This window comes from Poecile atricapillus, chromosome 11 (assembly GCF_030490865.1).
Source record: "Poecile atricapillus isolate bPoeAtr1 chromosome 11, bPoeAtr1.hap1, whole genome shotgun sequence".
Lineage (NCBI taxonomy): Eukaryota > Metazoa > Chordata > Aves > Passeriformes > Paridae > Poecile > Poecile atricapillus.
In genome coordinates, this window is record NC_081259.1 from 15,404,446 (window position 1) to 15,692,803 (window position 288,358).

At 39.6% G+C, this 288,358-nt stretch overlaps 5 protein-coding genes across 16 annotated transcripts; 2 read left to right on the forward strand and 3 right to left on the reverse strand.

The window, feature by feature from the left end:
* The first annotated feature begins 7,392 nt into the window (after nt 1-7,392).
* On the forward strand, nt 7,393-41,004 carry KLF13 (KLF transcription factor 13). 2 transcript variants are annotated; one of them, XM_058846875.1, is made up of 3 exons: nt 7,393-8,387; nt 35,449-35,678; nt 39,327-41,004. In XM_058846875.1, the coding sequence occupies exons 1-3, from the start codon at nt 7,847-7,849 to the stop codon at nt 39,363-39,365; spliced, it is 810 nt and encodes a 269-aa protein (XP_058702858.1). In that variant the 5' UTR covers nt 7,393-7,846; the 3' UTR covers nt 39,366-41,004. The 2 variants fall into 2 exon arrangements, with proteins under 2 accessions (XP_058702858.1, XP_058702857.1); XM_058846874.1 differs by having other exon boundaries at nt 35,449-41,004.
* A 6,786-nt stretch (nt 41,005-47,790) lies between these two features.
* OTUD7A (OTU deubiquitinase 7A) lies at nt 47,791-155,451 on the reverse strand. Of its 4 annotated transcripts, none has more exons than XM_058846837.1 (17): nt 155,386-155,451; nt 119,710-119,785; nt 115,522-115,639; nt 114,842-114,947; nt 100,109-100,241; nt 93,500-93,656; nt 92,243-92,397; nt 81,857-82,039; nt 79,797-80,015; nt 74,617-74,718; nt 73,077-73,204; nt 72,274-72,386; nt 66,818-66,945; nt 65,124-65,273; nt 60,844-60,958; nt 60,528-60,612; nt 47,791-58,723 (listed from the first exon to the last, which is right to left on the reverse strand). In XM_058846837.1, exons 7-17 carry the CDS (start codon nt 92,325-92,327, stop codon nt 57,290-57,292), a joined length of 2,742 nt encoding a protein of 913 aa, XP_058702820.1. In that variant the 5' UTR covers nt 92,328-92,397; nt 93,500-93,656; nt 100,109-100,241; nt 114,842-114,947; nt 115,522-115,639; nt 119,710-119,785; nt 155,386-155,451; the 3' UTR covers nt 47,791-57,289. The 4 variants fall into 4 exon arrangements, with proteins under 4 accessions (XP_058702820.1, XP_058702822.1, XP_058702819.1 ...); XM_058846839.1 differs by lacking the exon at nt 155,386-155,451 and adding an exon at nt 155,170-155,358 and having other exon boundaries at nt 47,791-58,720; XM_058846836.1 differs by lacking the exon at nt 155,386-155,451 and adding an exon at nt 155,170-155,358.
* A 31,842-nt stretch (nt 155,452-187,293) lies between these two features.
* GCNT3 (glucosaminyl (N-acetyl) transferase 3, mucin type) lies at nt 187,294-189,283 on the forward strand. Its single transcript, XM_058846873.1, has one exon. The coding sequence runs from the start codon at nt 187,441-187,443 to the stop codon at nt 188,716-188,718; it is 1,278 nt and encodes a 425-aa protein (XP_058702856.1). The 5' UTR covers nt 187,294-187,440; the 3' UTR covers nt 188,719-189,283.
* Nucleotides 189,284-194,942: 5,659 nt separating this feature from the next.
* On the reverse strand, nt 194,943-199,362 carry GTF2A2 (general transcription factor IIA subunit 2). The gene is made up of 5 exons (XM_058847184.1): nt 199,321-199,362; nt 198,888-199,023; nt 198,296-198,400; nt 196,889-197,015; nt 194,943-195,253 (listed from the first exon to the last, which is right to left on the reverse strand). Exons 2-5 carry the CDS (start codon nt 198,957-198,959, stop codon nt 195,228-195,230), a joined length of 330 nt encoding a protein of 109 aa, XP_058703167.1. The 5' UTR covers nt 198,960-199,023; nt 199,321-199,362; the 3' UTR covers nt 194,943-195,227.
* A 2,744-nt stretch (nt 199,363-202,106) lies between these two features.
* Nucleotides 202,107-217,467, reverse strand: BNIP2 (BCL2 interacting protein 2). 8 transcript variants are annotated; one of them, XM_058846783.1, is made up of 13 exons: nt 217,222-217,420; nt 215,727-215,796; nt 214,120-214,257; nt 213,561-213,691; nt 212,807-212,874; nt 211,895-212,068; nt 209,885-210,061; nt 209,134-209,236; nt 208,886-209,017; nt 208,178-208,264; nt 207,950-208,048; nt 206,528-206,563; nt 202,107-204,602 (listed from the first exon to the last, which is right to left on the reverse strand). In XM_058846783.1, exons 4-13 carry the CDS (start codon nt 213,608-213,610, stop codon nt 204,554-204,556), a joined length of 975 nt encoding a protein of 324 aa, XP_058702766.1. In that variant the 5' UTR covers nt 213,611-213,691; nt 214,120-214,257; nt 215,727-215,796; nt 217,222-217,420; the 3' UTR covers nt 202,107-204,553. The 8 variants fall into 8 exon arrangements, with proteins under 8 accessions (XP_058702766.1, XP_058702767.1, XP_058702765.1 ...); XM_058846784.1 differs by having other exon boundaries at nt 217,330-217,390; XM_058846782.1 differs by lacking the exon at nt 215,727-215,796 and having other exon boundaries at nt 217,330-217,467.
* Between the last annotated feature and the right edge of the window lie 70,891 nt (nt 217,468-288,358).

Sequence of the window (288,358 nt, forward strand, 5' to 3'; positions counted from 1 at the left end):
ATGTTTTGCCATGGAAAGCAGCCATTTTCTTACTCACGGAGGTTCCACTGGGATACATAGCTTACCCAGAAATACACAGTATTTCACCACCTCATGATGCTGTCTGAAAGAATTTCTTTTGTTCTTTGCAGTGTCTCAGCTGAGAGGCAGAAGAAAAATTGACAGAACTCCATATTCCAAATTCAGTTTACAGTCTCACACAAACATACCAACTGCCCAATTCCAAGCACTGTCCATCAATTGTACCTAAACATCGCATCTTTTCATAATGATTCTGCAAATATAAAATGCTGATTTTTTGAACATTGATTACTCCAGTAGGCTTAACATATTACTCATCTGACATTATATCTACTTCAGAAAGCATATATCCAGCATTTTTTGCAATATTTGGCAGTGCTGTTTTCACCTGTGAGTCACTGCTGACTTGCAAGCATGAACATGAATGAATGTTATGCAGCTTTTACTGAATAAGCTACTGGATCAATTCACTCATCTGAGTACTTCCTGATGACGTGTTGGTATTTTCTGTGCTTTTGAATGAAAAGAAGCTTAGCAAAAGTGACAACATGCAATATTCACACATTACAAAAATCACAGAGAAGTCAAGAAACAGAAATAATAAATGTGTAAATCATAAAAGGCCAAAACCAACACTGAAATGAGTTAAACTGAGCTCAAAGTAATGATTCTGTGGATCAAATACAGTGGAAGTGATTATGTTCAATACATGGCTTCTAACTTCATCACTTTCTGCTTCATAGCTGGCAAAACCTGACAGAAATCTGGTTATAGAGTAAAAATAGTGGAAGTAATTATTTTATGTTTTACCTTCCCACGTTTGCTGTACCTTAACTTGAACATTCTCATTTTCTTTCGTAAGCTTTATTCAACTTGACGTTGCATTCAAAAGAAGTTATTTTCTTTTTCTGACCATATTCCTCACAAATACATAGCAGGCACAGAACTTCATGTCATCCTTCCAAGTTCTTCAATTTTCTTATGGCAGGAAATTTGCAATTCCCAATATTCTTAAGTTTTTACATCAACAGTTAGAAGGCCCTTTACTGATGCACCTGCTGACTTACGATTGGATATCTCAGAACCACTGGTCATCAAACACAACTCCTTCACTTAGAAGTTTGTTCAGAGTGTGTTACAGACCACTGACCTACAGCTTGGCTCTCAATGAATTGCTCTTCTGTAATGTAGGATGAACAGCAACCTTATAGAAATTAGAAGATAGAAAGGTAAAAGGAAGATAAAAAAGGAAATTAACAGCAAAAAATCCTGAACTTGTGGGTCACCACTTCAGAGGTCTGACCACAGCAGAAAAGCAGGTCTCTATCTGGAAATGAACCAAGACACTCCTGTGCCCCAGCTGCAGAGGTCAGGCACACCATGCAACAGACCTGCTTGGTGTATTCAGTGATGCTGATCACTGTGAAGCTTTTGACAATGACCAGCTCATCATTATTGCAAGAAACAGACTAGCACCTTGAAGTCCTCTTCTCCTGCTTTGTGGCTGAAAGAAACTAGAGAAATAGTCTTTTACAGCCTCATACATGATCACAGCTGTCTCAGAGGTTGTCTGCAAGAAAGAATGCCATGAGGATAGCAACTGCAGGTGTCTCCTGCGATCTGCTGAGATCAATGCAATGTCTGACAGCTGAAGCAGAAACTGAATTTCAGCTAACAAAATTTCGGTTTGCTGTTCACAAAGGAGCGCTTGACTTCTGCCTCTCGGCTTTCCAGTATGGATGGGGTAGTACCCAGAAGCCACAGAACCTTATAAGGATGTAAGGCACCCCACAGACCCCAGTCAGTATTGCCACTTAGAAATTCACAAGCATTATTTCCACACACAGTGGCTTTCATGATTCTGTGGATGGTGTCATTGTGTCCTCCAAGAAATCCATTAAAATTGATTCAGTTTGCATACACTATCATTGCTGCTCACTTCTAAGATCTAAACTATCATTTCATGCTTTGTGACAGAAGAGGACTAAGCACTGAACAACAAATGTGCTTCCTTTTGTTTCTCAGCTCTCCACATTTTCCACGAAGATACAACATTACCTAGTAAATACCAATTCACTCAGACCAGTGGGAGGGAGCCCTGGTGGAACTCTCCACTTCCCTACCCCTTACACTGCCATACTGGTCATTTCAGTCTCCTACTGCAGAAATGACCAGCTGAAAAAAAAAATAAACCTTTCAATCACTGCTCAATGCAAGAATGTGTTTACATTTATATTAAACTCCCTTCCACAGCACACACAATAGCACAAACTGATGTAGTACACACCAGAGAATGCAATCTCTTTTGTGTCCCATCTTCTGAAAGTATCAAAATGCTTCTTAAATGTGAGATTTTTCTTTCAGAGCTTATTCTCCTAATTATACTTTTATCACTGCCATGCCAATACACTCTTCCATTTTGTGTGCAATCATCAGTTACAACAGCACAATGGCATTTTGGATTCTTGTCACAGCCAGTCCAGGGAGCTCAGTGACAGAAGCTCTGCCACTAGAGCTTACAGTGCTTTCTCAGCCCTCCAAAGCTTCTTGCTGTGTTTCTGAAATGTCAAAGTTGCTGACTGCTGACTCACAGGTAAAAATGGTTTCCTGACTTTTTTAACATTCAAGCCTTACCTCCACCTTTTGTAAAAGTACTGCCACATGTAAGCCATTTGAGCATTTTTATTTTTTTACCAATTCTTTAACAATTGGAGACTTATTAGTGATGTTGCTAAGAATTAACACAATTTCTTGATGTAACACAGTGATTTGTCCAAATTAAAATTAACTAAAGGTATTCTGAAGATGAACATCTGATACTCACTCTTTTATTAGGACACCAGGACACCTGGTAAAAACAACACTGTGCAAACATTCAGGGGAGAGAGTGGCAGGAACCTGTTCATTGCCTCCCTCTCTTCCTGTCTTCTGCACTTTTACATTATTATTAACCTGATACCAACACAAGAGACAGTGTTAGGCAAGCTTATCTTTGAGAGAGCTACAGGCCATAGGTTTTATAATTCTGTCCCCTTTTATTCCCTTTTCTTTCCAGAGCCCCTCCCCACCTCAAACCATGAAATCACTAAGAAGGAACCACAGGAAAGCAGCAGTACAGACTGATAGGTTCTGTCAAAGTATAGGACTGTGGCTGTACTGCAACAACGCAGGCAGAGACATCCGTGTTTCCTTTTTTCCTTGTTTCTTCTGTTTTATTGGAAAATGAACTATTTACATAGTCCAAATGAAATTAAACTACATCTTTTCATCTTACAGATGCTTCGGAGGAACTACAACAGGGAGAGAGGCTATGCAGCCTTTTCCTTCTCCTGTTCTCATGAAGAGCTTCCTAACATGATATAAAATAACATTACTTCCCTGAAGTACACAGAACTCCTGTGGCTTACACTTTTTGTATCTCACTCACTGGATATAAAGCAGAAGTGTATGAAAAGAGAAAAACTTACTAAGCAAACTCATGCAGGAAAAGTGCTGATGAAGTATCTGCTACTATAAAACTTCATGTTTAGATCTTATCATGTTCTTCAGAATAGCAAACTAATTTCTATCAGATAAAATTCTTCATATCTCCCACTCATAAAATTCTTCCTTCAGATTGCCTAATTTTGCACATTGCAGTCTTCCACTATTATTTGGTTTACAGCAAACTTTTAATTGGAATAACAGTTTTTACACCAGTTATAAAAAATGTTCCTAGAACACAATTATTTATTTTTTTTGGCCATGCCATCAGTCTGGCATGGCCTTCCTTTGTAGAAGGACTTTGTTCTGTTCTGTTTAAAGTTCCTGTTAACAGAGTCCATAAAACTATTTTCATTTCACAAAGCAGTTTAGCGTTTCTTATTCCTATAAATTAAAACAATGAGCTATTTTGGGAAGCGTAAAACAGGGTGGATTCCATGTAAAATTATTCTGCTGTTATGCACTCACAGCTAAACAAAACTTTAAATGATGTAATATGAAAACAATAAATATTAAAAAGTCTGCCAAAAAAATAGGCTGTATTTCTTCAGTGGATAGAAAAATAGTGTCATAACAGAGGGAAAAAATCTCACCTCAGTCTGAGGGACAAAGGCCTGCAAGTAAGAACACATCAACGACATAATAAAAAAAAATAAGTAAGGAGGTAGGATCTATTCTTATTACTTTGTTTTTGTAATCTCAGTTTCAAAACACACCTCCTTTGGTGAGAATGAGTCAGGCATAAGATGTTCAACAGAGGTGAATTGGAGATTTACTGTGTGATTACAGAAATTCACTTTTCCAGTTAATCAGAAAAAAATAACATGCAATAATTAACAATTAACTAATAGGTAAATACATATCATTATAAGAAAAAGTTGATAAATGGGCACAGTATTTTGTCTAGTGATTTTCCATAAATGGTTTTTGTTCTAGGAATCTAATCTAACGACCAAATTCCTTGCAAAGCAGACCGACCCCCTACCCCTGGCTGCTTGCAGGGAGGTTATTTACTACTGTTAGTTCACACAGCTGCATTTGAGATTTGCAATCCTGCACTGAAGCCAAAGCTGGTCCCACTGGGCAGCTGGAATTATGTCCACATGACAAATACACTTACCTCACACCCTGCTCTTGAACATGTAGCGACAGTGACTTTCATACTGTGTGCAAGACATGACAGTTGTTACTTTAGTGAGCTATTAGAAAGCCAGAAGTGCGTTTCTGTTCATAGTTATGATTTAAAAGAGAGTAATACATGAACCCTAACTGGACTCCATAAACATCTGCCAAATATCATTAACTTTTCTTTCACTTATAAAAGCCTTTCTATTATAAGTAACCCTCACAACATTGCTCTTTCCCAAAGGAAGAAGGAAGCTCACAGGATTCATCCAACCAAAGAAGGAGCAAGTTCTCACCCAAGCAAACCTCCTCCCCTAAGCGCCCCCCGCCCTGAACCCCACTGTGCCACATTCCCAGCCCGCTACTAACACAAGCTCTCAGTGCAAAACAGGAGAACGACGGGAGAGGCCACAGACCCCTGGGAGCTTGGTTACGGTAACTGGTTTTTCATGAAAGGCACTCCTACACGACAGCAGCTGCTATCAGGACAAGGCTTTAAACCAACAAATCATTTGAAAAAGAAAGACCGCCCCTCTCCCGGCCATCAGCTGTACCAGCCATTACCCGCTCACAGCCGCCTCTGCCATCGGGCCCGGTCACGCACACGACGCTGCGCCGCTCTCCGCCAGCCAGAGATCCCAGGATCGTGGTAAGCCGTGTCCTGGCCACTCCCGCCATGAACACAAAACATCAGCTACAGCATATTGTCACCCACAGAACTCCCGGCCACACGGACACCACGGCGAGCATCGGCCACGCCGCCACCTGCCTGAGGGACGCCTCGCATGGCATGTAAGGGCCTTCCCCATTGGCCGGCCCTCCCCGAGGGGGCCGGGATAGCCAATCACAGTTCTCGTCTCTCCCGAGGGGCTCTCCCCTCACGCCGGGCAGGCGGTGCTCCTGCTGTGCGCGGGAATTGCGGAGATCTGCCGAGCTCTCCCTGTCGGCTCTGCCAACGTCTCTGCCCCGGGCTGGGACTGGCCTCACCGGCCCCTCTGACTCCGGGGAAGCCACTGCTACACAGCGGGTGAGAGTACGGCCAGAACAGAGCGTGACGGCGTGCCAGGGCGTCGAGGAAAGGCGGTAGGAGATGGGCCCAGCAGCGCTGAGGAGGTTGTGTGGGCTGAGGGCACAGAGAATACCAGGGAGCCTCTGGAACCCCCCTCAGTGCTGAGGCAAAGCCTGCTGGTGGTTGGCAAGCAGGATAGTCCAGTCTCCCTTTTACTGTACATTTTCTGATAATTGTCTTTGATCCCGGGATTAGGACTAAGAACTTTTGCCCAAGTGTTGCCCTTTCCTCATTTTCCTGAAAACGGCCCCAGTTTCTTCTCAAGCTGAAAGAGCTGCAGGGTTTCTTCCCTGAATCTACTATTAAAGAACCACCAGGTAAGTCTACTTAAGGAATTCTTCCCTGTCGAGAAGGAGACTGAGCTTGAGCACAACTAATATTTCTTACAAAGGTATTTTTTACAGAATTCCTTTTTCATCTAATGGGTAAGTCCCAATCTCAATTTTTTTTCTTGAAAATGTGTTAACATTCCGTGTAGATCTGCTCAGCAGAACAAATGGTATCGTACAGTATGTATGCATCAAAATGTTCTGTCTCAATTCAGCATTAAACCACATTCTCCTGCACTGGTAGTGCCTTATTTCTCTCTTTGCTACAGAGACAGCACCACAAGCTACTCTGTTCTGAGCAGATATGGGGGCACTGTGGCAGGTACAGTTTTCCCCATGAGCCTAGCCCTGAGGGGCAGTGCTGCATGTGAACATAAATTCCATGTTTTCACAAAGCACAGCGGTAGCATAAGCAGACTTTACTCCTGAGTTTGGTATTTTCGCATCTACAAAACCAACTTTTTGCTCAACTTAACACCAAAACTATTTTGGTTTTGGAACAGATGTTCACTTCCTCTCAGGCCCCCTCAAACTCCACAAAACTTTTTCTCCAGAAAGAAGGGCTTCCAAAGCAACCTTCCTCTTATCACCTCTGTCTCAGACAAAATAATTGTCTTTTCTAAAGACATGAATTTCATAGGAATTAGTCTGGAGAAAGATGTTCCAGAACAAGGTCATAGGTATCACAAGTGCTTTCCGATCTCCATTCAGATGCATTTCTTTACTTGCACTCGGTGAGTTACACATGCAACTGTCTCGTTGATTCAGGCATTAATCTCTATAAAACTGGCCGAGCTGTATTTTACGAGGAGAGAATAATAATGAAACTCAAGTAATTTGCATTTGTACTTTTAAATAATTCAGAGGCTGCGGAGTGCTAGAGTTTTGACAGGAAGGCGATTTTAAGTGTGTTCCCTGGCAGTTAGTGAAACCTGTCACAACCCATTAAAATCCACACCCGAGCTCCATCTGTGTAGCTGCGGACCAGACCGGGCAGCCTCGCTCCTTCCTGTCACTTGTATCAGTTCCAACTTCACAACGTTTTAATCTTGTAAAGTTCAGCGCCTGTTAAATTGTCCCTTGCGGTGGTCTAACACGGATGCTATCGAATCGCTCACGTCCGTCAGAGGGTGCAGGGCAGGGAGCGAAAAGCCCGGGAGCTCCCCGGCCGCGCCCGGGGCCGGCGGAGGGGTCCGCGCGCGCCGCCCTGCGCGCTGCGGCCGCGGCGGGGGCGGAGGGTGCGGGCCGCGCGCGCCGCCAGCCAATGGCGCGCCTCCTCCCGTCGGCGGGCGCTGCCCCCCGCGCGCACCGCCCACCTGCCGGCGCGGGCTGCGGCCCCGCGTGACGTCACGGCCAGATGTTTCCCCAGGCCACGCCCCGCGGGCTCCGGGCGGCTCCGGGCAGCGATAACGGGGAGCGCCGGGTCCGCTGTCACAGCGCGATGGGAGGGCTGCGAGACCGCATCGCCAGCTCATTGCCTTCTTGAGAAAACGGCATTAATCCATACTGCGAGCAACAAGCTGCCAGTGCCAGGATCTATCTGCTGTTCTTTTTCTCTTCCACTGGACCGCCAACGCTTTTTCGATTTAGTGACAAGCTGGGTGTGATCGTCACGAACAAAGTGTGGGTTTGATGGCTGCTAAATCAGCCTTTACTCCTACAAACCGATCCTAAGAAATAAGGGAGGGAAAAGTCTGCTTGTGTAATCTTTTTAGAAAGGGAAAGAGCGCTGTTGTGTTGGGTCTGTTTTTCCTTTTTTTTTTTTTTCTTTTTTTTTTTTGTCTTCGTCTGTTTGGATTTCTTTTTAAACTTATGAAAAATGGCAACAGCAGCATACGTGGATCATTTTGCAGCAGAGTGCCTTGTTTCTATGTCAAGTCGTGCTGTTATCCATAGTCCCAAAGGGGATCCTGATCCCCAACCTGATGCAGCAATACTTCCTTCATCCAATGGAGAAGATAGACGGGAAGTCAGAGAAACCGGGAAAGACAATGGATCATCATTACTTGTGGTAGCTAGCATTTTAGCAGATCTGAACCAGCACGTCCCAAACTCACCTGCTCTAAGGACGGAAAAAACAGAGACACTTGATTTAACAGAACAAATACACATTTCTATTGCTTCTAAGGAGTTTGGGGAAGAAAGTCTGTCTTCAGCTGGTAAGCGTGGAGGAGAAAGAGCAGCCACACCTACTAGCCTGGCTGCAGTAACTGAGCCAAGCCCCAGACAAAAGAACAAACGCATAAGAAGCTGGACTGACCCTGGATCACCCCAGAAAAAGCACAAATGCCACTATGTGGGGTGTGAAAAAGTTTATGGCAAATCTTCCCATCTTAAAGCTCATCTAAGGACCCATACAGGTTAGTTACAATCCAGCCAGAGATTTATTTGTTACAGCTTGGTAATTAAAATGAAAAACAAAACCAAACAAACTTTTATTTGGCCACTGTTATGGTTTCACCTCTCGGAACTCAAGATCGGGAAAACCAAACAACAAAAAAACCCTCTGGGAGTAAACCCTTTCTGGGCATAGATTCAAAGCTAATGTTGCCCTTTTTTATTAATGTCACAGGGAACGGCATGCGGGTCATCTGTGCGGATTGTACCAAGCTGTAATTTTTAGCTGCTGGCCTTCTTGTTCTGTGTGTCTTCTGCTTCCCTTTCCAGTACTTCTTACCTCCCTGTTTTTCCTACTCTGTGCTCCAGTCCCTCTCTTTATACCAGCTTATCACTTCCCATGAAAGTATCAATATTCTTGATATTTTAAAATTAAATGGTTCTAGAGGCACCTACATGGCTGTGTATCTGTTTCTTTCTTTAGCAGACACTTTGTGAAAGCTAGAGTAAGCAGAAGGTAGACGAGAGGCTGAACACAAGTCACAAGGAGACACCATTAGTGAGGAGAGAGGGGGATATGGGCAGTGTCTAAAACGCTTTTGGCAGCTGAGTAAAACTGAATTCAAAAGAAAAAAATCTTTGAATGCAACCAGTATCTTGTACTCATGAGTGTTCAGTGCTTATTTCTTGGTGAAGGCTGAGCGCTTTTTTGTTGCTAATGTAATTTATGAGACACACCCACAGAAAAAGTGGAAGTCTTCAAGCGTTGAGAAAGTTGTACTGAAAGTATTAGGAGGGCCATCTTGAAATAGGCCCCATGACTTGCCACACCTCACGCCTCTGCCTGGTGCTGGGAAACAGAATGGCTTCCAGACAGACAGGGGACACCAAGAATTGAGGAGATCAGTCTCTGCTGAAGGCACCGATCATAGCACATGTGTTGAGGCACCACACCGACTAGAGCAGACTTGTGCAAGATGTTCCACTGAATAATTTCAGATGGCAAATTAGTTTACTAAGATGTATGGTCAGTTCCCTTAAAAAGAGCAGTAAGAAAGAGATCCTCAGAACTAAACATGACGTAACTCCTGAGCAGTTTTAGCTCTGAGGTGTCAGCCTCACCCGTGCTGGCCCTGCTTTCATTGTGCCTTCAGCTTTTCCTGTTGCCTTCTTGAGATAAAGTAAGAGCCACTCTAATTTGACGGTATGCTTTGCTCTCTGTGGGAGAGAAGAAAGCCCCATCAAATCTGAGCATATGGATGGACAATTCCCTGTGGCACACAGCCAAAGGAACAGCGTGTTCCTGGCACCCCAGGCAGCCTGTCCTGCTTTGCACTGTGTAACTGCTTTTTGCCGCCTTGGGAGTTATACAGAAAAGGTGTTTCCACTTGGCTTGCAGGGAATTGTCTCCATTAATTTTCAGTTCTTTTGCATTCCTGCTGCTGGCATTTGCCATTGTCCTGAAAGCGAAAGATAAATTTAGCAACGTTTCTGGGTTTCCAAACCAACCAAAGACCAAGAAGGGGAACTCCAGCCCCTGATAAAGAGAGGAGGGCTTGGCATGCCGTCCCTGCGGGGAGAGGAGGGAGGGCAGGGCCGGCGGGGAGTGTCGCTCCAGGCTGCCGGCGGAGTGGAGTCATTCGGGGACGCTGGCTTGGCTCCAGGTTCTCTTTTTTTCTCTCTTTTCCCTTTTTTTTTTTCTTAACTCTTCATTTCCTGTATTTTTTCCAGGACTGTAGGGCTCAATTGGCTACTGCTGTAGCTAATGGCAGTAAGAGAGCACGTGTGTCTGAGAGCTGAAGGAAAAGCAGGGAAGGGACTGTTTTTGCCCAGGGAGTGGCAGGATCCTCGGGGACTACAGTTTCTTTGTTTTCTTTCGTCTCCAGTGTCTGTGTGGGAAGCTTTAAGCAAAGCTGCCAAGTTTCCCTCCTCACTGGCAACAGGTCTGTCTCTGTTTGGATTGAGTTTTAAACAGGCTTAAATGCCTCTTACTCTCCTTGCAGAATGTTTCCTAAGGTGTTTAATTTTTTTCCTATCTTTAAAAAAATTGTGACAGCCTTGAAAAAAGTTTGTAAAACAATAAGAGTTAAACTAATAGAAAAAGTGATCACTTCCAGGACTGGTAAATGTTTGTTCTTACACAACCCGTAATGGTGTTTTACGGCTTTAGAACAAGGGCTTTGGGTCTCCTGCTTTCTAGTCCTCCTGAACTAGTTAAGTAACACATTAATCTGCCCAGCTGTCACATAAATAGGGTGATGGCTATCCACATCACAGAGCAGTGGTGAAAGTACCCCAGGTACACATGGAAGCTGCTTTAAACAGCTATCCAAATAAGGCCCAAACCTGTTTGCTAAGAACAGTCAAAACCTCTGCAATGGAGCAGAACTTCTTCCATGTGCTGTATGACTAGATGAGCTTTTATTTAGGGGTGACCTGAAGGCTGAGAAGAGCACTGCAGGCTAGAAGATAACTGATGATCATGCAAGAGATACTTGAAAAAGAACGGTTTATGGTCTGCTTTAGAAACTTGCTTGTCCTTGTCTGCTACTGCGCTGAGAAAGTAAAGGCTTTGCTCTGCATGGTTCGAGGAAGGATAGACCAGATCCTTGAGCTTATGTCAAAGAGATACAGAGCCTTCCAAGTACTATAGCACCAAATCCAGCCCGCATTGATAGGGACTGAGAGCTGGTACTATTTTCTAGCTGTTTGGAAAACAGCTATGTGAAATCCTTCTTATAGCCAGATATCAGAGCTTAAATACATAAAGTAAAAACCATAGTGCAGATGATGCTAATTCTCCTACTTAATGCAGAAGAATCAAGATGGAAATGCCAAGAGCATCTGCTTTTTGTCCTTTACTCAGTGTACAGTGTTTTTTAGTACTCCTATTTGGACAATATGTGCTGGAGCAATCCACAGTTTCTTGTGTGCTTATTCGGTACACTACTTGTTAAGCTGTCTCAGCCTCATGAATACTTCACCTTTATTACACTGAAAACCCTTGAACCAGGCAAAAAAACTTTTCACCAAAATCTACGCTTTTCTCTACACCAACTTGCAAAGTTCCCATCCCCCTACGTTTCTTTTCATGTTTATGTTTTCCACTCTAGTCTCTCACTGAATGTCCTGGAGTTCAACATGATCATCAGCCACAAAGCCCTTGAAGTTTTAATATTTACCAGAAGGTTATATTTAGTGTCAGTGGGTAGTTATCAAGTCCAAATACTTTTCCACTAAGCCTCCCATGGATCTTGAAAGCTCTGTTGTGGTCCACAGAGGCAGCAAACCCCTGTTTGTCCTAAGCTATACTGACACCACTGACACAAAGAGGTTTCACTGATACACAGATTTAAAAATCCTCTCCACTGAGAAAATTTCTAAACACAAAGGACTTGCAAAAGAATCAAATAAATAATTTGCATGACAGAGTCCCCCTTTGTCTAAACAGGTTTTCAGCACAAAGGTGAAATTTTCTGGAGTCACTGGAAACTAACAGTTAGTCCCTTGATGCACCAGTGGTAAAAGGGAGACTGTACAGCGCCTAATAGCAATCACCAGGCTGCAATCTTAGAGAGCCTTGTCCTGGACCACTGTGTTCTGAGAGGCTGTAGAGAGTCCCAGCTTATTGCATTATATTACATATTTATACACAGAGAAAAATTGATGGGATCTTGGGCAGGACTCAAAAGAATCCTATGTATTGCAGCTCCCCACCACATCATTGTGACAGTCTCAAGCTTTTAGCCATCTCCATTAGCACACCATCACCATCATTAATGCAGAGAAAGCACAAAATAAACCTTCATTTAACTCCATTGAACTGTCCTTCTAAACTTACTAGTTCTAAGCACTAAGCAGCACATTATAACACAGAAACAGCTTTTCAGTCAGTCATCAGAATTAAATGAATCTGCACAAATTAGCAGAAGCTAAGGAGAAGTGGGCACCAGTCTCAGCCCAGAGTCTTAGTCTTGCAGCAAAACCAACTTGGGGGCCATGTGGCTTAACAGCAGCTCCTCCTCACTGTTGCTAAACCAGCTCTATGTGGCTGTCGAAGCACAGAAAGAAGAAAAGGCCTTATACTATCCTCACACACATGTCAGGTTAGGGCTCATCCAAGAGAAAGTGGTGAAGACCTTTGTCGATCTCTAGCTGACAGAATGAGCTTGGGCAGCTATGTGTTTTGCCTGCTTAACCTTGCAGTTGTGGTAGATACATTATTTGGCATCTGTTGTTCTTTTTAGTCTGACCTTTATCCATTAGCTGGATTGAAATAGGTAGAAAAGACCAACTCATTTCCATTTCTTTACATTAAATCTCTATAATCACATATTTGAGACACTACATTTCATACACTAATGAGCCTGTATGAAAAAAGTTCTTTTTTAGTTTATGTACCCATTTTTACCCATCAATTGTTATATCTTGTTTCCCTAGACAAAATTTCTCTGTTGACTTTGTAACTAGTATATGTGAAGATGGAGAATTTAATAATGTAACTGATATTTGAGAATAAAGCAATCAGACCTCACTGTGATGAGTATGACAAGAGCATAACAGTTAGGTTGGATAAACAAGAGTAGTATATGTTCTGTGTTCAGGCTGGTAAAGAGGCCTTTATATAAAGTATAAATAATCCATTTTAAATAGGGGTTTGGATTTCCCTTTCAGTTCTAGTAAGTCTAATTTGCTCACACTATGTTAATTCAAAACAAAACAGAAGTAGAGCACAGCTTCCCTTAAAGTTCTGAATCAAGATGCTATCCATGTGTCTAGAAACCAATTTAATCAATGTAAGAAACAAGTTTTTCTATCATATAAATAAACTTTATCTTCCATTTTAGCACCTGGCAATTACCAGAAACGTAGCTAGTTAAGTAAAACCGCATGGACTAGATCTGGCTGGGTTTCTTTTAGCTTGTTTCTAGGCACACAGTGACTCTTGAAGGTGTATGTGTGTAGCAGGTGGGCAGTATTGGTGAAGATTTGCAGGAAAAGATTCCAAGAGAAGAAACCAAATCTAAGGCCTTCTGTGCTACTCAAGAGCAGTGCAAAGCAGGACTGCAGACAGCCCTTGTGTAAAGCAGGATGAATTGACTGGTGCTGGTGCTTCAATCCATCCGTCCTCCTGAGCTTCCAGTTTGGCTGCTCTGCATACCAGGACTTACAGGGAGCTGCAGTACCTCTGAGCAGGATGCCAGAGGAAATTTAAAAGGCCTTTCCACAATACAGATTTCCCAAAGGCGAAAGGACAGACTAAATGAATTTGTCCCTCTGCATGTTGGGCCTCCTGGGTTTGATTTCTTGTGTTAAACTCACAGGCTATGCTTCCTTCAGTCTCATTAACATACACCCAGATTATCCAAAAGCTGCAAGGTGCCTCTAGGCTCTTGTGTCCAGTAAGTGCCTTCCACCTCCTTACTTTGCTGAGTGCATTAAAGCCTTTTCTCTAAGGTTTTATTTCTGAGATGAGCCCAAATGGTGGCTTCTGGACAGATTCAGATAGCAGCCTCACAAAAGAAGTTGTCCTTCTGGCCTAAGGCATAAGCTTTCTCAGTGTTAAGAACTTCAGCAGCCTGCTACTTTTTTTCTGAAAACTAATAATCTGAACTCTTTTAATAAGCCTATATTTTTAAAGACAATACAGATTTTCAAAGCATGGTTTGTGTTTCCTCTGAAACAGCTCTGCAACTCCTTTCTTACTTCCTCTAAGAAAATTTCAACACATAAACAAAAGTCAGAAAACAGAGAAAAGCTTCCCTCAAAGCCCTGAGAGAGCCCTCACCCTACAATGCAATTCTCAAGACTATATTTCTTATTGAAAAGTATTGATTTTTAGCCTGGATCAAACAATATGTGTTCATTGAAGATAATAAAAAATATATATGCTCTAAGTTTCTTAATGTTTAAGTCTTTCAAATAAACACAGGGCATAAACTTCTTAAGAAGTAAGCAAATTTTAAAACATGTTTCAAAAGGCGCTGAAGTCAGGAAGAAAAGTAGAACTACTCCTACTCACTCCTTTTACATGACTGCTTCAAGACTGAACAATAAGATTCAGTTAATTCAGTGCAAAAGAGTTAGGGCTAAATTAGTTGGATGGAGAATCCAGCTGGATGACATCTGTATTTACCACACACTTGATTAATATTAGATGTTAGGGGGAACTACCTCTCCTGATGCTTATACAGGTTTCTCTGTGAAGGACTTCCCTTTATTTCCTTTCCCCCTCTCTTTCTCCCCAGTCTTTGTGGAGATATTAATCACGCATAAGACACAGAAATGAAGTTTCTGGTAACAACAGAATTTAGGCATTTTAGCTAAAAAACATTTAAAGTAAAACTATACTTATCGTTGTTACAACTATGTGTCTAATGAAAAATCAGAAACATCACAGACTTCTCTTTTCACAAGCCATTTTTCTTTTAGCATGGAAGTGGGACTTAGGTCCAGTGTAATGAAACCTGTTACTATTGGAAGCAGTGAAGATGGATGACCCTCCAGTTGTTTTCCTCATCCTAGACACTGGTAGTAGCACTTTCCTTCTCAGTGACAAGACCTAGGTCTTACAAACAGTTGAGAGTAAACCAGCAAGCAAGGTTTTTAATGAATGGACAGTTGCAATTGATTGCTGTGCTTGTATTAGAAATTAATCACAGCCCTATGGACAAACAAAAGTGTTCAGAATGATCTGCAGAAGACTTTTCTGCAGTAGCCTTTCTCTGCAAGACACTGGAAAGTGTATGTGACAGAAGTTTTGCATAAACAAACCTTTTGCTAAACTGGAATTCCTTTTGAAACAAACTCACAATTGGATTCCATCTGAAAAGAAGGCACCTTTAACCATTTAAAACACAACTGTTCCATTGTGTTATTGTCTGGCTGAACATGGTTATGGCACGTCCAAGAGCAGAAACCTGGAACTTGTTTATATTGGACATGTGGTTTCTAGTTCTGTTTTTTAAGTTAAGCACGTTCCAACTTCCCCCCACCCCCTTCCAATCTTGGATCAGCTGTCTGGAAGTCAGTGCTGACAGAGCCAAAAAAATACTCTGCTGTTCAAATGCAGGACAACTTTTGAAGGGTCCTTTCTGTAGAATTTCTATAGGTATACTTTTTTCCCTTTGTTACCCACTTGGCTTTTATGAGGTAGATTTGCATGGGCAGTGAGATCATTATCTTGCTGTGTTCGGTTTAACAATAGCTAGACAATGTGGGTTATTTAAGTGCAGGCACTGAAGTCAGACACACATATCCTGTATTTTTCAGGTCTTGCAGATTCAGCAGATCTTACAGGGCCTCCACTTAATATAAACGAAAAATTTTTAAAAGTTCAGAGTGCCACCGTTGTGGTTACTTCTAGAAAAACGACCTCAGAAGCTTTTTTGCAGCCTTAACATAAAAAGCATTTACTAACCAGGAACTTGGCGCAAGTCAAATGGTATTAAAGTAAGCATATCCTGAAATGACCTCTAGTGCAAGGAAAAGATTTGCTGTAATCACTTACAGTCCTTTTGCAGGGCTTTCAGGAAATACAGGCAAAATACTGGGGACTGGGTATTTGCTGATGTTGCAGATCAATGGATCAATAAGCTATCTTAGATTTATTGCACATTACATTTCTACCAGACCACTCTCTATTATTTTGTTATAAGAGTTTTTGGAATAGAGGAACTTAAAAAAAATCATATGAAAGAGCAGTGTTGCTGCTGCATGTTTCACATCTTTCCATCTGCCTCGCTAGAATAAACCTTGACAATAAATACCCAAGCAGAATGGGCATGCTGGTTATGTCCTTACTGCCTGCAACAGTAGCTTTTAAAGCTGGTAAAGGAGAGCAGCAGAAATGCTAACTCTGCCAGAATAAGATCAGGTGAGGTACAGCAGCCAGAAGGGATGTATTGAGCTTTTTAAAGTAAACAGCTGTCAGTATTTCCACTGGAGGAATTTATAATGGAGCCAGCTGAGAAGGATTAGTACATTTTCAGATGTTTCCTGCAAATTTTTTTGTGAAATGATGAGCTGTTTTTTAATAGATCAGGGAAATATTTATTTTGCTGCTTCGATGTAAATAAATGAAATTACATTGGTACAAATTTATATACTAGACTGGGACCTTAGAGACAATTTTAAATTCTTGCAAACCTCACAGTTAAATATTGTGCTTTCCTATGTTCTTAATCTAGTAATTTAGGCCTTATTCTGCCATAACAATTAGAACAGAGATGCTGCTAAAACCTCACAGAACCATGGACTAATTTTTGTTATTTATATGTAGGGGCTTACTGAATTTTAATTTACAATCTCTTTTAAATGCCAGCAGAAGGACTGCAGATGAGCATTAATACACGAGGGCTGTGGCAGTTTTTGATTGTTCTGGTGATTGATATAATTTTCCAAGTCCTATGTGAATTGTATGCAGCCGTCCTATGCACGTGAAACTCTTCATAGAGCACTGAAAGCACCTTAAAAATAATTGGAAACTTCCATTTGCTGAATATATGTCTATACAAACAGTGCCAATAGAATGTTTAGCCTTACTGTGTAATAAATCCAGAATGTATTTGTAAATATGTCTTCTAAATAATCATAACATGGCCAAAACAAAACTGAATTTCTTAGATACCTCAAAGGATTACTTTCAGAGAAGATTCTCATTGATACATTTTTCCCCTCTGTGCGAAGATATACCATATTTACACCTTCTATTTCCCCCAGCTTTCATCATTGAAAACTGCTGAATTCTTCTCACTAGCATTTAAGAATTTCTCGGACTGGCAACATTTGGAACCAAATTCTAGCTTAAATAGAAATGTATGAACAAATATATAAGCAACCAGAAAAGCAAATGCTTTGGAATTTATAGGTGCCCTTACATAGTGTTACTAGCATAAACAGACCTATAAGAAATATATCAAAAAGCTCTTTTTGTTTTTTTGTTGTTTTTTTTTTACAAATGACAGAGAAGATGTAGACAAAGTAATTGTAATTACTGATTATTAATTTTAGTAGATGCTAGGTGTGAATTTAATAAAATCAGTCGTACTTCAAATTGTGTAATATGAGGTAAGAATAGCTAATCACTTATCCTTTGTCTTCAAAATACCAGCTCTCAGTGTCCCTAATAAGGAAACACACAGCGTTTTTTAAGCAGACTCTTGTGTTTCATTTGGAAAGAAACCTCTTCCTAACCCACCACCCACAAATATAATATGCATATATATAGCATTGCATTGATAATACACATAAAAGTGGGTTTGCACAGTAAAATATAACTTTTAGTGAACCCTAACTCTGATTCTTCTGCTCCTCCATGTGCTGCTGAGGCTTTGAAAGGGCAATAGGGCCATTGCAACTTGAGAATAACTCAGCATTGCTCAAATAGTGGAACCTGGAGAGAGAATTCTCCCTCTGTCCAAAACCCCCAGCATTTACGTGCACTGCAGAATCCCTTAGTTTGTTGCTAAGGTAGGTTTTCAAATTATTGCCAGATTTGTGGGGGGTCTGAATCAGTAACTTTAACAGGAGAATAGCTGAAAGTTGTGGGAACACAATGTTAGTCATCATTCATTCTGGTACTCCACAGCTTTCTTAACTTGTCATCTGCAAACAAGTTGAGATATCACACTAGATCGAGGTAATTACCATGCTGAAAGATTTACACCAATTTCCCACGTTTTCCTTCAGCTTGACTAAGTTTTGTTGGGTTGGTATCTCCCTTCAGTCTGCAGGATAATATCATTAAGGGCACCACCTCACTGACCAAATCAAATGTGATTTAAGCCAGCACCTGTTGGAGCTTGGAGTGCTAATTTAGCAGTCTAACTTCTGAGGAGCCATTTTGATTAGTAAATGTCATTGGTAGCTTTCAGAGGATGAAGTGGTCAGGCAGATTACAATGTTATCTTTGCTGTGCTCACTGATGTAAGCAAATATTGTACAACAACTGGCACAAATGTTTCACCATGAACCTTGTCCCAGACTTCTATAACTGGGACATGTGCAGATGAAATGTGTTTAGGAACATGATTGTCAGATACCTTGTACTAAAGTGATAATTGACAAAGCTCTAACTATATACTGCAGAGACAAAACTGTAATGAGAAACAGCTTTTAAACACTGCTTGTCAAGTACAGATGTTCAGCTCCTGTATCTTTTAAGAAACATTTCAGTCAGTCCCCAAAGGAGTGTTCTTTTTAAAAAAAAAGAAAACAACAACAACAAAAAGAACAGAACATTTTGTGATTCTGCTTCGTACCCTACTGCAGTATTTGGAATTGGCTGCTGTTTCCAGTAAGCAGTGTGGACTAAGCAAATACAGCTTTCCTCTCCAAGCATAAACTCTCACCCAGCTCATACCAAAAGGGCCTACATGGTGAAGGGCTACACAGTTTAGAGACTTTTTGCTAACACTGCTTACTGGTGAAAAGTCATGTAGAACTCAGCTGTTTTCTCTGTATTTCTGATTGTGATTTTTCTGAGCAGTATGGCCTCTGGAGAAAACAGTATCACTGACCTTACTGAAACAAATTAATCTCTTTTAAATGGATGCCTTTTGCTTGATACTTCCTTTTGTCTTCCATATAATTTCAAATGGTTAATAGGCTGCTGTTAATCCCTTGAGGTTTTAGGACTCTGTAACATGAAAAAATCCTAGTTTTCCCCTTTTACTATGCTTGATAGATTCATAAGTATTTGAGTACTTCCCTCCTCTCAGTCTAACACCAAACCTCTCAGTGTAAAAAAAGAATCCTGACTGCTGTTCTTACAGATTGTTTACAGGAACATAATTTAATTTCTATAGTTATTTCATGCAATAGACTACTGTACTTGACTGTACAAATCACTAGATTAATTTTTGTCTTTAAGGCAAAAATTACTAAAATTTGTTTTTTGCCATCAAGAATGTAATAAGTTACAAAAACATTCTGAGAGAATGTTATCTGGCTGGTGTTTTGCTTTTGTAATGAATTCTTGAAAAAGCTGTACTTTCTGAGGTTATGTTATCAGTTTGTGCTCCTAAAGTTAGCATTTGCAGGTGAATTACAGACTAATAAATTTGGAAAAACATTCTGTACCTCTGCTGAACTTCTGTGCAAATGTTTGCTTAAAGCTTCTTTCCAAGAGCCAACTCTGGTCATTTGTGTAGAGTATCCTTGGAAAAATTATACATATAAACTGTCAATTGGATGTGACCACTGTTTGCAAGAGATTCAAACTCATTTGGTATAAGCCACATCTTTCTGGTGTTGGCATGCAAATTGCTTTTTTAGATGTTTAGATGAATTTCTTACAGAAAGACAAGGAGCTGATGTGGTTGGTGTCCTTGATAGTTTTTCTTCTTTGAATGCTGTGGAGGAACTGAGTTCTAGTCTTGTTTGCAAAGAAATCCAAATTATCACATAACTGTTTTCTCAATCAAATAGTTCTAAAGAGGCTGTACCATTCTCATTTGTGCAATATAAGGTCTGTGGTATTCCCTTTATGAAGAAGTGACTGTGCTGGCACATTTTGCATTTGAGTACATTTGTTGTGGTTTCACAGACAAACACAGTAAGAACAACAGCAACTTTCACTGCACAGCTGTTTCTCACTTGGAAATCAGATCACCTTTGGATTTTTTAATATCTAGGGTTTTTTTTAAATATAAAAACAGCCCTGAGTTCCTAGGTCAGTCTTGTGCTTGACTCTTCTGATTATAAAACACAGTTCAATGAGCATGCAGACAGCACGGTGTACACAACTTTACAGTGTTGAGGTATTTCTGTTCTGAAAAGAATGCTAAACATATACCTGGTTTTGTGCAGCGTCATGAGGAATTATTTTTTCTAAGACTTAAGTGTTTCTCTTATTTGTCCATTATTCACAAATTCTAAAATTGAGCTGTAAAAAGTAATTTTAAAAAGGAAGTAGAAACAAGTTCCAACCAATTGGCTGAAAATCAAGTTCAGATTCACAAAGTACTTTGTGGATCACGTCTTTTGGGAAGAATAATAAGCTTGGCAATGTCAAGCTGCAACAGCAATAATTGGATCATCTCAATCCCTCAAAGCTAAGTCAGGATACAACACCCCAACTCATGAAGCTGCAATTCCTGTTTTCTTTGGGTTTATTCACAGTCTGTCTGTTGTATCAGAACCTCCCTATTATTCAAGTTTATGAACCTTGCAGTTCTGCATACTGCAATTCCTGAATCTCAGCCCAAGACCCATGGTTGCCAGAGCTGTGCTCAGGAGCTAGGAATATGGACAGGAAATCAGGTTCAAATAATTTTGTGGTTCTCAGATTAAGGACTGAATTGAGCAAGAGTCCTAATGGAAGTAAGAACAGCAGGGAACTTCTGTGATCTTTTTCAAAGTAAAAATTATATCCTGTGCATCAGGTTTTGGAGTTAGCCTGCAGACTTATGTGACATTGATATATTTTAGAATTTCTTAGTAATGGTGCAATTCCTATTATATTTCATAGAACTTCCCTATCCCAGCAATCTTCTGAAAAAATTTGGCCACAATAATTTCCTGTATTTTTGAGTACTTCACTAGCCCCTGTGCATCAGGCATGTTAAGTGTGGTCAGCTAATTTCCTGCAAACACAGGGAACAGGTGCTCCACCTCAAAAGTCCAGAAAGGCCAGTGGGTTTCCTCTCCTCACCCAGAAGAGCAGGTCTGAGAATAGACCTGCACACTTAATCAAACAAGTGTAGAAGAGAAGCAATAAATTTGCTGAAGGCACTAGGAATTTATGTTTTGGGGAGTAATTGGGATCTTTCTACTACAACTTGTCTATATTTACAGCTATTGAATTTTTACATGACATGTATGGACCCATAGAATTAAGAATCTCTTCTAAAGAATCATTATTCTCTCATAAGGTGAAACGGTTTGCATGTCAATAATGTTTTTAAATACTTACAGAGAAAAGGGTGACTGCTGGGCAGCCCTTCTGACATGATTCATAGGTATAAACCATATTCTGCAGTGAGATGTAACTGAGTTTAACAGAGTTTTAAAACTTTACAGAGTGCTCTGTAAAGGCAGGCAATAAAGACATGGGTGCAGCAGGCAAGGGAAGACAGAGCTGCTAAAGGGGCCATGATATATATACGTATATTTTAGTAAATTTTAAAATAGTATAGATGTTTCTTTCAGTACTACTTTGAGATAGAAAAGTAGTGAAAGTAGTATTTGCTCATGAAAGAGGGAATCCAGTTGATTTCTCTCTGTGAATCCATGGTAAGACAGTTTTTTGAGAACACCTCTCTATTTTTGAGTTATGTATGTAATATATCTCAAGATGCCCTTGACAAAGCTGTCTTTGAAACATGTCTTTGAAATACGTAAGATCTCAGCTTTTCAGTTATGTTTCACATCCAGAGTCACGCTCAGATAATTGGCTTGTGACTCGGATCCTCCACAATCCAGCAAATGCTCCATTCATTCAATTCCAGCACTGGCCATGGCCTCTCTCCTACATCGTGACCCCACACGTCAGGCACAGCTGGTGGGGCCGACTCCCTCAGACCCTGCAGCAGCTGTCCTCAAAACCAACATCAAACAGGGGTCACAGCAGCTGAGCTACACTTAGGCTGTGTCACACCCTGGCTGTTTAGGAGAGAAGTGTTGAAAACCTTCTTTTCTGATTCAATATTAGAATGAGGCCTGGATGGCTATATGCTTAAAACATTCGTAGTTTAAAGTATTAACACATAGAAAAGACTGAAAAAATCTGAAACTGGAAAGGAGCAGGTAACTGGTGCTCTTTTTTTCCTTTTCATATAGCTGTGGTTGAAGGAGGCTACAAGGAAATACAAAATAAACAGGGAAGGTATTGACAAAATAGGACATATAAATGAGACAAGAGTTGAATGTTGAATCGCAAACCAACTTTTCTAAAAAATTGACCTGTTTTAAAAGTGAGCAGTTTAGAACATTACAACTGTTACAATAGAATCTAATTCCTCTACTGTATACGAAAAACCTGAAGCCTGGTTTAAACAGGGAGGATGTTTTAACAATCTGGGCAGAAGGTTTTGGTGTGTATGCAATAGTTTTATGCATATCTTGAATGGTAGCTGCTTTGTGTCAAGCAACAGATTTAGTGTTTGATTATCAGCCCATAAAACTACTTTCCAGAGCTGCCTGTTCCCTGAAGCTGGATGCTCTATATGGCCATTGGCAGATGCTGCTCATAAACTACTTCAACACCACCTTGCTCTCTGGCAAACAATCCACCCAGAATTAGAATAAAATAACAGGAAATCCCACTCCCTCTCTCTTCCGTACAGTTGCAATAAAATCTCAGTTTCAGATTTTTCACTTAGCTTTACAGCTTTAGCTGTGCTTATAAATGCTGAAGGCCCATGTTTCAGGCACACTGTGTTACTGTGATGTTGATTCAAAAGTTCACAAGGAGACATTTCACAATTACAGCCAAAGACAACTTCACTAACTTCTGTTTGCTTGGCTTCTAGCAAAATGAAATCTCATCCTGTCCCCAAATCCTGGGAGCTGCTGTGCATATGAAATGTCATAACTTACCCGCAAGGTCTGTTCATGCCAAAGTATGTGCACTTCAGTTGGAGGCAAATGACATTCAGCGTCTTCCAGAACTCAGATAAATAAAGTGCAGGTCTCAGATTAGAAGAATAATCCTCTAGTCTGTTATTTTGCATAGCAGGACAACCTTTCATTAATTTGATAAGCTTTGCTTTTACAAGCATTATCCTGTTTTTAGTAGAATAGAATAATAAAAAAATCATTGGTATGTCAACAGAGAAGAAAATGATTCATGAGGTCATATGATTCCTTCTTTGCAGCTATTCATGCAACTGCTGGGCAGAGCTCATGGAGCCAGAGTTTCCCAATTTCAGCATGAATTCACCCACGGTTCACACCAGATTAATATAATTGGTCATTACCTATTTAATTGCTTTCCCACTTAAAACATTTCCATTGTCTAACCAGAGATCATGAACATTACAGGGCAAATTTTTTTGAAAGCCACCACGACTAAAAATTTGTGAGGGAGACTTTCATTGAAAGCAGTCTAAGCCACTGCAGAGGTTTTTCCTCAGGTCATTGTACAGACAGGGATGGTTTATGAAGTTTCAGTTTGATTTCAAGCCTTCTTGCAATATGAGCATCTTCATATTCAAATTTTTATCCATGGAGATATGTTTGCAAAAGAATCTTGTGAAAGAAGTTATGACATTAAGAAGTCACTGTGTGCCATTTTTGGTTCCTGCCATTTGACTTATGAGTACCTATTGGTTCATTCTGCTACATATATAATTCCTCTCTGCAATGACCACACCACTGAGAAGAATGACTTGAGAGCCTGTGAGCTCTGTTGGCACACATAATCCTCGGTTTCACAGAGAGAAATTCTCAGGTTGGAAGGAGAGGCGCTAAGTGTCCTATAGTGAGAATGTCCTATTTCTGTCCACTGTAAAGAATGGGCTGAAGAAGGATGGGATGCCAAGGAGTGTCATACTCTAGAGCTCCCATGCAGCTGCTAACAGTCAGGTATCTGACCTGGAGCTGTTCTGGGTTTGCAGAGCGGGCTGGGTAACAGACTGAGCCATTCTGAAGTAGCACAGGAGGGATCCAGGGAGCCTGTAATGGAAACCTTTTGCTTCTGTACCTTAACTGCACCTTCTCCGTAGATACATTTGGATCTGTTGTTTCGCTATCAGAAGGACATTTTTCCCTCCTGGAGGAGAAAGAATCAAGTCTGGGGAGTTTGTTTTCTTGGCTTCAGTTGCTGTCTGGATAACACTGTCATTAATCACCTTGTTTGCTCTAAAAGAGGGTGAGTGGTGCAGCTGAAATCAGCTTGTAGCAGACAACGAATCAGCATTGCTAGCGTGCTGCAACAGGAGTAACACGAGACCTCAGGTGACTGAACAAGGCCTCAGTCCAGCATATGTATTCATCCAGGGCCACATTATTCCTTTCAACTTTTAACTGGACTCATTCAATAAAAACAGTGCTTATTATTATGTGGATTTAGAGGGCCCTCCTCCAGTCCCTTGTCACTTTAAAAGGTTTGAATTGGCTCATCAACAAGACAGAAAAAGAACAAAATCCCACATACCTTCATCAATGTTAGTCTGTTTTAAGAGGCCAGACTTTTCTGACCTATGCTGAAGCCACAATCTTTGTATGAAAGGAATGAAGAAAGTCCCTTAAACAACAAATTTTTGGCTCAAGGCAGGAATTCTAGGCTGAAATTCCTTTGCTGGGGTGATGCAATAGGTCAGATTTGCTGATTAGCACATCGATTTTTTTTGTTTTCAACCCCAGTATTCTTTTCAAGTATATTTATTTAAAAGTGTAATTGACCAATGGAAAAGGAAAAAAAAATCACTGCCATTTAGTTTTATCATTCAGTAATACCTAGATGTGTTCAGAGGCTCTTTTACAGTGGCTTTTTATTTTCTAATCACAATAGATGTTTAAATAATCACCCTTCTTTGTTACATTCATAGAGCTGAGTAGAAAAAAAATCAGAGAAATACAGTAATTAAATGGCTACTATACTAAACTTCAGAGTTCCCTTCTTTGCTGAGTGTCATACTTCAGTGTGGTTTGCAAATGACACATAGCTAAGATACATCTTCCTCTCCCCAGAATTCATCACTTCATCATTTCAGCATAACACAATTTAATTATCTGGCATTTAAGTGCAAAGTCAAAGGGTCAACTATTGATCTCCATTCTTTGGAACAAGCCACAGGAGAGAGAAAATCAAGTGGAAGTTGCTGCTCTTTTGAATTAGTGGATTGAAGCTGTTTTACTGAGCACTGGTCTAGGATTTAATGCTTCAGAGATAAGGAGATCCAGTAAGTGGACAGAAATTATATGCATCAATTGCCACTACTTCACTTTGATAAAAGGCCAAACATTTAGTTTGCATTATTTTAGAACATAAATTCTCTGTCACTAAAGCTGTTGCCTTTCATTTTTTAAGTTAGGCTTGTCATTGTTATTCAGTGTAAGAACTTCATTTACCCATATATTCCAGCAAGAAGGTTAAAAAATGCTGCTTTTATAATTGGATGTGGCCAAAGTCCATGTAAGCAAAGGCATTGCACTTAATGGAAGCACAATCAATAGGAGTTATTCCTGAGGGGCAGACAGGGTCCATTCCAGTCTGCACTCACCTAGATAGGGAAATTGTCCCTGCTAGCTGGGTATGTTTCCAGCCTCCTGCATATCCTAATGGCTCAGATGTCTCCCTTTTCTTAGATGAGAGGTCTCCATTTTAGTCATGTGTCAAAACTTTTGAGAAAGAGAGTGAAATAGTGAACTTCAGGCTTCAGAATTAAAACAATGCACAAAGAGCATTAGGTAACAATGATAAATCCATATAGGACTATAAGGAGATAAATGCCTTGTTTTTGAAATTGTATGCATTGTAAACCCCATCTCATACAATTCTGTAAATTACTATTTTTCTGGATGGTGGATTCCTACCTTTGTAGGAGATGGCTAAAGTTTTGATTGATCACAGCTTTACAGTCTAACAGGTATTTCTCTACTGGTAGTTCATTTAAAGTGTCCACACTATTAGTATAGTCACATAGCAAAACTACAGCAAATATGACAGAAAAGGGTCAAGAGAATTACTATTTATGTAGATTTTGACAAGGCCTCCTGGAAGATACAGCAGTAATGCAGTTGCTGCCACAAAGGTTTTTTCTAGCCATGAAAAGAAAACTGCCTGCCCTGAGATGTGGGGAACATCCTTCATACTCATTATACTTCTTTAAGAAAAAGACACATGAGCATTTCCTCCTTACCTAACACGTCTAACCTAGAGTATCAATGAGCAAGTCTACATCCGAGAGGAACTGCTTTTACTACAACTTGTATATGATCAACCCTAAGTCCCACAAAAACACCTTGCTAAGGATTTAGAGCTGTTTTGCTAAATTTCAGTATTCTAGATACCAACAAGAAGATTGATTCTTTCCTTCTTTGTTGTGGCTCCTAGCAGGTTTCTGATGGGAAGCTGGGGAGGGGAGCAAAACCAAACCCTCATCACCTTTTACTAAGTGATCTCCCATCATTTTGCTAGTAATTGCAGATGATTTGTGACCCTTGCTTAAAAGAGCGATGAGGATTCCCTGAGCCATAGGAGTGTTTAAGACATTACATGTCTCTGTTCCCTCACCCCCGCCTTTCTCAGCCTTCACTTTCAGAGTTGCCTTTCTGCTGGCTTTTCTATTCCACTGGATTCTTCTGATGCATCAAATCATGTCACCAGATGCACACGTTCATACCTAAGTGATGAGTGGATGGCCAGGTTAATTAATTATTCAGAAAGTTATGGAGGTGCTGTTGATTTAATGCATTACTTAGCTAATTCAGCTTCTTCGCTGAACTAGCTTTATATACTCCAGTTACTTCTACAAAAATGATTTCAAAGATTTGTGTCCATATATCTAGGCCCCATAATAAAAGGAAGGAATCTTGAATTCTAAACTCACCTTAGTGATTTTGTCTCTCTGGTTGTGTTACAAAAGCAAAACTCTTTCACATATTTAACTTACCCACCTCCTCCACCCCACCCATCCCAGCTGTGTTTTGATGTAGTCTGTATAATTGACTTCAGAGCTTCACTAAGCCCTGGCCTAGTGCAGCTGATTTTTTGTAGTTTCAAAAGAGAAAGGAACACACAAGACAGGGAGGGGTTGTGTAAGGAAGAGATAAAGCATGAGCTCTTCTGAAACCAGGAAGTGGCAAACTGCAAAGGAGAAAGCCAAAGATTGGCTTTGACAAGCATTATGTATCAAGTACAAGGGTGCAGTAAAACAAGTAGCATCTCAGTGCTCAAGTCTACAGATGTGAATTCAAACTGGAAATCTTGAAGGGATTTTAATGGCTTTTTTATGATCTTCAGTTGATGGGAAAGAATTTAATTTCTCAATTGCCCAGCAGGATTATCTGTGCTTTAGAGTACTGTCTAGCAGAAAGGAACAACAGTGTGAACATAGCTAGAGAGAAGAAAACCAAACAAAATTCACTGTGTGTCTATGGAATTATACTGTATCAGTGCAAATAAGATTATAAAAATACATGTTTGTAAGATATGCTTGGTCTTTCTAGCATGGGAAAGTCTTTCTAGTCTTTGGGTTGGTTGTTTCTTTGCCGTGGCAGTGTGTGGCACGTTAGTGCATCTTTGTGCTCTTTGAAGGGAGAGCTCAAAATAGACTCAGTGTTTTGAAGGCTGCATCACTTTACCACCAGTTTGCAAAATGACTCCAGAGAACAAAAGTACAAGGAAGTGAAAGCAGCTCAGCAGAACACTGGAAAATATTTCTTGTACTTAATGTGATGTATGGAATCATCCAAGACTTTTTGGGTCATACTGTAATGCCACAGGGCATATTCTAGGTCACATTTTCAGCATAGATCTAAAATGTGTTCCAAGATTTCTCTGTGAAGTGGAAGATAGACTTTCATGGTCCTTACCCTTGGCTGTCTTTGGAATTCCCTTGTGCTTATAAACACAGGGAGTTTAGTGGAAGTTGAAAGCACAAATGAAATTGTTCCCTTCGAAGATCAGATCTCCTGTTAGTCACTTAATAAAAATGTCAAGCATTTAATCACCATGGATAGAAAGCTGCCAAGAAATGTTAATGAAGAATATATTAAAAAAATTGTATTTCTTTACTAGCAAAAACTACAGGAACTACATTTTTTGGTGAACAGTTTTTCACTGACCACTAGTTAGCAAATTGTTTAGATTGACTTTTTTTTATTTCAGAAAAATTGTGTGTCAGTGAGTTTCATTAATTCATTTCAGATTAACATCATTATTGTCTTGAAAACTGTCCCCAAAGCTAAAGGAATTTAAATAATGTTACAAAATCCATACCAAAAGAAGTAAACCATTTTGATCAACTAAAAATAAAATTACTATGGGTGGTTTTTTTTGCAAAATTCTTCTGCAATTCAATGGGTTTTTTAAATTTTTCAGCTGAGCAGGAAAAAAGTTATCCACATAGTTTTAGCCTTTATTTCCCTTTTCCATTCAAAACATTAGCAAAGGATATAGCAATATTGCTTTTTATTAGCTTTCTGGCCATTTCATTTTAAAGCAAATTTGCTGTAAAATTCATTTTCTACATCCTGAAACATAATTTCTAGCTACTTGCTGATTGTTTGAGTGAAATGGTCTGGAACTAGGTTGCAGCTGAGAGTGGAACACAGAGCTTAATTTACTGTACATACAGTGATGTGCAGCAGAGATGAAGCAAGAACTGGAGTCAATCAGGAGTTAAAATGGCAGGCAGAAAATTTCTTGGTAAAGCTAGCAGGTTCAAATTTCAGATTCTTAATTCACTGTGCAAAAATGCAGGATAAAAAACATGGATATTTTAAAAATGCTAAGCTATAGATCCTTGGAGCAGTTCAGCTTGAGCACCCCTGTTTGAAAAGAGATTCAGTAAAGCTACGGAATGCATGTTTTAGACAATAGAAAGATTATGTGATGGAGGATCCTGGGGAATAAAAAAGATGGAATAGGCTTGAATGATTCTGCTTTGACAAAAGAGAAGCAAATGTGGCTGATAAAAATACAGTTAAGTAGCTAAAATTAATATAAAGGGTGTTTTTAAGACATTATTGAACAAGTTTGAAATAAAAGCCAAGAATATAAACGATAGAATGCAATCTCCTTTTAAAAAAATGGTTTCCATTTTGGTGAAAGTGAGTGTTAATTTTTTTAAGAGGACCAGATATCTGCATGGAGCATACCAAATGAGCTATTTCGGTTCTCAGACAGACATGTCTGTGGTTAAGGGTAAGGTAGGAATTTTTCTCTACTTATATTTCCCTGGCATTATGGCTGTTATCATTATAGCATCTGACTGTGTGAGCTCGTCATTTGCTATTTGAGTTGTTCTAGTTACTGTGGTTGTAACAGATAAATCACAGGGTGTAATCTGTGCTCCCAGATGCCGTAATACAAACACTTCCACAGCAAACAGTAACACACTTTGACTTCAAATACAAACTTGCCACTTGGAAATTCCCCTTTCAAGAAACATTCATACATGTCTAAATAACTCAATGAAAATGTTAAGGTACAGAAAATAACCAAGGATTTCAATCATGGATGTTATGATAGCTGTTGCACTCCTGCTCAGTAGTAGTTTCCTATGCACACAGAAAACATAAGATCCAGTAATTTATAAATGCAGTGACTGGATTTGTTAAGGTCAAAATAAAGACGTGCACACTTCAAAGTGAATGAACTTCGTAGATGTCTGGGTTTGTGCCTGCTGGAATTCTGAGAACTCCAGTTCCTAAAAAACAGTCACATGATAGATAATGGAATTAGCAGGACTTTGTGTGCTTCTGTCTGCAGCTCCTAATGCAACCTAGCTGCTGTTGCTGTGTGTCCTAGGGGCATGGGGACTGTTATGTGCCAGTGTCCAGTAACATGGGAACTCTAACCAGAGTCCTTCTTGGATCTGGACATTCATATCACACTTCCACACTGGGTTTCTGGCGTTTAGTGACAGTCTAATTCAGCCTATGACTTTTCAGTGAGAACATTACTAAAACACCCTCATTTCCCTGGAACTAGTGAAGCTTAATATTGCTGAATTTGCTACTTGTGTTAGATGTGTGTGAAGGTGGCCGAGATGCTCCAAAGCTGTTGGACAGACACAAAAGCAGATGCAAAAAACCCAATTGCATTTGGCTTATTTGGTTATGAAATATCACTGCCAAAATCATTAATATAAAACTAAGTGCTTTCATTTTATAGGAATTTGAAATTGTGAGGTTTAGGAAATTTTAGATCCCTTTTTAAGTACTTGATAAAGAAACCACTATTTGCCTAACATCAAAGCCATATTCTCTCTTCCACTGAGATTATAGATTTGTTATTTGACCATGCAAAAGGGCTTTTTTTTATAAATGAGAGAATATCAGAAATTAAAATAAGCCATAAATACATATCAGTACTATTGAAGGATGACCTTTCCTCGTAACAGCCCAGTCTCAAGGAACATAGTCTGCTTGGCTGAATGTTTTTCCCAGGATAGCATTTCCTCTCCTGGAGGAAGGCCTCTTCAGTCACATCTCTATTTAACTGTCTGCCCCTCATCCTCCCCACCCAGCCTGCTGATCTATGTTTCCAAATATACTCTTAATTATGTATATGAAAATGTAGAAATATAAGAATAGCACACAGTGGCATGTTCAGGCTTCTAGTCTGTTTTTATAACAACATTCAACCCTGTTCTGGGAAGCAGCAGAACAGATTAAAGATCACAGAAAATTGTTTCTGGTTTACTGTTTCTGGTTTTGCAGACACTTGTGGAATTCCCAGGATACAGATTTCTGTGTTACTGCATGGGCTTGACATGTGCTTGAAGATGCTAACATAATGTGCAGAGCTATTACATGAGTTAAATTGAAAAAAAGTAGGCCCTGGTATGTGGTTTATCTTGATAATACTCTAATCTGTAGGGCAGTGGATATGACACTTCAAATTCTTCACATACAATTGCTTAAGCTTTGCATTTTAAGTTGGAAAATGGTTAATTGTCTCAAACTGGGCATTTCAGTCATTAGTAGGTTATTTTTAAAGTATGGTTATGTCTATAGAGTACTTGCTATTCTTTTTAATTCATATTCAGATGCTGGCAGATGAATTGGTGAAGCAGGAAGCAGATTACTCCAGGGTCTGTACAGGAGGCTCAGTATATAGGAAAAGAGTCCTTAAAATTATATGTACACTAAAAGGATTGTACAAATCAAGCTCAGTAGACATCAGATCTGGTGCCACCATCTCTGTAGTTTTGGTTTCCCATAACCACATACAGTTGCCTCACTATATAATGATTGAAAAATACAGAATAATACAAAGGACCTTTATGCAATATCATAAGAACAGACTGGCTCTAGTTGCTTCTGAATCCTTTCCAGCAAGAGAGGATAGAGGTGCATTTTTTTAATCCTGTTTCTATAGCCCAGGCAACTCTGGGTTTCCTTTGGCACGCTGCTCTGCTAGACAATATGAGCAGCAAGACCTGTGCCCCTGAAAGGAATTCAGAACTCAGTGCACCTGCAGAGCTCACGTACTTCCACTTGGTGAGCACTGCAAGTTTCTTAATGAGGCTTTACACTACCTGCTTTTCTGTTTGGACTGGATGGAGTCCAGGATAAAACCAGAAATGTTCTTGGTTGTGTAATTTTCAGTTGAGATCAGCTGAATCTAATTCTCAGATGTGATGTTTTTCCATCAGTTTGTGTAACTTAAACACACGTTAGATGTCACTTGCCCTGGCAAAGGAGCTAGAAAGCTTGCCATTTAGTAGGATTTGGAACATGGATATCCAAACCTATTTAAAATTGTGAGAAAATAATTAACAGTATTCCTTATGTTTTAAAGGCATCTCTTGCCTGTCTCTCCAAAGATAAAGAAGACAGGGTTGCATTTTGATTAATTTGTTTTCAAGCATCTTGATCTTCTGGAAACTTAGGACTCTTGGAGACCTGTTAATAAGGCTCATAATGCACGACGATACTGCTGCTGCCAAGGCACAGCATTACAATTCCCAGTATACATATTCACATGCTTGATGTGTTTCCTGCCACATCTAATATACTTTAAAACCCTTCTACAATTATCTGTAAGATCAAATTCTTCACTCTGTGTATAAAAGTAAAATTCTGACTTCAACATTGCCTGAAATGGAGCTGAAAGAATCCTTATTGTCACGTTACAGCCATTTTAATGGTGAAAGCTCTCTGTAGAGTACAACATGTCCAGGGGTTACTGCTTATGCAGGAACATTGTACTGTGGCTGCATGTTCCCTAATGAGATTAGGCAATCAATTCATATAATCTCTCATTCTGTTGATTGCTTTACTGCTGGTAAAAGAACATTTATATAACTTACCTGCACAGAAAACCACATCCCTTCTGTTTGAGAGATGAGAATGATGACAGACTGTGAATTTCCATGTGTGGTTTTGGAGCAGCAGCTGGGTCTTGCCTTAATTAATACCCTCCAGCGACTTTGTTCCAGACTGTGTACTAATTTTTTATGAACAATAATGACTCTTATATCTTCACACAAGGCATCCAGCATTTCCTCACAATACAGTTTTTCTTTGAAGAGGAATTGCTAAACCTCAACAAAGCTGGGAAGTACTCTAGAGAACTGTTGCCACTACTAGAGTGATACCAGCTGTCAGTGGAAAATCACTTGGCCAAGAATCTTAAAGACAAGTACCAAGAAGATATAAAATCAAGACTAGAGAGGACTGAAGGGGAAAATAGTCCCTAGGAAGGAGAAGGACAGGGATGGTAGAAATATAGTGGACCACATTTTTTTGGCTCAGCACCCAAATCCTCACCATTATCAACATCAAATCAGACAAATCAGATGAGTGGGAAACTGAATGTTCTCATCCAGACCTGCTGTGCAGACATGCAGTGAGGAGAAGGGGAGATAAGTTACACAATACCTTCATCACCTGCTGGTGCTGGATAACACTGAGCTTACACAATCCTGCCTCAGAACCATCTCTCTCTTCAGGAACTAGAGTGTTGTGTGTACTGCTGGCTCCCAAATGCTAGAATCATGGACAGGAGCAGCTGGTGCCATTAAACTGATCGGAACAGAAGGTACCATTTTGCTTGTGCTTCATGGTGGTGTCAACAGCAGATGCAAAACATTGCTAGAAAACTTTTGCTTTCCTTGTCTGAAAGCACTCATTTCATGGGACAGTTCTTCAAGTGGAGAATGTTTACTGATACCATTTGTAATGAAAATAAGCAGAGATGTGAACTCAGGCAATAGAAACCTCCAAAGGCCATTGTGTTATCAAAAACTGACGCCATAGCTCAGGGATGAGGAATTCTGATTCTGCAGGCCAGATCTACCCCTCAGACCATGCCTCTCTGCCCTTCTTCCCAAGGGTTCTAAAGTCCTCTTAGATGTGTATCTGTAGTATGACCAAAACATAGAGACAAGACCAGTGAATGTGGTCAGACAACAGGGCTGTCACACCACAGGCATGTCCCTGACATGCAGCAACATATCTAAGAATATGTTCTGAATATATGACTGGATATGACAAACAGCCAAAATACATTTGTTCCCCATTTCTAGCAGCAGATGGAGAGCTCAGTCCCTGACAGTTTGCAGGCAGGACAAGGCGAAGGAGGACATTGGATGGATTTGCATGGGTTATTTTAAGCAACAAGACTATATCCTTTAAATCCAGTCGGTTGTGGTTTTATTCTTTTTTCATTCATTTGTGGAACCCTGAGTTTTTTAGGCTTTACATCTGGGGAAGCCACAGTTCTGTTCATCTTCGCTGCCTTATGCGAGGTGGTCACGGTTCTCCATAAGACACGACCTTTGTGTACTGCACAGATGCAACCATTGCATTATGCTTTGTGCTTTTAGGTGTCAAGAAATTCACCAAATGTGCTTAAGAACAATTGGTTTTAAGGAGCCTTGGTCTTTCTCCTATATAATCAAGGAAACATCAGGGACGGTTGCTTTCTCCAGATTCTTGAACAAAATCTTATTTTAAAAAGGCTTGCTTGTCTGTTCCTTGAGACACTGAGATTTGGCTGAAGTATCTTGGAGGCCTCATGAACAGAAAAGGAACCTATAAAACTATTTTTCTGAGCAGGAGCATCCTAAGCAGATTCTGGAGATAAATGTTATTGTCAAATCTGTGAATTTAAAGCAGATTATTGGCTACTTAGATTGAAGATTTTCTGGGATCAATTTTAATCTCAGACAGTTTTAATTAAGGTGTATCAAATTTCTCCAGGAGGCTAATTTCTTTCTTTCTTTCCTATTTAGTGTATTGTGAAGACAACTTTTATTTCTCATTTTGGCCCAGAATTTATATAGCTGTCTGGGCCTCTTGAACAGGCTATTCAGAATTAGAAACATTAGGATTAGTGCAAGTAGGAAGTTATTAAAATTACAACTACAAAAAATGCTAAGTCTGTGTATTTATGTAGTCACAAAAGAGTAAGATGTTCTCAATTAATAACAATTAAAGATTGTGTGACGTTCAGACTCAGTGACAGTAAGAATCCAACCAGTAAGCAGAAGTAGTAGACAGCAAATTTCATGTTTTCATTTTTATGAAATTGGGAAACTAAGGATGGAAGCAGATAATATGAGGTGCCCAAGCTATGCAGCACATCGGTGATGAAGCTGGGAAGAGATTCCAGATACCCATCTACCCAACAACAACGCTGCTTCTGTGTGCAGCCTGTGCAGAGCTTCCTAGGCCACACATCTACCACAGTGCACAGCTCAAAAACAGCACCAGGCATCTGTGCCATGTCTGAGGTCTGTTCAGAACTGCACCAGCTCACCAGATCGCTCTTTCTGTCAGCTCACTGGCCATTGCTTCAGGCTTAATTGCCACAGCTTGTGGGGTTTATGTTAACTATTCAAAAAAAGGCTGGTACCTTCAAGGTGACACCTGTCTCCCTGCCTCACTTCTGAGCGAGACCCAAGTCAGTGAGCAAGGGGAACTTTAGTGCTTTGTAGCAAATGGAGAAAAAACAGGCATGGCTTGGAGAATACAAGGTGAGAGCCTCACATCCAGTGCATCAAAATTGCCATTTTGCATTTTTACCATGATTTTTTAAATAGTTGAAGAAGAAGACCTCCTTGTAACTTCTGAACTTCAGCACTCAGACACACAGGGACAGCTTAGAGGAATAAGTGAATATACGACAGAGCTCATTACAGATATTTATTAAGTCATAAAGTTCAACAGACCACAAGAGATATGAGACACCTGTTAAAGGATCAGGAGTCCAGCATCCCTGAAGACACAAATATCAAATAAGGTATATTACTAGTCTGACTAACAGCATTTTTTAATTACTTAGATTAATTAATGGGTTGGAATACCACAGCAGCCTCCTCTGGCAGAGGGTAACACCCCCATCCACTTAGTGCCAAGTGGCATCCACCCTGCTTCCAACCTTTTTATTCTATATTCTGCATACAGAAAAATGCAAAACACTGCTCTCCCTTCTAACCGTGCCATGTTTGCTCCCCGCAGGTGAGCGGCCTTTCGAATGCAACTGGCAGGGCTGTAACAAGAAGTTTGCTCGCTCGGACGAGCTGGCCCGGCACTACCGCACTCACACCGGGGAGAAGAAGTTCAGCTGCCCGCTGTGTGACAAACGCTTCATGCGCAGCGACCACCTGACCAAACACGCCCGGCGCCACGCCAACTTCCACCCCAGCATGCTCAAGAGGAGGAGCGGCAGCGGCTCCAGGACAGGCTCGGTCAGTGACTACAGCCGCTCGGACGCCTCCAGCCCTACCATCAGCCCCGCCAGCTCCCCATAGACTACCTGCACTGGATGTCAGCACTTTGCCTCTAATGCCTAACGTGGAGTTTTGTTTGTGTTGCACACATTTAAAAAACTCTGTTGCTTCCCCTCCTTCAGTTCCCACCCTCTCTTTTTTAAAAATCAGTAAATAGCTGCCTCCCACTGCAATTTTTAGTCATATTTTCTTTACCCAACCACACAAGTGGCTATTCTAACCTCATGGACGGACAAACTTACATGTTACACTTAGTGACTCCTGCTGTCTCAATATTTCATATATTTTGCAACCATTTATGGATCCTCTTCATTATTCTTTATAAGAAAATGAAAAAAAATCTAAAAAAAAAAAAAGGGAAAAAAAATCCGCTTAATTCACCTCAGGTGTCAAAGTAGTTTGTAAAACCGGATTGCACAATATAAGCATACATACACTTAAAAAACAACTGTGTTGGATTTGTGTCCCCCTTCTCCTTTCTCAGGGATGGATATTTATGTTACACAATAATTACAATGAAGACACACCCTAACCACGGCCTTACTCTGTAAATATAATTGCACTCAGAAGCTTTTTGTTAGATTCTTTCACACACTGGGGAAAAAATAAAAAACAAGCAAACAATACAGAAACCAACCCAATACTGGAATGTAGTACCGGACTCTTCTGTTGTTCATTTTCCTGATCATATGCCTGTGTTGGGGAGTGTCCAAACAGGAGTCTTGTCTTTCTTCGAGCTCCCCTCTGCTTATGGTAGCAAGCTGTCTTCTCACTTCTTGCTGAAGATGCTCCAAAACCAACTTCCAATTGCAAAAATCTCTGGGAGGTTGATAAACTTGTTTTTTGGTTTGCTTCATGCTAGATAAAATTCTGAGAAAAATTTTTCAACAGGATGCCTTAAATGAGTAACCTAAATCACAAAGAAACAAATTTACACTGGGTAACATTTTATGGCAAGGTGGCCTGGAATCTTGGAGGCATTCTCTTGTCACTCTCTCCAAGTTGTTAAGCTGTCTGCACTGCCTGTTCAGTATGGGACCAATAGAATATGCAAATTGAACCGCACTGACTTGAACAATTTCCTTTATTTCTTCTTCCTTTGTTGTTTTTTTGTTTGTTTGTTTGTTTGGTTTAGTTTTTTGTTGGTTTTTTGTTTTGTTTGTTTTTTTAATGAACTATGGAAATAGCATTACTGAACCAATGCCCACCAAAACTGTTATTAAGGTACTTAGCTACTGTACAGCTTTATCTTAGAAAGAAAAAATTGGCAAAGACATAGTTTCTGTTTTCCATTGCATCAAAATTGTGGTTGTTGATAAAAAGAAGTGAAAATCATAACGTATCTTCTGACTGGAATAATAAAATATGCATTTTTAAGTTTAAAATAAAATTACATTTTAGCTCAGCACTACTTCAAGTTTCTCAAAAGTACACATACCAGCATAAAGCAAGGTGCTCTTATTTCTGAATAACTGCTTAATAAGAAAGGGAATATTGGCTAGTTTTCAATAACTTTCAAATATTTAACACTAGATAGAGCACAAGGAGGTAGATTTTTATATTTTATCTGGTAGAAAATATAGGAAAAGACCAGAAACATAGTGATGTACTGAAAACCTCACTGGCAGCAAATACACTTTTCTTGGTTTGTCTGGCTCTGATGGTGCATATTATCAATTCAGGTCCTTTTGATTCTGGAATTTTGGGATGTTTTCTGTTTTTACTGTAGAGTATAAATGCAGTTAAGTGTAGCATGGTGAAAAGAAACTCTCTACACCAAACCTGTAATTTGATATTAAGTGAATGCCTCCAGATTCCCAATGAACCTGTATCTTACTTGCTGCTTTGCAGTGATCCAGTTTTGCAAGGTTTTATTGTACTGTATGTTAACTGTGAGAAGCTAATATAGATTTACAAATAGTTTCATAGGTACTTCCATAATATACATTATTCCTAATACTACATGTTCTATTAGTTGTATAGATAAATACTCTATTTATCTTTACAACCATAAGTCTAAACAAGTGCAGATGTTTAAGTATTTTTTCATGTTCATTTGCTTCAGTTTTCACCTCTGTTAATTCCCCCTTTGAATTGGAAGTTGTGAGAGGTATAATTCTACTGTTTCATTCCACAGAAAATGAAAGGACATAGTAAGGATTTTTTGCAAGATGACAAATAGAGTTAATGTGATGAGTTGCCCAACTTCTGGAGTTAGGGGAAAACCAGATCTGTTGGCCTCAACACATTTCCCCTTTTCTTATTTTTTTTTAATCTCATATACTGAGATGCACAATTTTAACAACTTGATAGAATTCAGGTAACAGGAATTCACATTCCAATCATTTCTGTGTCTCCTCGAAGTGCTCTTGTGCTGTAGTTAGTAGAGAGGCATTTCAGATATCTAGCTCAAGGAATTCTACATGTCCTCTGTGTCTTGTGCACATACTTCTAAACAAGTCAAATACATTTCTCATTATCATTATAGCTTAAGAGAGGTATATGGAGGGGGAACAACCAAAATCAAAAGGAGCACTCAGTATTGTCAAACTTTATAGGCTTCATGTTCCAAATTAATTTTGTTATAAAATCACCTTTTCCAACAAGAATATTATTTAATATTCTGGCAAGGAGGAACCACTCCTGTTCATTTATTTAGGACTTATGAATCAGTTTATGCATTACAAACAAGTTGTTTTACTAGCCTGGAGAAGGAGTATTTGCACCAGGTTTTATTAGTACTGAGATTATAGGATATAAAGGTTATGGGACAACCTATTCTGAGGGACACAGAACTATGTAATCTTTAACTCAAACAGTTAACTAACATTTTACTCATATTCTTCATAGATATTGCTAATAATTCTTCAAGTTTAAGCAGGAAAAAATAAATTGGTTCAGAGTCAAATTTCCAGTTCAGTCAGTTTGTTTAATGAGAACACCATGGGACTGTTTATAGCCAACATAACAACACTTTCAGGAAATACTCTGAAATTGGTCATTAAAACTTTTTTGTTTTTACATCTTAGCTGTAAATACCTCAGTATGTATCAGGCTGACAGTCAAGTTACTGTGTTTTAAAATTCCAGATAGTATCAAATATCACCATTAGAAGTTTAATACATTATAATTTTAAGATAAAATGATAAATTCCAAACCACTGGTATTTTCCAAAATGGAATGTGAACAAAAACTTCTCTTAATATTTTCATATTAAAAAAGAGCGTTTGGGGTTTTCTAGCATCTGCTAGAAATATCTGATGATCAGCAAGGTCATTAGACTCCATTCTCATGATGGTTCCTCCTGAGTTTTGCAGATATGAGAAGTCACAAGAGCTCAAATTATTTTTTGAAATCTGTGTGCTTATCCAAACTAACCTCAGATTTTTACCCTTCTGTTGTTTCACTCAGCAGTATAATCTAAAATGGTCTCCTGGCACAGCAACAAACATGTCACACTCAGGAAATGCTGCTCTGGCAAGGTGCAGGTTTTTCCATCTGGAGGAGTGTGCATCTCCTGCCTCCTCCTTTCCCTGTGCAATCTGTTGAGGTGTTCTCACAAAATACAACATTGCCATGATTATTTTTTTTTTTTTTCCATTTCAGACAATAGCAACAGCTTTATTATTATTAAGAAAGCCCTGAAAGTTTGTTTTTCTGCAGCCGTGATTCTAACTTCTCTAATTGTTGAGCCGAGCCACCTTGCTATAGGAAATAGGTGCAAGTGGAAATCATCACTTCTCTACCAGGTAAAACTAAAGATTCTCTTAGAAACTCATTCACCCCTTCCATTAACCTCTTCCTGTGCCAAGGCCTAAATGGCAACATGAATTCAGTTTTCATCCTGCTTGTTAGAAAGCAGTCCTGGTAAATTCCTGGCAGCTAGATTTTGTGAGAGTTTTTGGTATCTGCAAATTAATTGTTCCTTGCATTTATAATACATGCCTAGTATCTGTTTACATAACTGCAAAGTTATTTATGACAAGTCATCAAAAGCCTCTGTTTGATGGTAATGCCTAATTCCTGTCTGTATCCCACCCTCTTAACTGTGTTAACCCTTACAAAAAGTTGTAGCTATGAGAGCCTGTGTTCACCTTTACACCTCATTATCCTCCACCCAGATGTTCAGCACTCTCCTTGTCTCACGCAGCCAGGCAGTAAAGGCTGTGTGAGGAGCATACCTGTTTCACAACTGCTCATCTCCAGTGCTTCGTGGTGACTTACAGAATTTGTACTTGGTCAAGTGCGGTGTTGTTTTTGCCTTTTCATTGCTGTTAGATTTACTAATTTCATCAGGTCATGCCTACAAACTAACTTTCAGGTGCTCTTTTACTCCATCACACCATGTGTTCGTGCACTGGGTGCTAACATCTAGTCTATGTCAGTGAATGGTATGATGAACATCTGTATTTGTAACTCTCGGGGATAAGAGCTATAGCCTTAGGCAGAAGAAAATATCCAAATTATACTTGTCTATCCCATAAGCCAGAATATAGAATGCAAAAGCCCATCCACTGGTATAGGTTTTTATAAATATATATATTTATATATATGGATTTATATAAACATATGCACATATATAAATATAAATAGATATATGTGTATATTGTATAGTGTATGTGTGTATACATAAATACACAGCGGTGTGTCTATACTACACACTGACTAATGAAGGGATGTCTACAGAGCAAAAATAGGTATCCATTTCATTATATAAGTGATGGGCCTGAACCAAATTCTTAGATCCAAATGCCATTGCATTTGGGATTTTTAACCTGTTGGAGATTTGTTGTTGAGTTTCATCTCTGGTTACAGGTGCATTTATTTGTGTATTGTACATTTGGGGGACATATGTGTGTGTGCACTTGTGCTTTTCCAGCAGCACATGCCTGAGTAAGGGACAGGGGACGCGTGTGCCAGGGAGTGTGCACGTGTTCACAGCTAAACTTCCAGCTGCAGTGAGCTGTAAAGCTGCCAGTGTCATCCTCACTTGTACAGGTTATCAGCAGCACATGAAAGCTTCCGTGGCTCACTTTTCAACTCTTTAAATCACTACATTGAAGTATTACAGTTGTACAGTTATATGTTCATCTATTCTTGCTCTGCTGTAACTTTTTATGTATTTTGTATTGCATAGATTATATATTGTGATAATGTCCTATGCAACTATAAAAGGAAAAAAATGAAAAAAGGAAGAAAATTAAACTGTAAAATATTGTCTTAACTTGTATGCATGGTTAGTGAGGTTTACATTTTCCAAAATAAAACTTATAACTATGAAATACTGGCTTTCTCTTAATTTCCTTCTCTATTTGTCACCTGAAAAACATCAACTGTAAATATTTCTGCTGTTCATTTGAGACTTGATATCTCATTTAGTGTCTTTATTTAAATTTCACCCAGTGGTATTGTTTAAAATCAGATTCCTTTTAATGTTTGAGAGAAAGTTTTTGTGGTTTGTTTTCTATTCTGTGCTTTAACTGGTATTTTGTACTTGCATGGTGAAATTCCTTTCTCAAAGATGTCATTTATTGCATTTTTTTTACAAGATGGTTATGGGATTAATATGTGTGCCCTAAAGTTCAGAGAGTCAACCACGCTTTACCCTTTTTTTCAAAGCTCAGTTCTTTGCAAATGTCTGATATCATCTCTGCAAGTGGCAATACCATGTCAAAACAGTAGCAATGTAATCTCACCGTATCCTGAAATGTTCTTTCCTAATTTTAAAGATGAGAAAATTGAAACATAAATTTGAGCCACTTTCTAAAAACATAAGGCATTGGCAGACGTGAAGGAATGAATGTGAAGTTTCTTGGGAATACAGGTTACACAACACTTCTAGGCACTGTTTGTTACAACAGGCCCTAAGCAGTAACATTCCCAAAGTCTTCCTACCATGAAAGATTCACCTCATGTTTGGTAACAGAAGTCAGAGATTGTTTCCTAGGCTTGCTAGAAGGGTGAAAAGGGAAATAATTTCCCACAAAGGACTATGCCTTTCCAGCTGAAGGCTGGAGTTGCTGCCTTGATACTGGAATATATCCATGTAATGTGCCTCCCCACCCAGGCACCCACACTCTGAAATGTGTATGTTAACTCATTCTGTCCTCCTCTCCTCTCCAGTTCCTAAATGCAAGGAGGGTGCATCTCTCCTGCCTCTTTTTTCTGTCTTGCAAGGGTTTCTGTCTTGTGACAGTCTCTGTGCCTGTGACTCAGCATTTGCCATGAAATGTTCATAGACTTGGCAGTAGTCCAGCATTTCAGAATTGAAGCAAGAATAATGCTAGAATTAGGGTGGGATTTCTTATTTTTTTATTTCCATTTACCTGTGTATAATTTCTGGCTTCAAAGGAATTCACCTTGTTTCATTGTGCTGGCTTTTCAAGGTACCACACTCATGGTGTGCTTCGCTAGTGGACTGCAAGAGATTAAAGTGACATCAATATAAATACACAGTCAATAGAAAGAGGTACGTGAGAGAATATGAAGACTGAAATAAAAATGAGGTGAGGACAATGAGACAAGTGTTTGTAGCAGCTGACTAGAAAGGCTTGTACAGCACTGGAATACACATGGGGCTTCCTACAGAATTTCAGAGCAAGCAAGCAAGGCAGCACCTCTGGAGATGAGCAGAAACTGCAGCACGTTTTCCAGGAGCAGCAGAGAGGAGAGCTAAGTCAAGCAATAGTTGAAGCAGACAAGTAAGTGTGTTTAGCCAGCTACTCTGCATTGCTGGCACAGCTAAGAGAGTAAAGAGAAAGGGAGGAATTATCTGAATAGATTTCTCAGTGCATGCAGCAGAAAAAGGATGGAGTCTGGATGCCCAGATACATGAGCAGCAAAGCGGGGGAAGAGAAGAATGACTGAACAGAAGCGTGACTTTGGGGCAGATTTGTGCTTTGAGCAATTCAGAGAACAAGATTATGTTAAACAAGTTGTCAAAAAAAAACAAGAGAAGAAGAGAGACACAAGCAAACCTGAGGGGTGTTATAAGCAAGAGCAGGCCCCAAAAATCTGCTAACAAAACCAAACCACTGAGCTTAGTAATAATAGCTCTACCTCACCAAGAGAAAACAGCTTGAGTGTAATTGCTACCTCATCATAATTGTAAATAAAGGATCAACCTGTCCCACCTGGTTGGCACTGGCAGCAATTAGATTTAATCTTTGGCTCCCACTGGCTGAAACAAATATTCAATCAAAAAGGAGGGGTTGGCACCAGGGGCTGGACTAAGGGAGGCTCCAGGATGCTGTTGCTGCCAGGTTTCTGCTGAGCTGATGTTTCTTCTCTGCATCACTGGGTGATCGTGCCTGGCTGAGCACAGCACAGCAGGTCTGGGCCTGCAGCCCTAGGACCTACAGGGAATAGTCCAAAGGGTCCCAAAGGTGCACAGAGCCCAGGCTGGCTTGTTCAGGGCTAGCCAGAGTGTTCTCCCCAAGGCCACATACCAGGGACATCTCCCAGAGGGAAGGTGTGGGATTGCCAGGCTGGTGGCTATGAGGACACCACTGAGAAAAAAGGCCCAGCTGAAGGACATGAGAGATGGTGCTGGTCAGAGGCTTTCATGTGGCAGCAGGGAAAGAGAGATGAGATGAGCCAATGTGAGGAACAGAGGAGAGGTGCAATAAATGAGGAGGGTAAGTTAAAGAAGGGGAAGTACAGGAAAATAGGGATGAAGTAAAGGGTAGGGAAGTTTGATGTAATTTTCTAGAGATTAAAGGAAAAGCCTAAGGTGCAAAATCTTAAGAGGGTCCTAAAGAAAGAAGTGAGGTGGCTCATGTGGTAGCAATTCCAGCAGACAGAAGGTGAGGCATTGTCAGTGTGTGATAAACAGAGCTGTGTGTCTTTAAGAAACTCATGTTTGTGTTTTCCCATGCTCTCCTATTGTGGAATTAACTTTCTGAGTCACTTCTCTGATCCTGGAGACAAACTGAACAGACACAAAACATAACAGAACACAATGGCAACGGGAAGAGAGAAATTCCTCCCTCCCCCTGCCACCACACACACATTTTATGTCAGTGATCTCAATGCATTCGAAGCCTCAGAGTGAAAGGGAAGAAAGGTGGAGACTGTTTTTTGGTACACACTCTTTGAATCAAGTTCACCTTCTCCACCACCACTTCAAAACATGAAAGCCACACTTCCCCAGTTTGTTACTTTTAAATGTTATCCAGCCTCTTTGGGCAAAAGTCTTAGCTTCCAGATTTTCCACAGACAGTGAACTGCAACAGGAATTTGCTGGCTTTTTTTAAACTTCAAAGCCTTGCACTTCAAAGACCCTGCATTTTTAATTTTTTTTCTCAAGCTTCATGCCCCACCCTTTGCAAAAAACTATGTCAGTTTGGGACTCTCGAAAAGGCACACTTGGAAGCTCACACGCGTCTGAGAATCACCATCACATCTACCATCTGCCCAGAGGGGGGAATGAGATGGGCACACCCACAAGCGGCTGGCCCCAAACCCAGCCTGTATCAAGACTTCCTACACCAGAACACAGCATCACCACTCCTCAGAGCCGAGCTTGAGAACCAGCTCAAACCCTTTGAAATTATCCATGAAGTTGCAAGGCCTTGCAGGCTCTGTTTAACTTCCAAGTGTTTTTGTTGACTTTGGAAGTCGTAAAACAAATCCCAAGATTTCCCTCTCTGGGCTTGCTGTACAAACTGCGTTTACAGCCTGCTGAGAGGAACAGGATGACTTGACAGGAAGAAGAAAGTTTTGCTCAGGAATGCCGTCCCTCCTCTGCTGCCAGCTGGCAGGGCCAGCCAAGAGAGACACCCGAGAGCTTGGCACATCCCTCAGGAGCAGTGACCCACATGCACCCTCCTCCCTGCACGACAGGAGCTGCTCTCAGGGGCAGAGGCTTCGAAGGCAGCCACACTCCGCGGCTTTTGCAGCCTCCCCAGAGGACTGGGTAGGGGATGGTTTCCCCTCAAGCTGCCCTCGCAGGCAGCTGCACTCAGAAACTGCGTGAGCAAGCAAGAGGCAAGCCTGGAAACAGGAACCTGCTGCAGGGTGGGTCTGCACAAACAGGACTGGGTGAATAAATCAGGGCTGGCACTTGGCTTCCCTGCAAGAAACCTTTCATTGAGGCTCCACTGGATATTTTTGGACCCCACCTGTCTATTTTTAGGAGGGATAATTAATGCTGAAGGAAATAAGGAAAAAAGTTTTAAGTTCAGGAATGGAAAATTTGTTATTCTCCACAAAATCACTATGATTAAGGAGATCTAAAAGGAAGGACTGTATTTCAGGAGTAAAAATATGCTACAAGTCACTGTAAAAATTGCATGTTATGTGTTGTTTGCTAAGAGAGGGGAAGCTTTTCAAGGAGACAGCACTTTACCACTTAACTGCTATTAAATAGGAGTAAAGGCACAGCTGAATGGCCAGCATTAAATCGCAGCTGTGCTGTGGCTGCGTTTTTGGCTAGGTCTGTGCTGTGCTTTGGCTCCCTCTTCTCTGGGTGTTGTGATCTGACTTTGGGAGGGCCACTGAGACCTGAGAACATGCCCAGGCCTGTGCATGAAGTTACACAGTGAAAGAAAAATTGCAGCCAAGCTATGCAGCACCCTCATCAGGTCCTTCAAATAATCTGCCTGAAGTACTGGGTGATTGTAAGGCTAGAAAGTGGCTTTATGAACTGAGATAGGAGATCCTTGGGGAAAAAACCCTATTGGTTACAGGAGCTGAAATATGATGGACAATGTGGGCAATGCTTTCAAAATTCAGAATTGTCACTGATGTCAGTGGTTTTTATGTTCATATCCCTCAGCCAGCATAGGCTCCTACCAAGTGTTCATGTTACCATAGAAGAAAAAAACTTTCCTGGACCATCTTCTGTTTGTGTGCTCACATCCCACTGCACTCCAAACAGCAGCTGCTTCAGAACAGGGCCTCCCTGCTTGTCTGCTCAGCCTCTTCTGCACAGCACCTTGCAACCAGCGCACACAGGGATGGCATCCTTGCCCTCCTCCAAGGGAAAAATCTATCTCTCTACTACCCAATTGCAATCTATATGCACTGTTACATACATTAATCTCCTCAGTCTGAGCTGAGTTCAGCTTGTAAATTCCTGACAGGACAGGGAACATTTGTGTGAGATGCCTGACACATGTCAAGGGGCAGCAGTCAGGACCTAAAGCTGTACCTTCCTTTGAGGAGCCTCTAAAAAGATTTGCTTTGGGGAGTATCAGGCAAAAATTATCTTTTTAACTTAGAACTGCCATTTCCTGTAAGCATGACTGTTATCGAGGACGGGCTGTTGCTAGGAAAAATCCCTGGGAATTATTCTGTACTATTCCTAATCATACCTTTCCTGCCTGATAAACACTTGCCCTCATGTCTCCAGTTACACAAAACCTCTGCAAACATGCTAGATAAGGATCTGTTTATTTTTGAGCTCAGGGAGGTAAATGTCATCTCCCATGAATAGATAGAATAACTGAAAGAATGAGGACATACTACAGAGTATCTTTTCTAATGAACAATATTTCTAATTTTAAAAAGGTTTGCACATGTGACAGGGTAACGAGCATTTCAGCTACTTGGTGCTACCACATCTTAATAAGAGGCACTATACAGAAAATGTGATGCTGCTGCATTTATATTTTGTATTTGCTTTCAATTATTTTTGATAATAAAATATGACAGCAGTATTGTCTACTAACCTTAGAAGCCCAGGTTTGTGAGATGTTTATGCTATAGTTAATGAGCTCCTGGCTTTTCTGATAATTCCCTCAAAAAGCAAGAGTCGCTGTGTGAAGAACAGGAGCCAAAGGCAAGGCAGACTGGCTGCAGTACAGGTTCTACAGGTACAGGTTCTATGAAGATACACAGCCTGTCATGACTGTGCAGATCTAAGACAGAGGCACTTCAAACACCTCACAGGCCATCAGAGAGCAGCAGACCGAATTGCCACGTAGGAAATGAGCTCTTGGTGACAATGACCGAACAGCAGCCACTGCCATCCCCATCTGTGGGTACCACGCAGGGACACTGACAGAGCTGACATGAACGTGTCATGGCTGTTTCTCTCCATAGCTACATTCTGCTCCACAGAAAAGACCTGGATGCTCTACCACCCTTCTTCAGTGAACACAGTGAGTTAACATTTCCCTGTGCAGAAAGACAGTGTTTTGCAAGCATTAAATGGGGCACAGCAGAGGGAGGGCAGGAATCCTTTAGGAATTTCTCAGGTAACTGCCTTGGCCTTTGCTTCATCAAACAAATTTCTCTTATGCTGCAAATAGCTAAACATTTGGGCAAATGCTATGGTTACAGGAATAGTAATAATTTACTTTTAAATTTTTTTGTGTGTTAGGTTCACAGCATTTTGTGAGTTTTGATTAGCTGTTTAGCAGTCCTGTAACTCATTATTACCAGGTGCCAGTGTAGCCCTCTAAGTCCTCCTTGAAGAGGCATTCATCATCACTCCTAGGAGGCACAGGGCTGGCATGTCAGCCACAGCTTCTACTTCCACTTCAGGGTCCTTTTGCTGCTTTAAGTTCTTCACTACAGCTACTCTTGGCCTTTTTCTTTTTCCTTCAGTTATTGCCCTCAAGGGGCAGCCTCTGCAATGTCCTCTCCATTTCCAATGTCCCTGACCTGGGTAACTGTGACATAGATGCTTTTCAGTGGTGCAATTCCATTGTCACCATTTCTGATGTACGCTGAAATTAGGTAAAATCAGCCCCTACAACAGGCAAGAGAAATGAAATCTTTCCCACAGGACGTGTACTTGCTCTCAATCTGAGGTTTATAGCAATGTTAGGCTGCTTGAACTACTTTGTTCCTTCTGAGGCAACAGTATTAACAGCTTGATTTCAGCAAGGTATCCAAGCTGGGTGGAGTTCTGGGGAAGAGACTCAATTTATTATTTAAATGCACTTCCTGGCAGCGGCACACAAGGTTGTGCTGAGCCAACTGCCCCCCCAGGTTTGCAGCAGCCCCTTTTCCCTATCCCTGCTTCTCCCCTGGGCTTTGGGGTCTGTCCAACAGCACCCAGAAAGCACAAACAAGAATTCAAGCAAACAGGTACTTTAGAAATAAGTTAATTTTATTGAATAGGCATTGTAGCTTCTCTCAGGTTCAAATAATGGAGAAGCCAATTCACACAGATTACAGAGCTATCAGTTACTTTGAGTAATCTTTCATAAAAGAAAGAAATTAAATACAATTCTGCTATAAAAAGTGCGACAGTTATAACTGGAAGTTTTTCAAAACAAAAGCAAGTTTTACTACCTATTGCAAAAATTGGTTTAGTGCTTTAATACTTTACAAAGTAACAATCCAACTGCTAAAAACAGCTCTTACACATCATCTTTGTCAAAGTATGGATCAGATTAAAAATGACATTTAATTTGAATGAAAACTGCATGTAGAAAAGGTTCTCAAGAACTCACATTTTTCACAACAAGAAATATTCCTTATTCTTTAACATTATTTAATGCTCCTGTTTCTTTTGAACAGTGGATTTAAACAATATGGCAGTCAGCTTAAAAATTATCAACTGTTTTCTTTTGCAGACAAAGGTGACTGCAACCAATTGTGTTCTGAAATTATAAACAGAAGGGGAAATGGGAAAAGATAAATTCATTCCTTTTTGCATGAAAATGATCAAACAAGAAACCTGAAAAGTAATTTTAGCTTTAAATATATCTCTGTAGTTTCCATTACATAGTTTATTGAAAACCTAAATCAATATATGCTAAAAGAGTATAAACTTATAGAAGGCAACAAGAAACTCAGACTCTGAAAAATGAGAAGAGTGGTAAGACTACGAAGAAGTTGAATTCTCAGCCAACCAAAATCAATGAGACTTACTTGATTCCTTATTAACATTTTCTTAAGCTCCAGCGAGAGCCAACTACTACTTCAAGTACAGATACATTTATTGTACATTTCTATGGGTTAAAAATGCTGAGTTTGCTGGGTTGTTAGATAGAGTCACATTACCAGTCCTGACATTTTAAACTTTATATAATTAGCTTTGGTTATAATTAACAGAGACTCACAGTTAATTAGTAAATAGACTTCTCTAAGCCAAGGGTGTGACATCTGTTACTTTAGTTCTTGCTGGGGAGACAAGCCACTCTATATGCAACCTGAACTGACAAAACCAAATTTTCTTTATTGGAAAATCTAGTGCAGGCTTTAAGGACAAAGAGCTTTAGAATTTGTCTAAGAAAGTAGAAGATAAAAAACCAATGTTAGCAATAGGAAAAAAGATGTACAAACAATTGGGGGAGGACATATTATACAATAGCAACAGTAGAGTTATGATGAATTAACTACACACACCTTTTGTATCTATTGTATCTAATTCTTCAGACTGTCCTTCAAGCTTTGCCCATGTCTGAGAGGCATTGGGTTTTAACAACACGAAGTTACCAAATGGCAGAAGTAAATGTAAACAGCAGTGCTACTTTCAATGGCTCATTCAACTTTTTCCATAAAAAAATGTTAGTCACAAGAATCAATGCGGGAGAACAAGGCCTCCCAAGGAGAACAAAGTCTTTCAGCCCCACAAGAGACAACGTCAAGGCATTATGAAAAGTTCAAAACAATATTTTATGTCTTAAAATTGAATGCAAAGTAAAACTCGAGATGGATTCCAAAAACAAAACAAGAGCTCTATGGAGATTTTAAAAACTGTGTCCTAGCTGATTCATGCTAAGCCTGGCACATTGCAAACACAGGAGTTAGAGACTAAGAGCAGTGGGCCTGGAAAAGACACAGAAGTAATTGCTCCTCCCCAGGGCAGAGCACAAACCTAATCTCAATCATTGGGATGGAGTTTTGTACAAAGCTGGCCTAGAACACCATGGCTGGGAACTTGCAGCTGTTCGGGTCCATGTGGCTAATTTCATCCATTGTGTAGTCTAGGCCTAAATCCTGTTTGTTCTCCTCAGCTATGGAGAGTGGGCAGAGTTGGGCACCAGGTGCATGCAAAGCTCTCCGACGGCTCTGAGGGAAAAGCATTTCTGTACCGTACACACACTGTGCATTATACAAAGACTGTATTTACAGTACTCAGAATCTTGAGCAAATAAACAATAAAACCATTAATTTTGTTAGTATTAAAAGTTTGCAAAGTTGAGAGACAACAGCACTTCCATCACGCCCACATGGCTGTGTTTCAATTCATACCTGACTGCAAAGCCCATTTGAAGGAGATGTGGGGCATTCTCTGAGCCTGTCTGCTGCTGCATCTCCTGCATATTTTAACCAAAAAGCATGGGGAAGAGGCTTTTTGTTACTCAGACCTGGAAGTAAATGGCAGCAAGGCAGTGTTCCACTTCATCTTTACTACAAAGATACTGTTCAGAATGAACTGCATCTGTGTTAAAGGCAAGAACGATCAAGACTTGCTGTTTTGGCTATGGCAGCTATGGCTCTCAGGCTCCTGATATACTGTCAGGCTTCATCAGGCAAAGGTTCTGTCCCAAGGGATTCTAATTTTACTCTGTGGCAAAGCAATTACATGGAATTTACCTAGAAAGGTGGCTTTTACCTCTCAGCAGGGGAAGTGCAATTCCAGTGTAACTCTTTGCATGTTTATATAGATTCCATATGTGAAAGAAGGAAGAATTGGATCATTAACTTACAAGTTTAGTCTGTAAACTTCCCCCTCCTTTTTCTAAAGATGATGTTTGAAAGGGGCAAAATGGAATAAATGAAATACACAATGTACATGGGAGTTAGGCACTGTTTAGTTCCAACATTGGATCATATTTTTGCAATCTCAGATGGCTCTGACACTAGAATTTGCTTTAAAAAGGGAAGAGAATTTCATTTTATTCCTCTTCCCCAACAGCAAACCTCTGCAACAAAGTAAGAGGCTCCATTCAACACAGAGATGAATGGCAAAAACATTTCTCTGTTTTCCTAGAATACAGGAAGATCTACAAAACATACAGTCTTGACAGGAAATTGGTTTTGATACATCTTAACTATTTCCCCCCTTTTTAGTATTTTGGTGCCCTGGTTACTTCACTAGCTATGATAATTTCTCTGGTTTTACTCCATCTCCTCTTTTGACTAAGGTTTCCTGATACAGTAGCGCTCATCAACAAATCACAACTTTTTAAAGGAAATTTTCTGTTAAGATTACAGGGTATTCAGATGAGTATGTCCAGAGACATACAGACTACAGCAGGCTTGAGTGTTTTACAGTCATGGTTAAATGAGGAAGTAGGACAGAGGCTGCATCCAGTTAAGTGACTCTCAGTCCCCAGAGAGTCATAATTTTAAGGCTGTTTGGAACACGGTGGCTTTTACCCACATGGCCTGTTCCACAGTGCAAATGTGCATCAGCCATTTCAATTCTCTTGGTACAGTACAGGCATTCAGGTAATGGGAGATAAACCATCGGAAAACAACAATCAGAACAGGATATTCATTTCAGAGAAATAACCCAACCAGACAAATAACAGGATCACAACACCCAAGGAAAAAATAAGGTCTTATCTCCCCACCCCAACAGTGGAATACAAGAGCCCCATTAAGAGTGCAACAGTTAAACAATTATATGGTGTTACAAGGCAAGTCTCTCAATATTCAAACAATCACTTTATGAATAAGCCAAATTATTTGCTCACACATGGAAGATCACAAAAGATAAAATGTAAATTCCATTGACTGAAAAGAAGTGCAGAGTGTTTATAAGGAAAAGATCTGAATATGTGTTGGAGTAACACTCAATTGATTTTCTGAAACCAAGAGGGAATTTTTCTTCCCACACAAAGTGATGCTCAGTACACCCTAAAACCAGTCTATTGATCAGGAGACACCCAGGTGCACGATCATCAAGCATCCAGATTTGATAATTTTGGTTGCAGTAAATACCTTATTAGTAATTCTTAAACAAACAAATCCCAACAAACTAAACCACAAAAGGTAGGGAATTTTAAAAACTACACAGACTTCTAATTTAACATATGCATTGGTTTGTGATGTTGGGTTTTTTGCACAGTTCATCAGTAATTGATATGTACAGTACAAAGAACTATGAAGAAATAAAATCTGAACACTTCAATCTGCAAGAAGCTAATGAATATTTGATACATATTAAGAGGATGTATCTGCCAATTAGGGATGAAGTTTCTATGATCTAGAGCGACTGTTTCCTCCAGATGCTAAATGATTGCATGGATTATTCAGTCTATATTTTCATTCTGAAGGAATAATAAGTAGCTGATTATTTTTTTTAAAAAAAAAGCAGATTAATCCTACTCCAATGGATTCAGGGTGTATTATGAAAGTCCCAAGTCAATCAATATCTGTGCAGAAATGTTTCATTTGGTAAGGAAAGTTTCCAGATGCATGTTTATTCAGAAGCTGCTTATAAAAGTGGCCATTGATAAGGACTGGAAGAGAAGAACTAAATAGAGAGGAACAGTGTTGTACCAAAATATATAAAGAAAAATTTAAAGCTTCTCAATTAAAAAAAATTTGTATATTCAACTCACATTAGATACAGATGTGCACAACAGACAGAGCAGTTAGAAACAAGTACATTTACAAAGCTTTCTTTTCATGGTTAATTTCTACCAGCATTTCTGAAAGTAACCTACTAAAATGATGACCCTGTTTATAATAAAGGCGCAAAATATTGCTCTGTAGCGTATTTTGAAAATAATATAAAAATAATTTCTATATTACAATTTAAACTTGGCTTGTAAAATTCCAACATAATACAGCCTTAAGTCTACAAATAGAACATACTTACAAACACCTTTGTGTTGTCTTCCTCTCATTTTTAACAATATAATATTTTAGTCATATACACTGGAAATCTATGTGCAAATTAAAATAGATATTAGTGTCTGTTATTGAAATAATTTCATTTCTATGCTATAGTTTGGTGATCCTCTGTATAAGCTGCCATTCCCTAAAACAAATACTCTTCAAATACACTGACAGAGACTTAAAATACACTAAGCTGAAAAGCCATCTACAATCAGCATCAGTTATTTTGCTTCTCTGGACTTATGTTTATCTGAGATCATTGTGGTTTCTATGAACATATGGGTTCTCACCTGTGCAAAACACTCACAGTGTTACTAAGACCTTACTCCCTTACTAGCTTGTACTTTACTTTCCTGCTCAGTTTGCAATGTTTTACATGTCAATGGAGCACCTGATTTAAGACCCCCCCACTACTGATGGGATTCTGTCCACACACTGCAAAAGACAGCAAATGAAGCCCAAAGAGGCCCAAGGCTTCTCTTTACTCCTCAGGCAGAATTCTCATCCATTGTCTCCTTGGAAGAATAAGTAGGCAGCCTGTGGGGAACAGGCACTGCCAAAGGCTCAGGCCTTGATCAAAAGCACTTGTTCTTTAACATTTGCTGAAAGTTTCTGAAGGTAGGCGGTCTCCTGGCTGTCAGGGAGACCATTCACATGGGTGAAGGTGAGCACCAGTGGAGCTGTTTCAGAACTGGGGAGGTGGAGGGCAGTATTTTGTCAGCTCTGTGCTGCTGTGCATGATTTGATATCTACACGTTCATCACCCGAGCAGATGCCCTGCACGTGCAGCCGCGTGGACACAGGTCCTGTGCGTCCTCAGCGCACTCTGGGCCACGCTCCACTGCTCACACCTCAGCTCTCAGCTCCACAAACACCACTGAACGCTCCACTTGGCCTGCTTACACTTCTTAGGACACAGGCAACACAAAACTTTTCAAGTACAGCATCTTTCTTTTACTGATGCTCCTCATGTTGCCTTTGATTTAGGAAGAAGCAACTAATTGCTAAAGAAAGCTGGGACAATACTGCCATTGCACTTATAGAACAAAAGGTTCAGCAATTGGTTTAAAATCCAAAATCTTTAGTTACTTTTGATAATCTACAAAACCTTCTTCTGAATGAGCTTCTTGTTAGCTATATGCTACAACTGATACCCACCTCTGAAAATATATTTGTAAACTCTAACAATTAGTGGTTTATTAACTCTGTATAAATCATTTAAAATGAAACTTTAATATAAAGCATGACTGAAACCCATTATGTATCACAGGTATCCTCTGTTACAAACTGACCTTTGCAGCAGAGTTTAGAACAAGGTAAAAAAAAAAATTGCATAATAGGTTTAAGCCTTTTTTAAATTAGAAAAATTGCACATTCACACTTTAAAAGAATTGCAGCTTCCGCCAACCTAAATATCTCCTGGTGATTTTGGATCCATTCTGGGAAGGTGTAGCCTACCCAGAATTTACTCTGTACTTCTGAAATCTGGACTACAGTGACAGATGTTGAATCACTATCAACAGGAGAGGGGGAAAAAAGCACACACAAATGCAAAAACGTGTGTGCGCATTGCAGCCACTCGGGCTAACAGAAGCAAGGAGTGGGATCCCTCCAAAGCAAAGCTGATTTCTCCACATCTGGGACTGTGTGGGAACACTACAGCTCTGGAGGTGTAGAGAGAACACATTAGGCACAGAGCTGGCTGGCCTGCAAACACCAATTCCAAGTGTCAGGAAAAATAACCCAAAGGAGCACTCAGAGGTTAACACACAGTACAACAGAAAAATAAATATGAAGGTAATTACCTCCAGCTAAGGAATGGCACAATGTCTTCCAGTACTGGTGAATGCAACCCACAAGCAGTTGGGAATTCTCTCTAAAAAAATAGGTAGAAAGTTTTCTTCTATAGCTACAGTCTTATTTTAATGGAACACTTCAGGAGGGGACACACTTTCTGCATGTTTGGTCTGATTAATGACAGCAATGGCACAGCTGCCACAAATAGCCCAGAAATAGAAAGAATGTTTGAAGAGAATTCTAAATGAAAACAGTAATTAGACAATTATTCAAAGATATGCCAACAAAAAGATTCTAAGGAAATAGGCACAACTAAAAAGGGTTCTGTCAGTATTTCATACAACAGGTATTTTAAAGTGAGGAATCCTGTATAGGTAAATATTTATGGCAATATCTGAGTGTCCCGAGGATGATAATGAACACTCAGGTTTGGGATCCTATACAGACAAGGCAAATTAATTTTTCAAAATAATCTAATGCACAAGTACAATGTACTCAATAATTCAGAACAGAGTAATTTACCTAAATGCTGACCAACTGTAAACCTCTTTCTTTTATGAGAAGATCTTAAAACATACTATGGAAACAAATCCTATGAAAATGGGAAACAGCAAAATCTCACAGTAATTACTTATTTTTACATATGTACTGCTTTCTTCCTCATTTGGAAAGGATGTAACTCACTTAAATGCAAGGGCTTGTGTGGTTTGATGCTAATGCAATATTTCTTAAGCACAACTTTACACAGAAATGATTCTTAGAGAATCACACACTACTGCTACTCTAATGCCCTAAGAATTCTTAAATATTTCAGTTTTTTCTTGAAGTTTTATCCTGCCAGTTTTCTCAGTCTCAGCAGCAAATACAATCAAGTATAATATTTCATTTCTTTTAACATGGTCTGGCTCACTTTAGCACTATTTGCAATCCCAGTTTTCTTTGACAATTAGAACTTAAATGTAATAATCACAACAGCAAAGCCAAACAGGACACTGCTTACCAGTGTATGCAACAGGAAACACGGGATTTGGAAGGTGCTTACCTTAAGGACAGAAGTCACACCGAGCTCTAACAAATACCAACATTTCCCTTCCATGAAGGAATGCAAGTTCAGTAAGGTTCAGTGTATGCTCAGTATACAGCAAGGAATACGAAGTACAGGTCTGGATTCATGGAACAGCTAACATGGCAAAGACCCTAACTTTATAAATGACCAAGGGACTTATTTTGAAACCTCTCATTTAGCAGAAAATCTAAAAATATGGAAAATTTTAAGTATGTGCTCAGTTCTACCAATTCTGGAAAAAACTCACGTGCTTTTTCCGAAAGCCAGGACATGGCAGCGGAAGTTTGTGCATCTTGTTTCACAGGGGACTTTAGGCTTGGTTTCAGGGTCAGTCAGGATTAACTGTATGCAACGGTGCCGCCCATGTCAAGAATTAAAATTGGGCTGCAGCAGGAAAATAATCAGAAACCAAGACTCTTTGGCAAAGAATCTTTCCTGTGTGGGCCAGAAAAATGTTATTCCCTAATGAGGAAGGCAGAACTCCCGGTCTGCACCTTGAGGTGGCAGTCAGCAGCCCTGAAGGTAGCACTTCACCTGTTATGCAAAATTAGCTCTTAAAATGAGCCTCTGTTTTCAAGGGTAACAACACCAAAGAGCTCCTGTTACTGCACTCTGGCAGCTGATGGTGGCAGGGTGCAAACCCCCTGCTGTATCCCAGAAAACCTCCTCGTGTCATCCATCTACTTCAGCAGTATCTGCGGTGTCTGCTTTGCAGAAATGCTTCTGTGAGCAAAGTTTTATTTTCAAAAGTATTGCAAACACTTACGTAAATATTTGGATCTCAGACTTGTGCAAATCTGTGCTAGGAGCTGCCATTCCTGCTGGAGGCATTTTCCAGCCATCTGGGAGCCTCCTGGGGAGGAGATGACTCACTCTAGGAGAAGACTTGAAATGAGGTGGAGCCAACAGTCTTCAAGAAAGGCTCAAGTAGTTACATTTGCAATAATTATCACTCAATAATGTTCAGAAGGAATAAGTAAATAATGATTAGTTTTTTGCACTAGCTAAAGGAATAAATTGATGGATTACATTGGCTTTGGCAAGCAGTTTGAGTCTAAAATGATCCTACATTTCCTAGCTGGTCATCAAATTTTCCATATCTAATAATTTTTTTAAATCTTTATTTTATTGTAATATTTCTCTGCATTTTAACATCAACAAAAATTCTTCTGAAATTCAGGTGTGCAAAACTATACTGTGGGGGGGCTTGGGGACATGGAGTCATATTGAATTTTCTTATAAAACCTGTTTAAAAACTCAGTGCAAATAAAAGTGGCTCAAACCTACTTTTTTTTTTTAAATGAAAATTTAGAAATAATTGGTAAGAACTTAAAATTAGGATGAGCTACAGCCCTCATGAATTCAGACCTTTCACTCCCATTTTTCCAGAATCATTCAATTCCAGACTGAAATATACAAATGTTAGTAGCAATGCAATATGCTGCCATGTTAAAAATATGCAGTATGCAAAAATCACTACCCTCCTGAAAAAAAAGACTATGAAAAATTTAGGTTTTACTGAGGAAAAAATATTCTCAATAATAGCTATATCATTTCAAATGTCTGCAAGGCAGATACTACCCTACTACAACACCACATCTTCACTAGTATGACTTTCACCTAGCATTCTACTACCTGAGTGATGTCAGTGTAAATTCAGGCACCATTAGTAAATTTTTGACCAAACATATACACAGCACTGACAAAGGAGTAAACAACCCTTCAGCTTACCAGTATATGTAAAAAAGACACTGACAAAAATGGAAAATAATATATTTTTTTATGATAACTTATTCCTATTATTTCCTCAATGCCCTGGAAAAGCGAAGAGCTAGACACTATTTACTCATCAATCCTTTATTCTTTTTTTAAGGATTCATTTTACTGCAATCCAACACTGTTTACTTTGTAAGTAAGAAAATGGTAAAACTAAGTAGTCATGGAAGAATCCTCAATGCCTGTGTCCCTTGCTGTCCCTCTCCCTGCGCTTTAACTCCTCTTTGTAGCAGTAGGAACAGTAATTTTCAGTCTCAGGACGACCATAAAAGGAACAGTTCTCCTTCTTACAGCGGTTCTGCTGGATGGAATATATTGGGCAAACTGTGCTTCTGCCTTGGTTTTTGTCATTGTTCAGCCAGGTCTGAGGAGCATCCTCATCAGCGTACTCTAAGCAGTCTCTGATGTCCCCGGTGTTGAAGCCGTTCGTGTAGGTCTGGGACTTGTGTTCGGCCGGCCTGGCGTAGCTCAGCGACTCCACCGTGTTCACCGTGCGCATCCCGGGCAGGCGCGCGGGGCTGTAGCTCTGCGAGGACAGGGATCTGTTCTGCTGGGGGTAGGTGGCACAGGTTTTCAGGGTGCCAACCACTGGCTTGTAGGTATCGTCCTGGAAGCTCGATGGCTTGGAGTTGACGTCATGCAAATGGATGACACTTTGCCTTTGAACGGGGGGAGTATGGCTATAGTGGGCAGACACAGGGATGGGGCCGCTTCTCTTGGCACCGTTGCTGGGTGAAGAAAAGGAGCCGGGAGTGGGACTAGTGCGGTCTTTAAATTTTAAAACCAGTTGAGTTGTATGGCTTTGAGGCAAGACGGGTGATGCCCTATCCTGAGGAGATGGTTCTAATTTTTCTTTTGAAAATGCTTCTGGCTCCAGTTTCCTACCAGAGGAGCCATTCAGCGCAGCCTTTTTCTCAGCTTCCTTCCTTTTCTGCTCCTGTTCTGCATTGAAGCGCTCCTGGGCACTGGTCAGGTAATAGCCGATCATCTCCTCGTGGAACTGATGCCTGTGACTGGTCAAGAGAAGGCCAGCAAAAATAAACTTTCGTTCACCCTGCATGGCAGCTCTCAAAATATTTAGGCTGAGTTTCACGTCTGTGCTGTATTTCCATGGGTCAGCCTGCTTGTCAGAGAAAGGTTTAGTGTTCACCTTTTCAGTGGGGGAGCTGCTGGCTCTGTCAGTCGGAGATGGAGTGGTCTTTTCAGAGGGAGATGTGCTTGCAGACTGTCCAGATTCCTCTTTGCTCCCTTTGCGAGACTTGGACTTCTTCTCTTTGACCTTCTCTACTGTGTCACCGTTTTTCCCATTCCCTGAATTGGCTCTGCTCATCTTCCCGTGCACCAGACCTCCAAGACCACCCATGTTCTTTTTCAGTTTAATTCCCAGGGTTTTACTGAGGCTTCCTATTTTATTGGCAACTGAATCCGTCCTGGTTTTGTCTTTATCTTTCCTTTGTTTGTCCTTTTCTTTTTCTTTACCGTTTTTGCCGTTATTGCCATTGGAATTACTACAGATGGAATCTCGGTCTGAGTCCATTGAGTCAGCCAGAGACTGCACGTCTTCTCCAGCGGAAGCTGTAGGGGATTCTGGTTGAGCCAAAGGGGCCTGCTATGGAAAAGGAATTATAATTAGATACAGCCAAATCCGTTTTATACAGGAACTGATGCAAAAATACCCACCCCAAATTCAGTGTGGATTTTGACACTGATTTTAAATACACTTTTTAATTTATGCACTGACATTTTTGACTGATTTCATCACTAAATAAAGCTTCTCTGGCTTTTTCTGGCTGTGCTTACTACGTATTTTGCTTGTTCCTACAGTAGCTTCTGGCTCATTTCAGGCACATTTGTAGAATAGAGGTCATCACTCAGAGGCTCTGGGGAAGTCGGTGCCTGAGTCATGGGGGAAGCGAGTCCCCTCCTGCCCCAGTGAGCCAGGACAGGGTGCAGGCTCTCCCTCAGCCTGTGGGAAAGGAGCTGGGGAGGATGCAATGGAAGGGGAATGAGCTGCTGCTGAAAGCTCTGAGAGGGATACAGCACACAAACCTGTGTGCAGCAGCAGCATTTCAAAATTGATTATATTCAAAACCCAGCTTTATTTAAATTGACCTTTTTATTTATTTAGGTCTCTGGTGAATGAAAATCAAACGTACCATGCACCAGAGCTAAACATCTCATCTGAAATATCAGACATTAAATTCAAGCAAGTAGGCTGAGGAATTCAATGATGTGTATTCATGTTTATTGGAAAGGCAATGCAGACAAAACTGGTCACAAGTCTGAGGTCCACTTTATATTTTAGGTAACATGATAAAACACATTCCTTGAAAATACAGTAACGTGGATCCTAGGGTACTTTAAAACGGGACTCTGTTCATGTACTCCTGCAGAACAGCCTTGCTTTCAGGCACCTTGAAGCTAAAATCTGCAAGAGAGAAATCTGAAACGCTCAACTGACTGCAAGGACATGGGGAGGGGTAAGCTCTGCACATTTATATACCTCTGATATAGAAATACTGTCTCTGTCCTCGGGTACTTCCATGTCCTCTCTCCCAGGAGGCGCTGAGCACCCCAACACCCAGCTGGGAGCAGAGGTGCTATTCCCACTGAGCAGAGGGGAAAGTGCCACAGTGACCTGACCATGCTCATGCAGCAAATGTGAGCAAGGAGAGGTAGCCCATGTTCCACAAGGGCTCACCACTTACAATTGCAGGATCATTTTGATTCTCCTTTTTCTGATGTGGTAGCTACTGCTGTAGAAACTGTAGGAAAACGGAGTTTTCCCCTCTTGCAGATTGTTAAAATACCTTCTCCTTTTGTGCTCTGTTTCTCTGTTCAAACCCCATCTGTGTAGGCTGTCTAAAATCACCTCCATCCTCTCCTAGCAACCTTTTGCCTCCGGCCCAACCCCTCCACATCTATTCAATGCAATTTGCAGAGAAATTTGTAGCTGACTCAGTGCCAGCTGGACATGGTTCTAAAACAGCTCTCTGGAAGAGGCAGACTCCAGTTTGGTGCCAGTCTGTGGCCTTTCATCAGCCACTCTAAACTGGGAGCTGTCCACAGGTGCCAATGCACCCTCAGAAAGAAACTGGTGACCTAACAGTGGCATCAGGAGAGCAAGACAAAGTTCTGAGAAAATAATGATGAGAAAAGGTTTCTTTAAATTACACAAACAGATGAATTATATAAGAGAAAAATTAATAGGCTAGAAGGCATGTTTCAGCAAAAAATATACAAGCAACAGTGTTATTAAAACAAATAATCAGAAGAAACTGTAAGCCTGATTGGCACCAGTGAACCATGAGTGACTGTCCCTGATGCCAGGACACCAAGGTGTTTGCAGGCAGCTTATTCTACTGTTCCTTGTATCTCCCACGCTGTGGGACCAAGGGGGAAGTTTACCTTACCCGTGTCTCAGATGGGATGCGGATCCAGGTTACATTCATGTAGCTGTGCAGAAGATTAAGCTTTGCCTCAAGAGACAGAATCAAACTAAAGATAAAAAAAAAGGGAAACAATCAGTGAAAAAGCCTGAAAGAAAGCAATAGTTCATAACAGGGAGAGATGTAACAGCAGCCTGATTGTGATTGTCAGCTAAAGACCCCCCCATGTCTTCTGCCATGTAAGCAGAGCTCATGAACTAAGTCCTTGCTGTTAACAGTTCTCCCAGCTACAGCTCAAGACATTTTACTGCTTAACACCAAAGTTACAGAAAGGTCTTACTTGGCCAGTCTGGTGTTATCATTGTCATCTTTTCCCCACTCCCAGTCTTTCCCAGGATCGACCGCAAAGTGCAAAGGCAGTAACTTGTGTTCAGAGTCAGTCAGTGGGATCACCGCTGAAGCAGAGAAGAAACAAGGATTGGGGTGGGGGGAACAAAAATGACAAAAAGAAGAAAAGACTCAGCTGTGAAAAGCAGAACCCCTGCTTCAAGAAGGGCAGAATTTATGCTGCAGAATATGCCTCATCCAGAGCAGTAGCAATGATTTATACTGGGCTCCATTTGTCTGTTTTCATGTTTGTGCAATGAAAGAGAAGAGGGAGAGGTTAACACACTGATTGCTCCTGGAGTGAACGACAGTCACCTGTGGAGGAGGGGAGACCTCTGGAGAGAACCACACGGCCTGTGCTGCACTGTACAATCAACATTTCCTGGAGACAAAGCCATTAGAAGAGCAGAAAGCAATAAAATGCTGCAATATTCCTGCCTATCTCTCAGAATCGGAGATTCACATGTTTGTAAATTATTTTGTCTTTCTAGTTTAGTACCTTTATACTGTCAAAGAAATAAAAATATATTGATATCAGCACTAAGAAACCAAGCAAACGGCAGTTACAATGATTTGGATTCAAACTGAATTAACATAATTGCAGAGCAGAGATCAACATATATATGGGCTAAGAGGTCAGTTTGAGGCCTCTGAGTGAGTGCAGTGCAAAGGCCATTATTGTTCTTACAACTCAGCACTGCTGCCCAGCCGTTTTGCTCTTCTGCTCTTTCCCCTCTTTGCTCAGGCTCTGCCCTAATGACTCTGCCTCTTAATGACTGCTTTATACTCATCATGCAGGGACCACAGTCAGATATCACTGAGAGTCTATCATTCATCACCAGCAAGAGACTAAGAAATGAAGCGATGCCAGTTTTAATTAAAGCCGCTGATTTGCTTCCATTTGATTAGGAAAGCAAGTAAAAGCTGTTGAGGGCCTGGGTAGGATCCTCAGCATGGTGCAGGTCACTGCTGCTCCTCTGAAAGCCGATCAAGGCGTTTACCTTTCTGCACTAGAACCCTTCAGGACTTGCCGTGGGTATTCATTCCAGACAATCCAAGAGCAAAGAAACCTAGAGAAGCCATCCAAACACCGCAGCGCTCATTTATTGAAACCTGACCGCACTAGGGGTTCCATGCTGTTTGTAACCCTTTCTGCGGTCCAGCAGACACTCGCTGTCAGAGCGGAGGTGCAGCGCTTCGCTCCCACACTGTTCCCTGCCTCCGGCAGCCGCTCCCGGGGCCGCGCACGGAGCCGCTCCCGGGGCCGCGCACGGAGCCGCTCCCGGGGCCGCGCACGGGGCCGCGCACGGAGCCGCTCCCGGCGCTGCCCAGAAAGGCCCAAAGCGGCCCAAAGCCCGCGGGGGCCGCCCCCTGCCGGCCGCGCCGGGCAGCGCCGCGCTCCGCCCCGCAAACGGACACAACACTGCCCGGCACGGCTGGAGCTCCCCGGGGAAACTCCGGCCGCAAGGGCAGGGAGCTCACAACTGCAGATCAGAATACACTGCAAAGCAGCGTCCTGAGGCACTGGAACATCACAAATGTACAGCAGGTGCGACAGACCAATACACTTCTAACACTCCCCGGTGTAATATGAAGCCTTACCCTAATGCATTCAATGACATTATTGCAACAGAGGCTGGAACACCTGAGGAAACAACTGAATGTGTATCACAAGGAAAACGCATATTCTGCCAATTAACTGAGTTACCTGGACTGACATCTGACCTGGCAGTGCAACACCTCAACCATGTAGAAGAAGAAGAAAACTTAGGAAAGAGTAATGCTGTAAGTTTACAACACAGCAGTTCCCTTCTGGTAGCACCTGGTTTTACAGGTACAGCCAGGTAAAGAACTGTGAATGTAATCCTAGGACAGGTGTTGATGGAAAGCTTGGAGCAAAGAACCGCCAGAGAGTTGAGGCAGTCTCTTTTTGGGATAGAAACTTCAAAAAGTAAATGTAACTTTCTTCTATATGGGCAGCTTGAAACTAGCTGGTTTCCACATAGTTAAAGAAATACTTTTTTATAAACAAATTTTAAAAGAATTCTTTTTAAAGCTTGCTATTTCTACGGATACTGAAAATACCTATTAAAAATGCTTAGCAGTACTCCATTTTATTAAAATACAAAGTTAAGTACAAAACAAAGCTTAGAGCTGATTGTCTATAGCATGCCACTGTTGTCTTAACTCCTGTACACATTCTGAGTGTCAGAAATGTGTTCAATGAGTTGAGTGCTGACTGGATCCCCATTCTAAGATATAGTCCAGACTGATGTGAAGCATTGCTGTTTTCATGGAATACAAGTCTGCTGAAGTAAGGGACTTTGAAAATTCTGTCTTCAGTGCAAAAGATTGCCTCTCTCAGGGAACTTTATTTGATAGCTGGGACTTAATCTAAGATTTACACAAGTTCCTGACAGAAAAGTATTTTTACATCACAACTGCAAGCAGGGTCCATCCCATTAATTTCTAAAGCAAACCCCACAGACTGCAGCACCTCCCTGACACCCAGCAGGGTCTGCAGCTTTGGTTGGTGTCGGTCTCACTTGGCTGTGGCTCTCTAGGTGGAACTGCACTACTCCAAGCAGTCTACCAGCCCTAATTCCAGCAGATGGGGTAAGTGACAAGCAACAGCTGCTGCTTGGTCCATGGCAGTTTGAGACACACAGTGAGGACTCTGTTGCCATTCCCTAGCTGGATGTGCTGCCTTCTGTGCTGTGAAGGAAGTCACAGAACTTCCCAGCTCTCATCCTCACGCCGTAAGTCCCACTATTCATCTAAAAAGATCAACACTTGAACTCTTTCTGAACATGCCACTACAATAAAATAGTGACACAGAGACCGACATGGTGCTGTTCAAGAGCACTGCCACACCTCTCACAGCGGTGCTCAGACTGAGCACGGCAGTGTGGAAAACACCAATGCCAAGGAAGCAATCTCAGGGACAGTTGAGACCTAGTGACTGTTTTCCATAAATAAAGACAGAAAACATCTGTATCAGTAGACACTGCATTAATATAAAAGTATTTACCCATTTTTAATCAGACACTGGACTTCAAAACAAGAGGGCCCCTGGCACCCATCAGAATGCCAGGGGCTTTGTGCTGTGTGTAAAAAGTGTCAAAATGTGTTTTAAATCCTCTCCAGACAAGGGGATATTAGCAGGTTTTCTCTTTATATCTATTTATAGTAGTGTTTCAAATGATCTGATACAAGACTCTGTGCCAAAGCAGAACCTGAGGCATTCACATCAGTGTTTATTTGACCACAGATATTTCTCAAATACAGACATACTGTCTCCTCCACTAGAGAGCTCAGCAGCTGCTTAAACACGTGTGTATGTCCCTGCAATAGCTCACCTTCAGATGCTGCTTCTGACACTTAAGTTAGAGCATCAATACTACAAGTTATGAATGGCCTGGCTCTCCAGGATGCTGCTTCTAACAAAGTGCTGCTCTAAGCTGCATTCTGATAGCCCAAAATCTGCCCATGTGCTGAGGCCCCTGTGCCATTGCTGCTGACACTGTGGCTCTCCCTTGCCATGTGCCAAAGCTGCTCTGCTGACAAGATGCAAATCCCAGGCACTGCTGTGGTTGCTGCTGGACTGCTGCAGTCTCCAACAGCAACCAGCTTGGCAGCTACAGCATTCCCTTCATCCCAGAATAAATGCCAAATGCTCTCTGCTGCTCTACACAACTGAAGCCTGTGAATTCAAGGCCCTGAAGTAAGAGAGGTACAATCAGGTCACACAAAACAAACACCACTTTGATTCACCGACCCTTGTAATTAACCTGGATGAACTTACACATGAAAGTCAGTATTCAATGTTTCTTATGCTGTGCTGGATATGTGGTAGGGGTTTCTCTCCAGCACCTTTCCTGTGGGAATACAAGGTGTAGGAAGATCCTACAGAAAGGCAGTTGCTAACCTCGAGAAGGATATTTAACATTATTATAACATTATTGCTCTTTTAAGACCTAGGGTACTGAAGGCAGATAGATGTGCCTGAAATAAATGAAGTTCCTGTCACTCTGCTGATATTATTCCAGTTGTCAGAAAGGAAGAAATGGACTGTGCCATTGTCTTGTGATTAGACCACTCAGATTCCTGAACATGCAGCAATAAAATTTACTCAGTATTGTTTCCTTTCTGATAGATAAATACACCTACAGGTAAAATACTTTGTACACTGTATTCAATATATATGCCAGTGTTGCTGTGTTTAAAGCATACCTTGTTCTCTCTGTTGGTCTTTTTGTTCCATGGAGACAAGAGCAGAGAAATGGGCCTGATCATAGGCCAGCACAAGAGGTGAGCAATGGCATCTGTTTGGCAGAACTTCAAGTGGCAAATAAATTCCTCCAAACGGTATTGGTGCAAATGCTGGAGAGAAAAGGGAGATTTTTGCAATTATATGAAAGAACAGACAAGAGTTGTATAAACAATTGTGCTGCAGTGTCTTCAGAGCTCCAGGACAGCAGCTTAAAGTGGGGTTATCAATGCAGGAAAGAGTCTCAACAACAAGTAAAATTTCATTATAAAAATATCAGGAAATGTATGAAGAACCATGAGGAAAACCTGCTCTTACATAATTTTCCTTGCTCTAATTGTTTCTTAGTAAAGATATTATAGTCTTATAACAAAATCCTGATGACTCTCATGCATGTAAGCAGAGTTGTACCTTCCTGTAATTCTTCTAGGCAGAATTATTTTCTAACAATCACCAGTAAATACACTGTCAGGTCTTTTGGTAACATGCTCTGCTTGTGCCTTCCATTAACAGATTTCTATAAGAAACATTACAAACATGTTTGTAGTCTACCCATTTCATCACACACATTGTATATATCTGAATGCATATACATATGTATGTATGATAAAGTTAAGGAAAGACTCCAAAAAATCCTACAACTAGAATTTGAATGGGATGCTCCACCTCGAGGGGCAAAAATTTCTTTTGGAAGATTCTACACTTGTTTATATACATAATTTTGGGAAACAGCAAGTTTGTGCAGGAAAATTCTATCAATGTTTTTGCTTCCAACCAATTATTTTTCCTTTTGCTATAAAAACATGAGACTTTATTGCTGAAATATTTGCAAGATCAGTTCCCCTCATGAACCCCTCATTCTGGCTGTGACCAATGACTGCACTGTCTTTCAGGTATGTTTTTCAGTAACCTACAGAATAATGTACAACCATTACCTGTAGTTCATCATCTGCAATGGAAACTGAAATTATGCCGTATTTTCCTGGGGAAGTAAATTTCTGTAAACTCCATCAACACCTGCTTAACATCCTCCTTTAATCAGACAAACATCCCCCTTTAATTAATACCCTATCATGAATTAGAATTCTGTTTGTTCATGGTAGGAAGTGAGAAGAATTTAATGCTCTGAGTTCTGCTCAGAGTGTCCAGCTAGCTCCACATACAGATCTAACATTTGTGTGCTCATATGTGCAAACTGAGTAAAACTGTGGAAACTTTTGAGTGAGAAGCTGCAAAGGAGTCATTAAAAACAAAAATCCAAGATACACACATTTAAAATTCAATTTTTCAAAGTCAGATTAGATTGGTTTCTTCAGAGTTTTAAGGGGCACCTAAATAACATGGCAAAATTAGAGCTTTATTCATTTAGACCAGTCAGAAATGTATTCTGTAATTTGGTGGCTATCAGTGGAATCATTAATAGCGAATATCTAGGATAAAGAGGTTTTCAGCAAGGCTTATATAATTATCTTGTACTTTTTTAGCTAATAGAAATGGACTGAGCATCGTTCTGTGATTTCCTTTTTTTTTTTTCTTTCAGGAAAAGGCAGCAGTTCTGCCATAAACACTGATACGTTACAGCTGGGTCTTTTGCTGGTGTCAGTTTCCAGCTGATTCAATTTAGAGAGGTGCAAGGATCTCTAATAAAAGCTCTTACCTTCTCCCCCTGAGTCTCGTAACATCGTGTCTGCTACTACAACAATTGGTCTTCTCAAGATATGGGCTAAGACAAAAACATGGAATTCTTCCAAGCTCTCATACACTGGATCTTCTGCATTGTCCACTCTAGAAGGCACAGGATGAAGACTTTATGAACCAGCTTGAACCAACCATGAATGAAACTTTGGTGGATCAACACACCCCAGCAGCTGTTTCTTCTTCACTGTCCCTTATATCCCCACTCTTCTAAACTCATATTTCAATCATGGAAGACAGTAAAAAGAAATGGAAAGGGAAATAGCAGCATTAAAAAAAACCAAACTTGTCCAACCAGTATCACTATGCTTTAGATCAGCCCATCAATCTTCCAGGAGATGGAAATGCCCAATACCTTTAGAAGCCAACCTAGAAAGCAAATTTTCTACCAAACAGGTCATTCTTTTATCTGGACTGCAAGAATAAACCTGTTAAAGTCCCCACCTCTCTAGCTGACCACTTCCAAGCCCTTCTATGACTGCATAAACTATTTAATGAATTTTTGCTTTCAGCTATCCCCTTTCTGTTTTCCCAGTTTAATGTAATTGATGTCAGCACCACATTTCAAAGCTTTGCCCCTGCCTGGAAAACAAAAACCAACTGGATGGAGGAAGACTGAAAAACAGTAGGGCTGTGGGAAGCAGACAAAAGTAAAGATGATAATTCACTGCTGAATGCCACTTTAGAATATAATACACCCAAATAAAGGTGGGCAAGGTGACACAGACACACTTTTAAATGGAGACAAGCACCTGTCCTCTTCCTGCCAGCTGTGCAGGGAACCTCCAGAACTGACTGTGGTTAATTTTCTGTGTATGTGAAGAACAGTAACAGAGCAAAAGTGTCTGGACAGTGCTCCAGAGTGTGTGGAACAAACACAACAACCTCTCAGAGGTCTGACAGCATCCAGCCTATCCCTGGAACTTCACTTTAAAATCTTTCATCCCAGCCAAGCAGCACAGGAGGGTGGAAAGGATCACCAGCAGGTTGGTACGGGACATTCACTGGTCAAGCAGTGGAATACCTCTCCTTCCTTGGACCCTTCCTCCTGCTACCCAGGAAATTTAATCAGGAATTTTTTATTGATGTTCATATTTCCTATTTTTCACTTTCTTCCCCTATTCCCTACTGAATTCTTCTCCACAGCTGGCTGTGACAGTTTTTCAGCATTTGCAATCCTTTCTGTCACCTCGGAGTAATCTCTCAGCCAAAAGCAACTCAGGGGAATCATCTTATTGGCAAGACAATACACCAGAAAGATTTCCAGCTATTTTCTCACATTAGTATTTCCAGCCTATCAGTCCTAATTTTTTCCTTCAAATCCTCTAATTATTCCTCATCTCCTAGTTAATGAGGTTTCTAGAAGTGAAAAGCATATTCTAGATACAGCTGTATCAGAGGGACCTCTATCCCTTTGATCAGCTGTTGCCATGCCTGACTGCACAAAGTCCAAAATTCCACTGAGCTTTTCTCCTCTTCAGTACCACATCCCCACATTGCTTGATTCACTATCTGATCATATTCACACATTTCAAACCCTTCTCTGCTATTACACATTCCACTGTTCACTGCCACAGGATCAGTGGCTCAGGTCATAGTGGAGCTCTAGTGAACCCCTTATTCAACCCCTGCTCCATCAGGGCCATCCAAAGCCCTGGACTGTGTCCAGCCAGCCTTTGGGTACCTCCAAGGAGAAAGAGTTCACAGCCTCTCTGGGAAACCTTTTCAATGCTCAATTTTCTACCATCACTGCCAGTAATTCATTTGGCATGTTTTATATTATTTCAGTGCCACTTGCTGAGGATTCAGTATGAATTTTCCTAAAGATTAATGAGAATGAAAAATCATCATTAACAAGTATCCATAGCAACCTGCCACATCCTTTGAGCCACTGATCATTCCACTTTTTTTCAGGGATCTTTTATGCATGCTGGCTACACGACCATGAAAATTGTGGACAAAATAATTTTGTCGATAGAACATGGAAGCAAAAAATATTTAAGAAACTGAAATTAATTCCTCTGTTCATGTAAAGCTAACTTTAAATAATGAAATCCACTTATATAAGAGTATGTAAATTTGCATTGCAGAATCTTGCTCAACCAGAGCATTCAGATGAAATAAATGATCTCAATTCTAAGAGCAAATTACTAATAAAAACAAAAACAAATTAAAATAAAAATCTCAGCCTGACCTACAGGACCACTGGTACCTCCAGTCCAATCACAGCAGACACTGTTTCATCAGGCCAAAGAGACTCCCTCTCTTATGGAAAATCCAATTTGTACTGCAGCCAGGAATGAAAGAACAACCTCTTTCAAAAAGCTGTAAGGGAAAAGTCACCTACCCTGCTGTTCCACCTGGCTGGCTGCTGCTCTCTCGCCTGTAAACTGAGCAAGATCTGTTCTCATGCCCTTGGATTTCCTTCTAACAGCTCCCTATGGTAACCTTGCTTTCCTTCCCCACACACAGCTCCAGATTTTCAGTCCAACAAACTCTAAGAGCCATTCTGAGTTTAGGGCCTGTTTTGGGATTCACAGAGAATAAGAGACCAATGACAGGGAAAAAGTTCAACCTGGTGATTTGACAGAAGCAGGTGATCAGAATGAAGTCTCAGTTCAGAGCTCAGTTTGCCTCCATTCCATTTCTGACACCTTTCTTTTCCTGCTTAACAATCCCCAAATGAAAACTGGCACAAACCACAGCTGCAGCTGTAGGTGTAGGAACCTCTCCTTTGATTTCCTTACAGCTTTTGTCAGCAATGGGCTTCAATTCAAACACAGAAAATTGCACAGTAGTGGAACATTCTGTCATTCTTCAAGGAAAAAAGGTATATTGAATTGACTAAAGGAAACACAGAATGTGAATGCTTTGGGTTCCATATCTGAATCACCACAGCAATTTGGTTGTGCTTGGCTTCAGTACTTTATGTGAACTGAAAATAAGCCAGTAATGAACTATCTCTATTTGCACCCTATAATTGCTGCATACACTGAACAGTTTGAAAGAAATAGCACTCCTGTAACAGACACTAGATCAAATAGAAACAATTTTGGGGCAATATCTTGTTAAATGGTCTAAACTAAATTCTGTACAAGGTGAGGGTCTTGCATGGCTGCAGGAGTTGTGCCTGAAGAGCTGTTTGTTGAAGCACCCTGAATACCAAACCAAGTCCAAAACCTCAGAAGACACTTGCATTTGAGAGGTACTTCCTGCTTAAGTCTTCTTGGTTTCTGCCAACAACACACAGGAAGATTACAGCAGTATTCCCTCCCTTCTTCCCCATTTTGAATCCCTTGAATTTATTAATAAGAAAACTTCAACAGCACAGACACAGCTAGGAGGTGATAATAAGTACAAATACCATCCACTTCCAGATGTCTGTATGAGCTCAAACCATGACAGCACCTGGGTTTTCAACAGTGAATAACAACAGTGATATTCACACTCAGACGAGAAGAGGCTCTGACAATTGCACAGTGAAGGAAGGGGTTGGAATTTTCTTTTGAGTAGGATGGCAATATTTAGGTTCTTAACAAAAAACAGGGTACCAGACATTTTCCTTTTTTCAGTGCAGTTCCTTCAATCCAGTGCCCCTGCTTTTGCTTGTAAATGGAGATAAATGAAGCAATTTTGTTAATCTAGAATTAATTTTTTACATTTACAGGAAGATGTGCAAATCTGTTTCAAAACAAGAATTTGTTTCATAAATTTGCTCTGCTTTACATGCTGGAAACATGAGCTTAATAACCAGGTTTTTCTGTGTTTCCTTTTTCTCTTTTTCTAGCTTCCCAGTCTCAGAATGAGTGCCCTCAAAGGAGAAATCTTTCAAAGTTTAGCAGCAATTGTTGATCCCCTTTGCATACAGAAAACTCTGAAAAATAACTAAAAGAAATCTGCAGGTGTGAATGAGGCAGCACAATTCCAGCCTTAGGTTTGTCACTGAACTCTTTTGAAGCAGATACAACTTCTGATGCTTCAGCTAATTCTGACACCGAAGGAAAACATTTCATCTACAGTTCAAAGACTGATGTGCAAGCCTGCTTAATATAGCATCTATCTAGAGGACATAATATACCCCATCTCAAAAATACTATTTTGATATTCCTTTTCCTTGTCAAGGGCCCTACTTTGAACATGGGCTCATTAAACAGAAAAAATAATTCATTCTGTCACATTCATTCTGTCTTTGGAATGAATGTAAAGAGAAGTATTCATTCACATCTTGAATAGGATAAGTTTCTTGCCTGATTCATCTTCCATTATTTCAAAGGAAAAATTAACTGTTGGCTATTTGTATTTACTTTATTTTGACTGGAAAAAAAAAAAATGCAAACCATGATGAAAAGGTTATTTATGTACTAGTACTGCTCCCTGTGTAGCTACCTGGTGAAGGTTGACTGCCTGGCAAAGATAACATTTGAGGGCACCTCTGACTAGAAGGTACTGAAAACATGTGGTACATAGAACATACAGAATGAAGTGGAACAAGTCAGAGAAAATTTGAGCTGAATGACCAGATTTAATAGAAATATGAACTGAACTAGAAAACTGAAACATATCAAGAGAAAAATATCTACAAATACAGGAAACAAACTAGAAATTAAAATGAGAATAAATTTTTTTTATTTTTTTTTTACTTCAGAACAGAAGAGAATGAGACAGACTGTGGCTGACAATTTTTTAAGCAAAGTCCTCTGGAATTCCTAGAATTACCTATCCTTAAAATCACAAGGTTAAAGGGAAAATAAAATATTCTTTCAGAGCCCAAAGAATATTTTCTATGAACTTTGTTACTCTAATTGTACTGTATGCCTTATTTTGTCAGTTTACTTATCACCACACTTGATTTTCTTCAGGGGAAACAGCAGGTAGAGAAAATAATGCACTGAGCAAACAATGAATATTTTTAATGATAAACACTAGACACAAATGCTAATGCTTCTGCATTCTGAAGGCTGGTCAATAATCCTCTCTTTTGGGGATAACTGCACTGAAAGTGAGGGTTTTATCATAGTGGCTATTTAAAGCAGATTCTATATGTGGGTCAGGGGTATTTAAATGTTGTAGGTACTGTTTCATCCCTAACCTTTTCATAAATATATTCCTGAAAAAAAACTAAGTGATACTGCCAATATGCTTGTTCCACAAGCAAGGCAATTAGGATTAGTTAAACCAAGACTCCTTTGGATACAAAATAACCTTAAGTTAGTGTGGTAACTGTACAAGAAAACATCACCAAAATGCTAAGTATTATAATAGGAATTTTAGATAATTCTGCCATTAGATAATTATGCCAAAAGAGTAAACAGTTGCAAAGGCAGTCTGGTGGTGCTATGAACACCTTCACTCAGTTATGCTGTGTTGTTTTCCTGCTGAGAATAAAGCCCCAGAGACTGTGCCACACTCTGAACTTACCCCCCACCAGTGCCCCCGTTCTTGCTGAAATGCGTGCGCGGCTCGCTCGACGCCAGCTTGAGCAGCTCGTTCCACTCGCGCTCCCACTCCTCTTCCGTGTATACCAAACCTGACTATGGGGCAGAGGGAAATGCTGTCACCAGTCTGCTGACACACAGTGTCACACATGACTCAGTTCACTATCTTGGACCATTAGTAGTTCAACATTTCTATTCAGGTGAAAGAATATTAACTTATTAAAAATATCTAAAATACCAACTCTAGAGTTAGCACATTCACTTGTTTGCCTTCAGGATTACTCCTGAAATTGGGTTTTCTAGCTACTGCTTAGGCACAGACATCTTCAGGAAATAGTAACATGCTGAAGGTACAGCTCTTAATCAAAAGTCAAACCAAATTTACAAATTATTTCAGTTAGAACACTTCCACTCAATATTTGGCCACAGCTCTAAAAATCCTATTTCATGATTCTGGGAAATCTTTCCTAAATGGAGTTCTCTCTCTTCTGTGGATTTCATCCACTCATTTCAAAACGCTTTTGATAGCTAAATTACACATTTAATTTTCTACAGGTTCCAAATGTATCTTAGACCTTTTAGGCACAAAAAACTACATAGTTACACCCACAAAGCTACACACACATTTGCATTCTGGCATGAAAATTTCAAATATAAATATCTCCTTCCCCATACAAAATGGCAGCACAAGGAATTTGATAGCAATTAAAACTTTCACAGCAAACTTCAGAAGAATGCTTTTAACCCTAAATTATATTAACAAGGCTGTCTTTGGGCCATACAGACCTCCTTATTCTGCTGAGTCTGTTGCCATCTCCATCTTCTTTTCAGTGCTTCCCTTTCAGCTCCACTTCTCATCATAGTATAGAGGGCTTTCCGTAACACAAGGTCCCGGTCGTGAAATCCCCACATCCCTAAGGCAGCACAAGATGACATCCAGTTTTAAAGAAGCTACAGTGAAATAGAAATAGCTAATACATAATTGAAGATTCTCCCTAGCAAATTATTCACTCACTATTTTTAAGGTTTCCAAAGGAAAGAGTCGCTGCAGATAAGCTAATGAACAGCAAGAGGGAGTTCTAACACATTTTAAACTTTGATTAAGGAACGACCAAGGATTTGAGCTGGTTCAGTGTTTGTTTGCATGCAACTCCAACTTTGCTCCAAGCCATGGAATATTCAGTGCACAGGTTGGTTTCAGCTGCAGCTGCCAGCAGGCACAAAGATGTTAATGAGCACTGCAGGCACCTCGCAGAATTATGGACAGTGCTGGCCCCCAGAGGCTCCAGCTCTTCCACAGCAGGAAATTTCCTTTGGCTTCAACACCCAAGTGAAGAGACAAGCATTCAAGATGATAGAAAGACAAAATACAAACAGCCACAGGCTTTCAAGTTCATTTTACGATAATGAAACTTCTTTATATGATTGGGAATAGTAAAGAAAGCAGAGCTGTCCCCAGTCCTGTGCCTACAGACAGCTGTGTTTCAGTCGCCACATTGTCAGCTGCTGGATTCAGGTCAAAATTCTCAAAACATTTGCAGTAATTAACATACAAAATGAAGTAGACAAAAATAAAAGGATCCTTGGAAACAGCAAAACCTCTTTTCTTACTACTTCTTTCAATAGGAGGAGTCTCTTCAAAACATTAAAAATCCCAATGTTTTTAAAAAGACACACTTTGGAGTACTTTTGGTGGAAGATTATGGCAATCACAAAAAAATCTAACTTTCTTCATAACAGGTTAGGATGTAGAAAGCATATCAAAGACCTTCAGCTTCACAGCTTTCTGCTGATTTGCAGAAAGGCTTAAAAAATCTTGTATAAACAATTAATTTATCAATTGGAAATTATATTAATTCACTCCAAGTGCTGTTTCACATATGCTTAAACTCTACAAGGAACTAACAGAGATAATAGCTTGACATTATATTCTTGAAGCTCAACTGTTAGAAGAAAATCAAGAGAATGAATGAAATTCATTGCACATAATGAGAACAATCCTGCAGTAGCACCTGGAATTTGCTTGTTCCAGACCTGTTAGGCCAGCAACATGGTAAATATAAGGAAAATACAGATCACTGGTATTTGTGATACATGTGTTTAGATACTGTTCCAGTTATACTTTTATATCCTGAGAAATCTTTTCCTTTCCTGCTTTAGGCATGCTTGAGGGAAACAATACTACAGCAAAATATGATGGACATATTGCTCCAGAATCAGACTTTTAATGCAAATCTTTGCATCTCACATGTTTCTGATCTTTGGCTGGGGCTAGAGGAGAGCAGTGAATATTTCTGGCAGGTTTCCTGCCCACACTGTCCCTTACCTAGAGAGGCAGCATGCAGGAGGCAGTTTCCATCACCCGTTGTTGCCAGGGGCAGTAAGCGCTTGCAGCTTGTGCACACTGTGGACCACCAGTTGAGGCGTCCTGGAAAGGAAACACCTGTTACAGGGGGAGAGGAACCTGGAACAGGAGCAGTGCTCTGTGCAGGTAAACACAGAGCAGGAGGAGCAACCATGAACATCCTCTTTACCAAATAAGCTTAAAAATAAAGTCAAAACTGAAAACATAAGACATTAGGCAGATAAACTATTCTCTACATGGATCTAGAAAAGAGCACCTTTAATTAATTTGCATCTCCCAGTCTTATATGCTGCATCCAGGGATGGATTTCCAAGGAGTTTATTGCCTTAATACCATTATGAACCTTGCTGTCAGCTCCTAAACATAATTGACATTGGCCTCCCACACACACATGACAGATTATATTAAGGTAATAAAGGAATTTTTCTTGTGTCAAAAGACAAAAGTAATATGTATGGTAATCAAGATATGTTACTATAAAGGTAAGTTTATTAAGTAAATTATTTCAGTCAGATGGATTGTTTCAACAGCTGATTCTCCTCTCATTTCCCATAGTGTAAATCATTATTAGATCTACTAAAACCAACAGCTACACTACCAGAGAATTAAAATGACACCAAAGCATAGCCTGAGGCATAGTATAGAATGTGACCTTTCTCTTTTGGGAATACTTAGAGAATCACTTATCTACCATTGCTATGACAGAAGCATGCTTTACAGATTATAAACCAGAGATGGGTACTGGAAAAGCCTGGCAAAAGGACAGATATTCAATGAAGCAATAAGTCAAGAAGACTCTCATTGCCCAAGCCCACACTAATGGTAGGTAATTCCTGGTACACAGGTTGCCGTGTGGTAGCAAACTGGAGTGCTGAGTCTTGGTTAAAAGGTCATGTGAGCACCTCTAGTAGAAAGAAAGCAAGTGAGGCTAATTGTGTAACATCTCTGGGGATGAGGAAGAGCAGATGATTAACAGGGATGAGTAGAGCTGGTACATTTCCCAAGACTTGGCAGGTCTGTGGGTAATGCACAAATGAATAATTGAATGAATAATGCAACAGACAGACTTTTTCTCCCCCATTTTCTTGACTGGGAAGCTGGGAGGAAATAGAATTTATGTATTTGTACAGGCAGTTCTGCACTTAAGGTTAAACCCCAAAACAGAAGGAAGTTCAAACAACAAATAAATGTCTCTCCATTATGAAGTTTTCATTGCAAAATTATATTGAAGTTTATTTGCAACTGCAGGTAATACACATTAGGGGAAAATAGTGTAGCAATACTTCTTATGTACCCCAGTTATTTATTCTAGGTACTTACAACTATGGATTTAAATTGCAATTAGTCAGAATGGGTTAAGAGTACCACACTGTAAAGATGCATAGCAGATCAATAAGCACATCTGGTAATCCTCAAATGATTTTAGCAGCTGCCTTGTGAATGCACAAAGGCTTATTGAGTTCTAAATTAAATATGCAATAAAGAAACTTAATTTAAAGCACTATTAGACATCCTTTGGAAAGGAAAACTAGATCATTTTTAACAACTCCTGCATCTGTGAAATAACAACTTGCCACCGTTTTTAGCAGAATGTTTTGGTGGAATCATATTCAGCAATAAGTTGCACCAAGGTGCTGCATAAAGCAGAGTTAGAAGACCTGAAACCAGACAGACCTTAGGTAGGACTTAAGGAAATATGAGTGGCATTGCTTTGCAGATTAACTTACATCTATTGGTAAGAAATGCCAAAGTCTGGTGTTTACAAATCTTTTGAGTAATAGAAGGTTTCTATAAAAGTAATCTTCCATCAAGTGAATGCCACAAAAAGCATTTGGGGACTTGGTTAATATTACAAAGCTTATGGCTGACCAAAAAAAAAAATACCAGATATGGGTTTATTATTGGATTATAACAAAAAAGTGGTGCATTTTCATTTTTCAAATCTAGGGGTTATAGTGGGTCCCTTTAGGGAAAAAAGAAGAAAATTGAGCTTAAATGAAAACTGAGATCAAACATTTCCACAATTTTGGTGGATTAGTTTGGGGGACATGAAGCCCAGGCTTAACAGCATACTACTGTTTACTTTGGCTGTAGCTGTATAAAATGCTTCTTAGAAAACACAAACATGAGCACAGAAAGAAAAGTGTAGGAAAACAGTTCTTGGACTTTCATACAGTATACTTGTACTATTTGTATTGAATTATATTTCAGCACCGCAATAGAATTGGGTTTTCCTTCAGTTCAAAACACTGTGTTAGACCAGCCATTCCTCTGCCTGTACTGTTTTTTAAAAACACAGTACTTCAGTACAGCAGAAGTTTTCATTATATCTCTCTTTGTGTCAACCCACACATTAACAACACACAGGGGAGCATGTGTCTATAATGAAAATCAACTTGCTGCAGCAAAATATTTAGAATTAAAAATTGCTTTCACACAGACTTCATTTAATATTATCAGTACCTTGGGCCATCCTCTATTGAAGAACCACATCAATTACTGCCAGAGCTCACAGAGGTCAGTCTGCCTGTTACTCACAAGCTGACCTCATTCCAATTCTGGCAATAATCATCAACAGCTGAGGTAACAAGAGGGACAAAACCTCAAAATGTTTTTGTGAATGTGATGCATTCCATCCTTTCAGAAGAATATACAGAAAACAATCATATTAAGGAGTAAATAACACACTGCAGTAGTAGGGAGTTAGTAAATCAGACTGCCTTTCTCTGGGCCTTTCCTTCATCATCTCACAGAGCACTTTGCAGTAAATTGGGAATTTTCTTCTGAGTTTCCATACAGATAGGATGCAACCAGGATATGCTGTCACATAGGGATGTCAAGGTAGCAAGAGTTTAAGCATATAAAAAAAGAACAAAAACTTTACAGGCTTTCATAGACATACAGCTCATACCACCACTTCAGAACCCACGTGTGACACTGTTAGAGGCAATTCTGCTCTCCAAGTCCAGGCTTTGGGAGTAGTAAGCTGTTAGTTCCTAGCAAATTTCCTCCTCCTTTTGCCTAATCAGCTTATTTCCTATTTATTTTCTCTTGAACTTCATGGCATTATACCCAAGTACACTCACCTCTTCCTTTAACATTCCCAACCTCAGCTACAAAAGCTACTGTCCTTCATGGAACTTGGTTTGAAATAGATTTTAGGCTCTTTGCAGGGAATGCACCTCATCTTTTAGGTTTTTTCATGTCATTCACCAAACCATAGTCAAACTGTTGGTAGGAGACAATAAAATATCTAGTACTCTGTGGCTTTCCTATTAATTCACTCTCTTAATTTTGTACAGCAAATAAAATAAAATAGGCAGGGAACTGAATATCTTGACATCTAAAACAAACAGAAGAGGTTTGTTTCTATGAAGCCTTACGTGATTTTTTAAGCAAACTGTTTGATCTCTTTAACTTACTTGAAATACAGAAATAAAGAAGTTCCAGATTATTTGAATGAAATGCTCACAAAGTAAATTAAGTTTATTTAAGGCTACAAGGAAACCTGTGATCAAACCCCTAAGTACTCCAAATGGTAAAACCCTCTCCTTTCCAGGATGCAAGAGGCTCTGAGAATGAAGGCACTTTTCCAGTGTGTGTCAAGTTACTGCCCTAATTAATGTGCAAAAAGAATAAATTATTTATTCTAATTTTCAGAGAGATTTGAGAGAGGAATGCTAAGAGGCAGCAAATTCAGTAGTTTCTGCAGCCATTTCAAGTTCAAAGCCAGCCAGCTCTGTATGGATTAGAGGATGTCAGCTCTAAATTCACATATTCTCTGATTTTAAGGTCAGAAAGCCTCTGTGATCCTCTAGTTCATATTAGACTGTAAAGACTGTAATTGCACTGAAGCAGGTAGGTCAACAATGGTACTGTACCAAGGTATCTTCTGATATTCCTATGGAATTTGGAGGGTTTGGCAGAGCTGCTAGAGGAAGAATCATCCTACTTTTTCCCTGTCCTCCTTGGGTTAGCTAGTTCTTAGAAAAACTGGATATATTTCTTGATGGGTGACTTGCAGTTTTGATGCTTCATAGCTGCCTGGTAGCATTCCTACCTTATTTCTACACTGCTACTTCTCCCAGAAAAAGGCCTTCTGAGCACTGCTTGGGGTTCTTCTGGTTGGTTGTAGGTTTTGTTTCTTTTTCCTTAAGTATGTGCTGTTTGAGGCTATTATCTGTCTGGCTTTTCAATTACCAAAGCCAAAAAAGAGCACATGACAACACCTCATAAGTACTTAGTGGGACACCAGATCCAGCCTCAAATCAGAGCTGCACTTTATCAGTTTGGGCTCACACAGGGCACCAGGGCTGGAAAATGAACCTCAGATCAATCCCAAGTGTTACACGAGCCAGCAGAGCAATACACACACAAAAAAAGCAACTTCCATATCCTACAAGCAACCATGAAATCTGATTTTACAACTCTTTTATATCACCAGGGTTGGGCATTTCACTATATAGATGCGTTCATTTCATGGTTCATTAGCACTCCTGCTGTTTCGTAAGGGACCAATACTAATTTTAAATAGATTTCTCCATATCCTTCAAAATTGGCTTACAACTTTAAACTACTAATAGATGTGAATTAACATTAATTTTAAATATTTACACTTTTTTTCCCCATGGCAATACTGAAGTATTACTTTAAAATTATGTAGTTTCTCATTTTAAAAAATAATAAATACATAAAATACGTATCTAGAAACTATTTTATCAAGCTGTAGCAGAACTTGAAGATGTTTCCTTTCACAGTCACTGCAATGTAATTTTCTCATGAGAACTGAAAGTACCAATCCCCTCTGACCATCCAGACTCCTGTCCTTGTCTATTAAATGTCTTCCTCATCACTCCTTTCCATCCTTTCTCAATTTCTTTGTTCTATTAACTAAATTTGGTGGTTTTTTTCTGTAAGGTTTTAAAAGAAACAGAGGATTGGGATATGTGTCATTTGGCAAAGAACACAGTAGTTGCTTTTACTCTCTGGCTTTTATTTCCCAGGCAGGATGTGCAAGCTCCAAACACGAAGCAGGATTAGAAATGCCACTCGGATGTTGTATTGGTTACCTACTGGCAGCCATGCTGTCACCCAGCCTCTGACAGACACCTGAGGTGACAGACACCTGAGGTGTCACCCACCTGCTTGCTCCAGTGCAACCATGGTGGCCTGCTCGATTAAGTCCCGTTCGATGAAGCTCCTGAAGTCCTCGCTGTACACGCTCAGGTCTGGCAGCTGGAATGTGTAGATAGGCATCTCCAAAGGGAACTGCTCATTGCTGCAGTCGTTTGCTACATGTGAGCGAGCAAGGGAGACTATGGCTGAGCTGGCATGGGAAATTCCTCTGGAAAGACGCTTTTCTGTAGAGGAACCAAAGAGAAGCTAGATTGGTACCACTGCATAAAAGGCTGGCAATGCCAAGGCTGGTGAATGCACATTGATTTCACTAGGAATTTATTCCATGTCTTGTTTGCTACCTTTCTCAGGTTATCTCCCTACTGCAAAAGATTGCTTGTTCCTATTACAGATCCCTTTGTCAAGCCAGAGGAACTTGACTCTCCTTCTAGCAAAACAGACCCACAGTAAGATTAACAAAATATGAGCAACAAATATTCCTATAAAATTTTTTCTTGATGAATCTTAGGTTTTCAAAGATTCATTGGAAGAAAAATTTATTGATGGATCATTTAATGTTTTGAGCTCCTAATTAAAGCTTACTTTAACAAAACTTATCACTAATAGTGTATTTAAGACATCTCAAACTGACTAATGGTTATTTAAAATGAACTTTCTTGCAGTTTGTGAACTTTTGTTTCTCTAATGGATCGAAGTCTTTCTAATTTTGAGAGTTAAATTGCACTCCCTAAAATATCCTAAATTGAGGGAGAGGGTAGAAGGTTTGATTTTGCATTTGTTTCCTCCCCCTGTACATCTCAGCTAAATCCCCTAAGCAGGGGCACAGAAGTGCAGGGCAGCACTTCCATGTGACATCCCCAGTGCCACTCCATCACCCCTCCCCAGCACAGCCCAGCCCTCCCCTGCTGGCTGCATCCTCCAACTCCTTGGTGCAAACCAAGGTGCTCCTTTCCCTTCTCTGCTCCTCCCTGAACACCCCTAGGTCCACCTGTCAGTCAGAGGTGGCTCTCTGACCAGGAGATCCTCAGCTACACACTGAGCTGGCTGCCAAATTCCTGTCAGTCCTGGTGATCAAAGCCAGACATACCCCACACTACCTACTGCACCCACTAAGCATCAGATGGACATTTCAGTACCAACTGTATCCCAAAGAGGCTGAAGGGACATGGTTTTATAAACTGTGCTGCTCTTCCTCCCTTTATTTGTATTCAGTGCTTTAAGGAGTCAGAAGAAGCACCACAGTTCCTTTTCTTCTGATGGAAGTCAGCAACTTTTAAAAAGCTTTACTGAAACTCCTAAGTACTGATTCTATTTCCTGCTTAATAGGAGGGAAGAGTCAGCAGGAGAAGGGAAGCCCTTCTGTTCCTTTTAAGGGCTGTACAGAAAGCCATCACCAAACTACTGCTATTACCTGCCTACATGACAAGCTGTCAGACATGCAGATTTATTTCGGGGCAAACTACAGCTTCTTGAGAAATTCATAGAAAAAAATTGCAACCCAACAGTCAGCAAGAGAGAGAGATCTGAAATAGAACCCATATGAGGTCTGCAAAGAAAAAATTAAACTCTAATGCATATCATCTTGTACTAGAAATTAACTGTTAGAGGTAGGTGAGTAATTTTTCTTAAGGTTTCAATTTCTATTCAGCAGGGGATAGAAGGCAGTTTCTGTGGAACCATAAAAGAATGAAATTTTGAAGCTGAAAGTTATTCATAGTCTTCATACACCCTATTCACACACTGTAAGACTGCAAAGAGTGAAATATGGATTTTTAAACCTTTCTGTTTGTTTCAATAAGCATAGAAAGCAATATACAAGAGTGGTCTGTGACACCCTCTAATTAACTCCTTTCATGAGTACCACAGGACTGCTTGGGGACAGCATATTTTACTTTAATCACATATAAAAAAATAACAGCTTGCAGCACTGAGGCAGAGCTCACAACCACCAAAACATGAAAAATAGGGTCTAGCAGCAGCTCTGAGTCTGTGACAATGGCACAGCTCCCAAGCAGACAGGTTAGAGACCCACCTGTTCCCTGAAACCCTGCAGAGGAGCTCTTACCTTGGGCGATGTCATCCTGCCTTTGCAGGCAGGGTCTCTCAGCCTTGGTCACCTGGGGAGGCTGTTCTGGCTCCTGCTGCTTGTAAAACCTGCCCTCGTTGAACACCTGGGGCAGGTTGGCCGTGTGCACCTGCCGCAGCTGCTCATAGTCATTCAAAGCTGCTGTCAGGTCCCAGTTCTTGCCTGCAAAACAGCAAAGGAACCATCTGCTCACCTCTGTCTGGGGAGCAGATACCACCACCACCCTCCTGGGGCCCACCCACACAGCCTGTGGCATCCCAACACAGCAACACTGTGTGAAGAAGTGTCAAAGCCAGCTAACATCAAGTAAAAGCCACCATCCACTGGAGTGGCAGTATCACAGGAGGTGATCAAGGCCAGGACTTCCCTTGCTCAGATTCCAATTAAATGGCTTCAAAAGCCAGCAATTTAGGATTAACTCTAAATCCCACTGAGAGGGAGCAGTAATTTGCAATTCTGCAGTTGTATTTATAATAAATAATAATTAGGAGCAATGATGGAAAGACAAGAGCGATAGTGTCATTGCCCAAAAGAGTGAGAAACTTTCTTATCTTTCATTTGCAGAACAGCTAGAATGCAAACACAAAATACTTTAGGTCCCTTTATCTCATACATGAAGGAGAACTCTCTCTCTCTTAAGGTTTTAAAAGCCTTCTAGAAAGCAGGTAATATAAGACAGTGTTCTGTAATAAAACCTGCAGCAAGAGATTCATCCAGTGTGGTTCCATGTCTGTGGGAGCTGCTCAGAATCCTCTAAAGGATTTGCTTCCACCTTCCATTTCAGCATATTTCTCTGACCAGCGACCACAGAATGCAGGCCAATATCCAGAGATTCACAAGTCTGTTTAGTAGAAGTGGTGAAATGGGACTTGTCATTCTCAGAAAACCATAAAAACATGTTGAGATGTCTGCCTGCTATTTTCCAAACAATCCCAATAAGTTAAGATACAGAGATGTCTGCTGTTCTCCAAGTACTTGTTTCTAATTTAAAATTAAACTTTATTAATTTAAATATTTAAAAATATTTAAAATATTTTAAAATAATTTTAAAATATTTAAAATAATTTAAAATAATTTAAAAATATTTAATAATGAGAAAGAGAGACCCTACAAGTTACATGAGAATTTCAGAGCATTCCACAAGCACTTTTCCTGGCAATTCAAAAGTAACTTGATTCTGACTAATGCATGATTTATTACACCACAGAAGGTTGTCATTTTATGTACTTTGAGAAGCTGCATTACCTGAGTAGCAGTTAAAGATAACTTACTTGCTTACACCAAGAAGGTAAGCTAAATATAGTACAAAGCACTTTTAAACAGATAAATTAAAGCCTTTTACTGTTACAGTCATATCTGTGAAGAACAGAAGCCTAACTGAAGAAGGAAAAAAAATAACACAAACAGCTGGTACCTACAGGGTACCTACCTACAGAGTTGAGCTAAACTACCTCAGGTTTTGAAGTACCAACAAAATTCTGAAAGGAGAATTGGTATCATTGAGCAAGAACATTATCTAGCTCCAGAGCAGACTATAATATAAACCACCATGTGAGCCATACAGAATTGTTCTGTAATGCTGTAATTGGCTATTAGAAAGGCTGTGGGAGAAAATGTAAATTCAGTGAAAATTGTCAGAGATTCTGGAACAAGAACTTCAGTGATTGCCAGCATTTGTTCACTAAAAATCCCACATAGAGTGAATGGCTATAAACCAGTCAGGGCTCTGCTCTTTACACACATCCCAACCAAGTTACACAACCCAAACAGGCAGAGTCATGAGTGTGCTCCCAAAACCAGTCAATGTTTGCAGTAAGAACTGCTTTTCTTTGATTCTAGTTTTAAGAAGCACTTTAAACACATTTTTAAATTCTTCTTCTCAAACATAAAAACAATAAAGTAAATGAAAAAAAAAAAAAGTTAAGGTGACAATAAGTATAATTCTAGGAAATATAGCTTTAAAGAAAACACTATTCTAGTATTGGCAATGCTACAAACCCAGGGCTATGTGACCCCAGGAACAACCTGGATTCATTGAGTACAGATCCCTGAGTACCACATCTGTAGCAGCATTTCTCAGGGCATTCCCTGCAGTTTCCCTGCTCAATATTTTTTCATGTTTAAATTCTGAAGCTAACAAAAATCCCAGCACATGTGCTGTAAGTGGCTGCTGGGTGACAGGGCTTTGATGTATGTAAGAGGAAAGCAGAAAATCAGCAGACTCACAGAAATCCCGCTGGTCTCAGTTTTAAGCCAAATACAATCATCTTATATAAAAGCTTTGACAGAAAAATTACATTGAGCCTTCAGAAAGCAGGCTCACAGTGTGTTGCATTTTAAACTGGGTTGCAGAGTAGCTCTTGAGTTACGCTCCATGGAACACTGTAGCAACTGAACTTCTAATATAGTCTTGAAACCTTACAAAAATTAAAATTTCAATACCTAACAAATATTTTATTTTCAAATCTCTCCATATCTCTGGAGTTGTCCCCATCTCCTGAACAGAAGCAGCAATTCAGCACCAAGACCCTAAACTTCAGAGAACCAACACAGGAAATTATGATTGGACTCACTTTCCCAAAATTTGCTGGAGCCTCCAAGCATTGAAATGCAAGAAAAACATTCAACCAAATTAAAGAACATATTTGGCACCCTTCCATCTCCATGAAATAGTGTTTTTGAAAATTAACCACCCTCAATGACCAGCATAAGTGTTCCCAGCTACACTCCACTGGAAAGATGGAAGGTTTCCCCCTTTACCCCTCTCCATTTGGTTTACACTTTCACAAGTAAATATAAATGAAAAATCTTTGCTTTCCTTTTTGCCTATAAAAAAAAAAGGAGAATTCATCAGTTTGGGACAATTAGCAAAGAAAAATCCTGAATGAAAATAAAGGAAACTGGAGGCAGCAAAGACAATTAGAGAAAAGAAAGAGAGAACAAAACTAAGGGTTTTATGAAAGACGATGAAAGAAGAAATACAAATAGGTATAAAAATTTAATGCAGTGCAAAATAAACTTTAGAAATTTAACAAATCTAATAAAAAATATGATGTAATTTGGAGCACAGGAACAGACTGCAGAAGCAAGAGGCAAGCTGGGAACCAATCAAGAAGATTATTAAATTCAGAAATGCCCAGAGCAGATGATCTGAACAAGGATTTCTATCAGTGACAGGCAGGTGAGAAAGTTCCAGCTGCAAGTTACTGAGGAAATCAGTGAGGCTTGTGGTTGTGGAGATTAACAGAACTAACACTGCCTATCTCTCCTCCTTTAAACTTTGCATACTAAAAGCTTTTGAATTTCTGAAACTATATCCTATTACATTACAAACCAAGTTTTGAGAGCCAAAAAAACCCTGAGTTATGCTGGGTTAGAAATGACCAAAAAAAACTTACATAATTGGAAATTATAATTATAAATTCATATAAATTCATATAATGGAAAACTATCACATCCTCCCACCCAAAGCCTACAGGGCAGGTCTTGTCCCTTGTCCAACACCATCAAGTGGCATTGGCATCCTGGTTTGGGCCAGACTGCACAAAGTCCCTCTTGCCCCTAGAGAAGGGAAAGAGGAAGTGTTCTCCTACGTTCTGTTTGTATCTGTCTTCCACGTTCTTCTCTGACATCTCCCAGACCCTGCTCACACAACTCACTTCTCTGTCGCTCTCATTTTCTTTGTCATCTCCTGCACAGGGACCCAAGAGAAAGGGCTAGTCTTTCCTACTCCAACAGAGGTAATGCTTGAAGGACAAGAAACAGGCACTTACATTATTCTGCATAACTTCATCAATTAAAGTGAGCCAAGTAAAAACTTGTTGCAATTTGACAGACAAAACCAACACAAGGCTATTTTTTAGATTGTCTACTATCTTTGTCTCACTATTACTGATCTGAGGCACCCCGTTCACTGACTGCTTCTTTGTTTATATGACATATTGCATTTAAAAAGGCATTTCAGAGGCATAACGACGTTATTTCAGTGCATACAATCACATCAAGCCACTGGCAGCTCTGTATCAGTAACAATGGGATTGCTCCAAACCACCACCAACACAGCAGGTTTGCAGGAAAGGCTTCCAGTTATGAATGGCCAGAGAACATCAGTCAGCAAAAAAACTGGAGCAGCACAAAGTTGGTTTAGAAAACACAGTTAGTGAAATCAGGATCAGGGTGCTGGAGCCAAATCAACTCACTGACTGAAAAGAAAGAACACTCTTACTGAGCAATTGCTTCCTGAACAGCTACATGTGCTACGTGAGTCAGCAGGTATGCAATTTAACAACACTCAAAGGTCTCTGCTTTGAAACCAAGTCCTTCTTGTTTGGAGGAAAAACAACAAAACACCAAGAATCAAAAGTGCAGCTGAGTAAGGAATAGAAGATACACTATGGCTGAAGGCTGGTACTGATGTGTTTAATGTCAGAGATAGCAGACACCTACATAAAAGGGAAATTCAAAAATAAACACAACTACACTGTGAAGTTTCTGCCCTAAATAATGGTTCCTTGAATAACAACAGGAGACATTGTGAGCCTGAAGAAAAAACAAGGATTTAGATGAAACAATATATGGTCTAAGTCACTTACCCATTTTTGCCTTACCACCTCAAACTAGATTAGCAAAAGGTTAATAAAGAAAGTGATACAGAACAGCAGAACTAGGATTCACCTTAGAAGCACTGATAAAATTATAGACTCAAAGAATGGTTTAGGTTGGAAGGAACCACAAAGATCATTTCATTCCAACCCCCTGCCATGGGCAGGGACACCTTGCACAGGACCAGATTGCTCCAAGCCCTGTCCTGGCCTTGGGCACTTCCAGGGAGGGGGCATCCAGAGCTTGTCTGGACAACCTGTGCCAGGGCCTCACCACCCTCACAGGGAAGCGTTTCTTCCCAATATTTAATCTAACCCTGTCCTCTTCCAGTTTGAAGCCATTCCCTCTTCTGTTATCACTTGTGCTCTTGTCAAAAGCTCCTCTCCAGCCCTCTTGGAGCCCTTTTAGGTATTGGAAGGTGCTCTAAGGTCTTCCCAGAGCCTTCTCTCCCCCAACAGGCAAAGGTATCATAGCAAGGGTGCTCCAGCCCTCTGAGTATCTTCATGGCCTCCTCTGGACATGTCCTGAGAGGTCCATTGGGGGAGCACAGCTGGATGCAGCCGTCCAGGCAGGGTGTCACAAGGGCATTCTCCAGTGCTGTAACCCCAGAGCAACATGATATTGTCTTTTTATCTACTGATATAGTCTTTGAGTTTTTTTGCTTTGTACTGTTTTGGCTAAAATATTATAGCTTAGTGGGGTTGTAATAGTTAATGTCTGTTGCATTTCACTTCTTAAATCAGGTACAATGAAAACCAAGAGGATTTTATCATTAATTAGTAGGACAAGCAAACATGCAACACAGTTCCCCCTCCGCCCCCCCCACCCCAAGCTTTCAAATATCCACCTACTCCAATATGTTAAAAAGAACATTTGAAAGGTCATCAGAAATTCCTGATTTAATGATAAATAAAAGGCTGGAAAGGATGCAATTTGAGATGGGGAACTAGGAAAGATCTAAATAGGAAGAACCAAAATGAACGGCAACTTGCAGCAACAACATGATTATACAGGACTTCAGCAGAGAAAATGTCGAAAGGGACAGGAAACGCTGCCTGGAGTGAAGCAGGAGCAATGGACCCAATTATGGGACAACATCAACTGAGTGGGCAACAAGTTAACTTTCAGTTAGAGAAGAATAATCTGAGGAATGCACTGAGCATCAAGACAGTATCCATGAAATGCACCTGCAAGTGCAACTTGAAGGCAACACAGAAACACCCCAGGCTACCACAATGAAGTCTCTTCTTACAAACCAATTGCTAATAAAGAAATTCTCAAATTCAGTTTAAATGCAGGCACTTCTTCCTGTTTGGCCTGAAGCAGATTAACAAATATTTACAGGCAAAAGGTAAGAACTTCAGACCAGCTTTTTTTCCTTCTGAAAAACTAATACACAAAATTAGGATAAAATTAGACCATATGCTTTAAAACAAGATTTAATTTTGGTCCATGTTCTCAAAGGAAAATAATACAGCAAGGCCATTTTACTAACATATGCCTCATTTTCTGCTAGAATGCAAAGTCACTCCAAACTGAACAGGCAGCTGGAAATGACAGTTTTGCTCCCTGCCTTAACAAGACATTGGTAGCAGCTCAGCTTCCTCTTCCCATTGCCAAGCCCTCCACAAGAGAACTAAAAAAGGAACCATCTGAGGGAAAGGAGAATGAGAGACTATTTTTGGGGAGTTAGTTTTGTACACTCAGTCACATGATAGCACTGTAAATGTCTCTCTCCCTCTCTATAAATTACATGCTTTTCTTTGAATTCGGCTTGTATACATTGTTCTTTGAGGAGATGTCTCTGTACTTCAGTTCTGTCTTGTTCCATGGGGTCAGTCACCTTTCCTGCTCACATTTCATGACTGAAAAGCCAACCTCTCAGATCCTGAGTTCATGTTCAGCTATGTATCCCTCAATTAAGTGAACTACCACATCACTTATATAAATAAATGAAACCATTTATACAAGTCAAAGGGCAACTTTTCAGTTAAACATACTATTTTTGAATCAGTTTGTATTATTATTATATCACAAATCTTTCAGTACCTGATGATTTCCTACATTGTTGGCATTTTAAAGTATTTTGTCCTATGCCTTCCCCACTCTGTTCAGGGGTCACTGTCTGCAGACCTGAAAACTGAGCTGATTTCTCCTGATTTATCAGTGATCTCTGAGTTCATTCACACCTACAGCCCTGAAACTGCGACTCACATAAAGAACAAGTTGTTTTAAAGATTAAACTATTTTCTTTAATGGTTTTCTTTCTGCCTTAGGCCACATTTTAAGTAGATTGTATGTAAACACACCAGCATTATATGCTATGTGTGAGAGAATCGAGGTGCCAGCCCAGACTACCCAGGAGGTAAAGGGACATGCCCTCCTCACTCCTGGACTTTGGGAAAGCTGGAGCTCACACAGCTAAGGAGAAATCAATTCTCCACCATGCAAAGCTCTCAGTTTATGCTGAATAATGTTCCCAAAGCTGAGTGAGCCAAAGGAGTTTTCCCAGTGACTGGAAGGTGCCTTGCACACACAGAGGTGACATCTGGAGAGTCTTGCAGCTGATTTCCTGTTTCCCTGTGACACGAGACTGATCCATTTCTGAATTCACTCCTCCCCAAAGCAGTGATACACAGGTCTGCCAGCACAAGCTGCTTTTCAAACTGTTTTGCTGAGATTGTTGTTTCTGTCACCCGGGTCACATTTATTGTCAAATTGCTCTATCAATATTAACCACTCAAGTGAAGACCTTTTTTTTAGGCTTTTTTAACATAAATCAGCAAAAGCTGAGAATGGAAGGCTGAAAAGGCAGACCCAATGATCACAAAATCACAAAATGTAATTTCTACTCTCCATCACCTTACATAAACAAGAATGTTTTCAGTTCTTGAGAGCACATAAACAAGGTAAAAACTTCAGGAAGTGGCAAACAACGTCTCAGAGACAGGAAATGAAACATGAAAGACTTGGTAAGTAATCATCCAAAAATGAAAGCAAAGCTGGAAAATAACATTTCTAAAGAACAAATGGTTTAGCATGTGTATATAATCCACTAACACAGAATAGGTACAGCTAATGATATGTAATTGAAATTTATGAATATTTAAAATTAATGTGAAATAGCTGTAAGCATCTTAACAAATATGGACATCCAATATTAGACTTTTATACCACATACTAGCCATGAAAATGTTATATAACCATTATTTTTTTAATCTCTTTGCCTCTTCATTTTAAAAGTAGAATGGACATTTTCTGAAAGATACATGTCAAGCACAACCAGTGGAATGTTTTCTGAGACAGAGAGAAAAGCAGCTGTGCTCAAGAAAAAGCTCAGCAGAAGAAAACTGCAGGGATTTTACCAGCAGGATAAGCAGAGTATAGAAACATCAAGTGAGCCAACATTTAGGACAGCTTCTGGCAATACAGAAAATCTATATGCAATATATAGATTTTTTTTTAAGCTATTTGCACAACAGTCATTGTGTGTTTAACTCACCCACTTGCTGCTGGGAAGAACAACACATATTGTGCACAACTGTGCTGAGGATGTAGCGGGACATAATCAAAGCAAAACAATTAATATATTAAAATAATTGGATAAGGAAGAAAAAATTGGTATCCTTGATTATCTACAAGATAGTGTAATTTAATAAATTTCCCTCAAGGATGAATAAAAGAAACACAGTGGCTCTGAAAAGGAGGTATTACTCCATAGGAGCACATTGTGAAAATTCAGTCTGAGCAAGTTATAAAAATAGAATTTTTGAGTGGGTCAGAAAGAGGAAAGGGCTATGGGGTCACAGAAGATCTGACCAAACTTGTGATTACATGGAAATGAGGGTCTACACAAGCTTTTTTTGGCTCCAAGTTCACTATGACCATCATTTTTAGGGCTACAAACAACCAAACCTTGAAAATTCTGGGAAATATTTGTTCACCCCTGTTTCCAAAGGTTGACTTTAACTATGGACATCATCATTCCAAGGCCAGGTACAAGGCATTGGCACCATGGGGTGAGGGGCTGCTCTTCTGAGTATTGTTTATATTATTGTTGAGAAGCTACTCCATGGGTTTCAGTGCTGCTTACAGAGAATTGACACACTGTGAGAGTCAAAACGCTGGGAGGGTGGCAGTCCATGTTGAGTCTTTTTCAAACAAAAGAGAAACCACTCCATCAATTACTGTCTCCCAGCACAAGATATGATCAGTGTTAGAAAGAAGCTGTTACACCAAGTGTAGCTACAGCCACAAGTGCTGAAATAATTGTCTGAGCACATCTTGTTCAGAACTAGCAACAATCCCTTTTACTTTGAGAAATTCCTGTGTAGGAGGAAATGATTTGGGGCAGATGCATATGCCTATTAGGCTGTCAGAAGAACTAGATTGTTTACTGCTTATTTCTTTGTTAGTATGTTCTATGTGAATCTATTCATCTACAGAAATGAGAAGTACAACATAGAGAAACTCTTCGATATTTATTTGAAAGCATTGCTCTTTATAGAGAGGAAAACAAGGTAAATAACTCTTCTAAAAGACCTCTGATATGTAGGAACCCTTTGAAATTTTGGCAATGCTTTATCAGCACAATAACTGACAATCTGTCCTGATATAGCTGAGAAAAATCTTCTTGTGTTCTTTTTCTAAAAGATCATCAGACTAAGACAAATGCTAGGCGAGAATGACAGGTTCAAATCAGTCAGACAAAATAGAGGGCTCTTAAATATAGCAAGCCTATGCTAATATTCCTTGCTAGGCATTCCAAGGTTTTATTTCGTGTATCAGATGACTTTGGGAATGCTGCAGAATTGTATGCATCTCTATGTTAATAATCTATCATGCCTTATTACTGAAAAGCCCAGAGCAAAGGAAGAACTTACTATAAAATGAAAAACTTTCAGCCTACATAAAGTGAAACAGCTCTTGCAAAAAGGAGATACATAACATGAGGTATACTTTTAATTCTGCTGTAGCTGTTCACTAGTTAATTTAACACAATTTCTTAGAGCACATTAAGATAAAAAAAATAAGCAAACCCCAAACCTCTCAGGCAGCAAGTCCAGTATGGAAGTTTCAAGCTCACAGAACCACCTTGCAATTTACAGGTACTGTCTACTCTTTTCCAACCTCCCATCTTCACAATTATTGTTAGCCCACGCGAGAAGAAATTAACAAATCCAACTATTATGAAATGCTCTCAAATATCAATGGTGTCTTTCCACTTTTAGGACTATAAACCTAAAACAGCTACAACAAAATGAATAAATAGACAGTTATTTTTCTGATACAGCTTCTTAGTTACTTTTCAAACTAGCCACGTGGATTCCATGCTGTGAAGCTTAGCTATGCATATTAACCTCTGGGACTCAAAAATACCTCTGGTGTCTCTATCACTGTACAGTAAATCCCTTTCAGACTAAACTTCAGACTAAATACAGTGACCTGAGAAACTTCTACAACTACTTTCAGGCAGCTGAGTATGAAAATTCAGCTGAAGTCTCCCCCCTTCTCTCACTGGCACATAAACATTTAGGGCTTGACTCTTAGTAACTTAAAACACAGCAATCTAATACTAAGAAGTTTTTAAGACTTCTGTTAAAAACACCTGTCTTAGTATAAGCTATGGTCAGCTTATTACAAAAGTTGACTTGGTAAAAATACCAGGAAATATCTGTTTCCATAGACCAGAGCTCTCTTGTTATGACTGGTTCTTGGTTTAAGCAAGTGAACACAGGAAATAGCTGTGTCCCAAAAATTTACCTTCTAGTAAGTCTCTTGCCAGACCTGGTTCTGCCCCTGTGGACCGAACAAAGTCTGACAGGACTGCATCCATATCAAGAGTCATGTGATCATTCAGAGGTGCTGCCAGACATGCAGCAGCAGCTGGATTCACTGGCTGGCTAAAAGGTCTCCATCTGCCAAGGAGAAAAAGAAACAGGGTTTAGAATATACTCCCAGATGACGTAAACCACATTTTTCCTCTAGTCCCTAAACAAGACTATTAAAAATCTAAAACATACAAATTGCAGCATATTAAAATAAACAGCATTTGTCATCCATCTCTGCCTTAGCCTGGAGCTGCTGATCACTCACATTGGAAGGCTTTTCTCTACCTTAATATTTCATATTTTTATTGATTTTTTCTTATGTGCAGCTCATAAATAGCTTTGCAACTTGACTTCAATTCAGCTAAACACAAGACTGGTTTATTAAAAGCATGATCACCAGGTCATTATTACTACTCATAAACTGAGGTTTAGCAAGGATTTAAATGTCTGGAGCTCTTTTGCCCTTACTAATATTAACATATACACAGCAGAGTATAGGATTTGTTCTTTAATTTGCCTTGCCAATACAGCTTCTGTAATTTATAGATTCTCTGCTGTGCTGGATCTGGCTGGGATTGAGTTAATTTTCTTCTTTCCTTTTCTAGAACTGTGGCTAAACCAGTGGTCATTATAGCTGATATTGCCGTAATTTAAGAGGTTTATTTGTTTTACTTCCTTTTATTGGTGACCAATGCTGTAGCTGCTGAACAATTTTTACTGTGTTTATGAGCAGTCTGTGGGGGACAATCTTATCAATGTGCTCTCCTAGGAGCACAATCACCCAGGGACCTGTTATGAAGCAGATCATGTTTTGCCCCAAGTGAAATGTGACAATGTCTGGCATGGGAATTTTTCTTGCCAAATCCATGGCCTACAAAAATATATCTGCTCAACTGCATTTTGCATCTTCATTCCTGAAAACAGGAACCTCCTCCTAGGCAATGCTCTTTACAAACATAAAATAGGAATTAAAACAGGCACCACAAGAGGAGTTCATGCTAGGCAAGCTATTAAAACAGCTGGAATTTAAAACACACTCATCCTAAGCATATTTCCATACTTCAAGCCTGCCTGCAGTGCTGCTGAAATAGTGCAAAGCAAAGAAAACAGGATGAAATTAAACAATACACAAAGTAAGGAAAAACATATGCTTTATTTTCATCTTTGTTACTCACTGGTCAAAGTTTACCTTTGAGCATGAATTGGATTTTTCCTGTTGATTCCTCCTCACAGGCTCAGTTGCAACTTTACCTTGTGCCAAGGGTAAGGACTGGCAAGGAGATTTTCTGTTGGCAGCAGGTGATGTTGGCTGGCTCTTGCTTGCACCACAGCTACAGGGAAATAAACTGTGAAATAAATTAGAATCCAATTAATTTCGCTGTCCCCCATATGAAACAGCCCTTTCCTACTTCATGTGTTACCTGGTTATACTTAGCCTGAAAAATGGAATGTCTTTGCTTTCTTAGATATTGCCTTTTTCTGCAAGTACATATCCTTGCTACAATGCAAACATCATTTACATTCTGCCTCAGGAGGATGGGATTCTTCTCAGCCTCATCCATGGAGACTGGCCACTAAACCTAACTTAGCCCAACAAACTAAAAGTTTGTGGGATACAAAATCACAGAGTGATAGAATTGCTACAGTTGGAAGATACTTTGAAGATCACAGAATCAATGAGGCTGGAAAAGACTTCTGAGATGATCAAACCCATGACCTGACACCACCTTATCAACTAGACCACGGCAGTAAGCACCGTGTCCATTCTTCACTTAAACATCTCCAGGGATGGTGACTCCACCACCTCCCTAAGCAGCCCATTTCAATTTTCATCAAGAAATACCTCTTGATGTCCAACCAGAACCTCCCCTGGAGCACCCTAAATGTATGTGCTCCTATCCTGTTATTGTTGCCTGGGAGGAGAGTGACACCCATCTCACCACAGCCTTCTTTCAGGCCAGAGCAGTAAGGTGCCCCTCAGCCCCTTTTTCTCCAAGCTAAACAACTGGAGCTCGCTCACAGCTCCTCATCAGGCCTGTGCTCTGTGGATACCAAGTACAAGTGTGTTCTTCAGTACAAAGGCAGATTACACTGTAGCTAATTCTACCCACAACCCTTTTGGCCTCTACACTGTCCCGGGGCACATTTCACATCTTTTACACTATTTATACAAATGTATCATTATGTTTGGGCCACATGAGGATAGCAGGGGAGGTGATATTTTCCTTTCTCTTCAGTCTCAGTGAGACTTGTCTGCAATATTATCCCCATTTCTGGATCCACAACAAAAGAATGATATGGACATACTGGAGTGAGTCCAGTGAAGGACCACAAAGTGCAGTGGATCACCTCTGTGCAAGGGACACACTTCTAAAAGGTAATCCCAACGAAGATGTAAAAACAGAAGGAATGCTGCAAATATTGAGGAGACTAGTTAAAAAGGAGTGATATTTTGGAAAGAGAACTACCTTAATGGATTATGGCCAAATTTGACATCTAAGCTCTGTCTCAACTGAATCTGTTCCAATGCAAATGCAGGACAAAAATGCTACTTTTATTTTAACAAACACTCATACATAGATACACTGTACTCAACAGCAGTAATCTTACAAAAAGATCACCAGAAACTGAATACAACTGATTTCTTTAGTGAATACAAGAAAGAACAAAATTAATCTTAGCCAGCAGGAAGGAAACATACGGATCAAACTAAAGGAACCTGCCAGAGATGATACAAAGCATTGGTGCATTTTAGACCACCACCAGAAGTGACTCAGTAGTATAATGAGTGTTAATTTAAAATGCACCAGCTGGGCACTCAAGTACAGTCACTGTGTGGGGGCTGGAGTGTTCATAAGTTTGGGGAGCTGAAGTGCAGATCAGCTTGGAGAAGCCAATTCATGAGTTGTCTCAGAATCAGCACTACCTCAGTATTTTCAACAGTAAAAAATGAGTTCTCAGTAAAAAAATCCTTCTCAGAGCAAAAGACAAGACCAATCCCTGCTTTTATGCTGTCACTATCACCTCAAAATTACCATGTAGAATCTACACTCTGGAAGCAAAAAGCAGACTTGGCAGGATCCTCTCTGCATACATTTGAACTAACACTCTTTTTTCCCCCATGGAAGTTGTTTTCTCAGCCCTCTAGAATTTAGATTAAAAAAATCAAACACAACAAAAAAACCAAAACCCAACAGAAAAAGTCTTAAAATATTATCTTTGCCAGAAAACTACTATCAGCTGTGAAAAACCACTGAGATGGAAGTGTAAAAAGTAAGCAAAAAAGAAAATAAATTATAAATTGTAAAGGAGGCAGTGACTCAGAAGGCAGGTGGCTCTCAGACCTACTTCTCCCCAGACAGATTTGGTCTCTCCTTACCAAAGGAACCATCAGCACCACCTTTGCTCTGGATGGCTTGTCAAAGCATTAACACAACTTACACTTTACATATACACACAGAGCACATCTAATGCAATCATTCACCTCACACCACCTGTCCACGAACATCACTCCTCCTGTGGGTAACACTACAGACACCTGCAGTTTTCATTTCAAATGGGTCACACATGACACACAAACGTCTCTTTGAACTGAGTGGAAATTGAAACATCTTGGCCATCAAAACACAGAAAGACCTTGGTTTTCACTCACTTTCTGGACAAACTTCTTCCTAAAAAAATTCTTATTTGTACAGTACAAATACAAGAGGCTGTGGAATTGGATAATTTGTTGTATATTGTAAGAAAAAAACATTTTTAAAGTATTTAAAGAGAAGATACTGATTACTTTGAAATGTTAAAATGGGCTAATAGGACTTGAAATCAATTTAGTACAATCTCAGTTACATTTGATCTTTTCTTCTCCTTTAAGTACCTCTCTCAAAGCTGAACCTTACTTGGAAGTAAACAGTCTTCACCTGAATCTAAATTAACTTCTTCAAAATCAAATAGCTTCACCAGTTGAATGACATGAAGAATTTATTTTTTTCCCTAAAGAATTTAAAGAGATGCACAGGGCTAACTAATGAAGCAAAAGCAATCATGTTAAAACAAATCCCATCCCATGCATCCAGAACAGACACAGCTGACAAAACCAAAGTGAGGAATAGAAAGAAAACAGCACACACTGGATGAATCCTCAGGAAGACAGAACGACTAAGCTGCAACTACCATCTTTCATTTTGCTAATTTTCAAAGAAAGGATGCAATAAGCACCATCAATAACATGCACAGTCTTGGTGCTCTGGGAAACCAATGGAGAGACACCTGGATATTGCATTAAACCAGTTCCCCCCGGCTGTTTTTATGTCCCTGCAGTGTGGCACATCTCAGGGCCCGCTTGATATCGCTGCTGGCTCTCTGCTGCTCTGGCAATGAAAAAGGTGCACTCGGCTCCTGGGTGCAGCATTCCTGCTGCCCGGGCTGGCTGAGGGCAGAATGACACTCTTTGTGCACACTTTGAGTCTTAGGAAGTAACTCTTTCTGACAGGCCACAATTGATGGGAAATGCCATAATTCTACAATATTGACAATAGTGTGAAATTAAACCACTCTTTATTAGGTTAAACTATTAAGCAAAAATCTATAATTAAAAAATCAGGTTCAGGAGAGATTTGTTTAGGAGAACAGCAGCTTTAAGGGAAGTGGTAGTTAATGCAGGCCACTTAAGAAAGTGGAGATGGTATTTTTTTCTGCTAATGGGATTAAAAGGCATTAGTTGAAGAAGCCAAATCGATGGTAATTGCCTAAACAAAAGGTTACTGTGAACTAGACCTGATGGCAAAGAGGAGCATTTATATATTAAAATGTGGATTCCCAAAACGCAGTAAAATTACAAGACAGCATTTGGTAAGGGCCATCTACCTCCTCAAGCCTAAAATATCAGAGTTTTGGAACAAAAGGAGAAGAACAAAAAAGACAAAAAGTAAAGGCTCAAATAAGACATTATTACTAAGGTTTTATCTACACAATGGAACTCAGGAAAATTAACCCAATTAATTTAACTGGATTTGTCTACATCCAATAAATTCCTCTGCAAACAGTTTCATCTGTGAATAAAATGCTGGCCTAAATTTGGTTTGCCTCTTCTTGCCTTCGAAGTAGATTAAACTGAATTCACTGGAGGCCACTTTAATTATGAATGGGATAGTGCATCCAGGGACTTGGTGGGACTTAAGCTGCCCTCTTCAAATTCCTACAGTTAGTTGATTTGCATCAATTTACCCTGGTATCTTGTGTAAACAAGTCCTGAACAGATAAATTAGACACAGAAGCGGAAAAAACAGATAGAAAGAAGTTATGCTGAAGAATCCTTGGCTCTGTGGGAACCATGAAAGAAGAGCTGTCCAAAAGAACTGTTCAAGTACTTCAAGTCCAGTTCCAGGATAAATACCACCAAGGTTCAGGCACCAACTGGGAGGTATTTTAAAAATGCAGCAATATTTCAATTTTCAGAAATGCTATATAAAGCGTCTACTATTTGCTTACATATTTGAATTATTTCAAGCTAGAACTATAATGAAAGTCACAACTAAATTATCTTTAGATGAGATTTTTATAACTGTATTTTCACAGAGCTTCAGAGGGTCTTCATAACACCATTTTTCTTTCTTAAGAGTGATTACATTCTCAGAAGGAAAAAATGTCACAGATAAACAAGAAGTCCATAGAAACAGGGGTCCTGAACTGGAATAAACAGAGCAAGAGACACAGCCTTTTCAGGTAAGGTTCTTCTACATCCTTTCATCGGTATTTTTTCACGATAAAACACCACCATTGCTATAGCATTTTTTTTTTTTTTCAAACAAGAAAACATGATACAGCTAACAGGATAAAACAATTTATGGAGAATGAAGGCAAGTCAATTACAACGTTTCTCTTATTTTATTCACAAGGGCCCTCATAGTGTATTAATTGTATTTTAACAGAAAGCAGCTGTGCAAAGGATAAATGTAATGCCGCTGATAAAGTCAGAATTTCTCTGAAACAAATACCTTAATTTTAAAATGAATTCAAGTATTAATTATTCCTTTATCTATGAGAGTAATAAAGAAGTAGGCAGTAATACATTGTGCTGGAAAGATGACAATTAGGCTTTCAGATGTTAATCTGAGGCCTCTTATTAAATGCAGTTTCACTAAGTAACATGCATCTCCTTTACTAGAATATATCTCCAAAGAAGCAAGATAAGCAAACTAGATTTCTTCATCCTTTGGATATTTTCCCCTATTTTGCCCCCCTCATTTTCCTCACTTAGGAATTTATCCTGATACAGCAAGAAGATTTTATACTGAAATATAGATTTCTCCAAATGCCATCCTTCTTTCTAATACAGATGGTATGCTGACCAAACACAGCGTTCTCTCCCAAAACATCTATCATGTACTCAGCCTGCATAAAATTAACTTCACTGTATGAAAAGCATGCATTCTGAGCAGCCGTTTTTGGACATCTATGATGTGACGTTTCATTACTTTTTCTTCAAGTCAGCCTTGCATAAGGAGTGACCCATTTGGGCCTGTGGGCACCATGCGAAGCCTCCAGCTCCACAGCAAACACCACCAGCTGAGCCCCTTGCAGTTCCCTACATTTTGAGCTCTTTACCCCCTGTTTCTCCACTGCGACGTCTGGAATCAATTGTCATAGCAACAGGAGGCTGAGCCTTCATCTGCACTGCAGATCAGCTTCCTGATGGGCCGCTGCCACTGAGGCCTGACCCTTCTGCACAGAACCCGCTCCTGAGGGGACATCGGGTGACAGCCGGGTGACACCGGAGCCACGGGCTCAGCCCAGCCCAGCCCTGCCCCACAGCCCGATCCAGAGGGCACACCCGGGTGACACCGGAGCCACGGGCTCAGCCCAGCCCTGCCCCACAGCCCGATCCTGAGGGCACACCCGGGTGACACCGGAGCCACAGGCTCAGGCCAGCCCTGCCCCACAGACCGATCCTGAGGGGACGTCTAGTGAAACCCGGGTGACACCGGAGCCACGGGCTCAGCCCAGCCCAGCCCTGCCCCACAGCCCGATCCTGAGGGCACACCCGGGTGACACCGGAGCCACGGGCTCAGCCCAGCCCTGCCCCACAGCCCGATCCTGAGGGGACATCTAGTGAAACCCGGGTGACACCGGAGCCAAGGGTTCAGCCCAGCCCTGCCCCACAGACCGATCCTGAGGGGACAGCCGGGTGACACCGGAGCCACGGGCTCAGCCCAGCCCTGCCCCACAGCCCGATCCTGAGGGGACATCGGGTGACACCGGAGCCACAGGCTCAGGCCAGCCCTGCCCCACAGACCGATCCTGAGGGGACGTCTAGTGAAACCCGGGTGACACCGGAGCCACGGGCTCAGCCCAGCCCAGCCCCGCAGCCCGATCCTGAGGGGACATCGGGTGACACCCCGGTGACACCGGAGCCACGGGCTCAGCCCAGCCCTGCCCCACAGCCCGATCCTGAGGGGACATCGGGTGACACCGGAGCCACGGGCTCAGCCCAGCCCAGCCCTGCCCCACAGCCCGCTCCTGAGGGGACATCGGGTGACACCGGAGCCACGGGCTCAGCCCAGCCCTGCCCCACAGCCCGATCCTGAGGGGACATCGGGTGACACCCCGGTGACACCGGAGCCAAGGGCTCAGCCCAGCCCTGCCGCCGCTCCCCGCCTCCTCTGGTGCCACTCCAGCAGCAAGAGAAGCTGTAAAAGCCACCCTGCTCGGATCAGCGCTCCTGGGAGAGCTGCTGGGAAAGCTGTAAATAGACGCACGGCTGATTAATGCCACCTTTAAGCCAGTGGTTAATTTGACTTACAATAGACTTTAAATAAGAGTTCCTTGAGGCAGATGTTGGATGGGTGTTATGCTGCTGGTTTTTGGTGAGGAAAATAATCCGGTTTTGCCACAGTAGAAGGTATGAATAAGCAAAATTTTGTCCCCTGAGAAATCTGGAAGAAAAAAGAAAAAGAAGTAGTATATTAATCATTACACTTCTGCTATTTGAATAACAGTAACTGCTAAAATAGACTTTACCTTTGACCTCAGAAGCACAATGGGTACTACTCTTAATACAGATAAATTACCACATACAGTAATTTGCATTAAGAATATTACTTGGGCACAACCTAGACAATTAATAAAAAAAGAATTATGAATGTACAAAAATATCCTTATGGCTCTCCTACATGAAAATGGCAACTTGCACTTGGAATTTCTTTTAACAGTTCTTTGTCCTAAGATTCATCAAATACACCTTTGAAAGTTTTCTTCTCATAAGCTTCCAAAATCTGAAGCAATGAACTAATGAAGAGATATCCAGGAGAAGACTCAACCAGGATAGCCTCTATTTTTGATGAAAATAGACAAGCACATGAAGAAAAAAGGAACACCATTTCATGGAGTTTATTTCTTTTTAAAGGATACAGCGTTCCCTTTCCATATAATCTATCTCCTAAGAATAAATCCTGCTGCTTGGAAATGCATAATCCAATTACTATAAGCCTCACCTTATTATTCTAAAAGGCACTTACAATCAGTTTTACTGTTTCTGGTTTTTTAATACAGTTGCAAAACTCATACAGTTGTAACTGGGCCTGCCCAGCCCCACCAAAATCAGGATTTAACAGCCCAAATATTTCTATCATGGAAAACATTCCTTCTAATAACGCTTTTAAAACAGGCAATACTATAAGAAGGTCCACAATTTTTAGGAATTTGTGAGAATTAGGATATGAAAACAGAACATAACATTATTTCTTGTTATTTCCTAAAATACATACACAAGTAACCAAATCTCAGTACATAATGGTTCCTATGCAAAAACTCCCAGCTGTCTATGTGACAACTCAACTGTAATATGAGTTAAGTACCTAAATTAACAAGTGTTAGCTTACCCAACTCTAGCTCAGGTGTATGTGAACTAACATATAGGAGTTAATAAGATTCCTACCTTCCTTTTCCTTCACCATGACACATTTTCCTGCAATAACTATAAATCTGACCAAAGTCAGATTCAATTCTCTGTTGGAACTCACTTATGGTCGTAGCACATCACAGATACCCTCACACTGAAGCAGATTATCTCAAAGTTTGTAACAGCATTAAAAGCATCATTTCATACATTGCAAATGAAATGCAGTCAAACCACATTCACCTGTGACCCTCTCTTTATCACCCTCAGGGAACTTAAAAAAAAACAACTGTGAAACCCTCAACTTACAGAAGCAATTCCTAATAGCCCTTAATGCTTTCAATGGTACTTGGACTGCAGTGGATAGAAATGATCATCAAGTGTGAATATACCTCCACATTTCCAGCTATACGATATTAACAAACTGAAATATCCACACTATGAAACTCCTGCTAGCTATTGGGAAATAACTCAGAACTCTGATATCCAGCCCTCAAAACTGAATGATCATGCTTCTGCTAAGGAGACGTAACTTCTACCGTTGCTCTGGAAATAAACAAGCAAAGTTTGTTTTTTTTTTAACACATGTTAACAAACAATGATCAAAACATTTTTATAGTTTTGTTCAATAGATCTGCTGCAGAGAGTAATAAACACTTTCCAACACTCTGTCTACTTCTTCTGTTGAAAGAGGACTCACCTAATGTGCTTGCAGTGAATATTTTTTTATTCTATCACAATTTACCATTTAAACTAAAATAAAAATCATTCCATTTAGCTTGTGGTTGTAAATAAGTTATCTAAAATATTACCATGCATACTCTAATGGTCAGGGCACAAGAACATGCACACAGCTCAACCCTTTACAGCCTTTCTCATGCAGCATTGGAGTTTCAGCAGTTTAAGATCAACCCTAAATACTGCTTACTCTGCTGTATTCTCCTGTATAGTGGGCCAAGAAACAGAAAAATGCTCCCTATATGACCCCAGCTTGGTCTGTGACAAACTACACAAGGATATAAAAGGTCAGAATAAAATTATCATGAGATATGAAAAGGTTCAGGATGGAACTTCAGTTGTAATTATTTCATCATTCTGAGCACAAATTTTGAATTTATCTTTTTACCTTTGCATGGTCCCTGAAACAGCTTCTGTGAGAAGTTAGCAAAGAAAATGAAACGCAGACAGAAAATGCTAAATACATATTGCAAACCTGTCTCCAACAGGTCTTTTGAAGGTAAGAGTCTGAGGCAAAATCAGCTGAGGCCAGAGACCAGAGATGTTCTTTACTAAGAATGTATATCCACAGTAACTCTCATTTTTCCCTGTTTTCATCTTACATTTCAAAGTAGTCCCTAACAAAGAGCTGAAGAAGCTTCCTCCATTCAGTTTCTAGAAACACCTCAATTCTCTCCCAAGACTCTCATGCACTGCTTGTTCTGAACTCAAAAGGGGTTCCATTTTCCACTTCTGCTTTTGACACAGGACTCAAATACTTCCTACAATTTTCTCAGCAGCTTAGGATCAGCTGCACAGTGCTGAAAACCTCTGCCAATACTCTGTTGAATGTGAATCAGCATCTCCCCAAGTGTGAGCACACTCCTCAAGAGTGTGCTTGCTTCCATTATTTTTGTTACATACATGCACACTGAAGTAGCTGTAAGTCCACACATAAATCATCAACTTCTGCAACATCACCTTTGTGCTTAGATTCTTTCAAGACTTGGCTTCTTCAGTGCAAGTTCTACATTCAGTACAAGGCCTTGCCCACTGCTCATTGCTTCCTTGCAATTATTTAATTTAGCTCAAGCAGCATATGAGGGAAAAGATATCTCTAATAACAGGGAAGCAATAATATTCAAGAAATAATACCAAGATAACCAGCAGGGAAGAGTTCTTCATGATAAAGATGGCCACTATGGGTATGGTCTTCTTAAAGACAAAGGACAAGTACCAAAGAAATGATAATTCTATTCTATCTATGGAACTGTGTCCATCTGTGTCCTGCAGATCTCTGTGTTGAAAACTGTTGGGGAAAGGATGCAAAGCTGACACACAGCTCAGCTACAAAAGATCCATGACTAGCTAATGTTCCATATTGCTGCAGATCCCTGTGACAGTTGTCATTCCCCAGAGTAAGGCAGCACCTCAAATGATCTAACTTTTCAAAGACAAGTTCTCGAGCAGAGTCTGAAGTGCTGGCACAAACTCAGTTTTTTCTGAACCTTTGTCACTTGAAATCTCTTTATAATCACTGAATGAGAAACTTTGAGAAACCTGTTGCTTTATCTATTTCCTAAGTCTGTAGAGTCTGTCACAAGTTACTGATGAAGGAAAGGATTTCTCCTCCTGCTAGAAAAAAAGTCTTACTGTGACCAGTGTTCTTGCATGTGAATGTGTTTCTCCCCTTCTCGGCTTATGCCAGTTTGACTCAGAAAATGTGTGCAGTGGATTGAGCTGACAGGGATATGAAGGCAGAGACTTAAAGGACATCAAAAGTGTTAGCAGTATGAGCTCTGTATAAATAGTCTTACTGATACAAGTCTCCAAGCATCCTTTATCTTCTTGTACACAGAGATTAGAGGAAAGCTCAAATACTTAATTGTATGTCAAGTGCACAGTCAGCGATTAAGGGCTCAGTCTTTAAAAATGGAGGCTGCAGCACATCCATGCCTTGACGGAGACAATTCAGCTGCTATTTTAAACACAAGGCTTGACTGTCTGTTACTCTGCATGTTACATTGTTCCTCGCATCAAGGCAAAACACATAATGGTGATTTTTCCTCATTCCTCTTAAAAATACTGATCCACTCAATTGGTTCATCCCACAGCTTCAGTGACAGACTGATGAGAAAGTTCTCTCGCTTACAAGTACCCTAAAAATAGCAGCAGGATTGAACCTCTGAAATTGAGACCATGTACAAAAAGCAAGTCCTTGTAAGTCCTTAGGTGCACATAAGATAGAAAGAATAGCAAGCTCTGAGCAGGCATTCGTTTAACATGCTGGAATTCAGCAGAAGCTGGAATATCAGCTCGGTGTGTGCTGAGCTAAATGAGCTGCAGCAGGAAAAACACACACACACAATGCAGCAAAACAGAACTTGGTAATTTCCCCCCAACCCTGAGACTCCCACCCTTATTTCTGTGAAACATCATGTTCCTCAGTTACTGCATTTAAATTAGAAAATGAAACTAAGAAGAATAGAAGCCTTAATTCCTTTCCATCCTAAAAAACCCTATCATTAAATATGATCTCCAAGATTTTAAAACAGCTAAAGATACAAATGAGGAAATAGAGATTTGAGACATGCATCTAGAATGATTAATTTCACAGCATTTTGAAGATATGTAATGTAAGTATAGCAACTATGTGTTTCACTTAGACTACATAAGTAATGGAAAGTCCTGCAGTAGGAAAGGCATTCAGTGAAATGAATGTGAAATTATCTAGTATTAAGAATGGCTGTTCATCAGAATTATTTATTTTTTTTAAATGCCCTAAACAGTAAGAAAAATCCCTCTTTCATTTAGTTAAATAAATTTGGTAACACAGACAATTTTCTCTAGCCATAAATAAGCTGCAACTACCTCTATAGTTATGATTTTTCGTGTAATTCAGGCAATATGAAAAACAATAATTAATAGGAAATACTTGGGCTAAACAAGGTGAATTAAAAGTTGATGAATCAAGGAAACTGTTATAAGGAAACATGCAGCAGAATTGTACACACAAAAAAAGCAACAGCAACTAACAGATATTCCAAGTTTGATGTTAAAATAGCCTATTTTCTGACCAAGATCAACAGGATTAATGGATATTCATCATCTCTAAGAGGTAGCCCATTAGTTCTAATTGCCACTGTCGTCATCATCTATTATTGCATTCTATGGAAAAGCAGGACATGGAATTAAATAGCACTGTACAAACTAGGAAATTCATAATGCCAGGAAAAAACATATGGAAAAGGCTACTGTTTGCAAAATAGAGCCTGGAGGTGGGGGAATAAAACCCTTCACTACACTGAATATTAATGTCTACAGGCAACAACAACAACAAAAAATAACAGTGCCTGTATTATTTTAACTTATGTACCAAATTCACATATGAAAAGAGCAACTGTAAACTAAATGAAGAACAATCTCTTCTGAAACAAAAAGCTTGTTGTGAACTCCCAGACAGGAAAAAGAGAGGAAAATACAAAAGAATTTGCAGTCTCCTTGAGTCTTAGCTGACAAACATGATGACAACATCACTCTGAGGAATTAGGACATATTTGTAGAGCCTACTGCAAGCTTCAGCATATAAATATCTTTCAGTTTAATCTGCTGCAGAGAAAAATATTTATATATTTTTTAAACATCTGAAATTGAATTCTGAAAGGATTTCAGAAATACCTGTATTTTTCCCTGCATTTTGTCATAAAAGTCTTGGAAAGCTGATAGATACATTAAAAAAAATCCTTTAAGCTTTCCAAAAAACTATTCTCTTTCATACATTTATTATTTTTTCTTTATTTTAAAGACATTGATCAAACTCCTCTGCTTTGCTGCTGATCAGAAGCCAGATGCATAGCAGAGCTGATTGGGAGTTGTTGCTGATTATTTTTAGAAACAAATGTTTCAGCACTTTGGACAATACCCACTGTCAATTTATTAGAAATTATTCAAAAACTCATGGCAGAAAATGGCTCTGACTGACTAGCAGGGCTGCTTATTAGCCAGAAATGCAAGGAGGAGAGAGAGAATTCTGTTACTGTGGGTTCAGAACAAAAAGTTGTGGATGTGGAGCAGGAACGATTTCAATGAAGATCTTTAAGTTCATTTGGGTTTTATATGAAGCACAAATGGCTGTGTGGGAGGGAGGGAAAGAGAGAAAATTATGATTTGATGCAGCGAGTTGGTCCCACAACAACACAACAGTAGTGTTTGGGAAGACAGATGCTCAACAGACAGACAAGACTATAAACCACACAAAAGGAATTTTAAAAAACCCAACAAACCCCACCAAAACCAAACAAAACAAAACCCTCAAACCCCCAAAACAAGAAACCCAACCAAGACAAGCAAAAAAAAAAAAAATCCCAATGAAAAAGAGTTTTCTTGAAACCAGTTCTTCCATCACCTGCAAAAAACCCAACTATATGAACTTTTCAGATGGGTGGCTTAAGGAGTGACCAACCACAGTGCAAGAAGCAAGACTCTCATTTCCCCTGCTTAGCTTTGCAAAACCTATTTGAAAAAATGATGGCTTTATTTTTTATGTCAATCACTTTGCACTAAATCAGTCAGTCTGCTAAACAGGCAATATGTGCTGTTGTGGTTTAACCTCAGCCAGCAGCCCAGCCCCACGCAGCTCCTCGGCTGCTCCTCCTCCAGGAAGGACCAGGATGAGAACTGGTAAAGGTAAAAGCTGGAAAACTCCTGGGTAGAGATGAAGACAGTTTAACAGGAAGAGCAAAGCAAAACAAGGAATCAGTTCAGTGCTTCCCATGGCTGAGCAGATGTTCACACATCCCCAGGAGGGCAGGGCCCTATCACACAGAATGGTGACTCAGGGAGACAAAAAACACCACTCCAAATTGTCTCCCCCTTCCTTCTTTTTCCCCCACTTTATATACTGGGCATGATGTCACAGAGTCTGGAACATCCCTGTGGTCAGTGGGGGTCACCTGTCCTGGCTGTGTCTCCTCACAGTCTCCCCTGCACCCCCAGATCTCTCCCCAGCCTGGAAGTAGGAAAAGCAGGAAAGGCTTTGGCTCTGTGTGAGCCCCATTCAGCAATGACAAAAACATCTCTGTATCATCAACCTTGTGTTCAGCATGAATCCAAAACACTGGCCTATGCCATACAGTGTGAAGAAAATTAACTCTAGCTCAGCCAAAACCAGCAGGCATGCAATATTCACTCACTTGAGCCAGCTTTTCTCTTATGTACAAATGTTTGGGAAAAACATCTTGTTTTTCCGTTTGCTGAACACCAGTTGATTAACCAGCAGTGTTCTCCATTTCATGACCAGCAGAATGAGCTCATTTCTTGGAGCTGCAGTCAGTACACACTGAAAAGCAAACTATCTGTGGGGAGTTCATGATACTTGAAAATGTAAAAAGGTAAAAGCTGAACTTTACCCAGTTGAAAATAATTTGGTTTTTCAAGCACTAGCTTCAAAGTAAAAGTGGTATGTCAAGAAAAGAATAAGGTTGCCACCATCAAACAGTCAAATATTTAAACTTGAATCAGAACTAAACTCATGCCACTAGTATTTGTGTTTTAATTAATACAGAAATGGATCTGCTTATGTACCTTGTAATATACTCAGAAACTACACAGCAACTACTGTTTTCTTATGTATAACAATAATGTTTTCTGTGATGATGATCTCTATAGACTGGAGACTTCAAATAAAAGGAAGAAAAAAAATACCACTTCCATAAATAGATTTCATCCAAAAGAGATTTGGTTGCAAAGAACTTCTTGGGCAATTTCAAACAGTCCTGAATCTGACCTGTGAATTTTTACACAGTGACTGAATATCCACTCCACATACACAAATCCACATCTGCTTGATTAAATTAGACTGTCAGTCTCCTGAAGTAAAGCCACAGCCAAATGGCCCAAAGTTATACAAACGATCTCCAGCAGGAGGTTGAAAATCTGGCTCTGTACCTTCTTTGTAATTCAAATGATAGAATTGAAGCTCTCAAACAGAAAGACATTAAGAGAATTTATATTATAATTGCAATTGCTACTCAGAGATAAGCAGTAAATGTTCCCATAATACTTTACCTCTGGAAAGTCAGACACTTAATAGAGTATCACTCCAGCCTATGTCACCCCTGAAAGCTGACCTTGGAAATCTTCCTGTCCTATCAGGCCTTCTACAAACCACTACAAGAATTTACTAAGGGACAGATTTGCTCACATTGTTCTCAGTTCTTCCCATGAACTTCTCCATCCATTAAACCCTGAGATGAAGGCACACCTACGGGAGCAAAGCCTTCAGAAAAGGCCTTTTTTTTCCACGTGGAGACAAAAAGGTAAGGACTGAAGTGTCGCTAGTGGACACAAAACAGGAATGTAGATTCAATTACAACAGCCAAGGTTTCATCCCAATGAGGCAGAAACCATTATTTCAGGGTTTTTAAGCTGCTTTTATAAGGTGTTCTGATACAGGTTTAACATGATTGCTAAAGGAACAACACCTCTCTCATTCCATTGGTGGGAAAAGAGAAAAACACATTCAGAACATCTGTATACCACTGTTTTGGGAACCAAAAACCTCTTCACAAAACAGTCCTTGAGAGAGAAAAGTTTCCCAAAAGACTTTCCCTTGGGAAACAGGTCAGCCACTGACAGGCTGAAAACTCTCTCAGGCTCAGAAAATCATGTCCACACTGAAGCTGTAGTGTATCAGGTTTCTTACTGGAGAAACCTGGCTGAAAAAATACCTGAACTGCTGGAACTGTATCACTTTGCCTTTCTAACACAGAACAGCAGCAGTGAAGTAATGTTTGTAATGGAAAGATTGTAGACAGGTTGATAGACTCACCATGCCTTGGCTGAGCAGGAAAAATGGACAGCATGAATTGCTCTGAAGAGTGCTAATGTGCTAAGGAAGAGCAGGGAGGAACTTCAGTCTTTTTCCTTCTCCTGCATCTGTATTCTAAACAGCCTGAAAAAAACACTGAAAACATTTTCATCTCCTTGCTCATTGTAGCTAGAGGTGTAAAGATGAAATTTGGGGCTTAACTTTTAGAGTACTTTTGTTCTCCCTTCTAGGCCTTGGAAACTTTCTCCTAGGCATTGCTAATCTGGCTATGATGTCAAACAGCAAAATGTATATGCTATGTACTCTGAAGAGAAATAAACAGAAACACTTAGGCCTTATACATCGTTTGCAATGTGCCACAGTGCTTCAGTGAAGATAAAACATACAGTATTCTTGCAGAAGGCCTTAAAAATAGAAAAACAGCCTTGTGATTGTGAAAGCTAGGAATAAAGTTAATTACAATAGTACATCAGAAGCTGAACTATCAAGCATAAGCATGATAAGCCACATACAGTCCTGTGATCTTCCAAATTTATAAATAGTTCCAACATTTTTCAGAAATAGAAGGCAGATCTCAATGCTGAAGGTGCCAAACTCCAGTTTTATCTGGACCCATCTATCTACTTTTGGTTAATAACAACACGCAAGGAACAATATGGTTCAAGGCACACTTAGTATCTGTGAATTCACAGAATGAATAAACCAGTTCCACGTGGAGAAAACTTATTTGGGAAATCTTATCAGTTTTGCAGGAAATTGTTCTGCAAGCAGCAGAGAGAAGGAAGCATCATATTCTTTTATTTCTGTCCTTTAATATCCTAAACCTGTGCAGGCACCAGCACATCCCAGAGTAAGCCCAGGCACATGTATGTACTTCTGTCAAACAGTGTAAAAAAAAAAGTACTGTTCTAATTTCAGGGATTTTTTTCTCCACCAGCCAAACTTTCACAAAATAGACAATTGGCTTCCTCTTGGGGGGCACCTCCTCTCTGTGATGCTTTAATTGTCACAAGAATCAAAATTGTATCCAACTGCCTAATGACAGTATTGAGCAATCCAGCAGATGCTTTCAGAATCAATGAAAAAAATATTTAAATGATTTATTGTATGCAGTAAAATCTCTGTTAACAACAATTGCTGAAAAGAGTGTAAATCTCTCTTAATTTCTGCATAAAGGGAAAGATCATTCCCTCACAAAATAAAATACCTCACCATAAAAATTCTTCCAATTACTCACATAACTTTTCAACCAAGATATTTTAATAAGACATTCTTTTAATCCCTGCCTGTTTAATAAGACATTTGGTAGTTTATTATACCACCAGTGCACAATTCATTTTTGTAGCACAGCAACAATAAATAACACAAATGAAATCTCACAGCCTCCAGTGAAACAGTATTTGGAACACAATTACATGCGGTACACATCTTGCAAAAGATGCAGACTCAGTTTCAAATTTAGCAAAATGTGACCAGGAAATAAGTGCCTGGGACTTCACCACAGTGTTTGTTTGACCCTTTTCAGTCTTGAACTTTACTATTTGCCAGAAGCTGTTTCAGCTTATAAGAGTGTTAAGGCTCCTCTAGTGCTCTGTAAAGAATTAACTGCTCCATGAAGAGATGCTTTTAGAATCTTGCTGGTCTAATTTATGCTGTAACTTATTTTAGTTACTCAAAACTTTATTCTCTCTGGGCAAAGTTTCTCAGGATTTTAAACATCCACATGAAACAAATGATGTGTTTTCCATGCTTTAAATATACAGAGGTAGCTCCAAAGAAATGTGAGAGGAGATGATTTACTTGGAAACAAGGTATTCCCTGTCTTCTCTATGAAACTGGCTTTCTTCTTTTAGAAATACAAACAGTGCCAGCTTCTCCAGCCATATGCTCTCTGCCCTTATATACATTAAAAACATTGAGAGATCAGGTATGGATAGCTTTGATCTAATTCAGTAAAATCCTTTCTGGCTTTTCAGAAAAACCACAAACCATGTCAAAACCACATTAATTTACTCATAAATAAGACTGAATGGACTTAGGCTGACCCATAATTTAGTTGTGCAATACTAAAACTCCACTAGAGAACCATGCAGCATCTAGAACAGATGGACATATTTATTTCAAACCACTCTGACTTTAAAGGTTTAACACATTAGAAATTAAAGGGTTTCTAAGCACCTTATGTAAAATAGTAATACCTCAAGAGATACAAAGATCATACTTCCATCATGCAGCCGCTGTCTCTATTTTTGTCTGCAGACACCATGCTGATATGCACATCATATTATTAACAGCAAAACCAATGGAACAGAAATTCTCATGGACTTAATGCTAAGTAACTATAAAAGGTATGTATAAATACTATCAAAGTATACTGCATCAAATACTTCAAATGTATTCTTCTACTGGTCTATGTTGGTAATTTTCATGGATTAAGATTCTTAGATTAAGATATATTTCTGTACAATGACAGGATCTTGCTCTAAACTGAACCAGTCCATATTTTTAAATTAAATTATATCCTGATGGTTAGATTGTCCAGCGAGAATTTTTTTTAAAGTGTACATTTAATTCTTTTCACCCAGGTTGAGAACTACCTACCTCATAAAAATAAGTTTACTGTGAGAAAGAAATCTTCAAGACAAACAAAAATTTCCTGAAATTCCATGAGAAATTACCTTGGACAGTACTGGCTAGGAGAAGAAATACACTGGCCTGAAAATCACTGTGAAGTTTGTGCTTAAGAGACATGGATTCAGTGGTAAAAAACAGGATTTAAACAGTTTGTGCAAAACAGAATGAATCTCATTTCTCACTGTGGAATAGGACTTTGAATTATTTTACTCTCCTTCTAATATATAGCAGAAGTAATTTGATCTCATGAGAACTGAGTAAATGAATTCAGTTCACACTGACAAAATAAGTGATGAATGCTGTAAAGGCATGTAGCAGAGGTAAAGAGCACTAACTAGAATGTTTATGTTTTCTATATCTCCATGTTTGCACTCCGTCACATTATGTACCTCACACCATAACAATATTTTTGCTATTATGTAATGTAATTGTCTGATAATAGACAGTTATTAAAATAACCAATCCAACTAGAAATTAAATCTCAGAATGACAGAGCATTGCCTGTAATTACAACGCAGTTCTACTTCCACCCACGTTAGGCAGAGCTGCCCAAGTATCCTAATGCAGCAGTTAGTCTTTATTAATTGTATCTTAATGAGGATTCCTAGGACAAATTCAATATTGAAATTCAGAGTATAATCAAATGGTACATTATCTTAAATCAGCCTAAAATGAACAGTAACTGTCAAATGATGAATTCAAGAGTAAGCTGCCTGTAGTGGTAGGTATTAAGTCCCAGTTACTTGCAAAACCAAATGCCACTGCTCTATAATAAGCCAACTTCTGCAAAAATACTACCACAGGAACAACCAAGATGGCACTTAAATAAAATGGAATAACATTTGTGTCTCATCACTCTGACTACAAGTTATAGTAACTGCATCAGAAAATTAAAAGTGATAACCACCTCCTCACTACAGGAAAGTTCTGGGACATGGCCTACATCCCAAAGAAGGCAGTTTCCTAACAACTCGTAGGCAGGAGTTTGTTGTGCTTTGAGTGATGCTGTCACCAGCCCTGCTGGAAAAAGCAGCTGCCTAATGCAGATGTGTGAAACAAACTAGAACCTGGAAATTCCTTTGCAAAGGAGAAGCATCTGGGAGGCACTGGGAGGAAGGGTGAGAGATACTTGGGCTTATTTAAAAGCCAGAACCCCACCTTGCTCAAATAGACACTGAGCTTAGTAGGACCTGAAGGGCTCTCACAGTTCAACACAACACAACAGCAGCTGTGGCTTGAACATTTAGCATCTAAAGCAGGGCACCAAGGGACACACAGAGAAATTAAGTTCTGTGAAGTTGGTAAAAGGAATATCCAGGAAGGATCTATTTTTACAAAAACAATTAATAGCTTAAAAGAGACTTATACCATTTAAAAAGATTTATGCAAGGTGGAATAATAGATAATTTAATTTCTTCTTTTTTCTTCAAGTCTGCAGGTTCCTTGGTCTACTCCAATTTTTCCCTCTGCTAGACCTTAAAAACCAAAATTTAACAGAAGTATACAGTAGAATTAGACTATTCAGATACACCAACAAGATACATTGGATAAATTTGACTTAGATTAGATACATAACATTCAGTAGTACATACAGGGCTAACCAGCATTACCTGAAATCAAGGTTGAAGAAGGTAAACCACATGAGCCATGCAATGTTACAACTTCTGAGAACCAAACTGAGAATTTTTTTTCAGTTGAATTAGGCACAAAATGAGGCAAGATTAGAGTCTGATTTGTCTTATGCAGGCACTGCTTATCTCTATTTGACTACTATCCCTAGCAAAATAATGGAATTCGCTGGAGACATTGCCCCAAATAAATAATCACTTTTAAAAGATTAAAGAAGCCATTAACATGGATTGACTTTGTCCCAGCAGAACAGAGCAATGCAATCTGTTCAGTGCTGGTGATCTGGCAAGGGCAAATCAAAGTAGTCTGACACCCAAGTAGAGAGACAGGAACTCGCACATGCTGAGAGCAGTGTCCAAACTCACAAGGACTTCTGAAGTGACAATGGCTCCAAAGGAAAAATTCTATATTCAACACATGGATACAGCTGCTTCTCCATGATCAAAATGGATACTTATACAATTCTCAGCAAGAATCACAAAGATTTTACTAATACCATACTTAATCCTCAAAAGCTTAAATAAAATCCAGTATGCACAGAGGAGAGTGGAGCTTGGAAAAAATTTGTGCATCAGCTATAGAGAGAACTGATGAGCTCAGCAATAGTTCAAGAGCCTTAAGACAGTTTGGAACATCAAGTCCCACTTCTGAAAGGAAGAGACAAAGAATCTGTGTTCAAGCAGAGACAGACATGGAATCTATGTTCAAGCAGAGACCTCTGGCAGTCAGATACAAAAAAACCCCACAACACCTAAAAAAAAAAATCCCCCAAAACAACAAAGGAACTGGAGAAATTAGTGCTTGAAAGTAAGAAAGAAAGATTTGTGAATTGTAACTTTGCTTTTTTCCTTATCCACACACAATCCAGTCTGTTTACAAGCATTTGGTATGAAGGTCTGCTTGAAAGTAAACATTTTTCAGAAGATATTGCATTTGTTTTTGTTTAAATTAGTCCTGAATTAATTCACAACTGTCATATTTGTAGATGCACAAGTGCTTAGGCCTGAGTGCAGTATGTGGGAACACTGCCCAGAAGCTTGAACTGACACACCTGTACAAGGTACTGAGATGATGTGAAAACTGAGGTAACACAGAAGTGGAAGGCTGGGAAAACCTGGAGAAATGAAGGCAAGACATGAGAAAGAGTTATCATGAGGAAGAGGGAGAAGGACAATGTTTCTATAGCAAACTGTGTTTCATTACTCTCTATTGTGGTTGAGAAAGTTCTTTGCAGTGAATTTCAAACCCAAGGTTAAGCTTCAAAATTAGAAACAAATCCATTAAATGAAGATGCCAGTGCAGAATTAAGTGAAGAATGCCCATGCTGCAGTGCTAGGGACTGTCAGGAGTTCTGCTGGGACTCCTTCACAATCATGGTGAACAATGACAGAAAACTTCATCTGTAGTAACGGAGAATTAATCTCCATGACGTATTTTAGAGTGAATTTAGCAATTCAAAGTTAAAAATACAGTTCCCATGTACTTAATTTTAGTATAATGTTCAAGACAGATGCTCTGCATCCAAATCAAAGCTACAGACCAGTTTCTCATACTTTTCATGTGTACATGGTAGAGAGTAATTATTTTCAGCTCCATTCAGTTTGCTGCTTTCATTTGCTGAAGGTCCTCCCTAGCACTTTCATGGATCTCATGTGGCAGGGGAGGCAAAAGCAGTAGAGAAGAACCTCTCAATCCATCACTGCTGCCAAAGAAGTGTTATGTGCAACATTCTTCCAGGGAAGAGAGAGTTCTGTGTGAAGGGTTTGGTTTAAGCAATGTAGCAACACTGAGAAGCTCTACAGCAAAAGCAGGGACAAAATCTGACTCACCATGATAGGTTCTGCTTGCAAAAGTCTCCCTTCTCTCCTGCATGCCCTAACTCATTTTGGTGAAGCAAACGAGGCAGGCATCCACACCAGCAAGCCCACCTTCTCCCTGGAGGAAGGACAGAGAAGTCAGCAAGGAAAAGGCAACTCAGAGCAGGTGAATATCAGCTAGACAGCAGCTATTCAGCAAACACTGTTCTGTTCACTGCCCTGACCAAGGGGGGTCACTCTGGGGATCTTCTGTTCAAGCCTCACAATGGGTTATTACACCATGTTATTACAGAATGAACTGCTAAGAAATACAAAAGCAAAGAACTGAGCCCCAAACAGCTTCTGCAGTGACACATCAACTGCAGCATCAGTGCAGTTGTCTAACGTGGACACGATATGGATGATTTTAGGAACTTATGCAGCATCCAAGCTTTAGGAAACACAGATAAAGGTTCATTTAATGAGTAACAATGCATCATCCATCAGCTCTGTGTAGCCACAGGCAACAGGCATGCTGGTAGCCTGTTAATACTATTAGTTGGTTTCTTTGGTTGGTTACACTTAATTGTTGTCAACAAGAAAACAAATAAAAATTTTTGTTTACGTCACCACATCATTATGCTCAGCATTCCAAAACAACTACCTGGCAGATGTTGATTTGAGGGGTGGAGGGGATGTTGATAGCTACTCACAGGAATGAGGTAGGTAGGCCCCTTCTTCTGTTTCTAATATGTTTGCCTATTTAGGAAGGCAAGAGGCAACTGTCCAGCTGATTTACTTCTGATTTTGAATCTCTGCAGTATCATGTGCCTGTGAGGATGGAGAGAAGAGCAGAAAAAGTTTTACTGTTTTATTCCAAAAGTGACACTAATTTGCTGTTCTGTATCCATTTGTCATATTCACTACACAGCCTGACCCTGGAATACTTTTCTGTAGTACTATTGTGGAAAAAACAATTCTATGCTATTTACATCAAATGGCAGCTTCTTAGGAATCCAGCCCCCTTCCCCTTTGGTTTAGATAAACAGAGGAAATACACCTCAAAATCCAGTTTAGAGGGCTGGTTTTCTACCAGTTTGACCAGCACTGTCAGTGGTAGAACTGAGTCAAATAGTCTAGTAGATCAAATATATTTAGTTCCTTACTACATATGAAAAATTCACCTGCAGTTTGAAAATTACTCATTTTGTTCAAAAAAACTAATATGATTTTTTTAAAAAAGAACAGTATCCCCAAAACCAACAAGCACTGCAGACTGCTCTAAAAGAATTCTCAATATTAATTAAATTAACCATGAAACATAGACCCAAGTGGTTTAATGAGCTTTATCTCAAGTGTTTTGCATCCTGACTAGATATGTGAGCATGTTGTAATTTATACAGCTTTAATCTGCTTTACCTGCTAAGAGAGCAAAAATTATATGCACATACTCTTATTTTACAGCCTGTTTAGCAATACTGTAACCAAATGTCATTTTTTTCTCTGACACTGACTAAATATTGTTTCTCTATTAGCCTGTTCACCATTAATCAAAGCCTTCCATGTGTGCTGTTCCTAAAGAGTTGTGAGTGTGCAGCAGCCTAGCAGGATGAGAGGGCACCAGGGCAGCACAGCAGCATTACTGGTAAGGACTACTCAGAGTGCCACTGTCCATCAAAGTCCCCCTTGGTCTCTCTGAAGGCCCAATAAAAAGAGCTGTTCCAATTGCAGAGGTTAAAAGAGAGCCAGAACAGATTTCTCTCTAGATAGCAAAAACCTGAAGGAGAAAATTAATACATAAGGGGCTGCAGAGAATAGTCTCTTGTGATTTCTTTGCTTCCTGTTAACACCATTGCTGTACGTCTGCATGCATCCACTAGGTAATAAAACAGAGGTTAGGAAAATGAGAGAAAGAATAGTGGTGTCATCCTAATTGGGTTTAATTCTTATGACAGCACAAACAATGGGCATGAAGATACAAAACGTGTCTTTCAATGAAGAGGCTTGAGCAAAAGCCACAACTTCTTACAAGTGTGAACTACAGATTTAAATGACATTGTAATTGCCAATACAAGCAGTGAATTTGACCTCAGTGTTCAATTCTACATTCAGCTATTTGATGATTCATCCATAATGAAAGAAAAACAAATGGCACTGGAGTCAAACTGAAACAATCGCAAGACAATTTTTCTGGAAAGAACATGAAACATTTACAGTAAGTTCCTATAGAGGTTATTAATACTTTCAAAATTCAACCTGAGTCTTGCTTATGGCATAACCAAGATGTGACAATCTCTGATGACTCATGAGGGTTTTGGTGACAGAAGCAGTGTCACCAAGATATTGGGAAGCTTTCTGTACATTCCCTTTAGCTCCCAGAGCACGTGTCATTTCAAGGCAGCTGTCTGGTTATGTGTCAGCATCTGCAGTAACAGCATGAAGTAACAGAAAACACAGCAAATGTCTGACTGGTCAACAACTAGGGACACCTTTTTACAAGGGAAAACTCTCTTTTTAAGACCTGCACACTACACATAGTTCTTTATCACAAAAAGCAAAGGCACTTTTCCAGGCCCATCCTGGAAAGATACCAAATCTCAGCTCTCAGGTTTATCAATTATCTACATTCATCTTCTGAAATAAAATAGATATGATCTGAATTGAACCAACAATGGATGTTATTGTTGTTATTGTGGATTCCCAGTCTCCACATATCTGCCTTATAGCATTTTCCCAGCAAAAGTAGTCTGCACTGACTCAAAGCTGATGCTAACACTCAGAAGACCTGAACAGGTGGATTCCTCTTCCTTCTCTGTGCCACTGGTTTGGGCCATCTGGTGACACCTGCTCTGGTGATTGTCTGAGGGGTTTGTAAACATGACTGAGAAATAAATACAAGATCATGAAGCTTGTTTTTGCCTCCCCAAAACTGTGAACACCTACACTTTATTGAAAAAATTCATCTTGCAAAAACACTATTAAATAAGTAGCTCTTTTTTTCCCCTAGCCACTGAAAGCTCAGAATTCTCAAATTAATGGGAATGTATGTCCTTGATTCATTCATTCCTAGGTGGCAGAAGATGAATGACTTTTGACATTTATATTCCTAATTTCTGATGATTTCTAGTTAACTTATCTGCCCTAAATTTCTGAGAAAAAGCTATTTCTGAGTCTTATACACATCAAAGCCCCCCAACAGTAACTGAAAACCATCACAAAGCAACTTACAGGCATATAGACACTTCAGTGGTGGGCTGCAGCAGGAAAATCTATTGCTAGAGAGCTGCACAAACTTCAGCAATCCAGTGGAGTGTACTGCAGCTAACAGAACTACCTACCCTTCTGAAAGAATACAAAAGCAAACACTTGTTGCTCTCTTACACTCTGCACCAACCATCCAGTTTGCTGACTTCACAGGAAAACACAGCTTCACCCTTCCAGATGTTTTTACAATACTTCATCAACTTCACAGGGACAGCTTCACCTTTACAAATAATAAATGCAACTTTACTTTTAAAAAATAATATTTTATTAACTGCAAAGCACACCTGTGGGTACAAAACCTGACAAGTTCCCAGCCTAACACTAGACCACACAGTATACAGGGATTCGTAAAGACTCACAGCACAAAGTGCAATCTCCTATTGATTTTAGCTTCATCTCATGAGACCCATTTTCCTTTAAATCCTATTTCACCCAATAAAGCCATTTTCCAATTGCCACTCTCCTGATAATGCTAAAAAAAACCAAAACATCTGACTTAGAGGTTAGTGAGAGCTTCCCGTAAAAACTGGGAACCTGCTACTGCTTTATAAAGTTAAAGAACCATTGTTTCCTCCTCAATCAGCTTCTTGGAACTGAGGATTGAGGGAGAAGAAGGGGGGACAGTGGCCTGGCTCCCCACCATGGCACAGCTGAGCCATGGGAAGGGCAGGGGGCTGCCCTCAAAGAACCACTCGGGTGGTCCATCTGTGCCTGTCTAGGATTCTTCTGGCAGCTTCTCGGGGGTGAGATGTGGGCAGGAGGAAGAATGGATCAAAGACACCAAAAGATGCACAAATCTGTGCTTTCCTCAGTGATTGCTTCTACACCATGAAATAACAGCAGAGACAGCCTGACCTCTGTGCAAGGGAAAGCAATTAAGGAAAAAGAAAAATGACTAAGGGAAATTCTCCCTATGATTTAATGAAAGCTGTGTGTCTGCGTAAGAATGTATCTTGAACCACAGGCAATAACCCTTCAATCACTCAAAATAGGTACCTATAGCCCATATGTCATTGAAGATTTTCCAAAGAACAATTACTCAAAATCCCTTTAGAGGAAAACCAAAAGCTATGAAACCATCTTTCTTGTTTTTCAGAGATGCTCTAAGTGGAAAACATGATGATTATATGATGAGCTGTCACTCGGCTACAACCCACTCTGTTCTATTACTGCTTGCTCCAGCTACTTTAACATTCAGTCAGCTCAGTTACCTTTTATACTCATGGTATGCAGGAATTATCAAATGCCCTTTACAGCACAGGGCAATCCTTGCCCTCAGAGTCCAAACTGATTTGATCTCTTTGTGTTTTACTGGAATTGAGGACTGCATTGTGAAAGAGAGTAGGAACCCTGTCTCCATATCAGCTGAATTCCTGCACCACACATACTTTCCTCTGCCCTTCCTTTTGCTCTCTAGAAGACTGAGGTTACAGAGTACAGTGCACCATTTGCATATCAAAAGCATAGCACTTTACATAAAAAACTAAAAGCAGGCACTTTTCTGGTTTCAGTGACTAAGAGCTCAAGATTTCCTTCCTCTAAACTTGTAATTTCAAATTCAGGTGTAACTCAGTTCATCAAGACTGGTTCAGATAAATATTTGAAAAATTAAGAAGCTTCCCCACTACCAGTGTTACCTGATACTTTTTTGCCAGAGACATTTTCTTTCCAGACCCTCTTCTTCTGTAGCAGTTAAAGACTTCACTGTCTTACCTGAAAGAGAATGAACAAATGAGAAATGTGCAAACAAGTTCAAAGACCATAAAGAAACAATTCTTATTAATCTCAAGCTATATATAACTTGTCTGGATGCTGCATGGTGCTACCTCACTTACTGGGGGGTTTCAGTATCTTCTTCTAGGGGGCCTCCCTGGGCTCAGGTGTGTCAGATTTTATCATTAAAAGAAGCAGGATGACTCTCTGCTCCACCTTACACCATCTAACAAAAGAATACATACACAAAATACTATACCAGGTTACTGCAGCCTTATGCTGAGGCAACAACCTTGCCCTAAGTTTCTACACGGAGGTGCCTTTTCTGAAACAAAATGTCCAAGCCTGGTGTTAACAGACACAAGTTGTTAGTGCAGGACAGTGAGCACACCATGAACTCCTGACTTGTGACCTTCATCAAGCTCCAAGACAGTCAGCCTTGATATTTTATTATGCACCAGCTTTTCTCAGCAGGAGGCAGAGTTGATTCAAGCACAAAGCTGCTGAAGTTGACATGTCCCTAATTGTATCACCCCTAACCTTTATATTCTTGATCAGATCAACTGCTACCGACCTAAAACCACCATCCACCCCTCAGGAAGTAGGTGGGAAAATGAATACAAGAATACAAAGATATTCACAGTTCTGTTTCTGATAAAGACCCTTCCTACATCTTAATAGGGATGTGCAGCCTTGTGCCTGGCATGCCACAGACAGGGGAGACTAAAAACACAAGCTATGGGATCCTTGTGAGGGATAAAAGCTCTGTGTTGCCCCCCTGCCCTTTTTACGGATGATCACACACAACACACAGGTGAGTGCAAAAAGGCTCCAAAACGGGTAAGAAAAAGATACAAACATGTCCCTCTCCCCCTAATGTGACTGTGAGATGTGACATCAATTTTAATGACTTCCTTGCCTGGAAACGTACCTGGCCACCCACGCAGGTAGACAGAGTGATGAGGTGGGGATGGAGAATGAATGACTCAGAAAAATCCCAGCTGTTTACCACGGTGTCTCACTACTCCCAACACCAACAGCAGTGGGTGGTGCTCGAGCTGTCCTTGACCCTGCCAAATCCTTCTTCCACTATTTCTCACCATTGGAAATGCTGATGTGTTTCCAAGTCCTACCAAGAATGCATTACCAATTTCATGAGGAAGATCTATCTGCTTCAGATGGTTTAAAAGAAAAATAGGCAATTCTCATGCTCAGGAGAATCATGCTATAGTATGAGTGCACTGGATTACACATTCCTTTGACCTGTTTATCATTCATTACTCACCTAAAACCCTTGTTAATCCTCAGAGATATCTGATCTGTTTCCCTATATGTCTTCAATTAGAGTCAGACCATTTAAAGAAACTGCACTGGATCAGAAACAAGATCAGTATTTAAAATCAGTCTCGGCAAATGTCCTTCCATTTTCCATCCATTTTTTACTTAAAGCACACAGCATAATGGCAAGCTCATTAAATACAACACAAAAGTGTTTATGAGTACATTGTTTTTTTGCATAGGAAACTTAGTCCCCTTTCCTTTTAAAAAAATGTTTGCAAATTTTCACACACATTTCTGTACTAATGCTCTGTGCCTCACACAAAGCCAGTCCTGTCAGGACCACATTTGAAGAGAGAAGGATCAGAACAGTGGATGCATAAAGACACCTAAGGCTTATAGGGCTACCACTCACCTCAAATGCCATGTCCTTTTATTGCTCTTTCAGCAATAAAAGGGAGAACCTCCTAGAAGTGCAAGTTTGCCTTGGCTTCTGAAGTCACACATCTTACAGTTAATAGTTCTCTTAAACGGTTGCCAAAGTAGAGACTGAATTTGTTAATGATTTGGACAAAACTGCACCCATTTTTCTACAAAGACTCGCTTTTGTGGGTTCTAGATGTGTGCTGATTCTTCCAAGACCCTGAAAAGCCGTTCAGGAACCCAGGTTCGCCAGTCTAACTGCACCTGGCTGGTTGGAGACAAGTGGGAGAAAAGCAGTCACCTTTCAGTACATTAGTCCTGCTCTCTGACAGTCTACACCAAACACTAAGGAAAGAAAAGGATTTTCCTACAAAATTGCATAAACTGGTAAGAGATAAAAGGCACACAGAAAATAAATAAGTACAGACACCTGGAAAAGACCAATGTGATCTAAGGTAAGCTGGAAAACTGCTGTCAGGTTCACAAGAATAATCACATTCAAACCACGACTGACTGGATGCATGTGTTAGGAGTGAGCATTTCTCACAGCTCTGTTTCTCAAGAAGCATGGAGAAAAACCATAAAATTCTCAATGCCAGCATGTACAAACCTCTTTAAAAAAATCTTAATTCAGCTGTCAAAACTGTCTTTTATGTCCAGCACCATCTTCAGTGCAATCCTGCCTTTCTGCCTGCCTGCCTGATGTATTCAGAGGTTGTTGCTGGAGTCACTTCCTCTTGTCTGTCCTATTTAACAAATGCAATTCAAGAGAATAAAATAAACTATTTCTGCAATAGCAGGAAGGCACATAGTGAACCACGGAATACCAAATCTACGAATTCACTTTATTCAGTGGACACAATTTTTATCCATAATACTTCTCTGTAACTGACTGACACTAAAACAGAACAAATAATTCAGTAATCACACCTGCACCCAGAACAGTCTGTCTTGTTCAGAACTGAGGTCATCCATAGAGGGGAATTTGCAGTGCAGCTGCTGTACTTTACATAAACACAGAGCTTCCATGGAAATTTGAATGCCTGCTTCTCACCCCTCCTCCCTTTTTCTTTTTCTTTAATATAATTTTCCTATATCCTTCAGAAAACTGTAACTTTTGTGGGCAGATGTGGGTTTTTTCCTAAAAACCCACATTTCATGAGAATGAAATACGTTGAAAAATTATTTTCTTTTGTAAAGAACAGAACTGTCTGATGATTTTAGCATGATATTAACAGAAAGTCCTTAATTATTTTTATAGCATAAGAAACAAAATTTTAAACTGCCTAACTCTACTTTTTCAAAAGCAGGCAAGACAGAGTTTTAAAGGAGAAATGCCCAACATTTTAGATTAGGTGTTCCAAGCTGATGTTTTATGCTTACACAGTTATAGTTTCATTGGCAAAATGACCCAGGACGCACTCACTTCTTCACAATGCTAAGTTTCTCTCCAAAAATTACACTCCTCCTCCACATTTTTTATTATGCTAAATAAAACAGTCACTGTTATTTCTCATGTGCTAAATCAATACTATTTTCACAATACCCTTAATGGTTCCCTTTTATTAAGGGCATTCCCCAGTACTCATCTTCTCAGTCCCCTTGAAAACCACATTCTAAACATTTCTCAAGCCATGCTGGTAAAGTATAAAATTCAGATGTGATATACAGAATAACCAATTTTACACTGATAGCTACCATTCAACACAGACAGTAAAGAGTTCTGCAACAAAACAACATATTTACTAAACCCCAAGATAAATTCATTACAATATCTATGTGTTTGTGTATCATTAACCTACATCAAAACACATTTAAGCTCTCATTTTGGAAATAGCTCAGGAAGGGAGCAGAGCCTTATTTACTCGTGCTCCTGAAACAAGTTGCAAAGGCAGATGTTTCAATATTGGCCAGCCTAGGTGTTTTAACTGAGCCCAAGTCCCCCACTGCAGCAAGCTCAGAACCCTGCTTCATTAAGGATCCTTAGCAGGACCCATTCAAATTCTCATACATATCGGCAAAACAAGCAGGAAACTCAACAACAAAAAAAGGAAGTATATTTGCATATTTCAATGCATTAAAATAATGCAAGGCCTTCCATAAGTTCCTGTGTATCTGTAAAAGAGGATGAAGAAGTAAAATTTTCCATTTCAGCTATGGATTGTGTTAGAAACAGCATCAAAGGATGAAAATGTCTCTGCCAGTCCAGGTCATCTAGTCAACTGTTGTAAAAGGTACTTACTAAAGTGAGTGGCACAATCACCACTCCTTCAATAACAAAGAACCCTCTCTGAAGCAAAAAAAATTACCAAATGGTTGTTTTGCACTTTTACTAAGTTCTTGCATTACATCAGCGTTTGCATCAAAGCTGGTAGTGCAAAGAGGAGAGCAAAGCCCATTCCATGAACTGATGTAATCAAGCCTAGTATCTCTCTGGGGTTTTTTTGTTCCTATGGTCACAATGACATCAGCCTACTCTGCCTATTCAGTAGTGGAGAGCAATGACAGTTCTTTACCTCTGCTCACACATTTCTCTATTCTTTTCCTCCTGCTTGTACATCCAGACACATTAAGAGCCACTTGCACTTCAATGGGACACAAAACAACACTTGCCTCAAATCCCTCTTTTCCTCGATGTTTCCAGATATCGAGGACAACATCAAAACTTGGCTTGAGGAAGTGGAAAGAGGGGAAAGGGCAACCTCAGGTACAGCCAAGCACATCTAAAGGGGCCATGAATTTACAGTGTGGATCCCACACTGCTCAGGTAATAGCCTTACTTTGTCACACACAGAGCTGCCCCGCAAGCTGAAGCTTTCTGTGTGTCCCATGGCAAGGGAGGTGCTCAAGTGGCACCCACAGACACCCACGATGCAGCTCCAGCAGCAGCTTGGTGCTCCCAGCACCCTCCTTTGCATGGCCCCAGATGTGCTTCAAAAGGCTCCTACAGACCCATGCAAGTAACTCCGCTTTTCCAAATCAGTTTCTAGGCCTGTAAAATGAGACTAATTATACTAATCTTAAAAAAAAATTAACATCAACTGAAGAGAAGTCGATTTTCTTGTCACTGACATAATCCAGCCCTGGAATTCCCCATCTAATTAATTCTCTCATCTGAGAGAAAACATCTAGGCCAGAATACATTAAAGAAAATATATTTACACATGGAAAGTACTGTAAAGCTTAGTGACAAATGTGATCTGTTACTGAAGCCTACCAGCAAACACACAGTACATTTTGTAAATTTTCCTACTACGAATTTTCTTGGATCTGGTCTGCTGTATAGCACACAAACATGTATCTGCACAGTAATTGGGATCAAAACTCCTCTAGAAAGATGAAAAAATATCCACCATCAAACCAACCAACCTATTAACCAAACAATCCCCCAATCTCCACTTCTTCTTTCATGTTTTAAACTACTAGGAGAAACTAATAAAGAGAAAATAATTTTTTTTTTTTTTTACTTTTTCACTGAATTAGGTCTTTTGCAAGGTTTAAGGAAGACATTATGGAGCACCTAATGCAAACTGCAAGAAATGTAACCTTGCCATAGACTGAAAAAATTAAATGTCAAGTTAGAGAGTTATGTATATAAGATTATCACAGATTTCTTATGTTATCACCTTTATATATTCTTCAGATGAAGTCAGAGAAATTATTTCCACATTTTCCATTACAAAATGTAGACAATAAGTAAAATATGATTCTCTGTAGATGAACTGCCTACTTCAATCCCTAGAGCTGATTTTTATTTGCCAACTGTCCTACCCATTACTAAAAAGGAGCACAATCCCCCCACATCTGCTATAATTTTTGAGCTGCTTACCAAGTAACATGCAAAGAAATGAGCAAATAGTTTAATAAGCAAAAGTCAAATGCATTAGAATAAAGGCATTATGAGTATAAAAAACACAAGTGAGTTTTTATGGACAGAAAGAAAATGGTATGCACACATTAAAACGTATATAAATATCTCATGTTTATAGAATCTATACACAACATATAGGTAGATTACATCTATACTGTGTCTATGTTGTCTATATGCCTGTGTATTATGGATATATTTATAGAGATAGAAATATACATATTCTAGATAATTTAGATCTCTTCACTAGCATCTCTACCACCTTTTTTTTTTTCCCATTTGGAAGAAGCTGCCAATTTAAAACAGAGGACTTGATACACATTTATCCCTAATCCTATGGTAAGCCATGCAGTTAGAGCCTAAAGGATCCATTTAATATTCTTCTTACTAGCAGCTGACAGACATCTGACAACACAGAAATGTAACATTTCATTTAATTTCTCCACAGGGTGATTTCACTGAGCCCCAGATGTTTTAGAAGAAAGAGAAAGACATTCCACATTTTTACAGTGGGGGATGGGAAATTTGTTTATAACAAACAGCCCTTGCTTTAATAATTTATATTAAAAAAACACCCAGGCATTAATTTAAAAAAAATACATCCTAAGTAATACTCCATTCTTGGTTCATTAGCTTGCTTGTCTCTTTTCTTCTTTTTTTTTTTTTCAATTGTGCGCATTAAGGCACCACGTGTGACAGAAACCAGTATGAAATTTTCTAGAGGACATTCCATATTATCCCCCTAAACTTATCTATCTATTCTTCCACATCTAGCAGAAAAAAGGTAAATTACAACAGAAGACAGGTAGCTCTTGCTAGTGTCCTATCCCATGCATGAAGCACTTATACAACAAAATGCACTGAGAAAAAATTACAATAATCCCTAAAATCATTGTAAAGTGATTATGTTCCATTTTGATTCTGAAGCCTTCCAGAAGGGTTGATTTTATTTAACCTGCAATATCCTGAGAAACTCTTCAGAGGGTTTTTCCCAGGCAGGACACACACACCGCGACAGAGGTAGAAATGACAAAAGGCCGAGCCTGTGACAGCCACAGCTTCCCCCACTCCTTGCAGCAGGTCAGGTGAACCTGTCACATCCCACTGGCACTGAGAAAGGTGACACTGCCAGGTGTCTTCAACTCCATCCCACTCGGGTTTGTTCCTCTGCCACTTGCATCCCAATTGTAATTACTATCAATTGTAATTACTATCATGGGAACCAGCCATTTACAGAAGCGCTTTTGAAGCACCTGAGACTGTACACATGAAGTCTGTCAAATAACTAAAGACAACATTTCAAAATACACTCACTTGCTATAGTGTTAGACAAAGTAAAGAGCTCTGAACTGCTGTGCAAAGGTCAATGTAGAGAACAAAATCCTCAACAGAACTACAGATCGAACCCATTCAAACACAGTGACAAGATGTAAGTAACATGTAATTCAAGGAAGCTCAACTTTTCAACGTAACAGCTTGGCCAATACCAGAAATCTGTCAGAAACTAAACTGAGTATGATGGTTATTATTACCTTTAAAGGAAAGTATTTAAGCTCTTTTTGAACTTGTTTGTTAGATTGTATTTTGTCTGAAATGCATATTGTGAGCAAGACAAAGAATGAGTTATAGGCTGTTTAGAAAGAACAAAGTGCAGTATAAAATCACTATTGCCTCATAATATAGGGAAAAAACTATAGGGGAAAAAAAAGTATTTTTACCCTGACTGCAAGTGACTGAATACTGCTCAAGGACAAAACATTTCCAAGGTTGACCTGACAAAGTTTCATCAACACTACCTTTCATTGAAAGAAAAAGAATCCTTTTATTGGTTAAAAGACTTACACTTTATGTTGTCAGCTAGCTAATGAAGAATCACACATACAGCGTCTTAAATCTTATTTGTATTAAATATTTTAATGCATATATAAATAATATATAATAATTATAAACATATATAATATATAATATACATAATATAAGATACTATGTAATAGAAATTAAATATTACTTGTAAATCTCAGCAAAATATGCCATTCTTCCAGAAAACATCAAGATGTTCTATAGTGATACTGGCAGAGCCTCTTTACATATGAATAAAACAGAAATGCATCCAGCATGCACACAGGCCAGCAGTCAATAGAAAGATTGTCATCCTGCAGAAGTAAAAACCTGTTCAAGTCATGAACAGAACTGTGCCTGCCTAAATCTCCAACTGAGCAACTTTGTCACTGACTAGAAGCACACTGGGCAGCATAGGAGAAAACCAGCCCCAATTTTAGCTGGCAGAAAATAAAACAGGGGTTACAGCTGGAAGGGAATTGAACAATAGGCTGGAGACAAAACAGTACAACTGACCATACACAGAGTTTTGAGTACTATGGAGTTAACAGCATTATTATACTAAATGGCAAAAAGAGAGAGCAGAGCATTGCTGTTTTAAAAAAAAATTTCCACGTAACAAAACTGTAGCAGTGCCTGGCAAAATGAGCCCTGATCTTCAACAAGGTACATCTGTGACGTAAATTAATTGGAGTATTTCCTGCCCAGACACAAACTGAAACAGAAAAACCCACCATAAGAGGAGAGTGAGATGCGTAACACAGAAGATGAGAAAACAGAATCTCTTTGTCATCTTTCACTCTCTTTTTAGACGCTCATCTACCAAAGATGTCAAACAGATAATATGCCAAGGCAGCAAAAGAGCAGGAAAGGGATACCACATCCTAACCTCCTGCTCTGCCTTACATGTGGGGCATCCTAAGGAATGAATTACAGTTCAAACTTTAAATGGAACAGAAAAGCTTTTAATACACTACATAAAACAATAAACTGATTAACACTCAAGCAGACATGAGGACACACTGTAGTTCATCATTGCAATAACATTTACAAAAGTCAAATATAGCTTCAGCAAAGAGCAGCTAAGATAGACTTTGCATAGGGTAGCCAGATTTTCCTGATGTCTGGTGCTGCTCAGGGCAGACCATGTATTTCAGAACAAAAAATCTAGGACAGGGAATCCCAAATTGTCCTCATGATTTGCACTGTGCTTCTCAAGAATCCATGGAGGTTTTTCCAGATAAAAGAGGTTTCTAGATTAACATGCACATTTTTCCATCTCTAAATCATAGCTTTGCAATTACTCATGTAGCAGGGTAAAAGCTTGGTCCATCTGCTGCCTACCACAGTGTAGTCCCTTCCCCACTCTCATTATCTCTACCTAGGTACTCCAGAAGCTGATAAACTGGAAATTGAATATGGAATAAAGCTTTAATTACGTCTTACATTTCCATTTATGATTTTACTGTCAGAAAACAAACTGAGTGTTTAGGTCAGATGGGACACCAAGTTCTCTGTCTCAGGCAAGCTGGATTTCTCTGCCATGTGCAGATTTCTCCTCCTGCACATCTGTGGTACATCTGAGCTGAACACACATATCTAGGATTTCTCTGCATCTCTAGAAGAACTGTGACTCCAAGGGAATGTCCCACAGCTCCATTAGAGTCACTACAGAAATTCCCAGGCAATCCTCCAAAGGCCTCACAGAGCACCCACATGAGATACAGCCTCACAAAAATTCCAGATACAGAAACCCACAGAAGCCCAGAGAACAAATCACTGGAGCACGACAGAACGCTCTTCTTTGGTAGGGGCTGAACTTCCTAAGAACTGGCCATTCTGACACTGCCTTCAGGGGGGAAGAATTACCATTCTAGGGATATCAAAACCTTCAAAACACAGATGGGAAAATTCACTATATTACAATGCTAATTTATGGGTTTTAATTTCCCTAAAATTTAGAAGCTTTTGTGTGTGCTTACCAAGAGAAGAAAACACTTTTTCTCTATAGCTTCAACCTCAAAAATAAACAATACAAGGCTGTCAATATTCTCCAGATTCAGAAATTCTGACTCTAGCTAAATGTTATTTTATTGCTGAAGCAAATATTGACCAATATTCCAAGACAGAGTGATCTCCCTATTCATATTATCCTCATCTTCCTTATAAAAATATCTCCCAACCACAGGGAGGTAATTCTTGTGGGAGAAGGGAAAAAACCCTACCATCTTTCATAAGGGATTTTTTGTCTAGATCAGCTTAAGGGTGTACATCCGTGTACCACAAACTTTCATTAATACTGTCAACGCCACAGTAAAGACAAAATTCTGCTTCTATAACTTCATGTTCCATCTGAGACATCAAGAAGAAATAATAAGCTCAATTCTATGACCTTAAACAAAGGTCAAAATAAACATGATAAAGATATAAACAAACAGACAAAACAAACATGATAAATAATATTAGCCAAAGACTCCAAATCGCTGACTCCCTGTGTTGTGATCTGAACAGAGGAGTGTTATCTGAAGAATAAATATTGAAGAGAGATCTGGGGAGAAACTGAACTAATCTGCAACCAGTTCTTCCCTAAAATATTTTAATGTCTCCAGAGAACCAGGTAAAAAACCTCTAAACTGTAACCTGAAACAAGATTTTTGCTGAATTTGTGTAAATTCTTACGGACTTCCACCAGAGCAGCTGTCTAAGCAGGGCTTTTACAAACTAGCCTGGTACATGCACCTTCATGGTTTTATCTACATTTCCTGCCTCAGTTTGCTTTCCTAACAAAGGTTTGCAAATTATTTCCAAACAAAACAGCAAATAACTGTCTGGGAGCTCAATGAAGACGTTTGTCCCTGAATGAATGCAGACAGCAGAGTAATAACATGGAAATTCGTATTTGGAGAGGGCCAGGATTTACTCCACTGGTAATCCTGTCCCCCATGGATTATTCCAAATGCACAGAAAACTGGAGCCAAATGGAACAGCTTGCAGACCCAAAATCTACCTGAGCAGTGCTTCTCTTGACCTTGCAGGCACTTGTCAGACTCAGCTGAGGGCTGCAAGCACTCCCATCCAAAAATGCTGCAGTGCTGCCTGACTTGGACAGGATGGACAGGATGCTTGACTGGGATGTCGAGCAGGTTACTGAAAATTGCAGATAATGTGCAATTCAGGTGGCTGATTGTAAGCACAGAAGGTTTCCTATGGAAGAGTTGTGCTGGACCGAGGTTTTCAGCAATGATCACTGCTGAACCCTTGTGTAGAAAACCAGATAATTAGCATAATGTAGATACACACTCTCTCTATATATACATCTATAAAGTAATACATTCTTTACATTTTTATATTATTTTCTCAAAATTTCAGTCCAGATTTCTTAAATTCAGTTTAAAACAATGTTTATTTATTGCAACATATTTTAGAACAAATAAAATACCATATGAAGCAAAGATCAAAAGAATTTTAGCAAGTCTTTAAGAAGTCAAAGAGCACTTGAGGCTGTTCCATGGATCAGAAAACCACCAATATCTGCTTTATGCTGCTCACAATTAACTGGAATTTTCCCCTATTATTCCATCCATGCAGTGTGCCAGTGGACAGATGGCAGCAAGGTACAAAATACGTAATGGACACAGATCAGCTGCATGATAGGGAACTTGTATATTTTTCCAGTTAATTCAGGTTTATGTCAAGAATGAGCTCTTATAAAAAGCAAGTATATTTACAAGTGTGTATAAGTAAAGGAAACATGTATTAACATATTCCTATATACTCTCATAAATATTTTTTTTCCATACACAGAAGGGGAAGGAATTTTTCTTCTTCCTTGGCTTTTCTTCAATTGCAGCCATAAGTGGCCACACTGAACAATGAAGGTGAAACATGCAAGTGGAGAAACATTCATACAATGCTGTACAAAAATGAAGAAGAAAAGGGGTCAACAATTACAGAGCTGTACACACCAGAAAGATGCACATTGTCCTGCAAGAGGTTCATAGGATTTTATGCCCATGGGCTGCCTTGAAGGGCAGTAGCTTGTTATTTACAACATGAACAAACTCATGCCATAAGACACTTCCTCTGAAAAGAACATCCACAAATTTCCTTACTTGTCCAATTAGGCACACAGAATGATGTGTACACTGAGAAAACTTTCGTCTTAATTTTTCCATTAAATATAACAACCTCAGGAATACTACATTTCCAGAAAACAGCAAAACTGTTCTTTCAGTTATCAAGATATGTAATACAAAAAATCATAAGCAGGGAACTGCAGTCAACCCACTCTGAAAACTCGGTCAAACACTGCTTTATTTAACCTGAAGTAACAATGAATTGTTATTTTGAAATTTCACTGAACATAAACTAGAATAATTAAACTTACAGCTGGACTCATATCAAATGTAAACTGAAATATTTATGGTTTAGATGTCCAACACACTGGACATCTAAAAAGATGTAACAAAAGGTGTTATAGGGGTTTTTTCCTCCACTTTCACTGCATTTTTCTCAAAACTGGGTATATTCTGTCATTTACTAGAGCTATAAAGATATAACTTTCTAAGGAAAATTATTAATAAAAGTTTCATCAGAGTTTTGTAATGAACAAAGGGAAAAAATCAAACAAGACATTTTTAAAATTGGAGTTCTGACCAATTAGATTTGTTCCAAATACATCATTAAAAAATTGACATTTTATCCTCATAGATTTGAGAATGAAATTGAAGTCTAAGCAGTAATTTAGAGGACAGTAGTGTAACAGGGTCTCTGACTGCCTAGCTCTTGCATAAGACAAGCCAAGGTAATTAATTCTGTCATCTTTTTATGAAGCCCAGGACCTCCGTTTGAATGGAGTTAAACATCTGGTTGGTCAGTCACAAAAGGTGTCTCCCAGGGCTCAGTTTTGGGGCCAGTCCAGCTGCAAATGACACCAGGTTGGGTGGGAGGGTCACAAGAAGGACATTGAGGTGCTGGAGCAAATTAGCCTCTTATCTCAAGAAACAATCATCAGGACAAGGGGAAATAGCTTCAAGTTGTGCCAGTGGAAGTTCAGGCTGGACATGAGGAAGAACTCCCTCACTGTAAGAGTGATTAAGCATTGGAAGAGGTTCCCCAGAGACGTGGTGGAGTCATCATCCCTGCAGGAGTTCAGAAAATGAGTAGATGTGGCACTTCACAATACAATCAGTGAGTGTGGTGGTGTTTAGTCAAAGATTGGACTTGATTAACTTGGAGGTCTTTTCCAACATTAATACCTCTATGATTATATTCATTTAAGCTACATCATTGATTTTAGGAAGACAACCAGCACTGATTGAAAGACTTCAGCTGGTGGAAGACCCTTCAGATTCCAGATGGTTAATTAAACTTGCCACTGAAAATTTGGTCATCTGCTTTCATTTTGTTTTTTCTAGCCCCATTTTCTAAGTCACAGAGCTCATATCATGCCTATGCTTAAAAATATATTCCTACTGCCATTAGTCTTTTTTTCTGTCCTGGTAATTTTGGCCAACAATTTAATCTCCTCTTACCTTTCTTCCCCCCCCCCCCCCCGCCCCCCCCCATTAGGTTGTTTCTTTTTTATTTTTGCAAAGCTTGTCTTGCAAGAAGAGATTGTAGAAATTTCACCTCTCTTCTCACATATAGGCAGATCAGTACTCCTACAGTACTGGAAACCCACTTCCAAAAAAATGAATGAGATTTACCCTTAGGCTATAAAAAGACACTTTTACAGCTCAATAAAGTCCCAGGCTGGTGCTGCAAGCAGCCAGCAGGATTGTACATGACAGGACAGGAGGTTTGGCCAGTCAGGGCAGGGACCCTGGTAGTCACACCTGACGGTCACTGCCACTCCTTTTCCATTCCCAAGTGTTCACTGGCAGTTTGCACACTGACAGCTGAGGACACCATTAAATGGAATTACATGTTCACCCTGCCTGTTTTAGCCTGTGGACTGTCAGGCATGGCAAAAGGCTTTTAGCTTAAGACATTTTCTTTGTCTAAAAGTACTTAGCACATTTCATAAGAGGACAATTCCTTTTCATTCATAAAGGGCTGACCAGAAAACATTCCAGTTACAAACACAGAGCTCTCTAAACTGCAGAATGTTGCCCCTCACACTTGCGTGGGCTGTGAGCTTTCACAGATCTCTGACCTCACAGAAACCTTTACTAAAAATACCTCAACAAGTTTGTGGAGGGCTTTCCTATTTAAACCAGTACCAGGCAGAACTTTCAGAGATTCTGCAATACAGAAAAAAACTACATCTACTGATATGGAAGAAGAACCAATGAACAAAGCCAGTCAATCTTTAAAAATATTGTTCTATTTTGAAAAATCTTCTGGGGTCACTCTTTTCAGATATGTCAGAAATGCTCAAGTTATAACCTTGAAATTGAGACCTAAAAAGTGACTTTATTACAAGGCTGCATTTTAATAAGTAAATATAAGACACTGAGCTACAAAACCAGATAAATTTTCTTTTATCACTTCCTAACTTCTTAGTCTTTGGATTTTCAAGCATAGTTTTCTGCTAAGGTAGCTCTTGCAGCATGGATTTTTGTCTTGTTTACCTATTGTACAAATAAATAAACTGCAGACTTTCAGAACAATTTTACTGCACTGTGCGGATAACAGGCAATGAAGTTTTTGATCAAACAGCTGGAAATATAAGGTGAATTTTCATTATCAAGTACATTCTGAAAATATGCAATTTGTATTATTGAAGTAAAATCCAACAAAACAGCATGAAAAATCTGTATCTCAAAAAGGATTCTACTAAGCCCCTAGAAAGTTTGTCTTATGTAGAATTATATAAATATATAGGAACTACTAATAAAAGCAGGTAATCCAACACTGGGGTGCAATTAGTGGGTTTTAATACCAAAAAGGACTAATATGCTCACTGGCATGGCTCGCAGGAAGCAGAAATGGATCCTAGTGGTTTTCTCTCTCTGAAGTCAAAATGGCATCAGAAACCCCTGCTATGTTCTATTTGTTGGCAGAGCTGTACCTCAGCAGACACACATCTTCCCATCTCACAAAATCAGCCTACATATTTTGTCTACCATCTACTGCAAAGAGGAAGAGAAATGCCGATTCCTTCTACAAAATCTATTTATTTCCTGGCCACTCCTCTGAAGAACTGGAGGACTCATTAGATGAGATACTTCAATGTCAGCAGCAAAGCCCTTTGGACAACTGCACAAGTGCTGCAATACTGATCTTGCAAAGAAAGGCTTTGGCTCCCAGCGGATGTGAGACAGACCCCAGGCCCTGCAAGTTACTTGGCTTTCAAATATTAACAAATGACAAGAACAGAAGGAGGGTTTTGCTCACTGAAGACACTGACATTGTCAGTCCAGCTATTCTTTAAAGCATCAGCCTCTCTGGAAAAAAAAGGCAAAAAAAAATCAAAAAACACCCCAACCCCCCAATACCCAGAGATATTGAGAAAATGAAAGGCACAGCAGCTTATGCCTCTTTTGCAGAGGTCTTTTTACTCAATGACTGATGGGGCAAAATAACTGCAGCTTTAAGTGATACCACAGACACTGTAGAAATGATGAGATCTTTTGCAAGTAGGCATCCTTCTAGCAAACTTAGGAAAGATTAACAGGAGTTTTCCAGTGTCTAAATAACATAATATTTGGTGTACTGTAGCAGTGTATCTGGAAGATTCAGTTGTGTCTCTAATAGTGGACAAGACTGGGAAAGCTGCAAAGTCAACTGTTCCCAAGCCTTGAGGGAAAACTTACATTTTATTGTAAAATTAATTTAATGATCATAGCTCATAGGAGGGATTATTTAAATTATTTTCCTTTAAATAGTAACAGGACCATGTGATAAATCTTCCACAAATAGGAATATACTGATGCAAGGAAAACCAGCTCTGTTAAAATTTGCACCAAATAAAGTCTTTGTCCCCAGCCTGTAGACACTGGATGTTAGGAAAGGGATTACCAAGAAGTCTTCTGGCTACTCACGTATTTAATGTGTTCCTTTGCTGAAAACCTTGGAAATACACAACATTCATTTGTTTAGGCTCTTACCAGAAGCCTTTTTTCCCTCAGCTTCAGGAAGCAAGCATGTCAAAAGCTGCTTGGACTTCTGATATTCCAAAAATTAACACAGCGTGCTACAGCTATGTTCCTTGCCATGTTCCAATTTTTCTTGCTTTCTCATTTAGAGTGATATTAGCTGCCAAAATCTGTTTCAAGCTTGAAGACAAGAAAACACCTTCTAAAATAGCCAGAGAAATAAAGTTGCTGCCTTGGTGAACCAGTAACACATACAGAATCACAGAATATATTACCAGAGGTGAAAATATTACTTGAAGATAAGCTGGTAAACCAAACTACCAACATAAAGTCCCAAAAGCTTCTTGGCCTTTGTGCCATCAAACAAATTATTGAGAAAATCCTTCTGAGACACAGAAAACAAAAGAACAGGAAAGGGAAGATTATGTCAAATTGTGAAAGTTAACAGAAATATTATTATTATTATTAATAGGAAATCCTCCATCCAATTCCTAGAGAGAAAAACAAATAAAAAAACTTCCTCAAACACAACAGCTACTAAATCAAAGCTACTACAGTAATGCAAGTATTTTATTAAGTAGTAAGTTACTAAATTCCTTTTCCTACTAAAAGATCCCATTGTGGAGTCCCCAAAACTCAGAATTACTACTTTTGCATTATGTCCATCTTTCACTGACCACAGCCATGGCTCAGCTTTGGCAAAGAGACAAAGGTAAGTGCAGCAGTGGAAAGCTGCAGATATTTTTCCAATACCAGCTCCCAAAGCAAAGCAAAGCCCGTGTCAGGAGCACTGTGGGAGCAGCATCTCTCTCCACCTCTCTTTTTGAGAGCAGCAGTTTCTGGAGTGCTGCATCCAAAGTTATTTGCTTCAGTACCTGAAGAAACAGCTTAGCTCATCAATCAAAAGCACATTCTCAGACACCCACAGCAAAACCACCCCCACACACTGTAGGCAAAATGTATATGTGTACCAAGAGAAAGAAAATAATGATTTCTGACAGATGAGCAAGCTTTTTAGAAAAATAAGTCTGTTATCATTTAATTACTGAATTTGTACAGCATCTTTAACTACCCAGTTGCACAGTGCTGTAGTACACTAGATTGAAAATTCAGTAAAGTCTTTCTCAAACTCCCAGCCTAAGCTGTAGCATTACAAAATGATTCTTGTTTGAATAATAAAATTCATTTGAAAATTAACTGGATGACATACCGAACCAGAACTTATTTTCAAAACCTATAGAAGGTTTTGAAACCCACAGAAAAGGGGATGGTAAAGTACTCAGTCATAAATTTATACTTGTTTATTTGAAATATTTGTTTCCCACTGCTACAAATACATTTTACAGCTATTTTTGTACAGCATCTTTTCAGAAAGCTACAGTGCTAGGGCTTGTACTCTGTAGCTGCTTTGATTTACAGATTTTTCCCTTGGATATCTGTTGAATTCAATTCTCACTTAGCCTTTAACTATCACATTTCATTCTCCAATACATGGAATCTCCTATACCAAACCTGATTGCCTTTCAGAAAGGCATCTCATCAAACTCAACAGCTCTTTCTAAAACAAAAGCACACCAACACAATTAATAAACCTTTTGTTCTCAGTATTTGAAATTCTTTTGGATTATATAATCTGTCCTATAGAAAAAGATAAATTATTCCAACTGAGTCTTAATGCATTCACCCAAAATATGGAACATCTATGAAACATGCACCATTAATCTTGTCCTAAACAATTTTTTACGTAATCTATTTATTCTGTTATGTAGGACACAATCCAAACTGGATGTTACATATGCCATCTAATAGCTGTAGACCATTAATAACATTTCTGATGAGACAGAAGTACATATTTCTCAGATAAAGCTGTATCCAATCATCCAAGTCAAGCTACTTTGGACTTTCTAAAATGTACAAAAGTGAAATATTGCTGCCAAAAAAAAATATTCTTCAGAACTATGATAAAAAAATAGTGTGAAAGGCAGCATGCTCGAACTTTTAACAACCCTATTGCTTCTCATAATTTGGAAGAAATTAAAATTATACCTGTGATTTAAGGGGAAAAAACAAGCTTTGACACCTGAAGAACTGTGAGCATATTTTTTACTGTCTTACTTCTCTAAATCTGGGAAATGTACAGTGACTCTGTTCATCAGCACGTGCCTGCAGGCCTCAGGTGATACTGTGGCTATGCTTCCTTACCCTTTCACTCTTCTGACACAGGACTGATGTTTTCTTCTGGGGCCTTGTCCAGGAGAGAGTTCACAAAAGTCACATACTTTTATCTCTGTATCTTGTGCCTTAATAACTATGCAGGATTATTGTACAGCTGCTGATATGTATAATTAAAAAAGGAAAAAAAAGATTGTATTAGTAACAAATCTCAGAGAACTCGCACTGCTGAGGTTGTTTATGGCTTTGGAGAGGTGGAGGATGAGAGATTTTGCTGACATTTGCACTTGGATAGCATTGAAACATGAAACAAAAACGGTTCATGAAATGTATATTAGTTTCTCCACAGCACTGGAAAATAACACTACTCTCTTCCCAAACTGCACATAAAAATAAAGAACCCTTCATGATGGCTGCTTTTGGCAGAGCTCACATAAATGGCTTCTAGCTGTCACTGTCTGGCCCAAAGCTTAATTCCACTGAGCTGCTGAGAATAAAAGAGAGTGATTAAAGGAATACAGTGTCACTTCCAACACCAGTTTTGTGGTATACTGGAACAATATAATGGATTAGCATCCCTAACCTATTTTGGAACTCCAGTATGTGCCTGCCCTATACCCCAACTCAGAAATCTGGCTGATAGACGTTAGTCTGCATTTGTCTATATAGTCAGAGACTACTGGTTTCATGTAAAGCTGCACTGATCTGATTTTAATACCCCTCAGCACAGAATGTGCTGGATCTGACTTCCAGTGCTGAACTGCAGTAACAGGCTGAATATGCAATTGTGCTGAGTATATCAAAGACTATTTTCCCTTCCAAAACACAAACATCTGTCAGTTTCTCCTCTATACAGATGTAGTAACTTCTTTTATTTGAAGATGTTTTCTTGATTATGAAATTCCAAAGATTCACTGTATATTGTAACTTTTACTTTACAATCCAGGCAATGATGGGAACACATTAGCTGACTAAAAAAAAATCATAATAAACAACCTTTCTTTGGGTAATCTATTAATTCATTTTACGATAGAACACATAGCACAGCTATTTGAAGAGCTCCGTGGTAAGCTTCACCTAAAGCTGACAGTTGCAAATTTCTAACTATAAGTAAAAAACTTCTCTGCATTCCATATCTGATTCATATTTTGCTTTTAATAAAAGGAACTGCAATATACATACCTTCTGAAGCAAAATGAGTGAAAAATGAATAAAGCAATTTGAGAAGGTCTCAAGAAAGAAAGAAGTGCCATTAATTTTAGTATGAGGGAGAGGGTCTGAGAGATGACACTAAGGTAAGTAGGGACAAGGTGAAGCTCTTGGGTTCCAGCCCAAATCTCTCAAATCCAATGCTCTAAATGAGAGACCAAACTCTAAATTTATGTGTCTAAAATTAAAACGGCCTAAGGGGTTAACAGTCTGTGTCTTCCAGTTTATTTAAGAAACAATATAGTTACTCAATTGTGTGAAGAAAAAACCCAATCCATATCACAAAACTCATGCCCTAAGTTCAAGGGTCCAGGTTTAATGTATAATGGTTTCCTGTATTCTATACACTGATTTTCCCTAGAGTTGAAACTTTTGCTTCAGACACAGGGGTCTCTTTGCTCACAGTATTCTGAATATCAAAACCTCACTTCACTTGCCATGGGCAGCAATACAGCTGATTAATGCACGTATTAAGCCTCTGTTCCCTTCAGTTTTTACAAATTTGGCAATTGTCTTCTATACACTCCCTTACTTCCACCCCCATTCCCTATCAAGTGATCTATCAAGAAAGTACAATTCAGAATGAGTGCTAATCCTCCAAATATTTAGTAAACTATAGCTGAGAATGACTGGAATTTGTAGAAGATGCCAGTTAATAGTGTAGATGCTAATTAACATCTTGCCAGAAGATGCAGTATGGTAATAGGAGCTGAGAAGCATTTGATTTTAAAGGGCCATTTCAAAAAAAGTTATTTTACTCTCCTTTCTTCTGCATCTTTGAGAAGTTTTTAAGTAAACCACAAAATACATATGCTTTTGAGTGGACTATTATACCTCCTGGCTACAGCACCTGACTTTAACTCAGACTGAGGAGAGATGTGCTGTTAATATTCTATGTCTGTACTTCAGCACCTGATCATCACATCATTTTGCAAATACTCTTCATGGGGCAGGAAACATTTTAATAACAAGAGATCTTAGTCAATGAGCCAATAACCACATAGCCACCCAGCAGGAACCCAACTGCCCTTTCAGTGCCAGGTTCACAGCAACAAACCTCACAGTTTGTGCATAACATTTGCTGTCCTGTAGAAACAGAGGCTGTGACAGTTCAATCATGTCTGGCACCTGGGAGATTATTTTCATCTCAGGTCATATATGAATGAAATAATGAGGTGGTGTCTCTGTCAATTACACTGCAAATCCTTCCTGTTAATGAGCTTCATATTAAACCACATATGTGAGAGAAGAAAAAAAAAAAACTCCACCAAATCAAAAATACCCACCTCCAATACAAGATTAGAACAAACTCAAATTCAAAGAAAATCCACAGTGAAGAGCATTAAAAAAAAACCCTGCATCATTCACTCCCTAAAAAATCTCATTGCCCCCCAAATCATCTCCCTTGGGAAGCCAGCATGGCCAGAGCTCCACTACACACTCCATCCCTCCACACTCCCTGCTGCAAGCCTAGGACAGACAGGTGAAAGAGAAAGGAAGGGCCTATGGAAAAAGCTTTCACTGACCAGCAGCAACAGGAACTATCCTGTTCTAGAAGTACATACTCACATAAATATATGCATATACACACACATGGATAAATATTTATTCCACCTTAACAGTGTATTTTTACCCTGGTTAGTAAACTTCTCCACCACAAATACAGGGAAGGCTTACCATCTAGAATGTGTTTTATCTTTGCATAAAGGTTGATGTTTTACATCCCCAAGTGCTCCTGACCGCTTTTCTCTAATTGATTAAATTAATTTTAAAACTATTAAGAGATCTCTTTCAGTTCTGCCACAGAAGTCGAGCAAACTGCCCAAGAAGTACTTTGTCATTTCCTTCCACGTTAAACAGAAGAAGTGCTTTTGATTAGAACTGTGGCAAGCACACATTTTGCTACTATTCCTTTGGCTTCAGTCAGTAGGCACAGCCCTTGGAGCTGGCTGAAACCTTGCCATTATATTTGATACTCAGCAGCAGAAAGGATGCTAAACCAACAGAAGAAACACTCAGACTCCATATTGTTTTCTCTTGGGAACTCTGGACATGCTGATAATCCGCTGATTAAAACAGATCAACAGAACCAAAAGCTACAGAAACACTACAAGGAAGGAACATGAGATGAGTATCTGCTCCTTGAAAGGCCTATGGCATGAGAAAATAACGAGTTTCCTCATCCCTGAAGCTGTTCTTCATATTCCAAATGCTTTCTCCCCAACTTATCCTGAAGCATAAAAATAACAGCCAGAGAAAGTGCTCTGCTGCTTCTACAACACAATTTGTTTTGAGGAAGCCCATGAACATTTCTTTCAAATTTATAAGCACCTTAGTAACTGAAAAAAAAATTTTGGACAGCCAGCAGTGAGATGTACAAGTGATGTACAAAGTTTTGGACCTTGACTGCCCCCAAACACTTTCTGTTTCTGGGGTCAACTGCCTCCAGGCATGAGAGAGCATCCAGCTGGACTCCCGACTTTGAAAAGTGAGGGGAAACGTGACCCTTCCCCAATCTCATTATCATATCATAATCCTCACATTAACCATGTAGGAAGCACATGAAAAATGCCATCAACACAAAGCCAGATGAAAAGATAAAAATAAATAATCAAAATTTGCAATAAAAACAAAGATATTTTCTTGCTACTGTGAAGTTGCCTTAATTTTTTTAAATTTTACCAGTGTGTTTCTACACTCACAGTCAAAAGGGAAATCTTCTGCATCATTAAAGGACTACAACACTACCTGAAACTTATCATGCCAAGTACTGCAGCATGTGAAAAATCTCACATTATGTAAAGTCTTCACATGGAGTAAACATTGAAATTGTCATGTAAGGTGCAAAATGACAGTCATATGCTGTCCCTCCTGTTCTAGCACAAATCCACATTTGGATTCCTTTCGAACCAAGTAAACTTAGAAATTCTGTGTCAAAGTATGCTGCAAAGGCAAGATACCCACGTTAGAGAAGATCAGAGATTATGACAAAGTGAATGTTTTCCTACAGGCAGCAAACATAGCTTTTGGCATAAGTACATCAGTGAAAAGAACAGCTCAATTGCAAATGCTACCAGGCAGCAGAGCAGTGGGGATGTGTGTGGGTCTGTGGTGAGTGAAGCTGGATTCTGAACTCTCAGGAAGAAGACTGGTACTTGCTCCCTGCAGTCTGTACAGGTGGCTTGTAAACTTTGATGTCACCTGGACTAAACAGAAGGGTCACACCCTGAGTCCTCCAGCTAGCACAGAGGCAGAACATGTAATTAAAAAGGCTGCTTACATATTGTGTTTCTGCATACTGACTATTTCAACTGGGGGAAAAAAACAGGAGTTGAAGTGTTGAAAATAAGAGTTCCCTGAAAGCAGTAGCGGTTTCAGAATGAAAAAGAGGCCAAGGAATGAAGGCAGCAAAGATCATGACTGGAAATGAGAAAATCCTAGAGATAAGAGATTCATAGAGATGAATGCCAGGGGATGCCCAGGAATCCTGGCCAATGTTTTCCAAGACTGGTAACTTCAAGGAGAGGAACAGCACAAATCAATGTTACTTTCTGACCAACCTTCCCAACCCTAGCAGTGCTCAACCTGCTGGGAAGGGAAAACCCTCTGAACATAGTGCTGGCAGCAGAGCAGGTGGATGAGATCCCAAATGGAACCAATGTGACAAAAGCCTAATTCTTGATGGTTCTACAATAAACCCACTTCATGCTGGTTTTAGCTCTGCCTCACCTTTGATAGCAGCAATGCTCAGTTTCCTCTTAGCTCTCCTCAGCAAGCTGTGGCCTACCTTAGGAATGCTACTACCTGTTTACTGATGTTTAAGCACATTTGATTCACCATTTACAAAATAAAAACATAAACAGTAAAAGAAAAAAAAAATATCCATCTAACTCCCCCAAAGAAAAGTTAATTTTATACTGATAGTTGCCACTACCTCATGGAAAACACAGCCTAACAGATTAAAAAAAAACCCCACTAATCTAAAATTGAAGTTTATGATTAATAATAAAAACATTAGGAATCCATTGAAGGATGTCAAAGAATTAATTTGTATTTCAAGATTTCTATTTCATGTATCATGGAAAGAAGCAGGCAGGAGAATAAAAGCTCGAACAAAGAAAGACATCTTATACTCCTGGGAGTTCATTTTATGCTGCAAGTGGTGAAAAGCCTCTTTAAAAAGGTTATAAATACCATATTAATTTCATTAGGAAAGGTCCCATGGCATATTAATTTCATTTCTGGCACTGTTACTGCATCTTTTTAGATGCATAAAATCTTGAGGTAATTTCATTAACAGTAAAGATCTGAGAAAGGCAACTAAAATATTTTAAACAGATTGGTGACAATTCAGCTAGAAAGCATGCAAGTTTACTCTAATTCTCTTCCAATTAACACCACCCTAACACACAAGAGCGAACAGGCTCTGCTGCTGAAGTTGTTATCCCCAAGGCCTCTATATTTGCAAAGACTGCATGAACAGCTCTCAAAAGATTAATGACCTGCTCCTTTATTTAAGGCAGATACTCATCTTCAGTGATCACATATGAGCTCTGCAGCTAAGCATGAAATTTAACAGCTGTCTTAGCTTATTCTTCAAAGAAGACTTTTTTCCCCCAAACACTTGCTACCCTGGGCACTGGACTATTCTGGACATATAAAACACTGTAAGTGCCAACATGTGCAATGGCAGTAGCAGCTTCTCCATGCTGGCCTTGATTCTGCAGCCTGACTTTGCACACAGCCTCTGAAGTTACCCATGGTCTCAGCAAAGCCAACAGGAGCTTTTCACCATAGGATAAATTTATAAAATGCAAGCAGATAGAAAGCATGTCCTAGCAAAGAACATTTCACGCTCTGTGATCACTTTTACAAATACAGGATGTTTGTTTTGTATGTTTTAAGTCATGACAATTCTAAAACCCACATACACTTACTGCTTAATTGAAACACCAGCTTAGCTACCATAAAAAAGGAAATCTTTTCTTTTAGTCATTTTAAACCAAAACTCTTCATTCAACCTCACTCTTAGTCGTAACAAAGGTGACAAAAGGCCTTCTTTGAACAACAAAGGCACAACCTGTGTGTCCAAGGCTGCTACTTTTTATAGATTCATGATATTCATCTAATGAATTAAGAGTCTGTAAGTCAGGAGAGGGAGTATTTTTTAAAAGGATGCTATAGTTCAACAAGACCTATAGAATTTTAAGAAGAAATTCCAATACTGAGTGCTACAGCTAGACTTATTCCAGGAGATCAGACCATAAAACTTCATAAATGTCCCACCAGCCTCAGAAAACTAATGAATCACATCCTAGATATCTCTCCATCAAAATACTAAATCCCCACAACAAATACAAAGTGTCTGAAGAATTTACCCATTGATATATAGAAACTACATTCTGAAATAAAAAAGATAACTTCTAAGCCCTAGTCCCCTTAACATTAAGGCAAATTTTGATAGTAGTAGTAACAATTTGCCCATTGTTTGGGCATTTCATTTGGAGGGGTTAAGAGGTATTGAAAATTAGTATTTTAGAAACTTTGTTTCTTTGATCAATTTGATCAAATTCATTGATCATTTAATCATTATTCACAAAGCAGTATAAGCCCAATGACTGACAAGCACGGGATTCATAGAACATGGATTGAGAGCGGTTCTAGAGGATCCCAGACAGGGAAAGGTTGGAAGGGATTGTGGGAGTATTTGCCACAGCTTCCCAAAGACTACACAGCTGCAGGTTCAGTTTCAAACAGCCATATCTAAGGGCCAAGAAAACGTTTCTTTTTGCACAGTACTGAAGAGACAACATGGAAGGGTTTGGGACTTAGGTTCAACTGCACTTTTTCAGATATAGAATCAGTGTTCTGAGCTGGGATTTTACAGCTTGGCTATTAATGAAGTTACAACTTTATCTGGAAGTTCAATCATCAGGACAATAATAAACTTTTTAAAAAGTTCATATAACCCAGAAGCTTAAATCCCATTAAAAGAAGTCATATGATCTCTTAAGGACCTGTAGCCAGGTCTTCAACTGAGGCAAGGAGCATTGGAAACTTTTAAAACAATTTTCTCTGTATGGCTACTGACATAAAATCATTCATTTTAATCTGTCTCTGAAAAAAACCCCAGATTTATCTCAATTATTCACACACAAAACTTAAACATGCTGTTGCAAAACACTAACAAAAGAGCTATCGAGCCACTGGATCTTAGAGCTATAGTCCACTTTTTGCTACATTTGGTCATTTGGTCAACTTTATCGAATCCTGAGCCATTTACACACCAAGGAATATTCCAGAAGAATGCACTTTATGAATGGCTAGTAATGTATTTAAAGGAAATGTGCTTATTCTTAAGCAAAATATGCTTCCTGTAAATACTGTGAGATCCTGCTGCTAACTTTTTCTGTAAATACAACAAACCCTCTTGTCTTATTTAACATGCATTATATGCACTGACCCAATTTTACAGTGCAAGGCTTGAAGAAGAGCTGTTAGTGCTACAGATATGTAACACCACTACATTCCAGCCAAGCAAACAGTGGGAACGTGAAAAAACAACACAGGAGAACTGCATATTAATAGAAATTCTCTCCATCCAGACATTTAATTAAACAGGCCATAAGCTTTTTCTTACCTGGCTGCTTAGGGATTTCTAAAAATTAAAATGATAAAACCCAACCAACCAACTAACCAAAAAACTCGCCACATGACTTCTCTGGCAAATTACTGGAGGATTAGCTAATTCCCTACTTCAAAAAAAATTTTACATGGTTTAAAGATTTCTACAAATTTTCAGTAAATACTTTTGCTATTTGACAATAACTCATGCTTCTAGAACATATCTGTAAATCTTCAACTACCTTTTCCACAACCTTTTCTTTCAAAAGTAGTGGAAGCCCCTTACAATTGTGTACCTACAGCTTTATATCTACAGCTACTGTCTTTCATTTGCTTTGTAACTTCAGCTAGAAGATCAAAGAAAGGTCACATTTTGCATAAACAGCTGTGTAGACAGGGAAGTTCCGCATTGGCGTTTCCACCTTCACGACACTTGGTGAACCCTTGTCTGCAGCACTCATTATCTCAAGTTACAAAACTACAATTAACACCAGGTTAAATTTATCACAGTATAGCAATAAAAACAAATAAGATAACCACAAGATACTATAATTAGAGTTTGACTTACTAGGCATTTTTGCATCTATATCTTAGGATTTTACTCTACTGCCTTGAATCACTTTTAAAATTAGCTGCTCTTAGACCACAAAATACACAATAGCGATGAAGTTACAGGTTTCATGAAAATCTATTATTTTTTTCTTCCTCTCCCTAAACACAATGTCTTTTCCATAGCTATATCCAAGAAAGATATGGCTTGGAGATAAAATATCACCGGAAATCACACCTATGTGGCAAACTATTTTATACAGTTACATTTCGCCCCACTTTAAAAGTGAATATACTGACATGGCATCGTTTCAAACAGCTCAAAATAGACTTTTTTTTCCATAGATATTAGTCATGAGACATGTTTTAAAATATCTGGGCCTTAATCTGCAGGTCTCTGACAGTCAAAGACAACTTCATGGGTTTGAACAGAGTAATGGTAATAGCAGTGAACTAAACCCACTTGTTGTCCATCCACTCGTTTAGTATTTCAGCTCAAAATGCATTTTGCTGCCACAATGATTCCCTCTGAGGTAATCTTCTGCCAGAGATACTCAGAACTCCACAACTCAAAGGCTATTTTCTGTCCTTATTCTACTAGGAGAGAAGGCCCATTTCCATGGCCTGGAGGAGGTGGATGGATTTTGCATTTTTAAAGCCCCAAACCTCTTTTTCTCTGATTTCTAAGGACCATGGCAGCTTGACTCTCAAGGAATTTGTTACAGAACCATTTTCTCCTCCATTGCTAAGTCTCAGACTCACAGAAGAAAAATTGTGCATAGAAAACATACATACACACGTTACTATAACCTCTATGAGAAAATAATTAGGGTAAAGCCAGTCATAGGACTATTTCTACCCAAAATGTACAGTAAAATTATGTGCTCTCCCAATCATTACCTCACAAAAATAAAGCAACTTTTTATGGAAGTAGACTTCATTATGAAATCCAAAGAAGGATATTTCCCATGTTTCTTTCTGTAAAGATACATTTAATGTCAACCAAAAGGTTTTGGAGATACCTTCTCTCATGAGTACATATCTTTCTATTTATACTGGATAGGAAAATATTTTATCTTAAATATAAGAGGCATGTGAAATGAAACCCAACAACTGAATAGCTCTTGAAGGGGTCATTTCTCATGTAAAGCATATTTTAGGAGACAAAACTGAAGGAAGGAAAATTATAACAGCTCTGTTTCTCAAATTCTACATCAAAGAAAGTCAAGAGATCATCAGCTAGATGCAAAAATGTCATCAGCTCCAGACATTTAGACCTGAGCTACTTCAGGCTGAGCGAGTATTCATCTCTGGTGGTAGCAGAAGATAATGACTTATATTTCCGTGCTAATTGAGGTCTACACTTTGCAGCCTTGTGTGCTCATATCAAGCACCTGATCTGCATTAGCACTGAGGGGGAGCAGCCAGCAGTACCTCAGCTGGAAGCACATGCATCAGGTTTTCCAGGGTAAGAACATACTGCTTATCTGCAGACATGAGAATATCATCTTTTTGAAGTCAGAGTGCTACCAAGCCTCATGAGCAATGCATCACAGCAGTGAGGGGCATGTGCCAGTGAGTGTCACAGGCTTGTTTTAAAGATTACCTCATGTGTAATAAGAAATTAGTAGTTTGTTGCATGTATTTTTAACCACAAAACGAGTTCGACTAGACTTGGACCCTGCTACAAAATTCTTATTAATTCTCCCAATCACAAGTATTGAGATTCATTTTCTAACTACTAGCCACTGTTTGACACATCCTCCTCTGCCAGTCACAGAGATTTTCCCTCTGAAAGGTAGAGGAACTGAGAACAGTGTTTAGGATGGGTGAAGAGACAGGAAACAGGTATCTCCTGTTACAAAGATGATGAGCCCAGAGAGAGACAATGTAGTGATTATTGTTACAACCAACACAGCTCTAGATTTATGATGCTGTTCTTTCTTCTGCACAGGCTTTTATCTGTCAATGTCAGAAGAAATTTTGAACAATGCAGAATTATAAAAATGTAAACTGTGTTGCCCAGGAGACACTACAGATCTCTACATGGGGTTTCTTCAAGAGAACCTTCATATAACATTTTTTCACAACCTTTTGTTTCCTCTTATTGTGATCAAGAAAAGACATCCTTTTAATAATCCTGATTAAATTCTGCTTTGAGCATTTACAGCCTGACTATACACTCATGAAGATCTATCTTTGTATTTCTTGCCCAAAGCTGTTATTCAGTCCTTATCTACTAAGCATGCTCAGGTTGGAATGCCAGAGCAGAGACATACAAGTGTGACTACACATTGAGAGAAAGAGCAAACCAGCAAAGCACTTCTGGGTGCCTTTCAGAAAAGGAGGGTTACTCATGAGCGCAACTTCTCCTACTTTATTTGAAACTCTGTCTTGAAGCATTGAGCAGTGAACTGAACCACAATACAAATATCTAAGAAAACTTCAATTATAAACATAGATGTGAGTTCTATATATCTGAGGTTCACATGCATTCATATAAAGAAGTCTGAAAGAATAAATTGTCTATTGCTAAGAAACACTTGGCTTCTGCCGCTCTCATCAGCCTGACAAGACAATCCCTAAGACACTCCCAACTACAAGATTCAAAAATTCATTCCTCCACACAGGTCTTTTTTCAATGCAGAAGAGACACTGCAAAAAGTCCAGCAGTACAGTAGCTGATCTTTTTTGCCTGACTCCTGAGATATCAAAACTACACATAAGAAACTGTGAAAGTAGCTCATAGGGCCTCAAATATCTGTGGAAAGCTGTCACTAAAACCTGGAAATGCCACCCTACACAACTTAACATTGGCATTCCCAAAACTTCCCATATTTTTATGGGAATTCCAAAAAATTCCCATAAAATCCCAAAATTCCAAAAACTTCCCATAGTTTTATTGTGAACCTTGCTTTTTATGATTGTTGAAAAACCAAACGTGAAACACCAACATTAATATAAACCATTTCAGCTGTCGTGATTTTTCATTTAAATTCTGAATTTTCAGGTTGACTTCACAATCTCCAATTTTAATCCCCTTCTTGTAAATGTGTGGTGCTCAAGGGTAATGACAAAGAATACTACTTTTCAATGGCAATTTCTTACCAGCAAACAGCTTCAATTTAGCAAAGTGCAAACAGTGTATCAACCTGATTTTATTTAACTGTATCCTTGTGGCTTTCTCCACACATTACTTCTGTTAATTTGTTCTTAACTCAGCTGTACTTGGCAGAACACATGAACACACCATACTCTCTGAATCTTTCCCACATGTGAATTTTATCTACAGGTTGTATATTCTGTCATTCTTTCTGCTGAAATTACATAATCTGCCTTCCCTTTATACTCTGCCTTTCCTTTAAACCACTTGTACTCTTCCAGAGACAAAGATGTAAAGAGTTATTTAGAGGGACATGGAGGTGATTTAGTTGCTTTACACTTAATTATAGTTTGCTAAATGAATATTTTATTTACACTAAAACAATCCTCTCATTACCATAATGTTATTTAATACACCTGTATGTCCTCCTCTTCATGAGAATTGACAATGTAACAGCTCAAAGACCTAAAATAGAAGCTACTGGGATATTAAATATTCTCAGGTAAGACATGGGCAGATGTTAAGAGATGGCAGATCTGAAATTGTTCCTGACACATCCATCTGCAATGCTTTGGTTTGGGTTCTGTTTTCAGGTATGTTATTCTGATTGAAGTGTGTTATCATCTCTGTATCTAAGTGTACAGCTCGATAGTCTGTGTTTAATTCTACTGTCTGCTGCTTGGTACAGAGTGAATCTAGGTAATAAACTCAAGTTCACCACCATCAAGCAGTTGTCCTTTCCACTGATCTCAGTGCTAAGAGGGAAAACTATTTGACACAGGATAAAAGCTCCTTTGAACTACCTCAGAAAGTTTGCAGGCAATATAAGTGTTTGCACAGAAATTTAATCTGTATATAGCTAGACAGATACATCTGGGTTTATCTCCCCATGTCCTTGCTTGGCAATTTCCTACAGGGTGTAGGTACCCTACAGAGTCACTAATCAGTAATAGTGAAATGACTCATTCCAACCAGAGACAGAGCAATGTAAGCTAGGCACTGTTTCTTCCACTTGGTTTCTTGTTGCAATAGGTCTCAAAACATATGAGAAAAGCTAAGCCAGTAAAGAAATTAGTGCTATATTATGGTTTTTTGCATTCTTGTACTCAAGATTTGCGTAGTTTGAGACAAACAAAAGGCTTTACAAAGTCAGGCTCCCAAATTAAAGTTCTTTCACTACTGTGTTGTGTCTATGTAGACACTGGCTATGGGACACAGCCACAGCCCTTCATTGCTTGAAGAGTACTTTTGGAGGAAACTGTACTTACTGTACTATTTAGAAAGTAAATACAATGGAAAAAAGTAATGTGACTTAACAAATATCAGCTCTATAAGAAAGGTCTCCTACCCCAGTGCCCTTGTTCTTGGGACTAGAAGTCATCTGTGAGATGACTGAATTGTCAGTCACTCATGCATTTAATGTTTCAGCAGTACCAGTACAACAACCTGAGCCCAGTCTGCTGTGTAATACAAAGGAATTAATTCAGTATGTTTTTCAATCAGAAATATAACATCAGCAGAGTTTCATTCCTTTTTAGGTACTGAAACATAAAAGACAGAAAACTAGAGGAGAATTTTTCATTCAGATTTCCTAATAGGCACTGATTATTTTACCAGTTTCTATGGCACTATCACCATGGCAGCTAGCCATTTTAATCAAAGGCATTTGAACACATTTCTGATAACATCACAGTATTACATCTCCTGGTCACACACAGCAGTAACCACTTTGTACATTTCCATAGGACAGAGGCCACTAATGTCAGCAGACATCAGGATTAGAAACGTGATATTTCAAGCATCTAATTAAAGAACAAGTTCTCAGTGTTCCTTACTCTAATTCTGAAAACAATAGTGGAAATATAACCATTATGACCAAAATAAGAATCAAAATTCTTCCACAGCTTGCTCAGTTTCTACATGGGTTTTGCCCCTTCTTTGATTAACTACTCAATGCAAATGATTACTCAGCAGGTCCTAGAGAATGTGCAAGTGAAAAAAAAAAAATCACCGTAGAGAACTGAGCATCTGCAAAACACTGACAGATAAAAATAGCTACTTTACCCTTTGTACAAAACCTCCATACTTTGTTCTGTGTAGAGGCTAAATTGAAACATTGCATACAAGACCGAAATCATGAGCAGAGAGCAGCAAAACTCAGGGTTCTGACCAAAAGAATTTCCAGTGTACAACGGAAAGCATTCTAATTTTACTAAATATATCATGAAGCATTTGCAAATACGCTCAGTCTGAAAAATGCCCTGCAAGTATTGAAAAATACTTCCAGCAACAGCAATCCTTCATGTCATCTATAAAATACATAAGAAAAAACATTTTCAAACTAACTTAGAGCAAATTCATACTTTTGTCCTGAGATTTCTGGGGGATTTTTTTACTGAAAATGTATTTCAAAAGGTTGAGATACTCTAAAAGAAATAAATTTATAAACTGTTTTAATAAAAGCTAGCAAGCAAGCTGAACAAACTCTCTATTTCAAGCCTAAAGCTTTTTAAAGGGTCCATCCAAGAGATATTAAATAAATGCAGATGTCAATGATCCACAGTAAAACACTACAGCAAAGCACTATGGCTAAAAATCACTGGTATAACAGCATCCTAAAATAGACAACACCAACCTCAAGCAGAAGAACAAGAAACTTAAGTAAACTGAGAATGAGACTTGAAATACATCACAATTAGCTTTGTCTTTTTAAACTACTTAAACTCAGAAATAATCACAGAAACAGTGATGTTAGGTGAACAATATGAAAACAGAACAGTATGTCAGGCTTTCATATCTCCAGTACCTCCATGCTTGTCAGATTTACATGTTTTCCTCCCCTGGGTCAGTAGTTGGGGAAGGACAACAACAAAAAACTCTGGAAAATATTTGAAAGATAGTGTTGTTCTATTACATTTACATGTATATACTAATTAATCTGCCCTTAAACTAAAACCAGTCAATTACCATCTAGGATTTGAGAACAGTCCTGCCATCTTACTCAACTTCTCTGTTTTGTGTCATGCTTTGCTTTAGGAAAACAGTGATAAAGAAATACAGGAAAATGCAATATAATATCCATGCAATATTTTGACCACACCTGGTAAACTACTTTTGTATAAGTCCATACAGCTGAATTTTCAAACCATCTAAGCAGCCAGGTTAATCTCCCAGTTTTTTCATTAGGGCAGCCTAATTAATTTTTTTAGAAAGTCCACATACCATTTAGCTCCATGCTTTAGTCTAAAAATCTATGAATGCTTGTATAATCATATGAATGATAAACAAACCAGTAAAATACAAATCTTCAACAACAACAAAGTCTTTTCTATTTTCAGTCCTCAATTTAATAACAGCTGCACCTGGTATTTTAAGCTTACCATTTGCTTAATTAAAAGTTTATGTTTAATTTTTGCTTAATACGAATCCCAAGATATCTTACAAAATTTGAGTCAAAAGAAGCTTCAGATTTCATTATGTTTTTCAAATGCAGAAAATATTAAACAGAAGGAGACTTCACTAAAAACTGCAAGATATGGGGTGTAGACTGTCTGAAAACAAACGTTCCCTTAGTCCTTTCCTTCTCTCAGGTCCAACTTTCTCTCCTGTATAACTGAATATATAATTATGCCTTGCCAGTGTTCTTCTCCTCCCATGAAGACTACAGAGGATTACTCTGTCTAAAGGCAATAACAGGCAAAATAGTACAATGATATACACATTTTTTAAATCCTAGAGTTTATTCAGTATATAACCAATTTAATAAAAACACTCTTTCCCCCCCAAATAACACAGATATAATACCACTGAACTCATACAAGTCTCTAAATGATCTGAAAACACCACAGGGATTGTATTTAAAACATACAGTTTTAATTTAAATTAGATGTTCTATGTATATTACTGGTTAAAGCATAGATTCCCTAATCTTTAAATAAATAACATGAAGGGCAACTATGGCAACAATGAGCATAATGGTTGTACCGGTTAACATCAGTCAGTGCTCACAGCCTGCATGTGTACAGCTCTATGAAATTCCTTACCTGGAGTCCCATTCACTGAATGGCCTTTCTGCTGAGCCTGCCAACATGACAATAAGAGAGATGCAGGGAAGTGAAAGATGCAGAGTTAGCCTAACTAGGGAAGGACTAAGTACCTTTCTACCTGCTCATTACACGCTTCCTTGGAGCCTGTAACATCCAGCCACCATCACCATTACATGAATTTGTATTGATTAAACCAAGACTAAAATCTTCCAGAATCCATTGGCAAAAAAAACCCAAACCAAAAACCAACCTTTCCCAAAAACAGATGCATTATGATTAAGCAATCAGTTACTTTTACACTATACACAAAAATATAACTCTATAAGACCTGACCCCTACCTGGCCTCATTCCCTTATCAGTTGTTACATTATACCTGAATTAAGCTGTCCTGAACATGACTGAGTTTCTTGTAAAAACTACAGACATGAAAATGTAGTATCACAAAAGAACCAGACTCACAAAGGTGTCATGGCTACCCCATGTCATAGCACGATTGCTGCTGTGTGGGCACACACAGCCCACAGAGGCTCTGTACTCCGTACCAATGCTACAGCTTTAGCAAAAGCATACAGCCTTCTAATAGAAAGTGTTCCAGAGGCTGCTAGGCACTGATATTCATCTATATTCCAGATTCAAATGGGAAAAGTCTAGCTTGCCCCTGTGTGAGCAGCACAGTCATACCAGGGAAAAATCTGGCCTCCATCCATAGAAAGGAGACCATTTAGTCAATTCACACCAACAAGCAGAAAACAGAGCCAGATCCAGCCTCAACAGCTAACACACTCATATTTTAATAACAGATTGTAAATAACAACACTTTTCCTATCAACAGCATTTTCAATTCCAGAAGCTTAATACAATTTGCTTAAAATCTGTGCCATAGCAACCTTTATTAAAGTCAATGTCATCTGTAAGGACTGAATTAAAATAAAATGTGGGCCAAATTTATCAGACATTAGTTCCCTTTGATACAGAGCTCAGAACATTGGCTGTGTGTCATCCTAGATATGGTATGAATTGCATACATTGCATCCAGCAACATATTTTAAACCAGGCCTTTCCAAAATACTTTTTCCCTGATCATCAGTTTTGAGTATTTGTCTGAGATGGTGAAGGTCAAATGAAAAGTCTGAAAGGTTTCTCTCTGTTTACATTAAATTTATATCCATATGCTAGGAAATGCAGTATTATTCAGGTCTAGGGAGAGAAGCCTCAAGAGTTTATTAAAATATGACAGTGTTTTAGCCTGTCAATTTAAAGGGACCTCCAAGGGACAACAGAAGAGACCATTCCCTCTGGCTGTGGGAGCTGTGTATGTCCATGTAGGCATGAATATCACTGTGTGTGCAAGACATTGACCAGCAACGAGGAACTTACTGTGACAGAACTACAGCAAAAGTAGCCAACAATTCATTCTTTTATTTTCAGCACTGGCTCATAGGGCACGCTGCATCTTTATGTCAGACAGGTACCGAACAAATCTCCAGAAAGCGCTCAGAACAGACATATTCCTACAACCTCCAGGGTAAGCGTAGGGGTAGTGAGCTTTTTAAATTTAGATTATGTAAGGTCGTGTGCCTCACTGCATTATGTTTTATATGCACATTATATCTCGCTGCACTATATTGCAGCCTGCAAACTCTTAATGAGCATTATTCACACAAATCCAGGCAGATACCCTGTTGTAGCTGTTTCAGAAGAACAAATATCATATGTACATCTAATAGTTATCAAATGAGGTCAATCTCCCCGCAAATGTCCTGACATGGTCCAAGAAACACAGAAGGATATACCAACTGCCTGAATCGGCCTCTTGCCCAAGCAGCACCGAACCAGCCGGCCAGGGAACAGGCTCCTTGTACAGGCTGAAGCCGCGAATGCAGGAGCGAAGCGAGTCTGCAATGCAGAAGCCCTTCCCGGAGCTCATCAATGAGCCGGGGGAGACGGGGCGGGGGCAGAGCCGGCAGCCCTACCCGCATCCCCGCCACGCCAAGCCGAGGCACGGGGCGGGAGGCGCTTTGCCCTGACGGGCTGCGGCCGAGGGCGCTGCCCTCAGGCTGTCCGCCCGCAGCTCCGCACAGCGGGAACTTCTGCGGCCGGGGCGGCGCGGGCAGCCTGCGGCCAAGGACGCGCCAGGGCCGGGCCCACCTGTGCCACCTGCGCCGCTGACACCGGCCCGCCCGCCCGCCGCTCGCAGCCCGGGCGCGGGAGGAGGAGTAGCAGCTCTTACCTGCTCCCGCTGCTCCTCCCGCAAGCCCTCACTAGCGGAGTTCCATCTTCCTCCGGCCGGGAGGGGGAAGGGGGGGAGGGAGTCAACCCGGCACTGCCGTCCCCCCCCCAGCTGCCGCTTTCCGTCACCGCTGTCCCCCCGCCCGCGCTGCCCGGCGTAGCGGCCGCCTCTCGCCCGCCCTACAGACGGCACCAGGAGACGGAAAGCGAGACCCACCTCCCGCCGCCGCCGCCTCCTTCCCATGAAGTCACCGGCCGCAGGGCCCTCCCTCCCCTGGCTGCCCGCAGCGGCCCGGGGAGCCGCGCTCCGCCCCGCTCCGCCCCCGCGGCAGCCGCGCCGAGCCCCCGGCACAGCCCTGCCCGGGGCCGCCCGCGGGGCCGCCGCCTTCCCCCTTCCCTCGACGGCGCTGGGTGAGCGTGGCCTCGGCGCTCCTGGACGATGCCGGCGGCGAAGAACGGCCGGGAACGGCCCCCAGCCGCCCCTGCACCACGAGCGCTCCTCCGCCCCGCGATGTCCCGCGGCAGGGGGAGATGGGAAGCGTTGCTTCCTTTCCGTTTCCATCCTCGTTCTGGAAATCATCATGCCCCCTTTCGCCCACTGCAGAGTGGGGTACGTTACTGTAAGTTACTGCTTTCGGTGTGCCTTTTATTTCGACATGAAAGTCTATTTCAGGCTACAGTAACTTCTCAACTAACCTGGTTCCAGCTATTCCAGTGTGCACACAGGTGTGTTCTGTCTCACTCGGGTAAATCTACCTTCCCAACGCCAAAGCAGCTTTTCACTCTTCCAATAACATAAGATTTGAAAAGGAAATGGAATAAGGAGTACGCCTCTAGAACTAAGCACTCCATTTTTTTCACTTTACTACGACAAAACCAGAAATATGCAAGAGTAAGAACAAAATATGTGGGATAGAAGGGAAAAATATCACAGGTGAACCTGTTCCTATTCAAAAGAGGCCTCCTTATCTAGAAACACCGAGAATTCTCACCTGAAATCAGTCTACTACTGACGATGTGCAACCAGTGAAAGATACAGCCTAAATCAGTAAGAAGCACTAGCTGTAAACAATGTAATCCATTTTGCACCAACACACCCAAAGTACATTTGGTACTGCATGCAAAGACAGTCTTGCAGATATGCATTTTCATATCATAAGCAAGTGAGGGTTGATGGTTAGGGAAGAAAACCAGATTCAGCTCTCTGATAGAACCAAAACCAGCTTAGAATATTGTTGAAACCCCCAAAAGAATCTCATCTTGCCTTTGAAAAATGTTTCCCTCTGCAGCTAATGTGAAGGACAGGAACAAAACATTTGTAAAGGTTCCCAACAGTGGTACATATGACCTATTGCTTTAAATGCATTGAGCTATTACCTTTTGGCAAACCATGACAGGCAAAAACCAGAACAGTTTTGTCCAATACTGTTTTGAGCCTGCATAAAATGAACTCTGATTGTTTGCCCCTCTCACTCTCTATTCTCCTTACAGAAATGATTTATGTTCATGATAGAAGATTACTTCACCCCAAAACAAAACAAAACAAAAAAACCATGAGCAGAGCAGTTCCTTGTTTTTTTCAGCAGTGCAAAGTCCAACGTTCTTTAAATGTGGCAAAGAAAAATAAATTGTGAAATGTATGGATAACAGACTCAAACAAGACCCATAATTACAGAAAGACATATATTTTTCTTTTCCTCAATGTGACTGTCTATACAGATTGTCCTACAGGTGATTCCCTGCCAATGAGAGTTCTGTCCATAAAAGAAAGAACAGTTTAGCAGAGTTTTGCTGAAAGCTGTAGTCCATTTGCCTTGCAAAGGAAATTAATTAGTGAGTATGTGACCCTCAGGTGGTGGCTGCTCTAGAGCTCTCAGGACTGAAGATACTCTAAAAGTAGCCAGAGAATATAGTGCCAGATATTCAAATGCAGTGTGATCTGAAGGCTCTAGTTAGCCAAGTGGTGACACAGAGCTGGGGACTCATTTACATGGTCACTGCAAAGGAACTGTGTGGTGGTGTATTTTTGTTTAATAAACTCCCTGAATAAGAGGAGCGGCTAGGGATTTCTCCCTCATCCGAAGAGATTGTCACAATGATGGAGGAGGTGGTAGTCAGGTTCTCAAGGAGGGCAGAAACCCAAGGTTTATTCCTACAGGGACTTCAAACCTCAGGAGTGCTGCTCCAAGAGAGCCCCCAAGGCAGGGGTGTCAACAGTTTAAGTACAGGGGAGGAACGAAGGGAGGTGACAGATCACAAATCAATAGGGAAGGAGGGAGGAGTGTGACAGGGTTGGAGGGGCGTTTGGGAGAACGAATGAGGGTGTTTGGGGAGGGAACTCCTCTGTCCCTGCTTTATCACTCCATGACTCTCCCTGAGTTTTCCAGAAGCTGGGAGGAGTAGCCAGGTGACAGACAAGGCCCAGAGGAGGGGGGCTAAGGGGAACATAGAAGAAGTGACAACTGGGATAACACATTGTAACAAAAACAGAGGGGAGAGGGGAGCAAACCATTAAACACAATACAATGGGGAGCAAAACAACACAATACAACAAGCAGGGGTGCAAGCAGTCCAGTATGCAAGGCTCAGGAACCCAGAGATCGCTAAGTCATTCATAGACCTTAAATTTCCAGGCTGCGAGAGAAGGGAAGTGTGCATATGACTGACACTGCCTGCAAAATCTGTTGTATCTTCTCTGTGACCAGACACAGACACAGGGGGATGAAATCAAAGTAGTATTGTCAAAAACAACATTTGACACTGCTCATTAGTCCTGGGGGGTGGGTGACTGTCAGCATAACACGACTGTAGAAATAGAGAGGTTCCCATCGTGGGGTAAGTGATCGGGTATCACAGAATATTTTGGGTTGAAAGAGTCTTTTAAAGGACTTACAGCTCCAACCCTCTGCCAGGTTGCTCCAAGTCCCATCCAGCCTGGCCTTGGACACTTCCAGGGATGGGGTGGCCACAGGTCCCCTGGGTAATGTGTGCCAGGGCCTGACCACCCTCATGTCTGATAACATAAATCCAGTCCAACGGCATACTTCCAAATTTTCATGGGAAAAAGCTATTTTGTAGAAAATTGTACAAACACAGAATTCATAACATTTAGCGGATAAAATGTGTTTAAGTGAAAATCTGCTGAATGCTCAGCTTGGGGAATGAGGTTTCCTCCACAGCATTTACTGTATATCTCCTTGACATACTTTGATGTTTTCTTCATCCATCATACTTTTTTCTTTAGACTATCCACATTTCTACACCTCATTGAATGCAGGAAGTTCTTTAGAGGACCACAGATGTGCTGAAGCTAACAAAAAATATGTAAATACACATATATATGACCAAAAAAAAATGTGGAATAAGGTATGTAATCAAGTTTCATTGGTCTGTTGGGTATTTTGCCTATATAAAATAACTTTGTTTCTATACCATGTCTTTTGTCTTTAATATAATGAAGCATCCACTCTAATCTTCCCCTTCAGAAAACATGGAAACTGAAGCAAAACTGTTCAAGACAAGTTATAAACCACAATTTAAACTATATCCAACAGAAATGCAAATTGGATCCCTTTCCATTGCAACTGATACTGAATATAAATGGTAAGCACAACATACAGTGTTCTTATTTCTGCTAATACCCATCTGCAAGATCATTAGGGACTAGATGCAAATGGACAGACAGCAGTTTCATCTTACATACTAAGATAAAGAGATATTTATGCTTAGAGTCCAGCAGAAAGTTTTCCAGAAACTCCAGCTTTTCCTAATAAAATGGAAACGCGGTCAACTATCCCCAAGAGAAACTCTTCTAGTCATCTTTTTATGGTTATATATGGTTATATATATATGGCTACACAAGAAATAGCTCTTAGTGATACTTTGATGGTAGGTCTGTAGCACCTGGAAGAGTTTCTAATGAAGTACCTCTTAATAAGACATATTATTCTATTTTAAAATACAATATCCACAGAAAAATATTTCCTTGAAGTCTTAGGAAAAATCTTCTTTAATTGTAGAAATAAATTAAAGCTTTAAATAAATAAAACCACAGACAAGGAGGCCAATTAAAAAGGGAAGAAGGACATACGTTATAAATACTTCGAAATATTTAATTTGAACTAGAAAGGAGGGGTATAACTATTTTTTAGCTGGTTTTGAGTAGCTGTAGCTGATAGTACATAAAATTAGGGTTACTATGAGTTGCTGTGTCCCCTTCTTATATTTATAGAAACCAAATCTTCAGAATTTTTGATGCTCAATGCTGCACTGTTTATAGAGCATACACTGCAGGCCAGGACATGATAGGACTGAGCAAGAAATCAGATTGGTTACCTCTTCTTCCTCCTGACCTGTGAGACCGGGACTGAGATGATGTTAGTTCCTAATTAATTTTTTAAAATATTATTATTATTAAGTGTCACTGAAACCAGCAGCATTTCTTGAGAGCCAAATGCTTTTATGGCTTGTTGACTCTATTCATATCTATTCGACAAGAACGTGTTTTTCTGTCAGGTCAGCTGGGAAGTTTATTTCTCCCATCATTACATCAGATTACTATTTTGCTGTTAAAGACAGATTGTTACCAACCTTCAGAGACTTTAAAAACAATACAATATGGTTCCTGACACTCACAAGCAGACTGACAAATGCCACCCACATAATTAGCAACACATTTTTTATGTAGCATGCAAGAAGATTTGGTCTACAGGTGTTTTGGAGTTAATTCTGCAGTGAAACCTAGTACAGAACAGAATCACCATGGCATTACACTTCTCCACTGAAACTTGAAGCAAATCTACAATGCCTTTGCAGTTTACTGTAGAGAAAAGTAGATCTGGAAGTTGTTTGCCACAGACAAAGGTGCCATGACATTCCAATTTGATTTTTTTTATTTCTTATTTCTAACTCGAGTGGCTAAAAGGTCAGCACTACATGCACAAGGAACACAGTAAGCATTCCCGATTTATAAATAATAAGGGAAAGTTTTGCTTTGTGAGAGTAACCACAATTTTAGCTGATATTTCAGGAGAGGAGTAAACTTCCTAATCCACTGTGTCTCCATGAACAGAGAGGTCTTTCAGTACAACATTTAGAACTTGTAGAAGAAGATAACTGCCCATGTGCTATGACAGAGCACTTGGAAGATGCAGTTCTGGACATGGACAATAATCCAGTAATGAGGATCATCTCAGGTTTCTTTAATAGAGCACTACCCTTTCATTACCAGATTACTGTCAAACAGAGGACCTGTTCATTTACCAGGTAAACTAACAGTAGTGAACAAACATCCCTGTCCATTCCTGACTCCTACTGAACTACAAGCTCCTAATGTATTTTTCACATCTATGCAAAGGCACAGCAATACTGTTCCAAAAATCATAGAACCAATTAGCAGACTTGGGACAATTGGTTTGAAAAGAAAGAAACTACAATTTTAGTAACTAAAAGCTTTTTAAAAATTTTAAGAATTAAAAGTGGGAGATACATTCTGCTCAGTTTGCAGGAGCCTTAGAAAGAGAAAAGAAAACACTGTCTTTCAGAGGCAGTAGCAATGTCAAATATTTTACTACTGAAAGGTAAATTTTCTTCTGGATTATTGTGTTCAGCCCGAAAATGCTATCTATGAGCAGAAGCTGAAGAGACTCAGAAAGATGTAAAGAAAAAAAGACTTCTAGGTGAGGAGACACTATAAACTATATAGTCAGTAGGACAACGGTGGTGGGCTTCTGCTATCCTCAGTGGGAAAATCCAAAGGAGTATGTTATTAAAATGAACCCCAGTGACTGAAATTACAATACTTCCCCTTCCCTTTTAACATATTAACTGCCCCTGGAACTCAAATTCTGAACACATCTGAGACCAAGAGATTTAAACAAAGCCTGGACAAGCAGACAACTCTGGAGTTCTCAATATTGCCTAAAGATGTTAGGTACCCAATTCTCACCAAAATGTACACAAGAAGAACATTACTAAGGAATATTTTCATCTATTGGCTCATAAGAGAAGTTATTTTACTGCTCCATGAAAAAAAACACTATGAACTCTTAGAATACTACTGATTATTCCTGCCAGGAAAAAGTTTGCTTTTCTCATTGCACAGGACACCAAAGTGCCTAATGGCATGTTGCCATCTCTGTGATACAACTTGGAACAAACAAGTTTTCTCCACTAAGAAATCTTCAAAGTTCTCCATTAGCATCTAGTCATAAAAGATAGAAATTTTGATCAATATTTAGTTGCTTTAGTTAAAGTTAATATACTGAGTTTACACATTCAATTCTAGTAAATGGAGCATAAATCTGAACAGTTTATTACTACCTTAAGTTTTTTTAAAAATTCTTAATGAACTAAACACAATCATGCTAAAATTTATACATCATTATTTGAATTTGCAAAAAGGCCATTCTAAGCATGTCTGTAAGACTAACTTAAAGGTCCAAAGACTGCTTCAGACCTGAAGCAGAAATTATACATTGGTCACACTGAATTAGCAGTTGTCATAGGGATTTTGGAGACCATTATTCCCTGTACGCACATGTGGCTCCTGCTACATTAATGGGGTTACCAAACACATTGAGAGGAAAGCTGGCCCGTTATGTGAACATTGTTGCAGAAAGAATTATCTGATTTCTCCTCCTAGATGGACAGAATAGAAGTTTTCAACACTGATTCATTGAAGAACATGAGAGAACACACTTGTATTAAATAAAGGCATGGCACAGAAAAGAATTGAAAGCCTGCCTTTGGAAACAAGGGGCTACTGGGAGCAATCCCATTCCCTAGGAATCCTCTGCTTCAGAGCATGGACAGGTCTGGGAATGAGGCTTTATGGACTTCATTCAGGTTTCTGCCATGGGTGGATTCATGGTTAACCACACGCACAACTCAGTCTCTTCAGAGACCGTTAGTGCCATCTAACACAGGAGCCATCTAATACAGGTGTCCAGATTAGAGGCCTGCACTCATTATACAGTCACAGGACTCCCAAATCTAACCCTACCACTCTCCATTGAGTATTAAAGAAGGCCAGACTGCTTCTGCAAACACTTAAGTATAAATGATTACATTTCCACTAGCAGCAAAACTCTGCAGGAGGAAAAAAGCACTGAAAAAAACACAGAACACCACACATTTGAGTAATAGCATAATGGCACAGTACATACCTGTGTCAAGGCTTCCCAGGTTCACCCTTCCTGATGAATACAACTGGAAATGAAAGAACAGCTCCCCAGAAACATCACCTGCAGGAATGTCTCATCACCAGATTCTGCAGCAAAGACTTAAAACATTAAGAAGTGTGAAGCACAGAAAGCCAGAAGACATGGAAATTCTTTATACCTTCCTGGAGCATGTGCCACATACCCCATCCATACCCCCATGCACACCAGGAGGAGAATGTGACTGCTGGGAAGCACTGCAACACCAGGGCAGAGCAGAAGAACCAAAGTACACTCTGTGTGATGCATGTAGGTCAGTGGAGCATGGAAGAGAATGAGGTTTCTGAAGGATCCTTCTAAGGAACAGCTGGGGATTAGCATAGGAACCTGTCCTATGCAGGTTTGTGACAACACTAGTGACTGACAATTACTAATGTATGTGCACTTAACAGCAATGAAATATCTCAGTCACGTGAACAATAATGGTTTTTACAGGAACTGTAAGAACAAGATGATAGGTAAAAACCCCAGTGGAAAATTTGCCCACAGAGAAACAAACAAGTTAATTACCAACCATCCCAATCAGAAGTTCACCTACTGCAATAGCAGATTTGCTTTTCTTCCCATCCCAAGAGAAGGAAGGTAACCTAAGAAATACAAAACTAGGTGTACATAGAGCTGGTTTTACAACTGTTAGCTCAAGGTGCAAAACCATGGCAGAGTGCTACACATTTCAAGCTCAGCTCATAAAGGAATGTTTCTTGCTTTACCCCACAAAACTCAAAACCACAGAAGAGATTATTATTCAGATAAGAGAAGTTGTAAAACCACTCTTCAGTGGTAACCAGTCCCTAAACCAGCCTTTACGTTCCTGTTCAGTTCTCTCCCCAGCATAGAATGGAAAATAAAAATCATCACTCCCCTGTTCCTCCCAGACATTTAAAAAAAGAGAAAATATAAAAATTGCAAATAAATGAGTTAGTACTAACAGGCAGTTGATAGACCAGTAGTTAGTTGCTAACACCTCCTTGATTACAAGTCTGTTTACCCTTTGGCTCAGCACAGGAATATTACTTGCCCCTGGAGAGGAAAGGAAGGTTTTATGGACAGAAAAAGCAAGCAGGAAGTTCTTTATATGAAAGGAGACAAAGTTGTTTCTTAAAAAACCCTGTGATGTGCATCTCAAAACACAGAAGGGCAGGATGCTTTCTAAGGCCTGTCATTACTGTGGGGTTTACTCCAGGCTGAAAATTACTCATTTATACAGTTCTCTGGTGAAGTTCAGAAACTGGACAATGAAAGGGAAAATCCTGAGTCTTTATTGCTGCTCTTGCATTTCTCAGTTCTTATTCCCTTCTCCTCAAGCAGGAACAGGCCATATGCTGAGTAAAAGCAACCAGAGAGTACATTTGAGCAAAAGATTCTACAGTTACTGGCCCCATCCCCTATGTCAGACCAGTTTTCCACACTGTCCAATGCTACCAAATCCAGCAGAACTTAGCCCACATGAATAGACTATGAAAAGTGGGCAGCTTCTACTGAAAGAATTTACTGGAAGTGTTACCTAGGGAAAAAAATCTCAGGAAAAAAAAATCAGCTTTAGCTGAGAGTACAGAAGACCTAATTAAATAGTTGGGATTTTTTCCTTCTCTCCAGGAAAAAAGTTGAGTTATGCCCCATCAGAGGTTTGCTGATAGAAAGGATGTTTAATGATAACACCATAGAACTCATCCAGTTTGCTCTTACATATAATGCAGACATTCTTAACTAAGAGAGGGTCTGTGAATCTGAGATAAGATTTTATCCTCTGAAGCCTCTGAAGAACTGAGTTTTCAACAGTTACCCCATTTGTGTTGATTTTGAGTTGTGGGTTTTTCAATTTGAAGGGAGCACAGAGCACACTGCATGGCTGGAGTTTACCTCAGGACACTTAGCCATGACTCACCACAGTAATTTTGTGACACTACTGAGTGAACAAGCACTCCCTGGGCAGATGGGTGGATACCACGTGTCATGCCAGCGTTTAATGACAGGAGAAGCTCACATGCAGCAGTTTCAGGGTTTGCAATGTGCAGAACCTTGCCAAGCACGTGTTCAGGAGGCTGGGTGCTTTCTGGAGACACTGCTCTCAAAGCCAGACGCTTTACTTGCACATGCACATTGGGTATGTGAGATACTCCCAAATGAGCCACAGCCCAGGCTCCAGCTCCCATCAGGGTGCTCAAGAATGAAAATCTGGACAAGAGTACCAAGTCTTCACATTTCACTGGTCAAATTTCTGGGAGGAACTCAGGATGTATTCAGAGTGTTTGACAATCAGAAAGAAAGGAAAAGGTAGAAGGGCAGTTACGTATCTGAGTTTCTCTTCTGCTGCAGATCAGCTTAAGCTGAAAGACTATATCTGGTCTTCCCAAAGCAGCCACTGAAAACATTCCTGTGCCAAAACCAAAGCTCATCTCTCTGCTGGTGGGAGAGAAGAGAAGCAAGTAACACACAGAATGAAAACAAATGAAAAGAGGCATATTGAAAAATGAATTTTCTAAAAGATGGCATTCAAGATGGATTGCCCTCAGACACAAGGCAGGACTTTTGAGACATGGGTGGCAATTTGTACGTGTGACTAAATGCAAGAGGCACATGGATAGGGCTGATAGGAAGTCAACAGCAAAAGCCTCGCACAACACAAGATTAAGTTCTCAAATGAATAGGATGCTTATACATACAAAATTCAGGGATCATTATTTATTACAGAAAAGTATACTTTGCCCTTCTACAGATTTTCATTAAAATGGTTCTTGCATAATTCAAGAGGGTTTTCACTGAGAGACCTCCTGATTTACGCTGCTCTAATAGATAGAAAGTAATCGGACATGCATTCATTTTGGTGATTTCAGTTCATCAACATCTGTTAAGACTGACTTAATTTGAAATAAAACTTTGGGCAAATATATTTTGGCCATCAACTAGAATTCTTTCACATAACTGCAGCCAGAACTTGCATTGGCAAGCCTGAAAATTTTATAATTTAACCAAAATAGGTATTCACACAGGTAGAACAGAGATAGCAGAGTGACAGCAATGTCTGTTGTATGTTTTCGTTTGGGGTTTTTTCCTCACCATTGTCATGCAAGGATGTTACTTTCTGACACCTATACATAGCAGTGCACAGCTGTTCTCCATGAGCCTGTATTCTATAGTTGAATATCCTCAAAATGATCTTGGGTAGAACAAGTATTTTTCTTTTTTTCCTCCATACTAAATTCTATAAGCCAAAATAAAACAAGACTTAGCCAGTTTGCTCTGTCAACATCTGTGGTGGACACAGTCCACCGTGCTCTATTTCATGCAGAGTGATTGTCTTCATCACCACCAGACTATCTTGGAAATGAGCCAAAAGTAATTTTTGTTGCTCAGTCCATTATTTTCTGTAGTCTGCAATAAAATATGATAAGACTGATTTTCACCAATTTTAAATAGAGAGGAATTACTATCAACAAACATTAAACATTTCACATTACACATATGCTGGTTTGCCCCTGTACATATGGTGCAAGTGTATCACTGTGGTGCACACAGGTCTGGAGATGTAGGTTGGAGCTCTCCACAGGGACACAATTTATTTCCAGAGATCATTATTCTGCTACAGTTAACATAAAACCGAATAGAATGAAATCAGCTTGCTGTAGAGCTTCCCTTTCCTAATTTTGCCTTTTCTGTTTCTGGGACTGCTACTGTTACTCCTCTGAGATTTACCAGCACTTTGCTCAGAGCCTGAAGAGCAGAAAGCACATGGCACAGAATAAACAGCCAAACACACTTTACACATTATTCTAGTAGATGGGTCAGAGGCACTCTCACCTTGCTTTTAAACAAAGAAACATAACACAGTGGGGCTTATAACTAGTTTTGAACCACCGTGTATCTTACATACCAAATGGGAACCCTGCAGGAAGACTGAAATCAGCCCATGAGACACACCACTACTTTCAACAAGAGTTTTATTTCTGAACCAGCATTCTTCTTTCCCCTGCACTCAGCAAAAAGATTAAGCCTTTCTTGTAAGGAAAAAAATAGCCTTTAAAATTATAGTATGCTCAAATTCTCACAATTGTCTATAGAAAATGTTCCAGTGGCCTTTGGGACTGAGAAATATGACCTGCAGTTACAGGTTCTTCTCTTACTTTGATCCTAAGTGCCTCAAATGGCCTAATTAAACTTGTCCAGTAAGTGTCATAAAGGCTGTCTTGCTCTGCTGAACCTCAGAGGGGAAAAAGAAAGCATGAACATCATCTTCTACAGAAGGCATCTGAGCAATCTGTTCCATACAGCTGATGTACTGGACAGGAATTCTGTATTTCATTGTTTTGATGCTCACAATTAAATGCAAAATACTTATCATCATAAGAGAAATCTCTTAAGGTTACTAAGGTTAAGAACACCAGAACATTAAAAAAAAAAAATGTTGATTAATTTTGTCTACATTTCGATGTTTATAGAAGTAGCTATGAAAATATCATTATTGTACATTTAACAGACTTATAATAGCAATTCCCCTAAATAAAAGAAAGTTATTTGGCATAGGTGAACCATCTCTGTTAAAATTATCATCTTTAACCCTTCCTACTCAAACACTCCCTAGAGTTGACTTGTATTGATTCTCCATTCTCCTACCTCTAAAACAAATTTAAAAAAAAATCACACTAAAATTAAAACCTAACTAGACATAAATATAAATAGCTGCTTCAGTCATCATTAGTCCCTTTTACTGGTGTCAGCTCACAGATAATGTTCTGGAAGTGACAGAAAAATCTAGGTTGGGAGGAAGGTAGCTAGTCCAGTTTGCTGATCAAAGTCTAATGTTAAATTACCATAACACATTGTCATTTTATAGTAAAATTACCAGGCAACTAAAGCATGTGCTTACACCCAGGCTTTTTACTTCTTGTACAAAATCATGAAATTAGAAATTTTCATTGGTAGTAATTCCTATGAAGTTTATAAGGTAACTTCAGGCGTGGGGAAAGGGCTTAAATACTACTCCCTTCCTTCCCAATCCAAAACATTCCCGGATGACAGCTCTCTGCTCTAGTTTATACAGCCTCACCTCGAGTCCTGTGAGCGGTTTTGGGCACCAAAGAAAGACATCAAGCTGCTGGAGAGTGTCCGAAGGAGGCTGCAAAGCTGGTGGAAGGTGTGAGGAGGCCGCGCGAGGAGCGGCTGAGGGCGGCTGGCCTGCGGGGCCCGGAGGGGACCGAGGCAGCCTCACTGCACCGACCGCCTGTCCGGAGGGGAAGCACAGGCACTCACCTCTGCTCTGTGGTGAGCACGGCCCGAGGAAAGGCCCTGAAGTGGGGCCAGGGGGGTTTAAGTTGGATGTTAGGGAAAGGTTCTTCCCCCAGAGGCTGCTTGGGCGCTGGAGCAGGGCCCGGCAGAGCAGCGCGCTCGGCACGGCGCGGAATGGCCGCGGTGGCCGGGCAGGGCCAGGAGCTGAACTTCAGTGATTCCTGGGGGCTCTTCCAGCTCCGGGTAGGCTGTGATTATATCCACTGACATTCAGGAATGCTGTGATCAAAACAGACTCAAACCCAGATATTATTTACAAAAGGAGGAGTAGTTTAAGACAGGCATCCAAGAGAATGTACTCTTAAGCAAGAGAGGCTTAAAGAATATATTATTTTGGGGTGGGAAATAGAGCTATGAGCTTTCTCTGTTCTGAAAATACATTCGGTATTAAAACATCAAAAGCTTTTTCAAAACCACATCTTAAACTTTGTTGAAGTAGTTTGTAAATCTTAATTGACTAGACTTAGTTCTCTAGAATTTAATGATACTACGAAGACAAAATTGAAATGGCTGTAAAACACTTATCAGATGACTGTGAAGGTCAAAACAGTACATTTCACTCTCAGTTTTCATGGACATTATGTAACTCATCCAAAATTCTACTCTTAAAACAAAAAGTGTTTTATAAAATTTTCCTCCTCCTCCTCTCTGACAGTTAGAAAAAGAGCAAGGTAGAAATCAGATTTGCATGGAATTAATTCTGACTCATTAAATGAAACTTTTTAAGAGTCAGTGAAACAATATTCACCTATTACAATTCATCATCTCAAAAAAATCAGCCTCCCAGGCATGGCAGCTGCACTGTTTGTCCAGAACCTCCTCTGCACACACAGGGGTCATCACTCCTAACTCCAGCTCACACATTTTATAAACCTTCATTCAGGGCAAAGCCTTAGGAGGAAACTTTCATAGCAATCTGTTTCCTGCTATCCACATCACATTTCTCAATGTAACATGGGAGAAGAGAAGGGAAGGGAAGGGAAGGGAAGGGAAGGGAAGGGAAGGGAAGGGAAGGGAAGGGAAGGGAAGGGAAGGGAAGGGAAGGGAAGGGAAGGGAAGGGAAGGGAAGGGAAGGGAAGGGAAGGGAAGGGAAGGGAAGGGAAGGGAAGGGAAGGGAAGGGAAGGGAAGGGAAGGGAAGGGAAGGGAAGGGAAGGGAAGGGAAGGGAAGGGAAGGGAAGGGAAGGGAAGGGAAGTTTGAATTGCTTCAGGCAAGTCCTGTGTCATCTCTAAGCATGGCTCAGCCGAGAGGGTTAACTCGATCTGAGGCAATCCAAGATAGAATGTCTACATTTTAAAATCAATTTTCCTTTTTTAAAAGTAGCTTGAAGTAGCAAAAAAAAAAAAAAAACCACAAAAACCAGCACAAGATTTAGAGTCAACTATTTCAACATTGGGGACAGGGGGGAGGAATAAATACATTTCTCTACTTAAAAGTTTACAGGTTTGCCCGTCATATTTCCCACACACGTGCACACACAGAGAATTCTAGTTCTAATAATGCTGCTAATAGATAGTTGCTTATTTAAAAGCACTCTCAGATTATGGCTGCATGAATCTCAACTACAGTGCAGTCTTTTTGTATAAATACCAGTCCTGTTTCTCCCTTAGGAACTTTTTATCAAGATTGTACTTTATTATTTAAATGAGAGGTATAAAAATGTGACACAAAATGTAAAATGGTATTGGAAAGTGGCTGGAGAACAGTTGCTTTGCTCTGTAGCTTTTAACTTCAGAATGAAAATATGAAGCAAAGAAAGATTGACTCATAATAGCAGTTAATGAATATATAAGTAGGCTGCAATTAATTAAGCAGATATGTTGCTTTTTAAAACTTCCCTTCTGTATTACAGTCTTCCTTTTTATCTCAGTTTGTTCAGCCCAATTCTTCTGACAGCTATTGACAGCAATAGCCAAAAATACCACAGGTTTTCCTACAGAATCCCTACCAATACTGACTGCTAAATCCAGTGGTGCATGTCAATTTGATGACTCATGCCTCTTATTTCATTTTAATCTCCTTTCCTTTCATGTTGATGAACTGAAGTTTTACAGTTTCAGTACAGCCTTCTCCCCTGACTCTTCCCATATACCTAGGACTAAGTAGGACAAGTAGAAAAGCCCCCACTGGCTGTCACCGGCAGTGTTTGTACTGCTGTGATAGCAGGCTTTAACAATTCATAGTATCTCTAAAGCTTCAACAAAAGGAACAGAGACTGGAACAACTCTCAGTAATGCCACTCTGCTTGCCACAGAGTAGTAGGATTTAAGAAGGAATTACCCTGTTTTCTCTTTCCTCTTGCTTCCTTCCCTACAATGCTGAAATCTGTAGAAATGTGAAGAATGGCCACATTTCCATTTTAAGTTGTGTACTAAACAGAACCAAAACAGACATTCAAATCTAAGAGTAAAGTGCTTGATATTTGTGATATTTTTACTTTCCTGCTCAGAATAACTGCACTTGTGGTTATGATTAAGGCTGTTGCGTCATTTATTCGAGGTGACCATACCAGATTGTTTCTTCATTAATCATTTAAAGGCTATACCGGTTTATTTTGCCATGTGTTTTGGCAGAGACTAGAACCCTGCTTGGATAGATATTTCTCTTACACATTTCTAATAAGCACCTGCAGCTGCCTCTGACTTAGACTGGATTTGGATACTTAAACACAGGGATATGAGCTCCGGTGTGCAAGTAGGCCTCTGAAATACACAGTATACTTAAAGGGCAAAAACAAAACAGAAACACAAAAAAGTAAACCCCAAAGTTCCTGGAAATTATGGTACCTCTTTCAGGACTAGTAATGCTAAACTAGCTCCTATGTACAGCTATAATTTAAGAGGTGGTGGGATCTAAAAATTTACTCTTATGCTGATTGATATCCTTTGACATTTGTGAACTTACACCTACAAATGGGCAAAGCTACAACTGTAACATGAACACAGTTCTCATTCATCCAAATAAACGTGAGAGGGTAAAACTGCATCCATGACATACTAGAGTATGGTATGTGTTTTCCAAAACTAGCCAAAGCTGGTCTAGGCACCTTGACATTTATGAATTTATACTTCCCACTCTCAGTCCTTACTCAATAATCTAAATCATACAGCCACCCACAGGAAGCAAGTCATGGGTGAATTGAAAGATAAGAGAATTTCTTCACAGAAAATTGGGGTATTTGGTTTTGTAAAATATTATTTACAATACAGTTAGTGTCTGACAACCAAGTTAATTCCAGTTTTGCTTTTTTACTATGCTGCAATGAAAAACAACTAAACTCTGAAAATGTCAGGTAATTGTCAAGCTATATTTAACTACCATGTTTCACTTGTAAGGAAACATCAATTTGAATAAACAGATGGTGTTGCTATGGGGTTGCCATCACAAGTAGAAGCACACATTTAACTCTGAAAATGGCAGATACAAAGGACAAGAAAATTATATGCAATGCCAGGCATTTCTGGAAACAAAGCCATGGTTATACTAAATCTTTGTTTGCTTCATTCCTGCACTCAATAACACAGTCTTACTGTTAGGATCACTTGATTCTTAAGAACTAAATAAGAATTCATAATATTAATGGTATTAATCCTCAAATAATATCAGGAATACTTGTATCTCTAGCTCCATTGCTCCCTCCCATGAAATCCCTGGGAAAGTGAATGCACAATTTTGGTTACTTGCTCAAATCATTTTGGTAGCTGGGAGTCTATTGAAAATAGATTGTCACACTATTTCAGGAACAAGGATGTTGCTGGCCAGTTAATGGATTTAGTCAATGTTACTTAAATGTTGGAATAGAGATTTTTAAAAAGCTCTCAAAATAAAGAAATGAGCAGAGTATTCCAGTTCATCCAAGGAAATGCAAAGAGAGGGCCTGTTTAGATATTTATGATACCTGGTATTACTTGTATAAGGAGTTGAACTTTACCAAAACTGGACATCATGTTAGGAGAGAGGCACTGGTTTATTTCCAAGAATTGCTTTAAAACTACAACAGCTAGAATTTTTTCTGGACTACAACAGGATTTTAATCTGTTTAAACACTCAAATAGCATTAACTTAAATAATTTAAACATTCAAATAATTTAAACATTCAACTTCCAAATTAGTATGAAGAGGAATGAAAAGGGAAGCATGGAAAATTTCATCAGCTGCTTATATAAGTTAATCATTGCCCAAGAATGCTGAGGATAGTTGACACTATACTTGTGGATTACTTTGAGATTTAGAAAGTGGTTGGTTGTTAGATTTAATTTTGTCATTTTATCTTGCTTTGTATTTCACATTTTTATTTATTATTCACACAAAATAACAGGTATAACCGATAAGTTCAGCAATATATAAAAGAGCATTTCCACAAACTACTTCTGATATGTAGAAAGAACTGTGATTATTATTTACTTCAGAATTTCTCAGTGTACTTACACAAGGATGGACCTGCAGGAAAACTCTTAAGCTCCCTTGAAAACATTACCACCAACATACCACTGCACTACTGTTTGGCAAACAGGAAAATTCTATTACTGACACAATGGCCTCTTCATATTTAAATGTCAGAATCTTAGTGAGATTTACAACAATTTATAGCCTTTTATGCACAACCACAAACAAGTCAAAAGGAGTATGGAATTACTGAGCAAAATGAGAGCACAAAAGGACACTGCAACAAATTAAACCGAATTTTAAAAAGACCATCAAAATACTGATGGGGACCACCTTTAAAGTGTGATACAGTAAAATCAGAATGTGAAAGGTCATGTATTACACTGGACAGAGTTTCCTTGCTAACAATGAATATACATAATGAGAAAACTTACCTACCTTCCTACAGATACCACACAAGTCATGGTTCAAATCTTAAATTCTGGGTTTGCTCAAGAGCAGTGGTTTCTATTCATTAAAACCAGAAAATTTTCTTTCTGCATTTACTAAACATCCAGAGCTAATGGTAAAGATAGGACATTTTTCTTTCAGTACCAAGTGTCACAAACTTGGCAACAGCCATTCCCACTTTCAAGGCTATTTCCATTCTAAGGTACAACTAACTGTTAGATTCATGCTACCTGGGAGAGAAGGTAACATAACAAACCATTCCAATTCACAGGCAGAAAGGACCTGGCTCAGTCCTTACTCTGTCTAAGGGCCATGGGTAGAACAAATCCCTAAACCAAGTTGCCCATCACAGTTTTTTTCATACCTCCTTTCATGCTGTTTTGTAGAACTATGAGCTGCCCTGTGGATTCCTTCCTTCAAAGTGAGATTTAGTGAACTTTATTTGCATGACACCTGGCAGCAATCACAAGGTCTTATATTTAAATGATCATTAAATGAGAGTGAGCATAAATAGGTGCATGTAAGTAGAATCTTCTTGCCAGATACAGATTTATCTCTATGCAGAAGTACTAATACAGCGTCTTTTGAAGCTGTAGGTATTACAATGGAAATCAAACAGCACAATCACCATTTTCAGAGGGATCATTGTGTCCAACATGCAGATATCTTTCCAACATGCTCCAGATCATTACCACTAACCAGAGATTAGCCACCATGATATTTTATCCAAAAAATTAAGCATGCACACAGCTTCAGTCTACCTGCAAAAAACAAAGCCGTCCAGGAAATTATAAATAATCTGATTTACATGCTAGATCTGTGCTAATGTATTGTTAATTGCATGTTATTGTAATGGGTATAAACTACCTTAGAACATTCAGCCAGGAGTTTGTGAAGTTTTTATAATTCTTACAGCAAAGAGAGAAGCAGCACCCTAGAAAAAGCAGCTTAACTTCAGACGCCAAGTTAATGAATGCATGCAAATTGAGATTCCTCCCCACTCCTCTCAGAGGCAACACTTCCTGCTCTTGCAATTTTATCATGACTCTCACTATTTTTAGTGCTTTGCTTAGAGTCTCTGCGACTGGAATCACGTCTGAGACTCAGCATTAATTTTAAAAGAAAATATTTCCACTCCCCTGCATCCTGAGAAATGCTTGAAAATGTGAAACGAGTGCAGCCTACAGGCTAAAAAACTAGAAAGAATACAAGAAATTCAGGGTGGGTTTTGTTTTGTTCTTAAAAAAGCTCCCAATATCTAAGCTGATTCCCTGAGTGGCAGGAGCTAGATAATGCATTGCTTCCTCTTGGCTGACTGTTCCTCAGAATCTCTCCAGAGCAGATGTAAGGCACATCAACAGTTTTACATGGAAAAAATATGCAGTGCCACTGTCACTGCTCTCTGTATGCAGTGGATATTCTTACTCTTCAGAATACCAATACAGCTTCTCTTAAAAGTCATACTTTTAAAGAGAATATTTGACCTTTTGAACAAAGAAGAAATATTATTTTGTGCACAAACTATTCTTGGTTTCTCTTCTCTGAAAGCTAACTCTTCTGCAACTAAGAGCATTTTGCTTAAGAAGATAAACCCAAGAGTTATGTTATCTACAAGAAATATGTAAACACATGTTAAGGAGGAATAAAACATCAGGCTTCTTAGAGGAAAGATGATGTTTTATATTCACTTTTACACAGCTACTTGCTCTTAATTATATATGCAGCTGGAATTTAAAATAGAAAGTTACATTATCTGCTTTTATCTTAGACGACTGAGAGACTTTTTTAAAATGGTACCACTAGATGGTGCAAGAGTTTAAATAATTCATATATCTACAGCTAGTCCCCTGCCTCTTCTCCAGCAACGGCAGGAGACAGCACTGCCAAACAAACCGAGCTTCTGTGATTTCTGCTTGGCAAAAATGTTGACTTTGGTCCTAGAGGCAATAACTCACTCCCTTCTTTGGCATCTCTTTCAAAGAGGAGGAAATATTTGGTCATCTGAGGAAAAACTGGTAATGAAATGGCTGTGACCTCCTTAATGCTCTGGGACTTGGGGAGAGGAAGGAGGTGACCGACCACTGCAGATCAGGGTGGCGAGAATGCTGCTCTTGATCTTGAGAAAAGGCAAATTCAGCTCCCTCCTCTGCTGGACTAACTCAGCAAACCCAAAAAACAAGCCTCAACCTCACTGCACCTCAGTTCTCATCTGGAAATAAGTTCATAGGGTAGGTAACATTAGGAGTAAGTCATGTAGACAAAGCAAATTTTCTATCAGCCAGTAGACGTCAAAGAGACTATTTAATTATTCAGGCATGTGAGATAACACATGGAAAGCACACGCCTTCATTGCACAGGAAAGAAACCTCCACCCAGCCATGGCTACCCAACGTGTGAACCTAAAAAACCCCCCAAAAGCAAACAAAGAAAAACCTGCTGAGTAACACACACCTACAGGGAGAATGTGACCAATACTAAATTAATAACTAAGACCTGAAAACCAAGATAACTGAGAAGATTCTTCTCACTCTGAATACATTCATGGGATAGAATTTCCCCAGGAGATGGCAGGGCTTGTGGCTTTCATTATAGGAAAGAACATTTCTTGGATATATATTATGCATTTAGCTGTTAAACCTTTTACTGTTCTAAATAAAACCCCACACAATCAGTCATCAAGTCTGTAACTCTTTACCAGATTGGCAAAGAGAAATTGAACAGACAGTCTCAGAAAGCTAAGACAGGATTTATCAGGAATCAAATTGCCCAAAAGGGATACCAAGAGTGCCCTTTTCCCCTTGCACTGCACTGAACAGAATTACATAGTAAATATGTCAACAATATAAAAACAAACATGAACACAGCTGTTAAGAGATAGACTGGAAGACCTACAATAATCCAGTAATAGCCTGGTTATTAATGGAGGAAAATGAAGATCAATAATCCAGTTACAGTCAAGTTTTCCTCATGCACCATATAAATTCTTTATAGAATGGAATAAGGCAGATATATAGTTATTAAACAGCTTCAACATTGATATAGCCTCTTATGGTTGATACTATTCCCACAGGAGGTAGAAGAAAATCCCTTTACTTGAGGATGAGCAGAAACCACAAATCAGTTCTGAGATCACATCTGCACTGCAAGGCCTTTCCCAGCACTGTAGCTCTGTGAGACCTGTATCAGCACACCCACAGAGCTGCTGGCCTGTACTGAGAGCACTTCATCCTGACATGAACGATTATGTCACCTCCTTAATGCCATAGGGAGAGCTGACCTAACCACATACTTCCATGCTGGAGGGTTTGCTAAGACAGAGTCTAAACTTGCCAGACCAAGTCTAAAGTTAAATCCCCACCAATGCAACTACTCACTATTGTTATTGAAGTGCCACCTTCAATGTCTTCATCTCAGGATACTGCCTAGGGCACCGCCCTAGCTCAGCATACTTCACTTGCTCTGAGGTGGAGGATGAAGCCATTTCAGCAAGATCTGTCCTTTGTAAGGTGGTAGATACTCCTCACATCTAAACTGGATGAGAATGCTGTTCTATTCACTCCCTTTTCCATTCCTAACAAAGCTCTTCCACCTGGTTGCAAATTTGGCTTCCAGCCTCTTTGTTCTAATGCTGCTGCAGACAGGGCCACTACACAGAGTAGGGGACAGCTTGAAGAGACACAAGGAACAGGGGTCTCCAAGCCCACTCTGAATCCCAGCATCAGCTAGCCCCAAAATCTGCTGTGGGAAACTCATCTTAGTTATCCTGTGAGCACAACTGCTGGCAGCTCTTTTTTTCAGGCCAAGCTATTCATTTCATTATCAGCCTCCAAGAGACAGAATTTTTAGCTTAATTTCTCCACCACAGGATGATGCTTGTGGCCATTCTAGACAGCAGCGGGGATACAGTGTGACCCAGCCTTGCAACCTAAGAGAAGCTGTTCAGAAAACATTGCATGACACACTCCAGGTCAACCCACAAGGGTTGACAGCATATGCAAATAGAGGCCAGGCTCTTGCACTTGTGCTTTTCCTGGATCCTCCCATCCTCAGAACAAACACAGGACAGCAGGAAAAAAAATCTGTCAGATAAGCCACTCTTGAGAAATCTTCTGGCTAGTATGCAGCTGTCACAAAAGCAAACAGGGAAACACCAGACAAGACCCAGTTTCCACACCAGTATGTGCTGAAAAGAACACTGACAAACCACACAAGAAGAGGAAATGGCCCCAAGCTGCATCAGGGGAGCTTTAGACTGTGACAACCAAAAGTGTTGTCAAGCAAAAGAACAGGGTCCCCAGGAAAGTGGTTGAGTGACCAGCCCTGGAGAGAAAAGATTAAATTTGTACAGTAAAAGTGTAGATGTGGCACTTTAGGATGTGCTTGAGTGGTGGACTGAACAGTGCTGGGCTGACAGTTGGACCTAGTGGTCTCCAAGGTCTTTTCCAAGATAAAAAATTCTATGATTCCACAAAAGAGACTACACCGGATTCTGCAGGAGGCAGAGATTTTCAAAGCATGTATTGTATATCCAGTGCTCTGATTAAGTTCACAGGTCCTAGTCAGGGAAGACACTAACTGCACATTTTTCAGCAGATCTTATATATTTACAGACTTGATCCCTCTGGGTGCCCAGGAATATTCATGAACCAAAATGCCAATCTAAATGAGGAAAATTATCTTTATGATTAAGGCTTAAGTACTCACATGGCACCTCATACTGTAAAACAGATTACACTGAGAAAATATTTAACTTAGGAAAAGCCCTATGAGACATGGAAGATCAGTTCCACAAATGGAGTACAAAAATGAAGATAAAAAAATTACATTACATTGTTTTTCACCAGAGAAAAGTCTAAAAATTAAAATTAATCTCATTCCCAGGCTAGCACTCTGAACATCCTTGTCTTCTCTGAGGCAGGAACACTCTCTTTTCTTTTAGTTTACTTTATTTCTTTATTGCTAGGCACAGTAATAGAGCTGGAAGAGTACTGAAATATATGCACAGATTCTATCCAAACTGCACCTTTTCTTGAAGTATTAAATTATGTGAAATGTGTAGGCTTATTGAAAGATGGCATTACCAAAATTTATCTCATTAACTAGGATAAAGCAAGGTCAGACAACATGGCTAAAAAATAACCTGAAAAGCATTTTATCTTTTAACTGAAAAATATGCAACTTTTAAATTGTCTAAAAGTTCAGATTTCAGCTACATACAGGCACACTTGTGTTTTACTGGTCTCTAATGTTGAGTGTTATCAAATTAGACATCAGAAGAGGCAACTGAAAGTCTACCCTTATCTCTCTCACACACACAAACACACTTTTTCCTTTTTAATCCAAAAGTTTTCTATTTTCTAATAAAAAGCACCACAAAGTATAGAAAAAGACATGGAAAGAACTGAAAGAATGCATAATTTGTCTGGAAAACGATTTAATTTTAGTTATTCTAGTAACTTTAGAAGAATTATTTTCCAAGTGTAGGCATAAACTGATGAGCTCCCATTAAAAGAATTTCTAGTGTATTCCTTTCTGGAGTTTAGTTAAATTCTTGTGAATGAAAGCATGAGGACTGCAGAGAAAAGACAGCCTGTTGTTCCTGTCACTGAAATGATCTGATAGAGAGAGCTAAGTTGAAATCTCGACTTTTCTGATGTGACTGCTCTCATTACAGTCATCCTGCTAGCGGTGACAAGGGACCTCGGAGCAAGCAGAGCCATCCCTCATTCAACCACCAGGTGAGTGGGCCCACTGCATGCAGAGAGGTGTTAAACTAAAAGCCCTGGTGTTCTTCAGGAAGGAGACATTGAGTTATTCTTGCACTGCTAAGCAGGCACTTGCCTGAGAACACTGTATTCACATATTTTAAAAACATTAAGCTCGTTCTGTAGTAATTTATGATTCTGCAAGGTGACAAAAATTAATTAACTTTGTTCATTTCATAAAATGAATTAGAAATCTACAGAAGAAAAGATAGCTGGTGTTGCTCGAACAACACATATACAGCAAACAATAGCTTTGAACTTCAAAAGATAAAGTTAGATTACTTTGTGATTTGATTCAAAAACAGTGCTGCACAAGCCAAAGAGAACCACACAGAACCTGTAATGTTTGAGGAGGGTTTTGACACAAAATTGTTCCTTCTTTCTAACCAGCAGTACTGTCTTGGTGGTTATTTTAGTCATATTTTATTCGTTCTTCCCCTTGAGAAAAACAACTTCCATTTTCTTTTGCTTCCAATTTAATTTAATTTAATTTAAAAATTAAATTTAAATTCTCATTAAAATTCACATTCCCTGTGTCAGTAGGATAGAGATTTGGACAGATGAGAGTATGTGTGTATAGGAAGCAGTCATTTCTAGCTGAGGGAGACCCTTCAAGGGTATACTAAAGGTAACAGGCAATGTGCTCTACATACCTTTAGTGTCAGAGGAAGTGTCTAGCTCCAACATTCACTGGGAGACAGAACAGGATTTGTTACTAAGGACGAAAGTTCTCCCTCACAATGCCTTTGTGTGCATTTTTGCTTTGTTGACTGCTCAGCTCATCACTGGAAACCACCAAGAAGCTACAAAGAAACATAGGGAGTATCTAGTTCACATTTAGCTAATAAGACACATACAGCTTTTTCACCATAAAAGAGTGTAATTCTATCAACTATCACATGTGACACTTCTCAGAAGAGGCATATTACCTTTTTATGTACACAATATAAAAAACAATTTGCTTGAAGTTCAGAATTAGTAACTGGCAGAATGTCTCACACTCATTATTTGAATCATCTGCTGGAAACAATAGAAGAAGTTGAACTCTTTACCCACGGTTGAACACCAGGGCTAGTCAATGGAATGTAGCCAGTTCCCTGAGCTGTAAATTAACTTCAGTTCAGTTAGAAACACAAGCTGACAGTGGAACAGTATTAGAGGTAGATCCTGAAATGTACTGGATTTGCCAGATCCTCTCTGTCAGCTGGCAGACAGAAGGTGTTGCTGATACAGCCAGTAATCTGGCAAGGCTGTATCCACTTCAAGTGTTTAATTTAGTCCCACTATTGGGGCATTCAGCTGGTATTGAGGGTTGCAGAGTCCAGCACTGGCCAATGACTCTGCCAATGTTTCATGGATTCTGAAGTTGGAAAGAATAGCAAACAATGCTGAGATGACTCTGAAATACAGAGAAATTGCTTTTTACAAGTATGACATGCTTCAAGTGTTCCTTTTGAGGTGATTTGAAAACAGAGTTGCTTGATTTTGGTTGTTTTTCAGTTGGTTGTTTTTCTTTTCCTGATGACTTGTATCCTCCCTTCAGTTTTACTCACCTTGCACTAAAAATGCTGGAGTTGCAAAGTGGGACTTGTGCACTTTGCAGGTATTATTTACATCTGCAGTTGTAACTTGGCACTCCATCTAGAAGGCTTTTGGTCGCACAGGCAGTTTTAAGCACACAAAGCAATAGTAGCAAACAAAATTGATGGCCTGCAGATAATCCCAAATTAATCATTAATGGAAGCTCCAAACACAGCTGGAAACCAAAACATTGAACAAGCAATTTACACCAATTCTCTCATGGAGGAAGGAAAGAAAAATGGACTTCTACCATCATCCTAGGAAAAATAATATTTTGTTCAGTCTCACTTAGAAAACTCTATAGACTACCAAGTATTTAGCATTTGTTCAGGGTTTTTAGTACCTCGTTTCAAACAAGAATTTTTCTAAGCCAGTTTTCAGCTCACCACACCTTTTACGGAGGTAATAGAACCATGGAATGATTTAGGTTCAAAGGGACCTTAAAGATCATTCAGTTCTAACCCCGCTGCCATGGGGAGTTGGAGCTAGACAACTAATAATTGCCCAGCTCTCCACATGCAGCACTGTTGCCTTCCTCTCATGTCTCTTCTCCAATTAATGCGTCTCCTTATCTTAATTTAGGTTTAATCCCTGAATTCCAATTTAATTCTTGATATATTTGCCTGTTCCTTCAAAAAGCAAGAGTCACTAATATTCAATGAAAAACCTCATGCCTCAGGCTAGTAATTGATAAAATAAAGGTAAAAAAGAGAACATGGAGCCTTTCTGATCCTTTTTCTTACAGTGTTCATTCAGCAGTTTGCTCACGAAAACTCTGCTACCAATTTCAGTGGTAAAAGCTCTTTTCAGTATATTCTCTTCTCAGAAACTCAGTTGTTTGTTGAATATTGCCTAGACTCTTTTGGGGTTTTTTCTACAGTCACAGCTGCAAGTTTTCCTGATTGCTGCTTACCTAGAGATCAACCACTATCTCCCCTATGAAGCTACACGAGGTTGTCAAGTGTCATTAGCAGGTGACAAATTCAAAGCCACAAATTCAAAACATTTCCTAACATGCTCATGTGTGAAACTGCACACAGCCCATCTTCCCTCACAACCACTGAGCATTCATAACTTTAAAAACAATATCAATATGGTCATCATGAATGAGAAGAGCATCAACACCACCTATTGTTCTCTACCAATATGAGGTGAAAACACACGTCAAAACCCTGTGATTCCTTAAGGACTAGAGGGATGCACCAGGATAAAACCTTTTCATTCAGGCACAGACAATCTTTTCTGAACACAGTGTGTGGGTTTTTTACATTTTTATCTCTTATTGGCAAGCATTTCCTTTACCATTACATTTGGTCACTTCTGGTGCTTCAAAAGCAGGAGAGTCAGTTCTCACTGCCCAGTAAAATTTGTGTCACTTGTGTTCCTGTTAGAGCCAGGCATAATTTCAACATGCTTTACACAGAAGACAAAATAATGGCAAAACTACCCAGATACAAAGACTGTAGCTCATATCCTCGTGTGTGTGAAGGTTTTGCCTCTTTTTTGGTGAAGAAAGTTTAGTCTGTGATATATATTTTTTATTCAAATTAACGCAGCCACAAACACCACATTTCCTGACCCAGTTTTTTGCCACATGTTAAATATTCACACTAGTGAGTATATATGTGCCTGTCAAATCTCAGCAGTAAAAAGACAGCCATATTGCTAGTCAGATTTATAGTTCCATTTACACTGACAGTCTTGTAAGAAAAAATATAAATACATGTTTTAAAAAAAGGAAACAACAAGCTACCAAGCTATTGATTACCAATACTCTGTTAGCTTTAGCAATGGTGGCTAACACATTGTGGCAGCAGCAGGTGGACAATGCCATCTGTATTGTAGGAACTCTGTCCCACACTGGCACAGCACAGGGCATCCTACCACAGTGTCAGTCAGGATTTTCACATCAGTGCTGGTATCTCCCCATTTTAAATGTGGAACAGTGTAGCCCTTTTGGCTGTATTATTTCCAAGTAGTTTCCAGGAGATCATGAACCATAACCTTCTGGAAATAAAGGAACATTTGTGCTCTTAAAGAACACCTTGTTTCAGTATGTAGTCTATTGTTTGCTGAAATATACCTTTGCAAAGGGTATTTTTGGCATTCTTTTTTTGGCTTTGTTTTTTGTAAGTCTGCTTGGGGAAGACGGGAGGGAAGAACAGTTCCAACTTGCCAGCGCAGTGGAACCCAGCCTTTACTGTTCCACAATTAGTCAAATACACATTTTGCAAACATTCTCATTTTTTATGCATTAGCATGTGGCAAAATCTTTCTAGCCTAACCTTTTTTACATATAAACCTCAGGAGTCTGGTATGGTTTTAGTGACAATTCCAGTGTCATGGCAGACACTCCACTTGTGACCAAGTAGAACTGCACAGAACATTGATCAAGTGATAAAAGTTCTACCACAGAACAGAAACACCTAAAGTTCAGAATACTATTTAGACAGCTGAAAACAAGGCAAAAAATAAAACTAAGATGCTTTTAAGGATAAAAGATAGAAACCTTTCTCGATAACATTTGTGTCTATTTCATTAAGTCCCTTATTCCTTAAGAAACAATCTCTTCAATAGGATAGTTATAATGGGGTTTTCATTGTGGGAAATGTACAAAATTAAATCCATTCTTTTTGGTTCTTTATTCCTATAGCACTGAACTCTTCTATCATCTATCATCATCATCAAAAAGAGTTTTGTTTTCTGTTTTGTTTATATTTACCATGATGTATGAAGCAATCCTTTTCTAGAAACAATGAAGCATGAGCTAATGTATTTATGATAGTACCACTGTGTTTTCTTTGTGTTACATCCTTCAAGAAAAAAACAGGTTTTCTTCCCCCAGGACACAGTCCAGTTTACAGTGCTGGGCACCACAGTCAGAAATAGTGCCAGGTTTAAGAGTGGTTTAAAGGAAATTATTTTAAACATCCTTACCAGTGTCATCCTATTTATTTGTCTGTCTCTTCAGCAACCTGTATAAGGTGAGTAATGCCTTATCCACCTATTTTGCTTTATTATACAAAAAGTAATTGAGTAAACTCATTATACCTTATGAGCAGTGTTCAGCTGTTGTGTAAAATTTCAAGTAACCAATACTATCCTATAGACTATTTGTCAGTCATGGTTGTCTGCTTTGGCTTTCTTCTAAGCCATACTCAGTTATGCTCTTCAGTCCAACAATTTTGCCTTGGATAAAAGCAGGAATCCTCTGACTTCAGTAAAAGTGCACCAGAGGTCCAGAAAGGGCAGAGCAATGAGTCTGCAACTGTAAGGTGAATAGCATCAGGCAGTGCTCAGTTAAATAACAGGAACTGGTATACATGCTACAAAAATTATTGTGGTTTGATGTTTTACTTACTGCTTTTTATTGCAGCCTTTTGATGTCCTTTCTGAATCAGGTTCAGAGGTACTGGCATGTCGTGCTTTCAAACTCGATGTCACAAACCAGCAATGAAGTAGAACTCTGAAAGGAAAATTAACATCCAACAGTTTCTTCAAAGATGAACTTGACCTCTAACTTGTCATCAAACTGACCCAAGACTCTGCTAGTGGGGATGCAATCTCAGCAGCTTGTACTGTTACAGCTTGAACTGTTAGACAGCACAGGACCATGGCCATAATTCCGTTAAATTTAATGGAAGCAAAGAGAAGCTAAAATCTATAATCAGAAAGTTTTCAATTTCAAAAAGCAGAACCTGCACAAGACCATGTTCATTATGTTAAAGTTTTACTGAGAAAGTGTACGTATACAATATACTTATATTTGCATAAGATTTATTTATTTTGAAACCCAAATACTTCCGTGTTCACTTCCTACCTTTGCTTTGTTCACTTTCCCACTCTGGAGTATGTGCCAAATACTCCATATAAAAAGAACACTGAACTTAGGGTCTCTGAAGATACATAATTAGAAAGCTATCACAAAGTTTTCCAAATATTTGTCAGTAATTTAAAAACTATAAATCTCAGAACTATAAGCCAAATACAATCCTGTGATTTTAGATAAGTATCACAATAGCACCAGAGACAGTAAAAATAAAAATCTGAACAAGATGTTTCTAAGAAGGTGGAAATGTAATTTCTTCTAAATTTGTCACAGTTCAAATGAAATATTGATTTAAAAAAGAACAGTTCTTTTAAAAAGATCTATTACTACTTGACACAAATAAGAACATTCCTTATGTGAACACAAATGAAAAAGTGGAATACAGTGGTTCACAACAGTATTGTATGTTACTACAAGATGTGTCCTTGACAGCAAATTACATACAAAGTATACCTAGGAAAAATTTTGCTTAAATAGCCGTCAGTGAGAGTATCACTTTTGCTTAATTTTGAGAGTATAATTTTGCTTAATAATACTTTATTACATAACCAAAAATTAAAGACAGATCAGAGCCAGCCCTAAGTATTTTTATGTGTGGGCCTGCAAGGTATTTTTATAGGCCTTACGCAGGGTTAGGTATTTCCCACATAACTAATCCAAATAACTCTGGAGAGAGGCAACAAGCTGATTCACCATGGCTTTAGGTTACCTATTACCTATAAACCTGGATATTCATCTGCTCAGCTCTGACCTGTTACCTATACCACAAATCAGGCAGTGACAAGGGGGTACTCAAGTGGCAATCCAGGTTCCCCACTTTCAGCAGTAGTCATTCAATCAGAATGAAGCAAAATCCCAGGTTTTTCACGCAGAGGGTGTTTTGGCACTGGAACAGGCTCCTGAGGGCAGTGGTCACAGCACCAGCCTGTCAGAGTTCAAGAAATGTTTGGACAATGCTCTCATGATGTGACTCTTGGGATATCCTCTGCAGGGCCAGGAGTTGGACTCGATGATCCTGACAGGTCCCTTCCAACCCAGTGCATTCTGATTGTACACACTTTCCTTGGCAAGATAAGTCAGTTCTGCTTTGAAGTTTCAATTTCTGTCTGTAAATCATTCCATGTAGTGTCTATAAAATTACACAATGTAATGTTCCACTGCATGCCTTCAAATATGAGAGGAATCACTGGAGGCTTTCAAGGTGCAATTGGACAAGGTGTTTATAATTTTATTTGTGCTCCCTTTCCCATGAGCCTTTGGCCCAGATGGTTGTGTGAGATCCCTTCTAACCTGGGCTGTTCTATGATTCCATGGTCTTACAGATGTGAAACACACTAGTGGACACTGGGAAGACTGGAGCCATTAGCCTTTCTATGCAAATATGTAACCAAATGAGGGTGGGAGAGTGTGAATAAGGGGAAGATAAAAGCAAGAAGGATATCCTATTCAACCATTTCCTTATTGATGTTGCTCCCTTTTCACTCACCTCACTCTCTCCCTGCCATTAATCTAAGAGGTTCTTACGCTAGGCTAACATGGCAATCATTTTGTAAGGAGACAGAGGGGTCTCTGTGGTAAGAGACCTGAAGCTGTCCCAGGTCAGACATAAAAAGCTGAGCCAATCTTGCAGGCATCAAGGTATGACCTTGGAGGTCAAGAGGAGGGTGGGGTAGATGGTGTGCCTAAAGGGAACCTGCTAAGAGGAGCCACTGTAGGACAGATATCCTGGAGGCCATCCTGTGTATCCTGTAGCGTAGGACAGGACCCACACTGGAACAGTTCACAAAGGAAAATGCACTGCTTTCTGATTAGATTTATGCCCCATGCACATACTTCTGTCAAGTTAAGGCTCAGCTATCTAGATGACACATGAAAACCAAACAGCTATGAGACACAATGGTCAAATAACAGTCATTGTGCTGTTAATACAAAATTCCTCCTGTAGACACAAACATTCTGGATAGCACAAAACTGAGCTGTGAGCTAGTAATGCCTGCAAAGCAGCTAAGCCAACACATCACCATGCATACTATGGCTCTGAATGAATGAGCAGGAAATAAGGCTTTCTTCTGAAAACTGAGAAATATGGAAAAGCAGTGGAATGATTCAGGCAACAATGGCCTGAAAGATTAGAAGTGGTATGATAGCTTCCAGGTGGAATCCTTCAAAATCCCTGCAAGATGGTCTGTAATAGGGAGGGAGGGAGGGAAGGAAGGAACGAACTCAGAAACCCCCCAAAGAAATCAACCAAAACAAAAAAAACCCAACCAAAACACTTAACACCCAAACCATTTATGACCAAGAAGATAAAACTGAAATTCTTAGCCCCCCTGCCCCAGTCAATGCAGTATAACACACCACATTTTTTTGTAGCATATACAAGCCTGGTCTCAGATGTCTCTTTCACTAAGTTCACTTAGTACTTCCATATATTTCTTAGATTTCTTAAAAAAACCACAACACTCATCTTAAAAATTTTGACTCATCATTGAAACAGTTGAAACTGGTCCTTTTTTATAAACATGGTACCACATACTATGTTTGGTTCAAACCACAAAGTAGCTCAGGATGACTGCAAAGCTTAGGGAGCACTATTTTGCTCATCACAACACAAGGAGTGTTTTATCACATGCAGTATCTCCTCTCTTTCTTTTCTGTGATACTGCCTTGGCCAGCATGTTGCTGCAAATATTCTCTCACTTTCTCCTTTAAGCACACGCTTTGTGGCAAATTATTTATAAACCATAGCCTCTACCTTTACCCTCTGCTTCCCTTGTGGAAGCAGAGATTCAACTTTGTCCAGTTATCTTTTGCAGTAATCAAAGAAACTCAAAGTACCCAAGGACAACAAGAAGCTTATGGAAATTTGCCTTCCAGATTACAGCCCTATCACTACCACTTCCTTGACCTATAAAGGAATGATCATATAAGGAAAACATATGATTATATGATCATATAAGGAAAATCACGCTATGTAAAGCCAGTGTCCACAAAGGAGACAGAGGAGTCCTGCATCTTCATTCCAATAAAGGGAGAGAGCCTATTGGAGTGCACACCCGCGGGGTTTTTTCTCTTGAGGTTTTAGAGGAGGCAGCCTCCTTTCGTCCTAAACTGCATGGTGCCCTCTTCCTTCCCCACTTGGCTGAGGCATTAGGAAGCTACAGCCTTCCCGAACCGCTTACTACATATTCCCCCCTTGAACCTGTAATTTACCCCAGAGTTTAGAAGTTCAGACTTGTGCAGACCCTTGTCTGTTTCGGGAGTCAGACAGTCAGGGATCTGCGACAAACCTGCTGCCTGAAATTAGTAGAGACATTAGGGTTAAAACCCACATCTCCACCCATCGAATTTTTCGTAAAGACGTTAGCACACATCTTCCCTAACGATCAGAACACTGGAAAAGCAGGTTAGACGCCAAAGTAATCTAGTAAAGTCTTTCTAAAAAACTTTATGTGCATTACATAGAGTGGAATTCTAGAGGTATTTTCCTTGTATTACATGCTGGACAGGGTTTAAGATGAAATATCATGTTTTAAATAGACACAGGAGATATAGAACCACCCCCAGTGTTGATAAAACCAAACAGAGCCACGCCACGTGGAGGGAGGGGACTGTTGTTCACCTGCGGTCACACCCGGGATCGCCCGGGCACTGCTTCCTCACCTCGCAGAGGCAGCAGGTGCTTCACTGCCGGGCTGCTCCAAGCTCGGGCCCGCTGAAGGCAGCGCAGCCGGGGGGCGAGGGCAGCAGCAGGGCGGGATGCAGCGCTGGGAGCGGGCCCCGGCGGCGCGGCGGCGCTGGGTGCTGCTGCTCGGGCCGCTGGCGCTGCTCGCCGCCGCCCTGGGGCTGCGCGGCACCGCCCGCCCCGAGCCCGCCGACCGCTCCCGCCTCCACCGGGCGCTGGAGCTGTCCCCCAGCCGCAGCATCAACTGCTCGGGGGTCGTCCGCGGGGACCAGAAAGCCATCCGGGAGGCGCAGCTCAGCAACCTCGAAGTGGCGAACAGAAAGGCTTCACCGACGCCCGGGGAATACCTGAACATTACGAGGGACTGCAGAGCCTTCAAGGAGACCCGGCGCTACGTCGAGTTCCCCCTCAGCCAGGAGGAGAAGGAGTTCCCCATCGCCTACTCCATAGTCATCCACAACAAAATCGACATGTTTGAGCGGCTCCTGCGGTCCATCTACTCCCCCCAGAATGTCTACTGTGTCCATGTGGACAGCAAATCCCCGGCCGCCTTCCAGGAGGCCGTGCGGGCCATTGCTGCCTGCTTCCCCAACGTCTTCGTGGCCAGCCGCCTGGAGAGCGTGGTCTATGCCGCCTGGTCCCGGCTGCAGGCCGACCTCAACTGCATGCAGGACCTGCTGCAGAGCCCCGTGCCGTGGCGATACTTTATCAACACCTGCGGCACCGACTTCCCCATCAAGACCAATGCCGAGATAGTCCGGGCGCTGCAGCTGCTGCAGGGCCATAACAGCGTGGAGTCGGAGAAGCCCTCAGCCGCCAAGCAGCAGCGCTGGCAGTACCACCACGAGGTGGGGAAGACCATCTCTCGCACTGCCCAGAAGAAACTGCCGCCGCCCCACAGCTCCCCCATGTTCACGGGCAGCGCGTACAACGCCGTCACACGGGACTTTGTGCAGTTCGTCTTCGAGAACCCCACGGCACAAAAGTTCCTCGAGTGGTCCAAGGACAGCTACAGCCCCGACGAGCACGTCTGGGCCACCCTGAACCGCATGCCGGGCGTGCCGGGGGGCACTCCCCCCAGCGACAAGTTCCAGCTCTCGGACATGAACGCCCTTCCCCGCCTGGTCAAGTGGGAGTACCTGGAGGGGGACATCAGCAAAGGCGCGGCCTACCCGCCCTGCACCGGCCGCCACCAGCGCGCCGTCTGCATCTACGGGGTGGGCGACGTGCCCTGGATGCTGCAGCAGCACCATCTCTTGGCCAACAAGTTCGACCCCGAGGTGGACGATGCGGCCCTCCAGTGTCTCGAGGAGCACCTGCGCCACAAGGCCCTGTACGGCCGGGGGCTCTGAGGGGGAGCCGCGGAGACTCTGGCCGGCACCTGTTGCCTTCCGTGGGCGGGTCTAGCCCACGGCGCCCCGGGGACAGCGGGAGAGGATCCCCGGGCCCCTGAGGGTCCCACGTCTCCGTGCGGCCCCGAGGAGAAGCCCCATTGGCGGGCGCGGGGCTGCGGCCCCGCCGGGGCTCGGACGGACGGACAGACGGACGGGCCGGCCCGGCGTGGAAGGGCGGGAGGCTCAGCCCGGCCCGGCCCGCGGGGTCCCCTCAGAGAGCGCGGGAGCGCCGCTCTCCCCCGGACCGGCTGGAGGAAGCGAGCGGGGCTTTTCACAGTCCCTGCCTGGGTCTGTCGGCAAAGGTGAGCCCAGGCGCTTGTAGACGGGCAGGGCCGGGTCACGGTGGCTGCCGGTCCGGCTAGGGGCAGAGCTGAAACCACGAGTAATTTGCTTTTCCACAGAGCACCGCCTGTTCCTGACACCCTCAGCGCTGCTCAGCTGAACATCTGGCTGCTGCTTTTGCCTCACTTTAAACTTCGGCTCTATCAAAAGCCGTTAGTCAAAAGTCAACATTCAATAAAATCCAAGATACTAAAATACATAGCGCTTCGGTGTTTTATATCCCCTGAGGAGAATGGTTTGTGCTCCTGGGCAAAGCATTAAATCAGTTAACCCTTTGTGCATCCACTTCTCCGTCTGAAACACAGACAGAAGGATGCACACAACGGTGTGTAAACCTACATTTTCTAAGATCTACGTCTTTCTTCCCACCAACCCCCCCCCCCAAAAAAAAAGATATTTTGGTGATATTTCATTACTGTAATTACCATATCCAGTAATGTACAATGAACAAACCAATCACCCAATACACTGTTTTTTTTAAGTTTCTAGAAGCTGAAAGGAAGACCTGCACACTTCTGTACTTCACCCATGTGTTTTTCTCACCTTCTCATAAAGGTAGCTCTAAAGCTAGCCACTTTCCATGGATCCAACAGCTTTTCACTACCTGTAATGCTGAGGGATTAATGCCATCGACTTCATTTTTTTTTTTTTTTTTAATAAATCTATTAAAGTAACTTCCTCCTAAGTACTGCAAATTTAAGGTCTACTGTGGAGAATTAGCATTATTCAGAACATCTGAAGCAATTCCATAACACCAGGGTACACTTAGATGAAGTTATGACTACAGTCACACTGATCTTTCAAACGTTGATTTAAGCAGAATGAGAAGATGAAGTAACTGTCTTGAAAAGGTATATCATTGCAATTTTGTTAGACACTTTAAAGTGAACTTGGTTGTAAAATAGTGATTTTTAAAATGCCATGGTGATTTTACAGACAACAACTCCAAGTACTGGCATGGAAAGCTCTCAAACATAAATACCCAGTGTATCATTGGGTATGTGTTTATGCAAAAGAGCAAATAAATAGGATTACTGATCTTGGAGGGAGCAATTTCCAACTTGGGTAAGCAGACATTTGCTTGAGATTAAAGTCTTATGCTAATCTGATGGTAAGATACAACTTTGTAAAATGGTTTCAGTGGCAAATTCAACATAAAATAGAAATTATCTCCATGTCTAGTACATTATTTTAAAACAAAACTTCTCTGATGACTTAGGGTAAGAACTCAAGTCTCCCACCATAGAAAACTGCATCAAACCACTGCTGCCTAACTTGATTTTGCTTGTTAGAACTCTTTCACTTACTTTAAATTAATATGTATTAGTTTGAAATGGCAAACCAGTGCCAAGGGGTTCAATGGGGGGGCTGGGTTATGTTCAAGTTTCTGGACTGAAACAGGCAGAGAAGTGTCACTCTACTGGGAACGGCGAGAAGAACGACACAGACTCTCGTGTGTTGAAAAGGAGAGCAAAGTTTATTATTCTTGATCTTCTTTTATACCCATGTTCGAGAAAGTCTGAGAGGTAAAACTCTCATTGCTCATTGCAGCATCACATCACCAGCATTGGTTAAGTGGAACATCACCTCTTGACTGTTTTCCTAAACACCACCTGCAAATTGTTGTCCTTTACCAAGGACTGTTTGGATTCTTTCTCCTGCTTTCTCAGGCCAGAGTGAGAAGCATGTGTGACTTAGTTTGCTCTGTTCCCTTCTTCTTGCATTTAGCATCCACATGTTTCTGTGTCAAAGTGTTGTCTTTTTCCCTTGGAAAATTGAGGAAAAGTGTGCATATTCATGGAGACAAAAACATTCCCATACTTAACAAGAAATCGCATCAAAACCAAATCTGTCCCTGAAATGAATGTCTGTAAAAACAAAATAATTTATTTCTCAAAGAACAAATGTATTGGGGGGGCCTGGAAGGAATCCTAGCTTGAAACAGTGAAAGATTTTTTGAATGAGGGGCCTGTTATTTTGCAAATATACCTGTAAAGAAAGATACATACTTACAAGTTATAGACTTGTCAATAGTAATTTTTATCCCCTTTACTTTGTAAATATGTTTAACTTCTTCAGCTCTTTCTTCTCTCAGAAACATGAAGTATTGCTTGTACACACTATAACAAGTGTTTCATCTGTTCTTGTCAGACACTAAAATGTTACAGATGGAGAGACAGAGAAAAGGATTTAGATTGGGGGTGGAAAGTGCCACTTCAAATCTGTTCCATGGTAAGCCTTTTAGCAAAGTCAAAGTATTTTTTCTTTTAATGTTACTCACTGCAATCTTTGCCCTTCCTGGTTAAACCTGAACACAGAGAATCTAAGTATTTATCCAGATTTGAAAGAGCTTGCCCAATATAAAGGCATCATGTGAAGCCAGCATACCAGAAAACAGCTTGGTGACTCAGTAGGAGGGACAGCAGTTATCTAGCAACACAACCTAGGCAGCCCTCCTGTTCAGAGGTCACTACTTGGGATGAAAACGACTGTTCTGGTGTTATTACCTGCAGAAGTAAACAACTAGCAAACCTTGACATCCAATTTTCTTGATCCAAAGGAAATTTCCTGTTTCTGATGGTGTTACTACTCAGAATTCCTCTCAGATGATTTGGTTGCAAAAACAAAGGCTATCTTGTGCAAATTTATTTTCAAATCACTTCTTTTAGTAGTGACTTAACTTCTTCTGAAAGAATGAGCCTACTCCCAAATGTTTAAGGTGAACAAAGATAAAACGATTCTTACAAAGGAATGTTCTCAGCATATCCTCTTTCAAAGACATTAGAAATGGCATGAGTGCAGTCATACATCAAAGCAGTGATATGTCTCTGACATTGGAAATAGCAGTAAAAACTACCACTTAACTCTAATACAGAACTTTGCCTTCCAGAGATCTCAAATGATCTTAGAAATCAGATAGCTGGCCTCTTAGAGCTGGCAACAGAGCACAGAGAAATCATGTAATTTGCAGTTGCAGAACCGAAAAGAGAAGGAACTCAGAATAGAGTAGGACCAGCTCTAGCCCAAAGTAGCACAATCACATCAGATAATAGGACCACCTTCAAAAATAGATTAAACCCCATAGGTAATTCAACAGAAAATTCATGGGCTGTCCAATTGGAAGTCATATCAGAAATATTAACTTTGTGTAGTAAAAAATCTACTTCTGACACTTCTGTCTATAATCATTAACTCACAAGTTGAACTGTAAATGAGCCAGCAGTTGTTTAAGGAGGAAATATGCTTCAAAATTTACCTTTCAAGAAGTGCACGGGAGGAAGATGAAATCAGAATTCTGGAATTTCATAACAGATTTTTCTGTTTTAAACCTGGCTAAAAATGATGTTTTATTTCCAAGTGGTTTTCACTTTATTTTCACAAGAACAATGTGGCTTATTACATACTTACACAACCCGTCCATAACAGCTTTTAGCTTTAGTTAGGAGGGTCTATTTCCTTCTTGCTTTGCATTTGATACTTTATATGACCATCTCTGAGATACCCTATAATAAAGAGATGGGTCAAAGACAATGAATTTGTAGGAAAACAGGTAACAAATTCTAAAGAAATAAAAAGTAAACATGAACTATATGAATGCAGGACCTATGAAGTATTTGGAGTAAATATAAAAATTTATTTTGAGTAATTTTTTTTTTTTTTACCGAGTAAAACTGATTCAGGGAACAGGGTTAAGATGTTATTTTTCTTCTGACTGCAACAGTAGTTCCCATAAAATGTTAACTAGAGTCTCAGTAAACAATTTTCCACGTCCTTGAAGGATGTGTTCTTTCAGCACAAGATGCAAATCAAAATATTAACATCTGGAAATTACTACCTCCTAGTCCATAATGGCTAATCCTAATAAAGACCGCCATTTAGGTTATAGTGAAGAAAAAGTTCATGTCTCCCAGTACAGTCCTACCAAAGTGCTTTGTAACATGCTCCTTCTTTCTTCCCCACCCCAAAATTTTAGACTACAGAAAAGCAAACCCAGGTCAGTAGGACCTTGACTGAAATCCTACCGTCTAAGCTGCCAAGATCCTCAAACACAAGTATCTGTGTTTTGAGTAACTCTCCTCTACCTCACTGTGCCTAGTCATCGTGCAAAGATACATAATGATCCTGGTTAAACTTGTCTTCTGGAAATTCATCATAAATTCTTCCTGCTCTGCACTTTAATTTCTGCCTCTCTGATAACATTTGAATTGAGGTATTGACATCCTTGACTGATCAAACAGCTTGCATCAGATAACATCCTGGTTTGCACACCTATAGAATCGACAAAATCTTTTTTCTTGGAAACCGTATTTAAACAGGCAGTCATCCACAGCCAGTTCTGCACTGTGTTTATTCTTTCCTTCACTTTCTTTAAGTTAATTTACTTTCTAAATAGAAACATCCATTCCAGTTCTATGTAAAGTTGCACAGGTATATTTTACTTTCTCTCTGCTGCTGAGAAGTGGAAGCAATTGTGATATTCCTAAAGAAAATCAAACATGAAATAAACAAATAAATGAAAAAGTCTGAAACACTACAGGCAAAGAAGACCCAAAGTGTCTGGGGTCAGACACAGCAAGTGTGCTGATGCTCAAGCAAGTGAAATGACATGTCTTCCACTGGATATTACAATAGCTTAGTATAGCAGAAGTGCAGTTGATGCTTTTAGCTGTAAATTCAATCTTCTAAGACCACAAAGTACATTAATCACATTAACTGGGCAGGATTAGCTGAAATTCAAACACAAAAAATAGCAAGTAGCAACAAAGCTATAGAGAGCAAAGCAACAAAAAGCAGAAAGAACATTGGCACCAGACTGCCTTAACTTCCCTTTGCTCCCTGCTCCTTCAGTGAACTGAAACAACCTCCACAGAAGGAGCAGATCCAGGACCCGGACAAACACCATCCCAGAAACATGGTTAAAGCCTGGAGCAGCAGGACAAGGGAGAATGACTTCAAACTGAGAGAGGGTAGGTTTAGATAAAAGGAAAAAATTCTTCCCTGTGATGGTGATGAGACATTAGAACAAGTTGCCCAGAGAGGCTGTGGCTGCCCCAACCCTGGAAGTGCTCAAGGCCAAGCTGGATGGGGCTTGGAGCAACCTGAGATAGTGGAAAATGTCCCTGCCCATGTCAGGGGGCTGGAATGAGACCATGCTTAAGGTCCCTTCCAACCATGGCCATTCTATGATTCTAATGTACACTTAGTTGGAACAAAATATAAGATACAACTATTTGCATTAGGAGAGTCCAAAGGCTACAAAACTCAAAATGTAGAAGTCTGCCTAGAAAGAGGAAGAGATTACAAGTACTTGGAGGTAGGAAGCACAAACTTTTATGCCTGTATGGCTTGAAATTCAGTTTACCACATGATTTTTAGAGAACAAAAAATACCAATTAAGCCTAGAAGACTGAGTCTGATGTAGAACAAGGGAAAACATTACACAGATAGACATTTGCATCCCTTACGACAAAAACAGACACTTATTGTGCAATTCAAATAAAAGCAACTTGTCTCCTCTTTTGGTTTCAAAAATGGTTACTTACCAATCTGCAGGGTGCAGCAAAGGGCACGTAGCAGAGCTATTTATAGACAAAAAGATGCAGTCACAAACACACAAACGTGCTGCCCAGCAAGAGCTGCTAGGCTTATGCTGATGTCCTCATCCATAATTCTGTAACAGCCATTTCTTGTAATACTTAAAAGTGCAACCACACTCAGAACCCTGTAACTGAAAGACTTTTTCATTTACAGCATTTCTCTAAACACACTTAGAAAATTTTGGGAAAATATGGTATGTTAATGCTAGTTTCTAAACAAAGTTTTCCAATGATCACTCTTTCAAATGTTTTTAAATAAAAGTTTATTACAGAAATTGTTTTAAACAAAAAAAGGACAACAGTATCTCTTGTAATTAAAAAAAGGTAACATTGTATTCATGCCCTATAAGGTGAAATGAAGAAATGCTACAGGTTTTTCTTCCCCTGTCATTCTATGATGCTTTCTAGTATGGATTAACTCACATCTGCATCTCAAGAATTGTGTATGATCAGTCCCTTTCCATGCTGCTTCTCTCCAGAAAGTGCTGCATATCAACAGAAAATATTGCAGACAAACCACAGGTCTATTCATTCTGCAGTATTGGAACCAGTGTCTAGGAAAGAAAACAGAGAACCAAGAGCATTCTCTAATACCTTCCCCAAGTTCTAAAGCATTCCCCAAGCATTTTAGAACATGTTCTGTACCTACTCGATTCCCTCTACTGCTCTCAATGCCATGCATGAACTGTTTGTGCTGTTTCACTTCACTTAGCAACACTGAGAAGAGCCAGCACAAAACTCCAGTGTTGTGCATGCAGACACATTAAAAATGCTAAAAGCTTATCTCTAGCATGCAATGATACACAAACCCTTCATTGCAGTCAGCCACAAGCAGATCTGGCTATCATTTACTAAGGAGAAAGGTTTTTGCACATCCAGCAGCACAAACCCTGACTGATGGAGTGTGGGCTCTAGCTTATCATGCATTTTGAAACAGATGTAAAAATGAGCACGGTCTTCATAAAGCAATTGAGATCAATTCTGTGTTCTGACCTTTTGTCAAAATCACCAATTAACACCAGTGCAATTTTTGATACACTATCATTACTGCTTTCTTGTTTTTAGAGCTGTGGAAAAAGTATGTAACTCAAATCTGGAGAATGACAAGCCAGTGTTTAGTACTGCTCCTTCAAAAAGTCAGCTTCTCATGGGAAAAAAAAAGGTTGTAATGTTAATAGCAACTTCAAGTCAGCCAGCTGTTTAAATTTTATCTGCACAATTTATCAAGAATGAAAATTTATACTTGGAAAGTAAGGTTTCCTCCACTAGCTATAATAAGCACACAAAAACCAAGCAGTAAGATTATATGCTTGGCTAATACCAGAAATTGAGAAAACAATAAATTCTGTCAATTCTTTAGAACTACAACTTGAAGTGACTATTGTAAGCATGCCAGGGTCAGCAAGCCATGAAGAACCTATTTCAGAGGTCTATGGTGCATTAAAATAAAGCCTTTTCCATGCTCAGTTCCTGCTTTTAGCATCTCTCTCTGAGGATGAAACAAGTGGCAGCATTTCACACAGCTTTAGCAATACTCTGTCACACTGATGGCTTTAAAAGTTATAAAGCAGCTTGCCACAAAGTCACTGAATTACTTTTGCCAGCAAAGAATATCAAGGGACATGGGCAAAAGTAATCCAGTCAAGCAGACATGGATTGTAAACTCCCACAAGCAGTGTACATACAGAGGATCTGTTAGGCAACAAGTCAGTCTTACGACTTACAAATGCCCACATTTGCAAACTCATGCTTTTCATGAGTTTGTGTCCCCAGCTATCAAATCCAGAGAATGACTGCTTAGACACTTTTCTCAGACAATTCCTTGCTCAGACAGTTGAAGCACTCTTCAGATTCAGTAAAACATAGTGCTAACCTAACAAACAGATTAGCACTAGAAAACTCACCACACAAAAATTAAAGATTACTTCTGGCTTTCTAATTGCTCTCGTTGTTATGTACTTCCCAACAACAGGTGCACAGTAGTCCCTAACATGGTTCTGCCTCAGTGCTTAGGAGTCAGGGAAGCATTTAGCTGGCTTTTGTTTCATCCCTCATCAGACGTAAAAGGGAATGCAGCGCCCTACCTCTAAGTCATAGTCAATCTGGCTTTAGTAAGACATTTGATCAAAGCTTTCTATAAACAATCAAGTCTCACGTCTCAGCCTAGTTATATCATATTTCATACTTACTTTTGCCATCACATGCTACAATTTTCACTTTATCCACTTTCACGAGTTCGGTGACCTCCCTAAATTCCACGTCATTCAGTACAAACGTCCATACATTGTCACAGAACCTGTATGTGTTCAGAGACCCCTATAAAAAAACAAGAGACATTTGCTATAGGACGCATCTCAAAAGCAACAGAAAACACGATGAGTATCTACTGAACTATGTCCCTTCTTGAATAGATGTGCTACAAAGCCAACAGTGGACCTGAATGCATACAAACTGGCAAGCAAGCAATTCTGAGGAAAACTGGAGTTTAAATGCCCTCCAGTGGCTGAAATTCTCAAGACCATGGAGTGACATTACAGGATATCCAAGGGGAGGCTCCTCAGGTAGGCAAAGCTGTTTTACAATTTTTCTAATGTGTACAAAGGATCAGTAACAAAAAACATTTCTTAAAATATTGAGCCATAAGAAAAATCAGATACAGCAGTGATCACAAGATGTGAATTCTGCAATTGCTTAAACAAAGTGTCAGCTTAAATAAAAAATCATGACAAATATGTGACATAAAGGGGTATCCCTGCTATTTGATGTATTACTGAGGATGTCAATATGGAAAACTTCTGACCTGCAATTTTACATATTTTAAATTTACATTCTTGAACTTAGAACTTAAGCTCCAAGTAACATTTTTTAAATTTATCCACTAAACACATGCTGAACTTTTTTTATACCATGGCACATATACAAAAGAATTTAAGAAAAATCATGCTATTTTTAAGATCTCTATATTGTTTAAAAATCTAGTCTCTTAGGAATCCACATAATGAATGTGTTCTACATAGACTGTAGAGAAGTATTATGACAAAAGTTAACAGAAAGCTGGGTTTTGTGTTTTTTTTCTTAACATTACATTCAAGTTAACATCTAACAACTTGCTGGCTATCTAACATCAATTAGGATGGCTGATTTGGAACACCCCCAACTTATTTTTCTATGATACCTACAGAAAATAGCCACAAAATGATCCAGTGAAAGGGTAGGTCTAAAACTCTCTAGTCTCTCTTCACATTACTCATGTGGCTGAAAATCTGGCCTCATATCACTTTTGCTAGGGACAGCTGCGAGAAGCAAAAGTCTCCCTCCTCATCTGCAAGACACTGAGGATGGCAATGTTATCCATCAAAAAAGCATTTCCCTCTTCCCTGTTTTCATCATCTGATTTTTGCATTCATTCAAAAGATCCCTGGCAGAACAAGGTAACGAGCCTTACAGCTGCATACAGAATATACACGTGAACAGTCATCAGTAGAGCCAAAATGAACCCTCAAAAGTTCTTGCTTATCACACAGCTTTTGATGACATTGTGCATCAACACTTAGTTTCTGTATCTCATGTAAAACTTTAAGGTATCATTTCCTTACCCTGAAATTGACTCTGTTCCTGACTCGCTGTGCCAGTGCTGAATTTATAGCTTTATCAAACTGAAGTAGCACCTGAAGGGCCAACTGAGGAGTGATTTGCTGCGACTAAAGTAGTTGGAAGAAAAAATAAAAGTTCTGAGTTGTTTCAAAGTAAGCTCAAACATGCAGTATAAGTTAAAAACATTAAAGCAAAGTTCATGTCAATGAAGCAGATCTCTAGAAGAACAATCTACAAAAAATTATGTTCCTGTGTTTATTTCCATTTTTGTACTTCAATTCTGTACTATAAAAGACCTTTTATAATAAATATTTGCTGTAAATAACCAGAAGAACAACAGATTGACTGCAATGTTCCATCTTAATCTGGCTGTTCATTTACTGAGCCACATGAGATTACGCCATTTACATAAAACACTTCCCTGTACCCAGAACGTAAAGAAAAAACCATCACAAGCGAATGGAGTACCAAACCCTTACGTTTTCAATCAGTAAGTTTCCCAAACCTTGGCCATAAGTACCCTGATACAGGAACGACAAAGCCGTTTAGATAAAAATTGCTGTCTTTATTAAGCTACTCGCCCAGGCCCCCAACCTGTATGAGCTCATCCAGGCTCTCCTGAAGGCTGTTTCCCAGCGTGGTGTTCCTATACAGCTGATACGCCATGGTTTACCGGGAGGGCTGGACACGTCCTGCTCATCCGCGGCTGCGCGCCCGTGCTGTCCTCGCTCTCATTGAAAACAAACAAAGGGAACAATAAAACCCCCTCCGCCCCGCAGCCGAGCCCGTCGGGCACACGCACGGTCTGAGGCCTCCCCGCAACACCGCCCGACACTCGGGCGCGCTCCCGGCCGCGGGGCCGCACAACCGAGCCGGCCCGGCCGGAGCTATTCCGGGCGGGAGCCGGGCACTGCACGGCCCCGCCAAGCCCCACCCGGTCCCGGTCCCGGCCCCGGTCCCGGCGCCGCCCCCGGGGAAGCTGCCCCGGCCCCGGCGCTCCCCGGCCCGCGCCGCCATGGCCCCTCACCGCGCGCGGCCGGAAGCGCGGCCCCGCCCCGCCCGCCGCGGCCCGGAAACGGAACGGCCGCGGGGCCCGGCCCAGGGGGAGCCGCCCGCGCCGCGGGCACCCTCACACTTACAGCGGGGGCACACTCACTGACACCGCGGGCACCCTCACACTTACAGCGGGGGTACATTCACTGACACCGCGGGTACACTCACACTTACAGCGGGGGTACACCCACTGACACCGGGGGTACACTCACCGACACCGCGGACACACTCACACTTACAGCGGGGGTACACTCACTGACACCGCGGGCACACTCACACTTACAGCGGGGGTACACTCACTGACACCGCGGGTACACTCACACTTACAGCGGGGGCACACCCACTGACACTGCGGGCACACTCACACTTACAGCGGGGGTACACTCACTGACACTGCGGGCACCCTCACACTTACAGCGGGGGTACACTCACTGGCACCGCGGGCACACTCACACCCAGGACACACTCACACACACCGCGGACACACACACCGAGGACACACTCACTCACACCAGGGGTACACTCACACACACTGCAGGCACCCTCACACCGCGGGCACACTCACTCATACTGCGGGTACACTCACACCGCGAACACACTCAGAGGTAGGTTAAGAGTCTTCTACTTCCATCTTTTCTGTTAAACGGACAAAGGAAAATAGCCACATCTGCGAAGAGTGTTACTAACCCAGTTAAGCCAGTTCTATTGTGTATGACTTGCAGCCTGTGCTTTTGCATGGTTAGTGCAGCTTTATTTTGTTAAACACGGCACGTTTCCCGTTATCAAAGATAATAAAGCTTACAGACACTAATTGACAGTGTAATCATTCTATCTTAACCCTTCAAAATACCATTCAACCATTAGAGCACCTTACTGCTTAGGTCTTTCTTGTTAATTAAAAGGTTTTGTTACGTTACTAAGAAACATTGCAGAACCGAAGAGCCACTGGTAAACTAAACATCTGTCCTTTATGAAAATTTATTTGTAATTATTAACCTGGAATTCCATGCTACCAGTATTAACTAGTAGTTAAGCAAACTAGAGTAAGGAACATGGTAAGATAAGGACTTTTGGAAAACACTCTGATAACTTCAGATAATTTTTAATACTTTCATATTTTTATTTTATATTTTTAATAAAAAAAATCATGTAGATCAGAGTAATCTGGGCAGTTCAAGTTGCAAAACTGAAAAAAATCTTGTTGAGCAAAGGATAGATTTAATTTCACTGATCCCATTCATGCTTGAAGGGAATGATGAAAAACTAATACGACTGCACCCTCTTCACAAATGCCCTTTTTTCATGTTAGTTTAATATGGGTAATTAAATGTGATAAAAGAAACAGGGTAGTTCAACTTAGAATTTTGAAGCTAGGAAAGCTGCAAGATATGTCTTTCAGAATATGAATATTTAAATATTCCTTACATTTCAGAGTATTACTCTCAATCCAGGTGTCCTTAAAAAGTGTAATTAAAGCACTTGTTTCAAGTGTCTCTGACAAGCAGTCAGTGGAACAAATCCTCTAGGGAATGACCTCCATCCACAAGGAATGAGTAAGAATTTTGACTGCAAGATTTGTAAGGATTCTGTGGTTACAAAAAACATGCAAGCTGTTATTCCTATCTTCTCCATTCCTCATATGAGGCTTTTGAGGGAGACTGGAATGACCTGAGAATTCAAATAATTTCCAAAGACAACAGCTTTTGAGAAGACGTGCATTTAAACCATCTTTCTAGATACTAAATACTGTATAAATCTGTAGGATACACTGACAAAAATTTGACACTGAAAGAAAGACGCTTTTAACCAAGAAACTTTCTACCTTGTGACAGATTTAGTTAATAAAGTGCCTACTCACAATGTAGTTCAATTTTTTCAGTCAACTACAGACATTTCAGCAGACAGCATCAGTGAAGCTGATGTGACCGGGCACCAAGGACACCTTTTCTCCTCCCCATGACACATTTTGAGGACATTTCATAAAAGATTTCATTGCTACCACATGTGATCTAACCTTGAAGTGTCACACAATTAACTGCTCAGAGTTTTAAACTCTCATTAGAGCATTTAGGGTATGATGCAACAAAGTTGCTGGAACAGATACAGGCACTAATATCTTAGTAGACTGCAATTTAGAGTGTACCTACTGTCTCTCAGTACAATGTTCCTCACAGCAGCTGGGACTGTTTTTCACTTGTTTACGGAGACTAAAGGAAAAAAATAAGCCAAACTGCATTCTTATGAACAAGGTTACATATTATTCTAACTAGTTCTATGCTTTTTGGAATAAAAATTCTTCATTTCAACATCCCAGAACCTCAATGACTTCAATCTGCTTCAGCACTAAATCATTATACATCCCTTCCCACTACCCTCCAACAGAACATGGCTCTGCCATATTACACAGATCAAGAACATTCAAGCAAATCCTGAGTCTGCTCACACCAGTTTTTTAATGATATTTTCTCCAGAAGCTCTTTGCCACTTCGAAATCATTAGGAAATGTCACATCGAGAGGCCACTGGCCCAAATGTCTCTATTTCAGTTGTGCACAGCAATAATGAGATAGGTAATGACTTAGTAACTACATGTATAAATACATGTAAACTAATGAGACCTCCAAATTAGAGGTAAATCAGTGGCTACTGAAATTTTTTCTTGACAGGGCTCACCAAATTCTAGCAAAATTACTCTTAGTTTTAGAAGGAAGTGCCATTGAAAGGTGAATTCCCTACAATACTGTATCTTATCACAAAGTGATTCAAGTTTTAAAATAATTTTTATTAAAGTATGACATTCCAACTTTCCAGGTTTTTAAATATTAAAATATATTACATTATATTATAGATTCCAAAAAAGTTAAGTTTGACAAAACATTATCCATAGCTTTGGGACCACTTTGCTTTTTGTAAACATCCACCTCACCACTAAATGATGAGCTGCAGGAAGTCAGAAGGGAATAATTCTTTAGTACACTTCTTTCTCAAGCTGCGAATCTTTAGAGACAGAACAACTGTTGTGCTGTATGCTCATTCACAACAACTTCTACTAGAGAAATAAACCATTTATAAGCACATACACATTTCCAAAAGAAATCATATTACTGCAGCAGGAAACTGCAGAATCCTTGGTGACCAGGAAACACAGTAACAATCCCATCATTTGGTAAATGTGGCATATACAGAGGAACTCTGTACTGCACTATACACACAGGAAGCCACAGGACATACAGAATTACAGTCCTTCCACTAAGAATACAATTTTACCAAGAGTAATCCTCTTATCAATTAGGAAAAAATGGAAATGAGATAATCAGAATGCTTCCCGTTTAGCTTAGGACACATGCAAACCCAGTAAAAATCAGATTTGCATGGTTGTACAGACCACACTGTGAAAGTATTGGAAGTAAACAGGCTGCAAATGCTCCATGTACTGACTGGAACTTTACATTAATTTGACTCAATGTCAAAATTGAAGCAGGACATAAGACAGCCCCAAAGAAAGTGCATTTGTGTTCTGCTTTCAGAGCAAGTTTCAAACCTGATGGAATGGATGCAAGGCGACTTGGCATTGGTATTGTTGTGTGAACACACCCTGCCTGTTAATCTCCTTGAAACTCTGATACAGAAACTACTGCAACAAAAGGATTTAGAGCTTGAGATGAAAGTATCTGAACTGCAGATTGAAATAAACTTCCAGAGACATGAGCGGATTTCCCTCACCTGACATCCACATGCTCTCAGTCTATACAGGTATCACTGGAGACAGTGGATTAATTGTTACTTGGTAAATCTTGACCATGGAATATCTCACAACTTCTATTTATAGTTTCAGGTAGAAATCCGGTTGAACATAACTTTTTTGTTTTTTCTGATAAAGTAACTGAATAACATTAAATATAGTTAAAAAGTGTTACTTTTTTGGCATTGGAACGAAATTGTGAGCACAATAAACACCAAAAGCAAAGATTTAATATACTTTCTACAACATTATATTGCTCAACTCCTGAATGAATTTATTTGCATACACCTGCCCTTACATGAAAAATGCAATGTTTATCAAAAGATGTTACAAACTCTTACAATGTATCAACCAGTGCATTACTGTTATCCCAGTAAACCTAAACACACTAGTTGTGTGTCCAAGAAAACCTTTTACAGACAGATTTACCATCATTGTGGAGAATTATAACACCCCAACCTTTAAAACATGTCTTAAAAGTTCAATTAGTGCCGGTATCATGTGCCTAATAGCTTTAGAAATGGATGTTTCATCTACAAGAATGACACAGGTAGCATAAGACTTCCCATATTTCTGCCCCAAAAAATGGTATTGTGGCTAGAACACCCGTGTAGTGCCCAAGTACTACTGTGAACCAGAGAGCATGACAGAGTTCCTACCAGTAACAATCAAGATTCATCCATGAAGAACTGCAATGAACTAATTTCCTACTGCTAGCTGAGACAGTCTTGACATACTGAAGCAGAATCTGAATTCACAACTTCAAATGAAAAAGGTCTGGTATCTTACCAGTCAGACAGTTCAGCTTTTGTGGCTTAGGCTTAAACCTCATGGCCAACTGCCACCCACACAACTGCAGTTCTGCATCCTGAATGATGGACTGAAAGACACCAAAGTTGAAGCTCACCCTAGTGAGGTAAAGGAGTGAGCTTCTATAAGGTTAAGTGAACAAAAATAAGGATCTCTGTATTTGTGAAAGCCAAGTTATGTGATTGTTAACATCCAAACAAGTTTTCATGACAACAAAGAAATGCACTTGACCATTTACAGCAAAACAGATTTATACAATAACAAGTAACTTATAGCCTTGTCTACCTGCAAATGAATTCCTTCAGCAGGTACACACAATAAATTGCTCAGTCATAAAAATATATATATTATCTCTTTCCTTTAACATTTAGGTATATAAATATTTTACTGAAGAACATGCATCATTTAGATAAACAGTTGCAAGAACATCCTGTGAAAACATAGGGTTCTTTGCCATTTAGCAGTATAAAACGATTACATAAACAGCAACTAAAGTCAAGACAAACCAATACAGCAGTAAGCAGTTCATTGGGTGCTAGTCCAAAGCACCTTTTGCAACAGATTATACAATACATAGACACAGAGAATGCACTGTAATGGAGCACAAATGGCATTGTTCCATCTGCGTATTCTTCAGTCTTGTTTGGACTCCAAACTTACTGTTCACTTTTCTGCTCTTGCTTTCCATTCAGCTCTTGGTCAAGTCTGCTTAGCAAAGAAAGCAGTGAAATTAAATTATGTTAACATAGTTTGATAGCTGATATTATTAAGAAAAAACTATTAACCTTAACAGAAAAACACAAAGCTTTTACATGGGAAAGGTTTTAGTAAATAAATATTAAATGAAGGTTTTTATTTAATGTAGTCATGATGTTTGGGTTCTTTTCAATACTTATTTTCCTACCACCCCCTAGAAATGCATTTAAATTGTTAGGAAACCATTTAAGTAACTTAGAGCACTTGAGAGGAAGCATTTAGAAAGTGCAAGTGAAGTTTGACTACAGAAGAAAGCACGGCCTGGGCTCATAGCAACAAATGCAAGCAGAAATACAATACAGGTAACGTGACAATACTGGCAAGCACTACCACCCTGATGACTGAATTATCTTTAATGTTACAGTAATTAAGCCAAGAGGGTAACAGTACTAGTTGAATCAACAAAAGTGAAGAGGCTCTTTAACTGCAATACTTTTTCTATTACGTTCTAAGACTCTTGCAATCACCCTGGAAAAATTCACCATCATGCTGATAGAAGTGGGTTTGATTTGTACCTTATTTTTTAATATCTGCCTTGGAACCAGCAAACAAAATGCTGCTTTGCAGAAACCAGGGGACAATTCAAAGCCCTGCACAAAATGTACTTCTCATCTTTATAGTCAGAACAGCCTACAATCTTGATAACATCTTCTGGCAAATAAGTTGTGGATGGAGGCAAATTAATTTTAAAACTAATAGCAGTTCTAAAGTGAGAGACTAAGACCAAGTTTGTCCTCTAACAATCTAACATACCTGTCCTGTCTCTCAAACTATAACCAGCCAGCTTTTCAAAATGATGGTAACAGTGACAGCTGCTTTGAGCCATGAACCCATAAAAAGGAGCTGCTTTCTACCTGATTAAAGGCTTAGTATCCAATTCTGCCTGTGATCTCTGTATCTAATTTTCACTGAAGAACATACTACTTTTATAAAAGTGATGGTAGTATAGGTGATGTTATCAACAGGGGCACTAAAAACTGTTTGTGCTACTGGAGATTTTTTTAATTATCGCTTAATTGGAGTAATCCCTAAGTAATTTCCTAAAGAATGTTCAATGCATCACTAGGTTTACATCTGAGCTTCCAGAAATAATTTAAATTCCTTTTTACTTCCATCTCAGTGTTCCTCTACCCAGTTTAGACAATGTCTTCCATAATAGTTAGGCACACAAAGGAAAAGTAATTTTAAAAAAACAACAGTTAGTAGCAAAGTCTTTCAGTATATTTGTTAGTGAGCAAAAAATAACATATCCATTAAAAAAAATCATCAGCTGTGGAATAGCTTGAATAGTTAGCAGGAGACTGGAAATTAACAAAGTGGAAATCCAGTATTTATTAAGAAGGAACGTAGGCACTGCAAATACAAACAGCACTACAATACTAATTTAGATTGCATCTATGCAAGTTAATAACTAAAAAGGTAGTGAATACCAAAACCACAAGATTTAATATTAGAACTCCTTACAGAGTTGCATCTCTGCTAATGCATAGCTACAGCTTAGCACCTAAATAGATCATCTCCAGACATAATTCCTGTTAGAAACAATGACATTTGATTTAATGGGTTCATACAGAAGCACTACTTTTGCCTCTTAAAGACTTCAAGTTGAGAACCCATGTATCCCCTTAAAAGTGAGCATCTCACATGAAAGTGTAATAGAAACTATTCACAAATAGCTGCCTGAACAACCAGGGTGAGTTCTTACAGATTCCATACTGCCTGCAAGTACAGTATAGTCATGAATAAAAACCTGGGCACTAGTGCGTGTTTATATTTACAAATGCTTATTCCTTTATGCAAGCTCATCAGCTGGGAGTTAGTTGCAATGCAAATTATCTTATCTAGATGCAACCCTAATCAAAATATGGATATACCTTTTCTGTTTCTTTCTAAACTTTTCTTCTTCATACCTTGGTGAGGAAAAGTTTTATTTCAGTAAATATAACATATGAAGGCCAAAATCAACAGAAGCTGCACACCAGTATTAGTGTCAATAGAATTTGCAGAAACTTACAAAATTTTGAAACTGATATAATTAAGAAGAAAATACACTGTACCTTCAACATTTATTTGCATTAAAGAAAAACCATTAAGATTTGACATAACAAATGAATTCAATACACTGCACAGCTCCTGTACAGTGTTAGCATTCATCACTAAAATTTAAAGTCTGTATCCATAACAGTTTGAAACCAGATATAATCCTCCACAGAAATCTGAGAATTAAGTCTTTTAAGTTAACCAAGTCCAGACTTTGCAAAACAGTTGAAAGTTCATCAATACATAGATGAGTCTGTTAAAACTCAGAATGGCAGTCTGAATATTCATAACACACCCATAAAAAACCAGTTAAAAAAAATTTAAGACAGCACAAGGCTGCCTCAACTTTGGGATGTGTTTCACTCCCATGCCATGAAAACAACAGCTGCATGTCTATTGAAATAATCAGCCATCTGCAGGGGGCACGAGGCTTTGTCCAGCATGGATGTGCTCCTGTGTGTGCTCAGTGACACTGGGCCACCTTCCCCCTGTTTCTGCTCACCTGTTACAGTGCAGACAACACAGGGTTTGTGTGTTATACCTCTAAAAGGCTGTCATCAGGATTGTTACTGTTTTCATCTGGTTTTCTTAAGACCCAAGTTTATGGTTCCTACTCTATTACTGCATTCACAAATGCTTTTGACAAAATGATCATCATCTTATTTGTGAGCAGATCTGTGCTGATGTTAAAATGGGTATTTGTATCTGGACGGAAAGGGAAAAAAATTACATTGATGCTGTCTTATTTCTTTACCAAAGTAGTTTAGAACTGCAGGGGGTAAGGATTCAGCATTTCCCCATCACCGCTTTTCTTTTAAATGAAAACCAATCCAAGTGATATTTCAGCACTTAAATTGTTCCACATTTTAATCAATACACTTTAGAAGACATTATTTATAACTTCAGTATCAACATGCCCACAATTTCTCACTCACAAGCCAGTTTCATATACACACTAAGGTGCAGAAGAACTGGAATGAGACCTTCTCTAGAAGGCTTAATTCACACACAACTTAGCAATTGCACAAAGCTCCACTGTGGAAATGACTATACATTAACATTTTGGCTATCCCTGCCACTCCATACAAAACTGCCTTTAGAAATGAGGCCAAACATGGACACTCCTCCTAGAGACAGCAGTGATCTCAGTGAAGTCATTATGTGCCAAGTGTTATGTTCAAACCAATCACTGATTACGACATCTCCCAGTCCTAAACCATGATCAGTGTAGAAGATGTTGGAATAATAAAACGTACTGTTTTATGCATTCTGGGATGCCAACGTATTCCATGGGGATCAGTTCAGCTAGTTCTGCCAGGGTGAAGACATACCTAATTTTTTGGCTGAATTTTGAGCTGTGGAAGAACAAATGCAGGGGAGTTACAACTCCAAATGTTTTTCACTAGGTTAATATTAAAACAGTCTTTTAAGTTTAGATTAAACAGTTATCAGAATTATTTATGAAAAAGCTTCCAGAGTATTACCTAATAAAAGGTTTTGTGATGGCCAGGAGCGTTCTGATGAACCAGGAAGGATGAACTATGATCAACGATTTCAGATTTTTCTTTAATCTGAAGGATTTAAACAATGAGTAATTACTAGAACAAAAAGATAGCATGACCAGGGGTTTTGGAATATATAAGAAGTATGCTTTTAGAAGCACAACTGTCATATAAACACAGTATTCTGACATCCCATTATTAGACCTCCATCAGAAGAAAAAAATACTACACAACTGTAAAACAAAAACTAAAGATTCAGTATCAATTTGACAAGGAAGTAACATTCCAAGGAGAAGCTTCTTTGAATCTTTTTACATAGCTAATGATGAAGTGGTTCACAAAGGGCTCCCCTTATTGCCTTGTGTTAATACATTAAGTGTTAAAGATATTATACAAGATAACAATACCCAGTATTCTAAGAATACTATTTTCACTAAAAAAACCACCCTGAGAACAACAACAATGAAAGTATACACAAAACCCCCAACCAACCAAAAAATCCACCACACAACACTACCTAGGCATGTTTGTAGCACATTGTCTAGCTTAGGAAGAGGTTTTCAATACACCAATTTCCTTCATCAAATCTTAACCAGAAGGGAGCAGACATCACTTAAACAGCAGTTTTTCCTAAATATGTCTATGTCTGAGCATGTGAATATTTTAAGAAAATATTGCAGTGCTTCTCACCTTCTGTCAATTTGCTGGTAACATTTCCTAAGCCATCCTAAACTTGGCATTTTTCTCCGTGTTGTTGCACCATTCAAGTAAACTATCATATAGTTCTCTGCTACTAACAGCTCTAAAGTGCCAATTACATACCTGGAGAGACAAAAAAAAAAACTTTAATATCCACAACCTTAATCTGAAAGTAATTCCTAGTAGTGCTCAAATATATTAAAAATAACAGAAACCCATAAAGACAGATAATGACTTACTTAAATAGATTGTCCATTAGGTATCTATAGTTAGGCTGGCTGCTCTCAGGCATGAAGCAAACAGCAAACACAACAATGGCATTTAACCCATCACCATAATAACCTAAAAACAAAGAAATAAGTGGCGGTAGTGACAAAGGTGACAATACACTGACTACATTTACACAAACACATTCAGTAAGCTTTTTCATTATTTACCTTAAAGATGTACAAAGATCCACATGGACGCATTCATACCGTTACAGAAAACATCAAGGTTTCTTTTTCAAGATTGTCTACTTTTAAAGCAACAGCTGAAGCTGATGTCAATCAAACACTGCATCTATAACCAATGTTTCAGTGTAGAACCTCAGTATATTTAAGAATATCTTATGTTATTGAAGTTTAGTCAACTTTTCTTCCAACCTAAACTTCACAGACAGGTGGAAAGAGTCGTGAACTGATTTCTGCCTTAGTAGATCCATAGTTAATGTTTTCAATAGTCTAGAAGCCAAAAAACTAGGTAGCAGTGACACTGTAGGATGGAGTAAATATATCTCATTCCATAGATGCATTTTAGTACATGTGACCATGTGTACATTTTGGAACTTTCGTTTAATAGAGAAAAAAATTATTATATCATCCATGTCTTAACACTGCAACAAATTAATTACCGCAAGTCTTTACGCCCAAAGCTCTTCCTCTGCCTCCCCAACTCAGCTTAAAGAAGTAGTTGCTCAGCAATTCCCCTGAGCACATCACCAATCCTTACCACCATGACTGATAACTTTTTTGTACGGTTCAATTGCCTTCATGTCCACCCTGTGGTCCTGTTCCCCGATCCTAAACATTCTCCAGCGCCGACCATCATCCTTCTCCTCCGCCACAGCGTACTCAGCCAGTGATCCTTTCCTAATGACATCAGTAGTTTTTGGTTTTGGAAGATCATCTGTGAGAATGAGAACACGTTGAAGACCCATTATGAATACCATGCATAGTGACAATCAGCTACAATACAAGTTAACCACTTTGCTATCTAATCTATTTTGGTATTCTTCAGCCAGTCAAACACGAAGGCTGATGTCATAGATATTTTCTTAACATATTCATGTTGACAGTTATCTCTTGACTGTCATTTTCTCTATTACAAGTATGTGAAAAATCTCCATTCATGGAGGAAGCTTAATTAATTGTAGGCTTTCAGAACACAGACCTCAGTGAATTTCACCAAAATAGACAAAGTGGTTAACTCTAATGAGAATTACAGAGATTAATCACAGATTTACATGAAGCATGATTCAAAACATTGAGGTACCTTGCAAGCAGACATGCAGGCAAATCTACTGAAAATTAAATGTAATTCACGTGTGCAATCACAATGTATGAAATTTGTGCTGACAGCAATCTGTAAGACAATTTGCTCCAATAAATTATGATTCTTGACTTTGTTGCATGGACCTTACCCAAAGCGAGAAAAACCTACTGCAAGTTAGTTGTCTGTTCCCAAGATAAAGCTGTTAATTGAAACTATCCTTCCAGGAAAGTGAAGGCAGCAGCATTAAAGGAAGAAAAGACAGAAACCCTTTTCAGCCACTTTTAAAAACAAAACAGAAACATCTGGAACATTTCCTTCGCATCACTGCAAAACTAATGCTAAATACCAATTTTTCTTTGTTCAAACAATGAAAATCCTTTTACAAAGTTAAACACACAGTCTCTGTTAAGAAAATTTCCCCTGCAATATGCTTTTAGCTATTTAAAAACCAAAACCACCCCCTTATTCTATAGAGTGTTTCCTTCTCCACAGCATTTCAAACATAACAGTGAAAACAGACCTTCCTGTTTATTCTGGAATTCAAATTATTTTATTTTCAAGATGAGAAAACAGTAATTGACTTAACATGTTTACTTATTAGAGACATTCCTAAACCATCAAGTTCACAGATGTTAAAGACCCCAACAATTTACCCAGCACAACTGTTCTTGGCTTCCATAAGAGGGCCTTAAAAAAACATCATTAAACTCCAAGTCTAAAATTTGTGCTTTAAGTCCTACACAAAATGTTTATCTCAAATAAGATTTGTCAGAATCTCCAGGTTTTGCCTGTAAGATATAACACTTATTAATGTCTTAAAACAGAGATCATTACTAGTGTGGCTATAGCTACTTTAACTTCCTATGAAGTCATTTCAGAATTCCTTGACATAAAATAGAGGCTCTTCTGCTGCCTCTAGTCAATCTGGAAATATGCATACTCTAAGGCTACTGAGCTTTTGCCATTCTCACCACAGGAAGATTTGAGACCAGGTGTTACTCAGCATTTTTAAAAACACTATTCAGTCCTCCTTAAATTACAATTCATCAATTTCTTAGTAGCTAATCTAAATCCCTTTGTTTGGCTCTCTCTATTTAAAACTCTTTTCTAACACACATGTAAAACACCTTGGCTACTTTTTTCTTTTGGGTGGTTCTTGAAAACTTACTGCAATAGAGGATTTTCCACAGCTTCAAGTCTTATAGATGTATATGTAGATGATCTTCCCCTAAGTTTATCTGCAACTACAGCTATTAACTGTTTGCCTATATACTAATCAGATGAGGTCTGATTTGCCCTTTAAAAAGTCACTGCACCTATTTCTAATTCCTAATCCCTAATCTAATCACTCCCTTTGCATTTCTCCTCTTGTACTATTGAGTCATAGCTATTTCTTATGAGAGAAACAGTCAACCTGCACATAAAAAAATATTTTAGAGCATCAGACAAAAGGACCAAAATACTCACCTTCCCATTCAAATTCATTGCTGTTTTCTGAAGGAGTATCTAAATCATCCAAATCAATCTCTCCACTCTCATCCAAGTCATCAGAAAAAACAGATTCCCCACTGGGATCCAAAGTTAAGCTAATATCTGGAGCCATTAGTTTCTTCCTCAATTTGGTTCCACTACCCTCTGTATCTAAAGAAAGCAAATTACTTATTTTCAAAGCTAAAGCAAGTTTAGATAAGCATATTACCAAGACAGAAGAGCACAGTCTTTTTTCATAATGCATTATAAATTAATGCCCATAATTTAAAGAAGGTATCTTTGGAGTAAGACTTTAACAGGGGCTGGAAAGAACAGCAGGTGAAAGTTCTCAAGTTACCCACTTGCACATGCACAATCTGAGCAGGGTGCAGACACCAACCATACTGCCTGCTGCATCCAAGTGTCCCAGGACACTGAATAAACCTTGCATAGAATGCATCAGATTCATGTCCCTAGCACTTGCTTTTGTTAGGCTTCAGTGACATCATAACCATCTTTGATAAAATAGAAAATAATATACAAGCTGAAAAAAAAAAAAAAAAAGACTGACAACAGCAAGGATGGAAAATTAACCAATCTGTTCTGTGAATACACAAAATGCTTTGAGGTACAAGGCAAATTCTGGTGTGATTTAGACAGGAGCTGAAAGCAATGAATAAAATCAGATTACCAATCCAGCACTGGAAATGCCCCAGGTAAAGCAGACAGACAAAATAAAAAAAAAATGTTAAATGTAAAAACCTCCAAAACCCCAACTATCAAAAAAAAAAAAACCAAAAAAAACCAAAAAACCAAAACAAAACAAGCAAAAAAAATCTCCCTACAACACAGAGCTTTAAAGCAGCCATTTAAGTAGGAAGCAGCTGGACTGGAGTGGAATGTTCTTACCAGCTTCACTTTCTGTTCCAGCTGCAGCCAATGCATCAGACTCAACAGGATCATCCTCTGGCAGGGGCCTGGGACACAAAGCAGAAATTATTGTTACCAACCTGCTTTTGCTTTTTATTTAATACCATATATTTAGACTTACATCCTGCTACAAAATCCACATATATATTACAGCCTAAGTTCAAGCTTTCAGTTAACAAACACCAAGGCAGCAGAAAATTCTTTACAGCATTCAAGTGACTATCCCTTCCTGTGACAAATACCAAAACACTGACTACTACCAGTGTGTCATCCTTAACAAAGCTTGCCATATTCCTGCATGACAAAATTCGACTTGACATAAATTACAGAAGTTTAGTCATGTTATCATAAATGCATCTAAAGCTGGTGTAGTTTTTTTGTAGGCCCAAGCACCAGTAGAAGCATCAACTTTGAAAAACTTTCCTCAAAAATTTTGCTTAATTAAATGTTTGGGCCATGAGGCACTGGAAATAATATGCAAACAATATAGTTGCAAAGTATTAGCTAAGGAAATAAACAAAGACAAGCTTACAAATCTTCATTTCAGAAACAGTGGAAGCTTCAACAGTGTCAATCCTGAAGAAATATGCCACAAAACCTTTTCAAAACGGCTAAATTGATGGAAATCACTCCAGGATTATTACTGAGTATTAGTTCACCAAGAAGACAAAGAGGTAGCTTATTGCTGATGTTATGTGTTTCATCCAAATTACTTTAGAAAAGAATTCTAAACCTTGGAAAATCTTCATCTTGCCACTCTTCTTTAAATTCAACCCCTTCCATTCTCCAGCCAACTTGAATTGCTAACAGAGACTCCTGATGAGGCAGAACCTCTGGTCTTCAGCACAATGGGCTAAAGAGGAGCTGCAGAAACATAACGATAGGTGTTAGTTCAATACTCTGGTAATTCCCATACTCGCAACACATCCTTTAAGTTATCAAATTGAGGTATTATGCAGAATAAAAACCAAACAAGACTGCTTGTGGAATGGTTTATCATAAAATAATTTACACTGGAAGGGATTTCATGCAGACAAGGAGGATTGACCCCTCAGTTAAAATTAATGCCTTCAGCAACCTGTTCTATCATTTACAATTACACCAGTTCGCTCCAAAATGTAAGAAACCTGACGTGTCTCTAGATTCTATAGGAGGTAATTAATTAAGTGTGTATTTTGAGAAAAAGTCCAGATGTTCAGATCTAAACTACAAGCTATTTAAAAAGGAAAAAACCCAAACACCCCAAACACTTTAAAGATAACTGTTTAAGACAGTGTTTTAGGAGAACTCACCCTATGATGTGCAAGTAAAGCTGTATTTTTTCAGGCTCACCCATCACCAGCAACAAGGAATCCCCAGTAACAGAACATGGTAAACCATTCTGTTGACATAAAAGTCCAAACCAGTTGAAGCTCTCGGCTGTGTTTGCTCTAAAGATTGGCAGAAACAGGTAAACTTATCAGTGAAGGTGTTAAGAAAACCAACATCCATCAAGACAAGAAACCATTGTATTTTGCAAAGAAGAAATCAGTACAGAACACCAGTAAGTACAAAGTTTGAATGCAACCAATTCTGCTTATTAACCGAGAGATATAATTTTTTTTACGTGGCTGAAACCCAAATTACACTTACTGTTCTGTAGGATCAGCTTTCCTTTCATGACAAATCCAAATTTTTCTTCTCCTGATCTAAATGTCCTACAATGCTTAAAGCTATGCAAGCTGATTAATAAAGCAAAATTGTCATCTTTTTGTAAAACTGCAGTTCTACAAATTATACACTAATGATCTCAATTTAAGCCTATTTTACTGACATTTCCCTGCTTCCCTCACCCAGAAAATTGAAGTAAAATTTCTAGAAGGTAGCTAACTAATTCCTCTTAAGGGCCAGACTCTCCTTGTTTGAGGCATTCAGAATCTGCACCTCTCAGCTGTTCTTCAGCAGTGTGAAGAAGCTGTCCCAACAAGCGCTCTCCCAGCTCTCCCTGTTTGTCCTGACTAAAGCACTGCTTGGAAACAAGTCCTGCCTCTCACCAAGCTGATGATACTCTCAGCACACAAGGTATGGACACTCCTGGGCACCAGCCTGCTGGCTGAAACAGTGGGTTTTAAATATTTGCTGGGAGGGCAGATCCCATTTGGATCAGCAGTAACAGTGAATGTGTGCAGAGCTCGATATGCATTTGTTTCAGGACATTTAGATGAAGCCCAGGGAGTTTCCCCAGGGGCCCTCAGCGGTCAGGAGAATGCAGTGGTTACCAGCAGCATGGAACAAAATGATGCAAATATGCAGGTGACTATAAACCTGAAGGATAATCTTAACTCATTACTTCACTTCTAAAGGACAAAATTGGCAGTCAAAACACCCAAATGCCACCCCCCAAAGCTGTCACTGTGCTGTGGCTGTAAGATGCTCCTTTCAAGCTCACCTGCACTGCATTCCCTATACAGTTCTCAGACAGTTTAAAGCAGGGGTTTGCTCCAAGACTCGAACAGTTTTCTTCCCACACTTTTGAAGAATACCAAACACCAAGTAACACCTATTCATTTCAAATGGACAGCCTTTCAGTGTAGAAGCATTTCCACCTGCACTTATTTCATCACACTGGGATAAACCTGCTGTACTTAGACAAGAGTTTAAAAACAACTCTGCTGTTATCTAAGCTTAAGGTGCTTTTATGGAACACTCCTCACACCACTTGCAGAATTCTCAGCACCTTCTCACTAAGAAAGCAATGATTTGCATTAGTACTTTAGTACTCTACAACACCTTTTATATTTTTAAATATCTCAACAGGCAAGATATGGTACTACAGAAGAGAACACATCACTCAAATCCACTGCTCTTTCACTACGGCTAATGAACAAATTTCCATTCCAGAACAGCAGGTTAAACCTACTTAAGTTTGTATCTGAAGAATATCAGTGCTGGCACCAGAGGTCAAACATCAGTATTTCCATCCTTTTTTCCTAAAAGAATAGATAATTTTCAGAGTTCTCCCATTAATACAAAGCTGCCTTAACTGGTAGGTTCTGGAATATCAAGTGTTAAGAAGCCTGTTAAAAACTGCCAGTTATAAAAATTTACAATACAGCTAAACAGAGACTCGGGTCAGTCCCAAATGCCTAAAAAAGGGGGTTGGCAGCAGGGGTGGAACAGAAGGACAACAGAAAGCATAAGATAATTTTATTCATTAAGTTAAAGGCTGCTTGCAAAAATTATTATTTAGGTTTTCACCTCTGAGTTCTCAGGCAAGCACACGTATAATTACAAGCCAGACATCCAAGACAAAGACTTATTTTCAGTCCTTGTCCAGCACCCCTTCATCTAAAATAGAATAAATACCAAGTTTAACTTTGCAAGACAATTGCAATGTCAAACATTTTTACTGAACAATGTACTTGATTTGCAAAGAGCAGAAAGCTGTTAGCATCTCAAAAAGTCAAAATCAACTTCAAAACAAGGTTAGCCTACATTTTTCACCCCCATTTCACCTTCCCTGTGTCAAAAGAAACATTAACTGAATGTCAATTCCAGCTACCAGGCACTAAAGAGGTGCTTTTAAGAGTGATTTTCACATTTGATTTTATAGCAACCCTAAAGCAAGGAACAGACACATCTTCTGGTACACAAACCCACAGGATGCAGCTCACTGGAATTTCTAAATGTTTCTATAATTCCACTGGTTTTTAGAACGGGGCCAGATTAGCCATAAATCCAGGACAAATTTCCCAAACCTGAAGATGGACCTCCAGACTTCACCACTTGCATGTTTGCAAAATGAGACTATGCAAGGACTAGTTAATATCAATTGTCTCCTTTTACTCCCTTCTCTCAGCATCAAAGCACAGAGAAATCAGACAGCTAAAAGAGAAAACTTCTGAAAACTCTCGCTTTCCTCCCGAGGACACTACTTTAAACTCCACATCCAGAGCAACAGAAGGGTCTGTATTTCTGCGCCACTCAAATCTGTTAAAAGGTAAACACTAACTTCTCAAAACAATCCCAAAGAATGTATATCCTGCCCAGATATTCCTTTGTAATACTTAAATATGCATACAAATCAAGCAGAACCAATCAGCTACTATTTAGAGTATTGAGTTAGTAGCAGGAAATCAGGAGGACCTAAGACAAAAGGCAACTCGCGACACTTCCGCGCCAGGGCTCGGTGCTGCGCGGAGCTGCTCCCTGCCGAACCCCGCGGGGCAGGGCAGGGCAGGGCATTTTCCCCTCGGACATTTACGCGTTCACAGCTCTTCCTCCTGCGGCGGCAGCGGCGCGGGGGAGCCGGGGGCGCGGCCGAGGAGCCGCCCGGCCGCGGGGTCCCTGCTCGCCGCCGCCGCCGCCGCCGCCCCGGCCAGGCCACAGCGCGGAATCCGCCCTCCGGCGCGCACCTGCGGCCGGGCCTCGGCGCCGCCTCCCTCCGCGCCCGCCCCGCGCGGCTCAGCCCGGCCGCGGCTCGTGGCTCCCGGCCCGGCGCTGCCGCCCCTCCGCGGCCGTACCTGGCGGGAGCGGGGCCGCGCTCGGGGCCGCGCTGCGCTGCGCGCCCGCGCTCACCCGGAACCGCATCCGCCGCCCGCCTCACGTGACAGCCCCGGCCGCGCGGGCCCCGGACTCTCGCGCGCATGCGTGAACGGGGCGGGGCGGGGCGGAACTGCCGCCGTGAGGGCGGGATCGGGGCGGGGCGGAACAGCCGCCGTGAGGGCGGGAGCAGAAGGGGGGCGAAAGCGGCTCCTGGCTGCGTGCGGGCACCGTCACTGTCACGCTCCGTGCCCGAACGGTCCTACAAGTGTCAGCCTTGGTGCTGCGACCACTGCCCTGGAGAGCCTGTTCAATGCACGACCGCTCTCATCAGTGAAAAGCCTTTTCCTCATACCCAGTTGTGCCCTGCCCCAGCTCCAGCTGTTCCCTCGGGCCCTGTCCCTGGCCGCAGAGCAGAGATCGGCGCCTGTCCCTGCGCTACCCCTGGGAGCAAGCTGCAGCCCGCAAGTGAGTTCCCCCGCCAGGCTCCTCCGGCCTGAACCGGCCAAATGGCCCCGGCCGCCCCTGCTGTGGCTGAGGGACGGCGCCGGGCCGAGGGCCGCTGCCACCGCCCGGGAGCGCGGCGGTGACGGGTCACGCACCGGGCTGCCCTCGGTCGGAGGTGATTCACACTAATTAACTAATTACCTGCTGTCCCTGCCCTCGGAACCGCCCTCCCCCACTGCTCCTGCCCTTGTCGCTGGATTGACTCGAGAGGTCGAGCCCTGGGTCGGCCCCCGCGGGACGAAAAATGTCAAATCCAGTTGCTGAGTTGTGTGGGGGGGGGGCTGGAGTGCCGTGCCTGGTGCTTCAGGAGCCCAAGAAGGTGTAAGATGAGTGTCAAAAGCACGAGGGAAACCTCCTGCGTGAGGGAAATGAGCACAGAAAATGTCAGCACTAACACAGCGGTAGCACAGGTACTGAGGAAAACCCGAGAATCGCCACATCATTTGCAGCTACAACTTCACCTGTATAAATATAGCACCCAAAAGGCCGACCTTCATCGCAGGAAAATCATGGGAAGGTACATAAATCTAAATTTTTTTTTTATCTCTTTCACGTGCCGAATGGTAATGGTCCTAGTTTTAGAACTAGAATTAAATTTTTGGCTAAGGTTTAGAACTTGCCACTAATATAATATACGGTCAGCTACTGACTTGATCACAGCTGATCTATTGCTGGACAGACACAACAATAGCAGCCAAATTTGTTTCATTATAGGGTACTAAAGGAACTTGGAATGAATGTGACTAATATGCAGAGGTGTGGAAGGAATTGAAACGGGGTATATATAAGGGTGCAAAAAATTCATGGAGGAAAACATGAGAAAGAGAGATACCAGTAAAGAAAAAGCAAGCACCACCAACCAGCAAAGAAAAAAAAAAAAATAAATAACAGGTAAAACACTATTATGAAGGTATAATAATTAGAATATCGAAAATATATTCATAAAGAACTAGTATCATGTACAGCAGATGGCCTGAGGGCAGACATTACCCATATGTATATGACATTACATTGTCATATAAAAGTTACAAGTGTAAGGGAAGAATAAGTATAAAGCAATAATGTTTTAAGCAATATAAATTGTCATATTGAATGTTTTTAATACTTTTTAAAATATGCTTCAGGTGCTAATAAACTGAAAAGTGTATTCAAAATGCACAAATACCATCTGCAATGCCAAACTCTGGTCTCGGTGGTCAGAGTTGTGTAATTTCCCATCTTTTACACGGGGTGGCACAAGATAGCTGGAAATTCATCAAGTGTTCAAACTGAACCAAGGAAACAAGCAAACAAGAGGTCAGAGCCTACTACTAGGGAATGTTGAATAATTCTATTTTTAAACATCAGATAATTGCAGATATAAGCAGTTTCTGACACGAAAGCATTACCAAAGAGAACAGGCTTGAAGGAATAATGCTCTGTTGTATGCATTTTGTCCTGTGTGTGGGGAAAATCAACTGTTACACAGTTTCAGGGTCTGACATAATTGACAATTAATCTTTAAATAGAAATTAGTCATCAAAATTAGCAGAATACAAAACATTCCCCTTTTTTATAGTCCTTCCACATTTTACATATTAGAAAACTATTTTCTAGTAATCTAAAAAGAACCCCATCAACTAGATGGGAAGTGCCTCCCTTTCAAGTGGTTCAAGCAACAGCTCAGAAATGTTGGAACTTGAAAACATTAACTTGAAAGTCTGTCTCAGTGGGGGTGGATGTGTAGACTGCATTTGAGTAGAATTCCTCCTTGCCATTTTCCCTGTACAGGGAATCCAGATACTTTTGTGTGGTTTTTTTCTTTGCAGCTTTATTTTGCCCTTTTTTGACGGTAAGGTTTTTGGGTTGTAGTTTACCTTACTTTTGTAGTCCATAAAAATAATCTGGCTCCTGCCTTAGACAACAGTGATATAAAATGACAAGATCAACTTGTTACAGAGTAGCAGCTTTCAGCTATGTGGATAAGAGGTAGGTCGTGTATAATATTCTTCACTTCTGATATTTCTATCATCTCCTCTTTAAAGCCATTGTGTTGCACTCAGTTGTCCCACAGTCTTTGTATATCATGAAGTAAATTATTGATCCAAAAGTGACCCTCACACAGTCTGTGTCCCTGTGTTCTTTCCTGCCAAGCTTCCTGAGCTACTTCAGATACAGCTCACGATGCTGTAGTGGATTAGTTCTTAAGCAGACTTTCACTTCACATCCCCTAACACACCCCTCTGGTATTTTGCCTTCTTGTCTCTGAACAAATGCATGGTTGTTGAGAAGAAGCCAAGTTCTAAGTCAGGTCTAAGTGAAGAACTTGTGTTTGGAATTCAGCTACTGAGGTACCAAAATAGAGAGACTGTGCATCCTTCTAAGAGTCAAACAAAATCCCACACATTTGCCGTTTCAAGGACGTAGCTGTTACCTACATACAATCTACTGATCCTCTCTGTGTATGATTTTCAGGGGGTTTTATATCTTTTTCTCTATCAGAGAGCATCACAGTGTGTTGTCTACAAACAGCCATGCTGGTATGACAGGAAGCAAGAGCCAGCTTGATACCCATGAGGAACTTCCTGTCTGTTTGGAAGGGAGGGGATGTATAATGATTATTTTGTAGAATTTGTTTATGTTTTTCATTAGTCTTTAAATAAGCTGGCTGTATTGCAAATGAAAGGTACTAAATACATGACTATTCATACCATATTTGCTAACTTCTATGTCCTCAAGAAAAGTGAATATTAATCCTGAATTTCATTTTGGCTTAAAACTGAGTGATCTATTAATTGTGAGAATAATGCAAAAAAATAAAAGCAATAGATCTCTTGCATCTCCCTCCGGGTACGTACCGCTAGATAATTCCAGTACAGCAGTAGAATTGCAGACGAATGTGTTATACCTTTAACTCAACATTCCTAAATTTGTACTGGCAAGTGTGCCTGTCTCAGAAAAGGGAAATAGTTAGATACAGATAACTTTTGTTTTCTGAGATTATTTTCTGCATATTTATTTTTTACAGGTATTTTTCACCTTCCTGTGCCTAATAAAAAATGTCTGATCTTTGTCATTTTCACTATTAATGTCTACAATAATGCTGTGTTAATATTATAATTTTTATCATATTGTGTTCTAAATCCAGTATCAATTGTGGATGAATCATACCAAGCAAATATTTATGCATAGTCAAAAAATCTGCCACTTCCTTGATATGAAAGAGTTGACCTCTCCATTTGCGTTTCTGTGTGCTCCGATGGTCAGGCTGTTATTCCTACCTGCATGCAGCATGCATTCAGTTCAGCTCACTTCCAACAGCTCCTGGAAAAAAACACAAAGCACATGAAGTACCCTGTTACACGGACAGAAGATATCTTTGCTGTCTGAGCTTGAGGGGAAAACTGGGTACAATTATATATTCTTTCAATTATTCATGACTTGGGTCTGAAGTGAATGTGTATACATTTTTCACTTATTCACTTTATAAAATTCAAAACTAAGCCCAGGAGCAGTTTTATTCTTGGCAGCATGACAAGTTTCCTTTCCTCAACGAACCAGTCAAAGGAATTGTTCCTCAGAGAGTTTGTCATCCTCACATATCCCAGAGAGGCGGGAGGGAAGCTGGCATTCATTACGCCCCTCGTCACACACGTGTGTGTGTGTGTGCTCTCTCTCCTTCTCTTTCTCTGACTGTGACAACAAGCCCATCTCAGAGGACTGTGTTTATCTCTAGCATGTGGTTTCATTTGTGCAGCTGGTTTGCTGTTCATTAATCTAGAAAGCTTTGCTCAGTTCTGGTAAGGATGATGCATCCAGATTCTGCTTACTCCCCCCTCTATCCCTGATGCAGCTCAGTTCAGAGAGAGAGAGAATTTGTGCTGTTTTGCAGAGCAACTGCAGCTAAAGCAGCTCAGAAGCCAAAAGCTGATGTAAACACACACCAGGAAATTGTTTTGATCTGGCCTATCAGGCTGCTGGCAATGCACTGTGCTTCCTTGGGAGACATGCAAATTTATGGGACACAACATGATTAAGGCAATGCATACAGAATAGGTAATTGCCCTTTGGCAAGAGGATGATGTCAAGAGCCAATGATTCTTTACATTCTTGGCAGTGCAGGTAGGATCATGAAATTAGGGGCCTCTTGGAGATTCATTATAATTTAGGTGTTGGATTAGGTATTTTTTAAACTATGTTTTTCCGACTTTTATGCGGTATTACTATTTATTAATTGTTTGTCTTGCTAGGGAACCTAAGAGCAATAGTAAATTTGTAGCCTTCAAAAACCTAAATCTGTATCTGCTGACATTATGACAGCTTATGATAGTTGTTGAGTTTGGAGACGACAACAGCAACAAAGAGGAGTTAAAACAATGCTGCAGGGAAACATCAACTTCTGCTGCTCACTCACAGCAGTGGGGTTCTTGACTTTGAAATTTAATTATCAGAGATACTGACACTTCTTGGCAGACATGTGCTCAGAACTCATCCACATGCCTGAGTGGAGTTGGATTCAGCTTGTGTCAGGGTTAATGAGAAATTACTGATCACTACCTGGGAATTTGGGGGTAAGAATAGTTGAACTTAAGGTAAAAGACTCCATATCGTATTACTACTCCCCTGAGCCTGCCTAGCAAATAGCTAACTGTAATGTCTTAATTAACCATGTGCTAGAATCAACCTTATTCTCCCTTGCAAGCTGTACACATTGCTAATTACATTAAGTAGGCACACAGGAGTGCAAGGGAAGCAGTCTGGGGCAGTTGGGTTTCCCACTGTACTGTAGAGCAAGGCGAGTCTGGTGGCATTGGGAAGATGTTGGAATGGCATCTTTGCGTTTAATGCAAATGGGAGGAAGGAAATCACACTCTGTTTGCTGGACCTCATGGGCGAGGCAGGCCCAGCTGACTCAGGAGACTGTCTTGGCCAAACTTAGCAGGGCAAAGCAATGCAGGGGAACAAACTCGTAGCAGAGGCACAAGTTATGGAGCTGTGAGCTGTCCCACGTGTGCTACACAGAGCCTGTGAGACCCAGGTTCTGCTGCTCTGAATGCTCAGCAGCGCCAGTGCCAGCACAGCCTTGCTGTGAGAGGAGAGAGCAAGTGTGCTTGGAGTGTGTTGTGTTCTGCCTGTGAACAGCTGGCACACGATTCTTCAGGGACTTGTGCCATCTGGTACAGACGAGAATCTGTCATGTTACACAATGCCTTTATCAGAAACAGGAATTTAGAAGAACATCAGAGAGCTGTGATTATTTTGCTGGTACAAATTTGACTTTTGAACTACAAAACTGCTTCTAAAAATCACGTTCTCTGGTTTGTCCAGTACACAGTTGATAAGTACTTGATTTACTAGGTTCTGCTATTTGGATAACTAAAAGTGTGTAACTAAAAATATATTTGAGACTTTTTAGATCTAAAAAAATATAGTATCAAAGTTCTTTTTAGAGCTAAAATGCTCCAAATTTTGTTTTTTGCCATCCTTCTCCATAAGTACAAAACTTTGACTTTACCTCCACTGATACCTGTCATGTTCTTCTTTAAATTCGTTTTCAGTTCTCTGTTGCTTCACGTATTAAATGCAATTTTTTGAGGTAATTCCTATCTAAGCTTTCTGCATCAGGCCCTTCGTGTCCAAGCTTTTATTCAGGTAGAATACTTGGATTTTATCCTGGCCGTTAATTTTAATTTTCAAGCAGTATTTTTTGAAGATTAGCTAAATTAAATCATTTTTGCAATTAGTGTCAAATTAATCCATAATGGAAGGTAAATAACAGTAGAGATGAAGTCTCTTTGATTTTGACAGATACCCTCATTGAGTTTAATGTTTTGTATAATATCTCCTTAAGTGAGGAAAGCTCGCCTTGATGACTTCCTTCCTCATGCCCAGGCTGCTGGCCACAGAGAATAACTCTATTTCTCTGTCCTAAGAGGGAGTGCTGTTAGCCCTGATTATATTAAAAACCATTTTTACCTTAATCAGACCTTATCAGGCACTTGATAACTGATGGTTGGTGAAGCTCCATGGATTGTAACATAGGAAGTCTATCAAAAAATACAACAAAAACAAAAAACAAAACAAAACCCACTCAAAAATTCCCCTCAAGCTTGATTTCATAGGGATAGGGGGAAAAAAAAATCAGATGATTAATCTGACCAGCAGAAACTGGTCATCTCCAGTAAGTAATCTCCAGTAGGCAAACTAGTGGAGAAAAGGAGGCTGGAAATGGATTAACAAGACCAGCCATTTTAGGATCAATTCCTAGATCAACACGAGTTGGATCTGAAAGTACCTGAAAATCCTAGGAGTTTGTCATTTAGACTGACAAGAATAAAAGACAGTAAATACACTTGTACTTACATTAAGGTCACTGGAGAGGGGTCATAGTGTTACATCTGTGCCCAAAGTATTGTAATTTGAGGTACCTGATTCTGAGCAGCCCCTCTGCTCTGTCCTGGGATTGAATTTAGCTTCAGTTTCTCCAGTGATTAAATGCTTACTCCTGACTGCTCAGGGTCCTCAGACACTTTCATTTTCTAAGACAATTTTTTTTTGTTGTTTTTTTAATAGGCAGGGACATTGATGCAATGGATCATTCATTCTGGCATCACTTAAATGACTGGTTCAAGTCAAAACTTCTTTTTGTGCCTGATCTAGCCACCCTGAATTCAGTGGCAGTTTTGTTTAAAGTAGCAGCATGTTTAGAAATGCTGAGATTGAGAAATAGATGAGTAATTTTTAGGAATTATCTGTTAATCTTGAGAAGACAAGTAAGCAGTTCTGCTGGGGTAAAATTAATTTTATTTTTTTACTGCTTTTGGATGAGCATTCCTTGTGTACTCTGTAAACATACTTTGGGCTTAGTCATACCCTACTAGTGTAACAGGATTCTCAGAGAACATTAGTAGAGCTGGTGACCAAAAACCAAACAAACATAAAACCTCAAGAAAGCAGTCCATCTCCCCAAACCCCAAACATTACTGACGTCACAGGAAAATGCCCAAGCTTTGAGGTGCTAGGGCTAAACATACCAGAGATACATGGGTAAAATTAAAGAACTGAAGCACTTATGCTGGGGGTTGTAAGACCTTCAGCAAGCAAACAAGATTTTACCTTTCCAAAGCTATAAAGGGCCCAGTTTGTGCTGCTCCTTGGCTGTTGCAGCGCTGGCTATCGAAGTGCCCCAGCCCACCTACACCTTTTGGGCAGAAGTTGCCCTCCTGTGACACAGGGTGCAGAGCAGAAAGTTGGCTACTTCTCCTCTAACGCAGTTTACAGCCTGTCTTACCAGAACCAGCTCAAAGTTGTGGCAATTTAAATCAAATGGCTACATTATTAGGTTAATGAGTCAAAGCTGTCTTTGCTGGTTCTAGTATGGAAGCAGTAAGAGAACAAGGGCTCCTCATATCCACTCCTGAATTGGGGATAATGAATCAAAACCTTTTGTATGCCTTTGAAATTAAGACTGACATCTGGAAAATCTGTGTATAGTTTTCAGTTCTGCTCTTTTTGTGACCTTGGCCAAGGAAGATCACAACCTGCTCTGAGGTTCCTTATTACCTCAATTCACAAACCAACAGTGCAGACTATAAATTCTTCTGTGTAGGATGATGTTAAGCTGTTAGTTTTGTTAGTTTTGCACAGTGAAGCCTTGGCTTTCTCTGGAGCTATTTAACGTTATTGTAGCATCAACCAACAATGCCAAACTATTGATTTAGGGATCATAGGGATCATTTAAATTCAGTGTTAATAATATTTGTTCAGCTTTACTCTGTGTATGAACCCCACAAATGAGGAGTATTCCCAAGTCCTTGAAACTCCTTCCGTGAATATCCTCTGGAATATTTAAGCCTTTCAATTTACTTTGTGTTGAGCTGAATGTGTGAGCTCTGCAATTAATGAGACCTCTGAGAATGGGGATATCTCCCTCAAATAGTTTCTTGTTAAGTTCACACCTAAGTGCTTGCAGATACTTAATTGTCATTTGTAGGTATCAGTTGGTTCTCACAGACATAGAGTGGATCTCAAATTCTAAAAGGAGATAAGGAATGCTGTTAGAAGAGCAGCATTTTGCAGCCAAGTGTTCACATAGAAAATGCAATCAGTTCTACTTATTGGCTAGAATATTTGGAAGGAGGAGATTTTTCTTGAAAACAGAACTGAAAATCACTTGCCTCACTGCTATTCACTCTAGGTAAGCAAAAATCAAAACAGATTTAGCTAGAGGTGAATTTTGTTAGATTCATGGTCAAGTGAAATGTGAAAAGCACTGTCAGGACAATGTTGGGGCATCATAAGCGCCATAAGAAAATAGAAAAACAGTAAGAGATGCATCTGTTGTGTCCCACAATCTTCAGTTTATCCCTCAGGCGTGCAAAAGAATTGAGTAAACCAGAAAGAACTTCATATAATGGAGCAATCTAGAATATTTGCCTTAATTTCCAGTGCATTTACAAACTGCTATTACTAACTATGACTCATCAAGATTGAAAAAAGGAAATAATTTAGTCAGGGTTGTTGTCAAGTCAGTATTTAATGTTACTTTTTGCATTTGCTGTGATAAGCAGTAAAATTTGCACGCTCCTTGATAAATCATTGTTTAGCAATGTCTAGAGAGTCCAGTAAACGGTTTGAAATTGCCACAATGTAATAAATGGTTATTTGATAATGAATGAAATTGTTTGAAAATACTGTTAAAATGTCAAGTTTTAACATATAGAACATTAGTCAAAAGGAGTGCAAACATGGAAACCATAGTGACACTATAAATATACTGCAACAAATGCATTTATTTGTACAGGGCTGTATTTGTAGTAGGTGCTGTATACAAACCAGTATTAATTGATATATGAAGTTAATTTCAATCTGTAAAAGTAATTGCATTGGTTTAACTTATTTAACTCTCCTTACAATAATATTTATAGCAGAACAAGAAAGTAAAGAAATAAATTATGATAAATAGATAAAATACATAGGAAATGGGAATTGTTTTCCAGTTTAATTATGCTGTCACATAAAATTATCACAGAAATACACTATGCCAACAAGAAGAATACATTAAAATCCCATTATGCAGTGCAGAATTGGCTGGTTTGTGTTGCTGTTTATTCCAGAAACAGCTTTTCATCTTTTCAATTACCATGAAAAGTTACACTTTATAAAAAAATAAAGTGGTGCAGAAAGGACAATAAAGGCTGTGCCAGCTGATGATTGACTTGTAGAACAAAGGTGGGAAGCAAGAATGTCACATCTTTGTCTTCAAGAATAAATGTGACTACCCACAAAATTTGAAGGAAAAAAAAGCCCCACCTGCTCAGGACAAATAATTTTCATTCTTTTTTTTCCCCTCAGGCAGAACTCCAATTGGAGAGTTTTCCATGGCTGTAGTCTCCATATAACATGCTCACATACTGTGCTGATGGAGCATTTTTAGAGCTGTACTAAAAGCAGGAACAACAAGCAGTCAAAACAATTTTTTTTTTATAATAAAAAAACATTTATGTTCTTCTTCCATGCCAGATATTTGTGGTTTCAAACTGAAGTTTATACTATCATTTCTTTTCATGATGCATTAATACATGTAGTATTTTTTATCTTTTTGCTTTCAAACAATAGTCACAGCCTCACCAGAGCCAGAAAAATACATGGATTTCTTTGAAGGAGACTTGGTTTTTCTACTCTATTTTTGTATTCTTTTTCAGAACATTTGAAGCTTAGTTCACTTGAAAATAGCTATATGCTGGTATGTAGGTAAAGAATACTGTAATGCTGTAGTTAATGCTAATAATATGCTGCATTATTTGACCTCTCAATTGTATAGCAAATCTTGATGTGTTTTTTAATTTGCAACTTCCAAATCTGAGTGATTAAGTAGGAATTGGTGCTTTACTTAATTTAAAAAAAATTAAATATTACTCTTTAGGATTCCAGTTAATATCTGGAAAATATGTTCTTCAGAGATTGGAAATTCATAGGAAAGTTTTTAATAGATTCTTCCTTCATTTTTTTATCTTATTTTTTTAAACATACCAAATCAGAGGCACACTAAATCTTTAGCCTCTGACTGATGAGTTTGATCAATGAGGATAAGCAATACCCTAAGTAGAAAGGAAATATCTAGAATACGAAATACCTGGGAAGAAAATACTATGTGCAAAACTCAGTAGATAAGGTAGCTTTTTGTGTAAAATGAGATTTAGGCCATCAAAGATACTCCTAGAACTTGCCATACCTGTGTCAATTAAATGAATGGACTAGCTCCAAAACTTTATGCCAGCTCCTTAAAATTATGTGTATGCAGCAAGAATGATTTTTTAAAGCTGTCTATTGCTATAAAAGAATGGCTGTAACTAAAGTAAGCTATCATTAGACTTTGGAAAGGATCATTTATTATACTTCAAAATGGCCTGTTATTTACAGTTCTTATTAAAAAAAATAGAACGTGGAATGCATTCAAATTTCAACAAAGTTGGAATACTGTTAACTTGCCTTCTGATAGCAGCAAATGACATTTTGGCTCACAGAAATGATTTATACTCTTTACACTACCACATGAGCATTTCACAAAGACAACATCGATGCACTTTTAGACATCTTTTTGGGATGAAATGTTCAATGAATTGACGAAATGATGAATTAGCTCAAGCTAATCACTACTAGTAATTAACATTAGAAGTATGAATGAACAATTAACTGTTACAAAGACACACAGAGTAAGAAAAGAACTAATTACATTGATCAGATTGAGTTAACTATTTTGCTTTACACAGGACAATATTTATCATCAAAACTCTTCAGAAATACTTGACAATTATGTCCTAAATTTCGAGTGTTCCTGTCAGGTCCTTTGCCCTTCCTCCTTAATTATGGCCTCTTGGACTCCGATGTGCCCTTAGTGGAGTCAGTAGAAACACAGCACAAGCAGAATTCAGGACCTTAGGCTGCATGTGAGACTATGAAAATCAGTAGCTTCCAGGAATAAATTGGTGTTTCTTTTGAAATCCCAGTAGTGGCAGTTCTGCGCCTCTTCAATGGTATAACAGAAGTAGTAATTGACTTTAAAAGCATTTTCTAAAGTCTGCATTTGTCACCTTCTTATGGCAGGGTATTAATGCTACTTTCCATCAGATATTATATGCTTATACCTTCAGCAAGAGCACCAAGGCCCTCTTGTCTCTGAACATACTCCTCAAAACACAAAGAATTAAACAGAGGTAAAAAACCTATTTCTCTTGCTCTTTTTTTTTTTTTTTTTTCATTTTCTAGAAAATTAAACTATCTATGAAGAGAATCAAGAATTCTGTAAAAGAAAGGAAAGGCACTGTGATGGTTGTGGGATTTCAGTTTTGAAAAATTAAGAAATTTTTAAATGGCAAGTGTTATTAGCCAGATAAATGACTCAGGTAGAGACATTTTAATTATGTGATTTAGCCAAAGTGCAGAAAAAAAAAATTTCCATCCCTGTCTATTTGAAACTTTCACCATTATATAGCTTTACACATACACATACATAATATACACATACAAAATATTGCAAATTTTGACAGCTTCACTAGGTCATTTTGTTTGAATAGCAAAGCAGCAAACAGGATCCTAAACAAAAGGATAATTTGATTTCATTGCTAAAATCTAAAGCCAATTTAATGTTACTTACTACTTGTGAATAACTGCTGTCTGAAAATATGAATATGCTGTATGAAAATATGAGTGACCACTCAGTGCTTAATAGGAACTAGCAATTAGTGTATGTAAATCAGCTAAGACAGCAGTGTCTCAATGGCTGTTCTGCATAGAGAAATAGTTAATTTGTAGAAGTACATGTTTCCAGTCCAGATTTTAAAAAGTCACGTTTTCTTCTGCTGAAAACCTCAATACCTATAACATTTGTTGTGCATTTTATGATTATTTTTAATGCCCTTGCAAACAAATGTAATAAAATGCTAACAAACCATCATCCACTACTTAATTATGTTTATCTAGATGGATAAAGTTGAGGTGTGGGAAGCCTGTGGTGAAAATATTGTTTCCCACTTGGCAAACAGAGACTACATTTACAACTTAATTATTCCTTGTAATGCTGTAAGAGAAATCTTCCTGTTAATCATACTCAGGAGCACAGTTGATTAAAAATAGTGGTGGGTGGGTTTTTTGTTTGGTTTTTTTGGTGTTCTTTTTTTATAGTGAGGTTTAAAAAGTGTGTTGACTCACAGTTAAATCCACCTCCCCTCCAGTAGGGGATTTAAATGTTTGTGAAGCTTCATTGGGAGCTACACAGGGAGCTTCTCTGAGAATGATGAAACACTTTCTATAAGAAAAGACAAATATCTCAAAAAACTAATACTATATTGCCTTCAGAAACTGTGCCTATGGAAAATATCAGAATAATTTGTCTTAATTAAGAGAAATACTTCTATGTTTCAGCAACCAAGTACAAGAAAAATAGAGGTCAGTTCTAGAAAACCATTAAATTCCTACAGATTATTTGTGTGCACAGTGATAGTCATTTGATTAAAGACTGCAGTTTACATCTACTTGTATTTTTCAGTGCTCCATTTGGAATGTTTTAATAGTGTTTTTTCAAAGCCAAATCTATGCCAATTGCCACGGACCACTAGACATTAAAAGCAAAAATCAGAAATTGTATCTTGTAGTACAGTTGGCTCTCATTGCAAAGATAGCCTAGGAAATGATTGCTGAGAATCATCATTCAACCTTCGTAATTTATTCTTTAGCAGTGACTGCAGAATCATTCAGTGCAGTGAATGTATTAAAACCAGTCACACTGAATTTGTGGAGTAACCCATGGAAATGCCTCCTTTTAGTGCTGCAGGTGTCGATCTCCATAGGCGTGAGATACGTCAATCCATACGTCAGTCACTGCATTTGCAATGGACAGCTTGGCAAAAGAGTGTTGGCAGATCTGTCTTGGCTCTAGCCAGCTGTGATCTGATTAACTTCTGTGTTAACTAGCTAACAAATTGCTATCTGCTGCAGGTTTGGAAGTAGAGACTATGAAATGTTACTCCCAGAGTAGCTTCCAGTGATGGCACAAAATTTGCCTTAGTTGTGTGAACACAAAAAAACCCACATCAACATTTTAAAGGGTGTCTGAACACTGGGTTTGCAGTGCAGCAATAAAATACTTTTCCTTTCTCCCCGACCCCCCATATGGGAATAAGCTGTAGTTTGTTAAGCCCTAGTAAGAAAAATAAGAAAAATACACTTTATGTACTATGGTTGAAAATCTGTTCAGTGAAGATATAAGTAGAAGATGCTTAATCCAGAATTCCATACAGAGATACTGCTAAAATCTCATTTATCAGCCTAAAATGCGACATTAATAATTTTTGGATGGATTCAAACTTACTACTAGATCATTTATGAAAACTTAGTAATTTATTATGTTAATAAATGCTTTTATAATACAGATAATACATTTGCTTTCAATTTTCAGGACATTGGTGTATTTCTTGGGTAGCCTATTATAAAATGTTAAACAATTACATTAGGAGTTTTAACAATTAGATTACTAGTTAAAGAATGATGTTAGTAGTTCTTGAGGGTATCTTTGTGTTGGAAAAGACTATACTTTGAAAAACCAGCTGGAAAAGTTTTTGTTTTCTTCTTTAAAAATATTTTTTGAGAAACAAAGCAAATATTTATTTATAATATTATATATATATATATAAATATTTTTTCATTTATTGAATATATAATTATTTATTTTCATAGTTCTCTATGGATCACTAGGCTGAAGGATCTGTAACAGAAAAGATGTAATAATCAATACTGACCCATCACAGCAAGGTAGTTACACAAAAGGCTGTGACTTGTTTGCTGATATCATGCCAGTAAAAATTTTGGCATGCATGAAAGTACAGTGATTTAAAAGGTGTTTTTAAAGACTTTGAAGGATTTGTGTTTCCTTCATGAGAATTTGTTTTATCAGTGTAAAAAAAATTCATACTGATCCCTATCCACATCAAGGAAACTTTTAAACTAAACTTAAACAGCTATAGTATAAATATTACAGTTTCTGACTTTAACTTATTTATTGACTGCAACAACTTCAAAAAAACCTGGTGAAACAACATCAACAAAGGTTAACATTGAAAGCCTGATATACAATCAACTTATCAACAATATCTGCCTTAAATTATAGACATTACCTGTTGTTTTTCCAATTTAGTCTTTACCCAGACCAATTTTCCATTAATTTAATTGATATTTAACAATTTAAACACAAAATAAAACTTTGGGATTAAGCATTTGCTCTGATAAATCCTACTACTAAATCCCACTACTAAATTAAATGAAAACACTTTTGTTATTCTAGATCTAGATTAAAGGCTCTGACAGCAAAGGGCAGCTTTATGCTTCAGTTTAACCTTAGGCCTACAGTCATAATTTTGTTGAATTTAAAAATGGACACTTCATTATAGTCTAAAACTCAAAGTACCTTTTACTTAGGGTGTTAATACAACACATGTCTGTATCAAATTCTGGTCTAATTGCACAGGTGTTACATGAAATTCATGTAGGCTGTATTTTCACATTTTCTAACTCTGTGCAATGGTAATAGTAAGAGAGCAGAAGCTGGTATAATGGGAACCTTCTGCTTTTTATAACATGGATTGTTGTAACATTTATGTTATAAAAATGCTATGGAGAGACTTAGTGAATTTAATGTCTAATGTCAAGCTACGGTAATCAGAGGTGTGATCCAATATTTGCAAATAATATGAAGTCCTTAGCAGTAAGCTTTAGTGAAAACTTAAATACAATTATAAAAAAGAATCTCTTAAAAAATATTTGTCTAAGTCTAGAGTAAAATTTTGGTTCACAAAGTCATAAGTCTAGAATGTCTCTCTTGACAAGGTCTTGTCTCAGTCCTTTGCTCCTGAGACAAAAGTTCCTGTTATCACCCACACATGACTGAAATTTCATTGGCAGAACTTAGAACTCTGAGATTCCCTTACCTTTGAAAGTGATTTATATGTGAGCAGGGTGAACACAGTGTTATTTATGAACCAGAATTTTTGATCTTGCTACAGCTCTACACTGAAGACCAAATGGAAATGGTCACTTCACGTAGCAGCAAATTTAGAATCAAGGTAGGGGGAAAAAACAACCAACCTGCATTTGAGTGATTTGCACAAAACCTAACAGAGAAAAAAGTGCCCATCACTCTCAAATGAGCATTCTATCAAAAGTGCAGTCACATTCTGTTCTATTGAGATTAACTTTATCTGCTGAATGCTGTGAAATTTATTTCAGTGGCCTATGACCACCATATATCAGCATCCGACCCCTATCTATATGAAACAATAAGCATCATCTTAAGGCTGTCTTAAAGGCTGTCTGAGAGATGTATATTTACTGACATATAACCTGACTAAAGCCAAACATCATTACCCCTGTGACTGATTGGAGGGCAGTCATAACGTAACAGTTTTATTTCCCTTGTACAGCTGAGCTCCTTGACCACGCTGGCTGAGCTGACATGGCATTTCAAGTCTTGTTACCAGCTCAATGGTTCTCTCATTTAGAAAAAAAAGGGGCAGGGGGGATGCAGGGAAGGCTGGAAAACAAAAAGAAAAGGCACTTCTTCATTTAGGTTCTCCATCTTGATCATTGCTGATGGACTATGAATAATTTCAACTTGGTTAAGCAGCTGCCTGAAGGTTAAATAAATTCTGCTTGTTGTTTGCATGATCATACCTGAATTCAGAATTTTACTTTGAAGCAAATTTCCTTTTGGTTGCTCCTTGGGAAGTTCTTATAGAGTCCAAAATAGGGTAGAAAAGTTATTTTTGTGGAAAAGTACAAGAACAATATTAAAGTCAATGGAGCAAAGCAACTGTACTTTGAAATCTCTAAAAGGAAATGTAAAGGTATGATAAAGGCCTCATATATGTATATACACACTCCCCAATTCAGATGAGGACAACAGGAACAGAGGTCATCAATAATCTTCCAGTGAAAAGGATTTTTCCCAACTGCTTTAACAGATTGTTAAAATCTAAGAGCTGTCCACTGATTCAGGAATGAGTCATGATTTTAAAAGAAAATTAAGTGGCTCTTGCCATTTTGCCTGCACTGGGTTCAATTATCTTGTGCAGTACTATTTTGACAGCCAGGGAATTATTTACAGCACGCACAACTATCTACACGTCTCAGCCAATGTGAGTACTAATACTCTGTTAATAATGCATTCTGTGGACTCAGCATTCCTCTTATTTGCACCAGCATTATTGTTTATTTACGTATTTACTTCTTGGGAGTATTCCCTTTTTATTTCAGCAATGAAACTCTAAGCCTAATATGAACCAAATACACATGCTCTCACATTTAGCTGTAGTAGGGTGGTTTTGGGGCAAACACACTTCTTTGTTACTGAGACACAAGAAAATGCATGCTGAAATTTGTCTAAAATAATCATAATAGTTATTGACTTAAATAACAGGTGGTGTTCTGTTAGAGGAAGAGAATTGTGTTTATGTTTTGACTCATATAGCTGATTTGCCTTATACAGGTTTAAGTGTATAGTCTACTTTTACACACAGGTTGATTTTTTCCCAATCAAATTACCTGCATTTTCAGTAGTTTACTACTAAAAGACAGTGAAGTGATTTAGAATGATTTTGATTTAGAGAGAGGAGTCAGATTAAGATTGCGAAAGGGCTGCCAGAGAACTGAGAAGGACTTTAGACAAGGACATGGAGAGAGAGGAAAAAAGGGAAATGGATTCAAACTGAAAGTGGGCAGGGTTAGACTGGATATTAGGAGAAATTCTCCCTGTGAGGGTGGGGAAGCCCTGGCACAGGTTGCCCAGAGAAGCTGTGGATGCCCCATCCCTGGAAGTGTTCAAGGCCAGGTTGGATGGGGCTCTGAGCAGCCTGGTCTGCTTTCTCTCCTCCTCTGAACTACCATTTCTAACTACAAATTGCATCATGCATGAAACTCTACCTTTTGCAGCATACAGGTGCTTACTCACTGAAGTCCAAAATTACATCATTTCTGCAATTAGATTCTTACAACAAATTAAGAACAGAGATGGGATTCAGCCTTCTCTGTAAACTTTCTCTAGGGCTTCTCAAACCACCATCTAGATTGTTAACCTCCTGCTTCTTCTCTGAAGGGAAAGGCAGCATCCCCATGTCACACCAGAGGAGCTTGGAGTCACTGGCTCCTACAAGACAATTTTTTGACCTTCAAGTGAGAGACTTGAAGACATAATAGTCACCCTAAGTCAGATGGAGATTGCCTCCCAAACAGCATTTTTTAGCATAGCTTGCCCTCTAGATTAACATTTTGTAGCTCCTGCTTCCCAGTCCTACATAATGAAGTGTTTCAGGGATTACCAACTGCATAGCCAGTGGGTTTCATTAAGATACTTCTTTGACTGTGCTTTGTCCTCACTTCTGGGAACTTTAAGAAAACTAAGGAAGAACTCAAAAAACTGTGTGAGTTAAACAAATAGAAGTGCCAAACTATTTATTTTATACCTCCCTCTTTCACGAAAAGCTTGATGTTGATCTCTTCATTCAAATTACTTATGGTGAGTTAGAGTCATAGAAGAGTTTGGGTGGGAAAGGACATTATTCCCAGATCTAGCCCAACACCCCTCCAAGCAAACTGGGTCATCTTCTACCAGATCAGGTTGCTCAGAGCCCCATCCAACTTGACCTTAAATGTTTCCAGGGATGGGGCATCTACCACCTCTTTGGTGATTGTGCTCTGGTTCTTCACCACCTTCATCATAAAGAATTTCTTCCCTATATCAGGTCTGAATCAACCCTCTTTAAAACCATTATGCTTACTAAACTTTAAACTGGGAAAAAAAAATAGTTTCCACTACAAAAATAATTTGTAAGTTCAATCTAAATTGCTAGTTTGTTCATCACTGTCATTAATTTATCTGTCAATAGCTAAGAAAATAGTCCAAATAAAACAGTAGGCTGCAATCAGCTATTAATATAATTCAGTAACTTGGCAAAAGCTGTGAAAGTTGCTCATTAACTCACATATTTTTATAAGTTACAGACCCATGACAGCAATCTCACAACAAGGGTATTAACTGGAATAAAGTTATAAAACACTTTATGGCAGCAAAAAGTACACACAATTATGTTTTATTAACAAACTCTTAACCTTAGAAATTTCAGTGTCCATATTCAAATGCTACTGCTGAGCTGACCACAGCGCTGGCCTCGTTCCTTCTCTAAGTCCAGTGGACTTGTGCCAGGAATGATTAAAGCAGAAGGATAGTCAAAACAATTGAAAATTTGGAATATGAAATAGGTCTGTTACCAATTGCCTCTGTTGATTGCCATCAAGGGAGGGGAAAAAAAAGAAAAATGTTGTCACAGTCTTCAAAGTTTCATAAAGACACAGTCGTGAGTTCTCATTCTTTTTATATCTTCCATCAAAGCTATTCTTTATATAGCTTCTGATAAAGCATCAGGTTTGCGGGTTTTTTAAAGTCTTAAAGGAGTTAAAAGCCAAGTATTGGTATCACGTCAGTTCCATACTGACTAAACATAAATTCATTGTACGTATTACAGAGATACTGGAATTCCTGTGAGTTTTCAGGACATTGTATGTGTGTGGAAATATATGTTCATTTTATATATATATTTATGCTATACATAGATATATAAATATACACATACACACAAATACACACAGAGATTATCAGTATTATCCCATGTAAGCAACTGGCCATAGTGCCTGACTAGAAAAACTACCACTGCCAAAAGAAACCAGTACTGAGCAATGGAACACAACATGAAAACACCTCACTACAACTACACAGCTTATCTGGGTTTTTGGGTTTTCTCCTTTTAGGAAGGCTACTGTGGGGTATTCATGGATTTCTGACATATCAGCTTTTATTCTGAACTTTCTTATACTTCTATTACATCCTGAGTGATTTTCTTTCAAGAAATCTTGTTGATCATAGAATCACAGAATGTTTAAATGTTAGGAGGGACCACAGTGGGTTATCTGGTCCAACCTCCTTGTTCAAGTTGGATTGTCCCAGAGAACATGGCACAGAATTGTGTCCAGAGGGTTCTGGAATATCTCCCATCAGAGAGACTCCTCTCCTCTCTGGGCAGCCTGTTTCAGTGCTCAGTCATCTGCACAGTGAAGAAATTCTTCCTCGTGTTTAGGTGGAACTTCCTGTGCATCAGTCCCTTTGTCACCTTTGTGCCCTCTGCTGGACCCCTGCAGCTGCTCCACATCTGTGTGTCCTGAGGAGCCCAGAGCTGGGCACAGCACTCCAGAGTGGCCTCACCAGGGCTGAGGAGAGGGGCAGGATCACATCCCTGGCCTGCTGGCACTGCTCTTTCCTGATGCACCCCAGGATGCCCTTGGCCTCCTTGGCTCACAGGTCACTGCTGGCTCAGGGGCTGCTTGTTTTCCACCAGAACCCCCAGGTCCTTCTCTGCAGAGCTGCCTCCCTGCAGGTTGGCCCCAGCCTGTGCTGGTGCCTGGGCTTGTTCTTCTCCAGGTGCAGGACCCTGCGCTTGCCCTTGTAGAACTTCAGCCAGTTCTTCCCTGCCTGTCTCTCCAGCCTGTCCAGGTCCCTCCCAAGGCTGCACAGCTCTCTGGGGGATTGGCTGCTCCTCCCAGCATTGTGTCGGCAGCAAACTTCTGGAAACATTTAGAAAGATTGTATTAAATTAGAAATTTTTTTTCTAGTATTTTGACCACTTCAAAATAAAATAAAATAAAAAACTATTTAGCAATACAATTTATTGATATATCTGTAGACAATTTCTCTGTTCTGACTAAATGTCATTTTTTTGGGTGTTGACACCAGATAAAAACTTGTAAAGGCTATTAGGAAGAAAAAAAAAAACATGTACGCTAAATACTTTTTTAATTTCCCATGCCCAGAGGTTCTTTGCCAGGGAAGATGCTCTAATTCTCACCTACATCAAAATTAGCAATACATCCTACAAAATCTCTATTTATAAAGAAAACTGTTAACCCAGGAGGCATAAATCAGATTTATTGCAAGAAAGAAGAAACCCTGTTTCTTGATCAAATTCCATTTTTCTCTAACAGTCTCTCAGCTGTCAGTTTGATAATGGCTGCTTGATTCTGCAGTCACTTAACTGGGGAACTTGCTATTCCAAGCTGCATTATGTTCATCTGTTCATCTGATGATAGAATTTATCTCTTCAGGCAACAAATTTGGGGACCAGAATTTATCCACCAAGAGATTTCATTCCACTGAAGGGTAAATTAAGGTGGACTTGTAATGTCTTCGTTTATCCTAAAAATTTAAATATATTGAAAGAAGCTGAAAGCAGATTTAATTGAAAAGAAAAGTAAGGCCATTATATAAACAGCAGCAGATCTCATCCAGAATATGTCACATAAATATCATACTATCAAACAAGAAATGTAAATTATCATACATAATCTATAATTGAAAAGTGTATTATACATTAGTGAAGTCACCCATTTATCTAATCATAATCAGTTCCAATAAAATCTCATTTAGGAAAGTTGAATGTAGTTCAGGGTGGATGGTTATGAGGATATCAGTCATGTGAGTATGCACCGAAACAGTTTTGAAAGATAGTTCATACACATAGAAATCCAATTATTGCCTACCTCATCTGAAAGGAACTTTCTCTGCTAAGGGCTAGAACTACCATAAAAGCAAAGCAAGTATACTGAGTAATAGCTTTAAATGTTTTTTAAAAAATCTTTACTCCAACAAGACATTTGCAAGAAGTCATTACAAGAACAGCATGGTGTTTTAATATAAGAGAGGCTTTAAAAGCAGAGGAAACCCCCTGATATGTCATTTGAAAGCTCTGATGATGTACAGCAGCTTGGATCCAAACCTCCCTTGCCTGGTTAAAAATCCAACCTTTCAGCAGTAGAAGTTCTAATACACCAAACATAGGCAAGTCTGTTGCAAAAGGTGCTAAAGTGCAACAATTTTCTGTCACTGCTGCCCTTCTGCTGTAGCATTTTAGATAAAAAGGTCTCCAGACAGAAGAAATAAGTGATTTTACTGAGCTTGTTGACATAAAAACCCACAAAAAAGGCTAATTTTGCTATTTATAAATTGTGAATGAATTATGGGAGCATTAGTTATCTTGATTTCAATAACAATACTGGTGACTTAATCCAGCAGTATAGAATAGAATGTATGTCATAACTGCAGCACAAGAAGCAGTCCAATGTAAATATGTGATGTGGTATCATGAGCCTCTTCTGAAGTTAGCATTAATGTTTTTTCTTCTGTTTCTCCATTTGTTGTGCAAAGCTACTCATCTAATCGCTTGCATTAACTTGACCTATGGCTTATTTATTATACACCTATCATTCTTCCAACATTGCTACCTCAGCTATACTGATTTTGTCCCTTCTACATGCTCCAAAATTCAAACTTTCTAAAGAGCTGGTCCCTACTCCATTGTGCATACTCACATATGGATAGCAGTATTTACATGCAGATATATTCAAAATATTTGTGCATGGGTCAATAGCATAGAGTTAGAATCCAAATATCTACGTGATCTTTGTTAAAATGGATTACAAGAAGATAGAAAACAAACTTGAGAAAAAGAATATCCATATATCCTCTTGAGTTTTTTTGGTACTTACTTCAGGTATCAGTGGCCACCAATATCCATCAAATACTGTGATTTCACCATATTTTTTATATTGTGATTTGTTTGTTTCTTCACAAAATCCAGTGGATTCTGAACAAAGGGGCTTCTTCAGAAACCCATGGGGGGTGGGGGTGGAAAGCTATTTTAACATCCCTGTTTTTGCAGCTAGCCCTGGTTTCTGCTTTGCATGGCTAGATGTGCAACCATACATATATGCAATTTATCCTATTTTAATAATTTAGAACAGACTAGGGCACTTGGAACATAACCATGATGATCCACAGGAGTGATCAGGATACCTTATTCCCATTTCTATGTTCTGTTGCAATATTTAAAAGTAGGAGAGAGCTAATTTACAAGCTTATAGTCTGTTTTTATAAGGGAATTACCAAGGAGTTTTCAACCTCATGTAGATGGAAACCAGACTGAATATTACACTTGCAAACATTTCCTGTTTAAATTGGCTCTTGGCTAGATACCTGCCATCTCCCCACCTCTCTGTCCCTCTCCAGTTCCATGAGGTGTAGGCAGCTCCAAAGCTCCATCTGCAGCTCTCTCAGCAGCCATTGTGGTATCATTCATTTCCATTTCTAAGTAGGCTTGTCTGTGGCTCTACTGACCTGAACCAAATTATCTGCTGTGCTCACTCTCCAGCCTTGAGACCATCTCTGCTGTGTGACACTGCTGGGAGATAGCCTTTGCAGTCACTGTGATCAAACCCAAGTGGGGCTGACTGTGCCTTCATACATCTCACTCCAGAGATCCATCATCCACTTCTCTCCCTGTAATCCAGCTCTTCTACCTGCTGGTTTCTTCTCTAACTGTGGGAACACACACCACGAGTGGAGGAATGTGTCCAGCATTTACAAACGCTGCCTGCAAACCCTCTGAATTAACAAGAGACCCAGGCTGAGCATCTGGAACTGCTGGAGTGAGCCCAGGGAAGAAAGGCACACTCAGATGACACATACACCTGGGAAGATGAGTTTCTCAGTTCCACTACATTTAAACATCTCAACCACAATCCCATAACTCTAATCACAAAACACAGCACAAAAAGGAGATCTGGCTCATCTCTCCAGAAGAAGATACATTACTGTTCCAGAAAGGCCAGTAGTAAAATAGCAAAAAGAGCTAGATGAGTTCACTACATGAATTTAAAGAGAAGGTCAAATACTGCAAGCACAAGGCTTTTACTGCTGAAGAGCTATGTCTAGTGAGATTCAGGAGGTGACAAGGTGCAGGAGGAATGCTACACCCAATATTCTGTACCTAGAATTTAATTCTGTTCTATGTCACAGCTGCTTTAAGAGATCATCTTCACCTCAGCCTGTAAAAAATAGTGCTTTTAATACAATGGTGTGAGGACCAACTCTTGTAACAATATTTTTAAAATCCACTGTTTAATATTTTGGTATCTGTCCTGGAAGCTTCAGCTTGACGAAGGGTATAAAAGACCTCCTCTGAAAATCTTATTCACTTTGAGAACTCTAACAGCCTTAAACTCCTTAGAGAACTTTTTTTTTTTGCAGTCCCAACAGTATATATGAACTTTAAAGTATTTCATTTAAGAAAACTAATTCTACAATAGAAAAAAAATTATATAAAGTTACACAGAAAGCTAAAACCTGCTTACTCTTCTCCTTCCCAGTTCATCTAGCTTAAACCAGCAGTGAACTATTTTGAGATATGCTGGGCTTTAGCCAGCAGTTTAAATGAATATATGTGATTTAGTTCATATTTTCAGGCCTCTTTATTAAACCTCCCAGTTCCATCTTGCCTAATATTTGATCCAGCAAGTTTAATGACCATTCCTTCATTAAACATTACAAGCTTTTTAAGACCTTGACAGTGCTGCATTTCATCCAATAACCTAGTGCTGCTACAAAGTCAACATTGTGTGCCAAGTTAATCCCTCGTGTCCACTAATTATGTCCAGTGCTGCAGCTTCTTGGGTGAGCCTGAATCAGTGGGGAAGTGCAGGATTTCCAGGCCAATGGATTCGGCACTCGAGCTATATCTCATGTCTTGACACTAGATGTCAGCGAAGGGTAATTGTTGTCTCAATTTAGAGGCCAGCCTAGGTAGCTGCTAGCAACCTCTGTTAATGTTTTATAGCAAAGGTGAAGTATAGCTTAATACAAGCATCTGACATATATTACAATAAAAAAGGATATAGTTGTCTAGTGTTTTTAAAGTCAGTCATAAAAGATGAATAATGATGCAGTTTAAAGCTAAAAGACAGCTGCCAAGCTGAATGGCCATGATGGATGTCTAAACACCCAGTGTAGAGAAAACCTGTTCCCTAGAGACCACCATCCAAAAAATTAATTACTACGATTCAGCATCTTTAAATGTGCCACTTAATATACTGCCACCATAATTAAATTTCCAGCCCTGTGACCTTGAGACCATTTCCTGAGATAATAAATGAGATCAAGGTTTAATCGATGCAGATGCAAGTAGAAACTGTCCGAGGAAGCACAAAACCATCACAATGTAGTCAAGGTCAGGAAAGAAAAACCAAGTGAAGCTGCGAATCAACACTAATTGCTTTCTTATGATAAAAGATGTTTATTTTAATTTGCTTTATTTGCAAACAGTTCCATTGTGTACTCTCTGACAGCAGCTTTTAAACTCTAGCCACAGATGAAGTCAGTAGAGGGCATATTTGTCTCCTTGTAGATAAGCACTTTTGTAGCAAGTGAAGCCATATTTGGTTGCACAATGAGATCTGATAACCAAGCTCATCACACATCAAACAATACTGAAACAAGAAACAACTGACTGCCTCAGGTACACTCCTTCCTCTCTGGTGCAAGAATCCAAACAAAAAAGAAGAGACTTTGGGTGGTGATATGGAGATGTGAGAGCTATTTTATGTGCTTTTGAAGTCGGAGTGACACAAAGGGTATGGTCTGACTTTCACTGTTGGACTTTACTAAAATGCAAAATCAAATGCCATATATACATATACAGGGTGTCTGATAAGTACAGAAATATCTGTGTATATATAAAACCACCAGAAATATATAACACCACCTAGTAGAGGACCTATTATTTTGAAAGAGGTAAATACTATTTGGGCTGTTATCTGCTTAATGAGTTGAAGTGAAAGTCTCTGCAGCTGCGCCAAGTCTCCTGAATTGTATGCTGGCAGAGAAATTAGAACCAGCTGGTGATGGGGGGCAGGGGGTGGCATACACTAAACAAAAATATTGTAACTTTTTGAGACAGCCTTGTTTAGACGTAGGCTTCCTTTATTCCAACAACTCTTCTAGAGTGGGGAAAAAAGTTTGTGTTCTGACACCTAAACACTCAGCACTTGAAAAAGCATAGAAGCCATCAGTAAGAGGACAGAGAGAGGAGTCTGTGAAACAATGCAGACAATTCATCTTTAAATAATAGTACTTAGACATACTGTTTTGTAAGATAGGCATTAAACAACAATATCAATCTTGTCAACATTAAATAGATTCAATTATGATCACTGTAAATTCCAAGGTGAAACTGTATCTGATATAATAGAAATAACCTCTATAAATACCTCAAGCAAATCAGGGGGCCTGGTGCAATATACAGAACCCCAGTAGTGACAGGGATCTCTAAATTTACTCCATACCAGTAAGGCAAATGTAGAAAAATTTGTACCAAAACCCAAAGAGGACAGAACAGGACAGTCCAATAACCAAGAAGGATTAGAGAGTGCCTGTCCCAGAGGAATTCCACAGCCATGGGGACAGGGGAAGTAGCAGGCTGCTGCAATGCAGCACTGACTTCCCAGAGTGGTTCCAGGGTTAACTCATCAGGCCCTGCTCCCTGAGTCACAGACTGTGCCACACACATGCCCAGCTACCCTGGGACTCCTGGGAGTGTGGTTGTGCAAGGGGACATCAAGACAATTGTCTTCTGCTCAAAACCTACCAACTACCCCTGAGAAAGGGAAAGCATTGGTAAAATGGCTGTATGTCTACAAAGTGATGCAACTAAATCACCTTGAGGACTCAATCCAGCCATAGCTCTAAAAGACAGGTAATAGTAGCCTAGAAAAACAAGCAAACAAATCAACCAAAAACCCCAAGGTATTAATGTCTCAGAACAAAGTCTTCTGGGGGATGGAGATAGACAGTAGAATTTGACTTGACTGAGACAGTACTATACTGAAAAATACATTCAACGTTTGTTGAAACTTGCACTTGTTTCATCTTCAGTCAAATGCTGTTAAATCTGGATTCAAAATATCTGCCGAAGTTAACACTTTTAAAATTTCCATGGACTTTTGTCTACGTTCCTGTGTTGGTAGGCCTGGGAAATTCCCTCTCCCTGACTTGAAACTTCCTCCTGTCATTCTATATGTACCAGTAAGACCTCCAGAGAATGAAAGTAAGGGGAAACAAAGTCTTTACTCTTATCTGACAGGCTGATGTTGTAAATAATGCACTGTTCTAACACCGTTCCCAGGAAGTCTCATTGCATGACAAATGCCACAGTCTGCCAACACTGGCAGTTCCCATCTTTTCATATTGAAAGATCTATTTAGATGCGTCAAGACAACCTGAAGGCTACTTCTGATAAGAACAATGGACAGTTTTAAAGGAGAACAGGCAACATTTCAATTACAAATTTCTATTTTATTTTTAGCCTAATTTGGTCTCTTTGTGATAAACAAGATGTTTTACATATGCCTAGTAGTAATAATTGATAGTTCATGCTTCTGTGTGTTATACTTGTTAAAATATTTGCATTTAAAAGCAAAGTTGGACTTCTAGCTCTAGGCTATGTATGTGTCTTTCCTAAGGAGTCTCAACTAGAAGAAACATTTTGAATTATAATTGTCTTCCAAATCTCATATTAAGAGAGACAGAACATTGTTAACCCTTCACTTAGATCACTTAACTATGTGAAAACAAAATGTGATTTAAGAAAGTTGAGTAGAGACCTAGTAGATATTCTGGAATTGCTTGATTCTCCCTGTATTGTGTATTCAATCACAAAGATTAGATAGATAAGTACAGATTACTTAGGCTGTCAAGGGTTGGAAGATCAGGCCTCAGGTAATTACAGCATTAGAACATATGTACTTTATGAGGAGATCAATTTTACAGTTAAAATCCTTATAGCCTGATTTAGAGAAGCAAATGACCTGAAATTTTGCAGAAAGTAGTACTAGGTTATGGAAGAAGAGATTGTGTGTTCAAAACAGCTGCTGAACTACTCACACAAGCTTTCATTACCTCCAAAAACTGTGTTGTATAGAATGCTTCCTGTATTGGATGTAGGGTACTTTACATTGCATACATGGCAGAAATATGAAATACAGGAATGCAAATCCAGTGTTTTTAACTGAGACATCTGTAAGAAAGCATATAAGCACAAGATAAGAAGCACAAGATTTTCAAAAGTGACTTGTTATTTTGGGATGTGCATGGGGAAACCTTAAGAGTACTTGTCAAGAGGCTGAGGAGACAGAGACGTTCTGTCTTTGCTGCTCCTTCTCCTCAGGGGACCACTCCTCACACTCTTCTCTCCTGCTCCAACATGGGGTCCCTCCCCTAGAACACAGTCCTGCACAAATTTCTCAAATATGAGCCAAACCCCAAGGCTGCAGTTCTTCACCTCCTGCTCCAGTGTGGGTCCCCAAGGGTCCCAAATCCCAAGTTCTGCCACCAAAGCTGCTTCAGCGTGGGCTCCTCTCCATAGGTCCTGACAGGCTGGTCCTGGCTTCCCATGGAGTCTTGGCCCCCTTCAGGCATCCTGCTCTGACATGGTCTCTCTCCAGGGGCTGCATGTGGATCCCTGCTCCACCAAGGACTTCTGTGGGCTGCAGGAAAATCTGCTTTGGTGGCTGGAGCACCTCCTCCCTCCCCTTCTCCACTGAACTTGGCATCAGCAGAGTTTCTCTCACATGTTCTCACTCATCTCCCAGCTGCAATGGCAGTTGTGCAGGATTTCCCCTGCTTCTGGAATGAATTATATCCCATCCACTGCTGCTGATGGGCTCAGCCCTGGCCAGCAGCTGATCCATCCTGGAGCTGGCTGGCATTGGCTCTATCAGACATGGGGGAAGCTTCTGGCACCTTCTCACAGATGACGCTTCTGGAGCCTCCCACTACCAAAGCCTTGCTGCAGAAACCAAATCTGTTGCTAAACCTGACAGAACTCTGCAGCTGCAGAGGAGCTGGCCCTCCCTCTTCCCTCCCATACTTATGCATTCTTTTAACAGATTTTGTGCCAAATCACACTATTTTAATCTTTCCTGTTTATTTACTCTTGCTCAGTAAAATATCATCTAGAAAATAAATAAAAAATGTGTCTAGAAAAAGAAATGAGAATGAGTTAACAGTTTGACAGTGGCAAGTTGTCAAGTTCTTTCTTCTCTAGATACAGAAAATCATATTATTTTGTACGATCATTTTGAGGTAGACCAGGGAAAAAATAGAGGAGATTAAATTATTTGCAATGTTGTTCTTTGGTCAAGCAAAAGGACATCAGTGTATATATATCACATATACATACACATATATGTGTATATATGGCCACAGTGTCCCAATTTAAAAAAAAAAAAAAAAAGTAGTTATAATTAGCTTTGAAATACTTAACTGTCCTTGACAAATATGGGCAGCAACATGTTTTGCTGGAATAAGAGATTTTTATTAATAGATTCCTGTTTCACATTCTCCACTGAAGATGAGAGAACTAAGTGCTTACAGTGAAACAGTAGGGAGGCTTATTAAATCAATACACATCTGTTAGATAATGGGCTCTAAGTCAAGAATGTTATTCTGAAAACCTCTCAGCAAAATGCTGCTTGTTTGGCACTGTTTTCTTACAGCTATTCCCTCGTTGAAGAATCCCCTCCAGAGCTGACCATGTATTTTGTAGTGTTCAGTTCCTAACAAGCGTGTCCAAACATCCCTGCCAAATGGAAAGGATTCTCCAAAAATCTCTGACAATATTCTCAATTATGCCAGCAAATGACAGCAAGAGGCTGTGAAGTTTGAATCTCTTCATCCCATACCAGAAGGTTATGGCCTTAAGAACACTGAGTAAGGTAATGGGAGCCAAAAAATCCCCTATACCAGTTGCAATATACTGTGAAAAATTTGTAATGACATCTTGGAATATGACAAAATTAGACACAAACATATATCAATACACAAATATAAAATATATAAAATATTAAATATATATTATATGACACATGTTCCTCAATTAAAAATACTTCACTTGCATATCTTGGGACATGTGGCCCTTGTGTATGATCAGCATCTCTCAGGTCAGTCAGCAGACACTCTTCCTAAGCATTCCACCTCTCTCTTAAAAAGCCTCTCTAAAAGAGTCACTTCCCAAGCTGTGTCTGCACTCTCACCTTTTGTCTGTCTTGCTTATTTTTGCTACAAATTGTGTGAGGCAAAAATTTCCCCTTGCAGTACCTATGAACTGCTCAGCAATTTCATTCAGAGTCCCTGGGCATTATTGTAATAAATCTGAGTAAAATAATATTTACCCAGTTAGGGATAGGTAAACATTTTACTTTTATCATCCCAAAATAAACACATCTCTATTCGTAGCTGGTGTGTCTGTATTATTTCAGAAGGAACAGTAAAGAAACTTAAAAATTAACATTTATTTAATGATGTAATTGTAATGAAGAAGAGCCTGTGCAAATGCCAAAGCAAGATGCTCTGAAAAAATGGCAGGGAATGCAGAGATCAGCTTATTCTTGTGACACTTCACTCACCCATGGTATTTCCATGATAAGTATACATTTGGCTGCTTCTGTAATATTTGAATTTGTGTTTTACAGCGTGCAAATGTTTTTTCCGTACTAGGAAAATATAAATGAAAAATGTATGTGTAAGGCTGTCATCTACTGCCTCACCATGGTAATTCCTCATGCAGTGCTTCAGTGATAGCACTGAGCATGGGCAGAAAAAAATAAGGGATGGCTGATGTTTGCACACTAAACAGTGTGAATCATAATGTGATATCAATATCAATCTATGCCTTATAAAATCTTAAGGCCTTTTCATTTAATGAATAAGATGCTGCACAACAATAATCTGTACTTTTCCAAATTAGCCACAAACCATCTGGTTTCTCTCCAATTACTTCATTTTTTTTCCTATATCTCTAAATGTTACTGACCTAAAAAAGATTTCATCAAAGGCGGTAGGAATCCTAACCCCTCTAGCAACTATTAAATTGGTCCACTCTGTGTCCTGTGCTGACAAATCATTATACTCCAGAGCCTTACAATCCATGGTAGTATCTCAATTAGGGATAAAGATGAAGCAACAGTGTTCCAAATTCATCCATCCATCTAAATTTATTCTTAAATAAAACAAAGAAAAAAAATCATCAATATACAGGGATCCCTAGTTGGTCATTGCTAAGTTCACCCATAACAAAATACTGTTTCTGCTGTAAACAAATCAAGTGGTTTCAAAACAACAGTTAAAAGTTATGTAAAGTGTCCTAAGTTTAATGACATTGGAAACAACACAGTCTTTCTCTTTTGTTTTCTTACATTTTGCATTGTACAAAAGTGTAGCTTTTAATTTAATTTTTTTAACTTAGTTTTTATTTTAATTTAGAGTTTACCTTGGCAAGTACTATGCTAAATGAGTGAGGTCAGACATAACACATTCTGAAATTTAGGGTATCCAGAAAACAATAGTGAAATAACTGAAAAATACATCTGCTAAATTCTATAGATTTCTTCATTTTCTGTTAACTGACCATCCTAGTGTAGAGACAAGAATCCAGCTTAGCCCTTCCATTTCCAATGCTAAAGCTATTCCCAAACGTGTCTTAAGGACCACAAAATTTATTACCTTTGGCACTAAAACACTGATATCATGTGCCAACTGTTCAAGAGATTTCAAGTAAACTTGGAAGTGAAATGAGACTTTTTTTTTGTCTTTTAATAGGCAAATACACATATGGCTGAGTCATGCTGTCTAATGCTGAACAAGAATGACCAAACAATAGTAACTATTCTGCTTTTGGTGGCTCTTTTAAAGTCTAAATTTCAGTATGCTGGAAGTAGGCTCTTGTGGCAGCAGAAGCTGTTGTGGAGAAATGGAGCATTGTTTGTGCCATTTCTGTATTTCCAATTTCCTGATTTTAGAAATCCATCTATCAGAGGCAGCAGCCACTAAATGGCTGCAATTACATAATCCTCAGTTAAGAAAAATAAGCCAGACCATTTCTTCTCAAGCAGAACTTGAGTAACTAAAAGAAAAAGAAAGGCAAAAAAAGGCACAGTTGCAGTGGGACCTGTGCCATCTGAGCAGGGAGTCTCTGTGGAGGTGTAACGAGCACTTCCAAGCTACTGCAGGTTTTCTGGTGTGTGGTGTCACTGGTACAACAGCACTTTTTTACCTTGTGGAACGATTTAGAGGATGTTAAATACAGCTGTGTCTCACTACTAGATCATTTGGCACCTGCTGGAGCAGTCAGGAAAATATCTGGCATTCTTTTTGCACTCACTTTTATTAGAGCATGTTAGCTTAGACAACAATAAATTCTCCTTTAGGCAGCAAACATTCTCATTTGTCTCTGTATTTGGGATTCTGTGAGCCAAGCAATGGAAAGCTACTTTGAATGAGCTTTTCCACATTGCTTTGGCACCATCATCCCCCACTTGACAAGACTAAAACAACCATGATTTTAAACAGAAAGCCACTCCCTGGATGGGTTCCATAGGTAGCTGGATCCCTTAATTCTCTGGATACTTTGAACTTGTTGAGATGCAATATTTACCAGAGTTAGATTCTTTTTCAGAATCTTGAGGGAATGCTGAAGATACCTTAAAGATTTTATAGCTTCCTGAACTCAGATGCTTATAGTAAAGTAATTCACCTATTTCTCCTTATCTTACAGATGCCTCAATGAACATGACTATTGCAAATTCAAGTTGAAACAGTCAGTGGTCTGTCATCCCATAGTGGGACTTTCCTGTTTATGTTTTACCAGTATCTTCAATTTAGTCATCAATTTTTTGTTTCAAAGGACTTAGTAGATCCCCCCCACACACTAACTTCAGTAGCAGACCAAGTGCTGATCTAATAACTAATTCGTCTGATGTAATTACTGTAATTACAAGCTGACAATCTAGGAAGGTTAGGTAACTGTAGGTTTAGTAATTTCCACTGGCTCTATCCTTTTGAAATAAAGCAGAGGTTGATAAAAAACATTAGATAATTCCAGTATCAGAGTGCAGTTAGCTGCCCATATACCCCATCCAGTGGCATTTCATGCATTTCAAGCCATGATTACTTTTATGCACCACACACAGACCATTCTGTTAGCTTGGCACTCCTAAAAGGAGACCACTAACATTACATGCTATGGTGGAAACAGAAGGAAAACTTCAGAAAAGGAGTATTTTAGTTGCTAGACTAAAATTAATTAATTGATTTTGCTTTTTCAAAATCAAGTACAAGCTAGATACACACATGAGAGCTGACAGTTCATCCAGGTGGGGACCACGCAGCTTTACTAGTTTACCTGCAGCTTTACAGTTATCTTAAGATGTGGTTGCTGTCTGTTGTTACTTGTTCACTTAAAAGAAAAATTGGAGTCTTAATACTAGAATTTTTACTTTGAATAAGCTTTTTTTTCAGTCAGTGCTGTGTCCTATGTATTGGTGGGTCAAAATTCATAAAAAATTTTAAATTATCTTCCTAATAGATATGTACAATGAAATGCTACACTGTATTCCAGTGCTGTGGAACAGGAAGTCTTACAAGACAGCCGTTCTTCTTTGGCTAAGTGGTTTTTTGATTCTAAGATCATTAAGCTGTTTTTTTCCCCTCTGCAGTTCAGAACTAATTCTTCTAATAGTAACCCCACATTTTGCTATCAATATGAGAGCAGTGAATATTTACACTGTGGGTGTTAAGTACTGTAAACAGATCTCTGGCATAACTGTCACCAGCTTCAAAAGCCTTTGAAGCAGTCCTGATTCTGACTACCAAAATCCACTGGAATTACATCACTGTCTGTAAGGGAACAGTGTGATACCTACTGTGAAATGAATATTCCTGCCATATCAATCTTTCTTAAATTTAGTATTTTATTATGACCCGTGACTTCACTCACCTTTTGTACTGCTCTGTTTGATTATAATTTTATCTATTAATCATGTTAATCCAATAGATTCTGACTTAATCAAATGCAAGTCAATTACTTTGTCAAATTATATTTTTAATGAAAGACATTTTTTAAGGTTGAATACGAATTAGGGATGTGTTTAGAGAAGTGTTGACAGCTTTAGATCATGGGAACATTTGACTCTCCCCTGAGGAGGTAATTTTCATATCCACTTCCAGGTCAAGTAGTTTGAAGAACACTTCTGAACAGATACTGAACTAACAGCAGACAGTTGTGCCTATGCACCCACCTAAAAAATACCTGCATGCCTGCATGCTGTCAGATGCCAGGAAGGAATTAGGCTGGGTAGACTTTGAAGAAGAGGTCATGACTTGCCACATGAGAATTGAAATTAAGAGGAAGGCTCTACACAAAAGCACTCCACAGCTTTAACTTGGAGAGGTTAGCTTGCTTCTGATACACTAGCTTGCCTAGCAGGCGTGTGCAGTGTCACCAGTCCAGCACACAAGGACACCAAATGGCACTGTGAAGTTACACAATGTACTTACCTCAGAAAGAGAAGGTCATCCTTAATATTTGGAGACTGCCTCAGGTACCTGTGCTTGTATCTCTTGGGAAGGACAGGAATGTGAAAGTGCAGAGAAATGAGCAACTTAGGGATAAAATCCTCTGACTTCATTGAGGGCAAAGTATTCAGTTCCTAGTCTTGCTTTCATTTGATGACACATTTTCTTCTAAATCTGACCAGTTTTCAGCTTTTTACCCCTTCCCTCTTTTTGTTGATTGAATTTTCCAGGTGAGGCCCTTGATAAACTTCACCAGAGCTTGAATTAGACCATGGCCAGTATCAAACCTCTAAGGCTCCAAAACAGTAACGAGTGATTGCATGAGGTTGGCAGGAAGGAAGGACCGGTTCCTTCACACTTGTTCCTCTCTACTGTACATCTCATTTTTCCTTCTTACTGGGATGTGTCAAGCTGATCCTTGGTCCCATGTTAAAATATTCTGGTTTTCAATGCAAATATTTGATACATGATGCAATTATTCTGTTGAAATGGAGGATGTCACTTAACTACTAAGGTCATTCAACACACTGAGCTTTTAAATGGCATTTTGTAGGTCCTAAGGCGTTTTCTTTCCAGGGTGAAATTTAAATATTTTGGCTTCAATTTATGCTATACAGCTGACAAGAAGGGATTCTTGTTGGAGAGTGGGACTGTTTATATCCCTCTTATATATGCTTAGGTATATAATTATGTGCAGAGGACTTGGAAGGCAACAGCTTTCCAAACTTCAAACTTGCATAGTGAAACAAACATTAAGAATTCAGAGGACTTGGTATAATACTATGTGACATAAAACACAAAATACATTTCATCTGAAAATACACTTTATACCAAAGAGGGATGTTTCAAGGAAACTATATTTATATATATTATATATATTTATAACTTAAATTTGGCCTTTCACATTATTTTACTGACAAATACCTTACTAAAGGGAAATCTCTAATTATATTACCAATCTCCAGTTTGAAGTAAATGAGCAAATCTATACACATTGATTGGTATGGCATTCCTGCACTAACTATGCAGTCATTTTTAAAACATCTTGTCCATTTAATTACTGTTATTAGAATTAAAATAATTTTATTTACAAAACTATTTTAATATTCTAAATTATTTTCCATAAAAAATGGAATAATTTAAAGTTGCTGTTGATTGAATCTCAATAACTATTAAGCATCAGAGACACTTGGGGCTTTTAAAAGAAATTATCCCAGTCAGCCAGAGCTCAAGTTTTCTCACAAAACTGATTGATGGCATGGAACATAGTAAACAATCTATTTTCTACCTCCTAACAGCTACATGATGTCCTTGTTTCTTATAATCACAGGATAGCCAATCCAATATTGACAAAGCATCAGCAGGCTGGAGCCAAGCTGAGCTCACGTCTCCATTTTTCTTTCTGGGCACATAAACCTTGTGTTGCAGCTCAGGAACAGCCAGCCCAGAGCTGTCCTGTCAGAAAGACAAAGCTGTCAGGGCACCTCAGAGCACCAGACTTGCACTGACTGCATAAAAAAACCACTTTAAAATGAAACTGGTTTGGGCCATTGTCCGGGTGCCTGGGAAAGCCTGGTGTTCTCCTTAGATCTGTACACACTTTTCTGGATTTGGACTGAAGTGCACAAGGTATTGGTTACACACAAGATATTGGGTACCCAAGCACTCCGAGGAACTATTTGTCATCTGCTGGATGTTGTGAGAGGAACCCTAAAACCTAGAAAGCTTTACAGAATTTCTGAACAAAAATACTTCCTTTCTCAGAGTTCCTAACAATCAAAAAATCCTTATGGCTCAGGACTGACTACCAAATCATGGTTAACAAAGCAGGACAAAATAAAACTATTCAAAACATCTGCATTTAACTTCCAGATTCTATAAAATCTATATATCCTGAATGTCTTTTTTGGAGGTTACACAAACTCATCATCTGAAAATACACATATGAAAGAAATTAAGTAAAACATGCTGTATGTACATTAAATCACTAAATCATTATGTTTTGGAGATGAATGTTCTGTACAGCAAAGCCTCATGGAGCTTCCCCTCAAATAAACTAAATCTGTAAATAATCTTCAGCTCAGTAGCACAGCAATTTTTTTTTTGTTTTGCAAGTGTACATCACATCACAGTGGTTCAGTTCTTTGCCAGAACTACTGACTGTTCAGCCAGAATTAGATGCTTTTTGAAGCATTAACCACTGATTTAACTGAAGATTGCATGCACTTATATTTTTATATCATAGAATATATGGAATAGATTTATATAGAAAATAAAGACTATAAAGTCTATAATTAACACAAAAATATTCTCAAGACTTTACTGTCCAACACAGTGACCAAACAATAAATTTATGTTTAACTTAGCCATATAAGTGCTGTTAGAAGTGGGAACAAATTTCTGTAGGGTTGTTACATACCAAATCCACACCAAATTCCAATTTACTTAATGATTTTTAGTTCTGATGAACATGCCTCCCTAATCCCACACCTCCAAGATCCTAATGATTATATTCTTCCTCCTGGGAGCCTTTTTGTCAGCTACAGTGGCTGAAGAGTGTTGGCCTTTGTCTGGGACCTTGCAGTTTTAGTAGGTGTGGGATAAAGCAACTTTGATACTCAGTCCTGCAAAACTCTCACCCAATACTTCATCCTTCTGTTCACCAATTATCCTGAATTTTTCACAGTCCTAAATTTGTTCTAGTTGATACAGCCCTAGGATTTTTCCCACCTTTCCCCCTTCCAGCATCCTTTTGTTTTAGGAATGTGCAGCCAGTTGATATTTCAGGTGATCAGTACACATGAAAAAAGTCTGCTTCAATATTGCCTATTAGTACTGCAGTACTTGAAGTCTCCTCAAATGATCCCTACTCTCATTTACATGACCTAGATAATTTTCCAGTCAACACTTTCAAACAGAAAGAAATCTCTAAATTTGAATGAACCATCTCAAGCTCATCCCAGGCTGATTACTGGGCTTGCATTAATATCCTAAAGTAGTTTCCCTTCACAAGTAACAGCCACACAGCAAAACCTCGCCCTTGCTGGCTCCCTGGAGCTGGTCCTTGCTGCCCTTACAAATGACATCTGGGTGATTTTCTCTGGCACAAAAGGATACTCCCATCCCTCTTTAACCCTGGCTGGAGATAATTAAGCTGCACCATTCTCTTGAGCCCATGATGATTTAGCACAAGGGTTTTGCATTTCCATCCGGACCTACTGGAAGGGCCTGACTAATTTTGTGTATGTCAGTACACGAGTGTCTGAGCAGTTCCATTTACAACAGTCACACTACTTAAATGCTTAGGATTAATTAGACATTTAAGACAGATTTTCAAGTTGCAACTGCAGTGATTTAGGTCCTTCCATGAGAGTTAGCATAACCTGCAAATATCTCCTTCTTTATAAAAGTTTTTAAATTATTATCAACTCCAGACATACTGAAAAATGACAAGTTAAAACAGTATTTTTTTTATCCCATATCTTCTATAAGAAATTTAGTCTAGGACTGTTCGCAATGTGACATTTTCCTTTAATTTCTGCAATGGGCCATCTTTATTCAGCAAATGTATGTGGTGGAGGCTCAGTGAGGTGGAGACCCAAGGAAGAAAATAACGGGTTAATGACGATAAAAAGAGATTTAGACTTTTAGGAGTCAAGTCAATTTTCATCCTGATTGATCATATCAAATACAATTATTGCCAGTTAAAATACCACTCCAAGAGGACTCAGTTCTGTAAGGCAGCATCAGAAAAGCTCAGCTTCAGCCACCATATGTTAAAAAGACTGCTTTCACAAACTAAGGCTTTGTATGAAATGGTTCAAAATCATGGGCAAACAAATAAGAAAATAAGGAGTTAGTTTGCTAGAGCAAGCCTGGGTATTAGAGCCTGACACTCCTGACAGCCCCACCACCAAGGGTCTGTGCACTCTAGGACAAAAACAATACTGATGTGTCCTTTGAGGAAACCCTTAGAACAAGGTGTCAGTATTTCTTCACTCTTCCTTTGAGCCTGATTTTGTGTCACAATACATCCACACTGAAGTTACCAAACCTTACTGACTGCACATCGATTGTTATTCAGGCACTTTTTGTACTGACATTCAAAAATGAGCAGATAAGTAGCTCACGGAAGGAAGGAAGGAGAACATTGCACCTGCTGCTTTGAGAGTCTTTCCTCCTTTTTTTTTTTTTTGCCACTAACCAGCTATACCAAAGCAATGTAAAATGTTTTGAGTTAGTAATGGCTCATCAGAAAGAAGATAAGGCACATCCAATGCCTTATTCAAACTTATCAAATAGGGTTTTTTTAGGACAGCAATGAAAATTATCAGTTCAGCACACATGATAGCTAAGTGGTGAAGATATATATACAGATATACAATAAATACTGTCATTACTTTTCTCTGTTAGTGATTATCTAAAACATCCTTATCTTCAGAATCACATTTTCTAAAATAAATTCCAATCAGTATTTTTAATTTGCCTAATTTATATTCAATTTGCCATACTATCAGTTAGAAAACTATTCAAAAATGTTCTATATTTAAGTTTTGACAATGAAAGCACATCTTTCTAATGACTACATGAAAAATTCAAAATAATTACATATATTAATTTATAGCTATTTATCCATAATTAAATCTATATCTGAGTGTATCTGTGTATAGCTAAAAGACACAAGGAAATGAGAAATGTATAGTTTATCTATACACATAATAAAAGCAAAATAAATACAGGCTAGTCATTTTATATTATCCTTTTGATCTCAGGCTGCCAGTGGAAGACAATCTTTTATTTATATTATGTGAGGTAAAATTTTGAAACAGGATTTTCTGTGTCTATCTTCCTGCTCACTTCATAATTAAGCCTGTAGGGCTGCATGGTTTAGTTTTTAATGCTGTACTTGTCAATTTCTATTATCACTAATTTAAAGTTCACAGCTCCATATATCATAAAAATATAAGGGCTCAACAATTAATATATATATAAATAAACCCCCAACCAACAACAACAAAATGTTTTGCACAGAGGGGGTGTCTTGAGTTTTCCTGTGTGTTTTCTTGATAATTTCATTTCAAACAGTGCTGATTTATACAGAGCACAAAGCTCTAATTACATTCACTTACCTCCACACCTCCATATCTCCCCCTATTTATATATTTAATACATATATATATATATATGATTGAGGAAAAAAATTGCCTTCATTAGTATATTAGCCTTTTGGACTAAATTTTGAATTTAACTCCAAACTTGATAACAAGTCAGTCCTACCAAGATCAACTATGACACTCACTATGAAGAAAAAGCATCTCTTATTTTACACAAAACATTACAAGGTCAGATCCATGCCTTTCATCTCTTCCCACCTTCACTAGACTGAACAATAGGCAGCAACAATCCTGTGATATCCACAACTAATTTATCCAACAAGAAGACAGGTAGCACTCTGAACCGCACTGCTGCCTGAATAGGTGCAGTAAATAAGCAGCTTAATGGTAGCCTTTCAGGCAGGAGGGCAACATATCACAGCATGGCATTTTTATAATCTTCTTGGCATGCCTACAGCCAGAGCACCGAGCTGAGCGTATGTTCCCTCTTCTGTCGGGCTGAGGATGCATGGAATCGTTAGATTGTGACACATTGTGCCTTTAAGCAAGTTTAACTGTTTTATATCCCCTCTGATCTACAGCTTTGTACATCTGTTAAGTTGTCTCTTAAACTTCAGTCAGCACATCTGTGGATGTGATCTTTCTGAAGCTCATTGCATGGCTTAGGTTTTGCTCGGTGTTTCTTTGTATCTGTCCAGTGTTTATTTGCAAGGAATACCCTTTGTATTAGTGTACTTGCTGAGCTAGAGCAAAAGCCCACAGTTAAATCTATATGGGACATCTTCATCTGGCAAAAAAATGAATGGGACACTAGGAACTTATTCCAGTAACTTCAATTATAAATTGGTGAAGTAAGTTCCCTTTTCTTTATGTGTGAGCAGAGGAAATGTCTTCTCTCCACCCAAAATTTGTTTTGCTCTAGAGGCATAAAGGAGGCAGTTATTGGACTGCTCCCACAGAGAATACGGATTCCCCTAGGATACTGATGAAATGGCACCAACTGAGGATGGATGCACTAATTTGTAAGTGCACTGACTATCCCCTTTACCTCTGAATGATGTTGGCAGGATTTCAGTTCCTGTTACCTGCTGACTGGCCTCAGCATTTTGTCCTCTGGGAAGAAGCAGCCCTGACCAGCCAGCATCCCCAAAACAGCTGCACAGAGCCTGATGTGAGTACTGCTGCATAGCAGATTGGGCCAGCAAAGCAGAAATCCCTTTGAATCCTGAAAATAGTTGCACAATTCCTCTGCAAAGAAGTATATGTCAGCCATAAAGGCAGCCTGGAGATCTCTGCAGAAAGGCTCATGCTAGATATTATTTTACACCACTGTTTTATTGTGCTACAACTCTGCACTGGGAGCCTTCAAAGAGACTTCAGGCATCTAGAATGAACATCTGAATGGTCCCCAGTACAGCAGGGCTGGATAATTCACAGACTGAGCAATGACACTTAAACATCCCTGTAAGAAGAAACTCAAAGGTCAGAAGGACCTCACAGCAACTACCACGCAGCCACCAAAATGCAAGCATGCTCCAGTAAACCTTAGGCTAACACAGTTCTCTCTGCATGCACTTGTCAGATTTCTGCCTTTTTTATTTCTTGGGGAGCTTTTCCAAGTGTTGGAGGAAATAATGCAAATAAATAATATAGAAAGTTAGGAATCTTTAGGTTTATTCCTGCCTTGTATTGAAAGGGATGAACTGTTATTTAGTCAGTGAAAAGTTATAAAATTCCTCTTTATAAGCTGCTGACAGAAGCCTTTATTGAGCCAAGATCATCAGTGGATGTGTGCAAGTAGTTCTTGTCTGTCACTCTGAAAACTGAGCCTTCTGATAATGTTTTCATAGTTTTAGTTACTTTCCCATGAAAGTCCTGTAAACATAAGTTGTTTATCACATTTCTTCTAAGAAACGTCTTTTGATGGGCGTTTCTCATGACCAGTGTGCTTGGGAAGGTGGTAATTTAATTATCCAATCCCTGGTCATTATCGAGAATCTATAAATACTGGGGTCAGAGAATAAAGTGCTGGGTTTTTATTCTGACACTGAGAGTGTTCATGTGAATCATTTCACGTCCTTTAGTGACACTTGTCCCACCCCAGCAGTTAGTACAGCTCAGTCCACAGAGATAGAGATAGTCCACAAAGAGCAGATAAAGAACATAGAAAAGCTCTCACACCATGAGAGCCAGAGTCTGGCTTCTCCAGGCAAAATTATTGTGGACAAAACCATGCCTAAAACTGACATCAATGGCAGAATTTCCCATTACCTATCTAAGAAGTAAGAGAAATTCAAGTGTTAGGTATCTGCTTTACCACAAATTAAATTCTTTTGAGATACTACCTAGATATGTGTACAGCTTTTAGTTGATATTCTGCCAAGATATTGATGGAGATCACTACTAAGTGATCTACTAAGTGAATGACTACTCACTTTAAAAAAAAAGTTTAAACTGCTTTTTGATTATTCTCACAGTTGGGATTTCAACTACTCTTCTAAAAATGTCTGCACTTCAAACTTAGAGGTCCAAGAACTGAAATAGAAATAACTGCTCAGGTTAGACAAGATCAAATGAGACCAAGAGCAAGTGTATGAGGAAGTGTGTATTTCTCAGAGTGACTTGGATACAACAGTTTATTGTCTAATGGTGGTGTATGGAGCCATAAAGGGGAAGGTAGGCTTCTGCCAAGGTTTCCTCACTAGGATCCTTTTGTATGGCTTGACATTGACAAACACGAACATTTGATTTATCGGTGTTGCCCAATTGCTAAGGGAAGTCACAACTCCCTTTCCTAACACAGACATTCAGCTGCCAGGTTTGTCTTTTTCAGCAACTCTTGTGCAGTTGTAGTTGCCCAGATGAGTTTCCTCTCTTTCTTCCCCTGTGACACCTTTCCTGCTCTCCCCAAAATGATCCCCTATGTTTATATACGATGGATTTTCCAGAACAGTGAGAACAGACTTCTTAGTGCAGCATCATTACCCCTTTGCTTGGCACAGGAGTAGCAAAGAGCTTGTCTGAGCTGGCAACCATCAAGCTTTACAGTCTAACAAGTTCCACTACTATAATGAAAATCCAAAGACCTGGAAACAATATACAGAGCTTCCCTGACTAATTTTATTATGCAGACACACTTAATAGCTCCTGTTACAATCACATTTATAGCAGGAAAACAGTATTGGATTGTGACTATCACACTAAATCGACATGGATTATCAGTCATTAAAAAGGAACAAAATTAGCAGCAAGCAGTAATATTTTACACTTATCAAATCTACAGCTGGTCAAGGTTCATTACAATACTGTGCAATAAAGTCAGGAAGCATTGGCTCATTCTACAGAACATTTAAATCTCTATTGTATTTGTGTAGGATATAATTTCTGATAGCAATAAAGCCTAATAAAAGTTACACCCCAATGAATAAAGTGTTAATAAATTGACCCAAGACATTTAAATGGCTAATTATATTTGAGATAAAGGAGGATTCACTTGTTTCTGTAGGTTGTTTGAAGCTGTACTCTAACCAGCTAACTAACCAACTACAGAATTATTATATATAAATATATCTGTGATATAAAATATTAACTTTACTAGCTCCTTTTTCAATAGATTAATAATTAATCAGAATTTCCTAACACATTTCCTATTCATCAAACAACTCATACCTCTCTTTAAAATATCTGAACTTTGCATAACTTAACTATTCCCTAGATTTGATTTTATTTTAAAGTATTTATCCCAACTATATTTAGCTTTTCCATAGGCCATTTCAGTAATAATAGGGGTACTTCATAATAAAATATCACTACTCTATTATAATGCTTACATGGCATATATAAAAACCAGACCAAAGAAGCACTGACCAGGTCTGGGTATTCCTGCAGGATAATTACTGTGATGGGCCTCTCAAGATCATGAGCCTGACTAAAAAGTTGTCATCCTTTAAGTCTGAACCTAGAGTTCAAGTAGATGATAATCCTACAACAAATTCCTTATAAAAAGTGACCCTATAAATTGAGAAGTACCTCCCTCATCTCTGAGCATCACCAGAGCAGAAACATCACCAGTGTTTGGGCAGGGCCAGAGCCTGGCTCCACAGACATCACCAGCTTGCACAGGCATCCAGAGATGGGGGAGCAAGGATGAAGGAAAGATTTATGAAGAGAACTGAGGGAGCAGTCAGGACCTGGCTAAATCTTGACAAACACAAGGGACAAAACCAACCAGCAGCAAATTCACAGAACAACTTCTTTGGTGTCATTGGCTGCTTAAACTACACCAGAGAGTTTTGGAAATGTTTGGTGATTTGCTGCTCCAAAGCACATCAGAGACAACAGGTAAAGTAGTAACAGCCTCTAACATGAATGGAGTTGCCCACCAGTGTCACTGTTTTTCAGGGTGCTGGTTTCCAGATACTGGAGGAATAATGACTTATGTAAGGAAAGTGACTGGAGTGACAAAAAAGAGAGGCAAAATTAGTAACCTTGACAAACTCTGTTGATAGATACAAAATCTTGCGTTAGTGATCAGGATGAAAAGTAGCTCATAATATTTACCACTAAAAAACCCTGTATATTTTTAAAAGGTGTGAACACACAAATCACAGGTGGCTAAAATTTCATTTGCTACACAAACACACAATGAAGTACAAACACTTCACAAAGGCATTTGACACTGTAAGTCTAAATCAGTTTACTAGCTATTGATTGCAATAGCTTGAGCTCCCAGGTCATACATCTCTTGTGTAACTGAAGGTTTAAGGTCAGGTACAGGAGATGCAAACACTCAAACTATAGTTACTGCTAAAACAAGACCAACCTGTAATTCAATGCAAACAGTCTGATTCTACATTTAAAAGCAAATCTTGCTCATCCTGCTAAGGAAATCACACTGTGTGAAACATGCAATTGATATTGCTGTTGTTAAATAAAATTTGAAGTGTCAATAGCTGCAAAACCAGTATTTACTTTTCCCCCTTTGATGTTTTTTCAAAATTCTGTACTAAAATCCCAAAAGCCTAAGGGTGTTTGTTCTTATTCAAAATAGCTTCAGTCTCATCAACCTTAATTCCTTGCACGCTCAATTTCCTTCCTAAAAGATATCTGCATTGTGTGCTTTTGAAATGGGTTTGCAAGCAGGTGTTTGCTTGGAAATGCAGTCCAAAGCAGAGAGCAGCAAGTGAGCCTGCCTGGAAACATCCTGCCTGCTGGGAGCACTGGGCAGGGACAGCAGTGGGGTCCCTGCTGGAACCTGCAGGGTTGTCTTGGATGAGTCTTCATCAGTGCTCAACACAAGTAGAAGGTTTTAAGTTAGGTGCCATTACTCTGCTTCCCACTGCCCATCTGCCTCTGGTCCTCAGTAACCCACTCCTTGTTTGTTTTATTAGAGTATAAATACTTAAAGGATTTGGAGGGGTCACAAAGAGGGTTGGGAACTTTCTGAATTACACATAACTATCTTCTATAGATAGAGTAGAAAAATATTTCCACTTTCCTCCAGGGCATGTAAACATGAAAATGGCACTGTGCTGATTGCCCTGAAGTACCCAGCTCCTCTGGGAAGCCTGGGACAGCTTAAACATCTGTCATCTCTATCTTCCTGAAAGTATCTCAACTTCTCTGGCAGCATGAAACCATTTGACCTGCAAGCTGTGTTACACATGCTCTGGATTGTCCAGGTTCATCCCACCTACACATTATCTCCATTTTCCCACAGCAGCCTCTGTAAATAAGCAGCATGAGATCTTATCAAAGCTTATTTCAAATATTGTGCATTTCCCTGTTTTTCTTAATCAATAGTAGAGTTTCCCTAGGAAAGGTATGATATAAAGGCTTAGGTTTCTTCTGTCATATTGATCTGGCTCAAGACATCTTAATTCCAGGACTATTAACAGCAGTTAAAACCGTCAAACTCTTGAAAAGGCAACTCATTGAAAGTTACTGGAATTATTCATAGCAGTTGCAAAAAAAAGTTGCACAATCTGTCCTTTCTCCAGCAAGCCATCTAATAGCCATCAGACTACAGCACTAGAGTAAATAAAAATCATGTTCTAGAAGCACAGCCCACAAACATGAAGGGAGAGTCCCATGAGAAGTAGAGGAATCATCTCAGGGAAGACAGATCAGTTCAGTCCCTGAAAGGCAAAATGTAGTCAACATTTATTCAAAGATGACTTTGATCTTTTCAGCTGAAGTGTTGTGAAGCTTTAATTTTTTTCCTGAATATCAAAGTGTTTTCATTACAGCCTTGTTCCTTGAACACGGAGACTGAAAACTTCAGCTTACAAAGACCTGTGGGTACTAGAATTTCAAACCATACACTTGCACTTAAGTCAGTCCCTGGCAAATTCCAGGAGCTCTGAATGCTCAATTTATCCTCAGCCTTACTTATTTATTGTAGGTAGCTCTTCTCAGCAAGTGTACTACATATCCATACTGAAAATATAAAATTAAAGATGAATATTTATGAGGTGAATTAATTATCCAGAACTTTTCCTAAGTAACCATAGGGAGGGGGGAAAAAGGAAAAAAAAATAAAAGCATGTTCAAAACTATGGCAGTAGTACCGCATGAAAAGCAGAGAGAGGTACAATTAGATGTGAGAAAACTCTCAATGGAAAAGAGGAGCCAGCCTGCTCTTCCTTCAGACTTAACCTGCTCACAAGCATCTGCCTCATCTTCACTGGCTGCTGCTGTCACCTTGGCAAAAAGCAGAAGTCCTTGTCTCACTGGAAGAGATCTTGATGCAATCTTGAGTTCAGTTTTGTATCTGTAACTGGGCCTGTGTAACTTGCTTTATGTGTTGCTAGAGGACACATTCATGACCTTTCCTGAAGAGGAGTTGCAGGTGAATGTCAATTAGAAGAGAGGAGGTATCTGGTAACCCAAAAAGGTGTGCTCAGCCATGCAAGGGTTTTGAATGACTTGTCAGAGAAAAAGCAGACAGCCCTCAAAACTGAAATCCAGCAAGAAGGAGGAGACTTTCTTCCTGTAGAAATGCAGGCCCACAGTACAGCAGGAAGATGGACCCTGTACAGAACCAACATACTGAGGCAAGTGCAGCACAAATTTATACAAAGTTCTGAACCAGAAATCCTTAGCTGCAGTCAGCTAGAATAACTCCATTGTTGAAAACAAGGTTTTCCATTGTTTCTTCCAGAAAACTCTGAAACCAAAACTGACTAACTTCAGACAGGGCAGTTCATAATAAGGAAAAGCCAGTGTTGTGGTGCTGCCCAGCTCTAGCACCAGCACCAAGTCTCTTCTTCTGAAAGGCAGATGAATTGCACGCAGCACCACCAGGATGGACCTTGCTCCATGAACAAAGTCATAGAACACCAAGGACTACTTATGGGCCTTGGAACCACAGCATGTTAACAAGGGCCACTACAAATAATTGGATGCCAGCTGCAAATGAAGACTGAAGTCTTTTTTTTAACTTGCTTCAACTCTGGGAAATCATGTATTGTAGCTGAGAAACACAGAATAGGAAACAAACAGACAAAAAGCAGGAACAAAGAGATTAGTGGAAAACAAAAGTAGAGAATAATGAATCAGAAAAAAGCATAACACCTAAGTGTTATGCATAACATTTAATGCTGACCTGGTGAAGAATCAAATGAGAGCAGATAAAAAAATAGATCATAAATCAAATATGTACTAGCTAGGGTAAAACCTCCTTCAAATTATAATGGAATTAGAGGAGAAAATAGGGGACAAAGTAAAGTTTTTAATGCAAAAATGTTTATGCAGCTAAATGAATCCAACAGCCAGTTTCCATTAGTTCCACCCATCCCATCTCCCTGCCATGTTTCATCACCTTGTCCTGGGATCCAAATACTGACTTTCAGAGATCTGTCATGGATGTAATGCTGGATTGCAAGAATATGTTATAATCTAGTGACAGTTTTGAGAGACATTATTCCTGCAAGTCACCGCTGGGAAATGGAAACCATGAGTTGGAAAAGTTGGAAACACACACAGTGTGTCATCAGTAAATTTCCAAGTAAAGGAACCCTTCAAATGCTTACTTCCCTAATTAATCTAAATCTCAGTCATAGGAAGACTGTTGCTTAGCGCCTCTTTGGCATCCTTGCTTGCAGTTTTCTTTGCGTCTCTAAGTAGGAAGCAGACTGTGCAGAGACAGAGATAATTTACCAAATTCTCAAGGACAGAAAATTCTCCCAGATTAAACAACATTCACTCTCTGTCAGAAGCTCAGCTTCAAAATTGCCAAAGCATGAGGAGAATAAAGTGCTGCTTAGACCTTTCTGTGCATGACAGGATAAAACGCAAGACTTCTCTGCCTAAAGGAATCCAGATAATGAAATAATCTTTAATCCTTGTCCCTTCAAGGCACTCTCAACACCTGTTATCCTTGATACTGTCACAGGAAAGAAAAGTATGTGGATTCATCTCAAGGCTGGTAATTATTTCGGCTAATTGCTCATTTGGATGTGGGGTGATTACCAACACTTCTTCAGGTACAGCAGTAGCCACTTTTATTCTGGCTGATGCTTTGCAAAGCAGGAGAGTTGCTGTTTCCCCATCTCTGTTCTTACAGGAAGATGAATTCCCATGCTACTTAAAATTACTGCAGTGAAACAGCCTGGCCAGCTGGTTAAACCCAAATCTTCAGCAATTCATTGTACAGTCAAACATCACTGAATTCACTCAACCTTATTACACACAGCATCAGATCAGTGTTCTGTATCTTTCTAGAAGAGTGTGTTTATCTGGTACTGCATTTCCAAACCACCCTTTAGCTCTATAAATAGGAACTAGATCCCTAACAAATGTGTTTTAATTTGACTGTTTTTCCAGAATCAATGGTGGTTGCAAATCACAAACACTCGTGATGAAGAGAAAGCAAACACAGTCTGGAATCAGGGATTTTGGTGCAGCTCTGCAAAGGCACAAAACGGGGGAAGTTCAGTTTTATAAGCACTAAGATGCCAGGACAGTGCCCTTTCTTTGTAACTTCAAAACTATTTCAGACAAAAAATCCTTTCCAGGCCCTTCTTAGGGCTAAACCAAACCCCAAACCTCAGTTGTTTTCTAGGTTTGCTGTCGAGCTCAGACTGCTTCTCCTCTACTACACCTTCAGTAAGTACTTTACCTCCATCTACCCTGATAAAAATCAAGCAAATGCTTCTCAGCCTTTAGCAGGTGTGGAGACTGCTCATTCCTCTCAGCTATTAATTTCTAATTCACAGCAGTTCAGGGCTGTGGAGATTCCAGCACAACAGATATTCAAAACTGAGCTCGACACAGACATGAGCAACCCTATCCAGCTCTGAAATCCTGCTTCCAAAGATTCCTCTCAACTTTAATTATGATGTGGCTTTTCATATTTATTGGAGGAATTGGTATCACTGGAGGGGCACCTGTCCTTTTGCAAGGCAGGGGTATAAATAAGCCAGTCAGTTGAAGGTCACAAGTCTTTTTCCAGAGTGTGACTGCTGTGGGCAAGAGGGAGTGGGCAGGGAAACCACTCACCAAGGGCCCGGGCAGGGAAACCACTCACCAAGCAGCTGGGATGGGGTCAGAACACAGCTACCACTCAAAGGAAAGGCACCAGCAATACTGGTTCTGCTCAGCTTGAATTTCCATTCATGTGTCTGTACAAACAGCAGCACAGTCCTTCAGCACTGCTTTTCTCCACAGTAGGCCAAGCTTTTTAAAATTTATGTCTCAAAGAGAAATAAAGAAACAGCATATTCCTCATTTCTGAGAGAAATCTTAAGGATTCCTTCAAAATAATAATCAAAATATTTTTTACTTAGAAATAGGAAAAAAATAGATTATTTTTATTTAGTTAGTTTTCTTTAGTTTTCTAAATGTTAAATTACATAAAAACACAGTACCATATAAACCAATCATTTTAGTGCACAATGTAGCACATTGCTTTGATTTTTCTTTTTAGTACTCACCACTCAGAGACTGCTTCAGGTTCTTAAATAATTGGGAAGACAATTGTAGCCCCTCAGATTCCAGTGGTCATTAGCAGCTAAAGATCCTAAAGAGCTGCACTGCTCCAAGCAGCAGAGTGGTTTTATACTCTTAAAGAGGCAATTAATACCTCTGTATTGTTCTGTTCTCATCAGCTGGAGAATGGTCTGTGCTTTAGCAGAGGGCATTATTTATGGTCTAGTTTGCTACCAAGTGGGATTCTTTCCTGACCAATTGATGTCTTCTGACACATCTGACACAGGAGGGACACAATATCGGAAAGAGAAAGGTAGCAAATTGTCCATCCTTTGAGAGTCACCAATCAGCAGCACAATCCCTCATCATTAGCTTCAGTGCCACATTCTCTTCAGCATCTAGTTTTGCCTGGAAGATAAATGTACAAGAGTGGGATTTTTTTATACTATATTTAGGCAATTAATATTATATCACCACTTATGTCTCCTCAGGACATGATCTAAGAAATGAACTCTGCTCTCTCCATACTTCCAGCACACATTCTGACATCACAGGAATGTCTCTTTTTTTCTGTTTATTGTCTACATTATAGATTCACTGCCATTTGGTCCTCTGGCTGTTCTTCCCATAACACCAAACACGGTTATCTGCTGTAATGGTCCTGATCTTCTAATTGTTGTTTGTCTGTTAGCTGGTCAAACTGGTGTGAACTGGGGCCACTGCCACCTGTATCTGACCCTTTTCTGTAGGAAATTCTCTCCCACCAACTAGTGCCTAGAGTGTTCCTAGGGACCCTCAATCTCATCCCTTAATTATTATCCTTATTCTGGTCCACTTTCTCAATGCTCCTCTGCTCCTGAAAAAGTACCTTGAGATGCACAAAGGAAAGCCCTATTTCTTCCTTCCTTCCTTCCTTGGCAGGAGATCTGCTGTCTCTTTTCTGATCCCACACATACAGACACCACAGCCTCCCAGTTCTAGTGCCTTCCTCCCTGTTCCTTGCCTTCCATTTCTATTAGCCAGCTGGAAGGATTTTCTGGGATACAATCTCCCAGTACAATGCCTGTATTTTCTATAGATCTCTCCTCAGAAATTGTCCCTTTCATCTTCTTCAGCTATCAAAGATTTGGTTGGTATCCTCAAGATTCTTTAACCTGGTGTGTGTTTGGATATTGCCTTATTCCTGTGTGCTCCATGTGTTAATCAGACACACTGAGCAAGCCAGCCCAGGACCACAGGGACTGCAGGATCCATCCAGGCACTCCTGGTTCCAGAGGAAGGGTTTGAACAGCAGATGTCCCACGTTCCTGCTCCCACTAGTTCCAAAATACGCTCACAGATACGTTGTGATGGTGTTAATAGTTCAAAACTGTTTGTACCAACAATCACAGGAAGATGATTTAAGCAGATATTTTCAAAATGTCATGGGGCTTATTTTACTTGAACTGTCACACTTGTGTAATTCAAGCTTTCAGCTTGCTCACTCAGGTACCTTTTTTCTTTTCATACAGCAATCTGGTCTTTCCATTCCCTGGATATCTCTCTTTCCCTCACCATCTTTCACTTAAACCTTTTCTTCTTTTCCTGGCCAGCATATAAGCAAAAATCTAGAACTACTGGATTAACAGTGATACAGTATATACTACTTTGCTGCCTTCTGTGGAAATATTAAATATGGAAACAGATCTAAGATCATAATTACATAGCAGCAACAGTAAAAGAGGCAGTGCTTGAACTGACTGCATTAATTAGACTTGACAAATAGTGTTATCTAATTTGCTAATATTTTGAAACCAAAGTTTTCTGTTAGCCACTGCCAAACTCATAATCCAGAGGAAAACTGCCCATTTAAAAACATCTGCATTACACCTTTGTAAATGAGAATACTGAAAACCTCATGCCCTGCAACTTATTAACATGATACCCTGGCATTACAGAGTGAAAATACTTGGGCAGCTTTAATGTGTCCTTTTCCAGTGTAATGACTTGGTGCTTAAAAATGAATGTTTTCCTACAACATGATCCCTCAGCTCCTAACAGAAGATTTCAGCTCATTTTAGAACACATGATGAAGCATCTTCCTTGCTATAATGTGACAATGGCACTACTGAGCACAACAATTTGAGCCTGAATGTGCCACTGCAAGACAGAAAAAAATCTGAAGAGGCAATTCCACCTAGAACTATACAGCAAATGCATAAGAAAGAGGAAGAAGAATGATTAAAGATGCATTAGCACAGTCTGACAAACAAGGCCCTTGACAAAAGAACCCTCGGTCCTCTGGTAAAAGGGAAGCAGCAGAGATTATCTGAGAGAGACACAAAGAATCTGAGCGGGTCTGGGTCTAACAAAGCCTCACATTTTGAAATACTTGAGATGAAAATGTGTCTGCTTAAAAAAAGTAAATTCTAAGAAATTTGGCTATAAACTATATCACTTCTGAAAAGCTTTTTAAGTCTAGAAAAAAATGCTCTTTTCCTAATTACACGGCCCAAGTATTAAATTTGGCTTGTGGAATAACCAAAAATATGTTACACATGTCCCAAATACTTACATTTCCAATAAATTAACATACAACAAATGGGTTTAATGTCTCATGCCAGTTCATAACACACCACTTCTACTGCAACTTGTGTGTTTGGTCTCAACTCATGATCAGGAAAACCCAACCACGAACACCAGCAGTTAGTGAGATTTTGATTCAGCCCAGGTCAGACCCCTAATAATTAGTGTGCCCTCAGAGAGAAGCAGCTGCTTGGATCTTTTCTCTTGGTATGGACTGATCTTGGCTTACAAAGTACCTTTAGAGAGACCGCCCCAAGGAAAATATAAGTAAAGCCATATCTATTTGACGTTTTAAACCTCCTTTTTTTTCTTAGTTCTCTCATACACTATTTTCAAAAAATAAACACCACATTGAATCTCCTCTGCTAAGCAGACTAAGTCATTTTCTGTTTTGCAAAACTGCAGGAGGACCCACATGTGGCCTCATAAAATGACTGGTCCCTTAACCTCTGTCCGTGTGATGGAGCGTTGCAACCACCTGTACACACCAGTTCCTAACTTGTTTGGTAGCAGCCTTATTGCTGTTTGACAGCCTTAATTTAAGTCTCTGGATTCCAGGAAGAAATACATTACTGATTGCTGAACCAGGTTAACCAGTTCTCCACAATCTCAAAATGAAATTGAGATTTATTAAGATTCAAATTGGGAAAGATGCCTATTTTAAAAACATAATCTGATGAGTCTCTATAAAGATTTAAAACAATATTTTTTTTAAAAACTCACATTTTACATCTGATTTGGTGTTTGCAAATTGCCACATTAAGCTATCTCTTGCTTTTTCACAGTACACAAACCCTTCAGAACAGTAAAAAATACTTGTATACACAAGGATGGAATCATTCCATTTTAAACAGAATGCAGTATTCTTCCAGCCTTTCTAAATCTGAAGATCTTCTTGCCCCTTCAGTAAATCAGCATTGTGCACAAAGCTGCTCTGAGTGCCCCCCTCAGTACAGAGCAGCAGATCTGTGCAATTGCCAGCCCCAGTTATTAGTAAGTTCTGCATCGTTTACTTGTGTTTCTGACAGAATTAGCTTGCAAAGAGCGTGGGAGATTTCAGGAGTGATGAACCACCACAGCTCCCTTGGTTCTGCTGCAGTGGATGAATGCCCGGCACCCTGGCGTGTCTCACAGGGATGCATTACCAAACTGATCAGGATATTCCTGAGGGAACTCTTCATTAAATCCTAGCCATTTATAACACTAACTCATTACAAGAAATAATTACCATAGCAACCACTGCACACCATGCATTTGCTGGCACCAACAGTGAGTCTTCTGCAGGGAGGAAGAGGGAGGGAAATGAATCAAAACAAAAACTTCTACAGAGGTTTGCCATAGTCAGGCACAACTAGATTATGTTCCACTGTATTTTATTTACCAAAAGACCATATCCTATGTTAAAGATACTGTTTCAAATAAGCAGCAAACATTTTAGAATTTAGAAATACAACATAGTATGTCAACATTTCATGTCAACATTTCACATACCATTGTACCAAAGCCCTTTGGTGTTTTTATGTACAATAGCACTTTACATACTACAATCCTTCTGATCTCATTAGAATGCCAAGGCAAGCTGGGCTGCAGCTGAAAATATGAGGAACCTGGGATTTTTTTGGTTTTTCCTTTTCCTCTCTGTATCAGAACACCAATGTAATTCCCATTTAGATCCAGACACTCAAAAGACATTTAGCAGTGTTTCATCCCAGCTCCTCAGAGGACCCAAACACAGAAAACATAACACGATTTCCCATCCATAAAAATGGAAGTGGCACTGTCCTAACTGCTTTGTTGCAAACGTGCTGTAGACTGTGACATCCTTAGATTCTCAAAGCAGTGGAACCACACAACAGATGACAAAGACAGAAAAACCAGGGCCAAGGATGTCTACAAAAGACAGACTGAGGGAGTTCAGATCTTCCTGAGCATGAAAAACAGAAGCAGAGATGCACTGGGGACAGCTCAGTTGCCTTAAGCTGCCAGAGCCAACATCATCAGAGAAGCCTTTATGCCTCACCAAGAGCTTTTTTCATTCTCTCCCAAGGCCAAAATCTGTTTCCACTGGTCAGGGTTTCTAAGACTGCAAGACCAGCTGTGCAAGGGCAAACTCTAATACTTGTCTAATACCTATCTCATTAGAGATGTCTAATGTGTGCAAAGAGACCTAGACAACGTTAGCTAACCAGTTATGGTTATCAAAGAACAGGGAACAAGATCTGGGACTTGTGAAGTTGGTGTTTGTCATTGCACAGAGGAGTGGAACTGCTCAGCTGGACGTTGTCCAGCCAGTTGAAACACATTCTTACACTTTGCAATTGTGAGGCTTAGCAAAATAACTCTGGAGTTTCTGGCCTCTGAAGGCCTGGAAAATTGTGTTTCATTGGGAAGTTTTACAATACCAATTATAGATTCCAAAGAGAAATAAGGCAAAAGGTTCTGCCCCCTTCAGAGCTCCTCCCATTTGTTAAGCCTTCCCTTCCTTTCTTCAGGAAAAAAAAAAATCACCATTATTTTACTTTACAGGATTAAAAAAAGCAAGAAAGTGAAACCCTGGGGGCTGGGAGACTTGGACTTTAAAGGACTCTGTAATGAACTGCTTCATGGTAGTTAATCACTTTAATCGTGCTTCTTTTCCTCAATAAAACTTTCCCTGTCTGTACTCTCCAAGTGATCTCCAGTCCTTCTCTAATACAATGCCCAGAGGGTTAGAGTGTGATCCAGCTCTGGAACACTGGCCTGAGCAAAGGGCAAAAATCCCTTATTCTTCTGATTCTTTTCTGAATTAACTCCAGAATTACCACCACATTTTAACTCCAGTGCCATGCAGAACATGCTTGTACAATCAGTTACAACAGGCTCTTATTGTACTGCTCTTCAGTCATTAGCTTTCCATTTTATATCTGGGTTTATACTTACATTTCACAAATGCATTATTTTCAAAAAACTTTGGATGAAAACTGGATTTCTTTCATGACTGTAACTTTTTATTTAGGAAAAATAAGCTCAGGATAAAAAACCAGAAATAAGGATGTGAGACCCACTGCAATGGTTTGGGGAAATGGGAGAAAGAAAGGAGAAAATGTCTTATGAGTTTTGATCTTGTGTCTTCTTGTCAACGGAGATGAGAGTCCCGGTAAACTGCTGTGTGCACCTCAGTGCTTTCCTGCAATGGGAGCAAAGGATTCCTGTTGGTAGTGGAGGCTCATTGACCTCTTTTGGCACCTGCCTGACTCCCCTTCTGTTGGTTCATACACAGTATAAAGCACAAGCTTTTGGGCATTCCTCAGTATTAACAAATGATTAACACTGTGTCTGTTTAAATCAGTGGTTATCTGAATATCACTGAATATTTGATAATATCTATTATTATCATCAAATAATATTTGCTATTTTCAAAATAGTTTCTTTTAAACTATGTCTGCCTTCAGTCCAATTTTGAATACAACTTTTAGTTTATTATCCCAGTGGAATAAGTGCATCTCTTTGTCTACATTGAAAAGAAGCCATTTCTCTCCAAACACTGTCAAATTTCTGCTCACGTTGAAATATACACTGAAACTTGGAGCAATGTCTTCATCCCCGCAACCCCTTCCTCCCCCCACATTTGCTTCTTGACAACTACTAACAATAAATGTAAAAGTAATCCTAGTTTTTATTTGAAGCTATCTCAGCTTTAAAAGAACCTTCAAAATATGATTGAGGCTGTGATTTAAACCCATAGGTAACCCCTGAAATCTGCTTTGAATAGCAACAAATGCCTAACAAGATCTTGAGCACTTGCAGCTAAGAAATCTAATCTCTGAACTCCTAAAGGTCAAGATTTACTGCCTGGTAACATGGCTCAAGTGTAAATGCTCTGTAATGCTACAGCAGGTGATTGCTTTGCTCTCTAGACAGTGTCAATTTTGCCCAAGTAGCAGCAGATGTGTCTAGCATTAAGCCAGAATGGTGTCAAGGGCCCTTCTTGAACAGAACTGCTTCTCAGAGAAACTGGTCCTAAAGCCCTAGTCTATTAAGACCATACCCAAAAGACAGACATTTAAAACTTAAAGAATGCTGGAGAATCAAAGTACTTTAGCACTCTAATATTTCAGAGTCTGATATCCTGGGAGAAGAAATTATCTTGTGATACAAGTGCACATCCTCAAATGTGCAAGCACACACATTCTCCACTGCACAAGCCTGCCAGGGCACCTGAAGTAACTTACACCAGAAAAGTATTTGGCTCTGAATATTCTTCATTCCAAACTTCTTCCTCCTGAATTTCCTCAGTGAGGTGCTGCCATGGTGTCACAGTTAATGTCACAGTCCTCCCACATCCCCTGGCTCCATTACCCAGGCATTTATGCTCAGTACCTATGGCAGCTATGAAATCCTAAATCTACTTTTTGCAATCATTCATCATTGCTCTGACCTCTCCAAGCTACAGAGACACAAAAATTAAAGATCTCATTACACTATATACTACCTATTTTGTTATGATACATTCTAAGTCCAAGAAAAAGAGGATAAGGAAAGCACATTCCGTTTGCAAATAAAGACCTGTAATCGCTCTGCAGAGGATCCAGTGCACTTTAGTTCTACTTGTGCAAAAGAAGCAACACAAAATGATTCCAAAAGCAGCTGTGGAAGTTCCTCACACTCTGTCTCATACTCCAACACTTGTAGCTGCAGGCTGAAACCTTTCCCAGCAGGACTTTTATCCAGCTGTTGATAGCCCTTCCCACCTTGGTGCTGCTGGACATAGATACTTCAAAGGCCCCAGGAAACACAAAACAGGCCCACGATGTTTCTCATGTCTGCAGTCTCTAAAGAATATTCATAGAGAAGTTTAGGACAGCTTGAGGGCCAGCTAAAACCAAGGACAGCACTGCCCAAGAGTCTGAATTTGGTCTCACTTGCATTTCAAAACAGGTCAGTGAATGCAGAGAGAGGGAATGCAGGTGTGATTCTCAGGATGTTGCTGAGGACAAGTTTTTCTCCATGCCTCAGTGTGGACAGATACTTCTGGAAGAGATGAATCTAAATACCTGTAGTGGGGTTGTACAACATGGAAAAAACTTGGCTGCCAAAATGGAACTTGAATAGGAATTTAAGTGGAATATTCTCTACTTGTTACAGAGAGATTAAGTTGCCCTGGATAATTTAAGATTTTCTGGTTTTCCTCCAAGAACATTTAGCAAAGGTTTTCATAGGATCTGGACATGATTAATAAATATTTTGACAACTGTGTAATTACCCAGTGTGTATTCCAACAAATTTAGCCCATTCTCTGGTTTCATCCAGTTGAGAATTCTTTGAACTTCACACAATACAGTTTCTTGGACAGGTTTGCTTTGTGTTGCAATTCCTGTCTGGGGTGCTTTGTGCTGGCTTGGCATACACATACTTCACATCTGTAACTTATCTGTAGATATTTAAGATACCTGTTAGGCTTTTACATACCAGTTCTAATGAAAATCAGTATTACAGTGACTGAGGTCTTTACAGAAACATTGTTTCAGCAAGTCTGAAGCTTGATTTCAGGTTTCCCAAGAGCAGAAAAGAATCCCTCAAGTTAAACTTTTCATGGAGGGCAGTAAGCAGCCTTTAGAAAAAGCTCTGACAGACTCTGTTTATGTGCACAAGTCATATCAGGACAACTTTAAAAATCAATGCAAAATCCTAGTGCAATCAACAGAGTTTAAAATTAATTACATTGCCAGAGTTCCTGGCTTTAAATCATACAAGTAATTTCACTAGTGCTACCAGAGTAGGCATTCCTGCCAGACCTCACTGGGATCTTACTCACCTATATCATTTGAAGTAATCCTTTAGAGGTCTTATTTATGGATGCATGGCAAGCACGATGCCATCCAGCCCCATGCTGGGCATGCTGTCATTAAGCACTGAATGGCAGCAAATGCAATTTAACTTCTCTGAACAGCATCATTTGGAATAGTCCCAGGAAAACCCAGCATAAAACTAATTTCTAGCTGCATTGGATATGTAAGTATTTACAGAGCTCTTTGTAAACATACTGCAATTAAAAACATTTAATACAGAACAAACCCACTTTACCATATGGCAAGTCATCTTCAGTTAAGGCAAGAGAGACTTAATGTCTGACAAAGAGGGCAAGGGAGACACACCGTAAATTCCAAAGACTTGACAGAGAAGGGGCCCCCAAAATAGCTTATCTATGTTGGAATTATGACAATGGCATAGAAAAAGTAGCCTCAGGCCTCAGATCTTTGCCATGGGATACAAAGACACCTGTAAAAATCCCTGCGTAGGGCTAACAAATCTTACATGAAAAATAATTGATTCAAACAGCAGGAAGTGTAAGGTGCAGCATTATCCCAGAATATCCCAACCTGTTAGTACTGTCAAGAACTGCATCAGGAGATTAATCTCCATCTACACAAGGCTCTCTCAAGGTAAAAATTCACATACAAAGTTGGCGTGAAGGGAAAAGGCTGACAGTGGAATGGAAGATACACCTGATTCCTGCAGCAAGGCTCTTAGAGTCCTCCTTCAGGATACATTTGGTACAAGATAATAAAAAGATAACTCAGAAGATTTAACCAAACTCTTGAAATTGCTCACAAACACAGATTTTTCCAAACAAAGTATAGATTTGATTTTTTTAAAAGACAGGAATTTGGCATGGCAGCTGAAAGGAAATAAATATTCCTCTTCATTTTCTACCAAGTCTTGTGCTGGAGTCCCCAGTTGTGTGCAGAGCCCCTGAGTGACTCTAGCTTTTCAATGCAGGTCTCATGTAAGTTAAGAAGAGGTTTTCAGGGAGGAGATGGGACATTTATCATTCCCTGGAAACTGCTAATAAACAGCAACACCTAAAATGACAGAAATCCTAGGCCTTTGATTGCCACAGTACAAAGTAGCTTGGGGACCAGGGTAACCACAGCTCCATCCCCTGTGCCACAGAAAGCAAAGGTCTGCTGCTCAGGAAGGGATCACCAGCAGTACCAGGATTCAGTCATCTTCCAGAACTCCCTGCTGCACGAATTCAGAGGATGGCCTGGGTAAGACTCGGGCTGGGATGGCCAGTGCTTTGCAGAAAGTGCTGTAAAATACACAGAACAAGAACTGGAACACGCAGGGCCTAAGCCTACAGAGGGAAAAGCCACCTCACTTCATCCCCAGAGTGCTGGCCCACTCTTGTGGAATTGGTGAATCTGCAGGGAAGCATATCTGAGCACACACAGAGTGAGACCTGGCACAGCCAAGAACGTGCCTCCAGAAGCCCAGCTTAGGACCTGCAGTGATCCTGGTGATCAGAAGTACCTGTACAAAGTCCATTTTTTATGTAATTTTTAGAGGATGGCAGAGTTGTCAGATGGCTCAGAAACACCTGAATAGTCTTCAGTGGATTAAATGCTTTCATAACAGGCTGGAGTTGAGTGACATTTTTAAGCTCCTAAGTGAACCAATATGCAAAACTAATGAGATCATAAATTTTTCCTCCAGTTAATGTACTAGGTGGAGGATGGAGAGCAGAGGGAAGCAGGAAGATGAGAGACTGCCCAAACACATGAGGTTGATTAACCTAATATAATCTGCAACAAAGAATAAGACCCACAGAGGCAGAGCCATTATTCAGTGGACTGTAGTTTCCCCACCCAAGGATACAGCCTTCAGCTGCTCTGCCTGCCCAGGGTGCAGACTAACCCAGTGCTTTTAAAGTTACAGCAAGAAACTGAAACACAGGCTTGTTGAACAAGAAAGCCACATCCCTTTTTCTTTTAAGATTCAGTAAAATAATGTGCTGCTGTCGCAATCCAGTAACTGCAATTTTCTGTGTATCATTTTTGTAAAGCAATAGGGACAGTCTGGCAATGGCTGTCATTGCAGGGGAGCCAGTTTACACACATGTGCACTATCTGAATTGCTGCTCCTACAACTGTAGCAAACAAAATGCACAGTGTCACTGCAAAAGGCACCATAACTTTATACCTTGTCTCTGTTAGCAGATACCACACATCGACAGACTAAAGAAACAGCAGCTACATACAGAAAACCACTCAGAGCAATGCTTCAGCTACTGTGTTAGTTATAGTAACCATGTGCAAAAGAGCATGACACCATCCCTGCCAAAATTCTTGCTGGTTTTAGTCCTCTTATTATGCTTATTATGAAAACGCTTTTTAAAATAATAGTATTTTATCTTAGTAAAAAATTAGCTGCTTTCAAATTAACTGCTTCTTTTAAATTTCCAGTTCAGTAAGCCTAAACCTTGGGACATTTGTGAGAAGGCATCCACAGATCCTGTCTTTTCCTGGAGGCAGAAGTACCAAGCACTGCCACAAGACTCTGAAGTGCCAGATGGGGAATGGGCTGGCATTGCACAAGGTGTGCTGCAGCTGCTGGGAGACAGGCACATGCAGGCACTTAATGATCTCTCTGCCTTGTAGTTTAGCTTCGAAGCTCAGCAGCTCTTGGAAACCCTGAGTGTTGAGACTTGCTTTACTCGTTTAGGGGTTCCTCCCCTCTCATCAGTCATGGAGCAGAACGAATTTTAAGCGTTATGCTGTTGTTGTTCATACTGTGCTTGGGGAAGATGATCAGGCTTTTCCATTCATCAGGTCTTCAGACATGTACAAGATAGACACAAGATGAGCAAATTCCATGTTTCTTTGAAAGTTTATCCTGTTTGCCCAAATATTCCAGTATAGGCTCATGCTAATTACGGTGGAAACAGTCACATTTATCCACTGCAACGTCATCTCTCTGTGCTTCTTCCTTAGAGACAATCAAGGTAACAAGTCACAAGGAAGCTGGAATTCCCTGAACTGAACACTTAGACCTGTAAATCTGATCACAAGAATTGTTTTTCTGAATCCCTTTCAACAGATTTGTAACGCTTCCTATATTTCTTATATTTCCATACAAATTTCTTGTGTCCTTTTCCCAGCTCAGTACTGAAAGAGCACTACACACCATTCTGTTCAGCTGCTGCTTCTTTCCCTGTTGGCTAACACTCACTTGAGATTCCCTACACAAGGTTTGTGTCTCAAATTCATAACTGACACAGAGAAAGGAAAGTCCACTGCCTGGCAGGCAGTCCCAGAGCACAGGATACCAGATCAGTCCCAAATTCTTTTGTGAATTCTGCTAAATGGGATACATCAAGGTTCATCTCCTTGCCTTGTGCTTACACCAGTGGTTATTAAGGTCTGAAAGACCAGCCTCTTTCCATTATAGCCTTGGATTTAAATTACAGAAGTGTTATAACTCCCAGCATGCAACCACAACTGAAATGAGCTAGGCCTTAATTAAACAGAAGTTGAAGCTCATTGTTTAATTAAACAGCTGTAAGTGCCTAATCATTCAACTATTCCAAGCATACACTGTGTATCATTTAATCCCTCCACCCACACAATGAAGGCACAGCTCTAAGACTTCACTGCAATCAAACTATTTCAAATAAGCCAGCCTATGCTTTTGACACAAAAAAGAAAATTCCAATGAATGGATAAACACATAAAAGAAGAGTGGATGTGAATTTACTGAGAGAGCCATTTCCAGTATAGTGTGTGTGAAATGAGAATCTCTCTATGGTGCAGCACACCCACACCTCTTGATTTTTCTGACTTACAGAGGCCACGCTATGAAAGGCTTTGCAACACCATGAATGCCTTTCAAACACTCCTGCAACATGTAGGACACTGCATAGAGCTTTGTTTGGGCAAGGAGGATGAATTTTCCTCAGAACACTTCCAGAAAGCCTGGGCTGTGTGTGCACACATCCAGGCAATGCCTCAATGATCTACGAGAGGAACCGACCTACAGTGCTACAGACTCTGCCTTGTGTGTTCCAGGGGAGAGGCCTGACAGCAGAGGAGGCAAATACTTTTCTCTAGATCCTTTTTGTGTAGCAGTCAGAAGATTGCCACTTTCTGGAGCAAAAGAGTCTATCTGAAAGGAGTTTGCTGCATGGAGGGAAAATCAAAATTGATACATTGGGCAGTCAGCTTTTTACCCAAACCTAACAGATCCAATTGTTTATGGGGAGAGCAGAGGAAAAGAGACTGACAGATTTCTCCAGATTCCTTAAGCCAGCTGGCAAAAACAGGATGGATTCCAGAATGAATTAAAAAACATGGTCAGGTGTGGACCTTGACTTCTCTGAGCCTGAGAGAATTACAACCTGTCAGTGGCTGACCTGTTCCCAAGGGAAAGTCTCTTGAGAGCGTCTCTTGCTCAAGGTCTATCTCTGTAAACAATTTCACTTTCTCAGAACAGTTGTGTACAGCTGTGCATAGTGTGTTTTTCTCTTATCCCACCAATGGGATATGATGTGGTGTTCCCTTTACCAATCAGGTTGAACCTGTAGCGTAAGACCCTATAAAAGCTGAAGAGTTTAGAGAGTAAAGGCCTTTCCTAGCAACTTGTTCTGGTGTGTGCTGTGAATGAATCCACACTTCTACATGGTGTCCAACAGCAACAGTCAGGGAGTCTGAATTATAATATTTATCAGTGAAAGGAGCCTAAGACATAGATAGAGAAGCTGTAGGTACATTCCATATTTGACAGCAGAGTCACCACAAAAGGAGCCTCCTGACTTTGTGTCCAAGCACTTGTTTCCCTCCCTTGTGCCAGTGGCTGCTGTCCTCACAGGCTGCACTATGGCATGCACTGAGGGTGGTGGTGTGACAGAAAGAGTAGTCCCTTGTCTCCCTGAGCCAGTGATTTCAGTGTCAATCCTGTGGTGCCAGCTCATATCCCAGCAACAGAGCATTTCTCAGCTGGATCAGGTCTGGCTGAAAATAAGTCACTGGCCTAGACCAGTAAAGCACATGGGAAGTGAAGATGAAGACTGTGTTAAGGATTGGGTTGGTTTTGTAAAACAAATCCATGCAGACTTAAGAATGTACATCAGATTATTTTTAATATTTATATTAAATAACATAATGATAACATAATAATGTTATCATTATTTCAAATGGCAGCTAATTTTTAATGATGTAAAAGTGAACAGTCAACTTAATTTCTGCAGTGTTGTTCAGAGGACAGAGAGACAGCAGCCTCACCATAGCAGGAATAAGAGGCAAGAGCAGAAGAAAAAGAACTTCTCAGATGAGCTTTACCCAAAGGCTTCATAATGCAGAGCTGCCTGTGCCCAGCACTAGCACCTTGACCTGAAGACTCAGGTACTTGCAGCCAGGAAAACTCTGAGTTTTAACAATGAGATAAATATGTGAACTGTTCACTGCTTCCTTACAGGGAAGGCGGGATCAGAACTTTCCAAGGGAACAGAAGTCACTTATTTATACTATCAAACAAGTAATCCTTGCAGTATAAATGCAAGGATTTATCACACCTGGCAGGAGGGAGTCCTTTAGACTCTTATTGCCCAGATAAGCAGCCCAGGTTTTAGCCCTTACAAGAGCCTGAAAATTGTCTGAACTTTTAGATGCCCAGCTATGAAGTTGATTACTAAAAAAGCACAAGACACACTTGCAGCAATTACTTTTCTGAAACCACACATCAGGTGGAAAATAAAAATATGGAAACTGTTACATGAGGGAGAATCAAAGACATTTGAAAACAAATTGCACCAGCTCAGCTTTTCTGTTCCTCAGTGGTAACAGGGTCACACTTGCTGGCATGAGTCTTTCCACAAGAGACAAAATAATTTTGGATAAGTTTCAAAGTGAATACTACAATGCAATCATATAGGTTTTTTTTCACATATATATTGCTTTTGTAGGGAAAAAATGTACCAGGAGAGAATTATTCCACAATGGTAAACTTGCAGTCTTTGTGTTGGGTTTTTTTGCAGACTGTAAAGTAAAAAGAAAAACAGGAATTTAAACTTCATATCAGCCAGTGCTAACAAATGACCGTGTGCTGCCAGTAATGTTGCAAAGTGGCAGGATTCCTGTTGTTAAACTTGATGAGCAGCAGCATCACCAAGGAACACGTAACAACCAGTGAACTTTCCACAAAGACACTTTGCTTCCCATAGATCTCCATACATAACCTTTACTGGTCTCAGTAGGATCATTACATCCATTAGACTGTGGACTCAGCACTGCTTTAGCTCTTAAGTTAATACAACTGAGACTTTTTTTTTACTTTCCTATTGGGAAGTAGCATGTGCAATTTTAGTGATTTCTTAGATCATTCTATAAGTAAATCAAATATTCTTTCAAGCCTAGTTATCAAAATTGTGTCCTTTGATACTACATCCTCCATCAAACTGCAGTAATCCAGATCAACACATTTTAAACCTCCACTATCTCTCCTAATATCATTCTAGCAGATAGAGTAATTAAATTTGTACATTTTTTTTAAGTCCTACTCAATAAATCTGAATAAATTAACAACGCATTACTAAGGCTGCTACATTAAATTTGCATAGTGCATTTAATGAATATGCAACTGCAAGTGAAAAGGTCTGCTACTGTGAACCTTCCACATTAGCATAACTACTTCCAGCATGTTTCTTAAATAATGCACTCATTTGCACATCACTGACTTGGCTAATTCTGACTTCAGTCAGGGTAGCCTTGTAATTAAGACTCTTGCTTTAATTTTTAATGAAGTTTATGTTACATCAATCCTGACAGTAATGAGGGGACATGGAAACAAAAAGGCTGCTAATAATTAAATTCACAAACCAGTTTGAGGGATAATAATTCCTGAGGAGAAATTACATGACTAATTATTAATTAAATATTCATACTATTGCAGGGCCATCTTCCTTAACTGCTCATTCTTGTTGGTAATAATGCTGAGATGTGGATGCCTCCTGCAACCATTCTGATTTTAAGGTCTTTGGTTAATTTTAGTGCACCATTAATCAATATGACACAAAAAATAAAATTGCTTTAATTGGTATCACTTTATTGTTTCTAAATATTACTACAGTTGGTTTAGTTGTGTAGAATTAATCTAGTTAGTCGGTACCCATTTTATGGCAACATAAATCCAGTTTATATCCATAAACTTCTAATGGCAGGACAACTTGACCTTTTTTTGTAACATTACTGTTTACAGATAATTACACCAACTCTTTAAAAGGTTGTTTAATAGCTTTGCATTCATCATAGTAAAATGAAAAACATGCATATTATTTAACTCCAGACTGTTCTAAGAAGGTCTCAAAGACCCTAATTTACCCCTGCTGAAAAGTAAGCAATATTAATTTGTGTATTTTTAAGAAATCTATGAGAGCTTTTCCTCAAATGCATACAAACAGATCAAAAGTGTTTGTGTATGGATCTGTATTCATCTTTCACACACTTTAGATGACACATATAACAGAATAACAGGTCTTCAATGACATCTTTCACAGAAAGAAAGATGTCAGTGTGTGGCTTTTCTATCACACAGGTCTTGAATTCATAGTTTTCCAATCTCATACAGAGATACCATAAATTCACATAAGAATTAGAATGATTAATCCTAATTTATGTGAACATTTCTATCAGCCAGGATTCTGCTTATTGAAAGTGTCATAATAAACCCTTAGGATTACATGTTTACTAAAAGAAGTCCAGTGTGGAGGAAAGTTTAGCAGAAGGAAAGAAATTCCTTAAATGAAGCATATTAGTCATCAGACTATGAATTTGTTTAAAAGTGTATGTTAGTGCTTTAAAGAGAGAGTATTTTGCATCGCATAAAATTGATTCTCAAATTATTAAAAAGACATGTCCTTTTATCCTGAAGGGGCATTTGGAAATTCTGAACCAGGGCAAACATTTCATTTTTCTAATAATTCAAACCAGTTGATTCATCAAAGTGAAAGAAGTCCATCACCATACATGGGGCAATGATTCCCTTTAGCAAGCACGTGTCACATTACTACAATCTGACAGGTTTGTAGGGCATTATTACTAGCTCTGATTTGTACCAATCTATCCCTTTTACTAAATCTTAAAAATCTTTTTGACTTTTCTTTCTTCCTCTACTCTCTTAAACTAACACCTGAAGGCAATTTAAATATACCACTCCATAATGAAATAGCACTTACATTCTCTCTAGAATTAAGATGTCATTATCAACCATCTGTTCCTGGTCCTGCTCTCTATTTCTTCCATCAAAGAAATAATTCCAGGCATGAAACACCTTATAGAAGCAACAAACACCTGAAACTGCTGGAGTGCTGCAATATGAGGGTGGGCTTGCAGGGGAAATAGCAATTGAAGAAACTTTTCCAGGTAATTTGGTGTCACTTTATGCAGCGGGTGAGGAGAATTCCTACTGGGTCATTCTCCCCATTCCTCGTCTCTACCAGCAGCACCATTTCATTGCTGCCTGTGCTCCTGAGAGTGCAACATCTGGTACACTGGACAAAAGGCATCTGAAGAGACCCTCAGGTCAAAGCCCCAGTGTGAGGACCAAAGCTACAGGGCTCATACTGAGATATCTCAGTGGAATTCTGAACTAGGATTTGATGGTAGCAGTCAGCAAATCACAACTGAACATCACCAGCAGTTTTACAGTTTTACACACACAAGCTGTGTGTAAAATTTGACATGGTTTGCTTTCACAAATCTAACATCCTTCTGCAACAGAATAGCCACCCCATGGGAGGGAGAATCAAAAAGGAAAGGCAAACTTCATGGGTTGAGATAAGAATGGTTTACTAACTAAAACATATTAGCATATAAAAATCATAACAAAAAGGAGGGCTAGAGAGAAATAAAGCCCAAGAGAAGAGCTGATGTACAGAAGAGTTGCTCATCACCCACTGACTGACACCCAGCCTGTCTCTGAGCAGCAATCTGCACTCCCCAGTCAATTCTCCCCAGTTTGTGTGACATTCCACACATTGGGGCATCCCTTTGGCCAGTTCAGCTCGGCTCTCCCAGCTGTGCCCCCCACCCAACATCTTGTGTAGCTGCTCACTGGCAGAGCATGAGGCACTGGAAAGTCTTTGATTTAGCGTAGACATTCTCAGCAACATGTAAAAACAGTGTGTTATCAACATTACTCTTGTACTGAATCCAAAGCACAGCACTGTACCAGCTACTAACAAGAAAATTCACTCTCTGTGAGCCAAAACCAGGACAAGAGTGAACTCTAAACCAGGCAGAAAGTCCCCCTCGAGAGCAATTCCTGCTGTTCCGGTGTCAAACTCCACTGCTGGGCTGGGCTGGGCTCTCCATGCTTCCCTCCCGCATTAGTATCAATCCATACTTTCACTACTGACTTGGATGACAAGAGAGCATTCCTGTAAATCTACTGCAAGGAGGGAAGGATTGTGAATGTTCTCAAGGAATAGAATTAAAAGTAATCTTACCAGGTAAAAAACCACGTAGACTAAATGGAAATAAGCCCAGAGGAAGACAGCCAGATATAACATAACATTAGAGCAAGCAAGTCCCATTGGGGAAAACAAACAACTGGGGTTCTGGTTGTCCCGTAGAAGAGGTTTCTCACAGGAGAGAACTGAAAGCTGCTACTAAGGAAATTATTTTTCCCCACATCCATGATGATGGTAATAAGAAAAACTAGTCATGTACTTCAGCAGGAAAATTAAATATTAGCATTAGCACTGGAAAATATTGTGCATGTTAATTATCTAAGTTTAAAAGCAGTGTAGACAAAAATCAGTCAGGAATGACTTCTGTAGGGCTGTTGCAGACTTAAGAGAGAAGACAAGCTACATGTCTTCTTTGGGTATCCCAGACCCGATTCTAGAATGAGTTCAGTTTTATGCAAAAGCTGTGGTTGTGTATGTGCCTGTGCACTACAACTAAAAACCCTTCAATATATCTAAATAACTACTAACAGAAACTTGAGGTCAGTTTTGGGGATTCAGAGGAATTACAGTGTTTAAATGAGGCCTTCCGCTCCCTAGGAAGATAAAATGATAGGTACTGAATAGAAGAATGTTGGTGATTCCCATTAGGCATGGAAGTGAAAGGGATGAACAATGAGTTGGAATCAAAGGAAGGGACTGAGGAAGGGCTAGGAACTCAAAGCTTCCTTGTGAACAGGACACAGAGAGCCAGGGACTTCTTAGTGTCTGTGTTCCTTCTCTCTTCTTTTTGTGCTGTTCACCCCAGAAGGTGAACTGCTTGGGGTGAAGACAAGGTAAAATTTCCATCTTGCACTGCAGTGGCTCAGAGCATCCCTGGGAAAGCATTACTGCACAAGAGGCACCTGGAAATCAGAGCTGATCTGTGCACCACAGCTCAGGTCCCAAGCCTGAGTCTGGCCTCTTTGCTGAGTTTCCCCACAAAAAAATGACTGAGCTGATTTTGTGGAGACTCACCAGCACTTCCCTCTTCTACTCAAAATATGTTTGTTTTCAAATATTCTTGGGAAATTTTTGAAACAGGTTTGGCTTAAAGTGTAAAAAAAAGGTTTCAGCTTTTGGAGACTCTTTGTTCTCCAGCTAATTCTATTTACATGAAAGGAAGTATTTTAAAATAAGAAGATGCAAATATTCAATTTTGACAAGGTTTGTTTGGTTTGGTTTTTTTTGGTTTTTAATTAGAGCTCTCTTCTCCCAAGCATACCTCCATGAAAAAGAGCACAATTTTTAGAAAAAAACATTTCCACAAAAATACCTTCCAAGGCACCAAACGTTTACTAGAAGATTTTTACCATCCTGTACTAAGATTAGTAATACTTTATTTTGCACAAAAATTACTGTAACTAAAATCTATTATTAATTTAGTAATTACTTAGCTCTTAGATGTGGAGCCATGATGAGTTGTCCCATGATGAGTGTGAGAAGATACTGGCCTGAGCCTATGTGAAAGCAACAACAAGAACCAAGACAGCAGATAGGATCCTCTGAAAACTATTTGGCAAGTGAATAATTATTTTATTATATTGCTTTTAAACAAAAAATCAGTAAGAATGATAGGCTGAAAATATTTAAGTAGCAGGATGATTTTAAAATGGAAAGACAGCCTCTAACCAGCTGGTTTTAGGAACGAATCTGCAGAGCTTTCAGAAAAAGTGGAAAATACAGAATCCTACTAGCACTGAGGAGCATAAGTGGAATGTTAACAGTACGAACTTCAGAGTGGCAGAGTAGGATAAGCATGTTGTTGTAAATCAGATGAAAGAAATGGTACATGGTACAGAAAATCAGTATCCATACAATGCCACCTCAGCAATCAGCCCCACCACCCTCCCATGAAGTAATTCCACATAAAAGAAGTTTTTAATATGTTCATTTTTCAGCAGCCACCATGTCAGATAAGCTGACATATGAACATCCAGTCCTGCAGGATGTCAATATTTCCCAGAGGAAAGTGGTCTCAGCCACCTTCCAAGCTATCAACAGCTACAGCATTCTGACCAACGTGGGAGCAAGGGCTCCAAGTCAGAAGTGCCTGGCACAAGAAATCAGTTTGAATCTGAGTGTCCCCTTATCAACTTCCCTTCTAAAATTCTATAAATTCTCAATTTTGGTAGTACCATAAAAAGTAGAAGAGGATGTGAGGGAACAACCATGCTTGAAATTTTGTGCACAGCTCTTTTAGGAATATACAGACACAAATTTATCATATGGACAAAATAGTCTGAAGAAGTGAGACAGCAGTTGAGCACATAGAATTCAATATGATTTCATAGCTAATAGGTTAGTGAGACCTATCCATTCCTACTGTGATATATACTGCAATGCCTAAATATTGCTTCATTACCCTTCAAATTACACCTGCAAAAGCCTACAGCTCACCAGACTGAGCATGCTGCCCAGTGGTTTAGTGTCTGAAGACAGACAGGTGATTTTGGAGATACTTGGGCCGTATCAACACACATTGATTAGTCAATGTCTAATCTGCAGGAAGAATATGCAATTTACCTACTAGAAAGAAAGAGCTTAGGCAAAAATCACCATGCTGGTTTTCCTGCACTGTTCAGCAAAAGTTGAGTGTGTTCAATAGAGGTACAGAGGCTTTAATATAGATTTGAAGTTAGCACTGTTATACTTTTAGGCAGAAGTCAAGTGGGAGAATATTTCTAAGGTGAGTTGGGCAGCAGCACTGCCAGGCATTTCTTCCATCACACTTCCAGCATAAACAAGAGGCAAAGCAAAGGGGTTCTAACCATGCCAGAGAGCACCAGCCATATCCCCAAATGCCAGCTGGACTGGTTTTGTCTGGAATAGAGTTAATTTTCCTCACAGCAGCTGTGCAGTGCTGTGCTTTGGATTTGTCACCAAAGAGTGCTGATATCACACAGATGTTTTAGCTACTGCTGAGCAGAGCCTACGCATTGTCCAGGCTTTCTCCATTTCTCACTCTGCCCCTGCAGTGAGGAGGCTGGGGGTGGGCAAGAGGCTGGGAGGGGACACAGCCACGACAGCTGAGGTGACTGAAGGGATGTTCCATACTGTACATCACACTCAGCTGCAAAACTGGGGCAAAGAAGGAGGCAGGGTGACCTCCAGACTGATGGCACCTGTGTTCCCAAGTAACAGCTACATGTGAGGGCACCCTGCTTCCCTGGAAACAACTAAGCACGTGCCTGCTGACAGAAGTAGTGAATGGATTCTTCATGTTGCTTGCTTGGGCAGCTTTTGCTTGACCTATTAAATTGTCTTTACCTCAATCCACAAATTCCCTCGCTTTTGTCTTCCAATTGACTCCCCCACCCTACTGGGGGTGCAGTGGCTGTGGGTGCCAGGCTGCCTGCTGGGGCTAAACCATGACACCAGTCAGTGCAAATCTGTATTTCGGCCATGCACAAACCTGCCTTCAGCCTGCTGGTGACCCTAGCTGTGCAGCACAGCTGGCTGGTCAAGTTTTTCAGTCTGCATTTACAAGAACTACAATCCATCCCTCCATGCAAAACTGACTAGACTTTTAACCCCCAATACACCAATTTCAGATGCCACTGCCCAGTCCTCCCACCTGCTGACATAAAATCCCAATCTTGCAGCAGTTTACTTTCTTACCCTACAGAACAGTCTGGAAAGTGTCCCAAACAGTGTGTGCCAAACACCTCTTCTGTCAGAATTTGGGTCCTCAGCAAGAATAAAATATATCTCCAATGGTCTCTTTGCTCACTGCAAACTCTGACACTGTCTGGTAATGATAACTCAGTTTCTACTAATGACTAATTCCACAGTACTTTATTGTTCAGATCTAAGAGTCACCCAATGACAATAAATGACAATGTCTTCCCATTGTTTAAGATCCACAATTTCAGTGAGCATTCCCAACATTGAATTTATTTCTCAAAACTGGAACAAAAACATGATCCCACGATCAAGTGCAATGAGAGCTCTAAATCCACACAAGGAACTCATGGTTTCCAAGGGGAGCTGCATTAGCAGAGAAACGTGTTTGTAGCCTGCAAGATGCAGACACTATTTTATAAATATAGTTTGAGTTTTACTTTTTGAATCAGCAAAGCAGAATTTTCATCATACTTTCTATGAACTCAATTGGAGCTTTGTTTTTTATAATTACAGCTGCAACACAATGATGGGAATTTCTTTTACCCTTCAACATCATGAACTAGTCAGATGAGAACTTTGTATTGCATAATACATGATGCCCTGCCTTACACACGATATGCTTTAAAAAAATCTTAGACTAATTGTGAAAGACTACTGTTACAAAATATTCTCATCACTGGCGTGTTTAATTGAGC

Coding starts and splice junctions, on each gene's coding strand:
- KLF13 (XM_058846874.1), top strand. CDS start 7,847: ATGGCAACAGCAGCATACGTGGATCATTTTGCAGCAGAGTGCCTTGTT. Junction 8,388..35,448: donor TCATCTAAGGACCCATACAG/GTTAGTTACAAT, acceptor TGCTCCCCGCAG/GTGAGCGGCCTTTCGAATGC.
- OTUD7A (XM_058846837.1), bottom strand. CDS start 92,327: ATGACTCTTGATATGGATGCAGTCCTGTCAGACTTTGTTCGGTCCACA. Junction 60,959..65,123: donor AGACCAACAGAGAGAACAAG/GTATGCTTTAAA, acceptor TCTCTGCTTCAG/CGGTGATCCCACTGACTGAC. Junction 58,724..60,527: donor GCATCCCATCTGAGACACGG/GTAAGGTAAACT, acceptor CCTTTTCCATAG/CAGGCCCCTTTGGCTCAACC.
- GCNT3 (XM_058846873.1), top strand. CDS start 187,441: ATGCAGCGCTGGGAGCGGGCCCCGGCGGCGCGGCGGCGCTGGGTGCTG.
- GTF2A2 (XM_058847184.1), bottom strand. CDS start 198,959: ATGGCGTATCAGCTGTATAGGAACACCACGCTGGGAAACAGCCTTCAG. Junction 197,016..198,295: donor GGAACAGAGTCAATTTCAGG/GTAAGGAAATGA, acceptor GTTTTTTTATAG/GGGTCTCTGAACACATACAG. Junction 195,254..196,888: donor TGTAGCATGTGATGGCAAAA/GTAAGTATGAAA, acceptor TTTCTTTCCTAG/ACACTGGTTCCAATACTGCA.
- BNIP2 (XM_058846782.1), bottom strand. CDS start 213,610: ATGGAAGGGGTTGAATTTAAAGAAGAGTGGCAAGATGAAGATTTTCCA. Junction 210,062..211,894: donor CAATGAATTTGAATGGGAAG/GTGAGTATTTTG, acceptor TCATTCTCACAG/ATGATCTTCCAAAACCAAAA. Junction 204,603..206,527: donor TTTAGAAAGAAACAGAAAAG/GTATATCCATAT, acceptor TTTGCTAAGCAG/ACTTGACCAAGAGCTGAATG.